Below are 248294 nucleotides of genomic sequence, written 5' to 3'. Positions count from 1 at the left end.
GCATTGGTTACTTACGACCAGTTCTAACCCGGAACTTCACGGGTGTACATGTATCAGATATGATAAATACGCCCCACACTAAGATGTGTTGTGAAATATTCGTATGCACACATTTAATGCCTGTTTTTTACAGTACCATTGTTCACGAGATATGTCTTCTCATTTTTAAGGCCTTAAGAACATCCATCAACTGAGTAAAGTTGTCTGTGCAGATTTAAAAAGTTGTTTTAAATATATCACTAAGAATATGTAATAAACATGTAATGAAAGATCTTTTTCGGTACATTTCTAAAAGTTAACAATACTTATGCATGCTTGATAGAGCAAAAAATTATCAACTAAATGCATCTAGAATAAAATCAGTAATACCATTTGCTTTAACTGTCAATAAATTAACATCCTGCCATGTTGTAAAGGTTAAGTGATATTTACAAAATCCATTCATCATGCTTTGTAAACATGCTATTAACTGTTATGCTACTATCGACATCTTTAATGGGGCTGTGCGCTCAGTCTTCGCTACAATACAGAACTGTAAAGTCAGTCAGTCTCAAGAAGACTTTGTGAAACGTACAAAAACAAAGGATCGCGCATTTACTCTCAGTAAACAGCGTTATGTTTGAACAGTGTAGCTTTGTAAAGGTTGTTTGTGTATTACTCAGGCAACTACTAAGTGCCTTATAATGATTTTAACATTCCGATGAACTTCAGCGTCAACTCATTAAACACATGGACCTTTTTGTGAGCAACACGAGGATGAACTGATAAAAAACATATTTACATTGCTGTACTGTGTGTAACTATAATCGCGTTCCATAATTCTGTGCTTTAAGATAGACACAGTTTTTAATCGTTGCTGCAATGACGCATATGTTGTCATGTACAACTTAATTATCCCGCCCACTGGTTTAAATTCTATATTGAAACTGGCAGCTAAGCACATATCAACGAACACGTATTATGGTTACAGCAGTGTTATTATCATGATGGTCGACGTCGTTATCTTTGTCGACGCCGTCGTTGTTGTTGAGATTATCATGGTGAATACAGTGTTTCGGATTATGGATCTTGCTTGTGGACTTGCTTGTGGAAGAGAAAACGTCAATCACAGAGTCGAGGGCCAAGTGTCCTAGATGACACGCAGTTGTTGTAGTTATGTTGACAATAGGGACCTTGCTGAGATACAGAGGTCCGGGGTTTCTACTGTGTTCTGAGATGAATTTGACAGTAACGGCGGAAAATCATTTGAATAATGCTAAGCAACAATTGGTAAATCATCCGCATGCACATCCCCTCACACAATTACTCACTCACACACATATACATACACACACACTCTCTCTCACACACACACACACTCACGCACACTATCTCTCTCCCGTTTGTATATCCACCTAGGTGAGGCGAGGTGAGAGAGAGAGAGAGAGACAGATTGAGAGAGAGAGAGAGAGAGAGAGAGAGAGAGAGAGAGAGAGAGAGAGAGAGAGAGAGAGAGAGAGAGAGAGAGAGATCAAGCACTTTGGTTCGTATTGCATTTCATCGATGTATAGATTTTGAAAGTAGTTTCTGCTGTGTCATCTTGTTTATCGGATCGAATCAGTTTATCGCACCTGAAACATTAGCCGTTGTATAATAAAGTGCATTTCCTTCGTGTGTCCTTTTGATTACAGTTTGTTTATTTTCTTGATGGGGCTTGGAGATATTGTTTACAATATTACAAAAACATTATATAGAGTGGCATCACAGACATCTGACCTTGGTTATGTTGTAATATGTATCAAATGTGTGTCTGTGTGTGTGTGTGTGTGTGTTGTCTCCTGCTGGCGCTGGTTATGTTGTAATATGTATCCAATGTCTCTCTCTTTCTCTCTCTCTCTCTCTCTCTCTCTCTCTCTCTCTCTCTCTCTCTCTCTCTCTCTCTCTCTCTCTCTCTCTCTCTCTCTGTCTGTCTGTCTGTGACTGGTGTGAAATTGGACGTGACCATGAATATGAAGATGGAGATGGTAACTCTCACAAAAAGGACAGTCTCTCTATTAAAGATCACTTGGAATTAGTTCTGTATACATCGGATTGATACAGGAGCAGATATTGGCTTGTCAGTCTATTATGAATGAAGCGATTCGAATTCAATTGAGGTTCTTCTGATCGTCTGGTGACGTGGTATCTTCTTGTATAAGCCGAAATCATGTGAGTAAAAACAGATTCTGCCCAAACCACGCATCAGTACAATCAACACATTTCGCTACACACTTAAACCCGAAGCCATGCCCATTCCGCGTATATACTTTATTCAGAAGCTCCTTAAAAATACAAAGAGATATATATTGTTCGACCTAGCAATCTACACCAAATCCTTGTCTCAAATAATCCTTAATATTAGCAAGGGAAGTTTTTCTTTATAGTCACCAAACGTATTCGACACATGTAGAGTTAATATCGCGTCGATTCTCAAAGGATTTGCTTGAATTGCTGCACTTTCCGAATGGAACCAAGTTAAATTATGTCAAAACATTCGATTTTTGCAACTTTGCACAACACTATACTTCATGGTAAACTGAAGTAAAAGCTTAAAAGCATGAGCCATGGGCTTTGTTCACTGTAGGCGGTGAGACATAGATACAGTCATCTGTATTCATCTGTGATTGAGTATGGTTTTACGCCGCTTTTAGCAATATTCCAGCAATATCACGGCGGGGGGCACCCGAAATGTGCTTGACACATTGTAACCATGTGGTGAAACCTCGTTAGGATGAGAAAGCCACAATAAATCGGTGCGCCTAGTGGCAGCAAGAGTTGTATACTCCCCAGGGAGTTGAGATTGCTAATACGATGTGCAGTTGACATTGACATCCAATGATCTAGGGAAAAAATACCAGCGCCTTGAGCATGCACTAGTGCGTGGATATGTGCGCTATATAAATATCCTATAATAATAATAATCGAACCCAGGTCTTCACTACTTCACCACTAGGCTACCCAACCGACCCCATCTGTATTCAAAGATTTGGGACAATTTGTCCAAAATAAAAGTAAACGACGACCTAAGTATACTTAGAAATATTTCAATATAGAACTTTCTTATACATGAAACCAGGTCTTCACTACTTCCCCACTAGGCTACCCAACCGCCCATCTGTATTCAAAGATGTGGGACAATTTGCCTAAAATAAAAAGTAAATGACAACCTAAGTATACTTAGAAATATTTTAATATAGGTCTTTCTCATACATGAAATCAGGTCTTCACTACTTCACAACTAAGCTACCCAACCAACAAAGATGTGGGATGAATTTGTCAAAATAAAATTAAATGACCCCATCTGAAATCATTCAAAGATGTCTGGATGTGGGACAATTTGTCCAAAATAAAAAGTAAATGACAACCTAAGTATACTTAGAAATATTTCAATATAGGACTTTCTCATACATGAAATCAGGTCTTCACTACTTCACCACTAGGCTGCCCAACCGCCCCATCTGTATTCAAAGATGTGGGACAATTTGTCCAAAATAAAAGTAAATGACGACCTAAGTATACTTAGAAATATTTCAATATAGGACTTTCTCATACATGAAACCAGGTCTTCACTACTTCACCACTAGGCTGCCCAACCGCCCATCTGTATTCAAAGATGTGGGACAATTTGTCCAAAATAAAAGTAAATGACTACCTAAGTATACTTAGAAATATTTCAATATAGGACTTTCTCATACATGAAACCAGGTCTTCACTACTTCACCACTAGGCTACGCAACCGCCCCATCTGTATTCAAAGATGTGGGACAATTTGTCCAAAATAAAAGTAAACGACGACCTAAGTATACTTAGAAACATTTCAATATAGGACTTTCTCATACATGAAACCAGGTCTTCACTACTTCACCACTAGGCTACGCAACCGCCCCATCTGTATTCAAAGATGTGGGACAATTTGTCCAAAATAAAAGTAAATGACGACCTAAGTATACTTAGAAACATTTCAATATAGGACTTTCTCATACATGAAACCAGGTCTTCACTACTTAACCACTTGGCTACGCAACCGCCCCATCTGTATTCAAAGATGTGGGACAATTTGTCCAAAATAAAAGTAAATGACGACCTAAGTATACTTAGAAATATTTCAATATAGGTCTTTCTCATACATGCGAATTTTACAGATATGGTATTTATTTTGGAAGTGAACATCTTCACGAAGACCAATTGTGCATCACCTTTTACCGATCTGTTTCTTTATATGCATGAATCGAAATCTCTTCGTTAGGCAAAGCAATAACAATGGACTTTAGACAAAAGGTTTCGTTTAACATTAATATCAATGTGGCAACTCGACATAGAAATGGTGTCTTCAACGTCAGAAACTGCAGACGTCGACGTTGAAGAAGACGTATGCGGTGTAGTGTTAGTGACCACCACTCGTCTCTGTATGTCCCCAGATGGAGTCGTATTTCTGTCTCCCCTCACGGCTACATCTGCTGATGGCAACTGTAAACCGACCAACTTTAATAGACCAAGCTGTGTCACCATCACTAAGAGACCAGTAAACGTCAATGTACGATGACAACCAAGACTTAATTAGATTTCCCAGTTTAGATGGAACTGACCACCAAAACAAGACTATGAACTGTTGAAAGTATAATTTATTCATCAGCTAGCTAATTTAACACGATACTGCATATCTTGTTAGTGCATATCACCATCTCCCGAGGTCCAATAAATATACCTATAATGAATCTTGAACTTTCGATGACTTCGAATATGAATAAATTATATGATGTAATTATCCATACTTATTTTAAGATTTGAATCCGAAAACGCGTATGCAAGTCAATATTTCATATGACCTAAATAATTTTGATTGTAAGATTGTATATTGTGAAGTTCAGTTGAAATTGCTCCAAAGGATTTTCATTACAACTGTAAGAGCGAGAGGGTATTTGTCAATTATGGCGTGGTCAGCTTGGTGATGAAGACAATGATGGAGTGATGCAGATGGTGCTGTCAATGACGCTGTCAAACTATAAACATAATCAGGACCAATGCGAGATTCAAATTCCCGATCACAGGTGTCTGGGACGCTCAAGGGACACAACTCGGCGCATTTTACGACAAGGCCACTCATCACGTCCTAAATCGTATACAGTGAATAACGAGAAACACCTGGTGTCATAACTGATTTTCAGTGATCTATTCATCTACTTGTTTGCCCTTTACATAAAATGGAATACGTTTCTCGGGACCGGAAAGATTCAGTAGTGTTTTGCACTGACGTTGAATATTTATACGAAAGGATAAACAAGGATAACACAAACATATTTAGCATTTCGTTCAATACGTACATTTTCAGTATATCGCGCGTGGCACGTGCACTTTGTGCACAATGAACTTACTCACTTTTTGCATGCTTTTGACACCTGAAGTTCACACACCTGATATTGAAAATTGAAGAACGGTTGATTATTCTCTAGCCTCTGAATGTTGTGGAAAACACGTTAATTTCAACCTAAACTGCGCGTACGTCATGCCACGGCTTACAGAAAATCAGCGTCTCCGCGCCGTGGGTATGCTGGAGACTGGAATGGCCCAAAATGAAGTGGCCAGACATTTTGGTGTCCGTCGAAACACGATCTCATCTCTATGAGGACGTTTTCAACATAATGGGAACACGAGAGATTTGCTTCGGACCGGCCGTCCACGCTTGACGTCACGTCAGCAAGACAACCACATTCGGCTGACCCATCTAAGGAATCGATTCCAGACTGCCAGTTTGACTGCTCGGACCATTCCTGGCTTACGTCCAATCAGTTCCAGGACTGTACGGAACCGACTGAGTGAGCACAACATCCGGCCCCGACGGCCTGCAATACGTCCAATTTTGCTCCAACGTCACCGACAGGCACGTCTTGCCTGGTGCAGACAGCATCTACGGTACAGGAGACTAGATTGGGATGGTGTTTTGTTCACTGACGAGTCGAGATTTCATCTGGACAGCTCAGATGGCAGGGCAAGGGTGTACAGACGGCGAGGTGAACGGTATGCTGACGCGTGCGTTGTTCAACGTCGACAGTTTGGTGGCGAAAGCGTTATGGTATGGGGAGTCATCACATCTCATGGTCGGACACAACTTGTCATTGTCAATGGCAATCTGACAGGTCTGCGATACAGGGATGAGATCATTGGGCCTCATGTGCAGCCGTTCATTCAAGGACAGAGAGGTAACTTCACGCTTCAGCAAGATAATGCACGTCCACATGTCGCTCGTGTTGTGACAGATTTCCTGAGACAGCAGAACATTCCGGTACTCTTTTGTTTGTAATCAATATTAATTTCATTTTTCGGAGGAAATACCAAGCCTTGTTTGTGTCCATCCATCCTCATTTACAACATCGATGTTGAGATCTAATTATGGATGGTTAGAAAGATTTCATTAAATCAGTGGGCATTATAATATGAGATCTAGAAACTTGAAGTGGTAATAAATGTAACTTGTGTGTATTATGAGCATGGCAAGGATAAAATCATTGATGGTTTTGTTTTCAGAGATATCCCGTTACAGTTCCTCTCATAAAGGAACTTCAAACAGAAAAAGCCCTACGGCAGGTTTTGATGACAAATTCGTCCTAATCGTTTCTGTTTCATACCCTGTCTATGGTAGCTACGGACCAATATTAGAGAAGGCTAAAATCAGCTAAAGATTCCAGTTTCATAAGAAATCTCTGATAAACTCAAATTCCACTGCTCGATTCCAAATCATACATAGCATAGCATAGCACTATCATATAGTGGACGCGAGGTGTTTGCTAAAAACGATAAACGTATCCTGTCTACCGGTTGCACCAGTCACAAAGACATGCAAGGGCAGGTCAATTATTCACATGTAAAGCACGGGCAAAAATGGTTTATGACAAAAAAGGGTACTGCATCGGATATAATCTTTGTCACTTGCGCGTCACGATTGGAAATGTCCTCTATTACTTTCTTTGAACATACATTACCAAAGAGAAATATAGATTCTTAGAAAAATAAACTTAGATGTGACGGTACATGATGTCCATTCCTGTAATTGATCACATAATTCGTATACACGTCGCTGAAGGATATACGGGATTTTACCAGCCACAGTTACCTGGCACTGATGACTGTGAAGAGGTGTGTGACAGCCTTCAGCTCGTACAAACCCGTAAGAGACCATGTGAAGAGACCCAAAGAGACATGTGAAGAGTTTATCATTATCACTTTGCAAGTTACGAAAACATTTAATACCAGCAAAATAAATATACAGACAAAAAAGTATACACTTGAAAGTTGTTTAACAAAAGTGTTTGCATCCAGGTTAAGTGAAATGACAGGTACAGTTTACACACTGGACAACATCAAGCACCATCAGAACCTCACTGCTACAAATATGGCACATTCTTACTGTTACAGTCAAAAAAATTCGATTCAATACCGAGCAAGCAACTATGAAATGATTTGAATACTCATTTTACATTGAACATTTTAAGATTTTGAAATGGCTTTTATCATCCCACTGATATGAAATTCAGAATTTTCATGACCAATTCCTCGTACACATCAATGGTAGGTCTTTGGCGTGATGAAATATTGTGAGTGAGTGAGTATGGTTTACGCCGCTTTAAGCAATATTCCAGAAATATCACGGCGGGGGACACCAGAATTGGGCTTCACACATTGTACCAATGTGGGAATTCGAACCTGGGTCTTCGGCGTGAGGAGCGGACGCTTTAACCACAACGCTACCCCACCGCCCCGACATATTGTGTAAAATGTAAACCGTAAGGAAGTGACTGAGCTGTTAGTCATGGTTAGAAGCGACAAGTTGCGAACATTATCATATCGATATGACGGTGTCTATTGAAATGCAATGGTGAGGTGAGGTGAAATTGGGTTTAACGTCGTGCTTGAGAAAATTTCGCTCATATGACGACGTGCACGCGTGTGTGTATGTGCGGCTGCCTGTACTAGCCCAGACTTAAGCTGGTTTTATAGTGCTAGCCCACTGAGATACCATGACACAGTGAAGCATGAATACCCCACTCAGACACATTATACTGACTCCGAGCCGACCAGTCCTTGTTGTACCCATTAATCCCGAGCGCCAGGCAGGGACCAACAAGTACCATTTTAACGTCTTTTGGTATGACGCGGTCGGGGATCGAACCCGCGACCTTCCGCTCTCCGGGCGGATGCTCTAACTACTACACGACGGAGGCGGTCGCAAATGCAATGGTACATGAGATTAAGATTATGGGCTGATATACCGAGCTTGCACTGTATGGGAATGCATTCACCAATGGATATTGTAAGTAGGTATCGTTTTACGTATTGAATATTTCAGCAATATTACGACGCGGACCAGCAGGAATGGACAACAAATTGTTACCCTGCGGGAATAACAGTTGGACCTTGTGACGAACCAACACTTCCGTCACAAATCTAGGTCACATAGGCGTCGCATGTGTTTAATACTCAATCACCATAGTTACATGTGATAATGTTGATAACGCTGGCGGGACCTTCACATTATACAATGTACGTTCAGTTCTATATTACAGAAGTGTAGGCCCACGGCCTATAACTACATAGGTTACATTGTACATGGCAAAACATGGTGTGTACAGTACAAATGAATAAGTTTTACATCTTAGATGCATTGCATGATAAATAAAGCTAGCTAAATTATTGATAAGTTTACAGTCTGGTGATGACATGGGGAATTTGAATTTAGATTTACTTGGGTTGGTACAATATGATTTAGGTAAATCTTCACATTAATAAAATGTTTTAAAAAATTGTCGAGCGACCTCCATCCCTCAAATCATACACCCAGAAGAAAGGAAAATTTCATCCAAAGGTTCATCTTCGTGCGACCTTCAAAGTGACCAAAAAGAATTTGAAAGTCATTTACAAACAAAACACTTCGAAACCAACCACAAGTGTGACATATAACGTTTTAGCCTCCATAGAAATTGTTTTACAATCTTAGCAATCTCTCCTTGGGTATGACCTTTAAAGTGACCTTGACCTTTGAATAAAAGATGGGTACGTAAATTACCTTTGCTTCAGCTAACAACGAATGAAAACCAGAATAAAATATGCATTTTTTTCTCACAACGTGTTAATGCAGTGATGGGTATGAGGGATATTTCAAGCAAAACCTTTAAACAACCCATCGATGTGGAACGGCTACAGAATTAGCAGAGAATCTACTTTTTAAAAGTATCACTCAAAACAAAGGCAAAAAATCCCACAAAATTAAGGAAAACTGTGTTGCTAATGGAAACGTAACTCAAAGGAGCGGGAGAAGTAGCTCTTTCCAATCAGGATGATTAAAGCTTTTTGCCCCGATCAATACATAATAATGCAACATTTTTTTTTCAATTATACCTTTTAAAAATCTTTGAAACATGAGAAGGAAAGGGGCGTAGGGCATATTTCCTTATCATGAAAGGGATCATTACTAAAACTACATGAAAATACATGTCCTGAAGTTTATCGCACACACGCACACGCACGCACAAACACACACAAACACGCACACACAAAGAACCTTGTTGAAGGTTAACTTCTTCCATCATGGCGTCTTTCAAAAGCATAACAGTTGTATTCACATAGGGGATGATATTGTGTGTTTGGGTGATTAGTAATACTCGGTACCATTGTTAATATATCCTACTACCGTATATATTCTTGAACGTTAGTACAGGACACCCCTGCCTCTATCGCAATGCCAATATTGCAGCACAAAAAGGTGTCACAAATATGAATTTGATATCACCGGCAAGAAAATTACATACATATACATCTTCATCTGAACAGTTTCTTTAACAAAACTCTCTGACGCCGATGAAGCGTTTGTTCTGGATACCAACATTCTACTTCGCGTTCATCTTTAGCAAAAATACAAAATTAAAAGATTCTTACCTCCAAACTGATGTACTCATCGAAGAAATACGATTTTATCCTATTTTCTAGACGCTCCAGAAAGAGGCTCTCAAAGATGTGGAATTCAAGTGATGATCACCACTGAATTTCGCGATGCACATTTGATGAAGGAAAAAGCTTTTATTTCTGAGCAATGTTTTCGGCTGACCTCCACATTCCTCAACAAAGCATGTAATATTGCACAAAGGTGATCCCAAGCTATGCGTTGTTGCTCCGATGCACGGGATCAGGAATCAAGAGTGTCATTTAACAAGACTAATGTTATTTTCACCTGTGATGAAACATGTTCGCACCTTTCATAATACTTGTCATGTCTCTTTTCAAGGAGTTTCTGAACAGTTCTAGCCAAAGGAGTTTCCCAAAGGAGAAGAAAAATGTACGATGATGTGATGTTTAGTCAGGAAAAAAAATAATTCTCTTATTTTTCTCTGCGTGTTGTCCTTTGATGATCAAAGCTATTGTTCTTGGTACGAAGGTTCGAACTCATTTTCGTCTTTGACTAGTAAGTTTCCCATCAAGTTTTTACTTTAAATTTTGTTCAAAAACTGTTAAAAGATCAGTCAGTTGTACATTGATGATCGCAGGAACCAACAGCTGTCCACATTATCAGTTGCAATTTAAACTAAATCTTCGTCGAAGGGATAAAAAGACGCTAGTTTGTGGCGTTCTCCCGGTCGATTTTGTAAAAGAATATCTGATCAAAACACCGTTATGCAAAAGATTCAAACTTTCAAGAGTATCTTTAATAAAATGTCTCCACCGTGTCTGTTGGAACCAGAGATGATCAAATCACACACTATTGAATAAAAGTCTTGCATTTATGATACAGAGTCATCACTATTTCCTCGAGAATTAATGTAATCCCAATTTGTTAGTCCAAAAGAAATATCTCCAAAGTTCCACGAGTGAAAACTTCTGAGGTGTCGCATCTCATGGTGAGATTTCTCATAGGAGCGTCCAACTCTCTTCCTTGGTCAAGTATCAACTGGCCATTTTCCCGTGGTCACTTAAGTAGTTCTCGCTGACCATGCCCACATAACAAAGTATCGATCAGACTGTAATTTGAATCATATCGTGCTCTCTCAACTAGACCTGTGCAAATCACAGCCACCAAGACCACCACGCAGTCTTCCATGGGATTTCCGTCACAGCAAGGAGGCGTGTTCGATTAGCGGCTCGTGTCAACTGACGCCAACGTGGATGTAGACGGCACTTGATTGATGCCAAGTTTCAGTCATTGATCTGCTACAGTATCGCTGCTACAAGTTACACTACTGAGAAAATATTGATTTCACTAGTCTGAAACTTCAATGCCGGTTTGGACGTGGCACATATATACCATGAAATGAACAGCGCTGTCATTTGATTATTCTCAGCAGGCTTTAAGATGGAATAATTGTTAGTAGGCGGTTGCTTTGGGTTAAGGATCCGTCACCCCAAATTGACAAATGTCCTGTTTTTCACATTAATCTTTAGTATGAATTCAGTGATGAAAAATAATCATGTGTTTTTAATATAGACAGCTGGTTAATAATTTGAATTGCATGTTTTTCACTTCACAATTCGATAATTACAATTCTGTCCAAATGTTATTGACATATACACGTTTCTAATTTTTCAATGCTTTGTTTATTTCGACTACAGTTTTGAAAAAAAAGAGTAAGCCAGGAGACAAAAAAACTCATATACAGTCAACTTTACATATGCGAAAATGGCAAAGTGGATGGGGCGTTCGTTCATCACGTCAAACTCGCGGATTCGATTCCTATACATTTTCACAGTCAAACCTTTGTATCAAAGATGCCGATGTAACACGTCTAAAAGACACGGCAATCTTCACCCACTAACTTTACATGGAACTCTTACATATGTCTTTAAATACATTTTGTATGTTCTGATTCCAAGCAATTGCCTTTTTACGTAAGCATAGAAATATACGAATTCAAAATAAATTACCATACACTGTCGGGTGTGTAATCGTCAATGGTCCCACAAACACGGCATTGCGTTCGGCTCAAACGTCCTTGGTTGATGTATGACTGGTGTTTGTGAGACACTTAATGACAGTAAATATCTTTTACTAACGCCTGAACCCGTGAAGATCCGGGTTAGAATTGATCTTCAGTAACCCATGCTTGTCATAAGAGGCGACTAACGGGATCGGGTGGTCAGGCTCGCTGACATGGTTGACACATGGCATAGTATCCCAATTGTGTAGATTGATGCTCATGCTGTTGACCACTGGATTGTCTGGTCCAGACTCGATTATTTACATGTAGCTTGGAAAGACAATCCAGTGACAATCCAGTGACATGAGCATCTACCTACGCAAATGGAATACGATGACATGTGTCAGCCAAGTCAGCGGGCCTGACCACCCGATCCCGTTAGTCGCCTCTTACAAGTTGCTGAAGACCAACTCTAACCCGGGTCTTCACGGGTGTAGAAAACAACAGAATCAATTAATCAATTTCCGATTGAGGAAAACAGAGCAAGGTTGACAATAATCCGGGCTTCAGTTCACTGTTGATATTCATGTACAATCCAGAAGGATCATTTCTCGTGAGGAGAGATGACGCGGTGTATAGACGGCTTCGAAAACCAACTCTGGTTTTCCTACACACAGCAACTGAGACCTGCCATCTTTCTTTCAAGATATCAACAAGACAGGACCATTCGTTTAATATTCTGCGTGCGGGTGCGTGTGCGTGGATGCGTCTGTAATCTTCGCTTGAGATGAAAACACATTGTGAAAGTGTCGAAAATTGTATTTGTAGACACAAAAAGACGTTATGCTGTAGAACATTCAGTTTTCCAGTTCACTACATTCTGAGAAACGGTATATGTTTTTTGGGGGTAACATTTTTACCATTTAGGGGAACATGTGTCTACTTACCAAAACGCATCCTCTCACTGATCTTGAATGATCCGATCTGAACTGTATAGAGAGAGGCAACATTGGTAAAGTGGCACTATTCGTAGTTCAGAGTTCAATCGTTTGTGCAATATAGCGGTTGTTTATGACCGCAGCTATTCATATTATATCAAAGAGACAGCTGTCGAGTATAACAATGAAAGATCGTGTCACTGACAAAGCAGAAATAGTGTCTTGTGTTATTAAGTTCTTTGACGTCCATGTGCATCCATCACTTTAGTTTTATATATTCAGTAGCCGTTTATGTCAAATCAGATATATCATATTTTCATTAATTTTTTTTATCATTTTGGGGATAACGGTTCATTGCTGACAAGGAACACATAATATCCTGTGAACGGTGTAGGCGTTGAGGCACAAAGGCTTCTATCGTTTCAATCTGATATATTCAGTAGCAGTATATTTCATGTTAGATGGGGCGTGGGGTAGTCTAGTGGTTAAAGCGTTCGCTCGTCACGCCGAAGACCCGGGTTCGAATCCCCACATGGGTCCAATGTGTGAAGCCCATTTCTGGTGTCCCCCGCCGTGGTATTCCTGGAATATTGCTAAAATCGGCGTAAAACTAAACTCACTCATGTTAGATCTTTCACGTTTGCCGTTATTTCCTTTTCAATCGTTCGGGTAATGGTTCATTTTTGACACTGCTGTTGTCTAATTGTGTTCTCGCACATGACAACGAGATAATATTCGTGAAGATTTGTGTTGGAATTGGTAAGAAGCCACTAACGAAATCGGAGGGTCGGGCTCGCTGACTTCGTTGATGTATGTCATTGTATCCTAGTTGGGTAGGTCGATGCTCATGATGTCAATCACTGGATTGTCTGGCCCAGACCCGATTATTTACATATCGCCGTAATATAAGTAGAAGATTACCGAATGCGGCGTTAAACGACAAACAAAAGGGGGAAAAGAAACATCTCCTGAAAGTAATTTTCGTAAGTAAATTCGTTAATGTGAAGTTTGGTAGACTTTACATCAACATCAGACTACCGCCTGTTTGTTTATTCGCTTGCGTGTCGGTGCCTCTCGGTTTCGGAAACTAAAGGAAAAACACGTCTTCTTTGCAAAAGAGTTTCATCTTATAAGCGGGCCGTTGCAATCTAACTCGAAACTAATAAACATAATACTCAATGAAACGCTGATCATTATCAAAACATCAGACCAACTCCGTGAGCTTTTTGCAGATTTATGTCCTAATAATAAAAAAGTTGTTTAACAAACTATCATTAAAATATTGACACAGTCCACTATTTGTTACGAGGGAGGAGTGCAGAGAAAGGGACAGCCAGGTGTACGAGAAGCACGAGCACAAGTGCCGACAAAATTATTGATTCATTTTCCTGTGCCTCCATCTTTTCTCGCACACCTGGCTGTTCCTCTCTTTGCACTCCTCCCTCGTAACAAATAGTGAACTGTGTAAATATTTTAATGACAGATGGAAAGACAGATAAAGAATCGTCCTACACCAACGCCTAGTCTCTGAAAATATGTAATTTTGACAGAAACAAAGAACAAGAAAGGAGCCACAGTATGGTGCGAGATTCAAAACCCGTGGAAAATCTAGACTTACTTAATTTAGGGCATTTGCATTACAGTAAGAGTTGGGTGGAAAGGGAAATAATATGGTTCAGGGACTGTGAGACAGTCTAAAATTACCATTGCGCTGACTGTAAGAGCGCATGTGCGAAACCAGTACGAATATTTTTGAGGGCACCTTTAACCATTGCGGCTGTGATTGTGCTCAGTGAGTGAGTGAATATCGTTTTAGGCCGGTTGTAGCAATATTCCAGCAATACCACCGCATGGGACACCAGACATGGGCTTCACACGTTGCGGCGAATCGAACCCGGGTCTTCGGCGTGACGAGCAAACGCTTTAACCACTAGGCTTCTCCACTGTCCCTGATTCCGCTGAACAGAGTGCAATCAGGGCCTGGTTTATCGTGTGTTGTTCTTGTCCCAAATAGTTGTTTGCTGTGTGTTCATGCTATCAACCCTTAGTTATTTTCAGACTTATCCAGCTGTGGCATATAATATCGTTATGTGCTCATAAAATCAATTATCCACTTCCCTCGCGAGCCAGTGCTCATACTGTCAATCACTCGTTGTCTAGACCCAAATATTTTCAGACCATGGCGATAATTTGAATCTTATGGGAAACTTTGGCTCATTTTGGCGTCATAAAGATGGATGTTTTTCACTGCGGCATACAACAATATTCACTTTCCCATTCAGGCTCGGATGTTACTGACTACTGCACACGGAAAGCCTGCATTTATACAGAAGACTGGTGTGATCTTGAGTGTCAGGGGTCGATGTCCGACTATCGACCACTATTTTAGATAATATCTTTTACAGGCATGAAAACTATTTGGAAGCCTATAATAAAGGCGCTATTTCACTGCGCAAGTGCCATTAACTCGCTCACAAATACCCATCTTGCCAGTCGTAAATGCGCTCGCTCTACTAGGCTGGGTTTTCTGAATTAAACCTAATTCCCAGATGACATCCTCGCCGCGAATTGCTGAAAAACTGCCGACGCGGAGTAAGTAATATTTACTCACTCACTCACTCAGAATACATCGTGAACGGGGGCGGTGAGGTAGCCTAATTGTTAAAGCGTTGGCTCGTCACGCCAAAGACCCGGGTTCGATTCCCCACATGGGCACAATGTGTGAAGCCCATTTCTGGTGTGCCCCGTCGTGATATTGCTGGAATATTGCTAAAAGTGGCGTAAACCCACACTCACTCACTAACATTGTGAACGGTATGCGGAGTTTAGGAATTGTCACTTGCATTATTATGTTTTGTCAACACCACTTTAACGAACCACCTTTTCATGAAGTATAATATCTTTCCAGTTTTGTTTCCTTTTTTCAACTGGGGCGGTAGGGTAGCCTTGTGGTGAAAGCGTTGGCTCGTCACGTAGAAGGCTCCACACGGGCACCTTGTGTGAAGGTCATTTCTGGTGTCCCCCGCCGTGATATTGTTGCAATATTGCTAACAGCGGCGTAAACCCCAACTCACTCACTCACTTTTTCAACTTGAGTAACGTATGTGTGTTACACATGTCCACCGTTGTGGTTAAACCGTTCGTTTATTACGCCAAATTCCGAGTTCGATTCCCAGCATCGTTAAACCATTTCTGTTGTCTAATCCCGACGGTGTGATACTGCTGGGATATTTCTGAAAACGGCGTTAAACACATTCACTCACTGAAATGTGTTATGCATTGTCGACACTTCTCGCCTACAGGGGTCTGACTCAGTGGGTCGGTTGAGCAGCCTCGATGGTTTGGTTGGCTGCGTGATATCACAGCCAGACTGCATGGACTGTTGACCATAATATCAATCACTATTACTGTTTTGCCTCGTCACACAACTGGACTTTGAGTACATCGATAGTCATGATTGTCCGTGGAAGTGTCTACGCATCGAGACTGCGCTATCCCAGCGTCGGGCAGCGGGGTAGCCTAGTGGTTAAAGCGTTCGCTTGTCACGCCGAAGACCCGGGTTCGATTCCCCACATGGATACAATGTGTGAAGCCCATTTCTGGTGTGCCCCGTCGTGATATTGCTGGAGTAATACTAAAAGCAGCGTAAAACCAAACTCCCTCACTATCCTTGCGTCGCGGTTTTAATAACGTAAAAGTGTATAAAAACGGTCTCATTGAGTGCGGCGTAAAACAACAAACTGTATCCAAACCGACCACAACTACACCGACACAACAATTAACAACCTGTCAAACACAAAACGATTTTGAGTATGATGCTGCTTTCAAAGACATGGTCGTTCTACGAAAAATTGTTTCGAAACTCACGGGAACGTGTGTTGATTGTACGAATGCTTCACTATACGGAAGCACCCTCAGGTCTCTTTGTTTGCACTGTTTTACAAACGAATGAGCTAGTTTTAGCTTGTCATCGCTTTAAACTGTTTGTCTTTTACATCATGGCGTTGAAATATATGTGGTAGACTAAGCCCGAAGTGCACCGGAATGATTTCCAAGACTTATGTGTATTCATGTTCTGTGGACCTGCCAAGATCCGGGTTAGAATTGGTCTTCTGCAACCCATCCTTGTCGTACGATGCGACTCAAGGGATCGAACAGATTGAGTTATTTTGAGCTTCATCACTCACATGGGCGGTGGGGTAGCCTAATGGTTAAAGCGTTCGCTCGTCACGCTGCTGACCCAGGTTCGATTCCCCACATGGGTACAATGTGTGAAGCCCATGTCTGGTGTTCCCCGCCGTGATATTGGTGGAATATTACTAAAAGCGGCGTATAATAATCTCACTCACTCATCCCTCACATGGAATACATAGATTCTATGCAGAGGGTTGGGTACATTTGACTAACTTAACTTGTACACATCTTCATTTCCCGACCAAAGGGTGGGGGTGTTGGGTAAAGCGTTCGCCTATCAATCCGAAAACCTGGGTTCGATTTCCTTCATGGGTACAAATGTACATAGCGTGAATCTCTTTTCGCTCGTCACGCCAAAGACCCGGGGTTCGATTCCCCACATGGGTACAATGTGTGAAACCCATTTCTGGTGTTCCCCGCCATGATATTGGTGGAATATTGCTAAAAGCGGCGAAAAACCATATTCACGCTCACTCTGGTGTCCCCTGATATTTCTAAATGCGGTGTACAATCAACTTACCCACATTAAATTAGCCAAATTGTGTGCGTAATATTGGACTGGGTTATATATCGTAATCTGTGGGGTCAAGGAGAAAGAAGCGTTGTAAAATAGCTGTTGGGATTCAACTTCAACTGATTTACAAGACTGTCATTCAACAATGGCTTGACAAAGCACTTGACTCTGATTTGAGTGAGTGAGTACTGTTTTACGCCGCTTTTAGCAATATCCCAGCAATATCACGGCGGGGGACACCAGAAATGGGCTTCACACATTGTACCCATGTGGGGAATCGAACCCGGGTCTTCGGCGTGACGAGCGAACGCTTTAACCATTAGGCTACCCCACCACCCTGACTCTGATTTGAACACCAAGGTATACTGCCTATGTAGTCAAAAGTTTGACACCTCTTGATCAATAACAAGTATTAATATTTAGCTCATACTTTCTGGACCCTCCAGTAGCTTCTCTCAGGAAGTCCAGTTCTTCGATGACAGCAAGTAAGTCCTCGGTCTCGACCAGACAATCCAGTCATTGATATTGCATGCAGCGAACCACACATATAACCATGATGACAGTAGCAGTAAGGTGAATCAACCAAGTTACAGAGCCTGTCCGCTATCAGTCTTCTGGGTAATGACCCAGAATCCCTATCGATGGGTGCCCCAGAATCCCTATGGGTGAGTGAGTGAGTGAGTGGGTGGGTGAGTGAGTGAAGATTTTAAGTCACATCGGCAATATTTCAGCCATATCGTGACTAAAACAAATCATAGATTTATAATGATTAAAATAAATTATAACACCTGTCAACGAAGGACTGTAAAACAACCAGCTTATCACAGATACATATTTAAAGCTAGTAATTAAATCTAAAACAGTTTAACTTTAGAGGACGACACAACTTAAGAACAGGCTATTGATCGCCAACAACTGAAGGTAGATCACCACACTAGGGACAGTGGGGAATTACAGTACCTTTTCTACCTGCATGGACCCTATTTTGATTTATACCATCCCTTCAATCCCTGGTGATAGTAGGAAGTTTTAGCCCAAATTAAAAGCACAAAAATACAGGGTAAATTGATTTTGTAGAATCCCTATGGACCCTGTATCATGTAACACCATACAACACCATAATCAGAGACTATATAGCTGTATACAAATAGTGTTTGTCTATTCACTGAATATTCAAGACAGTGTATCTAGTACCCTTTGAGGTCTTGTTTTAATACAACAAAGTTCTATTCATCTATTGACATTTACACAACTTCTAAATATGGTTTGGTTTACTTTTCATTTTCCTTGATCAGGGAAATGTATATTTACTATTTTATACATAAGTGTCATGTTTACGTGACAATAATTGAGAAACTACAGTCCATAAACAATATATATATATATACGATAGAATAAAGTTTATTGATTCATATTTCACACATACAATGAGGGTAACAACACAGGGTTACAAACGTTGGACAATGGAACAGTTCAGGCATGCTGACTACTCTCTATTATGACATAAAAACGTACCAACTGATCACATTTTAATATACAATAGCAACCATTCGCTTCAATAAGAATTTATAATTCAGTCATCTTTTGTTAGAGAATGATACTTCAGATATCCCCCCAAACTTATGCAACCAAAAATGTCTGCTTAACAAGAGTTAGTTATTTCCTAACACTGCAGCCCTAACAAAGCTGTTGTACCATTTTGTGCTAGAACTCAATAACACATTAGTGAAGGTAACCATGGTAAATAACATTGCAATAATACAATATATATAATTTCTACATATATAGTAAGCAACAAATTTGGATCACAAAAATAATCACAACAGGCTGTCACATCTAGATACAAAAAAACTTTTAAAAAAACATAAAAAAATTCAATTCTGATGCAGATTACAGCAAACAGATGTAAAAATTGAAATAACAGATTTGGAAAAAACCCAGTCATTAACGCCATCAAAAGCAGGAAGGGTGAACTAACACTGAGTACTTAAGAACAACTGCGTGGAATGAAAATATTTGTTTAATAACATACAGGATCACCCGAATATATAACCAAATTATAGATAGGTAACTTGAGTAGGACTAATTTCTTTGACATACACTGAGTGTTCACATAAAAACTACCTAAGGTGTACAACGTTAACAGCAAATACTGATCACTGATCTGTGCACATTGTTATTTTCCAGCTTCCAAATGAAATTACGTTGATAAAAACATTCAGATTTCCATGAAGAAGATGGGGTTAAATTATTGCAACAACGTTTACATGGATGAAGAACTCCATTACCCTTTGACAAGATGATGTAAAGACACAAGTGGGCTGGACAAGAGTTGCCTTAGTGGGTTCACAAAAAATAATAGCAGAGTCCAGTGAATCAATCCGAATGCAATCAGTGCAATATACAAGGACAAGCCAAAATCTACTGTAAGAGTGGTTGTTAAATGTACATTCAGTATTTGAAGGAATGCTTTATCAAATGAAGATTACATGAATCCAGAAGCTACTGAGTAAATGCTACAAATAATTCAAAGGCACACTTCTGATGGTGGTTTGTCTCAAACACTTTCAGTCTAATCACTCATCATCATGCATATTTCTGTTGGAACTGGCTTATTCAGTGTACATAAATGAGTTATCTTTTGACATGTACCTTCAAATACTGTTCCTGATAATATTTCTCTGATAAATATTGATTTTTCCTTTGATATTTTCGTCAAAAAACTATATTGTACACTACTAAAGAGAAAAGAATAAAAAACAAATAGGCGTGTCCTTTCAAGAGCTTCCACATAAAACATGTAAGATGTGCTTCTTTCTCTTCGGCCACCGAAACTAGTTTCTCTCCTTCTTCTTGTTTCCTTCCTGAAATCAAAGACACAATGATTAGTTGTTAGTTATTTGAAAACAGTTGTCATTCAACAAAAACGTAAGAATAACTTCCGTGTCCTATCACAGCTGAAAGCTACGCACTGTTGTCTGTTATTTTCCAAATTCAAACAATCCTTATCAAAACTGTAAACTTCTTATCATTTGTAGTGAGTGAGAGTTATGTAGCACACAATATTCCACCTATATCCCAGTAGTCCGCAACTAACCCAATCTGAGCCAGGAGTGAGTCACTGAAAGCCACCCCATGTAGACCTATTCCTGTTATTCCACCATGAGGTGTTTGGATCAACTCAAGACCTGGGTCCCAACCTGAACATTACATCATGATGCAGTTAGTGGTGGTTTGTAGTTTAACGCCTCACTCAATATTCCAATGATAAAAGATGTCTGCATGTCAATGACGGAGTCAGATGATAAAGCAATAAATACTGTGAGCAAATGAGTAATTTTGGTCCAAGGACTACATGCAATCAGCCAAATCACCACATCAGACTACCAAGGTGGGTGGGGACCTAGTTCATCCTGGATCCCACAAGGTCCATGAGTGAGTGAGTTTGGGGTTTACGCCGCTTTTAGCAATATTCCAGCAATATCACAGCGGGGGACACCAGAAATGCGCTTCACACATTGTACCCATTTGGGGAATCGAACCCGGGTCTTTGGCGTGACGAGCAAATGTTTTAACCACTAGGCTACCCCGACGCCCCCAACAAACATGAAGTAGTGTGCAGTTGTGTAACGATCCCTTAGTTATAATCAGGCATTATTTCAGTAGTCTAGGTGAGAACTGGATCTGTCTGTAAGAAGGTGCACTATTCTACTGAACTGGGTTGCAACAGATACAGGGATGAGAATTGGCATGAGTGGAAAAAAAGAGGAAAATGGGCCAGGTGTCTTTCTCATCGGATTTAGATGATTCTCAACAATGACCCCAGAGTGATCAAATCTGCAGAATTCTGCAGATACGCAGAAAATTCTCGTCCCTGTAGATATCATCAATTAGTCCTTGTGACCACCCGATACTCATTTCTGTCCTTTCTTACAACAAACATAGAGTATTGAGACCTAATGTTCCACAGAATCCCAAATGACCACAGAAAGTGTCGGAGTCGTGTCTTAACGCTGCTTTGAAGAGTATTCACTGCATGTCAGCTTAACTTGTGAGGAAGCCAAACGTGATGCAGGTCTTGGAAAAATACAACTTTGGTGAAACCCAAAAGCAAGGGAAGGTTGCTGTCAAACCAAGTAACATCATTGGGCGAACAAGGATTTAAACCCAAGGTCAAAGGGGATGCAACTCTGTACAGCTAATCACATATCCTAGGACAACTTAGCCATCCAAGCCCCCGTGAAAAGAGGTTTGGTGGCTGTTGATTTGGGTTCCTGTAAATGTCTGCTCACCTTTTTGGAGAGGATGATAAGGAGCCTGCGGAAAACCTGGATGAAGTCCAAGAACAGATCAACACTGTGCCTGCAATGATACAATTGTAAGGATGAACATGAGATATACCTACTGTGACATGTTGTCATATAATAGTAACGTCAATTAAAGTACAGGTCTAACACCAATTGTGAGGGGTAAAACCAGAAAACTACAGCTAGCTTAATGAAACTAAAAATCTTCTAATCAAACCTTTTGCACAAAGTCCTTGAATCCTGGATACTTACCAGATGTAGTCATCGTCTCCACGGCGACGCTTCTCAATGATGAGTTGTGTGTCGTACAGGATGAAGGCACAGAAGATGGCCAGGCCAAAGTACAGATTTACCTGCAGACAGACAGTGACAAGATACATAATAATGTATGGCTTAATCAAGCTTTTATAAGTCAATTTTTTATTGAAGAGATGAAGAAAATTAATCACATTTTGTAAATTCAATAATATTTTGTATATTTGAAACAAATTAATTCGCATTCACTTCTCCCACAGCAGGAAATACATAATCTGGAGAGTGATATTTTGAACCTCAAAGAAATTATCAAAAGGCCAACAAGACATATTGAAAACCTGAAATGACATTTGTACATTCCTACAGTATTTCCATGTATATTTTACAGGAGCTTCTCCCACCTACCTCATACAGCATGGTGGAGCCAAAGAAGATGTTAGCAAACCCAAGCATCAACATCCAGGACAGGGCCGACATTAGGAATCCTGGAACACCATGGATATTAATTGATTACATCATTGAAAAGTATTGACATTGATTAAGACTGTATGATTAACTACAGCCAGTCGATGCTATCCCCTCTAACATGGACAAGTCCGTTTCATTACCAGGATTACCATAAAGATCAGTTCCTGTCATATATGATTGGTTAAGAAAAATTTAGATGCACATACTTGGGTCCCCATTTCACAAAGTGGATGCAGTGCTGAGTCTGTAATTTGCTTTGTGGAATGAGGGAAGTATTGAGCGAGTGAGAGAGTTTAGTTTTATGCTACACTCAGCCATATAGCAGTACATGGCGGCGGTCTGGAAATAATTGAGTCTGGACCAGACAATCCAGTGATCAACAGTATAAGCAATCAACAGTATCTATGCAATTAGGATACGATGACATGTGTTAACCACCCAATCCCGTTAGTCACCTCTTATGACAAGCATGGGTTACTGAAGATCAATTCCAACCCAGAGCTTCACGAGTCGGGAAGTATTGAAACCACTGAGTCATGGAATCAGTGTCACTCAAAGTGGAGAGTCATTAGGTAGTAAAGCCAGGGTTCTTTTGAGTTCTGAAGCATCGCATATTGTTTTAACTTCCATTACTCATTTCAGAAAATAGTGTGATTTGAGCACCCACCTCCCATGTAGAGGAATGTCCTGTCCCGGGCATTGTAGAGAGAGGCCAGAGTGAAACTGATGAAGACCACGAACGTTCCCATCAGAGCAGTTGGTATAATGCTGAGGGCGGGAAAAGACATATCTGTCAACATCTTGTACTGGATTACAAGGTTTGAGCAAAGTGGAATTTACTTGATTCATTTCACAGGCCCACTTGAGGGTTTGATATGTAACAGCAGGTAGATAGTTCACAGGTATAGTTGTACATGCTTTATTATCTAATGTATTGGAAATTAGTCATATCTTTCAACCTTGACCAAGCCAGACTGTAAACAAAACAGTATTGGAAATTTTAATATAAATTGTATATTTATACTCTTATGCTATCTCACGATTTGCACTTCTCTCTCTTGCTTCGACGCTGAGTGGAACGAATGAGAACTTTTTCTATAGGCCTAGCTTGTCCATACGCCCATGTTCCCCAGGCTGCTCTCCTTATAGGACAGGTCCCTAGTCCCCGGCTAAGCGTGCAGCACGCTCCCCTGTCTACCCACGTGACTACCTTAAGAGTCATCATTTTCTTCTTGGAGCCAATGACAGTTATACGTAACCGGCGTAATCTGAGTAGAGGGGAGGCTGGGTAGGCATCCATCTCGTGAGATAGGATAAGTATATAAATATACAATTTATATTAAAATTTCCAAATTTTTAAACTTATCCTATCTCACGATTTGCACTTATCCCATGGTTGGGCGGCGGGGGTCACAGATTACCCTAAGTCAAAAGGCACCGACAGTATATACTGTATAGGCTAATGACAACCGTAGATAGCAATGAACAAGGGAGGCGGGATCTGACTAGCATAGTAATACTCTAATAGTGATGGGTTCTCCTGAACACCTTGGCTTACTAGGCATCATCGCTCCCATAGAATGGGTGCTCCTGAGCAATGTGGTGTTCGGCCCCAGGATCCGACTAGCATAGTGCCTATACTAGTGATGTAGTGATGGGTTCTCCTGAACCTCTTGGCTTACTAGGCACCATCGCTCCCATAGAGTGGGTGCTCCTGAGCAATGTGGTGTTCAGCAGCAACCCTCGCATATGCAAAAAAAGGCAACTAGGCAAGTCACCCTGCTTCGCCACGATTTATCAGAGTACCCCCATAATTACGACTAGTAATCGGGCCCGCACCTCCTTCGAGACAGCGCCCCAGACCCCATCACGAAGAGGGGAAAAGGAAACTGAATCGGAAAACTCACAAGTTTAACGTTCAGTACCAAAACAACATAACATGACTTCCACTACTTACCACAGTTAGGTCACAACTGTGTGCTAAAGTACTTAGGAGCTTGAACACTACGAAATCCATAAGGAAATCGGGAAGGACTCACTACACGGACGTGATTGCTCCGTGGAGTAGAGGTCAGCAAGCGAGATTGTCGAACACTTCTACATCCGTAGGGAGCAACGACAAGGTAGGCCCATAACTACCAAGGTCACTACGTGCGATGGTTAGTTCGAACCCATTGACTTACTAAGCACAATTGTTCCCAGGGACCGGGACTCCCAAGCAATGTGGTGTTCAGTCACTACCTTCACGAAAGTGAAAGGATGCAGCTTAGCGAGTGTAATCAGCTGCATTATCACGATTTCGAAGGTACCCCCGTAATAAAAGTCTAATGACTAGTATTGGGCCAGCCCTTGCTTCGAAACAACCCCAACCCCCTCCCGAGGAGGGTGAAAGGGTAATTGAATCGGAAAACTCACAATTTTAACATTCAGTACCACAACATCATCTTATGACTTCCACTACTTACCACAGTAAGATCACATAGATGTGTATAGGTACTTAGGAGCATCAACGCTACGAAGTGTAACACTTCATGAACGCTATGCAGTGTAACACTTCGGGAATGACTAACTTCACTGATGTAATTACTCCACAGAGCAGACGACAGTCAGTGAGGTGGCGACTCTCCAGAGTCTCAAATTAAATTGAGAGGAGAAATCGAAGTCCCAGAAGAATCGAAGACACAAATCAGAAATAAAATTCAGAATCTTATTCAGATTGTACACAAAGCAGAAACGATCGCAACTGGTGATCATCTGCGCTGAAGCTGATGGTTGTCCCGAGTGGGGAACAGGTCTACCTCTGGTCGTGATAACAGGTAGATCTTCGATTGGAATATCAGAGGCAGTTGTTTCCACTCCGTGAGTGATGGGCGTTTGAGACGTGACAGGACCCTCCACTGGTATCAATGACACCCCTTGAAAGTAAATCGAAGATACTTCCGATAGTCTGGATGTATCGGGGTGTGAAGGTAGGCGTCTCGCAGGTCGAGGGAAATAAGAGGTCTAACAACTCTTGCCTCTGACAAAGAGATATCTCCCGAGATAAGAACGTTTAATAAGTCAAGCTACTATGTCAGTTTTAACGGAGTGCTATGTTCGGCGCATGGAGATTGTCAGTCAATCTACAAGAACGTTCACATTGTAAACGAATTGAAGAAATTTCATACGATCGGCAACCTCAGGAACGTTTCGGTTGGCTGAACAAAATGATGGTTAGCCAGGTGGAGTGATAAAGGTAGTAGATCGCTGCCTGGTGACAGTGAATGCATAACTGCAGTGACCTCTGAACTCAGTGCTTGAGCTAGTGTAGAAAACCGATTAACCCCATCTAAAGTCAAACCGTTCATGGGTGTTTCTGTCTGCCACCCTCTATAAGCAGTCTCTCTCGACTGGCTGTCGAAATCCCGACACAATCACTCTTACCGGGAATGGCACCATTCATTGTTACTAGCATTCAAAGGCTGGACTTGATATCCGATTCGTGGGACCAAGACAAGTCTGCAAGCGCACTTCATAGTCACTCTAAATTATCATCAAAATTCCGGTAAACAAACAGTAGTCCGCCATTTGCAAACGTTACACACGAGTGACAAAAAAACGGACAACACGGTCTTTGGTTAACCGGGCGAGTTGCAACCCATAAATTCCGGGCCGAGCTATGCTGGCTATTTGACAAAACATCACTGCTGGTACCATGCGCAAAAACTTGACCCATCTGTTATCTGTCCAGAAACTTGCTTATCGTGTAAAACAAAGGGAGCTGATGATGACAAACCATCTGCAATAATTGCACCCAGCGATACACAAACACACTGTTACGAGTAGTAACAAGACTCCGTGAAGCGTGGTAAAGTATTCCAGGCTAGCGAGCCTTATCTAGTAATGCCCTATCGTGTGGTTGTAGAACTGATATCTACACCGAAGGGTAGATTCGTTGAACCGAATCATTCATCAAAGGTGAAGATCGGATGGTAGATTAAGTCTGGAATGAGATGAGCCCCAGTCACGGAGCACTCTGGAGAACTGGGATCGTCAGACCGTCAAGTGCCGAGCGTGATATGTCTAGATGACTGCGCTACTGACATCACATGTAAATTGATTCGGCATGGTGAAGCACATAGCTACTACCTCTGTTCAACCAGCTGAAAAAGGGGTACAAGGTGGGATAAGTTATGTGACTAAAAACATTAAGCGCCTCACAAGCCGTAAGGTAAACCGGATAAACAAATCAAATTGTCGTGCTTAGAGCTTGCCACTTCGTAATGAGGAATTCAGCGCCTCACAGATGCCCTGAAAACTAGGATCGTGTTGAAAACTAGCAGAGTTCGACAAATTTTGCCCTATCTAAATGCAAGTTCACGTACCTCCATGAGGATATGGAAAACCAGTGTTGACAAGTCCAGATCCTTCATGTTGAATGAAATCAATAGAACATCTGGTATCTTTCTCTAGGTAGCTGTAGGTGGTCGGTGAACCATGCGATCATGTGTGTCGAATCAACCAAAACAATTCCTGCATCTTATAGGCGACTGGCATAGCCCGAACCATGAAAACAAAGACGAGGTTCGATGTGGGTTAAGTGTCTTGGGAGGCATCCCAGACACATTTGGCATAGGCTCTGATAGGCTGGTAAGATGCGCCGTGTTGGAAATAACACGAGTGGTGAATCGCCCAATTCGGGAATAAGTTCAATTGCTGGCAAGGTCTGAGGAATGGATTATTGATGAATGCTGACAGTTTGATGAATGCTGACAATTCAGTGATCTTGAATGGTCAGGTGAACTGGTTCGGCGATAGGAAGCGGTTCGGGCCTGGTGAAACAGTACGAGTCGGGCTGGTAAATCGGTTCAGGGTGGTGAGCCGGAACGTTGATGTGATATGAATCAGTCCGTGATCTGGATCGGCGTTGTGAGCTGGATCGTGACTGTGATCTGGATCGGTTCGGTAATCCTGATATATTCTACCCATGATATATTTCTCATGTTAACTTGTAATGAAAGCTGAGAACTCTCACAATACGTCCACACAGTGGTGCGACAAGAAGAATGATCACTCTGAGGTAGTCACGTGGGTAGACAGGGGAACGTGCTGCACGCTTAGTCAGGGACTAGGGACCTGTCCTATAAGGAGAGCAGCCTGGGGAACATGGACGGATGGACAAGAGAGGCCTACAGGAAAAGTTCTCATTCGTTCCACTCAGCGTCGAAGCAAGAGAGAGAGAAGTGCAAATCGTGAGAAAGGATAAGTTTAAAAATTATATATATTTTCTTCCAGTTACACTGTCTTCATTCTACACAGGCCAACAAATGTTTCATAACAGAACCTATTCTTAATTTCATTACCATTATGGTTCCCGATACCAGTGACTTGGCAAGCATGCTTGATTGTTGTTTAACGCTGTAGTCAGCAATATTCAACTACTTGACATCGAGCAAGTCGAGATTGGATCACAACAGTGATGGGCTCACTATCGTGTATGACAGACAGAAGGAAGGGAGAGGTGCAGTAAGCCAATGACATTTACATTATCTCATTCAGCACAGCCATGGCTGACTTACCTTGGGTCCAGTGAAATGACCATGTCAAGAAGGGGACCCAGGGACATACCTGCAAACAACAACGTAAAATAACACCTGAAGTTTAAAGTGAGTGAGTGAGTGAGTGAGTGAGTGAGTGAGTGAGTGAGTGAGTGAGTGAGTGAGTGAGTGAGTGAGTGAGTTTATTTTTACGCCACACTCAGCAATATTCCAGCTATATGGTGGTGGTAAGGGAGTATAAGGACCAGAAGATCAGCAAATCTGACCACCCGATCCCGTTAGTCGCTTCTTATGACAAGCATGGGTTACTGAAGATCAATTCTAACCCGGATCTTCATGGGTTAAAGTTTAAAGACATGTATCAGTTCATCAGCTTTTAGCTCTATTTATCTGCTCCTAAATCCCCTAATCAATGCAAAAGTGGAAATGAGTTCAGCATAATATGTTTCCGTAGTTTCAGTCACGGGTTGTCAGCTTTAATGCAGAAGGTAAGCCCGAGGTGATGCAGGACTTAGATGCTTAGAATTTTGGAGATACCCAAGAGCACTGCTTACAATATATTGCTGACAAGTCTAGAAACAATATCTACAGAATGAACAATGTTTGGCAAACAAGGATTGGTAAACAGTCAAATTGTCCATACTGATGAGAGCAAATGATAGAGAGAGCGAGTTAAAATTGATCGTCACAAAAGCAATATTTCAGCCATATTGTGATGTCCAAATTGTGGGAGCTAAAGCAAAGGGATTGAAATTCTCAAGATAACGATTGAAAATATTTATCTCAATATCAACTGAAGTTTACCAGTGCAGAATGTGAAGCCTGTGAAAATGGCCAGCCTCTTGGGTTGGCTCTCTTTTTCATGCTTGGAGAAAGCCAGCCACAGCATCAGACCAATGGAGCCCAGTGTTGTCAGCAGGCCAGCCTGTCGGGAAACACAGCAATGAACATAAATCAGTGCAGGAAAGTCGGAAGTTGGTCACAACCCCAACATTAAAAATGGGCCCCAGACACTGTCTATTTAAATAACAGAGTAGCAACAAAAAACTGAAGATACACCTTGTATATTCTATTGATTCAATATATTCCCCATCAGTACAATCAGTGTGGTGCTTGTAATATCAATCTTTGACAATGCATGTGCTAATCATGTAAACATCTCTCCTGACCCACCTACGTCAGAATGGGGGTGGTGGGGTAACCTAATCATTGCCTAATGGTTAAAGAGTCACTCTCGTCGCCCCGAAGACCTGGATTCGATGCCCCACTTGGGTACAATGCGTGAAGCCCATTTCTGGTGTCCCCACCGTGATGTTGGAATATTGCTATAAGTGGTCTAAATTCATACCCACTCACTCACTACTTAAGAATGATAAGCAGTGTTCATCACATACTATTAAACCTACAAAGCCCATGACAATAATGGTCCTAACCTGAACAGCGGGAGGGGATTGGGTTGTTACTGAAGATGTCCTTCAAAGGAATGAAGCTTGATGTTTGCAACATGTCACATGCTTGATGATTACTTCTGACAAAATAGTTTTTTGTTTGGTTTGTTGTTTAAGACTGCACTCAGCAATATTCCAACTATATGGCTTTAGTCTGTAAATAATGGAGCCTGACCAGACAACCCAGTGAACGACAGCATGCGCATTAATCTACGCAATCTGGATACAATGACATATGTCAACCAAGTCAGTGAGTCTGACCTCTGGATTTCATTAGTCGCCTCTTACGACAAGCATGGATTACTGAGCATGATGAGTGAGTATGGTTTTACACCACTTTTAACAATATTCCAGCAATATCATGGCAGGGTTCACCAGAAATACGCTTCACACATCGTTACCAAGTGGGGAATCGAACCTGGGTCTTCAGTGTGACAAGTGGATGCATTAACCACTAGGCTACCCCACTGCCTTCACATGGGTTACTGAAGACCAATCCTAACTTGGATCTTCATGTGTCTCCGAGTAAAAAAGAATGGCAAGTAGAGCATCCGAAACCATGAAAACTGAACTGCCGTACACAAGCAAAGAACATTACTTCTTCTGTCCCAATAAGCATGACAGAAACATGACAAAGCTGTAATAGCACACTCTTGGGTGAGTGGGTGGGATCAAATTTAACATATCGTTTCAGAAACCTAAACAAGAAACAGTGATACACTCCAGAATGTACAATGAATAAGCAACTGCATAAAGATGAGATATACATATGTAATATCCATACATGTGGGATAAAGTACCATATGCCTTGCGTTGAATAATAATACCGGAAACTGCATTATTGATGACATACCTGCATGAGGCCTGTGAACAGGTGGATGTAGGCTCCGACAGCAGCCGAGATCATGCCGATGGCCAGAGAGCTGTACACATTCTTGAGATGTGTCTGGACATAGCCCTCCCTGAAACACACCCACATCATCACCATCAGCATCAGAACACAATTACGACCATACAGTTGAAACTGTTAATATCTCTACATCTGACTGAGCAGACATTCATTCCATATTATTTACTTTAGGGACAGTTTTATCTTAATTTCTTTAGCTTCCATTATTTGGGTGGAGATTAATTAATTGAATCAACCAATTAAACAACAAATAAAGATTTCTCCAAAAGTTTGACCATTTCTTTAGAAACACAAACATTTTCATGTCCACTTGCCCATTAAAGTGCCAATCCTACTGAAGGTAACAGAAATATTTTTCAAAAACAAATACAAATCCTGACCCTTCATCATTTCCATTTAAGATTTAGCATAATTTTTTTTTAAAAACATTTCCCAAAACAATTTCATACCAATTTTAAGGCCCTTCCCTGATATTCCCCTGGACGCCATAACAAAATGTAAAATCTTTAGATTTTAGGGTTGCTTCAAGGCTCCTGACCTAAAATAGTATCATCACTTGGTAACAAATTAACAATCAACATTGTTGACTACGGATGCCAGAACACTTCAGCACCTGATTAAATAATTCCAATACTGCTTGAGTTCCAACATTCTCCACACATAAAAACTTTTCTGTAGGTGATAAAGGAAGGGGCTGACATTAGACCTGACTTAAATGTAAGCTTACAACCACTTGAAACTCTAATTTAGTCTAAATGAATGTTCACCAACCATGCTGGTAAAAATATCAGATAACTGCATCCATTCATTAACTGTATCAGCAAATTAGACCACAATTATATTGTCAGGTTGCAATCTGGCAATGTTCAGTGGCCATGGTAGATAAGAATTATTTTTCTGAGAGATTAACTTGTTAAGAGCACCTTGTAACAGTAACATGTCCACTTCTCTGACTATAGATTTGAGCTGGCACTATTTTACAGTAACACTCCCAGTAGTTTCATACATTTTTCACAGTTTTCATGTTGAAGATGATGGTAATTATGCTAAGTGACCCAACATATCAAAGACATTTTTCACCACATTCCTCAGCAATCAGGGTTATTGTTTTGACAGCATATGTATAACCATGCCGATTAACTAGGACAGATCATCCAACATTCGATGTGAACAATGTTGTTATATGACCAGGTGTTAATAATATCAACATAATGGTCTAGTTTCAGGCCAATGGAAACGATAAAAATAAAGAATTGTACACCTAGGTCAACATACAGTTTGTTCCTGATGTTCAACACTTTTCAAATTTATCTTACAAATGCAATTTGTTTTAACACCTTACTGTTGAGATTTGCAGTCACAAGTTGTAATCATGCTATTGGAAACTCACATGTGTTGTCTGGCATAATAATTAATGTTTTGTAAGTTTCATTACCTTCTTATTCAGGTTGATCAAATATGTCCTAAAGCTATCATATTCATAAACATGATCATGGAGATAAATGCATGTTAGTGAGGTGGATTACTCAATGAGTCAATCACTAACATAACTAGAGTGAGTGAGTTTAGTTTTACGCCGCACTCAACAATATTCCAGCTATATGGCAGCCGTCTGTAAACAATCAAGTCTGGACCAGACAATCCAGTGATCAACAGCATGAGCATCGATCTGCTCAATATGGAACCGATGACATGTGTCAACCAAGTCAGCGAGCCTGACCACCCGACCCCGTTAGTCGCCTCTTATGACAAGCATAGTCGCCTTTTGTGGCAAGTATGGGTTGCTGAAGACCTATTCTACCCCGGATCTTCACGGGCAAGCATGACTAGAAATACTGTTAATCTTAAAGGCACAATGTCACACCACATTTGTCTAAAAATACACAATGCATTTCTCTCAATAATACTAACTATCAGCTCTCAGTAAAGCTACCATTATTCCATATAATTTATCCCAAATTTTTTTTTATGTATTTAGATTACAATATTAAATTAAAAGGTTTCAATGAATTAATGCACCGTTGCATTAAATCGACTCGTGATGCGCTATCTACTGCCAGATCATTATTTCAAGAGAATCCCACAGAGTTAAGTCTTTTGGAGAGCTCTTTACGAATATCCTATAACGCAATTGGGGCCAGTTCGGCAAACACTGACAACAGTTCGATGTATGGAACAATCGTTTACATTCCACATAAGGCAAGTGTTATCTGTTTGGAAACTGTTTGCCTCGAAGTTTCAATTATTGATTTCAGGCAAGTTGTAAGGGATAATAAGTCTTTTATTATATCAACAGGAGTGAGTGAGTGAGTTTAGTTTTACGTCGCTTTTAGCAATATTCCAGCAATATCACGGCGGGGTACACCAGAAATGGGCTTCACACATTGTACCCATGTGGGGAATTGAACCCGGGTCTTCGACGTGATGAGCGAACATTTTAACCACAAGCCTACCCACTGCCCCATATCAACAGGAAACTAAAGGGAGTGCATATGCCCCTAATATATAAAATATTGTCCAAAATGTGTGAGTCTGTGACTTTGTGCCTTTAAGATAAATGCTTCAAACAACACAAGACCTGACCCCCAGGTTAAAATGTGTCACACAATTCATGAGAAAAGCCCTACCTTTGAACATGTTGAATTTATACAAAAATCTAATCAGCTAAGGGCAACACCAAGGATCTAGACACAGAATGTCATGACTGTCAAATGTGTTTTGTCAATCAACTGAATGATCCGAGGAGTGCTATCATGATCATGTGTATACATTGAGACCAGCTGTCGCTGGACACTTTCACGATATGAGAAGTGTTTTGCTCGAGATTAATAACCTATTTTAGGTTTATTGCCATTGAATACTTTCAGTTGAATGAAATAAAAAACAAATGGTGTCCACTATTTTTCAAAATCCTCAATCATCAACAGGCACCATATCAACATGGGACTGAACTGTATAGCAAGTCTCATGTACAAATATTAAATGGTTTGGGAGTTCTGCTACCAGGAAATGAGCACAAAAGACAAAAAAATTAAAACTAATCAAAGGACAAAAATCTCAAATCAGCCATAGTAAGTTTAGGACACAGAAAACAGATGCTGAATGGTTGGATATGCTGATCACTTCATCCCCATGTTTATTAAATCTGTGACATAAAATCAATCCCTGGTAAGAACAGAAATAACAGTATATTTCATTAACATAATTAACCTCTGCAATTTTGCGATTGATGGTTGACCGACCCACCACTGTCAGCTTTCTACAATTTATAAATATATATTATTTCCTACTATATTTCAATAGGTCACTTTCAACATGTTCAAGCTGTGGACATGGTCAATAAAGAACAATCACAATATACATGCTAAAGAAATGCAATAATAGGTATGGGTGTTTGATTTCAATACTTCCCCATGTACATAGTAATAGTACACACACCGATATATCAGCTGAGGATTTGTGTGTGATTTCACAAGTTTCAATATACTTCATTTATTGAAATTATGCATCTTCTTATATAGCAACCAACATGTTCAAGAGCTTGTTCTACCTCAATTTACCTAAAACTGCAAAACAATAAATCCATTTTCAAAAGACACAAACAGTACCATGACATAAAAAGGGTAAGAGAGTATATATCCAAAAGCGAGCTGAATTCGATGTTCTGGTGATTTCGATGATTGCATTGTTCGTGCTATATCAGGGGAGTATGTACGTGATCGGAGTGCACAAACAGTTTCATTGATAGGGCGGATGCCCAGTCACTGTCATGAGAAGTTTTATTGACAATGGAAATCTGGAAGTTAAGTTATATAAAAAGCAAACAAACATCAATATTATTTACCTGAGATCATTAATACCACTTCAAATGCAAAATCAACTGCCTTTTTTTAACCAAAAATAGTGAGCAAAATTCAGAAAGATCAGTCATCTGCTGATGACAAGCAGTGAGGAGCGAAAAGTATGGCTCATCGTCGAAAACCCATACAAAATCCCCGGATGTGGCAAGTGGCAACAGTTTCGCTGATACGATGTCATCAACTGAACTCTATATTTGTAGGAAACACTTGATATTTTTGTGTGAAATAGATGAATATATCCTTATCACTCAAGGTTACTAACTGGTTAGTAAAATAAAACTGAAAATAATAATAAAGATAAAAAATACGTTTTTGTCTTACATCGTCGAAAACCCCTGACACCGGGATATGCTTACTCATGATAATGATAATTACTGTTCCATTACTGGTTTACAATATAATCAGACAGTCTTGGCTAGAACTATACCAAATCTCTATACTGTATCTATGAATATTCACTATGAAGTAAAACACGATATGAAACATGCTAAATACAGCAACACGTCATGTGATGTGTTTTTACTACGGACATTCCTACTTTCGTTCTGTCTACATGGACTTGCGATGGGAAACAGTATGCTATTATGGAGTGGTTGATACGTCATTATCTGAATATTGTAGCTATTCCTTTCATATCAAAAGTCATTCCTATTGGGTGCTCGTACAACTTCAATCAGCCCTTTACAACATCTACATAGGTTTTCCTTCCAGACTGTTCAGGATGTCAGGTGTAAATTTGTCTGACCTCGTTCGACTTCCACAGTAATAATGGTTTAATTTTCAAATGACGCTATATAAATAGGATTGTCCTTGCAAACTAAGATGTTTTATGTAATCTTTGAACCGTTACAATAGTTATAATTCACAATAATACTTACAAATGGTCAAATTTGAAGAGATGAGCTGGAAGAAATTCGTTCCTAGTCGCCATTTTTGATAGCTGGTTGCAGTCAACTCCCTCTAACGGCGCTTCATATAGAGAGAGTTATTTCCCCCTGAGGGTGTGTCACAGGGCCAACGTGTCTGAACGCCATTTGATTAATGGGTTTTGACGTATTCTCTTCTTGCATCAGAAAGGGTGACACACGGCAGCGTCATACCCTATTCATATATTATAGCGAACAGTGTGAATTAAAAATTTATCCCAAATAGCTAACGAAACGAGATAATTAAGTTTATACACGGAATGTTAATAACATGTGAGCGCTATGTCTGACACGGTTCTGGCCGCAAGAATTTCCGAGAAAACGTTTACTTATGAAGGGAAACTAAGTAAGCAAATATTTTAATCATCAAACAAAAGTGAGTCTTTTTTCTTGACAGATATCGCGACTCAACAATATTCAAAGTGAAACATCGATATCGATGCCCATTTGAAGTATCGTATCGGGATATACGACAATGTAAAACTTTGTATAGATTCACTGTATCGGCGGCCCATGGATCGATGTATCGATGCGTATCGATGAGTCGTCACACCACTAATTTAAATGTGTATATTATTGAATTGTAAAGTATAAAAAAATGTTTATTTTGACAAATAAAAACCCCAGGTATATAATGAGAGGTGGTCACTGATATAATTATAATGTTGAGCATCAGCAGCACAACCCTCTCTGCCTGTCAATCAAGAAGTGTGCAAAATAGTTTCAAAATGGTGCTAGCCAATCGGGCTAGCTATGTCTGAAAGTTACTAGCCCACAAAATAATTCACTAGCCCGAAATGTGAACGTAGACACGGGTTTCATCATTAAGCTGCTAATATGATGAACAATAATCAGGCCTTAATCTTGCATGATTTAAAAGTGTGTTATAACTTAACATGTCGGAGAGAGTGATATATTTACAAAATGACCCCATGAAAATTCACTAGCCAGTCTAGCCAGTGACTGTGGAGATCTACTGGCCCGACTTGACTTTTCGAGCCACAGGCTAGCGGGCCAGTGGCTATTTCGCACACTGCCTGTGACACCTTTGAAGACTAACGATACAGTGTATTTTATGTAATGAGTGTAGCGGTGGAATTTTCTAAAATATTCAATTCCTCACCGATTTCGTTCACATTTGAAATATATGTTAATCACAACATATAAAAACAATATAGGTTATACGATAACAAAAGTCTAGATTTTGATTTTTAAAAATTATTGGCGATATCTGTTTTGTTTGTAACAATCAAAACACGTGTCACAATTTATCCATTCTTGGTGACGCCAAAGCTGTAGCGTGTAAACAAATGGATATAGTTAGTATGTTTACCACCATAGGTGTTTAAAATCACCACCCATAGTTTGTACGTACATGAATGTAAAACCTACGAAAAATGAAGGGATTATCATAAAAAACAAAACGAATGTGACACTACGAAATATGTCGCCACAATAGCGGCAATCTATGTTACAGAACGTAAAACGCTGTGTAAAATGCATATATATCGACAAACATTTGTTTTGAATGCTCGCAAGTTTTTACTGTATATATTTTATGTACAAAAAGTGTCATCTTGGAACACATCATACCATAGATAACCGCACACAAAGGAACTCGGTCCATGGAAAATGTTGTTTTAAGCATGAAAGCTACGTTATCATTACAGAACGGAAGCATGAATAAAGACTACCTATAAAAGTGATTAGAATGATTGCTTTGCGTTTTCATAGTGTAATAAAACAGAGTGGTTAGTGCTGGTCTTCAGGAACCCATTCTTGTCCCTCGTGAAGATCTGGGTTAGTGCTGGTCTTCAGGAACCCATTCTTGTCCCCCGTGAAGATCTGGGTTAGTGCCGGTCTTCAGGAGCCAATGCTTCTCCCCCGAGAAGATATGGGTTAGTGCTGGTGATTTGGGAACCCATGATTGTCCCTGAGGGAAATCTGGGTTAGAGTTGGTCTTCAGGAACCCAGTCTTGTTACTTGTGAATAGTGGAATTGGTGGAACTACTGGGTGATGATCAATGGTTGGTGGAACTACTGGGTGATGATCAATGGTTGGTGGAAGTACTGGGTGATGATCAATGGTTGGTGGAACTACTGGGTGATGATCAATGGTTGGTGGAACTACTGGGTGATGATCAATGGTTGGTGGAACTACTGGGTGATGATCAATGGTTGGTGGAACTACTGGGTGATGATCAATGGTTGGTGGAACTACTGGGTGATGATCAATGGTTGGTGGAAGTACTGGGTGATGATCAATGGTTGGTGGAAGTACTGGGTGATGATCAATGGTTGGTGGAAGTACTGGGTGATGATCAATGGTTGGTGGAAGTACTGGGTGATGATCAATGGTTGGTGGAAGTACTACTGGGTGATGATCAATGGTTGGTGGAACTACTGGGTGATGATCAATGGTTGGTGGAAGTACTGGGTGATGATCAAATGGTTGGTGGAACTACTGGGTGATGATCAATGGTTGGTGGAACTACTGGGTGATGATCAATGGTTGGTGGAAATGGTTGGTGTACTGGGTGATGATCAATGGTTGGTGGAACTACTGGGTGATGATCAATGGTTGGTGGAATCAATGGTACTGGGTGATGATCAATGGTTGGTGGAAGTACTGGGTGATGATCAATGGTTGGTGGAAGTACTGGGTGATGATCAATGGTTGGTGGATCAATGGTTGGTGGAACTACTGTACTGGGTGATGATCAATGGTTGGTGGAAGTACTGGGTGATGATCAATGGTTGGTGGAACTACTGGGTGATGATCAATGGTTGGTGGAAGTACTGGGTGATGATCAATGGTTGGTGGAACTACTGGGTGATGATCAATGGTTGGTGGAACTACTGGGTGATGATCAATGGTTGGTGGAACTACTGGGTGATGATCAATGGTTGGTGGAACTACTGGGTGATGATCAATGGTTGGTGGAAGTACTGGGTGATGATCAATGGTTGGTGGAACTACTGGGTGATGATCAATGGTTGGTGGAACTACTGGGTGATGATCAATGGTTGGTGGAACTACTGGGTGATGATCAATGGTTGGTGGAACTACTGGGGTGATGATCAATGGTTGGTGGAACTGGGTGATGATCAATGGTTGGTGGAACTACTGGGTGATGATCAATGGTTGGTGGAACTACTGGGTGATGATCAATGGTTGGTGGAACTACTGGGTGATGATCAATACTGGGTGATGATCAATGGTTGGTGGAAGTACTGGGTGATGATCAATGGTTGGTGGAAGTACTGGGTGATGATCAATGGTTGGTGGAACTACTGGGTGATGATCAATGGTTGGTGGAACTACTGGGTGATGATCAATGGTTGGTGGAACTACTGGGTGATGATCAATAGTTGGTGGAACTACTGGGTGATGATCGATTATACAACACCAACACTTAGACATATACACATACATGTCAATACACACACAGACACATATGCGTGTGCACACACACACACATACACATATATATGGACACACATACTTACGTATGTACACATACATACACAAAGCACACAGATCGAATTATTTTGAAAAAGAAAAACAGATGAAAATACCCCTTCTCTCTCCACTCTGCCGATTTCCATCAAAGTAAAATGTTTTAGATGATATTGATTTGAATATATATAAAATATATATAAACAATTTTAAAATCTTTTAGGGCTTGGTTGAAATTTAAATAAATCAACTTCAGGAAATTGTAATCTGGATTTGGCCAAATTATCTGCAATCTCATTCCTGTGTATTCCAACATGTGCTGGGACCCAAACAATGTCGCATGTAATGTACTTCACTTTTAAAGATTTATCCAACTTTCACTTTTAAAGATTTATCCAACTTTAATATCTCATGAACAATGCCATCTCTAGATCCATTTGCACCAGCTTCTATAGCTTCTTTAAATGCTGCCTTTGTTATGCTATACAGAGTTATGTCCCCTCTTGCATTTTAATGTACAATTATTGTGTTAGGAATACATCAGGTTTCTTCATGTCAACACTTACTGATACATTTTGTGCATGAAAAGTTATTTTTAACTGTTTATTTGTAGAAATTATGAAACAACTGTATCATGAATTTGTAAACATCATCATTTTCCAATTGTCAGCTTGTCGAAGAAGTGTCTTGCCAATGTCAGTGTTGATGTTAATGATCAGCTGGTGATATGGTGTTAAGATGTTTAAAAAACCACCTGTAGTGTATGTGTAGTGTAAATGTATAATGCCTTTTCAGAGTTTTTTTTCTTAAATCAAAATGTTTCATCATACAAAGTCATAATTATGTTAATGCATGTATATGTTTTCAAGTTAAAAATGGGGCGGTGAGGTAACCTCGTGGTTAAAGCGTTTTCTTGTCACGCCAAAGACCCGGGTTACAGACATGGGTACAATGTGTAAAGCTTATTTCTGGTGTCCCCCACCGTAATATCACTGGAATATTGCTAAAATCGGCGTAAAACTGAACTCACTCATCCACTAGCTGCATTTGATGTTAATTCTCAGCTCCCTGGAGTGAGTATGTCCCAATCATCTTGTGAGGTTCAAGGACCACAGTCACATTGCATCTCCTTGGAGTATGGGCGTCTAAGATGTCGCAATTTGCTGTGTAGAGTTATATCCCTTGAGCACACCAGGAACCTATAATGGTGGGTTCAAATCAGTGTTGGGGGCAGTGGAGTAGCCTAGTTGTTTAAAGCGTACGCTCGTCACGCCAAAATATGGGTGAGATTCCCCACATGGGTACAATATGTGAATCCCATTCCAGGTGTCCTTGCCATGATATTGCTGAAATATTACTAAAAAGCGGCGGGAAACTAAACTCACTCACCCACTCAAATTCGTGTTTTCCTTGATTATGTTTGTAGGGTCATCAGCTCCACGACCTAAGTAGTGAACAATTGACACAGTTAGGCGTTCCTGTCACAATACGATGACACGCTAGTATATAACTGGAATACTCTTCCAACTGTCAAAAAACAGCACTGACGCACTCTCCATCGTCTATCAAACCTATTCACTGCTGTGTGAACGCGAGAAAATTTATTTGTTTATGTGTTTAGAAACTAATTGTGTTCCTCAGAGAAGCCATATAATACCATTTTATCCAAAATGGGAACTACTGGGTGATGATCAACAGTAGGGAGAACTCCTGGGTGATGATCGACAGTGCGGGGAACTACTGGGTGACGATCGACAGTTGGTGGAGCTACTGGGTGATGATTAACAATGGGGGAACTACTGGGTGATGATCGACAGTTAGTGGAACTACTGGGTGATGGTCGACAGTAGGGAGAACTACTGGGTGATGATCAACAGTAGGGAGAACTACTGGATGATGATCGACAGTAGGGAGAACTACTGGGTGATGATTAACAGTAGGGAGAACTACTGAGTGACGATCGACAGTTTGGGGAACTACAGGGTGATGATCGACAGTAGGGAGAACTACTGGGTGATGATCAACAGTAGGGAGAACTACTGAGTGATGATCGACAGTTTGGGGAACTACTGGGTGATAATCAATGGTTGATGGAACTACTGGGTGATGACCGATGGTTGGTGGAACTACTGGGTGATGATCAATGGTACAAACACAAACTCTCAGACATATACACACACATGTAAATACACACACAGACACATATGCTTGCACACACACACTTACATACATACACATATATATTAGTGTTGGGAATTGGTTAAATCTCATAATTGATGATTGGTTCATTACAACCGATCAAGCATCGAAAATAATTGGTTAGCGTAATTTATGACATTTTATTAATGAACAAAACAATAAGCAAAAAAAAAAAGATGTAGTTCTTTGGGTTTTCTTTCGGCAAAATTTCACATCTTTAAAGGATGACTAGTATGTTAGGAACATAAATTTCTTAGGGTCTTTAAGATAAATTAGATCATGACTTGGAACGAGCTTGTAGTGCTTATGAAATGTAACAGACTAAACCAACCTAGTGAAAAATACTGTTAATGAAAACAAGTGTTCCAGAATTGTTTGTGTTCGATTATGAGAAAACATGATCGATTGCTTGGTCGTTTAGTCACTGCGACCAATCTTCGATTATTTGAATTAATCGGACCACCACTAATACATATGCACACACAAACATACGTATGTACACATAGACACACATACAACACACAGGTCTAATTATTATGGGATAGAAAAACAGATTGAAAATACCCCCTCTCTCTCCCGATTTCCATCAATGTAGAATGTTGTAGATGTTAATGTTTTGATATTGGCAGCTTCCAAGAGATGTCATGAAAAGTTGTTTAATTGATTCAGTCAGAAATGAGCACATTTTCATGACGACTTTTATTACTGTTAGCCTGGGGTGGATAGTATATTCTTGCTCTGACATTTGTGAGGGAAATATAACTTTTGATTGTTTAAATACTTCAGAATAAATAATGCAATCGTGGTAATGACTATGCATCTCAATAGATGTTATATTCATACTGTATGCAAGATTAGCCGTGGGGTAGCCTAGTGGTTAAAGTGTTTGTTCGTCGTGCTGAAAACCCAGGTTCAAATATTATTTTTATTTTATGGGTATTTATTAAGCGCAAAGTCCATCCCATGTACGTGCATGCTCAAAATGCTCATTTTCCCCTCGATCATTGGTTGTCAATCCCAACGGCACATGATATTTTTCAATCTCATCTCCCTGGGGATGATACAACTCGTGCAGCCATTAGACGCACTAAGTTAATGTGGTTTTCCCATCCTTTCGGGGCACCCATTCACAGCTGGGTGGACTGGGACACATAGTCACAGTACTTTGCCCAAGTCTTACTGCACGCTGCTGTACCCACAACTAGGTGTTTGCATGTATTCATGTGGCCACCATCTGATCATTTTAAAATCGGATTCATGGGTTCTTTAATTGCACAGGGTTGTGTACTGTACACTAGGGGTACTCCAAGGTTTTACACCTGGTCACAGGTTGGCTCGATCCCGGCACCTTAAACTCACTGGATGAGTTAGCCTTAGACAACTCGCCCACCACGCCCTCACAATTCCCCTCATGGATACGATGTGACAAGCCTATTTCTGGTGTCCCCCGCCGTGATATTGCTAAAGGGGCGTAAACTAAGCTCACTCACTCAAGAAAATGGAAAGGTACAATGGCAGTCTTTTTCAGGCAGTGGAATACTCATTACAGATGTGTGAGTGAGTGAGTTTAGTTTTACGCCGCACTCAGCAATATCCCAGCTATATGGCGGCGGTCTGTAAATAATCGAGTCTGGACCAGACAATCCAGAGATCAACAGCATGAGCATCGACCTGCTCAATTGGGAACCGATGATGTGTCAACCAGTCAGCGAAACTGACCACCCGATCCCGTTAGTCGCCGCTTACGACCAGCATAGTCGCCTTTTATGGCAAGCACATGGGTTGCTGAAGACCTATTCTACCCCGGATCTTCATGGGTTTTAAAGATGTGTGTCTTAGCACACAGAGTTCTTGTGTTCCACTTTCTCCAAGTTATGTAAGTTTGGATAGTTACCCCAGATTAACCCTGGGAGTGAGGGAGTGAGTTTAGTTTTACGCTGCACTCAGTGATATTCCACCGCTAAAGCGGCAGTCTGTAAATAATTGAGTCTGGACCAGACAATCCAGTGACCAACAACATGAGCATCGATTTATGCAGTCAGGATACGATGACATGTGTCAACCAAGTCACGAGCCTGACCACCTGATCCCGTTAGTCGCCTCTTATGACAAGTATGGGTTACTGGAGATCAATTCTAATCCGGATCTTCACAGGTAAGATAAACACTGGAGAACTTTAATCAATCTGACACCTTGCTATGTATACATAACACAAAACTCAACAATCCTCTTAAGTGTTTACAGGCTTAGAGTATATGACAGTGCAAATCCCACATTCAACACATTGATAAGACGGGATTCCACTTTGAATACGTGTTTCTGCAGGGTGCCTGCAGGTGTACATCCTTTCCCAAATCCAACAGTCATAAGTCTTCACTGCTTGATTCTACAGTGAATCCTCATATGAGTAATTTTTGTCCCACATTCAACACATTCATAAGGCTTGATTCCACAGTGAATGCTCATGTGTTTATGAAGAGTACATGACTTTGTAAATCTTTCCCACGTTCAACATACAGGAATCCTCATGTATGCCTGCAGATAAGCTGATTGTGCAAATGGTTTCCCACACACAATGCATTGATATGGTTTTATTCCACAGTGAATTCTCATGTGTTCCCGCAGATGGACTGATTGTGTAATGTGTTTACTACATTCAACACTTTCAAAAGGCTCGATTCCACAGTGAATCCTCATGTTTCTGCAGGGTACCCTGATTGTGTAAATGTTTTCTCACGGACAATGCATCGATATGGCTTGATTTCACTGTGACTTCTCAAGATTGTGTAAATTTTTTCCCACATTCATAAGGCTTGATTCCTGTGTGAATCCTCATGTGTGTCTGCTGACCACTTAATTGTCTAAATGTTTTCCCACATTAAACACATTGATAAGGCTTGATTCCACTGTGAATCCTCATGTGTGCCTGCTGACCACTTAATTGTGTAAATGTTTTCCCACATTCAACACATTGATATGGCTTGATTCCACTGTGAATCCTCATGTGTGCCTGCTGACCACTTAATTGTGTAAATTTTTTCCCACAAACAATGCATTGATATGGCTTGATTCCACTGTGAATCCTCATGTGTGCCTGCAGGTTACCCAATTGTGTAAATGTTTTCCCACATTCATCACATTCATGAGGCTTTACTCCACCATGAATCTGCATGTGTGTCTTAAGAGTATATGATCGGGTAAATCGTTTCCCACATTCAACACATTCATAAGGCATGATTCCTATGTGAATCCTCATGTGTTTCTGCAGGTCACCTGGTTGTCTAAATGTTTTTTCACACACAATGCACAGATATGGCTTGATACCACTGTGAATCCTCATGTGTTTCTGCAAAATACTTGATCGTGTAAATGTTTTCCCACATTCACCGCATTCATAAGGCTTGATTCCTGTGTGAATCCTCATGTGTTTCTGCAAAATACCTGACTGTGTAAATTCTTCCCCACATTCAGCACATTCATAGGGCTTGATTCCACTGTGAATCTGCATGTGTCTCTGAAGATGACCTGATTGTGTGAATGTTTCCTCACATTCAAACACTGATAAGGCTTGATTCCACTATGACAGAGCATGTGACTTTTCAAGTTACCTGATGTAGGAAATGTTTTCCTGCACTCACTACTTGTATGAGACTGCTTGGTTGGACCACTTTGTTTGCCATGATTCTCAAAACCACCTATTGCCAGGGTTCCAATAACAGGTTCTTTCATGAGATCACCAGTTTCCATGGTTCCAATAACAGGTTTGTTCATGAGATCACCTATTTCCAGGGTTCCAATAACAGGTTCTTTAATGAGGTCACCTATTTCCATGGTTCCATTTATGGGTTCTTTCGTGAGATCACTTGTTTCCAGGGTTCCATTAATGGGTGGGTTCGTCAATAAGAGATCTGTTTCCAGCAAACCCCTTCAACAAATTTCATTTGTTTCAGTGGCAGAGAACGGATTCTGTAGACTGCTTTTAACTTCCATCATTAACCTGTGGATGTTATGGTGTTTACTGAAAACATAAGAAATGTTGTCACAATCTTTTACAACAACTAGGGTAGGGACCATTCACAATACAGTCGAGCCACATTTACACGGACACCGTATTTCAGGAAATCCCGCCTTCCGCATGAGTTTTTAGTGAAACAAAACGTTTGTTCTTTCAATGTACCAAGATGTTGATTTTTCAATCCATTCCCTATTACTTCCATTGAGTTGACCCGATTAAGTGCGAGTTAATGCTTACCGGACAACTGAGTGTTTAACAAATGAAACAGACTGTGCTCACGGACCTCTTTACTTCATAAAGGCTCATGTACGTACTTTGTAAATTTATCTACAGTATGGATTCTAGTGGTAAGTGCAGTTTACATGTTTATCTGTACCAATCTGATCACTGTTTGTTGTTGTAGTTTATCACCTGTTTATTATTATGTGTGTGCTAAATATGTAAATCTGAAAGAATACGTTTTCATTGTGCAACTCCTGAATATGTTTCTTGGTAAATTCAAATAGCCGGACAACTCACTATCCAGACGATTTTCAGACGTAACCAAAACATCCGTGGAAAACTGGGCTCGACTGTATGATTGTATGAGATGTAGCATGACAACAAACCTGATCATGCTGATACTGTAAAAATTCAGAGCTCGATTTAGTGCTTTGATACTTGCACTGGTGTATCCCAATATTACAAAGTGCAAGCTAGTTATTAGTGCAAGTCAATTTTTGAGAAATAAATTGATAAATCTAACATCATAAGCATAATTATGTCAGCTCCTTTTTCTTCTAAACGGTGAACAGCCACGTTGGCACTGGAACCATTCGGGAGCCAGCAGATAACTGTTGTGGGAATCGTGAAGTTCTGCCAGGTGCTCATACCCATGAGTTACCCAGGATTAGCATACCCATATCGTGAACATTAAAGTCGAGTTTTGGTGGTTGCGATTTGGTGACCCGAGTAGCCGATGGCTAAGCCAGTCACCACGGCAGCATGATAGGCATCGTTGAGAAACGTTTTTCCATCTGTGGAAGACATCTTTATAACATAATATGTGGGTTCATGTTCAATTGTTCAACCACTGGCGGGGAAAGTATCTTTTCGTTTGGTTTGGTTTTATACAAACATGGTTTATACGACCACACAGCTGTGACTATAACGGCAGTGGCAGCAATGATGTACAGAATCCATTGGTTATTCATTTGTTTATTCCTAGCTAAACCACCTTTTTTACCAGCGGCTACTTTTTTAGGATTCTTGGGGTTTTTTTTCGTTACAAGAGTATCGATCACTTTGGGGGTTTCTTCCTGTGTCGGGGTTGTTTCGATCGCATCCGTCATGTTCTATATTGTTAGGCGTGACCGATCAACAAATCCGCGTCAAGATCTTCGTACAAGTACAATCGACGGTCTGGTGGAATGGTTTTCATCATTTCGAAGCTGAGTCTGGATTTGTAACTTGCGTACAGTTTGTCGACTTCTTCGGCAGGCATTTTATAAATTTTATCAACACCTAAATTTGCGCCCAGGTATTGTTTACCCTGACGACAAGTGCCGCTAGTTTTTCTCGCTTATCCTCAGTACTCTTATCATCCGATACCATTTGTTCGAGCAAGTCGTCACACTTTTTTATAGATTGCCAACCATCGTACAGAATGAACTTCCTTCATTCTATATGTAGGATCTTCCAAAAGAATCTTTATCTGTCTCAAGGACTCATTTCCGTTGGCAGAATGCTTGAAATAATAAAACATGGAGGTTAATGTCTCACTATAGTCCTTCACTGCTGGAATATTTTCTGCAGCTTGAGAAGAAACCAGTGCTAGATGGTGCGCTATGTAGTGGTAATTTACCATCATGGGATTTTTGTTCAACAGCTGTCCAGAAACTCCTTTGTCCAAACCTGTCATGACAGATGCCCCGTCACTTCCAAAACCCATGCATTTAACTAAGGGTACATTCTTTTCATCAAGGCTATTTGTAAGTGTTTCTGCTATTGCACATCCTGTACCCTGTTGAATTTTGGCATTAGTAATGAAATGTCTAGATGCAGACATTTTCTAGTAATGAAATATCTAGATGCAACACATTTTTCACTGCCATTTTCATTTGTCCCTTCAACGATTCAGCTTGCACGGCAAGTTTATGGTCGGCACTATCAGCGTGTCTCTTGAGCATGGAAGTACGGAAATTATCAGTTCCATTACTGAAAACATTATGTTTTCCATTTTTCAGACAAAGTGCACAAGTCATTTTGTTTTTACACTCATAATACAGAACCCACGGATACACTCCTTGCCATTTCGTTTGGAACGAACGGGCTGATGTTTTGCTCTCAGTTTCAACATCGGTCGGCGTGTCATTGGCTTTTGATGGTTCCGTTTCAATTACTAAATTAGAACTGTCATCACTTGACTTCGCAACGGTTTCGTCATTTTCTTTATCAGTTTTTGTTCTTTTTTTATCGAAGAACGAATGTATTCGCGCCTGCCTCTTGACAGCAGCAGACGACTTTTCACTCGACATTTTGTTTTAATGACTACACACTGTCAACTTCAGTTACCGCCCTTATGGCGGGAAATACACTGGTAAGGTGTGTAACTAATAAAGGGCCACTGATGCAGAGCAATTTCCGTGGACTGGTTGTCGCTTTTGTTATTGTTTTTCTCCCGTGAGTACCTGGATGACATCCCAGAATTCATGACTGGTTCGTTACCTCTGCTGCGCCACCACCATGCGCAATTGATACAAAACGTATAGACTGATCAACAAAGATGAAATCTTTTTTACTCGATAATCTTGATGTTGTTGTAAAATTATGTAGACTGTGATGAATAATTTGGTTTCTTATAAAAAAATATTCACTTTGATGAAAATGCTGATTTTGATGTAAAATTTTGATTTCATAGTAATGTTGACTTTATAAAAATGTTAACGTAAATGGATGTAGAATTTGATTTAAGAAATAGTTTGACCTTGAATTTGGTGAGAAGCCTGATATAATAGCATTGTTTGAAAGTAAGAGTAACTAAGTACATGGGGAGTCTTGGGGAGAGTAGTAAGCTTGGATTCACTACTAGTCAATCTTAATGTTGTATTAAATGGCATTATTTTGATAACAAATGAAAACATTTTAAGTTTAACCATCTGCCAGTGGAAAAAAAATGTTAGGACTGAAATAACGAAGTCAATGTACGTCTTTATATTTTGTCTTATAATCCTAATTAGTTTATTATCATATTTGTATGCATTTTGAAACTTAATAAAATGCACACGATCTGCTTATACTTAGTGAATTTATAACATGACTGTAATATCTAGGCAAAATGATTCTGTTGAATGCCATAACAAATAGATTAAAACAAAATGCAAATATTAAAATTAAAACAGACTAAAGTTATAGCAACAATATCAGGCAATTACCTTGTTAGGGGAATGTATCCATCAATATCCACATAAAGTAATACGATGCCATTCATCTGCAGCTGACAAAGAACCTGTTCCATGTCATGTGTCTTTTAACGGTCTAATATGCGAAAAAGTGATCTATCGTTTCAGGTTTTTCACATTGGTGTATCCCATTGGTCACCCAAGATAGCACACCTGGCAAGTAATTGCATGATGTCCGCCATTAGTTAGCCAATAATGAGTTACCAATCAAGGTTTTGGCGGTTAATCCTTTGAAGGAAGGACGTTGTTCTTACAAAGAAACTTTACGACAGGGTGTATTCAGTATAGATTAGTGAATATACATCCATAAACACTACCTTTTGACAAATCCGCTGTGCAGGATAAAAGCAATCAATCAATCAGTGTGTTATCGGTTAATCCTTTGATCGATGTTTGTTTTTAAACTCAGCTGATAATTCCTCTTGCTGCACTTCCATGCGCATATTACATAAGAAGTAATACATTTGCCACACCAGACCTAAATTTATAATGATGCGTATTTACTTCAGACACAATAAATGCCAAATGGAAACCTTTGTCGGGTAATCTGAGTGGTGCTATCACTAATTATACCTGTAATAAATTCATTAACTGACCATCAAGTGAATGATGACAAATAACGTGTAGATTTACTACCAAACAAGGGTTACAACAAGAGAGTAGTAATCACTGTATTGCATGCAAGTTTGATTGTCTGAAAAAACCCTTATGGGCCGACACTGTTTTGACGATACGAACGGATCGAACTTCATTGTTACATAAGAAATATATATAAACATTTGCTGTGTACTTATTTAGAAACTGTATATACCTATGTACCTAAGTACAATTTCAGATATTTTTTTTAGCAATGGCAAAGTGGGGTTGTTTAGTTTATGGATTCAAATATATCAAATGTGTGTTTTTGATATCATAGCATACGTAATAGACATCATATTTTTACATGATTAAATATCGAGGTAAAAACACAGAAATAGGATCAAATTGGATCAGTCATTATACCATCCAAACATTTGTAAATCTGAAAATGCTTATACTGCTGGGATACTTTATTACAATCAAACAAGAACTACCGGGGATATTTTCAAATAACGGCATCTGATGGGCATCCACCCTTCCTAATGTCCCACTGATTAGGTTGAAAACATTCTGCCAAGGTGGACAGTAGCCAAGACCCCGGGTCGAGGGAGCAGGGGCTGACCAGTTTGCAGCTAGGTTTCGTAATTAGACTGTTGGCTGGAAACATTAATCGCTCTGCATCTGTGGCTCTTTAATGTATAACGTAACAGCATGACTTGAATAAGCTACGCATTATAAGCTCCATGCATTAGATGCAGGAAAGCGTGTACAGCACTGCGGGGATTACGAATGCTGATTGATCGTGCGAAATTGTGTAAATAAGTTATAAATATTAAAGACTTTGGAGAGGTATGTTTTTACATGATTGATACGAGTCAAATTATTTTTATAGTGCGCCAATCAGACCCACCAGGTTAAGGAATAGTGCATCATTTTTAACTATAATGCGCCAATGGCGCGGTCTAAATTAGAATCTGCACCTTAAACCTGAGAATCGTAAAGGGTACTTAACCCTAGATCCTAACGGGTACCTAACCCTAATGCTAAACCCTACCATATGGATCGGAAAGAGTACCTAACCCAAAACCCTAACCCTGATGATCGTAAAGGGTACCTAACTCCAAAGAGCATGAAGGGTACCTAAGCCTAACTCCTACGGAACATAAAGGGTGCCTAACCCTAAACCCTAAGGATCGTAAGGGGTACCTAACCCTAAACCAAAGAATCGGAAATGGTGCCATACCCTAACCCTGCTGTTTGCCTAGGAAGAAGTGCATTTATTTGGAGGAGAGCACTGGAGCCAGAGGCGAGAAGCAATATAGTGAGACAGCGGACGCACCGTAGTGAGATAATTGCTCCGCTGTGGGAAGACATCACTGGCTGGTTCTGCGCCCGGTAAACTGCACTCTAGCCATCAGAGAAGTGCATGCTACCTGAACAACAAGCCTTGTCGATAGTTTTGATAGTGAATGGCAACATGTATATATACTGGCTGGCAAACAGTTATCACTAATGCATCAGTATCACACGTGCGCAGTTCTGGTCAATTACAAATCCGTAATAACTTAGTCGGGGGGATGTCACACGATCTCTATAATAGCAAGATCAAGTTCAAAAGTCATAGTTTCATTTGCTTTCAGTCTACTGTAAGAGGAACTCTCAACTAGTCACACAATCATACAAGGTTTCTGCATGAAATAAATATATACTCTCCCAAAAAAGAAACGCATATAGGAATTTCAACTGTATTTTTATGTTTATTTTGAAACATCTTGTAGGCTTTATGAGTCAATGAAATATAGCGAAATTGCACACTGGGAATGCAGACTTATCCGTCTTTGGCACCAACTTGACCAAAGTCAGTTTGAGTGTCACATGGAGACGTGTGGTGGCGATGAAGTCAATACCTCATGTGACCACCCTGGGCATCCAGAACTGCACGGCATCACCTCGGCATCGAACGAATAAGTCTCAGAATCTCGTGTTGCCCAATCGCAGCCCACTCTGCCTGTAGTGCCTGTGCGAGTTGCTTAAGTGTCTGGGGCTGAGGGTTACGGCGTCGCACCCGTCTGTCCAGGGCATCCCACAGATGTTCGATCGGGTTTAAGTCCGGTGGGAGCCAGGGGAGCACATTGATGTTGTGGTTCTGGAAGAAGTCTCTAGTGTGACGTGCTGTGTGGGGCCTGGCATTGTCCTGTTGAAACAACTCCCTCTGGCGATCAATGATTGGAAGGAGGTGTGGGCGTAGGATTTCGTCACAGTACCGTTGAGTTGTCAGGTTGCCCTGGATCATCACCAAATCATTTCTCCTATGGCAGGTGATCGCTCCCCACATCATAACACCGCCCCAGCCGAATCTGTCCACCTGGGAAACGCAAGCGTCGACGAAACGTTCATGTCAACGTCTGTACACCCGCATTCTTCCATCGCGTCGTTCCAATAGAAATCGTGATTCATCACTGAGCCAGATTCTACACCAATTCAGTAGGTTCCAGGCCTGAACGTTGGTGCACCATTGAACTCGATGTCGACGATGTTGTTGTTGAAGCACAGGGCCAAAATAAGGTCTTCTGGCATGTAAACCAGCCTCTCTCAACCTGTTCCTAACGGTCTGTGCAGAAAGCCTCCTCAATCCGGGTATTTGTCGAGCGGTACTGGTCGCCGTAGCTGTTTGATGACGCAGGTGATGTACCCGGATGTAGCGATCCTGCGCCGCAGTGGTCGCTCGAGGTCGCCCACTAAGAGGGGCATCTGCTACCGCATTCTGCCGGCGATATCTCTCCCAGAGCCGTGAAATGGTGCTTTGGTGAACATTCATGCGTCGGGCTACTGCACTTTAGACTGGCCAGCTTCAAGCAAACCAATGGCGATATGACGGTTGGCTTCACTTAGACGTGGCATTTTGCGTTCGTCAACAATATTCCAAATACAGTGAATAATCGACAGACAGCGATCAACCTTTTATACCCATCATTGAGACTATCTGATCCCCAACTTTCACGTGCATTGCATGTGAACTGTGTATTCTGTGACAGTACACGCCGAAATTGGAACTCATGCTGTTAAATACAGGTATTTTACGGATGGTGCGTTTTGTTGTGATGTTTCAAAACAAACACCATAGGACTCATAAACAGAGCAAAACCTTTAGTAAAACGAATCACGTTTTAATTCATTGCTACATGAAATTGCTATTTTCATGATGCGTTTCTTTTTTGGGAGAGTATATATCATTTCATGAATGGCATGAGAAATTCGAACTGTTACAGTTAGTTGTGAGAAAATATCTACCCGTGCATTTATATTCGGACACTTGGCGTAATTTCCAAAGACTTACATGTTAATTTAGTGTAGCATAAATAATTTTCATGAATTTAATTTTCATAAGATCCAAGTCAAATTTTGTACATTTGTAAGGAATCATCTTACCTACAATAACATAATTTCTGTTAAATTTTCCGTTGCTTATTTATCGGATGGCAACAATATAATCAACATGTGTACAGTGCCATAAACTCCTTTAACATGGCGGCCTATTGGATTGTGTGCATTGTGGAACCATACGTAAGTTTGATGTCATTAGTTAAATAGTGGTTTGAAAATTGAACTGAAATTATTCGCGCAGAGCAGAGATGATTTTAAATTTGCCTGTCAAATTTTACAAAGATCCATCTGAAACTCACTTCATGAAAATTATTTATGCTACACTGAAATAACATGCAAGTCTATGGAGATTACGTCAAGTGTCCGAATACTTTTTGCACGGGTCTGTATGTCAAGTGTCCGAACATAACTGGCACGAGTCTGTATTTGTACTGACATGATTCCATTATTACGCATTAGTATAAAAACACGACCGGGGCATTGAACACATCGGCGAATAGCAAATTAAGTATCATAACTGATCATTAATTTGACGAACGGCGGAGTAATTTTGTAAATACCGCTAAGAAATGCCAATAACTGTTCGGCAGCCACTATACCAGCATACCTTGGGAATCTTGTAATGGTAGCGTAGAGCAAGCAGAGGGGAGGTAACTCGATTGACCTTTTGTGACCTCGCAGAAAGCTGATCCCGAAGAGGGTGGTATGATTTCACAGTACATTCCACTTCGAATTAGGGATTTTGAGTGGGCAAGTTGATTGTATGTTTTAGAAGGGATGTTTAGCCCCGTGATTATGCCTTTCCCGTGTGTTTTTTTACAGCAAGGCACTGTCTGATTAGGAAACTTTAAAAATTGGAAGGTGAAGTTCTTTCTTAAAATGTCCATGATCACGTTTCCCTCAGATATTTTGAAAGTCTATTGATCCTTGAATACATTAGAAAATCAATTCCTCACTGATACATTGTGTGTTTTATTTATATAACCATGATAACAGTTTGGAAATATCTGGTTGGCTCTGACAAAGGGAAGTAACTCTTTACCGAAAGTACTCGTAGTTTCTCATTGTAGCTTTACGAGCACAACTTCCGGTTCAATGAAAACCTAAACAAAATTAGTGTTTCTCACTGTCTTCATCAGTAATAGCTAAATAAAAGCTAAAATCTTTTTGTTTTGAGATGTCACTAGTCTAAACTCTTTAGACTATTACTTCTTCATGATGACACTGTTTAAATATTTATAACAACTATTGGACTATTTATTTTAATTTATTTAAATTATCTACGTAATTATAGAGGACAGGTTTGACATGCTTATGGCCATATTGGGAATATTGTCTTGATATATATCTGATGGTAACCCAATGTATATTAATATATTTAATTCTGAACTTTTTTACAGTTAAAATATTTTTCCCCTGGTGGTGATTTTCATGCCATAAATGAGAAACCATATCCAAGTGATAAATTTCAATAAAAGAACAAACTGAATTACTCAAAAATGTGTAGGAAAATTAATCTGAAACTGATTTTAGATTTAAACTATTAATTAAATCATGTTTTTTATATTTGATGTTGTTTGTTTGTTTCCAGTTTATAATGTCACTTGATATAAATAAAAAATAAATGGTAAAGCTCCTTTCCTCATTTCACTGGTTCCGCCTTTTTGCATTATTCTTCAGAAAAGTATGACACATTAATATTCAGAAGATGTCCAAATAGTTTGCCCTAATGTTCCTTAAGGTTTGGACATATTTATGGTGAAGGGAAAGAGTTCCTCCCGTTCCCCAATCCCAAATAATATTTATAGATTAATATTTATATACTAAAATTATTAACAAAACTTAACACAACAATTACTAGAGAACTCACAAAAATGACTAAAAGTCCAAAATTTAAGTTAGGGCATAGGCGCCAGACTCTGATATATTTATAAGCATGACCTATAATATATAAGATATATAGGTCATGCTTATAAATATATCAGTCAGGTTTAGGGTTGGGGGAACGGAAGGAACTCTTTCCGAAAAAACTTGAAATTTTTTTTTTTTTATTTGCTCTATGCTAGTAAGGGCGGCCTCCACCACGAATAAACGTGAAACTTGTCTTTTCTTGAAGATGCCACTTTACTGACAAAATGCATTTTGAAACAAAATAGATACCGACGATCACGAACAAATTCCAAGAGTAGCTAGATGTTACTTCGAATGCTCTAGTCTACCTTCGAAGGTTGCATTTACTTACGTTCACGTGCCACCACAATGCTCGACCTCTCGGCTTCGGGAAGAAAATATACATTCGCTATTCGGCTATCCCGGAATAACACGAGTTGGTCACGAATGGAAACTATAATGAAAAACGACGAGATTTTCCGTTGGGAGCGCGGCTGTAGCTATTTTTAAAAGAGACTGGTTTCCTGCCTCTCTCCTCAATGACCTGGCCTGGTCCCCTGGCGGCTCCTTCATAGTAACGAAGGCAGTGTAGCGCCAGCGCAGAATACTCGAGAACCAGGCTGACACCTCAACAAAGGCCGGGAGCCAGTCTGTTTTTACTGTGACCCTGCGCACTTTGCCTCAAAACAGGTTCAGATATCACTTATTTTTTCACCAAATCAGTACTATGATGTTATAAACGCACAATATACATTTAAAAACGTTAACATATGTTTTATATATTTTTATGATTATTATTACTCACCCGTTGAAGATATTTAAGAAATACACTTCGCTCTACCACCATGTATAGTGTAATAAAACACACTTTTGCCCTGAACTATTATAGTTAAAGCACGAGGACGTGTTTTCTATTTGAAAGTAACAAATGCCAAAACACACGACAAAACATAAACTAACCCCAGTGTAACTTTGTTTTATTACCAGCTAAGGATATCTGAACATAATTGTGTGACAAAATAATTTACTTTGAAACGTTAGTTGTTTTGTTTTTTTTAAATATTTTGATCAACATCTCATGGTGACCGAAAACACAATCCGTGAAGGTCATGGATAGAAACTGGTCTTCAGTAACCCATCCTTGTGTTAATAAGCGATTAACGGGACCGGATGGTCAGACTCGCCGACTTAGTTGATTCATGTCATCGTATCCCTAGATTGATTGCTTGTGGTAAGAAGTGACTAACGGGACCGGATGGTCAGACTCGCCGACTTAGTTGATTCATGTCATCGTATCCCTAGATCGATGGCTTTTGGTAAGAAGTGACTAACGGGACCGGATGGTCAGACTCGCTAACTTAGTTGATTCATGTCATCGTATCCCAGTTGTGTAGATCGATGCTAGCGATGTCAGTCACTGGCTTGTCTGGTCCAAGCTCAATTATTTACAGACTGTTATCATATTGCTGGAAAATTGCTGAGTGTAGGGTTACACAAAGGACAACCAAACATTTTTAAAACTTGGAGTATTTTGACAAATGTAGGTTCGACAGATGGTGTTAAAACATTGATCCATTCAACGTACATGACAACAGCCATTGAAGCGCCACAGGGAATCCGTGATGACACTCGGTGTCACATTCAACGTATATGACAACGGTAACCTCCCATTACCCCTACATGCCACTACCCCCTACAGCTTATAACAACATAGTTTATGGTCTGTTGCATAACTAATCTCCTGCCTGTTACCTATTCCATACAGTGGACTGGTCCACTTAAGATGCACAACATGACACAAGACAGATTTTAAAAGTGACTTTAATACATGTGTTATCACAGTACCACATCATTGAGATCAATTGTCAAGTTTTTCAGTCTATTTACATTCAGTGTTTTAATCATCTCATCTCATATCACATCAGGATAAGAGAAAACCAAATTATTACATTATCAAAAGTGTGACCTTAATACATCACACATTGAGATCAATAATTGTCAAGTTTTTCAGTCTATTTACATTCAGTGTTTTCATATCATCATATAAGGATGAACAAAAGATCACATTATCACAAGTGTTTCATATCAACATATCAGGATGAGAGAAAGACCACATTATTACATTATCACAAGTGTTCAAGTGTCAGTGTTACAGTCTATCCAAGCTTGAGCAGGTAGCCGACGGCGTCAAGAAACTGAAGAGGGATTTCTGTCCACGCTGAAGCTGTTCCCTTGAGTCTGCACAGACGGTTGTCGATCTCTCTGTACACTCGTTTTCTGTTTGTTGGCGCAGCACCAAAGTCAATCTGAGCAATCCTCACTCTCGGCGTGTTCGACTCTCCTGATGACTTCTACAAATCTGTAGATGTTCGGGTGCCTGTGTGGAATTTCTCGATTCAGACGGTTGTGGAATCCTTCCAGGTTGTTGTTTGTCCTCGGCCCAGCTGTCAAGTTGTGGTTCCACAGGTGAAGAAAAATCTGGCAGTGTCGTCGACCCATGTTGTCACGATGTAGTCGTTGAAGTCGCCAGCTCTTGGGACGTCAGGAGTGTCATCCATGGCTTCAATCCAAGTGTCTTGGACCGCGGCTTGAGGAAAGTAGAGGTAGTCCAGCTGCTCTCCTGATCCACTTGGTGACTTCAGGGGTTTTCCTTTGTAGGCAACAGCTAGTCCAAGATCCTGAACCTTCCTCCAGATGGCTTGACAGAAATGGAAGAAACAGCCCTTCACGTCAGCAGTGGGAAATTCTGTTTCTATGGCGTGGATTGCTGCTAGCTCAAAATCGGTCTGGATGCAGGCAGGATCAAGCGGTCTGTTGAGTCTCTGCTGAACTTCATCCTTGAGCAATCGGAAGAGTCTGGAGTAGGTTGTTGTCTGGCGGTCCGGAAGAAGGGCGAAGATGAGGGGATATGTTGAGCTGCCACGTCTTGCATGGATGATGTATACTTGATTCCACAGTGCAGGACAGGCTGTGAAAGTTCCATCCATGTAGAGGTTGTCAGCTGACTGCAAGGCTTCAAGACAATCTCAATTTCCTGTATCATCTCCACGTTTTATTTCTCCTCAACTTCTCAACATTGTAATATATGTAACATTAAAGTGCACTATAACAACTTTTCTTAACAACATTTAGCAATCACAACACTTTTCCAATTGTATGTTTCTTCTACTCAGGGTTGAGGTTTGTTTTCATCATGAGACCACTAATTTCCCTTGCCACAAAAAGACTAATCACATTTATGCATCCCTTGATCTCATCTATGCCCATGCACTAATCCCTCTTTAGGATTAGTCTATTATATCAGACAGGTAAATGCTAGGTGTTGTTTTAACTAGCTGTAGGGGTACTGGAGTGTAGGGGTAGTGGCATGTAGGGGTTATGGGTGTGAACCATGACAACAGCCATTGAAGTGCCACAGGAATCAGTTTTATTACCAGTTAAGGATCTCTGAACGGTTCACACCCATAACCCCTACATGCCACTCTTCACCCCTACACTCCAGTACCCTACAGCTAGTTAAAAACAACACCTAGTTTACCTGTTACGATATAATAGACTAATCCCAAAGAAGGATTGATGAGAAGATAAAATCGGACATAAATGTGGAGATGATACAGGAAATTGAGAGAAGGTGTTCACAATGTTCCATACAGTATACATATACAATGTTGGAGAAGTTGAAAAGAAATAAAAACTGACATGAATTGATCCACAGTATATATAAAAGCACATGGGCATCAACATGGCTGGTCTTCGCAATGTTGAGTTTGTTATGTCACGGAGAGGTAGCCGTCAAGTTCTGTTGGATGGATATCTTCACACTAAGAATGTTGAGCGACAGACCTGTGTACACTGGAAGTGCAGTCAACATGCAAAGGAAGAGTCACAACTGTTGGCGATGTGGTAAGAAATACGACTGAACACAATCACCCACCAGAGGATAGCCAGAAGGTCCGGTTTGTCAGCAACCTGAGGAAGAGAGCCAGGAGAGAGTCAATACCGATGCGCACCATCTACAACAACGAGCTTACCAACCTGACTGATGACGAGACACGTACCATGCCCTCCTTTCCATCTGTTAGCAGTGCCCTGTACCGCCACCGCCAGAAGACGATTCCTGTCTTACCACAGACGAGATCAGAAGTCGACCTCCAAGATCCCTGGACGCAGACAGCAGATGGTAGACCATTCCTCCTGTTTGCGGACGGCCATGACGACAAGATCTTGGCCTTCGGGAACACAAGAGAGTCTTGAAGCCTTGCAGTCAGCTGACAACCTCTACATGGATGGAACTTTCACAGCCTGTCCTGCACTGTGGAATCAAGTATACATCATCCATGCAAGACGTGGCAGCTCAACATATCCCCTCATCTGATATGTTGATATGAAACACTTGTGATAATGTGATCTTTTGTTCATCCTTATATGATGATATATGAAAACACTGAATGTAAATAGACTGAAAAACTTGACAATTATTGATCTCAATGTGTGATGTATTAAGGTCACACTTTTGATAATGTAATAATTTGGTTTTTCTCTTATCCTGATGTGATATGAGATGAGATGATTAAAACACTGAATGTAAATAGACTGAAAAACTTGACAATTGATCTCAATGATGTGGTACTTTGTGATAACACATGTATTAAAGTCACTTTTAAAATCTGTCTTGTGTCATGTTGTGCATCTTAAGTGGACCAGTCCACTGTATGGAATAGGTAACAGGCAGGAGATTAGTAAATAGACTGAAAAACTTGACAATTGATCTCAATGATGTGGTACTTTGTGATAACACATGTATTAAAGTCACTTTTAAAATCTGTCTTGTGTCATGTTGTGCATCTTAAGTGGACCAGTCCACTGTATGGAATAGGTAACAGGCAGGAGATTAGTTATGCAACAGACCATAAACTATGTTGTTATAAGCTGCAGGGGTAGTGGCATGTAGGGGTAATGGGAGGTTACCTCTGAACGTAATTGTGTGACAGCCATAGAAGCGCCACAGGAAATCAGTAATGACACTCGGTGCCACATTCAACGTATATGACAACAGCCATTGAGCGCCACATGAAATCAATGATGACACTAGTTGTCACATTTAACGTATTTGACAACAGCCATTGAAGCACCACAGGAAATCAGTGACGACACTAGTTGTCACATTCAACGTATTTGACAACAGCCATTGAAGCACCACAGGAAATCAGTGACGACACTAGTTGTCACATTCAACGTATTTGACAACAGCTACTGAAGCGCCACAGGAAATCAGTGATGACACTAGTTGTCACATTCAACGTCAAATTTAGAAAAACAAGAAGACAAAGTCATCAATATCCCCCGCAATGGCAAAATACTCTTCATGATTATGTCTACGAGTTATGATTATAGAAAAGTGGAAGGAGAGTTTTGGAAGGTTTTTAAAGTTCTGCTCCAGAAAGCTTGTTGCCAGGAGCACTATCACCAATTTCAGTCTTAGTCAAACTTGTTGCCATGGAAACGCCAAAACTATTTTATTCAGAAATCCAAAACTACCAAAAGGCACCAGTACACCACCAGATCTATCTATGTGCCAAGTTTGGTGAAGAAATATTGAACGGTTTTAGAGTTCTCCTCCGGAAAAGAGCACTACCACTAATTTCAGTTTTAGTCAAACCTGTTGCCATGGAAATGACAAAAATATTTTATTAAGAATTCCAAAACTACCAAAAGGCACCAGTACACCACCAGACAAATCTATGTGCCAAGTTTGGTGAAGAAATAGTGAATGGTTTTAGAGTTCTGCTCCGGAAAAGAGCACAACCACCAATTTCAGTCTAAGTCAAACTTGTTGCCATGGAAACGCAAAAATTTTTTTATTCAGAATTCTAAAACTACCAAAAAGCACCAGTACACCACCAGATCTATCTATGTGCCAAGTTTGGTGAAGAAATATTGAACGGTTTTAGAGTTCAGCTCCGGAAAAGAGCACTACCACAATTTCAGGCTAAGTCAAACTTGTTGCCATGGAAACGCCAAAAATACTTAATTCAGAATTCCAAAACTACCAAAAGGCACCAGTACACCACCAGATCCATGTATGTGCCAAGTATGGTGAAGAAATATTGAACGGTTTTAGAGTTCTGCTCCGGAAAAGACACATGTGCACGGACGGACGGACGGACGGACGCACTCACGGACGGAGTCCATTTTAATACCCCCCGCAAAACGCGTTGCGGGGGATAAAAACACATCCACAAACGCTTTATGTCATAAAAATATTTTGTCAATGAAATAATTCCATTATTATGTCTAAATTAAGCAAGGGCTGTGATAGCAAATTGTGTGATATTCTCCTTTGTTGTAAATAATCGAATGCAGTGCTTGGCTATTTTATTTCGTGGAGTTGTTCGGTATCAAAGTACACTTATTGGAGAAAAAAATGACTTGTTAGAAAATATATTTGGAGTATTTTACAATACTGAATCAAAATACGTACTAGGAATCACGTGTTAAGTACAACCGCATAAACAGAGCAAAGTCTTAAGTTAACAGTTCGCTGTTTTATCTTTATCTAAGTGCATACGTGAAGTTCGTCAATATGTATATGACAGGAAATAGTGTAGCCGGACATAAGGGCAGTCGATTCGTTAACATTCTAATAGATAGTAGTTAACTTGATTGCTGTATAACGTTGTCTTATAGGATGAACACATTTTTCATTTCATGTGTGATGATCAACAGTTGGGGGAACTACTGTGTGATGATCGACAGTTGCTGGAACTACTGGGTGATGATTAACAGTGTGGAGAACTACTGGGTGATGATCGACAGTTGGTGAAACTACAGTCCGTTTGGCTCAAAAGCGGACCGATGAATTGCAATCTAACTCGAAAACTAATAAACATAACATACTCAATGAAACGCTGATCATAATCAAAACATCATACCAACTCTGTGAGGTTTTTGCAGAATTTTTGTCCTAAAAAAAATAAAGTTGTTTTACAAACTATCATTAAATATTTACACAGTTCACTGTTTGTTACGAGGGAGGAGTGCAGAGCACGTTCACAGACAAAGTTATTTATTCATTAACCTGTGCTGTGCCGTCTCCATCCGTTCTCGAACACCTTAATTCTTTATGTACATGCAATTTATTTGTCACACATATCATTTGTTACACACATCATTTTCACACTAACGTCATTTGTCACATAGATCATTTATCACATGTATAATTTGTCAAACATATCGTCTGTCACATACGTCATTTGTCACACATATCATCTGTCACCCACATCATTTGTCACACGTCATCTGTCACATATATCGCACACCCCGCCAGTGTTCTGTTCCAGTTTGGTCCTGTTTATTAACTCCACCACGACATTCACATTTGGTTTACCTATCTGTAACAGTTACTGAGAAAATCTTTCTCATTTGGAATAACGTGAACTTAATCAAGAAACGCATGACAAGAGCCAGAACTCTGTAAATAATTGTAACTCGGTTTCTGTTTATTAACTCCATCAATTCATGTGTGTCCCGAAAATACACATCACATTTGGTTTCCCTATCTATTGACAGCTTTTGAGAAAATCTGTCCTTTTGGAGATTCCATGCACTTAGTCAAGAAACGCATAACTCTGTAACAAATTCTAACATGGTTTCCGTTTTTGAACTCCATTAAGGTATTCGTGTCCTGGAAACACATACCAAAATTGGTGTCCCTAACGTTTTTGAGAAAATCTATCCCCATCATCTCGGACAGATCCCGGACACACGGAGTTCAAACCAATATCCCCTAAAACTTCGTGGCCAGGCATAATAATGCATCTCAATAGATGTTACATTCATACTGTACGCAAGAGTAGCGGTGGGGTAGCCTAGTGGTTAAAGTGTTTGCTCGTCATGTTGAATTCCCCACATGGATACGAGGTTACAAGCCCATTGCTGGTGTCCCGCGACGTGATATTGCTGGAATATTGCTAACAGGAGCATACAACTAAACTCACTCATTCAATAAAACGGAAATGTACAACAGCTGTCTTTTCCTAGATGTGTGTCTTATCGTATAGTTGTTGTGTTTCATGGGGCTGTGCATTGGCAAATAAATTGTAGTGCAATATATTGCAATTTATGTACCCTGTATTGTGATATATTGGGAACTTCAGTATTTGACAGTACTTCATCCAGCATTACTTCCATTTCTGGCTCGACAAGGCTGTACGTGGACAGCTGGTCTTTCAGCATGACAACGCCCGTCCCCACACTTCAAGGTTAACGGAGGACTGTCTGCAAAATCAGCATGTCCGTGTTATGGATTGGCCTGCAATGTCTCCAGACATGAACCCGATTGAACACCTGTGGGATAAACTTGGACGACGGATTCAAACTCAACTCATGCCACCACGAACTGTTGCAGAGTTGACACAGGCACTTCAACATCTTTGGCAAGCAAAGCCCACGTGTGTTGAGACATTTATGCCAGTCCATGCCTTGGCTGCTTCAGTTATGTGTCAGGGCTCAGGGTGGACATACCCGATATTGAATCTTGCTGACTCCTGCTATGTTCTGTGACTCAGTGTTTGACAGTGAGTGACACTAGTTGTGCATGTCACTCCTATTTTCTACAATATAAGTACCTAAACAAAGTACATGTATCCCAATATGTATCGTTTGAAAAGCCTATTGCGATATATACTGGTATGCCAGTAATATCGTTCTGTCTTAGTGCTACCTGGAATATTGCTAAAACGGGCGTAAACTAAGCTCACTCACTCAATAAACTGGAAAGGTACAAAGGCAGTCTTTTTTCAAGCAGTGGGATACTCATTAAAGATGTGTGTCTTAGCACAGAATTGGAAATGTTAACCATAAATTGCATATTTATATACTTATCCTATCTCACGGTATGCATCTCTTTTCTTCTTCTACGACCATGTGTGGAAACGTGCTGTAGGCTAAGTTGAATCAAACTTCTGGCCTCTGACTCCATAGCAAGACCTGTCAATCATCCCAATAAGCGTGCAGATCGCCCAGATGATCACCTGACAGCCTGCCCTTGTCATTCTCTTCTTGGAGCCTTCTGTAATCCGTGATGTGGGTATCCATCGCGTGAGATAGGATAAGTATATAAATATACAATTTATGGTTAAAATTTCCAAATTTTTAAACTTATCCTGTCTCACGGTATGCATTATCCCACGGTTGGAAGGTGAGCCGCAGATTACCCTGTATCAACTCTACAACCATGAGGTCGCATAACACAAGGAGGCCAAGAGAAAGCACCAACTCCCGATATGCTGACTCCGAACTTGTGCTGGGTTACTTCTCGCGATACCCCCTTGGCTTACACAACACCAAAACTCTAGGGAGTGGGCACTCCCGAATTAATGAGGTTTAAAGCCACAACTTTTGACAAGCAAAAGGACACAGTTTGGCAAATAGACCCCGCCTCCCCGCGATTTATCAAGTAGCCCCAGTGAATTAAAGTCGAAGACCTTATTCTGGACAGCCAAGTATACCCCTAATGCACGAACAGGACAAAGGGAAAGATCTTCTGTGTCGTCAGGACCCAAGATAGTGGACAGCAGTGGGATCGTAAATGTGCGGTCTGAGTGTCCTGGTAGTTGGTACTTGGCGACTAATCCCACCGCAAACCATGTCTGGACCTCTCAAAACGCACCCAGGAGACATCGAGGGCGTGTAGCTCAGAGATGCGTGCCGCACTAGCCAAAGCCAAAAGATAGAAGGTCTTAAAGGTGACCTGCTCAAAGGACTTCTCCTCCAAGGGCGCATATTCTGTTGATGTGAGATGGTTAAGCACTGCAGAAAGGTCCCAAGCTGGCGGTCGGAACTTCCGGGATTGGTCAACAACCTTATAAGATCTGAGGAGAGACTAGAGCTCAGGGACGGTAGACACCTTCACGCCTGAAGCCAGCGCAATAACAGTGTTGAGTGCAGCAAGGTACGTAGATAAAGTAGAACCCTTCAACTTCCTTGTACTGCGAAGATGTTGTAGGTATTCCGCAACCATCTGTGGCGAAGTAGTAGTTAGAGATGTTATGCCCTTCGTCCTGCAGTACGCCACAAAATTCTTCCACTTGTCATCGTAGACTGACCTAGAGGAGGTTCGATGCGCTGTGGTTATAGCTGTAGCAACTCGCTTGGAATATCCCTTGGCAGTATGCGACTTATGTAGATGCGCTAAACGTGAAGATGGAGTGTGAGCGGAGACCAATGCAGAATATCAGAGTGCGGATGAAGCAGTAGATCAACGCAATCGGGAAGTGGAACAGGACTTGCAGCAGCCATCTGAAGATCTACGAACCAACTTCTGGCCGGCCCATAGGGTGCGACCAAAAGCAGAGTCAACCTCTGGGTTGTGCGAAGCTTTAGAAGTATGTGTGGAAGCAGGGCCACTGGTGGAAACGTGTATGCATTCAGGTCGTCCCAAGGAATGACTAGAGCATCGAGTCCACAGGCCAGCGGATCCGGAATCATGGACATGAACAGAGGCAACTGATGGTTAAAGCGGGTGGCGAACAAATCCACTGTTGGATTCGTCATCGGGAGGCACAAAGTGGAACACCAATGGATGCAGTTTCCACTCTGTTGGGGATGGACGAACCGGACAGGACAGAGAAACTGCAATCACGTTCTTCACTCCTGGGATATGGATGGCCTGCACTGAGATGTTGAGAGTGTCCACCAATTGCAAAAACCGCTGTGTCCACTGCAGGAGTTGAGGAGACCCTGTAGATCCCATCCAATTGACATGCCACACGACTGCCGCATTGTCCGATTGAATCATAAGCCTGGTTGGCTGTAGAAGGTGTTGCCAATGAGTGATTGCTAGAATCACCGCCCTGAGCTCCAATATGTTGAGTTGAGTTGAGTTGGGTTTTACGTCACATCGGTATTATTCCAGCCATATAGTGTCACTGGATCAAGAGTGAATTTATAAACGTTTTAAGTTCAAAGTCCAAATGAGTTGTTATTCAAAAGCATATATATCTGATTTACATTGTTATAGCACCAAATTCGAACGTAAGCAGTTTGTTATTCAATTTACATACCTACAATTTATGATAAAGGTCAACTTCCTTCAGGTAGTTAACAATGAGATGTCCCCGCTCACGCGGCAAAACAGATCTTTCAGATTTGCCACGTCATAATGTGATTCTCTTGCAGTCGAAAAATCCACACAGTCAAGCAGTATATGCTTGATGGTGAACACTTCATCGCAAGAGACCCACATGGGAGGTCCATCGCCATACCTTTTCAGCAGATAGTCACGAGTAAACCGACTGTGGCCAATATGACATCGTCGTAAAATTACCTCATCTCGTCTTGACTGACAACCCACGTAGGTATAACCAATTGTTGGCTTCAGTTCATGGAGTTTTTTCTTCCTACTTGGGTGTCCCACCTTTTCTGCATAAGGTCCTGAGTATAACTTTTGATAGTGGGTTTGAAATCACTGAACGGGATTAGCAGTGGAGATAAGGCTTGTCAAGAGCTGATTTTGCCGACGTGACCCGGCAACCAGCAGAGGATGATGTCACATTGGCCAGTAGAAAGATCGTTGTAAGGTTCTAAAATGTCTAGGATGATAGGGTGACTTGAAGTAACATTTTGAAGTGCTTGAAGGCAAGATCATGAGTCTCTAAAAACGATGAAGTTTTTGGAATGGTTCTGTTCTTTAATATAGGTCAAAGCTGTGAAGATAACTTTAGCCTCAGCAGTGAAAATGGAGCTATTGTCGGAATTCTGGAGGAGACAGTCTTGGATCTAATGACTGTAGCACTGGCAACTTGGCCATCATTCTTGGATCCATCTGTGAAAATGGATCTATGGGTGTTATATTTGGAACGTAACTGGTTGTATTCCTGTTGGAACACCAAAGGATTTGTTTCAGACTTTTTAAGCTTGGTGAGGGTAAGGTCGACCTGTGGTTTCACCGTCTGCCACGGTGGCGAAGACAAGCCTGTAAGGTGCTATGACATTGAGATCAATTTTAGCTGCAGATATGTGTGGTTGAATTCTGATTCCGAGTGGTGGAACCAGGCTTGGCAAATTAGTAGACAGGGTTGAAAACACAATTGTATGCTGGATTGAACTCATTTGAACGTAATTTAGTTATATACTGCAGTGAAAGTTTAATGCGGCGTTGTTTAAGGGAAGGTTCGTAAGCCTCTCCATATAGACTGTCTACCGGAGAGGTCCCAAAAGCTCCCAGGCATAGCCTCAGGCCTTGGTGTTGGATAGAATCTAATTTTTCTTAATTGATTTTGCAGGCTCCACCATAAACAATGGAGCCTGCGTTTGAAACGATCTTTAGTAAGTGCAGAGCATTCAAGCACTTGGTTTTCAAATATTTTATGTGTGGTAAGAATGTCAAGTGACGGTCGAATATGAGTCCCAGGAATTTGGCCTCTTCTACTACCTTGATGTGTAGGCACAGCTGTAGCTGCCTTTCTGTTGCGTGCATGTTCTTACCATGGCATGAAATATTGAAATCATCCCTGAAAAGGGACCCATCAACACAACTGTTCAAGACGTTAGTGAGGCTGTTGATTTTGATGCTAAAAAGGTTGACAGATAGAATGCTGACTTGACAGACGCCCTGATCTTGGTGGAAATAATCAGACAATGTGTAACCCACCCGTACTTGAAATTGTCTGTTGTTTAAAAATGAGATATGAACTGAGGTAATCTACCCTTCAATCCAAATTCATGCAGATCTTTTGAAATACCATGTTAAGTCGAAAAAGAATTTCGTTGACAATGGAATTTTTTATAAATGATTCCAGACGCACCAAATGGTCAATGGTACTTCGGTTCTTTCAGAAACCACATTTGAGGTCACTAAGGAGGTTATCGGTCTCCAAGTACCAGATTAATCGATTGTTGACCATGCGCTCCATGGTTTCACAAACACAACTAGTTAGTGATATAGGACGGTAATTTGAGGGCTTAGTATGATCCCGGCCAGGCTTTGGTACAGGGATGATAATGGCATTGTGACACAAAGGAGGAAAGTTTCCGGTTGTCCAAATATCATCAAATATATTGAGAAGTGTTTCCAAACGTGAATCAGGGAGGTGTTTCAGAAGCTGATAATGAATATCTATCATCAGCTCCTGCAGCAGTGTTGTGAGCCTCCTCCAGGGCAGTACGTAGTTCATGGAGAAAAAAAGTTTCATTGTAATCCTCTCCATTATTAGAGTTAAAATTGACTGATTTCTTTTCTTGTTGGGTTTGTTATTTCTGGAACTGAGGGTTACAAGTTGACGAGGAGGAGTGGTTTGCCAAAGTTTTGCCAAGTTTATTTGCAATTTCAAATTTATTTGTTAGAAGAGTCACCATCTTTGAGATGGCGAACACCAGATTTTGATCCTTTCCCCTTAATATTTTGAATCATATTTCACACCTTGGACATGGGTGTGCGGGAGTTGATTTTGGACACATATTTCCCTCCATGATCAACGTTTAGTTTGTTTAAAGGTACGTCTCGCCCTGGCATGTGTCATTTTAACTGAATTCAGGTTATGTACAGTAGGATGTTGTCGGAAGTATTTTTCCACCTTCTTCCTATTTTTGTCTAGCTTGTTTACAGTTTGTATCAAACCATGGTTTGCATATGTGTGGGTTTGCAGAGATCTTAGGAATGGTTTCGTCCCCAATAGTATTTAAGATATCAGAAAATAGTTCCATGGGATCAGGAACATTTCTGAAGTTGTCCGGTATAAGTTTTTAAGAGCAGAGAGTACGGAATAATTTGCCAATTGGCCTTAGTAAAATTCTACCTTGTTGAAGGTGGTTCATCCGTGGGATTGATAAGAGTAAGAATAGTTGGGAAGTGGTCACTTCCACAAAGGTCATCGTGGACCGACCATTCAAACTCGTTTCAGAGATTAGAATCCATAAGTGATACATCAAATGCAGAGTATGTTCCAGTGGCTTGATGGAGATAAGTGTTTGATCCATCGTTGAAGATGCATAGATCATTATTGGAGAGAAAATCTTCAAGGACCTTTCCCTTGTTTGTATCGGTACTCCCCCCTAGGGGGTTATAACCGTTCAAGTCGCCCATGATTATGCAGATCATGAGTTGATAATACAAGTTCTGAAGATCTGATAGGCGGATAGTTGAGGAAGGAGGAAGACAGAGTGAACATAGTGTAAACCTTATGTTCAGAGTCATGCGGACAGCAACAGTTTGTAGGGTGGTGTTTAATGGAACAGGGCTATGGAAGATGCCCTGCCTCACTAGGATAGAAGTGCCTCCTGTAGCTTTAACACCTGGAGGAGAAAAGCAGTGGTAGGAACTGTACAGACGGACGTTCTTTTCAGGTATGTTTCTTGGAGACAAAACGCGGTTTAAAGTCTTGGATCAATAACTGTAGTTCATTTAATTATTCTTAGGTCCTCTGCAATTCCATTGAATTATGTTTTGTGGATTCATGGCGCTTCTACTGGTGACATGTCACGTGAATGTGAGGAAGCGTTTGAAGTACTCCTATTGGTGTCAGGTGGAGATTGATTGACCTCCATATCCAGAGGACCAAAGGAGTTATGGACCTCGACGGGGACCTCTGAAGGAGAGGTGGCTTTGGTTTGGTTTTTGGTTTGGCAGTTGCTCAAGCTGCTTTAGTCTCTGTAGTTTCTTTTCTTTCTTTTTTTGGCGTACAGTTTCTGTTTCTGGCTTTGGCATTGGTTCTGGTGTTTGTGAATCAGAGTTTTGACTTTTGGTTTTGGAGATGAAGGGGTTGAGACAGGTTGAGATGATTTGACCCATGTCAGATCGGCTTGACATGAGATAGTTGCAGTAGTGGGAGAAGGGCGAGAGACGGCAGAAGAGTAAGTTATGGTTGAAAGGGATACAGTTAAACTTGCAACCCTCTTCTTAGCTTCATGAAATGAGACATTTTCTTTGTGCTTGATCTTTATGATCTCTGATTCACGTTGCCACAAGGGACATGACTTGGAGGAGGCCATATGGTTGCCACCGCAGTTTGCACACTTCACTTCCATAGTACAGCCAATATGTTGATGTGACATGCGCAGTCTGAGTGAGACTGCCGCCCCGCCACTTGCTGATCGAGAAAGTGAGCCCCACACCTGTGCAGAGACGCGTCTATGTACAGGTGGTGAGTCGGGACGAACGGCTCTAAACAAACTCAACCGCAGACGTTCAATTCGTCCATCCACCAGTGCAGATGGGGATGGGCGTCGGAGGTAGAACGATCAAGGCAAGTGGATCGCCCACCCTGATGTGTGGAGCGAGGAATAGCTGAAGAGGTTGGAGTTGACCCCTGAGGGTCAAGGCCTGCGCTGACATCAGTAGACCCAGGAGTTCCTGCCATTGACAAAGACTCCTGGGTTGGGATAGCGCAGGGGGAACTCATCACTGGATCTTGCAATACCGGTCTTTCAGAACGGACTGCATCGTGAACTGCATATGACAAAGTAGGAGGGCATGATCGGTCTGTGCCTGAATAATCGTCTATGTATGTTTCGAACATTATTCCCTTGCGATGGAGAAAGCTGGTGATGTGCTTTGTCACCTGTGTAAATAACCACACGCCATTGGTAGTGGGTGCCCTCGAAGATGATGTGTAGAAACTTGCGATGGTCCGGGAAGATCGGGACGTGAAGGTAAGCATCCTGTAGGTCGAGGTTGATCACGTTATGCCCCAGTTTGATGATAGTCTTGAGGAGCACCACCAACACCATCTGGAAATGATGGGGAGGTTGCAGAAACATTTGTTGAAGACCTTCATGTTGAAGATGAGTCTCAACTTGTTGGAGTCCTTCTTGGCAACCAGAAAGATTGGTGAGTAGAACCCCAGGCTGGTGGGGGTCGGACACAGGGATTCTATGGTAAGTTTCTGAACTAGAGTCTCTATGGTGGACTGCAACACTGCCATCTGACCAGTTGAATACGTCTTGTGGCGGGACCAAGCACCGCACTGGACAAAAGTGGCGCATAGGTAGGCGTAGAGAGCGCCGAACTGACTGAAAGCGTCGCATGAGAGTGAACTCTCTGAGTATGCGTCCCCAGAGCCGCAGAGAGAGGGGGAACAACCGACCCAAGCTGCACACTGTAACAACCGCCGTTGGCAACCTAGGAGTCTGTGCAATCATCACCAAGGGAGAAAGTCGAGACTGCGCTGAAGAGGTGGTAAGCACTACCACTCTCGTTGGAGAAGTATCCTGTGTGGTGACGGGACTGGATGGTTGAGGACGAAAAAGACGTCGTAGGGGAGTCTGATGCCGCTTCCAAAAACTCTTCATCCGCAGACGGTGAGTGAGATCGACAAACTGCTGTCTTCATACAGCATTCTGATTTAATACGTTTAGACCATGAAGGACCCTCATGCCTACGCTGATCTCTGTCCGCCAAACGGGCTCATCAATATCCAGGTGAGGACAGGCTGAACATCGACATGACCAGTCACAATATCCAATACAATCCACACACCTTGTGTGTGGAGCAGCAGCTGAAAAGTTGCTGTTACACTTATCGCAGTGTTTGCGTTTCTTCGAAGAGCTGCAATTAGATTTGCCCACATTGAACAATGAAGTCATGTCTAGCTGAGAGAACATACATCCACTCGCTTGTAGCGACAAGGGAATGAGAAGGGCAGGCTGTCAGGTGATCATCTGAGTGATCTGCACACTTATTGGGATGACTGATTGGTCTTGCTATCGAGTGGGGGCAGAGGTCAGGTGTCAGAAGTTTGATTCAACTTAGCCTGCAGCACGTTTCCACACATGGTCGTTGAAGAAGAGAGGTGCATACCGTGATATAGGATAAGTTTAAAATTTGTTGTGTTCCACTTTCTCCAAGTTATGTAAGTTTGGATAGTTACCCCAGATTAACATTGGGATAATATAGAGTGAGTTTAGTTTTACGTCGCAGTCAGCGATATTCCACCTCTATAATAATCAAGTCTGGACTAAACAATGCAGTGATCAACAACATGAGCATCGATCTATGCAGTTAGGATACGATGACATGTGTCAACCAAGTCACTGAGTTAGACCACCCGATCCCGTTCACCGCCTCTTAAGACTAGCATGGATTACCAAAGATCAATTCTAGCCCGGGTCTTCACGAGTAAGACTAACACTGGAGAACTATCAAGTTTCATCAATCTGACACCTTGCTATGTATACATAACACAAAAACTCAACAATCCTCTTAAGTGTTTACTTGCTATGAGTATCTTACAGTGCAAATGTTCTCCCACATTCAACACATTGATAAGACAGGATTTTACGTTGAATCCATGTTTCTGCAGGTGTACATCCTTTCCCAAATCCAACACAGTCATAAGTCTTCACTGCTTGAATCCAAAGTGAATCCTCATGTGTTTCAGAAGGGTACATGAGTCTGTAAATTTTGTCCCACATTCAACACATTGATTAGGCTTGATTCTACAGTTAATCCTCCTGTGTTTCTGAAGAGTACATGACTGTGTATTTTTTCCCCACATTGAAGACATTCACAAGGCTTGATTCCACAGTGAATCATTATGTGTGCCTGCAGATGAACTGATTATGCAAATTTTCCCCCACATCCATAAGGCTTGGTTCCTGTGTGAATACTCCTGTGCAGGGGACCTGATTGTGTAAATGTTTTCCCACACACTATGCACTGATGAGGAATGATTCCACCGAGAATGTGTCTCTGCAGGTGACCTGATTGTGAAATTTCACCCCACACACACACATCATACACCTTTTTAAGGCTTGATTCCACTGTGAATCTTCATGTGTGTCTGCAAATTACCTGATTGTGTAAATGTTTTCCCACATTCAACACATTGATAAGGCTTGATTCCACTGTGAATCTTCATGTGTCTCTGCAGGTGACCAGATCTTGTAAAATCTTTTCCACATTCAACACATTGATAAGGCGTGATTCCACTGTGAATCCTCATGTGTCTCTGCAGGTGACCTGATCTTGTAAATTTTTTCCCACATTCAACACATTGATAAGGCTGGATTCCTGTGTGAATCATCATGTGTCTCTGCAGGTGACCTGATCTTGTAAATTTTTTCTCACACACAATGCACTGATATGGCTTGACTCCTGTGTGACTTTTCATGTGTATAGAGAGACCACTTGAGTGTGTAAACGTTTTCCCACATTCATCACATTGATAGGGCTTGATTCCACTGTGTATGTGCATGTGGACCTGCAGGTGACCTGATCGTGTAAATGTTTTCCCACATTCATTACATTGATAAGGCGTGATTCCTGTGTGAATCCTCATGTGTGTCTGCAGGCTACCTTGTTGACTAAATGTTTTCTCACATACAATGCACTGATATGTCTTGACTCCTGTGTGACTCTTCAAGTGTATATGGAGACCACTTGAGTGTGTAAATGTTTTCTCACATTCATTACATTGATAGGGCTTGATTCCACTGTGAATCTGCATGTGGACCTGCAGGTGACCTGATCGTGTAAATGTTTTCCCACATTTATTACATTCATAAGGCTCGATTCCTGTGTGAATCCTCATGTGTGTCTGCAGGCTACCTTGTTGACTAAATGTTTTCTCACACACAATGCACTGATATGGTTTGACTGCTGTGTGACTTTTCATGTGTTTCAGGATATCGCTTGTTTGTGCAAATTCTTCCCCACATTCAACACATTCATACGGCTTGATTCCACTGTGAATCTGCATGTGTCTCTGAAGATGACCTGATTGTGTGAATGTTTCCTGACATTCAAAACACTGATAAGGCTTGATTCCACTATGACAGAGCATGTGACTTTTCAAGCTACCTGATGTAGAAAATGTTTTCCTGCACTCACTACATGTATGAGACTGCTTTGTTGGACCACTATCTTTGCCATGATTCTCAAAACCACCTATTTCCAGGGTTCCAATAACGGGCTCTTTCATGAGATTACCTGTTTCCATGGTTCCAGTAACAGGTTCTTTCATGAGATCACCAGTTTCCAGGGTTCCAATAACAGGTTTGTTCATGAGATCTCCAGTTTTAAATGTTCCAATAACAGGTTCTTTCATGAGATCACCAGTTTCCAGGGTTCCAATAATGGGTTCTTTCATGAGATCACCATTTCCAGGGTTCCAATAACAGGTTTGTTCATGAGATCTCCAGTTTTAAATGTTCCAATAACAGGTTCTTTCATGAGATCACCAGCTTCCAGGGTTCCAATAAAGGGTTCTTTCATGAGATCACCATTTCCTGGGTTCCAATAACAGGTTATTTCATGAGATCACCAGTTTCCAGGGTTCCATTCAAGGGTTCTATTGCGACATCACCTGTTTCCAGGGTTACAATAATCGGTTCTATCGTGAGATCACCTGTTTCTGGGGTTCCAGTAACGAGTTCTTTCATGAGATCACCTATTTCCGGGATTCCATTAAAGGGTGGGTTCCATTAAAGGGTGGGTTGATTCCAAGGTAAGAGATCTCCTGTTTCCAGCAAACCCCTTCAAAAGATTCCATTTGTTTCTATGACAGAGAAAGGATTCTGTAGATTGCTTTCAACTTCCATCAATAACGTGTGGATGTTATGGTGTTCACTGAAAACATAAGAAAGGTCGTCACACTCATATAACGAGGGTACACAATATGATGGTATGACACATTGCATGATAACAAACCTGGTACTGTAAAATGTCTTCCACCACACAGCACACTATATACAACTTAGCGGAGTGATTTTCAATATCCTGTATGGAAAAAGGGTGGGATGTACAATTATCATCTCTATAGCCTCACAATAAATTGTATTCATCTCATTAATATCCATACTTTCACGGATGTTACATATTTAAGGGCTATGTCTTGTTCATCATTATCCTGTCTTAACAAAGCAAATAAGAAGATGTCTTGCCAAGCGTGTACAGGTGATATACACCATTGTGTAAAATTGGTTAAAAGCAATGAATATATTTGATTATTATTAATCCATTTAGCCCAATATTTTCATAAGCAGACCCATAGGTTAAAAAAACTGCACTGAAATAATTCAAATGTCTTCATGTGAACATAAATAGATCTATCTTTGATCATAACATAATAATATAGCAGATTCAAAATTAATGCCTTTCTATATAAATATCATTTGGATGGTAGATATCATAAGCAGTGACACACTCTATCATTAAACACCTGGAGCGCCTTTAGATCCAGCAACAGAACCTTTCATGGAGAGACAAGTTTTAAACATACACACATGTGCCAAAACTATTTCAATATTCAAAATGGCAGATGATTGTGTTGCGTCAGGATATGGATAATAAAGAATGTGTTGATTACCTTATCGGCTTCCTGTTGCTTTATTATTTAGTTTTGTGTCCCTTTGAGATAACAACTTGTCGTAAACGCTTATACCCCCATTCCACTGACCATTGGAACCTCATCTGAAGCCCATCTGATCCCAACTTTGCGAAAATTTCTGATGAGTTCCAATGAAAATTCACCCGACATCCTGTTTGGGGGTCCCATTTTTTATAAAATCTGATAGAGATCCAACATAGATCCGGTTAATCATATGAAAGACTGGTAGTGGCCTGATGTCTGTCTGCAATATACATCAGCAGCATCCGACTGTAGTCAGATTGTAATTCGAAGGTGACCTGACACTAATCTGGCACTTCCAACACTCGCCCGACACCAATCCGTTAAATCGGTTACTATTCGTTTGGTAATCGGACACTGACCCAATACTGGTTGGATTTGTCATCAAAATCAACAGTCGAGTATAAAAGCGGGCTGCACCTCCTGATGGTACTAGTCATGGATCAACTTCCTCACAATGCTGTAGCCCAGGGTGCCGTTGTACAAGCGATCTTAGTGCTAAGATTATCGTAAATCCCATTCATTACCGTAGACTTAAGGTAGCCTTAGCGCGCTAAGGTTGTTTTGTACAACGGCACCCTGGGCTTTGTTTTATGCTGCAACAACAAACCATGCAACAAGATGCAATGACCCTTGAAGTCCTGAGAAGACATAGAAGACTTCGTCGTTATTGGGGTCGACCATGGCTGCAAGCAGATAGAAGGCTGTTATATATGAACTACACCAAACTAATGAATGAACTGAGAATGGAGGATACAATGGCATTCTTCAATTTCTTGGGAGTTAAGCCAGAATTTGTTGATGAATTACTCCAGAGACTCGCACCGATACTCATGAAGGGTGATACCAAAGCCAGGAGAGCCCTTGAAACGGGTCTCAAGTTAGCCTGTACCCAAAGGCATGTTGCAGCTGGCGATCGGTATCCATCACTGCCATACAGCTTCAGGGATGCTCGAGAAACCATTTTCAAGTTTATCCCTGAGGTCTGTCAAGCCATGGTGGATGAGTATGCTGATGAAGTGATCCAGTATCCCACCACTGAACAAGAATGGCATGCAATTGCTGAAGAATACAAGAGGCATTGGAACGTTCCACGTGTAATGGGGGCACTTGAAGGCAGGCACATGCCACTCAGGAAATGAAGAACTCAGGCAGTCTCTATCATAATTACAAACATTTCTTCTCAGTGGTTGTTGATGTGAACTACCGGAAAGACATCAATGCATCTGATCTCAAACAGACTGTGGAGACTGGTCAAATAAGATTCCCCTCCCCCCCCAACAGTCCAACAAATCTTTCCCCTACACATGCAAGTTTTTTCCTGTTGACCTCACACTTTCCGAGCTTTTTGCAAATGGTCCGTCGAACAAATCCCAGCAAATGTACATTTCTTTGAACAGGTCTTCTGAAAACAGGTTGTGGCACAGACTAATTAAAAATGTGAGTAACATCCTAAAAACATTTCCAGCAATTCACTTTAACGATCCTTGAAAGTTAATTACTGCCCCGTGCTGTGAATTTTACAGGTCTACCAGAATGACGTCTGTTTTCCATATTTTCCCAGGGCTCCAGATAAATTTTCATGATCAGGAGTACGTACTCCTTATTTTTTCAATACAGGAGTACTGGAAAACAATAAGAGTACATTTAGAGTACGGAATGGAATTTAATGGACTATCAGTAATCTTGTGTTTCGTTCATATATGCACCACATCATTGCTACTCTTGTGTAAACAGGTCAATAAACAATACTTTTTCAGATAAATACTTCCAAAAATGATTCTAAGACCGTAGACCATTGCTGTAGTGCGCATCTCCTACATTTTCTTAATTATTTCCTACCGTATCGTGCTTATTTTATATCCGTACATAAGCCCTTATCTGGACCCCAGTTTTCCCATTCTCAATATCTCTTCAAACAATTTGAAAAAAATGGATGCCTTATACTCTTGAAACATTGGCTGATCTATGTTCATCATTTATCGTATTGATAATGATGGAAAACCTGATGCCACCAAGAGAAATTCTTCTAATTCTAGTAAAATTGAAACAACTTTGGCACATGAGTATGTTTTTCAATGACATGTATGGTTGTCTTCGTAAAGATATGTTGGGGGTCATTTCGTCATGATCGGGACAAGATAATACACACTCAATTTTATGTTTATGCTTCCTACTGGGTATGGAAAGATGTTGTGCTATGAAATTCTCTATCATATCATTCTTGACCTGTTTCAGAAAACCTTATTTGGTACTAAATATTGACATAGATACTCTCTTCCACGAACATGAGTTGGGAATGTCCTAATGTGGGAGCCAGTGTTTGTTTTATTTTTAATATCATAACGATCACTGTTGGTATCAACTCGTAAAGTTAAAAAAGAATGTTTACATTAATTGCAGTGAAATCGTGTGTCCCCCCGATATTTATAACTTCACTAACTAAATCACTAACACATTGATCTACTCATGTCTCGAAAAGAAGTGTAGTTGACATAAAATGGACACTCATACATATTTTGTTTTGTCAAAGGTCATATGTATTGAAGCTGGACGATCTCATGTCAACAAACTGTTTTACGGGGTGGAAAAAGCAAGATCGAGCGACATCATATTGGTGACAGGTCAAATTGTTCAATGCATAAAAACTATCCAGCAATACCCCAGAAAGCTGTCGCATAACCTTAGTTATGATTATAAATATTTTACACGTATAGAGCAAAACCTGAGATTAAAATGACACAATGCTAGAATATATTTCTTTTACGTAATAACAGTTTCAGATTCTATATTCTTAAGGTCACTGCATCAAAATTCATCTGTGCACTGCACGGCTGATTGCTATTTCCGGTGCTGTATACGCCACAATTACACACGGTAATCTTAATCCCTGCATATAAGACAATGCCAAGCAAAAACAAATAGCATTGAATATCTTGTCTAGTGATGTTTAACTTGACATCTTTACTGACAAAGTTGTCTTCTCTTGTTTGTTTGTTCATGCAAAGCGATACGTACAAGTATCAAAGCACTAAATTGAGCCCTGCCCATGCTTGGTGTCAGGTCCCCCCTCTTTTGTAACAGTTAAGGGGGATGTCCCTCTTAATCCCAAATTCCTGGATGCAATACTGAATTAAAGTGCAGAGTTTGTGTTTTCTTGTTTGCCCTTTGTCAAATATTTTTTAATAATTCACCTACCCACATACCTACCCATGTTTAAAGCTTAGAGTTTTAGTGAGTTTAGGTTTACGCCGCCACTCAGCAATATTCCAGCTATATGGCGGTTTAAAGCTTTAAAGCTTAGATGCAGATAAACAAATAAACAAAATTAAAACACAGCTATCACTTATTCATGACATATAATATATATTGCTGATTATGAAAAAACAAATAAATTTATAAGAGTACAATCGCAAATCACAAAGTGCAATATATTGTACTTGGGTTTACTACCCTCGAAACGAAGCAGTCAGAACGGGTGGACGTGCACTTAAGCGTAACGAGGACTTTCATTGGCTGGTTCTTTTGCCGATACGCTCCGTATAGAGATGTTGGGTTTTGTAAATACTGTAAACGCACTTATTTTCGCGGAATTGACAGTTTAGACTACATCGCGCGGTCAATTATTCGCGCAATCAGTAATTGCCGGCTGTCTCTTTGACCGCCACTAATAGCAGTGAAAACAAACAGAGTGGCTTAACCTGTCAGGCGGGGTTTATTGCTTACTCACAGGAAATCCCTATCTGTGCGATATACTAGTACACAGTAATCCGTTTACTCACGGAAGTATTAAGTGCTTAGGAAGTGAGATATCGCGATGCAAGTACTAGTATATAAAGAGATGAAAAACACATCAGTCTTATGTTCCGAATTCGGACGATCGAATTAACTTCTACTGTATATGAAGCTCTTTGTGATTTCAAACAAGCCGGGTTGTTGTGAATGAGATGATTGAGTGTTAAGTGACTATTCGCTTCATGATGTACTGGTAAATAAAATCTTAATGAATAAATAAAATACTGCTGTATTATTTCTTTCCGAGTCGTTTCATGGTAATCTGTTTTGCATCAAACCATCTGTCCCTACGATTGGTCGAAATAGAACATGTGACCAATTTCCATGGCGGCCACAACACACATTGCTGTTTTCGCTAATTCGGCGATGGGATTCAGCTCATTATTTAATTATGTTTTGGGATGTCCATTACAGAGACAGTTAAGTATGATTCTTTATGCTACTATCAGTCGTCATTTTAAGATTCCCGTAGATTCCTGTCTTCAAACGAGCATGCCTAGACAGGTTTATTCGGGGTGTATAAATTTTCGCGCTAAAACGTTTTGCACGAAAATAAAACCTGCGCGAAATATAATAAGTTTACAGTACATGCCAATTTTTTCTGCATTTGCGTTCGATCTAATCAACAAATACTGAAAAGATGAACTACTGCATGGCTGGAAACTATCGTTCGTCCAAGTACAAAGCAGAACTTGAAACTGACAATCTGAGTTTGCAACGGTTTCCGTCCGATCCAGTCATCCGATAAAAATGGATGCAGTTTGTTTGCAATCAACAGACATCATAACATGTCATGTGTACAAGTATCACGCCTGTCTGTCTGTGTAATTAACCAGAGTACTTTTATTACTGCATGGGACATCTGTCTCCCACATGCACGCGAGGCTGTTGTGTTTGGGCGTTTGAATCAAACATAGTGCTGGTGTGTTTCAGCACCCTTGTTCTTCGCAGTTTTTGACAATGTTTCATTTCACTCCAAACTCAATGAATATTGATTCAATTGCTTCACTGCATATTCCAACATGTCGTTTAAAGTGCCCATTAAGCACACATAAAGTTTCATTTACCTTAGAGTATAAATGACCTCACCACATTTACGTTTATACATGACTATCAAATTTTAGGGTGTTCCTATACTTTTTGTTTGTAGTATATATGCACATGTATACAAGCCATAATGCCACTCTATATTTATCAAAATATATGTATGTTCTCTATATCATTTTGCATGATTTATGAGAATAAAAATCCTGGTTCCTGATGCCACACCTTTCCAATTGTTTCTCGCACTGTACTGACAAGTCCCAGATGAGGCGAAATATGTTTCAATTGGATGAAATCGGATTACCCTACGGATCGGAAAGGGTTGTTAGCCTCTAAGGACATGTCAGCTCCCTAAGAATTGGAAAGGGTGCCATGCCAACCCTAAGGATCGCAAAGGGTACCTAACCCTAAGGATCATAAAGGGTAGCTAAAACTATAAGGATCGGAAGAGTACATAACCCTAAACCCTAAGGATCATAAAGGGTACCTAGCCCTTAACCCTAACCTAAGGATCGGAAATGGTGCCATACCCTAACTCTAAGCCTGGCCCAGAGGTTATAAACAAATTTTCGTGCTCAACTCAGTTGCGTGCTCAAAATCACGCTCAGCTGAGTTTTGTACTCAAGCTGAGGTTATAAAACATTTTGAGTCCGTACTCAGCTGAGTACAACTCACATTCGGCTTGAGTATGCTCAATGTACACTTTGTTTATGACACATGCAGCAATTTGGAACTCTTCCGTCAAGAAAGGTAAGAAAACGACCCGAATGTTGTCGTCTGCTTATTTACAATGGCATCGGTGGGCATGGTAGACTTCAAGAAACGTGGGAAGGGATGGTCCGAGGCAGAGGAGGTATGCTTCATCCAAGAGGTTCTGCAGAGAGAGGGAACTCTCTTTGGAGATATTAAGGGATGTGTTGTGAAGTCCATCCATCCACAGCGTACCGATGGATGGCAAGAAATCACCAACACCGTAAACGCACAAGTTTTTCAACATGATTCCCTATGCAATCGTTTTCTAGTATAACTCTTAAAACTATATATTCCTCATCTGATAAGGATGAGTTTTAACATGTTTCTTTAATTGTATCTGAACATACTGAAAGACATATTCATCTTCTAAAAATGCCACTCAAAGAAATTTGCCTTATCGTTAAAATCTAGGGGGATACGGGCGGAAGTCTTACCAATGAGATAATAAAACATAAAACATAAAATTCCTTCTTATATTATGAGCCTTTACTTCTGTACTTTCAGTAGACACATCAATGCCAAAAGGGACTCTGTGGAGGTGAAGAAGAAATATTTCAATTTGAAGCATAGAGGTACTCTATCACATCTGATGTAAATATAGTAATGCCTGTACTTTTCATCTATGATTATGTATTAAGTATAGTTATTGTATAACTACTCAAAATTATTGTCAATCTATCAAGAACACATGCCAATGTAAAGGTTATTTATTATTCAGATATAATCCAAATAAAAATATCTGTATTCATAAATGATGTTAAACTGCAATTTGTTTATTGTAGCAAATATTCTGATAATACTGCTGCCTGTGGTGAGACTTAAAACCTGGAACCCTTCATTCTGATGACCAAACGAGAAATAAGAAAAACCTGTTTGACACCATCATCATGGACAAATCAAGTACTGTCCGAGACAAATACAACGCACGAGTTGTCACCAAGGTGACATGATCCCCATACAAAATTGTCAAGTGAAGGTCGTAGTTTAAGATGAAGTTAAATGCCAACAAAAACATGTCCAGTCAACCGCTCTTGATATCTTGCTCTGCTCTGTAGCTGTTCAAACACACAAATATTTTCAAGACTCACTTTGACCTTGACATGAATGTCATGGTGTATGAAATATGCAAAAAATAGTAACAGAGAAATTGCTTATAAAAAAACATTCAAGAAAAGTCTTGAAAGTCTATGAAGAAAATCCAGTGAACCTGAGAAATCTTGAGATATCTTGCTGACAATCTTAACATACTGAAATCTTCAAAGTGTCGCTGTAACCTTGAAAATCATGTGAAGGTCACCAAACTCGACTGGGCCCTGCACCTTCCCTTGATGAAGCCTGATGTCAAATATGATGAAAGTCCAGTTCATGGTTCTTGAGGTATCTCGCTGCAAAGTTTAACATGCAAGTTAGCATGCTGAAATCTTCAAAGTGTCGTCGTGACCTTGAAAATTATGGGAAGGTCACCAAAATCGACTGGGCCCTGCGCCTTTTCCTATATAAAGCTTGGTGTCAAATATGAATAAAATCCAGTGAACGGTTCTTGAGATATCACGCTGACAAGCTTAACATGCAGGCTAACATGCTGAAATCTTCAAAGTGTCGTCATGACCTTGAACATCATGGGAAGGTCACCAAAATCGACTGGGCCCTGCGCCTTCCCTATAAGAAGCTGGGTGCGAAATATGGAGAATATCCAGTGAACGGTTCTTGAGATATCTCGCTGACAAGGGTAAAACATTAAAGTCCTCTTGTGACCTTGAAATGAAGGTCAAGGTCACCAAACCTGGCTGGGACCTTTCTTTTACTTTGATGAACCTAGGTACCAAACATGAAAAGAATCCAATCAATGGTTCTTAAGATATTCCAATTCGTACATATGTATGGACAGAAGGAGCAAGCCTAATACTATATCCCCCGCTTTGCGCTAAACGCGTGGCGGGGGATAACAAGTAATATTTTTCTGACACAGAGCCTGCTATACATGTGATCATAGTAAAGAATACATTTGTTGTGAATTACATACATGCTAAATCATTCAGGTAACGATTAATCTGTGTCAAAGACTTGAACAAAATTACTCTGTCATAACATTTGAAGGTACACGTCTTTGGTATGTATCAATAATTCACTTCATGTACTCAGGAAAGTTTTATAACCTTGGGGCCTCTGTTGGTTGCTTTGACTGTTTGTGCTCCCTACTGGCGAAGGAAGAAGTGCACTTATTTGGGGAGAGTACTGAAGCTTGAGGCGAAGCAGGGATATAGCGAGACAGCTGGCGAAGCTATAGTGAGATAATTAACTCTGCTGCAATGTGGGTGGAGCATCACAAGATCTCTACTGTAAAATCAGTTTGGGATATTATCATGTGATTATAGGCTGTACTGCCTATTTTGCTATATGCTGAATGGGCTATATTTGAAAAAAATTCTGATTATTTCACAAACTATCAATTTCCGTACGAAATGGTTTTATATGATCATAGAGATGACTAGTTAAAGGTCACATGCAACCAAAAAATCAAACATAATTAAAACACAATTATCACTTATTCATGACATATAATATACATTGCTGGTTACGAAAAAATATATAAAACAAAATTATAAGCGCATAATCGCAAAATCGAAGTGCAAAATTGTGTACTTCGGGTTTACTTCCCAAGAAACGAAGCAGCCGATACCGAACCCAGTCAGAGCGGGTGGGTGTGCACTCAAGTGTAACGGCTGGTTCATTTGCAGATGCCTTCACGGCTAATTGTGTGTATATATATATAGAGACATGTTGGGTTTTGTAAATACATGCTCATTTTTTGTGTATAACATTTTGCAATCAACAGACATCATAACATGTCATGTGTTCAAGTATCACACCTGCCTTTCTTTGCTATTTATCACTTTTCAATCAATAGTCCAGTAAACATTAACATCAAATACCATGTTGATTTCTTCTTTCATAATTACATCATCATAATTATGTCATAAAATCAGGGCAAGTGGAAAATTAGTCAGGACAAGTTACTGTCTAAAAGTCACTTGGCCTGTGGCAAATGGCTTTTTAAAAAAAAATTGAACCCCTGACAAATCTGGGGGGCGGATCTCACACGGATCTAATAATACTAGCAAGTTCAAGTTCCCAAGTAATTGTTTTATTCGCTTTCAGTCTACTGTAAGAGGTACTCACAGCACTTGTCAGCACAGCACAGCAATCAATTATTCGAGGTTTCTGTATGATAAATATATATTATTTCACGAATGGCATGAGAAATTCTGCAATGGCGAGAACTGTTACAGTTAGTTGTGCGAAAACATCTATTTGTAAATCTACTGCAACGATTCCCTTCACACCGTGAGACGCATTAGTATAAAAACACGATCGGCAGCAGTGAACAGGCTGGACACGTCGGCGAATAGCGAATTAAGGATCATAACTATCTAATCATTGATTTGACGAACGGCGGAGTAATTTTGTAAATACCGCTAAAATATGGCGATGCTTTGGGAATCTTGAAATGGCGGTCTTCACGAATAAACGTGAAACTTGTCTTTACTGACAGTGACAGAAAGCAGTTTAAAACTGAATACCGACGATAACGAAAAATGTCAAGCCTTACTGAATGCCTTCGAAGGTTGCATTTACTTACGTTCAAGTGCCACCACCATGTACGACCTCTCGGCTTCGGGATGAAACTTATAATGAAAAACGACGAGATTTTCCGTTGCGAGCGCGGCTGTAGCTATTTTTAGAATAGACTGGTTTCCTGCCTCTCTCCTCAATATGACAGGCAGTGTAGCGCAAGCGTAGAGTACTCGGGGAACCAGGCTGACACCTCAACAGAAGCCGGGAGCCAGTTTTCACTGTGACACTGCGCTTTGCCTCAAAACTCGTTCAAAGATCACTTAATTTTTTTTCACCAAATGAGTACTATGATGTTATCTACTCGCAATATACCTTTAAAAAGGTTAACATATATGTTTTATGTATCATTATTATTATTATGAACTTAGATTTCTAACCTCTATTTATCACGTTCAGTGCAATGCTTAGGGCACTTTTAAGAACAGGTAACTCTTAATTTTGAGCAGAAACCTCTGTTTTGAGGCTGTATAACGAATTCTGAACAAAAATAATTTGTTGGTTATATTATTTCTTTTTGTTATGGGGAATTTATCTCAATCGATTACATACCAGTTCAGGCTTTCAATCACTTACTGATCAAATGTTGGCCCGTTCCAGTTGGAGACATTCAATACACTATCTGGAACATAATCAGCCACCTAATCTCAGGTTTCAAGTCACATCTATGCAGCGTACGTTACGTCACGCCTATTGTATAAAATCAGTTCATCACTGCGCCGAGGTTTGTTTATCTTGTTATTAGACAATCATAGTAATCATGAAATACATGTCAACATTTTAGCAATACTACAGCAATATGACCACGGATGACGCCAGAAATGGGCTTTACACATTGTACGCATGTAAGGAATCGAACCCGGTCTTCGGCGTGACGAGCGAACGTTTTAACCACTAGGCTACGCCACCAGTCCGGAACGTTAGTTGAAACTAAGGCTATCTAACCATTATCTTTTCTATTTGAACGTAACAAATGCCAAAATACACGACAAGACATAAACTAACCTTAGTGTAACATTGTTTTAAAATACCCGTGAAGGTCCGGGTTAGAATGAACCTTCAGTTTCCCATGATTGTCGTAAGAGGCGACTAACGGGATCGGGTGGTCAGGCTCGCATGTCATCGGTTCCCTAATTTCGCAGATCGATGCTCATGCTGTTGATCACTGGATTGTCTGGTCAGACTCGATTATTTACAGACCGCCGCCATATAGCTGGAATATTGCGGAGTGCGGCGTAAAACTAAACTCACTCACTCACTGACTCACTCACTTTGCTTTAATACCAACTAAGGATCTCTGCACGTAATTGTTTGACAAAGTAATTTACTTTGAAACGTTAGTTATTTTATATTTTTGATCAACGTCTCTTGGTGACCGAAAACACAACACAGTAACCCATCCTTGTGGTAAGAAGCGATTAACGGGATCGGATGGTCAGACTCGCTGACTTCGTTGATTCATGTCATCAAATCCCAGTTGTGTAGATCGATGCTAGCGATGTCAATCACTGGCTTGTCTGGTCCAAGCTCAATTATTTACAGACTGTCGTCATATTTCTGGAAAATTGATGAGTGAAGCGTTAAACAAAGGACAACCAAATAATCTTAAAACATGGAGTATTTTGTCAAACTTGGGTTCGACAGATGGTGTTAAACCATTGATCCATTCGACGTATCTGACGCAACAGGATATCAGTGATGACACTAGTTGTCACATTCAACGTATATGACAACAGCCATTGAAGAGCCACAGGAAATCTGTGATGACACTCGGTGTCACATTCAACGTATCTGACAACATCCATTGAAGCGCCACAGGAAATCTGTGATGACACTCGGTGTCACATTCAACGTATCATCTGACAACACATCCATTGAAGCAACTGCCACAGGATATCAGTGATGACACTCGGTGTCACATTCAACGTATATGACAACTGCCATTGAAGCGCCACAGGATATCAGTGATGACACTCGGTGTCACATTCAACGTATATGACAACTGCCATTGAAGAGCCACAGGATATCTGTGATGACATTTGGTGTCACGTATTCAACAGGATATCAGTGATACACTCATGTCACATTCAACGATATGCAACTGCCACAACTGAAATCAGTGAAGCCACAGGATATCAGTGATGACACTAGTTGTCACATTCAACGATATGACAACTGCCATTGAAGCGCCACAGGATATCAGTGATGACACTCGGTGTCACATTCAACGTATATGACAACATCCATTGAAGCGCTACAGGAAATCTGTGATGACACTCGGTGTCACATTCAACGTATCTGACAACATCCATTGAAGCACCACAGGAAATCAGTGATGACACTTGGTGTAACATTCAACGTATATGACAACTGCCATTGAAGCGCACAGGATATCAGTGATGACACTCGGTGTCACATTCAACGTATATGACAACTGCCATTGAAGCGCTACAGGATATCAGTGATGACACTCGGTGTCACATTCAACGTATATGACAACTGCCATTGAAGCGCCACAGGAAATCTGTGATGACACTCGGTGTCACATTCAACGTATATGACAACATCCATTGAAGCACCACAGGAATCAGTGATGACACTTGGTGTCACATTTAACGTATATGACGACTGGCATTGAAGCGCCACAGGATATCAGTGATGACACTCGGTGTCACATTCAACGTATATGACAACTGGCATTGAAGCGCCACAGGATATCAGTGATGACACTCGTTGTCACATTCAACGTATATGACAACTGCCATTGAAGCGCCACAGGATATCAGTGATGACTCTCGTTGTCATTCAACGTATATGATTCAACGTATCAGTGATGAACTGCCATTAAACGTATCTGAGAACTGCCAAGCGCCACAGGAAATCTGTGATGACACTCGGTGTCACATTCAACGTATACGACAACATCCATTGAAGCACCACAGGAAATCAATGATGACACTTGGTGTCACATTCAACGTATATGACAACTGCCATTGAAGCGCAACAGGATATCAGTGATGACACTCGGTGTCACATTCAACGTATATGACAACTGCCATTGAAGCGCAACAGGATATCAGTGATGACACTCGGTGTCACATTCAACGTATATGACAACTGGCATTGAAGCGCCACAGGATATCAGTGATGACACACGTTGTCACATTCAACGTATATGACAACTGCCACTGAAGCGCCACAGGATATCAGTGATGACTCTCGTTGTCACATTCAACGTATATGACAACTGCCATGGAAGCGCCACAGGATATCAGTGATGACACTCGGTGTCACATTCAACGTATCTGATAACTGCCATTGAAACGCCACAGGAAATCTGTGATGACACTCGGTGTCACATTCAACGTATCTGACAGCTGCCATTGAAACGCCATAGGATATCAATGACGACACCAGATATTCATTTTTAATGGTGACAAATTCAATGACATATCATATCTCTTACCAGGTAAATTCTAACAGGAGACTCGCTTTAAAAACGAGGCTTGGCGTTATGACTCAGTAAACATTGTCAATATCAGGTGTGACCACCATTTGCGACACATGCATGACAGCATGAGGGCATTGTAGACAAAATATGTTTTTTACAATAAAGAAAATATGCAGTTACATATTTTCAAAGTTTACATACTTATCACGATTCATATCTATAAATGAACACATTTTTCAGAAAACGAGCAACAGGGGTAATAACATCTTCATTCTTAGAATTTTAAAGATTTATCATAAAATGTGTTGATCTTTTTCCTTGTACATAAGTGTTGTAAGGGGGTGACCTTTGTGTATAGGTGTGACCTTTGTGTGACCTAATCGATTGTTGAACCCCACCCTCCTTTGGGAGTTCCCTTTCCGGCCCAGGTGTGTGTGACCTTCAGGTTCAACCTAGTGGTCTGTGATTATTATCCAATTATTTTATGAGTGGTATGAGTTTGCCGACTCGAGTGTTCACACAGCAAAATCTCTTTTCAACGTAGATTTAATATCACACTATGAGGGGGAATTTAGCTGCTATTTATTAGGGCAAAGGTTAGATCAGAGCGCATTTTGTTAAATCAAAGTATCTCTAGCCAGTTTAAAATACGCTGTCATTTGGTACACAAGGAATAACTCTAAAGTTCTGAGTATTTATTTTACATATCTGTCAACAATAAACGGTTGTAGCTGTTAAAATTCATGCTTCATGTGGGCCCGTATATGATATGCGTGAATGGGGCGCTGTCAATGCACTAAGAGCAGAATCGCTTGCTCGCTGAGCCGGACCGTAACTGAAGACACATGTCACAGCTGGGATTGGATGAAATAGTGTAAGGTGTTATGTTTCGTAAAAGCACATCCATCCTGTCATTAAAACTGACCACCATTTTAAGTATTTAATGCTGTCATTTGTATCACTTATGCTTATGCGTGTACAGATATGTTCAAGTAGGTGCGGACCTGGGAGGGTTGATGTGTTTATCTTCCTGTGTGTGGCTTCCTGTGCTCGCAAAGTTAGCCGGTTCAAGTTGACCAGTAAAGGTCACACTGTAATCATGTGTGCATGGAAAGGTCGTTGATAATTTTCAGTGTGATGGCGCACAGCCTACAATGAATGTATGCTGACAAATGGTCAGCTTCCGTTATGTAGGGAGAGAAGTGTCTGACCGGAAATAAAGACAGGAAATAGTAAGCAGTTGAGGACAGATGGTCACTGAATATCTCAAGTAGGGTGTCAAGTGTTGTACAGTGATGAAATGATTTAGCATTTGTCATATATATTACTGAATAAGAAAACAAACATACATGTGTTCTCCTGTAAAACTTTCCAGTGCTTTTACTCAAAATTTTAAAGCTGAACTTTACTCTCAAACTGCAAACATAAAAAACCCACCTTATGTCCATGAATACTATATATGACACTTGTTTGACATCATGTGACACATAGGTTACTCACATGCCGTTAGCCGCTCCTATTCAACAGACAGTGCAATGAAATACTGTTGTAAGCTTCTTGTCACTGTATTGTGTAGGGTATGAAGAGGTTAGGACCTCCTGGTGTTAAGAATTGTATTGTAGGTTAAATGTATTCAGTGACATAGGGAGGATTATTGTCTAATGTCAATTCTCCAGCAATGCATTAAGTGAGTGAGTGAGTTTAGTTTTATCTTGCACTCAGTAAGATCCCAGCTATATGGTCTGTAAATAATCGAGTCTGGACCAGACAATCCAGTGATCAACAGCATGAGCATCGATCTACACAATTGGCATATCTCTAATTTACGTTCCCATTTATCATCTGTAGTTATATCACCCAGCCTCGAAATGCCACACACATTGGCAATGTCAATGGAATCACTCATGTTCGTATTTGCATGTTTCTCAGTTTCCGAGTTTTGTTTACCACATTTGTCAGCCATTTCACTTGATTTCTTCAGGAAAAATGTTTTAATACTTGCCTGTTGTTTACTTTTGCTATCCATGGTTAATTTCATTCAAGGTTTGAATAATTAAAGGTGACAGGAGGCTTAGCGTTTGACACAGCCATGTTCAATAAATCTGTCAGCTATCACTTAAAATGGTGTAGTGTGTTAAAACGTCAGAGGTTTCAGTGCATATAAACATATTTCTGTGACAGAGTACCCACGAACCCATAGCAACACAGCCACACAACTGATCCTTGTTTACGAGAGCTGTCATAGCCGAGAGGTGTCCTAAAATATCAAAAGATGAATATGCAATACTACATGAAAGGCGAATCCAGGAATTTTCAAAGGGGGATTGGGGGAAGGGGGGAACTAACCTCTGAAACACACACACACCTGGTGGGATCCGCCGATGAATATTACTGTGGAACATCTGTTTTACAAATGCTGTCAAATGTTATCATATGCCTCACAGTAAAATCAAACGTGTGTCATCTTTTCAGATCGAGTAGGTAGCGGTTCGTTGAATTGAATTTCAATCGCCATCCGGTCAATCGCCACCAACGAAAAGCTTTTTGGCTGCTTGGGACTTATTCGTATTATGCCCATGGGACAATCTAGCAACCTCAACTACATATTATCTCACGAAACACACACTACTTGCCTACTAACTATGCCTAATGTAATCACAGCTGTCAGATGAATGTGTAATGATACGTAATAAATAATAATAATAATAATGATCTGGAGGTAGGGGTTTGATTAATGTGGTGGCCATATTTGTGGAGAAGCTTTCTGAAAGCCACTGCATCAGGTATATATGCAGTGTGTGGAACAGAATAACAATCCCACCGGTTCCTTTGTTGGGATGAAGTCGGCTGGTTTTAAATGTGAAACTGAGGGCTTCCTTTTTGCGGCCAAAGACCAGTCGCTTCCTACTCGCAATCGCCAAAATATTTGCATCAAACGTTGATTGTGCAATGGATTTACAGAGACTATCCAACACCTTCTCAGCAGATGCCCTTCTTTGGCACAAACAGCATATCTTAAACGACATGATGGCACAGCTCGTTGCTTTTACTACCGTCTCTGCCGTGCTTGTGGCTTTGACTCTGAGGTCCATCTTTGGTCCGACCCTGGACATGTCCAGGGCATCATGGAAAATGATGCTTTCAAACTTCTGTGGAATAGGCCCATATACAGCCTCAGAAGAATTCCAGCCAACAAACCTGATCGTCTCCTTTTTTATAAAGCCAATGAATTTATTTATATCATTGAATTTTCTGTCCCTTTTGACAGCAGCATGATTGGCAAAATTCAAGAAAAGCATGATAAATATGCAGACCTCGCCCTTGAAATGTCTCGCTTGCATCCCAAGTGCACTGTCGTCAGGCTCCCCATTGTTCTCGGTGCCCTTGGAGTAGTATTAGTATAACGCTGTGCCAGCTCGAATGACGTCCCCGCTCTCAACCGCCATTTGTAAGGGGCAGCTGAGAGCTAAATTAGCCATAAATAACGCCATAAGCGGAAGTGGTCCAAAACAACCGTTACTAATATTACTCTTGGTTTGGTACTCCCTGATCTCTTGGCGCATATCAGGAGAGTGCCCGGGTTCTCTACCGGAAGCACAGCCCTTCTGACACTCTAATTTACGTTTCAATTCATCATCACCCAGCCTCGAAATGCCACACACATTGGCAATGTCAATGGAATTTGCATGTTTCTCAGTTTCCGAGTTTTGTTTACCACATTTGTCAGTCAACTTGATTTCTTCAGGAAAAATGTTTTAATACTTGCCTGTTGTTTACTTTTGCTATCCATGGTTATTTTCATTCAAGGTTTGAATAATTAAAGGTGACAGGAGGCTTAGCGTTTGACACAGCCATGTTCAATAAATCTGTCAGCTATCACTTAAAATGGTGTAGTGTGTTAAAACGTCAGAGGTTTCAGTGCATATAAACATATTTCTGTGACAGAGTACAGAAACCATGGCAACACAGCCACACAACTGATCCCTGTTTACAAGAGCTGTCATAGCCGAGAGGTGTCCTAAAATATCAATAAGATGAATATGCAATACTACATGAAAGGCGAATCCAGGAATTTTCAAAGGGGGATTGTGGGGAGGGGCGCAGATCAAGAGAGTGCCCGGGTTCTCTACCGGAAGTACAGTCCTTCTGACACTCTGGGTAATGCAGAAGGCTGCAGCATTGGGGTGTCTACATATTCTCCGGAAAGTCCTTGGTGGGTTCGACTAGGCAGCGATTCCTGGGAGAAGTCCTTTTCACTGTCTGGTCTGCATGTAGACGGGGAAAAGGCCCTGAGCTGACTGTGCCAGGATCATCGAACCCTCTCTGCTGCATTTTCATCTTAATCTGTAAAACATAATAATCATGATATGTGGTTATAATTAAATAATATAAGGTCTTGTGAAATAAACTGGAATTCTTGGTTCTAACTGCATGAATACATGCAATGATAATGAATTTAGTTTTCATCAAAGACCTCTCTGTGTCGTATGGCAAAATAGGTCAATTTGTTTGCAGAGTTGCATCCCTTAGGAGTACCTGAAACGTATTACCCTGGGTTCGAATTAGATATAACTTCAGTATGTTTTCAATTCATATGTTTAGAACGTGATTGTAGTTTGGTTTCGTATTACATGTACAGGTTCGACAAACCAGGATTGTCTCCTAATTCGACAAACTCCTACCCAGAGTTCAATGCGGGCAGCAAACCATTACTGCGCCGAAGCGGGCTAATTCGATAACCAAGCTGACCAATCAGAATGCACATCATGGTTGAACTCTAGTTGGCCCACATTATGTTACTCAATTTGTCAGCAAGACTTTTTGGATTCTGTGTCCGCAGCAAAGAATATATGTCGTCGACAGTCCTTGCTTGGAAGAGGTAGCTAAATGGATTACTTGGTCAGGCTCGCTGACTTGCAGGATTGTCATCGTAAACATCCAAATATATATGCTCATGATGTTAATCACTGAATTAATTTCTCCAGACTTGATGTTTAATTTACAGATCGCCATCATTTTGCTCGAATATTACCGATGCTGGGTTAAACAAGAAACACATACTGTGGAGGGTGCGGCTAAATGAGGTTAAAGGCACAGGCCCTCGTGTCTTTGCGAAGATGAAAGATTAAAAAAAGTATTGTTTTGAGATGACCCCCGACTCGAAATGCTTCACAGTACAATACATTATGACATAATGTATTGTACTGTGTAGCATTTCGAGTGCCATTATGACATAATGTATTGTACTGTGTAGCATTTCGAGTCGGGGGTCATCTCAAATGTCTTAACATCTTTCACCTTCGCAAAGACACGAGGGCCTGTGGTTAAAGGTGATTGCAGTTACATAGTGGCATGCACGTCTACTTGCGATTCTAGCTCACTGAGATACCACGCATCAGTTTTCAACAGGACACCCCTCTCAGACACATACTGATCGGTTATAACCCTGGAAAGTCACATTTGAGGTGAATATGGTGTGGCTCAATCAGAAATGGGCATGGTTGGATGATCATATGAGTGTGGCTTTCCTTGATCGACAGTGGGGATCTGCTGGACAACAACTGCTGGATGATGATCGATGTTTGGTGGAACTACTGGGTGATGATCGGCAGTGGGGAGAAGTACTGGCTGATGATCGATGGTTGGTGGAACTACTGGGTGAAGATAGACAGTGGGGAGAACTGCTGGATGATGATCGATGGTTGGTGGAACTACTGGGTGATGATCGGCAGTGGGGAGAACTACTGCCTGATAATCGATGGTTTGTGGAACTACTGGGTGATAATCGATGGTTGGTGGAACTACTGGATGATGATCTATTGTTGGTGGAACTACTGGGTGATGATCGATAGTTGGTGGAACTACTGGTGATGATCCACATTTGAGAGAACTACTGGCTGATGATCGATGGTTGGCGGAACTACTCGGTGAAGATCAACAGTAGGGAGAACTGCTGGATGATGATCGATTGTTGGTGGAACTACTGGGTGAAGATCGACAGTGTGGGGAACTACTGGATGATGATCAATGGTTGGTGGAACTACTGGGTTTTGATCGATGGTTGGTGGAACTACTGGATTATGATCTATTGTTGGTGGAACTTCTGGATGATGATCTATTGTTGGTGGAACTACTGGATTATGATCTATTGTTGGTGGAACTTCTGGATGATGATCTATTGTTGGTGGAACTTCTGGGTGATGATCGATGGTTGGTGGAACAACTGGATGATGATCTATTGTTGGTGGAACTTCTGGATGATGATCTATTGTTGGTGGAACTACTGGATGATGATCAATTGTTGGTGGAACTACTGGATTATGATCTATTGTTGGTGGAACTACTGGATGATGATCTATTGTTGGTGGAACTTCTGGATGATGATCTATTGTTGGTGGAACTACTGGATGATGATCAATTGTTGGTGGAACTACTGGATTATGATCTATTGTTGGTGGAACAACTGGATTATGATCTATTGTTGGTGGAACTTCTGGATGATGATCTATTGTTGGTGGACCTACTGGATGATCGATGGTTAGTGAACTACTGGTGATGATCCACATTTAGTGGAACTACTGGTGATGATCCACATTTGAGAGAACTACTGGATGATGATCGATTGTTGGTGGAACTACTGGGTGAAGATCGACAGTGTGGGGAACTACTGGATGATGATCAATGGTTGGTGGAACTACTGGGTTATGATCGATGGTTGGTGGAACTACTGGATTATGATCTATTGTTGGTGGAACTTCTGGATGATGATCTATTGTTGGTGGAACTTCTGGGTGATGATCGATGGTTGGTGGAACAACTGGATGATGATCTATTGTTGGTGGAACTTCTGGATGATGATCTATTGTTGGTGGAACTACTGGATGATGATCAATTGTTGGTGGAACTACTGGATTATGATCTATTGTTGGTGGAACTACTGGATTATGATCTATTGTTGGTGGAACTTCTGGATGATGATCTATTGTTGGTGGAACTACTGGATGATCATCAATTGTTGGTGGAACTACTGGATGATGATCGATGGTTGGTGGAACAAGTGGTTGATCGATGGTTGGTGGAACTACTGGGTGAAGATAAATGTTTGGTGGAACTACTGGGTGATAGTTTGGATATTGCTGAGTGCCGCGTAAAAATAAACTCACCCACTCCCTGCCTATTTCCTTTAATATAAATAGTGAGTGTATCCGCCCATACCACCATGAGCCTGAATCACATCCTGACAGCGTCTCCTCATCGATAGCACGTGTTTATGAAAAAAAGGCATGGACAGATTGTTCTATTCGTATAGCATGGCCTGCCTGATTTCTCTAATGTTGGCCAAGGGCTGATTCCTGGTGGAATACACGTGTTTGATCGGATGGAGATCTTGACTTACACTTGGCGAATCGCGGGATTCAATGTTATACTGCCTCGTAAGGTCGGTAATGATCCTAGTAGAATGGGGGCGTGCATTGTCGTCCTGGTACATGTGCACAGCATGAGGATTGACATGCAGAAAAGGCAGCAGAGTGTTCTCGATGTCACGGCCATACTTCTCTGCATTCAGTGTGCCCTGTATGACTCTGAAGTCCACCTTCTGATCATAGGAGAAAGCTGCCCATACCATGACCAATCCACCGCCACCAGCTACCGTTTTAAGAAGGTTTTGAGGATTGAGTCCAGTGTTGGGAGCACGTCGGACACGTAAACTGCTGTCAGGAATATACAGGTTGTACCTCGACGCATCAGACCAAATGATACGAAGCCACGTACGCAAATTCCACTTGTGACTTGCCTGTGGAGGCGCATGTGATGGCCGGTCAGTCTGGTCTTTTTCAATGGACGACGTCGTAGACCAGTAGCTAAGAGACGTTTGTTGACCAGCTCCCGTGACACATATGACTTGTTTGAAAATATATTTGGACTATTTTACAATACTGAATCAAAATACGTACTAGGAATCATGTGTCAAGTATAACTGCATAAACAGAACAAAGTCTTAATTTAACAGTTCGCTATTTTATGTGTATCTAAGTGCACACTTGGGGTTACAAACTTGAAAATTTTATAATTAATTGTATATTTATATACTTATCCTATCTCATGGTATGCACCATCTCTCTGTTCTACGACCATGAGTGGAAACGTGCTGTCAGCTAAGTTGAGCCAAATCTAACTGGCCTCTGACCCGCCCTGACCTCTGCCCTCACCCCGACATCAACGCCTGTCAACCATCCACCAAAGCGTGCGGCTCGCCTAAACGATCACATGACCCCCTCTCTACTTGTCATTCTCGTCTTGGAGCTTCCAGTAATCTGTGTTGTAGGGCAGGTCGTGTGGGTCCTATCGCGTGAGATAGGATAAGTATATAAATATACAATTTATTATAAAATTTTCAAATTTTAAAACTTATCCTATCTCACGGTATGCATAATCCCACGGTTGGTAGGCGGGTCGCAGATTACCCCGTTATTACTACCACCGGGAAAAACGCATAACCTAAAGGAGGCCAGGAGAAAGCACCAACTTCCGATATGCAAACTCCAAACTTGAGATGGGTTTCTTCAGGTAACCCCTTGGCTTACACAGGGAGTTGGTGGCCAGTAGGGCGCGACCAAAAGCAGAGTTATCCCTCGAGTTGCACGCAATTTCACCAGAATGTGAGGAGGAAGGGCAACTAGCGGAAACGCATAAGCGTTCAGATCTTCCCACGGAATGGCCAGAGCATCCAGGTCCCAAGCTAGAAGGTCCGGTATTGGTGACACAAACCGAGGTAGCTGATGATTGAACATCATGGCGAAAAGATCTACTGTATGAAACGTCATTCGAAGGCAAAGAGTCTGAAACACCTGGGGATGTAATTTCCATTCCGTTGGAAAGGGACGACTCGGTCGAGACAGAGCATCTGCGATGACATGCTTCACCCCCGGAATGTGGTTGGCCCGCACCAAGATGTTGAGAGAATCCACCAGGTTGAAGAACTGTTGTGTCCACTGTAGAAGCCGTGGAAATCCTGTTGACCCCATTCTGTTGATATGCCACACCACCGCTGCATTGTCCGATCTGACCATGAGAGAAGTTGATCGTAGAACAGCCTGCCAGTGACTGATTGCTAGAATCACTGCCCTGAACTCCAGAATATTGATGTGAGAAGCACGACCTCGGTACACCACAGCCCTGCCACTTGTAGGTTGAGAAGGTGAGCGGAACAAACGGCTCTAAACAGACTCCGCCGCAGACATTCAATTCTATCATCCACCACTGTAGATAAGGACGAAGCTCCAGAGGTAGAGATCAAAGTACCGGGATCTCCCACTCTGATGTAAGTGCTAGAAATAGCTGTAAAGGATGAACGCATGAGCCGGGAGGCCTAGGAGTTCCTGCCATTGACGGAGCGTCCTGGGTTGCGCTAGAGCTAGGGAAACCAACCGCTGTATCTTGCAGAAACGATCCCTCGGCGATTTCTGCAGATTGATTAACCATCCTAATTGGCGAAAAAGCTGTATCGCACACTGCATGAAGGGCATGAATGTTCTGTGCCTGAAAGCAGTCGTCGATGTAGGCTTCGAACACTATCCGCTTACGATCAAGAAAACTGGTGATAGGCTTTGTTACCCATGTAAACAGCCGTGGGGCCGAAGAAATTCCAAACGGGAGAACACGCCATTGATAGTGGATGTCCTCGAAGATGAACCGAAGGAATTTGCGATGCGCTGGGAAAATCGGGATGTTGAGGTAGGCATCCTGAAGATCCAAACTGACCATGTAGACTCCCGGCTTGATAATTGTTGGAGTGAAGATACTCCAAATATCAAAACACAATTCTAACTAAAACAAATTCAACTTTTATTAAAGTTATTGAACTACACAATTACTGTCTTAATGCTTTTACACACCTTTGTGTTTTAAGTTCAATTTTATAGGTGAACAACTAAGTTGCTTTTTTTGCAACGTTTCTATTCTAAATTCCCGTATTGGAAATGAAACATTATTACATGCTGCTACATTGAGGTACAACACACAACTGACTCCAAACATACACGAAATCACGTGTGCCGTCCACTCTGCACGTGAAAATCAGTTTTCATGTCCATAGCTATATGTGTTTGGGCGCGTTTTGTCACACAGCTCTCCTGTCCATTTCCCCTCCTTGATAGGCTATAGTCTATCAATTAAGGAAATCATTTTTATCACTTACACATTTCTTTTGTGCTTTCGTCCTTTTCATATAAATCCATAAACACATTTCTTGTCACAGTACTTGACACAGTTCTTGATAATTCTTGACACAGTTCTTAATAATTCTTGACACAGTTCTTGATCCCAGAATGCTTGATCCCTGGATGCTTGATCCCAGAATGCTTGATCCCAGAATGCTTGATCCCAGAATGCTTGATCCCTGAATGCTTGATCCCTTGAATTTCGTATCCTTGAATTCCGAGATTTAGTCCTTCGAGTTTTCATTTCCGTCATTCCATTCCAGTGGACTGATGTTCTTTATTGACCTTGTTAGTACATTTTTGCCAACCCTGACATCGACTACTCTGACATGTCCATCAGCTCCCAGGTAGGTCTTAACTATTGTTCTGAGTTTCCATTGTCCTCTCGGGGTGTTTTGTGAGATGACCAGCTTAACATCCTTTTCTTGTAAGTTTCGACCTTGTCTGTTCCACTTCCTGCGCGTGTTGAGACTCAGTAACCATTCCCGCATCCATCTTTTCCAGAAATGCAGCACAAGTTCTTGAATCCTCCGCCAGCGTCTTCTCGGGTTGGGGTCGGTTGTATCCACACATTCAGGGGCAAATATACCTCCACCTTGTCCATGAATGAAGTGGTTTGGTGTCAGTGGTGTCTCATCTTGAGGGTGAGCTGATTGGTATGTGAGAGGTCTTGAATTTATTAGTGCTTCTGCTCCTGCCATTGCTGTTATCACATCCTCATCTGTTACATCACTCTTGCTGACGATGGCGTAGATAGCATGCTTTGCTGCTTTAATCATGGTTTCAAATATTCCTCCAAAATGAGGAGCATTGGAGGATTAAAGAACCATTTTACGCCTCTATTTGCAAGAGATTTCACAACAACATCTTGATCCATTTGTTCAACAAGCTCTTTTAGTTCTTTTACTGCTCCAACAAAGTTCGTACCATTGTCAGAAACCATGACTTGAGGAAGACCTTTTCTGCTTACCATGCGATAGAAAGAATTTAAGAACGAGTCTGTATCAAGGGCAAAGGCTTGTCTTGAACCCTTGTCTTGAGACACGTGAAGAGACACAAGTAACACTTTTGTCTCTTCTTTGCCCGTTCTTGTGAGGTCAGGAATGGTCCAGAAAAATCCTCACCTACATCAGTAAATGCTCGAAGTGAAGGCTGCACTCTAAACGCAGGTAATGGTGCCATCACTTGGTAAGCTGGCTTAACTTTATTCCGTTTGCATTTAGCACATTCGCGTTCCCATTTTCTGATTTCTTCTCTTCCAGATATGATCCAGAATTTGGACAATAGTGCTGATAGTGTTTGGTTTGTTCCCATAACATGATTTCCAGCTTCGTGGTAGTGCTTTATAATTAGCTTGGTTACCCAATTATTTCGTGGCAGGATAATTGGGAATCTTGATCCAAAGGAAAGACATTCAGCATGACTTAACCGACCATTTACTCTCATGAGACGCTGATCATCAAGAACTGGCTGAAGGCTGAGGAGTTTTGAATTGGTTGATAATTGCTGTTCACCTTTTGATAATTACTCATCACAGAATTCATCCTTCTGAACCTGGGTAAGTATCCTAATTTCTGCATTCTCAATTTCTTCTGGAGAGAGTTCACCAGTTGTTCTCTCATGCTTTTGTGATGAACCACTTAGCTACCACTAAGCGACTTGATTTGCCTGTAAGAAATAGATGAACTGCATACACAAAGTACAGCACCATAAGCATCTTGAGATGCATCTACACACACATGATATGAAATAAGGTACGTGTTTTCTGAGCACAAACACCTAGGTACTTTTAAAGCATGCATTTCCCTTACTTCGTCTAACCATTTTGAAAGTTTTTCAGATCTCCAGTTATTACATCATCCCAGTCAACACCAGATGTCCACATCTCCTGTAGCAGTATTTTTGCTGTGATGGTAAATGGAGCAACAAACCCTAATGGATCAAAGAGTTTTGCGATATTGCTCAAGAAGGTTCTTTTTGTGATTTTTACATCAGTTGCAGGAAGTTCAGATTTGAACATTTGCTCAGATCAACTTCAGATGCTCTGTCTTCTGGTGGTATTCTCTCAAGAACCTTACAAGAATTCGATAACCATTTCCGAGCATGCATTCCAGCTTTGGACCATAACTCTGACAACTTTCTGTAGAGTTCTACCCCTTTGTCTTCAGTTTCTACAGAGTCCATACTATCATCCATGTAGGTTGATTTTGTTACCGTCTCTGCTGCTAGTGGTAAGTCTGCAGCATATTTCTTTGCATGTTCTTGCGTGACGTATTGAGCTAAGAAAGGAGACGATGTGACCCCAAATACTACACGACTAAATTCATATGTCAGGTGGTTCGTTCATTTTCAAGGATCGCCATAGGAACCTATGGTATGGCCTTTCACTTTCTGGCATTTTGATTTGCAAGTACATGGCCTCAATATCACAAACAAGTGAAACTGGATGCTTTCTAAAGCAAAGCAAGACATCCAGTAAATCACGTTGTAATTTTGGACCAGCACAGATTGCATCATTCAAAGATATGCCTTCATACTTTGCTGAAGCATCAAAGACTAATCTGACTTTAGTAGTCAGTCTATCAGGGCGTATGATTGGAAAATGAGGTAAGTACCACTTCCCACAATCAGTAGATTCATCAGAAGGAACTTTGCGGATGTACCCTTTCTGCAAATATTGCTGTATAATTTCATCATAAGCCATGGCTGTATTTTGATCTTTACACAGCTTCTTTTCTATGTTTATCAACCGTCGAAGAGCCATGTCATAATTGTCAGGCAAATTTTGAACATTATCTTTCCATGGAATGCCAACTTGATAACGTTCATGCTGATACAACAATGTCTCTTGCACTTTGGCGATAGCATGCCTGTCGTCAGGTGTTAACATGAACTCTGACTTGTAGTTCTCTACATCCCAAAACCTATGCATCAAGGTATTCAGTTCAACTTCTACCTCATTTGTGAAGTATGCATCGGCAAATCCAATATGAGGATTCTTCCCTGTCTCAATATTACCAATACATGTCCATCCTAAAGGAGTCCTTCTTGCAATTGGCTCTCCCGGGTTTGATTGTACCTCATCATAAGAGCAATGCAAATCTAAGTGGTCAATACCTATCAACAAATCAACAGATGGACTTTTCCCTTTGTTTGGGAATTCAATGTGCTGCAAATTTGTTCTTATACTTTTCCCAATCAATGACTGTCATGTTCCCTGTGACCTTTATTGTTGTCAATGCTGTAAGATTTCTATCTACAGAACCATCCATACTTTGAAGTCTAACTTCTAAAGGCTTTGTTTCAAACGTTTCCATTCAATACATTAAGAGTTATACTCTGTAACTGTCCTTGCAGACCCAATTCTGCTGCTACATCTGCATTTATGTAAGACCCTGTACTAGCGTCATCTAACAAGGCATTAACAGTGACATGTTTGTTGCAGATTGAGAGCATCACTGGTACAGTTCGAAGTGCCATTACTGCCTTCTGCACTACATTAGGTAAAGTGGCGTGAGACCTTTCACTTTGATTCTTTTGAATTTCTTCAGTATTACTTCCAGTCTTAGGACATTCAATTTCTATCCTGGACCTGTTTGACATTTTGTCATTCCTATCACATGTGCCACTTTTGTCACTGTGAAGCAGTCTATTGTGGTTTGTTTGTACATCCACCAATTCCACATTGTGACATTCGCTTACATGTTTTACTACTATGGTTTCTACAAAGACAGCGGAAGTAAAGATTTGCTTTCTTTGCAGCATCCCATCTATCAGAAATCTCCATGGCTCTAAACACATTACATCTCCATATTTCATGATGTTCTTTACAAAGACTGCAGCTTTTGTCTTTACTCTGGAATGTGTTACCGGATTCTATTTTTGAGCTTACAAAGGTACAGGACAACCTTTTCTTTTGATCTGATTGGTACACCTTTGGTTCTGACTTACCTTTCTTAACACCACCATGAATTGATTCAGAAGCAATGGTGAGGAATTCTGCTTCCTGGATAACCCACGTTCTCAAAGCATTCACAGACTCTTGTCTGTCATTTTCATAAACCCACCTCTGATAACGTTCAACCATTGATTCCGTCAACTTTTTAAGTAGACGAGTGTAGAACAAACCATTTCCTAACTCTTCAATTCTATCATTTTCTTTCCAGATTAACAACAGCAACATCCAAGATGTCCGTGAACCGTTCAACATCTCTTGCAACATCTTCACGAATAGGTTTGAAGTTGCTCAACTCTTCCATATGAATCGCTATCTGACGCCTTTTACCACCATATTTTCTCTCTAACCTCTCTAGTGCAACATCATAGGCAACAGCACTATGACCTAAACTTTCTACTATCTTCAGTGCTTCACCTGATAGATACTGTCGCAACTGGAGAAGCTTATATACTGAAGTTGCAGGAGACTGATCTACACATGTCATGAAAGGAGCCTCCCAACTTTCATATGTCTTGACGTCCCCATAAAACACTGGTATCGAAACACGTTTTAGTTGTTTCCACATGTCATTACCAACAGCAGTGTTTTGCTTTCCTCTGTTTTCAAACCTACCTTCATGGCGATAAGGAAACTCATACTGATCCTCAGTGTCTTGCCAACCTGTGGTGATTCCTATATTTCCACATACTTGAGACTGTTTCACCGAATAACCTTCCTTATGATTATATTTCTGTTCATCACGGTTATCTCTGCTCATACCACTTGTTGCCTTCATATTTCTATTGAAGTCATGTCTTTTTCTACAACTACAGTTTGATCTTTACTGCGTTTAGGTTTGTTATTATTTTTAAACAACCTGGACAATCTATGGCTAGAGAGTGAACAAGTGCTTGAACCACTATCTAAACAATGTCTATCACTTCAGAAGTTTCAGCTTCAAGTTTTGATATTTCAGCATCCACCTTGTTCACATTACCTGTATCATGAGCATCTGTGTAAGCTTGTGTAAGCTTTACCATAATATCCATGACTTTCACCTGTAGTGAACTAACGTGATCAATGCCTTACCTAATTGCACTTTGTTTTGACATAACCTGTTCAACTTAAGTGCTCAACCTATTTTTTCCTTTGGTGAAGGCACATTTAGCTTTGTTTTTTTCCTGTTTAAGGTTACGAATATGTTGGTCTAATACTGTACCTTCATTTGAAGGTTCAATTTTATCACTTCCTTTTTGTGGCATGTTTGACACTGATTCAGCAATGACTTGATTAACAACTTGCTCACAGACTATATTCAACTAAACTTTACAACAAGAAGACAAAGTCATCAATATCCCCCGCAATGGCAAAATACTCTTCATGATTATGTCTACGAGTTTGATTATGTCAAATATTTAGGTGTGTATATAGAAAAGTGGAAGGAGAGTATTGAAAGTTTTTGAAAGTTTCTGCTCCAGAAAGGAGCACCAATTTCAGTCTAAGTCAAACTTGTTGCCATGGAAACACCAAAAATATTTTATTCAGAATTCCAAAACTACCAAGGGGCACCAGTACACCACCAGATCTATCTATGTGCCAAGTTTGATGAAGAAATATTGAATGGTTTTAGAGTTCTGCTCCGGAAAAGAGCACTACCACCAATTTCAGTCAAAGTCGAACTTGTTGCCATGAAAATGCCAAAAATATTTTATTCAGAATTCCAAAACTACCAAAAGGCACCAGTACACCACCAGATCTATCTATGTGCCAAGTTTGGTGATGAAATAGTGAACGGTTTTAAAAATCCGCTCCGGAAAAGAGCACTACCACTAATTTCAGTTTTAGTCAAACTTGTTGCCATGGAAACGCAAACAATATCTTATTCAGAATTCCAAAACTACCAAAAGGCACCAGTACACCACCAGATCTATCTATGTGCCAAGTTTGGTGAAGAAACATTGAAGGGTTCTAGAGTTATGCTCCGGAAAAGACAAATGTGCACGGACGGACGGACGGACGCACGGAGTGTCTATCGTTGATCGCATAACAGCCAATTGTTGTGCAGGATACGTTCTGCGATCCGGAAGTATTGGGAGTGGACGTTTCCCCGATGACTGGTAACTGGAATCCCTTGGTTAACATGGTCAGGACGTACGGGTCTCCCAAAATTGTCTGGTTGGGAGCATAGGTCCAAAGTCGGCCTCCTACTGGGGAAATCTGAATGGGTACAACTGGAGATGGAAGTTCCCAGTCGCCTTCCAATGTCAACAAGTCATTGCTTATCACTTCTCTGCCAGGTGGGCTGGTCGGTAGTGGAAGTTGATTGTGGAGCATTGAAAGTTCTCCATTGGCGACTTAATCGTCCTCTTCCATAGGAACCCCTCCCACGAAAAGAAGCCGTAGAACCCCCCTACGAAAAAAAGCGAAAGTCCGGATTAGTAGGGACATAGCAAGCTGGTCGTCGCTGTCTCATTGATTGCTCCACTTGTAGTCTCTGGAACCTCAACAATTCGACCGAGACTTGTAGATGGGTATGCTGCCCTACTCTTTCGGCGACTTCCCTAATCGCCCAGTTGAACAGAAAATTGCCTGACCAGGGTTGGCAAAACAGGTCCGTCCTGAATCTGTCTTCCCAGGATGATAATTGTAACGATCCTCTATGCCTCAAAGGCGTGACAAAGGAGAAAAAAAAGAGCCAATAGATCTAGGATGGTTTGGAATTGTTCCTGCAATTACACCATAGCCGCTCGAATGTATGCTTGCTGATCGGTTGCAGCATGTGCGACAGTGTTGTCAACACTAAGTTTAATGGAGCCATAATCTCTTCCTTATGGACGCATCTAAATGTATCAGTTCATGGTCTTCGACCAGAAAGGGCGAATAAGCTCTTTGTTTCGTCCCAGACAATGTGATATCATCATCTACTGGAGGAGAGGCAATCATAGATGACAATCCATGTACATGAGCCGATGCCAAGTTGAAGCGAGGCGTAGCAAAACCATCTTTAATTTTCCTCAAACTAGTAAAAGCCTCATCCAGGGACACAGTCAGCTGAGTGATGCACGGTCGGGGAGGGAACATGATGGAACCAAAGTCTCCAGTCTTCATATCAAAACTGGATAAAATGTCATCCTTAGAAGTACAACGCTGTAACTTGAGGTTATCAGCAATCCAGATAAGTAGCTGAGGTGAGTCAACAGCATCCACACTCACATCCGAAGGGGACGTACTTCCTGAAGACATAGACGGTTGAACGTAGAATCTCTTGCACAGGCACTGCTGGCGTAGTCGAAATCCCTGATGACTAAGTAACAGGAGATAACACTGGCTCCTGATGCGAGCTGACTCTGTTCCCTTCTAAGCCTCGAAGCCCTAGTGAGTGAGTGAGTTGAGTTTTACGCCGCTTTAAGCAATATTCCAGCAATATCACGCGGCCCCTGAAGCCCTAGGCTTCTCCCCTGAGGGGACCGCCTCCGCGTCCGCCAGGGCATGGTAACCGGCTTTCCGAAAACGACTTTGGCTCCTGGGTCGTGCCATCTACCACCAAACTGTTGTGGCTATCTGCCGTCTTGCCTGGTAAATATGACTCCTCCAAGCCCCGATTTCTAAAACAAACTTAAGTTTTTTCTCAAATCTCAAACTGAGTTTGACAATTTGAAACAGCTAAAGTTTTAACTCAACTGCATTTTTAAAATAAAAAAGCCCAAACAACTTAAGTAATCTATCCACCAAACTCAAATTGCCAACTATGTTTGAGTTTAATATCAATTTAAGTTCATTATGGGAAATGCATTTTCTCCAATTTCAGTAAAATCTCTAACTTAAGTCAAAACTCAGACTTAAGTTTGTTTGGAGAAATCGGGGCCAGGTGCTTAGATAGCCAACTAAACTTCATCTCGTTTCTGAGCTCCAATTCATGTACTGACTTATCCATAGCAGCCTGAATATCTGACTTTAAACCGGCCAGTAATTCCGAAATAGAAGTCATATCCACATGGGTAGAGGATTTAGATATAGAACATTCAGGTGATGAAGAGTTGTTACACTTCCTAGCCAGGGAACAAGATTTCTCCATAATTTCTCTTCAGACATTTCCTGACACAATAGACATCGATCTGATAAGGAGCACCGCAATCGTTTAAAGCATGAAGCACATAAGGAGTGGGGATCGACGTCCGCCATAAACTTTTGGCTTTGGAGAAACTTGTTTTGTCCCATATTCGTCTTGTCAATAAGGGCAGGAAAAGTCCAAAAATCAAGAAAATATACGCAATACAACATCAACTAGTAATGAAATTGAATATTAATATAGAATGCAATTTGTAACTGACCTATTTGTGAAGAAATGAAGACATGATCATAAAAAAAACTTCACTGACTTCTCTACACGTCTTGTGTGTGACCAAACAATAGTGACGTCAGGATCAAGGGAGATAACTCATGGATAGGTTAGGCATAGCACTAGGAATAGCTATGACTTAGTGTTTTCAAAAACTGCATTTGATTTTCTGCACGTAATATAAGGCTACCATAATCCAGGGGGAATGTTTACGTTATAGTTATAGTTATATATATATATATATATATATATATATAGCAAACTCAAAAATAGGTTGCTTAGTCAAGTATTCTATGTTCTTTTTCATACTATTTTTTGTATTACAGTATGCCGCTTTGTCATTGAAAAACGAAGGAAAACATTTGTTGTGAATGAAAGTGTAGATTTTAATTTGAACCATAAAGATAATCACAAAGACTTCATATATGTGCTTTATCGTTTGAAAAGCTTATTGCGATATATACTGGTATGCCGGGAATACCGTGCTGTCTTAGTGTTGCTGGAATATTGCTACTGGAATATTGCTACATATTGTATGCCTGCAAATAAGCTGATTGTGCAAATGGTTTTCCACACACACCATGCATTGATATGGTCTTATTCCTGTGTGAATCCTCATGTGTTCCCGCAGATGGACTGATTATGTAATTTCTTTACTACATTCTACATATTCATAAGGCTGTGAATCTTGATGTGAAGATGCACATGAACTGATTGTGAAATTTTATTCCTACATTCAACACATTCATTTGGCTTGATTCTACAGTGAATCCGCATGTGTTTCTGAAGAGTACAAGACAGTGCAATGTTTACCCTGCAGTCAACACATTTGTAAGGCTTGGTTTCTGTGTGAATCCTCATGTGTGCCTGCAGATGAACTGATTATGCAAATTTTACCCATCATTCATAAAGCTTGGTTACTGTGTGAATTCTCATGTGAGCCTGCAGATGAACTGATTGTGTAATGTTTTCCCAGATGAACTGATTATGCAAAACTTTTACCCATCATTCATAAAGCTTGGTTACTGTGTGAATCCTCCTGTGCTTCTGCAGGCTACCTGATTGTGTAAATGTTTTCCCACACACTATGCACTGATGAGAGAAATGATTCCACTGAGAATCTTCTTGTGTGCCTGCAAATGAACTGATTGTGTAATTTTTACCCCACATTCATAAGGCTTCATTCCACTGAGAATCCTCATGTGTGCCTGCAAATGAACTGATTGTGCAATTTTTTCCCCACATTATACACATTCTTAAGGCTTGATTCAACTGTGAATCTTCATGTGTCTCTGCAAGAACTTGACTCTGTATTTTCCCACACAACACATGTGAACTGTGAATCTTCATGTGTCTCTGCAAAGTACATGACTGTGTAAATGTTTTCCCACATTCAACACATTCATAAGGCTTGATTCCACTGTGAATCCTCATGTGTGTCTGCAGGTGACCTGATCTTGTAAACTTTTTTCCACATTCAATACACTGATAAGGCGTGATTCCACTGTGAATCCTCATGTGTGTCTGCAGGTGACCTGATCTTGTAAACTTTTTTCCACATTCAATACACTGATAAGGCTTGATTCCACTGTGAATCCTCATGTGTCTCTCCAGGCCAGCTGATCTTGTAAATTTTTTCTCGCACACAATGCACTGATATGGCTTGACTCCTGTGTGACTTTTCATGTGTTCAGAGAGACAACTTGAGTGTTTAAATTTTTTCCCACATTCAACACATTCATAAGGCTTGATTCCACTGTGAATTCTCATGTGTGACTGCAAATGAACTGATTGTGTAAATGTTTTCCCACATTCATCACATTGATGAGGCTTGGTTCCACTGTGAATCCTCATGTGTCTCTGCAGGTGACCTGATTGTGTAAATGTTTTCCCACATTCATCACATTGATAAGGCTTGATTCCTGTGTGAATCCACATGTGTCTCTGCAGGCTACCTGAATCTGTAAATGTTTCCCCACATTCAACACATTTAAAAGGCTCGATTCCTGTGTGAATCCTCATGTGTGTGTTCAGGCTGCCTACTTGACTAAACGTTTTCTCACACACAATGCACTGATAAGGCTTGACTGATGTGTGACTTTTCATGTGTTTCAGGATATCACTTGTTTGTGCAAATTCTTCCCCACATTCAGCACATTCATAGGGCTTGATTCCACTATGACAGAGCATGTGACTTTTCAAGCTATCTAATGTAGAAAATGTTTTTCTATCTACTCACTCACTATGTATGAGACAGCTTGGTTGGACCACTATCTTTGCCATGATTCACAAAACCACTTTTTGCCAGGGTTCCAATAACAGGTTCTCTTGAGAAATCACCTGTTTCCAGGGTTCCAATAATAGGTTGGTTCATGAGATCACCAGTTTCCAGGGTTCCAATAATAGGTTGGTTCATGAGATCACCAGTTTCCAGGGTTCCAGTAACACATTCTTTCATTAGATCACCTGTTTCTGGGGTTCCAATAACGTTTTTTTCATCAGATCAACAGATTCCAGGGTTCCAATAACGAGCTCATTCATGAGATCACCTATTTCCAAGATTCCATTAATGGGTGGGTTCTTCCTTAAAATCACCTGATTCCAAGGTATCAGTAAGAGATCTCCTGTTTCCAGCAAATCCCTTCAAAAGATTCCATTTGTTTTAGTGATAGAAAAAGGATTTTGTAGATTGCTTTCAACTTCCATCAATAAAGTTTGGATGTTATGGTGTTCACTGAAAACATAAGAAACGTAGTCACACTCTTATAACAAGGGTACACAATATGATGGTATGACACATTGCATGATAACAAACCTGGTACTGTAAAATGTCTTCCCACACACAGCACACTATATACAACTTAGCGGAGTGATTTTCAATATCCTGTATGAAAAATGCCAATGGCGGGATGTACAATTAACCTCTATAGCCTCACAATTAATTGTATTCGTATGTTTAATATCAATACTTTCACTGATGCTACGTAATTAAGGGCTATGCCTAGTCCATCATCACCCTGTCAAAACAAAACAAACAGCAAACAAGTAGATGTCTTGCCAAGCGGTGTACAGGTGATATACACCAGGCCTAAAACACAAATGTGGTTCCGAGTACCCGACCGATCCTTGAATTCTGGTGCCGACCCCAGTTTTTTTAAGAGGTATGAATAAAATAAGCTTTCAGATACCATTGTTTTTGCCCGGCACCAATGGACATCGGTCATTCTAATAGAGAAAGTCAACATGATGGCCGCAAGCTAGATTGAATAAACAATTATACATCAATTTGTTATTAGTTCATACATTACTTCTAAAAGAAAATGTAAAAAAAAAATCCTACCTACCTACCATAAATTTTAAAGAGGTGAAATCGGAACCACTACGTTTGTTTTTATTTGGTCCCACTGTGTAAAATTGGTTGAAAGCAATGAATACATTTGTTTGTTACTAATCCATTTAGCCCCAATATTTTCATAGATACACCCATAGGTTAAAACACTGCATTGAAATAATTCAAATATGTCTTCATGTAAACATAAAGAGATCTGTCTTTGATCAATTCAATTACATAATATTGTAGATTCAAAATTAATGCCTTTCTATATAAATATCATTTAGATGGTAGATATCATAAGGAGTGACACACTTTATCATTAAACACCTGGAGTGCCTTTAGATCCAGGAACAGAACCTTTCATGGGGAGACAAGTTGTAAACATACACACATGTGCCAAAACTGTTTCAATTTTCAAGATGGAAGACCATAACCCAATAACGAACGTGTTGTTTACCGTATTGGTGTCCAGTTGCTTAAATATTTTGTTAAGAGTCCTTTTGAGATCAGTACTTGTCATAAACGCTTATAGTATACCACCATTCCATTGACCATCGGAACCTCATCTGATCCCAATTTTGCGAAAATTTCAGCGATGAGATCCAATGAAAATTCATCAACATTCTTTTTGGGGTGTCCCTTTTTTCCGTAAAATCTAATGGAGATCCAAAATTGATCAGGCTAATCAGATGAAAGACTGGTAGTGGCCTGATTCAACTGGAGTCGGATTGTAATACGAGGGTGAGCCGACACTAATCTGACACTTCAAATGCTCTCCTGACACCAATCCGGCAAATCGGTTACTATTAATCGGACGCTGGGGTAATCTGACACTGACCCAATACTGGACAGATTTGTCGTCAAAATCGCAGTCGATTATAAAAGCGAGCTGCACCTCCTGACGGTACTTGTCATGGATCAACATGGACAAACTATGCAACAAGATAAATGACCCTTGAGGTCTTGAGAAGGACTAAAAGACCACGTCGTTATTGGGGTTGGACCATGGCTGCAAGCGGATAGAAGGCTGTTATATATGAACTACACCAGACTCATAAATGAACTGAGAATGGAGGATGCAATGGCATTCTTCAATTTCTTGAGAGTTAAGCCAGAATTTGTTGATGAATTACTCCAGAGACTTGCACCGATACTCATGAAGGGTGATACCAAAGCCAGGAGAGCCCTTGAAACTGGTCTCAAGTTAGCCTGTACCCTAAGGCATGTTGCAGCTGGCGATCGGTATCCATCACTGTCATGCAGCTTCAGGGTTGCTCGAGAAACCATTTTCAAGTTTATCCCCGAGGTCTGTCAAGCCATAGTGGATAAGTATGCTGATGAAGTGATCCACTGTCCCACCACTGAACAAGAATGGCATGCAATTGCTGAAGAATACAAGAGGCATTGGAATGTTCCACATGTAATGCAGGCACTTGATAACAAGCACATACAGTCGGGAAATGAAAAACTCAGGCAGTGTCTATCATAATTAAAACATTTCTTCTCAGTGGTCCTCGTGGCACTTGTTGATGCGAACTACTGGATAGACACCGGTGGTCAAGGACATATGTCTGACGCACAGATATATAATGCATCTGAACTCAAAGAGACAGTGGTCAAATAAGATTCCCCGCCTCCTGAGCCAATGACCACCAGAACATGCCATACTTCATGATCGTGGATGACGCCTTTGCTTTACGAACCCACATAATGAGGCCAAACTCGAGCATGAACATGACTCCTACAGAGCAGAGATATAACTATTGCATAAGTAGCACCCGCAAAGTCACGGAGAACGCTTTCGGAATACTGGCAGCCTGATTTAAGTGTCTTCTAGAAACATTACAGGAAGAACCTGACTTTGTGCGTAACATCATAGAAACCTGTGTCTGTCCCCACAAACTGATCCCAATACGGCACCTAGCCATGCACCATGGTCAGCTGGATACAGAGGATGCCAACCACAACATCATACCAGGAGAATGGAGGAACAAGGCTCCCATGCATGAAGCACCAGCTCCCAAAGGACCTTTGTCCTCGAACATTTTTGTTCTGTTCGCGTTCACTGTAGTATCCGATGAAAATCTGCAGAGTGAGTGTCGGCTGACCCTCCATTTCTAGTCTGTTGGCAGTCAGATGTCCCCACTTGCTATGTGATATGTGTCGGATGACAGTTGAGTCAATGAGTGATTATCCTCCGATGTCACAACAGATAAACAGTGCTAAACATCATTGAACTGAGAATCGAACTGGTGATGTACTGGTGTAAATCTCTGTGGAATGTGGGTATTAGGTAGGGACCCAGAAAGTCTTTGAATGTTATAAAGAGGCAGATCATCCCAAGCAGACTGGAGACACTCCCTCAAGTCTCCCAGATTCCTGATCATAGAAATGGGTTCTTTTCACACTGGTTTTCAACAGCAGCAAAATATTTTCAGTTTGGTTCAAATCTGGAGTCTGTGCTGGCCATGATAGCTGAGGAATGTCATTCCAGCTTTCCCATGTTTCTTTTTCACAGGACTGATGTATCAGTGCATTGTCATCTTGAGTGAGTGAGTTTAGTTTTTCGCCGCACTCAGCAATATTCCAGCTATATGGTGGCGATATGTAAATAATTGAGTCTGGACCAGACAATCCAGTGATCAACAACATGAGCATCGATTTGTGCAATTGGGAACCGATGACATGTGTCAACCAAGTCAGCGAGCCTGACCACCCGATCCCATTAGTCACCTCTTACGACAAGCATGGGTTACTGAAGGCCAATATTCTAACCCGGACCATCACAGGTTCATTGTCATCTTGAAACAGCCATGGTTTGTTAAGGTAATGCTTTACAACAACAGGCCACAAAAGATGTCTAGTGTATTAACATCCTTAGCACTGTCCGCCCTTTTTCGACACCAAACACCCCAACACCAGATAACGATGTGTGAACTACATGGGATGTATTTTGGCACGCGTTTGGGGGACCGATGTTCATGTGACTGTGCTGTTTAGGTGAAAATCTGAAAATCGAAAATGTCCGCCATTTTGAATCCATCGGCAATTTGAAATTGATCTTGAATTATTTTGTTTTTAGATCCTGGGAAATGAAATAGTTAATACAGCTTGCATAACAGCTTCACTTGGTAGCCTTGTTTTAGTGTTTACTGTCGATTTCATAAAAATGTAAGTCTTGAAGGAGCAAAACTATTTTCACGATTTCAAACAATGGGAAGCCACACCCTTGTCGGCTCTCCACAGTAGATACTTACGTTCAGGTGTATTATTGTGTGTATTTTTGTTTTAATGATTATGATTGCAAATTTAATATCTAAGAATATTTTGAATATGGTATACTAACTTTGTATATATTTTTTTCAGACCGGACTTAGGCGAGTCAGAGGTAGTTTCCTATGAAAATTCAAGGGCACCGCGAGACAGAGTCAGTTAATCCAACACAGAAGAAAGATGGTGGTCACAAGACTGCATTTGACACAAAGTGGCAACAAAACCGATCCCTGGTCGAGGTACTCAGAAGATGACAAAAAGAAGGGAATGATGTTTTGTTCATTATGTTCTAAATGAACACCAAGGGCAGAAACACAGATTGAGTGGTGTCAAGTAAAGGAGCTTGACACCAGTTCACCCTCCACCATTTTGAAGACTCAAGCCTCAACTTGGAAACTTGAATCCAAACATTGTTCAATTACTGTCCATTCATGCAACTGTGATTGTCCACTTCTGAAGTTGAGAGAGTGTTCTCAAAAGTGAAACTGATTGTGACAGATCATAAAAACAGACTCAGTGTTCAAAATTGCAACAGACTTCTCTTGATTAGTCTGAATGCATCGTCAGTTTCAGACATTGACTTGAAAAAGTTGTGAACAGATGCTTGGCAAGAAAGAAAACAAAACTGTAAATTGTTGTTTTAGTGTTTTGTGAAATTGTAAACAAATGTGACAACAGATTAATGTCTTGAAATGCTTTTTTTTCCAAATTTTGATCTTAAAATACAAAATGAGAAGAGTAATAAATGAACTTTAGAAATAAAATTATAAGAGCATTTGACTTCATATACATTTTGTTATTGTTATTTTTTCAATAATCCTCACCAAAGTGCCCTTTTAGATTATGAAGTGCCCTTTTTGTTTAAGTTACCCTGCCCTTTCTGAATCCTAGGGGGAACACTAACACCGTAATACTTAATGCACCCCCACATCATCAGCTTCCTACTCCCATAGACCACTCTATTCCCTGAGTGAAAATGAAATACACGAGACACTTGCCCTTCCAAGTTACTGATCACTTTCGCCACACTAACTCTTCCATCAGGTTTAACAATAGTCATCGGTAAAGATGACCTTTTTCCAGTCCCTAGCAACAGTCCAACATATCTTTCCTCTACACCATGTCACACGTTTTTTTCCTCTTGACCTCACACATTCCAAGCCCTTTGCAAATGGTCCGGCAAACAAATGCAAGCGAATGTACATTTCTTTGGAACAGTTCCTCTGGAAACAGGTGTGGCACAGACTGGTTAAAAATGTGAGCAATATCCTCCAAAGATTTCCGCCAATTAACTTTAATGATCCTAGAAAGTTGATTACTTCCCCTGCTGTGATTTTTGCAGGTCTACCAGAATGACAACTGTTTTCTATATTTTACGTTCTCGATACCTGTTCAAAAATTTGCAAATGGTAGAAGGATGGATACCTAATACTTGTGAAACATTGGCTGATTTATGTTCATCATTTATCATATTGATAATGACCTGTGTTGTGTCATTACTCATATCCTTTCCGTGTCCGAACATGGTTGTTGTTCTGGTCAGCTCAGACATCATTGTACTATTTTTATAAATAAACTTCTTGTTAATGTTTCCAACGTGTGTTTCACTTTCTTAATATGTGACAGAAGTTAAACTGTGAAAAGGAAGTCAAGTAAATCGTCAGTTTTTGGTGTCAGAAGTTGGATACGGTTTCCTAAATCTGTAATTAAAGAATAATAACTATAAATCGAAAGATATAGATTGATCGAAAATAGTACAAAGATGTCTAAGCTGACCATAACAATTTTGTGTCAGAAGTATGTTCCATTTCTTATGAACTGGAATATACCATGTATTATTATTGCATTTTACCAACATTTTCAACAAATTATTCAGCATGTTCATGGATGGTAAGTTCATCTCCAAGGTATCTTGCATTATGTTGATGTTACTCTATAAAAAAATTGTTTGAGTAGGCAAAACCCTGCGCTGCTGACCAAAAAGAGTTGCTCTCAGTGCTTCCTAAGTGAGAGATTACAAAACAATCATTATTCATTGGAGGGGGGTGTAATCTGGTAATGGCGGCCTCCACGAATAAACGTGAAACTTGTCTTTTCTTGAAGATGACACTTCCTTACTGACAGGGTTAGGGTTAAACCCCAGCATTTTATCTGAAAAAGTGCATTATACCCCAATATAAATACCGACGATCCTTACTGACATAAAGCATTTTAAAACAATATAAATACCGACGATCACGAACGAATTCCAAGAGTAGATGTTACCTTTACCTTCGAAGGTTGCATTTACTTACGCTCAAGTGCCATCACAATGTACGACCTCTCGGCTTCGGGATGAAACTAAAATGAAAAACCACCAGATTTTCCGTTCCGAGCGCGGGCAATATGGCTATTTTTAGAAGAGACTGGTTTCCTGCCTATCTCCTCAATGACCTGGTCCCCTGGCGGCTCCTTGATAGTAGCGAAGGCAGTGTAGCGCAAGCGCAGAGTATTCGGAGAACCAGGCGTCACCTTGCAACAAAGCCGGGAGCCGCTCTGCTCGTTTATATGACGTCACATCCGGATTGGTCAAGCTGGACTCCGTCTGTATATTGAAGTCGCTATTTTTTAGAATGGACTGGTTTCCGGCCCCTTTCAGGACTCAACGACCTGCCCCGGTCGCTCCCTCATAGTAGTGAAGGCATTCTGGGAGCGAGTCTGGGTTTTTTTTTATGCTAACTACTGATAATATAGATTTAAAAAAATATCGTACATGTTTCATATTATTATCATTATGAATTTAACCTCTACTAATCACATGTTTTTGACAACAGCCATTGAAGCGCCGCAGGATATCAGTGATGAACCTGGGTGTCACATTCAACGTACATGACAACTGCCATTGAAGCGCCACAGGATATCAGTGATGACCCTCAGTGTCATTCAACTATATGGCAACAGCCATTGAAGCGCAACAATAAATCAATGATGACACTCAATGTCACATTCAACGTATACGACAACTGCCATTGAAGCGCCACAGGAAATCAGTGATGACACTCGGTGTCACATTCAACATATATGACAACAGTCATTGAAGCGCCACAGGAAATGAGTGATGACGTTCGGTGTCACATTCAACTTATTTGTCAACTGCCATTGAAGCGCCGCAGGAAATCAGTGATGATACTCAGTGTCACATTCAACTATATGACAACTGGCCATTAAAGCGCTACAGGAAATCAGTGATGACGGTCGATGTCACATTCAACGTATATAACAGCTGTCATTGAAGTGCCACATGAAAACAGGGATGACAGTGACACATTCAACGTATATGACAACAGCCATTAAAGCAAAATCAGTGATGACACTCCGTGTCACATTCAACATATATGACAACAGTCATTGAAGCGCCACAGGAAATGAGTGATGACGTTCGGTGTCACATTCAACTTATTTGTCAACTGCCATTGAAGCGCCGCAGGAAATCAGTGATGACACTCAGTGTCACATTCAACTATATGACAACTGGCCATTGAAGCGCCGCAGGAAATCAGTGATGACGGTCGATGTCACATTCAACGTATATAACAGCTGTCATTGAAGTGCCACATGAAAACAGGGATGACAGTCGGTGTCACATTCAACGTATATGACAACAGCCATTGAAGCGCCGCAGGAAATCAGTGATGACACTCGGTGTCACATTCAATGTTTATGACAACTCCATTGATGCGCCACAGGATATCAGTGATGCCACTCGGTGGCACATTCAGCGTATCTGACAACTGCCATTGAAGCGCCACAGGATATCAGTGATAACGCTCGGGGTCACATTCAACGTACATGACAACTTCCCTTAAAACGCCACAGGATATCAGTGATGACACTCAGTGTCACATTCAACGTACATGACAACAGCCATTGAAGCGTCTCAGAATATCAGTGATGACACTCGGTGTCACATTCAACGTATATGAAAACAGCCATTGAAGCGCCACAGGATATCAGTGATGAACCTGGGTGTCACATTCAACGTATATGACAACTGCCATTGAAGTGCCACAGGATATCAGTGATGACACTCGGCGTCACATTCAACGTATCTGACAACTGCCATTGAAGCATCACAGAATATCAGTGATGACACTCGGTGTCACATTCAACGGATATGACAACAGCCATTGAAGCGCCGCAGGATATCAGTGATGAAACTGGGTGTCACATTCAACGTATATGACAACTGCCATTGAAGCGCCACAGGATATCAGTGATGACACTCGATGTCACATTCAACGTATCTGACAACTGCCATTGAAGCATCACAGAATATCAGTGATGACATTCAACATCGTCATTGTGTGATGACATGTCATTCAACGTATATGACAACAGTCATTGAAGCGCCACAGGAAATGAGTGATGACGTTGATGTCACATTCAACGTATATGACAACTGCAATTGAAGCGCCACAGGAAATCAGTGATGACACTCGTGTCACATTCAACGTATATGACAGCTGTCATTGAAGTGCCACATGAAAACAGTGATGACAGTCGGTGTCACATTCAACGTATATGAAAACAGCCATTGAAGCGCCGCAGGAAATCAATGATGACACTCGGTGTCACATTGAACGTATATGACAACAGTCATTGAAGTGCAACAGGAAATCAGTGATGACACTCGTTGTCACATTCACCGTATATGACAACTGCCATTGAAGCGCCGCAGGAAATCAGTGATGACACTCAGTGTCACATTCAACTATATGACAACTGGCCATTGAAGCGCCGCAGGAAATCAGTGATGACGGTCGATGTCACATTCAACGTATATGACAGCTGTCATTGAAGTACCACATGAAAACAGTGATGACAGTCGGTGTCACATTCAACGTATATGACAACTGCCATTGAAGCGCCACAAGAAAATATGTTACCTTAAATGAAAAGAATGAGTTGAGGATAAATTTTGACTTCAGAATTCATTTCCTTCCAAGATATGTTTAGATGTTGGCAGTCAAACTGCATCTATTTAGATACTTGAGGGACACATAACTATCTCTCATTGAGCCTTTAGCATTTCGAAGTGATACACATTGAGGGGTACATTAACGGAACAGGACGTTTCAGAGTATTTTCTTACTGATGAATGAGTAAGTATATTCTTCACCTGATAAAGGAGTAAGTATATATTCATCACCAGATAAAGGAGTAAGTATATTCACCACCAGATAAAGGAGTAAGTATATTCATCACCAGATAAAGGAGTAAGTATATTCACCACCTGATAAAGGAGTAAGTATATTCATCACCAGATAAAGGAGTAAGTATATTCATCACCAGATAAAGGAGTAAGTATATTCATCACCAGATAAAGGAGTAAGTATATTCATCACTTGATGAAGGAGTAAGTATATTCACCACCTGATAAAGGAGTAAGTATATTCATCACCAGATAAAGGAGTAAGTATATTCATCACCTGATAAAGGAGTAAGTATATTCATCACCTGATAAAGGAGTATTCATTCACCACCTGATAAAGGAGGTATATTCACCACCTGATAAAGGAGTATATTCATCACCTGATAAAGGAGTAAGTATATTCACCACCTGATAAAGGGAGTAAGTATATTCATCCACCAGATAAAGGAGTAAGTATATTCACCACCTGATAAAGGAGTAAGTATATTCATCACCAGATAAAGGAGTAAGTATATTCATCACCAGATAAAGGAGTAAGTATATTCATCACCAGATAAAGGAGTAAGTATATTCATCACCAGATAAAGGAGTAAGTATATTCATCACCAGATAAAGGAGTAAGTATATTCATCACCTGATAAAGGAGTAAGTATATTCACCACCTGATAAAGGAGTAAGTATATTCACCACCTGATAAAGGAGTAAGTATATTCATCACTTGATGAAGGAGTAAGTATATTCATCATCACCAGATAAAGGAGTAAGTATATTCATCACCAGATAAAGGAGTAAGTATATTCATCACCAGATAAAGGAGTAAGTATATTCATCACCTGATAAAGGAGTAAGTATATTCATCACCTGATGAAGGAGTAAGTATATTCATCACCAGATAAAGGAGTAAGTATATTCATCACCAGATGAAGGAGTAAGTATATTCATCACCAGATAAGGAGGAGTAATTATATATCATCACCAGATAAAGGAGTAAGTATATATTCATCACCAGATAAAGGAAGTATATTCATTTATATATTCATCACCAGATAAAGGAGTAAGTATATTCATCACCAGATAAAGGAGTAAGTATATTCACCACCTGATAAAGGAGTAAGTATATTCACCACCTGATAAAGGAGTAAGTATATTCACCACCTGATAAAGGAGTAAGTATATTCACCACCTGATAAAGGAGTAAGTATATTCATCACTTGATGAAGGAGTAAGTATATTCATCACCAGATAAAGGAGTAAGTATATTCATCACTTGATAAAGGAGTAAGTATATTCATCACCAGATAAAGGAGTAAGTATATTCATCACTTGATGAAGGAGTAAGTATGTTCATCATGAAGCCCTCTTTGGGTGCTACAATTTCTGATTTTTGTTCTTGACACCTTCTTCAATAAAACAGCAACAACAAGTGACAGAAATATATTTTTTACAATAAACGTGTTTACAATTGGGTGTTCTCTGTGAGAATTGGTGGGAATATATTTACCTGTCCACGATTCTTAGAATGTTTGCCAGCATGGAGTGCATGCTGGCACGTGAAGTCCATACAGCGTTACTGTTAATCGCTCTGACTATACACGTGCACTCGCCCTAAAACAATCCATATATACAGATCGAAAAGAGAAACTGTGCTGCGTTTAAAGTTAGAAAACCAGGCGCTTGACTCTGAGGGTATGGGTTCCTACCCCAGCGGGACTCAACCCAACAAAATTACTAGAATCTGAACTTTATTGAGAAAGTGTAATCCAAAATATAACATATGTTACATTTGGTCACTTTCTAAATGCTTTGTGTATTCATAGAAAAAATAGGTTCTTTCTGAAATTAAACAAATTTTTGCATCTTTCAGTATATATCGGTAAATGCACGACACACAACTGATGTTTGCGTGTTTGTTGGCAGCATGGCATCCACACTCGTTATGTTTTAAATGATAGCACTTACGATTCGCTTTAGGTGCTCAAATGCTTTAACGGCAAGTAACGCTAACGCCATGCCTCGACTTGCTCAAAGTCGACGTGTACGCGCCGTGTGTATCCTGCAAACAGGTACAGCGCAAAATGAAGTTGCACGACATTTTATAGTTTTTTTTATCTGGAGAGGTTTTAAATACCTACACGAGCTACGACATGGCAGCACGCGTGACTTATCTCGGACAGCTCGTCAACGTGTCACGTCACGTGCCGTCAACAAGACACACATATTCAGTTTGTGAAAATACGGAATCGACTTTGTATGAAGCAGTTCCCTTTTTACATTAGTGTACATAAACCTACAAAGTGACTGAGTGTGCTTCACATAAAGCTGTGTAAATGTTATGTTATTGAAAATAACAACTTAATATTTGGTAATTTGTCTGAGGATTGCTCATGACAAAATTCAATGTCATATCTCATACAGGCGACTGCGGGGCACGCCCTTAACGTGGGTTGGCCTAACAACCCTGTAACAGCGTCAGTATCTGAAGCGACCACCATTTGCGATACAGACATGGCAGCTTAGTCTCTGAATATATATCATTTTGATTGTAACAAATAAACCCATTTAAGTTGAAAAGGAGCCCCAGGGAGACCAGAAATTGAGAACCTGAACCTGCGGAAGTCTAGACTTGCTTCATTTAGGGTTTTAGTATTATAGGGAGGACTACAAAAAAAACGTAATACCGGAAATGCATGGATAATGCTTTTTGGCTTCAATGTCAATATGATGAATATGACACAAGATAAAAGCACATATACGATACATGTACGACTCTACCTAGTTGGATATAAAAGCTCAGATGAAAAAATGCACTTGAGGGTGACTTCACAGGAGGAAATTTTGACGATTGAACAACATTCGTAAATATTTTAAGTACAAACTGTAGTTTTGAAATACAGACTATAATTATTCATTTAGCCTCAACTAATTAAATTACATAAATGATTGGAAAAAGTTTGTTTGTTTTTTTAACATCTATATGTGAAAAAGATGGAACTCTTGTAGTAGTTATATTCAAAATAATTACGTCAAAAAGTCTTAATTCAAATCTGATAGATAATCTTGTTCACCCATAGTAGTTTCACTTAGTGTATGAGCACTGAACTGGCAACATGTGACTTGATATCTCTGCAGAAAAATTAATTTCAAATTTATACCAGTATTTCATACTGGAGAAACAAAGGGAGAAACCTCTCGTCAGCTATGACAGGGTTTACTATAGAATGTGTAAAGCCCTTCATGTGACATATAGTCAGGTCTCCAAAGTTGGGGTTTCAAATCATATACCTTGACGAAACCTGGTGTAATAAAAATCACTCAACCGATCGGATGTGGCTTCCTTCAGGTTGTTCTAAGGCACCAGTGTTACCATCAGGCAAAGATAGACGCCTGGTTATCTTTCATACTGGTACCTGTAGCAAGGGACTGATTGGGGGTTGTGACATTGTTTTTGAGGCCAAGAAATCTGATAGTGATTACCATAGCGAAATGATTGGGCAGGTATTTTGGATTGGTTCGAACATAAGCTTGTACCGCAGCTGGACGAACCAAGCGTTATCATTTTGGTTAAACGCCAGTTACCATCACCTGCGTGTCCCTGGTACCATCACACCCACTATGAGCAATCTCAAGGCTCAGTTACAGGATTTTTTCACTTCCTGTAACGTGCCTTACAGGCAATCAGAAACAAAGCCCCAGCTCATAGAAAGCCAATCCAGTACATCACTGACGAACTAGCTGCAAAACAAGGCCACATAGTTCTCCGTACACCAGTACGGCACTGTGAGCTCAATCCCATCGAGCTGATCTGGGGTAACTAAGAATTTATAGCTCGCAATAACACCACATTCAAGCTTTCAGACGTTAAAGAGCTTGTGTATGCTTCTTTTGCGAGAATTAACCCAGAAGTGTTGCAAAAGGCTGAAGACCGTGTTCTCAAAATCGAGGACGAATACCGTCTGTGGGACGGCGTTAACGTCAGCATAGTTGCATCTGTTATAATTCCGCTATAGAGTCCTCGACCAGCAGTGATACTGACACTTGATATTTTGAGACGGTCCCTGACATGTGCTGCCCGTGCGTTACATGAACGCTGTCACCCTTTCTGCCTGCCAGGTGGGTCACAGTATAGTTTGTTTCTTAGACGTGTTTTTACCATGGTATTTTTTCTAAGTTTTCGATATTTTACAAGTAATCATTATGATTAAGGAATGGTACATCGTGATTACTCATATGCCATATTAGGTCGAGGTGGTATGAATGATTGTGTATGAGTTTACAATCTGAAATATCAACCATTATCATATAATTGCCAAAAAGCATTTCTGGCCTTACTTTACTGTAGGCTGTAGGGAAAATAATAAGACTGTGAGACGACTACGGCCGTGCATGGAAGACAAAATTTGATTGCAATACATTTTATTTTAGAAAAGCGAGAAAGATTTATCGTGTATTAAATTTACACAATAACGTAACAGGTTTCAGTTGCGTTGAAGTGTTTTTAATGCATAAAGTCTGCATGCTGCATGAAATGGTCGCTAAAAATCACGACGTTTTTGTTTGTGTGATGTTTTACGCCGCACTTTTTCAGCTATAGAAGACGGCGTTTTGTAAATAATAGGGTCAGAGTATGATGTACTGTACATGGTGTATTTATTGGGGTATAAATTATACCACGTGATCCAAAGGCTGTCTTTAAGTGGACAGGCGTCATTACCATGGAAACCCCCAAACAACATTACTGTGAAACATGTTTATTGCCTATGCTGTCAATATTCTAGGATGCTTTGCTGAAAGATCAAAGACGTCGACTGTACTTTATCAGGCGATAATAATTATTCCATAAGTAATCGAATGCAGTGTTTGGCTATTCTATTTCGTGAATAGACAAAACATGTTGAAACAAATATGACTTGTTTGAAAATATATTTGGAGTGTTTTACAAAACGTTGCCTGAAAACCAGAGTGTTTTCGAGAAAATCGATCTTGAAGTTTAGATCAACAATATTTTCAAAACTATTCTATCAAATACTTTGGAATTGTGCACATATATGTGTAATATTAAAAAGGAAAATAACCAAAAGTATGTTAAAGCTCTTGAAATAAATAAGAACTTAACGAAAACCGCTTGGAGATAGAACACTCGGCCAAACAGATTTGCCATTTTGTTCAAAACCAGAGTGTTCTATGTATCAGAAAAGCAGCTGAATCATTATTGAACGATTATTGTATGATTATTTCTCCCGTACCAGGTTGTATTTTTTATTGTTTTAAAACTTGTTGTAGTTTTATAGCTTACGAATTACATTAAATTTATCATAAATAAGGGCAATGTTCCAATGTTCCATTTGTATGTCTGTAATGATGACAATCACTTCCAGAGTGGTCCATTTCCATGTCACGTGATCAAACTGGATTTGCTGATTGTCCAATAACCACTTAGAATACTCTGGAACTAACAATTTGTGTTATTTTATGGAGATAAACCAGCGTAAACCCACTTTCTAGGCTATATATCTCGGTGAAACTTTGCATGGAGATAATATATGCAGTAAAACAGAATATGCAGTAAAACATATATCCTGAGCTTCGTAACTCAATTTTCACCCAAGTGGACATAGAACACTCTGGTATTCAGACGACGAAAAATGAATCAAAATACGAACGATTTTTTTAGGAATTACGCGTCAAGTATAACTGCATAAAAAGAACAAAATCGTAATTTAACAGTTCTCTCTTTTATCTTTATCTAAGTGCATACATGCGGTTACAAACATAATGTTTATCCATGTCAGGGCTGAATATTGTAGCTCGTCAATATGTTTATGGCAGGAAATAGCGTAGTGGGACATTAGGGCAGTCAACTCGTTAACCTGGAAACAGATGGAGTTCACACCCAGTTATCTCGTATCGTTCCTAAGTGGTGGACAAGCTTGGTGAATATGTTTTAGGGCGGTTTTTCTGACTATACCTGCATAAATATTGAATGTGATGCTTGTAAACAAAAGCGTCACTTTAAAATATAATAAATACGATGCATGTACAGGGATTTACACAGACTTTGAGAAATGGGAGTCATAGTGATTCCAGTCAAATTTAGAAAAAGACTAATAATAATTCCATTATTGTGTCTAAATATAGCAAGGGCTGTGACAGCAAATTCTGTGATACTGTCCTTTGTGGTAAGTAATCGGATGCAGTGCTTGGCTATTCTATGTCGTGGAGCTGTTTGCTATCAAAGTACACTCATTGGACAAAAATATGACTTGTTTGAAAATATTTTGGGAGTAATTTACAAAATTGTTGGGTCAAAATACGGAGGAATTACGCGTCAAGTATAACTGCATTAACATATTTTTAAAAATTACCAGTTAGCTATTTTATTTTAAGTGCGTTGGGTTATATACATGTTTACATGGCTGTATGTTGTAGTTCGTCAGTATGTTCATGGCAGGATCTAGCGCATTGGGACATAAGGGCAGTCGACACGTTTATCTGCAAACAGATGGAGTTCACACCCACTTATCTCGTGTCGATCTACCTGATCGCTGACGTTGTGTTATAGGATGCACAGGTGGTTTGTGTTACGACTTGAAATGTTACAATATTTGAACTCTTTAGTTTTCTGCCACGTTTGGTAAAAATCCCAATTATAGTCGTTTGGCTAAAAAACGGACAGATGAATTGCAATCCAACTCGCCAAAAAATAAACATATAATACTCAATAAAAAACGCTGATCATAATCAAAACATCAGACCAACTCTGTGTTTTATTTGCAGAATTTATGTCCTAAAAATAAAAAAAGTTGTTTAACAAACTATCATTAAAATTTTGACACAGTTCACTGTTTGTTACGAAGGAGGGGTGCAAAGACAGGGACAGACAGGTGTACGAGAAAACATGGAGACGGCACAGCACAGGTTAATGAATCAATAACTTTGTCTGCACTTGTGCACGTGCTTCTCGGACACCTGGCTTTAATTAATGAATTAATGTGAAAACTACATTGAAATTGCATTTTACTTTTGTTGTAAGCTATAAGGGTCTTCTACAAATAAAATGTCGGAGTCCCCTTCCTACAGTAGAAGCCCGTGAAGATCCGGGTTAGAATTGATCTTCAGTAACCTATGCTTGTCGTAAGAGGCGACTAACGGGATCGGGTTGTCAGGCTCGCTGACGATGTCATCGTATCCCAACTGCTTAGATCGATGCGCATGCTGGTGATCACTGGATTGTCTGGTCCAGACTCGACAATATTCACAGACCGCCGCCATATAGCTGGAATAATGCTGAGTGCGGCGTAGAACTAAACTCACTCACTCACTCTTGCAGAATTAGGTATGAATGTTTGGATGGGCTGCTTAACAGTTGTGGTGTGATAAAGTGACACAATTTATGGAAAAAAATGTGTTAAGTCTTTCATATCATAACTGATTTGCTTGACAACAGTGTTGACTAAAATGTTGCTATGCCAGTATATCAAAGTTGTTATGGAGAAACGTGTCTACTTTAGACCTAGGAAGGTAAATTCATCCAGTGGTTGACTATACTTTGTTTTTTCTTTCTCATATTTTGCATACAAGTCAAATTTACAAGTACTTGCATTCTTACTTTCACAGTGACTGATGATGTGCTGTTTTTTCTCTGTGGCAAAAATATACACAAAGAACTTAATTACGCACTCCCTGTATTTTTGCAATGATAGGTTTTCAACACGGACATAAAACTTCTCGTGGTTACCAAGATGGAAAAACATGAGTTTTTCTGACAAGTATGATCCTTTGATTCATAAAAACAAAAAAACATATGATGACAATTGCTCATTTAAAAACTCCAAATAACACGATTTTCATACAAAACCACGTCTGTACAAGTATGGCCCTGGAATGTTTAATGTTGAAATCATTGGTGAATGTAATATTCAAAATGTCATTTTGCGTGTCTTACAAGACTCAAGGTCAATACCGAGTGTAACCTCCATGTCAAAGCACTCTCCTCCTGATACCCCCTGTCAGCCTCCTGATACCGCCTGTCAGCCTCCTCATACCCCCTGTCAGCCTCCTCCTTGTCATACCCCCTGTCAGCCTCCTCATACCCCGTCAGCCTCCTCCTACCCCCTGTCAGCCTCCTGATACCCCCTGTCAGCCTCCTGATACCCCTGTCAGCCTCCTCATACCCCCTGTCAGCCTCCTCATACCCCCTGTCAGCCTCCTCATACCCCCTGTCAGCCTCCTCATACCCCCTGTCAGCCTCCTCATACCCCGTCAGCCTCCTCATACCCCCTGTCAGCCTCCTCATACCCCCTGTCAGCCTCCTCATACCCCCTGTCAGCCTCCTGATCCTCCTGGGGCAGGTTCTGTACTTGAGGATATTTGTTGCACACAATGACCAATCATGTCCCAGATATGCTTTAAAGGGTTAAGATCAGGGCTCATTCAATCGTGAGATATGTCAGGGGGCGCTTAGTTTTTGTGTGTATAGATCCCAAATGTTGGTGATCCCACAACCAGTCTCTTACCCTGTAGCACTCATCAGACATCCATGTAGGGCACTGTGTTGTTTAATGCGACAGTCTGCAATAAGCTAGCTGTATGGGCAGGGGCGGTGGGGTAGCCTGGAGGTTAAGGCGTTCGCTTGTCACGCAGAATACCCAGGTTCGATTCCCCACATGGGCACAGTGTGTGAAGCCCATTTCTGGTGTCACTCACAGGGATATTGCTGGAACATTGCTAAAAGTAGCATAGAACTAAACTCACTCACTCAGATACCTGCATCATGACTACACAAGCCAGTGGTTGATATTGTGAACACATATCTATACTGTTAGGGTGTGATGACATGCAACCAATCACAGCCAATCCAATGAGGCAACAGCATTGTGACGTTTTCCAATCAAGAATCCAGGTAATACCTGTTTGAATCTTAATTTGATGAAAAGTTAAATCAACAAAAACTCAAATCAAAATTCAAGTTGCTTTATTTATTCACACCTATAAGGTTTTGTTTTCTTGATATAAAATTGCATAGTACAGGGTGGCGGTTTGTAAAGATACCTAATGTCTACAATGTCAGAATGTGTATATAATATAATCAGTGATCTGCAAGGTTTTGACAATTACTGGTACGCCTTTGTATCAAGAACTTTATAATAAACTCCTTATTGATAATAATAATGTGCCAATCAAACTTTTTCGAGATCACATATTTCAACAAACAAAAAATGATGCCAAATCTCCTTTTTTTAAATACAAAATTTAACAATTAATTTAGGAAGCAATAATCACTTTCATATAGAATGTTTCAATTTCATAAGAACAAAAAAGATGAAAATTACATAACATTTAAATTATGACATTGTTAATGTAATTTCTTTAAAAAATTCTTTCATAATTTTCATAAAAGAAACCTCACAGAGAATTCATTCATGAAGCTGAATAAAACTTCTGCCTGAACATGAGATGTTACAATTGAGGTGTGGTGTGAAACTTCTGGAGTATATGTATAAACTCTAACCAACAGAGAGAAAGTTTCACATGTACTGAGTGACACAACACAAAGAGACAAAACAGACATTTGGAAACCCGCCAAACTGCATAAAACCTATTTTATGTACAAATAATTTAAAATATTTCGAACAATTTCAATTACAATTATTTCTATGTACAATTCTTATATACAATTACATATTTCACCGAATACAAAATCACTTCCTCACTGACAAGTCAGTATTTTCAAACACCAGATTCTGCAGTAATCAATCTGTCAAAACTTTTTTTTATAATTTAATAAAATGATTCCTTAAATGTTGAGTGATAAAGTAGTAAAAGTGAAAAGTAATTTCAAGTCACAAAAAAAGAATACCAGTCCTTCCCATCCCTTTGTATTCTACACATCTACACAAGCTATTGAATAACACTGTCATTGACACCCATTGGATAAAGATATACAGGTTAAAGGTTATAACATTCTTCGAAAACATTTTCAACTAGCTGTCAGTACATTTTGGGATATGATCAATCACAGAAAAATCACAAGGGCTTAGCGTTGATAATATTTGACTTACCTTATTAACACATTTAAGCACCTTCCTCCAAAATGCATCCACAAGAGATGCTAAGATAAAATTTAAGATTTCCCTGTTGTTCATTAGTAACTTGTAAATTTGCAATTGCAATGTACCAGGATTTGGTGCGACAAAAAAAATCAAATCACAGAGTAATTACTGCATCATCTGGTGAAAGAAATGACTAAAGTCTTTGGTAAAAGTCATTGCGCACATACAAACCCAATTTCCCCACCTCTGAGTAAAATCATTTGCTACAAAATCAAAATTCAGAATTCAACAGAGGAGAAGATTGGGTAGGGGCGGACCTATCCACTGAGACTAAAATACCTGATAACAAAATTTAAAATAACTTAATAGCACCAAACAATGACCTTCTCATAAATCATAGCACTTTCAAACAGCCTTTGAAATTGACATCATAGGAAAACCAATATAATTTTGATTTTATGGTCTCAAATTAACAATGCACAGAGACTGTACCAATCAACAGGATTAGTTTGCAGTTGGTGATGAAAATTTCATACAATACGAAAAGAGAATATGTCCTGAAAACATATGACGGATCGTAACACAGAATTGACTGATGACATTTTTGTGACCTTATTTTCGTAATATTTTCAATGAGAAGAATCACAAGTCTAAAGCACAGAATAACACAAACATGTAGCTTTCATTTCAAAGGTAATCAGAATCATAATTATCCCTGACATATCACCGAAATGCTAATTTGGTTTCCCTGATGCTCTTTTTCAGCAATAAAACCTGTTCCCATTTAATACGAAAAACATAAGAAAAATCAGTCAACCAAAAATGTCAAAGGCATCAAAATCAGCACAAAATCTAAATTAAACGAATTCAGTAATTATTTTGAATATAAATGCCGTATCAGTATTTTGGCACACGGAAGTTGTGACGAGTAATGTGAACGTACATATAGTTGGTGCACAACGAACATTTCCTTCATGTCGAAGAAATCCTAAATAATCTGTCATGGAACATTAGAAGATCATTCTCATTCCACTTCCTGAAATTGAAATGAGTGTGTTCAAATCTAGAACAAATTTTTGAATTAACCCATATTTCCAAAATCATTGACTGAGACATGACTGAGGTAACCTGGAAGATAATTAAATGAAGTAAAGCTCAGAGATCTCGTAATTATGCTAATCAACTTCTGACTGAATCACACATGAAAGACGAGGGGCAACACACAAGTCTATGTTGATTATTTCATTCTGGAATATTTTGGGTCCACTTCCTCATTATATAAATGTCTGTGGTCTTGAGACGGCTACAAGAGTTTACAGAATTCCGCTTCTCCTGAAGGAAGTTATCGCTCCAAGGACCCCTGCTGATGCACCCTGGGTAAGCAGTTTCCGGGTTATATTTTTGTCACTGTTGGGAGACGTTGCTCCTGCAGATGCTGTTGCTCCTTCTACTGTTGTGGTGGTGATGCTGCCACTGCTGGTCGGTGAGGAGACGGTTGCCGTGTCTGATGATGAGGAATCTGAATCCTCACTCTTAGCGCCACCAAGGAAGCCATAGATGGAAAACCCTGTGTGTTTTAGTTTGTCCAAGAACCCACCATCGGTAGGGGTTGACGCCATACTTGATGATGTCGTGGTTCCATCATTCTGTGTCGATGGAGCTGAAGTTGTTGACACTTCCAGAGCTGGTTTTGCAGGAGAGTATGGTGTCTCGGTAACAATAGACTGAACACGGGAAGGGAAGGAATGGTTGTAGGGCATGCCCGGCTTCCGCTCCACAGGCTTGGCGAGATCCCGCTCTTGCAAGATGGCTGCCAGCCCCAGAGACATGCTGTACGTAGAAGTGTTGCTCCCTTTCATTGAAGCCATCCTCCCTTTTGGTGTAGACATCACTGGAGTAGTCGATGATGCAATGCTGGGTTGGTTGTTGATGCTCTCAGTGCTGAAAACAGGTAATATCAAAGTTCACATTTCATGGCAGCAAAACATTTCAGTCAAGTACATTGCTTAGTGATTCTGATATTTGAGTGGAGTGATAAAATGGAGGAACCAATTTGACTACCGAGCTTCCAAAACCCAAAACTGACGTACTGACTGCACAAAGGCAATGAGTTTGGTTAAGGCTACTTTGGTCAGTATTGAAGTTATATGACAACATACCAACTCCATGTTGGAGGAAAGCAGGTCTGACACGTTTACCACTTTGTGAAACCCTAAAGCAAAGGTACAGTAATGATGAACCTTGAAACACAATCAGGGAGGAGGGCATTCGAAACCATGATCATGGGTTTCCAAAGTGCCCAAGGGAAACAACTCTGTACATTGAATTACTGGACTAAGCCACCCATGGCCTGAGTTTACAAAGAAGTTTCTCTCTGATGCCCAGGGCATCAACCAGCTTGTTTGACGTATAATTCTCTGCTCACCTTGCTGATGGGGCCAGCATAAAGTAATCGTTGGGATTCTTCACCATGGAGTCGGTCAGTGTGAAGATTGTGGAGCTCTCCTCAAAGCGCCGACTTGGACATTCAGAGATATCATCTGAAATTAACACAAACTCTTCTTCAGCAATGCAGACATCAAAGCACTTCGCAACTTTCCCCAAAAGATACTGCAACGCTCTGGCAGTCACCGATCCTTTACTTCAATACACATTATGATATCTGTAGCAGTAAGACCACTCTTTGACCACAAGGCTATGATGATTGAAACTCAAGGTCAGAGTACGGGAGTTACGATGGCTTTGTGGAACAGTACCTTGTTTACAGTCATTGAAGTTCATTTCTTATCACAAAAATATTTCTGCCATCATCAAGCAATTTACTAACTACAAGATTGGATAACAGCAATTTCATTTCCACATTTTTCAAACCACAAATTGGCTTAAATCTTGACAATAAGACAAGACTTAAAAGCTACAGATAACTGATGGATCCTGCAGTAGTCAATGTATTCAGATCTTGAACAGATATATGTGAGTACAACATTAGACATCTCCAACGTACCATCTTCCTCAAAGTCGCTGAGGGTGTACACTTCTTCCTGCAGGTCTAGGTTCCTCTCCCCCTTGATCTGCACCCCGGGGCGCTCCTCGAAGATGCCCCCAAGGTTGGGTGTAGCCAGCTGCTGCCACTGCCGCAGCGTAGCAGAACCTGCAATGTACATTGGTTTGAGTAAGACAGGGTTGTATGATGCTAGGTTTTGTCTTGGACTCAACAAAGTATTTCAGTTTTTCGGGGCTGCTTTAACCACTAGGCTACCCCACGCCCGGTTGACACACAGAAATGTGGCATCCCTACAAAATGTTGGACAGGTTAACACAAAATTGCACACTCAAGTGTAATAACATTAAATCCTGGTGATCAAAATATTGATTCTTTCTTCCCATGTAGAATATAACACAGGGCCAGATTGTTCCGTTTTGGTCAACATTTTTGAAAACAGAAATAGTATACTTTCATGCTTTGAAGGACAAATTGCCTAAAACATAATTATTATTCATTTTTAACACAACTTTTGGAAACCAAGAAGAAAGATATGTGTCCTGAAGTTGGACTAATGAAAATGTTACTCACCTTCCAGGGGTTTGACAATCTGCAGTTTGTCAGGGATCTTGAAGTAGGAGGAGGAGGTGCTGCCTGGGAAGGAGAGGAAGGACAGACCACTGCCAGGGGACGGCACACTCTCAGGGGTGCGAGGTGTTGCACTAGAAGACAATAAACATGCTTGTTTCAGATGGAATGTTCACAGTGATTACTATCCAAACACGTACTTACTTTGTCAGCGAAGGTTTTAACCTCTACATTAGGTGATTGCTGTGGCATCAGACTATGTCAGTTACATAATTTAAATAGTTCACATTTCTGTTCTTATCTGAAGAAATAGCAGTCAAACAGAGAAAACAATATGTCAACTGTTCATATTTTGTTTACAGATTGATAGATTTTGGCCAAACCCATGAAATGATACATAAACTAAATGTGTCCTGCTGTGTCACTGCCAAGTCATATGTGCCCCATCAACCCTCATGTGTCTCCACCCCATCGACCCTGTGTCCAACCCATAACCCTCTCTATCGTACCTCCCTCAGTGTCTTCACCCTCATGTGTCCCAACTCCTCCCTCGCGTGCCTCTCCGACTTCCTCTCTCACATGTCCCTCCAACAGCCTCAATCATGTGTCCCTCCCTTACATGTCCCTCCCACCCCCTCCCTCAGGTGTCCCTCCCCACCCCTTCCTCACGTGTCCCTCCCACCCTCCCTCACTCAGGAATGGCAACAGGAAAATCCATTTTCAGCTGAAAACTTAACTCTCTTGGATCCGGCATGGGAAAATTGCCATCCCTGCTCACGTGTCCCTCCCACCCACTCCCTCAGGTGTCCCTCCCACCCCTCCCCTCACTTGTCCCTCCCTCCCCCCTCCCGTACATGTCCCTCCCACCCCTCCCTCAGGTGTCCCTCCCACCCCTCCCTCACGTGTCCCTCCCACCCCCTCCCTCACTCAGGAATGGCAACCCCAAAACTTAACTATGTGGATCCGGTCCCTCCCATTGCCATCCCTGCTCACGTGTCCCTCCCACCCCACTCCCTCAGGTGTCCCTCCCACCCCATACCTCAGGTGTCCCTCCCACCCACTCCCTCACTTGTCCCTCCCTCCCTCAGTCCCTGTCCCTCCCACCCACCCTCACCCATGTCCCTCCCCACCCCTCCCTCACGTGTCCCTCCCACCCCTCCCTCACGTGTCCCTCCCACCCCCTCCCTCATATGTGTCCCTCCCACCCCATACCTCCGTCCCTCGTGTCCCTCCCACCCCTCCCTCACGTGTCCCTCCCACCCCATACCTCAGGTGTCCCTCCCACCCCTCCTCCCTCGTGTGTCCCTCCCACCCCCTCCCTCACGTGTCCCTTCCACCCCCCTCCCTCACGTGTCCCTCCCACCCCACTCCCTCAGTGTCCCTCCCACCCCCTCCCTCAGGTGTCCCTCCCACCCCTCCCTCAGGTGTCCCTCCCACCCCCTTCCCTCAGGTGTCCCTCCCACCCCCTCCCTCACGTGTCCCTCCCACCCCATACCTCAGGTGTCCCTCCCACCCCCTCCCTCACGTGTCCCTCCCACCCCATACCTCAGGTGTCCCTCCCACCCCATACCTCAGGTGTCCCTCCCACCCCTCCCTCACGTGTCCCTCCCACCCCTCCCTCATGTGTCCCTCCCACCCCCTCCGTCACGTGTCCCTCCCACCCCCCTCCTCAATGTCCCTCCTCCCTCACCGTGTCCCTCCACACCCCTCCCTCAGGTGTCCCTCCCACCCCTCCCTCAGGTGTCCCTCCCACCCCTCCCTCACGTGTCCCTCACACCCCTCCCACCCTCCGTGTCCCTGCCCGACCCTCACCTCGACTGGCTGTGTTTCCTCCTGTCCTCATCTTCCCTGTAGTCTCTCTCATTCAGCTCATTGGCTCGTCTCATGGCCAGACGCTTCAGGGATGTCTCCAGGTCATTAGAGCCGGGGATGCCAGGTCGACCCAGGTCAGGGTTGGATCTGATGGAAGGTACGTAGTTCTGATATCATTCAGTTTCAACAATAGCAAGTCTCTGTCATGAGGCAGTTCAACACAAACCTGGGGTGTTTTCGACTTTAAAACATGCCTGTGGTAGTTGGTCTTTTCATGAATAATGCAATTTTGAGATATTTTGAAAAAGGACACCTCATGTCCTGCAATTGCAGCCTGTAAGAAATTGTTGCTCAACCATACTACCCATGAAGAGCCGGGTTAGAATTGATCTTCAGCAATCAAGTTGTAAGAGACGACTAATGGGATCGGGTAGTCAGGCTCGCTGACTTGGTTGACACATGTCATCGTATCCCACTTGCGTAGATTGATGCTCATGCTGTTGATAACTGGACTGTCTGGTCCAGACCTGATTATTTACAGACTGCCACCATATAGCTGGAATGTTGCTGAGTGCGGCATAAAACTAAACTCATTCACTCGACCAGACCATCCAGTGGTTGATAACATAAGCAGCCTCGATGCCATCAGGGTAAGATCACACATAGAATACTGGGACCCTAGTCCAACATTCATTCTAACAAGATGTGTTTGAAATGTTCCACTAACCCATGCAGGCTGTCCAGATCTGCACTGTAGCCATCAGCAGACTCGGTCTCAGACATGTAGAAGGAGGCTCTCTTCGAGTTGAGTCCTGATGCAGAGTCACTCTCGGCTCCGCTGGGACTCAGGGAGTTGGACCCAGGGGATGCGCTGTTGGGGCTTTTCTTGCTGGCCTTCTTCGCAGCCTTGGCTGTCTCGAATATCTTCCAGTTGTGGGCCCTGACAGGATATATTACGTGTTACTCAGTATGTATGACTATGGTGACTAGCAAATGTAGATTCATATCATAAGGTATAAAAGATGATGACCAAACAGATATTGGAGCATGATGCAGAAATTACCGAATTACACATATCAAAATATATTATCCGAAAGCTTTCTTGCCATATTGATTATATACTTATTCAAACTATCATTGACTCGGCTACCTTGGACAAGAATAGATGCAAATGAGAAGGTTTGGCAGATAATGAGAAGGTTTGGCAGATAATGAGAAGGTTTTGTCACTGGATTATGCTACATACTTCCTCTCTGATGGGGAGAATCCTTTGGGGTAGTCAAGGTCGCTCCTGAGAGACAGCTCCAGCTCGGAAGCCAAGGAGTCGGACGGGACGTTGAGCAGGGAGCTGGACAGATACTGGCGACTGACGCCAGGGCGCTGCTTCCCTCTCAGGGTCTTCAGCTCCTCCTGGGCGTCAGCCAGTACCTCCAGCAACTCATCATACTTGTCTTGGCGGTAGCCGAGCTGCGAGGAAAGGAGAGAATAGTTGAAAGTGGTAGCTTGTTGCCATGGTTACATAGCAAACATAAGAATGATGCCACATTAAGTGATTGAGTTTAGTTTTACGCCACACTCAGCAATATTCAAGCTATATGGCAGCGGTCTGTAAATAATCGAGTCTGAACCAGACAATCCAGTGATAAACAAAATGAACATCGATCTACGCAATTGAGATACGATGACATGTGTCAACCAAGACAGTGAGCCTGACCACCCGATACCGTTAGTCGCCTCTTACAAGCATGGGTTACTGGAGACCAATTCTAGCCCAGATCTTCACTGGTCCACATTAAGTGTGTGAAGATTGTTTTACAATACTGTCAGCAATATTACAGCTATGAAAATATCATAATGAATTAAATCGTGTATTTGTACTTTGTCAAGGAGACTAGCAGCAAATGCTGCTAATAAATTACATTCCCCTAAAACAACTTCACATTCTTCATGAGTTATCAAATAGAAGTGACAATTTTCATTTAAACTAAAATATCATCACACTACTAAATCGCTGCAAACTGGACTTGTTATTTCTGTAGATCACAATGATTTTTTCTCCAGAATATGAAAATTATCAATATCATTTGAACTTTTAAAAACACCACCCCAAAACTATCCAAAGAAACAAACAAATAAATAAAAATGGCAAATAGTACAGACAAATATTTTGTTATTTCAGGCCAAACCAAAAGACCAAATCTGGTGGGCAGGTCGTATCTGGTCCTATAAGAAATGAAATGAAGATGCCTACCTCTTTAGTAAGCTTGCGCTGGGACTCCTGGGAGGCCTGCAGGTGTTTGGACAGCTCCATGTTCTCAATGGTCAGCTGCAGACACAAATCATACAATCTAAATACAGGACACACTGTCGACTTGGACATAACAGAACACATCGACAAGAAATTAAACTAAGTCTGAGATTATCTCCCCTTGTCTACAATTCAGAGTGTCTTAAGTTGATGTGAATGAGTGAATATGATTTTATGCCACTTTCAGCAATATTCCAGCAATATCATGACATCGACGTCAGAAATGGTCATCACACTTTGAACCCATGAGGGAAATCGAACCTGTGTCTTCGGCATGGTGAACAAATGCTTTAACCACTAGGCTTACCCACAGCCCATATAATGTTAAAGTTAAGAGGGAGCTACTCTTCATTACATCATCAACCATCTCCTGCACTGAAGTCTTGGTTCCTGCCTGTTCTTGCACTGCATCATCTTTATGAGGTAATACGGTAACCTACATGAAACTGTCACATTTACATTACATTACTTGTTTCTCGAAACTGTGTAAGCCAGATGTACAACATTGATCTCTTTGGCCTTGAATTATTTGATGCCTACACATTTTCTACACTGACATGACTGTACAATAAGTGTAATATTCATATTTGGTGTATCCACCATAAATGCAACAATGTTTTATCTACTTACACATCGGACTCTCTTCTGCAGGTCGACAACCTGTGCCAACAGTGCTGTGATCTCCTCCTTCTGTCGGGCGGACTCCTCGGACTTCCGTGCACACTCCTCGGCAAAGGTCTCCACTTGCATGTTGACCTCCGCTGTAATGAGACAGTTAAACATGAATAGAAAAGGTCAGGAAAAGAAAAAAATTCTGGGTGTAAAATGAGCTAAAATTAGTTTTTCCCTGCACATTCTGTTAACAATTTTTTTTAAAATTCTGAAATCCCTCCCTACCAAAATGTCAGGTATCCCTCAAAATATAAAATGTTTTTTCTCTACTACCTGCCACCCTCCCATGCTTAGCGCACCAAGTCTCTGCCTACATCAAGTCCCCATTTCAGTGAGTGACACGGGTTTGATACCATAGTCAATCACATTATGTTGCAGGAGTGCCTTTTACTGCAGTGGGAAATCTAAGAGCTTTGGATGGTGGCAAACGTAATTAGGGTGAATCTGAGATTCGAACCCGTGATGACAGGTAAACTGAGTTGGTACTGACCCAACTGGGAGAGACAGTCCTCCACCAGCTTCTTCTCCTTCTCCTCATAGTTGGCGGTCTCCGACTTCAGCTGGCTGCTCTGTAACATGACGAGATGGTATGTTAGAGGGTCTGTGCCTGCTTCATTACCAGTATTAAGGGTATATACCAACATCTTGTGAGATTTCTCGACTAGACAATAGTCCTGATACATCATAGATTACAGTGACACCTGCAGTCACACATATACATCGACATCTTGTGTTTGTTTTGTTTGTTGTTTAACGCCGCACTCAGCAATATTCCAGCTAATTGGGGGCGGTCTGTAAATAATCAAGTCTGGAGGTGAGGTGAGGTGAAATTGGGTTTAACGTCGTGCTTGAGAATATTTCGCTCATATGACGACGTGCATGCGTGTGTATGTGTATGTGTGCGGCTGCTTGTACTAGCCCAGACTTAAGCTGGTTTTATAGTGCTAGCCCACTGAGATACCATGACACAGTGAAGCATGAATATCCCACTCAGACACATTATACTGACTCCGAGCCGACCAGTCCTTGTTGTACCCATTAATGCCGAGCGCCAGGCAGGGACCAACAAGTACCATATTTTAACGTCTTTTGGTATGATGCGGCCGGGGATCGAACCCGTGACCTTCCTGCTCTCCAGGCGGATGCTCTAACCACTACACCACAGAGGCGGTCAATCAAGTCTGGACAGACAATCCAGTGATCAACAGCATGAGCACTGATCTATGCAATTTGGCTATGATAACATGTGACAACGCATTAGTCTTTAGAGAGCACATTAAGAGATTTAACAACAGATGAAGGCTCTATATCAAAATACATTATAGCATCCTGCGAGAAGTCAAAACTACAAAAACCAGTGGTCAATGTTGTGAGCATACCATTTGGGTTGTGACACTAAAACAACCTGGGTCCATCATGTGTTATGACACATGGTACTACACAGGTGTCTTAACATGTGTCAGCTGATGTTTTCTTTCTCCAATGTATGCACATAAACTGATACTTGTTATAATATGCTTCAGTCATGAAAGAAATGACAAATAGCTACAGAATTACAAAAATATCCTTGTGATTTAATAAATGGAGACATCTTACAGTACTCTTTAAGTGTATGATTTATGATTTTATAATCAGAAGAAAATGTTAGTGCAAAACCAAGATCTCACCTCAACTTTGAGGTGTACATTTTCTTCCTCTAAGCTTGACACCTTTTTCTGCAGTGAGTCAATGTTAACCAGTTTGAGGTTGAAGCCTTTGCTTTCACTGAAAATATATTTATACATTACAATCATTCAACTCAACCGAGTTCGTGAAAAAGTGATTTTAAATGATTCTTCGTTTTAGTATCATTGTAAGGTAATAATTGTTGTCAGCTTGGTACAAAAACATGTATATTTATCTTAATGGCATGGTGCAATTTGATTAATGTGTATTCACAATGTATATTTTATCAATGTATTCTATCTGGGAATCCAAAGGGAGATATCATGAGGTATTAGGTACTATTCTATCTGGGACCCCAAAGGGAGACACATGAGGTACTGGGTACTCTCCTGTCTGGGAACCAAAAGGGAGACAAGCTTGGGATGATCCCCTTAATGGTATAAAGCAGGAACATACCCAGGTGAGCTTGCATCTGACTCTGCTTCATTGTCGTAATCTTGACAGTAAAACTTGAGGAGTTCATCTTTCATAGACACATCATGGCGGAGCTGGCTGACCTGAAAGGAAGTTTAAACATCTTATTTTATATCTGTTATGACGTCTGATGGACAACCCAAACTGAACACACGATGGTCACTGGTATGAGCACACGTCCAGCTGAGTCAAACCAAAGGGTTGGTCTACCAACCAGACAATGTACCTGACAAATCTCCACTTGTGAGATACACAGTGAGTGAGTGAGTGAGTGAGTGAGTTTAGTTTTACGCCACACTAAGCAATATTCCAGCTATATGGCGGCGGTCTGTAAGTAATCGAGTCTGGACCAGACAATCCAGGGATCAACAGCATGAGCATCGATCTGCGCAATTGGGAACCGATGACATGTGTCAACCAAGTCAGCGAGCCTGACCACCCGATCCCATTCGGGTCTATTCTACCCCGGATCTTCACGGGCCGTGAGATACACAGAACTTACCAGCCAAGCAATTTCAATGAAAGACCTTGGACTACAAGAAAGAAGTTTGTGAGAGAGCTGGTTCAACACAGTAGAGAAAAGTATTTCAGCCTGAAGTAGCAGAGGCCTCCATGTCACCAGGTGGGCAGAACCTGCATGGTCATGGTGCTGACAAACAAACAATCTGTCTGAATCTGTGATATGAATGCTAATCAGCAGATCCTGACACAGCTAAAGGACACAACTTCACAGGAAGGTGCCAGTGATGACATGGCCAAAAATGCAAACAAAACACGGCCTGGGTTGACAAATCTGGGTCACCATGGCAACTCCAGCATAACAGACACAGCAGACATTACCTTGTCATTAGTTGCAGACAGTTGCTCTTCAAGAATATCACTACGCTCAGTCAAGTCTTTATTCTTTTCAAGAAGGGTCTGTCCAATTCTGGCTGCAAGTTCTAAGTCACGCTCTTTCTGTTAAAAACAACAAAAATTGATGAAGGTACACCACAGGACTATTTCATATCATAGTACATGTCATGTATATATAAAATTCATCAGGTTTAATGGACAAAACAGGTGTGCCTGCCTCAATCAATCTTATACAAGCTGTCCCTTTGAGCATACTTGCCACACTGGGCCTGAACCATGCCGTACCATGACAAAAACAGCTCCATTTATGCATTTTAATAACTCATATCAATTTGTTATACTTGACTGGACATATTACCCACATCAATTTTTAACTCAGGAAAACATATTTCCTTTCAAAATTTAATCAACAGGGGCATATGTTGCACTAAGGGAAGGAGATTTTGGTTTGGTATATTTGTTGTTTTATGCTGCACTTTGCAATATTCCAGCTATATGGCGGCGGTCTGTAAATAATCGAGTCTGGACAGACAATCCTGTGATCAACATCATGAGCATCGATCCTCGCAATTGGGAGACAATGATATGTGTCAACCAAGTCAATTAGCCAGACCACCCAAACTTGTTAGTCGCCTCTTACAACAAGCATGGGTTGCTAAGGACTATGACTAGGACTAGGATTTCATTGTAGAATATTCAAAATGTTCATCACTTATCAGTCAGACCACCTTTAAAGATAACACACTTGTTGGTCATAAAGTCGAACAGTATCATCCAGTTAGTCTTTGCACATGCCATAGCTTTGAAGCAGCCAAACATTCCTCCCAGCTTGTACAGCTTGTATATTGTTCTTGTGGTGTAATATATGGGATAAAATATAGCTTTGACTGGACGCATTTTTCCTTAAATCCACAAACCAGCAGTGAAGAAATGCATTATTGATTTGAAGGAGGCTAAAGGTTATCAGTGGACTTAAAGGGGTAACTATGCTCAAGGTAACTGGCTGTCCATATAGGTTATCTGCTTAGTTAAATATCATGATTTACTGTACGTTATTTATACTAAAAAAAAAAACGCTCTACATTGTTAAATGTGTTTCTTCTTGAATTGTGTTGGCTAATAACAATGCACTAAAATTCTCTGACTTCTGACATGTTTTCGTCACTTTGGAACAAAACCCGAATGTCAATATCATACCAATACTTACAAATTTAACAAAAAAGCATTATGGGTTTGACAAAAGTATTTCTTGAGCTAATCAGTTCTAATGTTGACCAGTACTGCATAAGATATGGTAAAACAAATTATCTGGGGCACTGCCCTTTAAAACATGATAAATCCCAGCCCATAAACAACACCACTGGGAAGCAGAAAAACTCTACTGGAATGTTCTTCCTGTTTGTGGGGTTATCAGAATGAAAATATTCTATATTTGAACAAGGTAATAGCTTAATCTATAAATCTTTCCTTTTTTTCTGTTTGTTGCAAAACAAGATAAGACGGTGATATATTAGAATTCAAAATCAGCAGTGTAGTGATTTTTTAAAAGGTATTGTATCTGGGACACTTACTGTTGAACAATTTAAAAACATATAGTTGTACTAAGGCCATGGCAGAAGAAATATTTGTTGTCAAAGGACGAGTGTGTAAGTTTTATGACACTTTAGCATTATTTCAATCGCTTGTTGGCTTAATATTGGATGAAACCTGATTGGTTGTTGTTGTTTAACGCCGCACTCAGCAATATTCCAGCTATATGGTGCTGGTCTGTAAATAATCCAATCTGTACCAGACAATCCAGTGATCAACAGCATGAGCATCGATCTACGCAATTGGGGTACGATGACATGTGTCAATCAAGTCAGCGAGCCTGACCACCTGATCCACCTCTTACGACAAGCATGGGTCACTGAAGACCAATTCTAACCCAGATCTTCATGGGTCAATGATAATTTAAAGTGAACAAGTCTGTGGACCTTCTGTTAGCAATGTCCTCATTAAAGAAGTACATTTTTCATATAACTAACAGAAAACATATTGCAAATGAGATGCATTTTGAAATAAAATACAGCTTTCTGGCAAAAACATGACTCCTAAAGAATAAAAAATAATAATAATAATTTTGGAAAAAATAAATCATAAGAACCTTTAATCAATTTTAAGCGGCCTTGGCTTGACATGCATGCTTATCATATGTGAAATGAGTGGGCTTTTACAAATGTTTCTATTTTCAGACTGGCTCAAAGGACATGAAAAAAACCAACTACTGATAAGAGAATGTAGGGCATGGATCATGAAGTATAAGAAGTACTGATATGAATGGCTGTATGATTGTAGTTTCTGTTTGAAGGACTGACAAATACCATTACATGACAGCTGTCCCAGATAATGGAGATAAGAGGCAGCGCCTGTCACACACACATGTGCAACTTGTGGTGGCGTGTCATGTATGTCAGGGGGAGACGCAGTTTGGCCCGATTTGGTGCCAATTTCAGTTGTCTCATGTTGGTAGCTATTAAGTGTGCCTATTGTTGGTGCCTATTACAGGTGTCTAATTGCAATGATTATTGTGGATGCCTTTTGCTGGTACGTGTTGTGGGACCATTTTATTTGATTTTTCGGTGGTGCCAGTTAGGGAGCCTATTTTGGTGGTGCCAGTTAGGGAGCCTATTTTGGTGGTGCCAGTTAGGGAGCCTATTTTGGTGGTGCCAGTTAGGGAGCCTATTTTGGTGGTGTCAGTTAGGGAGCCTATTTTGGTGGTGCCAGTTAGGGAGCCTATTTTGGTGGTGCCAGTTAGGGAGCCTATTTTTGGTGGTGCAGGGAGCCTATTTTGGTGGTGCCAGTTAGGAGCCTATTTTGGTGGTGCCAGTTAGGGAGCCTATTTTGGTGGTGCCAGTTAGGGCAGGCCTATTTTGGTGGTGCCAGTTAGGAGGCCTATTTTGGTGGTGCCAGCCAGGGAGGCCATTTTGGTGGTGCCAGTTGCCAGTTAGGGAGCCTATTTTGGTGGTGCCAGTTAGGGAGCCCATTTTGGTGGTGCCAGTTAGGAGCCCTATTTTGGTGGTGCCAGTTTGGGAGCCTATTTTGATGGTGCCAGTTAGGGAGCCTATTTTGGTGGTGCCAGTTAGGAGCCTATTTTGGTGGTGCCAGTTAGGGAGCCTATTTTGGTGGTGCCAGTTAGGAGCCTATTTTGGTGAGGTGTCAGTTAGGGGAGCCCTATTTTGGTGGTGCCAGTTAGGGAGCCTATTTTGGTGGTGCCAGTTAGGGAGCCTATTTTGGTGGTGCCAGTTAGGGAGCCTATTTTGGTGGTGCCAGTTAGGAGCCTATTTTGGTGGTGCCAGTTAGGAGCCCATTTTGGTGGTGCCAGTTAGGGAGGCTATTTTGGTGGTGCCAGTTAGGGAGCCTATTTTGGTGGTGCCAGTTAGGGAGCCTATTTTGGTGGTGCCAGTTAGGGAGCCTATTTTGGTGGTGCCAGTTAGGGAGCCTATTTTGGTGGTGCCAGTTAGGGAGCCTATTTTGGTGGTGCCAGTTAGGGAGCCTATTTTGGTGACTAGCATGACTGCCTATTTCAAATGCCTGCAGAGTGAGGGGCAGATTGATTGTGAATGAAGAAAGTGATGTGAAGAGGACTTCACAGTCAACAATATTACGTAGGCATGAAATGATTGATGATGTCAGTTTAGACAAACCAGGGGACGATAGCATAAGCACAGAGGATTTCCTTTTTACACTGCCTATGTTCCTGACCACCCAATTCACATTTTAGTCAAATCTTATTGCAACCATGTTCCACAATTAGTCATTTGGTTCTTGAATCAAACCATGTGAAAAACAACAAATAAAAGCCATACAAATTACAAAGTTCATTCAGTATGGCCATTTTAACTTCAGTTTATCAGAGTTTATCCTTATCAATTGTCGGTCAATCTCCCGGCCCGTGTACTTGGCACCTGAGTGGGTCATGTGGTAACTGTGATGACATGAAAAGGTGGTAAAGTTATTCAACCCATGTAACTTACGCAACTTAGTTGTCTGGTGCGTGTAATTATAGCACATGCATTTGGAAATAACATATCAAGCCAGACTTCTTCACACAATATATTTCAGAATACATGTTAATTATATTGGATCATTAAGTTGGAAACTTGTAAGCTAAAATTACTTAAATTAGTTCTGAACAAGCACAACTTCTTAATGTCTCATTTATCAATATTCCAAATACAACACGAAACTCAAATCATCAGGTTTGGACAATTGGTACCAGTGCCTGAAAGCTAGAGCAAAGATCCATGCTGTCACCCAATCCTCTTTAGGTGTTCTTATGACAAGCGTGAGTGAGTGAGTTTGGTTTTACGCTACTTTTAGCAACATCACAGCAGGGGACACCAGAAATGGGCTTCACACATTGTACCCATGTGGGGCATCAAACCTGGGTCTTTGGCGTGATGAGCGAACGCTTTAACACTAGACTACTCCATTATGAGTAGCCTCTCTTATATGACAAGAATGGGAAATACAAACTGGGCTTTACCTTTAACACAATAGGCCAACTCAGGGTATTCATAACATACAGATTACACTTCACATTAAGACAGACAGACAGACAAACACAGTTCAGATTAAATATGCTATTAATTCATCTCAAGAAACAGGTATAGTTCAAAACAGAAATTCAATCCTCCAAAATACTACATTGATCAGGTTGATTTAGAACTCTCTGGTTAGGCATTATGCAACAATGGTTATCAGAAAGAACATTCCCACATTCTTCTTTATTTTGGAAAGTGCTTTGAAATGGGAAACAAGTTCATGTTTGTAGGTAACGTGGGAACATTTTACCTCTCTGTGAAAATCACATGCCAGATGTTTGTATCCTTAGTTAAGGCCCAAAGCAATTACATCTGTACCAGGGTAAATGGCACATTGTAGATGTGTATAGTGTAGTGAGTGAGTGAGTATGGTTTTATGCTGCTTCTAGCGATATTCCAGCAATATTCCCACAATATCAAGTCGAGGACACAAGAAATGGACTTCACACATTGTGTCCATGTGGGGAATCGAACCAGGTTCTGCAGCATGACGAGCAGACGCTTTAACCATGAGGCTACCCCACAGCCCCTGTGTTGAAGGTAAATGCACCCATGAAGGTGTGGGGGAGAAGGAAGTAGTTTCAGCCAAACATTGTAGATGTGACTAACATGACAGGGTGGTCAGTCTTGACAACTTGGTGAAATAAATGTCATCTTTTCCCACTTTGATGCTCATGATGTCAGTCACTAGGTTGTCTGGCCCAAATTTGATTACTTCCATACCGGTGTCATATAGCTGAAATATTGCTGAGTGCGACAAATATTGAAAAGTGTACAAGTAAATGAGTATACTGCCCTTGTTCAAAAACCGGATTTAATTAAAATGTTACAAAAAGCAAAATGTTACCTCTTCAAGCATACGAGTAAGAGCCCCAATGTCATTGTATGTGCGGGTCATCTGTGTTACCCGGTCCGCACATAGGACTGAAATATACAAAATAGGGCGTTAATATATGTCAATAACTTGTCAGGAAGCAACATCATTCTTCAGGCTGCTCTGAAAAGATTGAATCAAATGTATTAAAACTTTCTTGTGGTATCCTCCAAGCATGATCAAAGGCAGCTGTCATCATCATCATCATCATCATCATCATCATCATCATCATCATCATCATTTTGTTTAAAATAAGGACTGCACACCTTAAATGTTTTCCATTTAGAGATATCACTATACGTCTACCTCAAGTATCAATTCAGTAACCTGTGAGTCATGATATGATACACATATCAACATTTCACTGTTTTAGCACGAAGATCTGTAAGTTTCACAATTCCCAGCTGACAACTGGTTGTTTGTCAGACTCATTCTGTTCATTAGCTCAAAAACATTTTTCATAGTGTTTTTCTTTCAAGATTCATAATTATGTATCATAAGATGAAAGTTTTGCCTGTCAATGTCAATTCTTAAAATGGAAATAAAGTCAATAAAAAAGAAAAAAATTAAAAGTAGAATTACTACAAAATCAAAACTTGAATCAATACATGGGAGTGATATTGTGTATCATACTGGCAGATGTAAATCTGTGACACATCGATAGATTTGATGCACTGGTGGATCATGACACTCCTAGTTCCACTGCTTCCATTCACAACAAAAGAATTCAGACAGCAGTACCATGCCATACTTTGACTCTGTCCGTCATACAACACTGGACAAGGAACCATATCAATAATTAAGTACAAACACAGTGCGCCACCTGAAAACAATGCACCACATACAACAGCTAAAGCTTAGGATTCGCTAAATAAATAATACACACACTTCAACATCAGACCATTGAACAAACCAACAAATTAGAGTGAGTTTAGTGTTACACCGCTTTTAGCAATATGCCAGCAACATCACGGCGGGGGACACCAGAAATTGGCGTCACACACAGTACCCATGTTAGGAATCAAACCAGGGTCTTCAGCGTGACGAGCGAACGCTTTAACCACTAGGATACCCCAAATTACTTGGGTTGGCACATGGCATTACATGACTAAGAAGCATACAGGACTGGGCTCATATTTAAAAAACCCCAGACAACATTTAAAATGGGCAAGGCAGTTGACAGCAACTTTTAAACTGCTCCACAACATGCATAGGCAGTTTATATGAGAAACGCGCCTCAGTGTAAATTCACCCTCACTGGAAGCACTCATAAAATCAACACGACATGTGAAGAAGTGATAAATGTGTATCGAAACTTAACTTCAAGGTGAGTTGCCTTGCACTATCAGGTGCTAATTCATTACTCTTCCAAGCTTCATTGTAATTCTACAAACTGAGGTACTTTAACACCTCACAAATATATATATACCAGTCTGAACATTGCAATGTTTCTCCTGGATAAGTAAAGGCAAACTTCCCAGTTTATTAAATACAACATATAATAAAACAACATCCCCATCATGATGTAGTCAGGCAGATATGTACATATCACATCACTCAGTGAAAGGCAGACATGTTGACTTTTTGACTGATTTGCAGTGAACATCTGTTGCAAAACATTGACAGGATCGATTTCAAGTCACATTTGTAAAAGACATTTCCATAAAATTGATTAATTTTAATCCAGATGAATCTTGACAATCCAGCAACATCACAGTGAATGAGTGAGTGAGTTTAGTTTTACGCCACTTTTATCAATATTCCAGCAATATCACGGCGGGGGACACCAGAAATGGGCTTCACACATTGTACCCATGTGGGGAATTGAACCTGGGTTTTCAGCGTGACAAGTGAACGCTTTAATCACTAGGCTATCCCACCACCCCACATTACAGTGAGACCCCAGAAATGGGCTACACACGCATTGTTCTCGTGAGTGTTAAAACCAACAAACTCTGTCCTTCTTTAAGCTTACAGGAATACCTTTACCACTTGGCTACCCATCAGGTTTTTTAATCAAGTGTTTGTACAGCAAAGTATGGTACTGGTTCGACTTATATTCATTTATTCTCATAATCTGGTGGGCAACACACATATCTAGGACCCTCCCAGTGCGTCAGCTTTTTACTTATCTAATCGTGTTGAAGTTTGATTCCAAATCACGTGATATAACGATGACACTGTGATGAAGCACATTGTTATCAGTTACCAAGTATCAACTGATCCTTATGTCAGCTTAAACAATGATAAGTGATGACATTTCACTTAATATCATCATCTGACAATAATAACTTGTTCAGACAGTCTGGTTCAATTTGGAACTTTAACAACATTGTTTTAAAATGTGTCCAACGCTTCTTAGATTTTTTTACTTGAATTCAAAGTTTAGACATTGACATTTCAATTAGATATTGTGTTCTGTTGGGTAATATCATTAGAGACAGAAACATGCATCTTGATTAATATCCCTTATCTTCTATCATCACCATGACGATCACCATTGATAAGTTTCCTAATCAATAACATTAATGTCATTTTCATCATAGACTTTGGTCAAATGAACGTTTTTGTTCATGAAAATAAAAGTTTACCATATTCCTTTTACAATTGTAATTTTAAATGGCAAAGAATTATTTCCTGTACAAATGTAATTTCTTGTTAGACATGCAACATAATGAACATGTGAAACAATATAACTCTGCAAGTGTTAGTTATAAATTTAAATGTAACAGTAACTCAGATATCATTTGTATTAGTCAAATTAATATCTCTGACATATGTGATACTAGACTTTCATGACTAATCATGACTTCGAAAATCAATCAATAATTGATCAATGATCAATGAGAACAGGAAAGTTTCAGAACTACAGTTGTCATTCAATCTCAGTAAAATCAGATCTAAGGTTTTCACTACCACTTAATAAAATATAGAAAGATCCAATCGTAGATCACGTCAGATTTAACTTTCATGAGCCAACTTTGAGCGAAGTGAATATTAGCCAATCAAAATCTGCTTTCTTGAGTTATATGACATGTGTGTCAAACTGAATACTTCCATACCAGGCATTTTGCAAAATATTTTGAGAAAGTTGAAAACTGAATCAAAGAAAGTCTCTTTGATAGGCAATATGATTTTGTTTAACACTTCAAAATGAGAGGTAACTGATGATTTTAACAACTACAGTTTAACATACCACAACTGTTGCCTAGTATACTCTGTGTTACCCTTTTTGAGGTTACAGAAATTAGAAAATACATTCAGACTTTCACTTTCATGATTTCCAAATTGTGTTTCCATTGTTAAAAACATATGAACTTAAAAAATATGGTGCAATAACAATAGGGAAAGGATGCTTCCCTTCTGGAAATCTTTTATCATCTTTACAGGAATACATTATCTTTAACAAAGCATTACACATTCCCAGAACCAGTAACTATGGTTAGTTACTTCAGTGCAGCAAAACTTTACAGAAAATTACTTGAGTACAAAATTTAGTAAAACTTCTTGTTTATGTATATGGTTATCATTACTGGCGTGAGTGAGTTTGTTTTTATGCCACTTTTAGCAACATTCCAGCAATATCACGGCGGGGCACACCAGAAATGGGCTTCACACATTGTACCCATGTGGGGAATCGAACCCGGGTCTCAGGCGTGACAAGCAAACGCTTTAACCACTAGGCTAGCCTATGACTGGGATGAGTATCAGCAAATAACTAATGTACAACTATATACGTTTACATCCCTTTCTTTGAAAATATGTTTGCGCCCTAAGAATTAAATAAACTATGAACAAAAGTCATATCACAAATATATAGAAATTCTGCATGAATTATTATCAAGTAAAGATATGATTGAGCAGTTTCTCCTATGACACATTTGACATCATCAAAACAACAGACATGCAATTGAATTCAGTCAACTGACAAAAATTCATGCCAGCTGACAAAGGTTTTTCAACATTTAACATCTGATTGAATGCAGAAGTTCCACAAACACACCTGAGGCCTTCCATGTATTTATTATAACTGTACCAACATGCCCTTTATCAAATTAAACATCAAACTAAATTGCCATGTGCAGTTTGTGATTGACACTAGACTGGCACAAAGTTGGTAGACCATGAAATGATTGTGGATAACAAATTCAAAGCTTATGTATCAAAATAAAATAAAAAGACATTCCGACGTTTACTATTAACAAAGAAGCCCACCTCAATTTCAATGTTCACATAAATGAAAATGCTCCAAATCAACATCACTGAAGGCCAGTGAGACAAAACTGATGTCCATAAACCAAAGTAAAGGATGTGCACAAACTTACTGCTTCCCAGAAACAATGCAGAGGACAAGTTTTCAGAGTGGAAGTTCTTGAGACTGTTATGTTCTATTGGTGTCCCGGGAGATGTTTTGGCCATGCGACGATTCAGATTGTCTGGAGAAGAATTGGACATCTGCCTGTTCCGAAACAGTTTCTCATCAAAGGAAGCTCTGCGTCTCCTTCGAACTCTTCGTTTTTCAACTCCATCATTTTCGGTCTCTGTTTCTGATGATGACGACGGACTCCTGCAGCGAGGTGTCATGTCATCGGACAATGATGCGTCATCGCTCTGCTCCATGTCAGTGTCTGAGGTTTCCTCGTATATTACATTCCAGTTGACCAGTGGATCATAGCGGATGTCAGACCTCCAAGGATGACTGCTGCTGCTGTTGTTGTTCATATTATCAATGGTCTCCATTTCACAAATGACCACAGTCCACGATGTTGAAATATTTGGCTTTAGAAACAGGCCCTCAAGTCCAAATTGAGACAAACTTGTCTCGAAAAGTAAAACAACTTCAAATTCTACATGATTGCAGTTTCTGCCACTGAACAAAAACTGGATGATGAAAAGTACTGTAGAAAGTTTTGTTGATCCGTAAAAGATCTCCAATTAGTCAATGTTTAACTGGACACGAATGGGCTTAATCCCTTCAGAGGTTTCTATATGTGCCTGTCAATAGACTAGACCTTATCTGAAGCCTTGGAGCCTTTGCGATCTATTTACATGATAATGGAGGCTGTCACGTGGGCTGTAGCTCCACCTCCTGACAATCGAGGCCACTGATATCTGATGGTGTTTACAATTTTTGTGTGTGACTATTTCAAACCAACACAAGGCCACATTGATATGTTACAGGTGAACCGATTCACAGTGACTCGTGAGGTGTTACACAAAAAGGTTTCAACAGTTTGGTAAACCCAACCAGTCTGATTTAACTTAACAAGTATATAAGAACATGTTTATAAAAGCAAACACTCCTTTGTCTGGATCCTTAGGAGGTAGGAATTTAAGCAATACATGCCATAAATACACTTTTTGTCTAATAAATAACTCACCATTTACTTACTATGTGAACAAGCTATATCATATCAGACACAATTTGAACTTGCATCGGAACATGGAAGAAACAATGTTACCACTGCTTAATGAGGGATCATGTTTTGTGGTGATATTCCTTTTTTTTTTTAAATGTATTGGAAGAAATGTAACTGTGTTACATTGTTAGGTGACCATTTAAAAAATAAACACTGAAATAACTGCCTTGTTTGAAAATGAAATATTGCCAGTACACAATCACATGCCAGAATGATACAATTAGATTATTCAGTTTTTAATTTAGAATTATTTGCTGGGACAGACAAAGCAAATTCATTTCTAGGTACAACCTCTTCAAAAATGAATTATGAAGTACTGCAGTACTTGGGTCAACTATAAAAAAATAAAAGGATAGTCTTTCTCCGCAAGGCACCAATTGTATCTAACCAGTAAACAACATCACGGATGTGTCAATATAGGCCAACGTGACTCTGTGCATGTCCACTGTCCGACTGTCATGGGTGATTACAGGTGAGCTTTCCTTTCTACTATGACTGAATAGGCTGACTATACACCTCTCCCCTTAACAACTGTTTCCTGCTGATGTGAATGTTTATTCAACAGGTGTTCAAGGGGGTCTACGTGCAGAGTTTGTGATTGGCTGACAGATCTCGGACAGATTTCAGTTCAGCATACCTGTGATGTCCTCCATGGTGTTTACAACTATCAGAAAAGAATAACCCCATAATCCTATAAATCATACCTTCCAAAGAAAAATATTGATTATTTGGAATACTACCACAAAGATATTTGTTGGTTTTGGTAATATCATTCTTAGGTGTTAAAGATAAGAGTGAGTGAGTAAGTTTAGTTTTACACTACACTCAGCAATATTCCAGCTATATGGTGGCGGTCTGTAAAGAATCGAATCTGGACCAGACAATTCAGTGATCAACAGCATGAGCATCGATCTGTGCAATTGGGAACCAATGACATGTGTCAACCAAGTCAGCGAGCCTGACCACCCAATCCTGTTAGTCATCTCTTACAACAAATTTTACGCTGCTTTTAGCAATAATCCAGCAATATCACGGCAGGGGACACCAGAAATAGGTTTCACACATTGTACCCAGGTGGGGAATAGAACCCGGGCCTTCGGCGTGAGGACTGAACGTTTTAACCACTAGGCTACCCCACCACCCTGTTTTATTATGATATCAACAGTATCAGGATTATATCATGGTGTTGTCCATTCAATGAAAGAAAAAGGGATCAAAACGCCATTTGTGAAAAACATTTTTCATTTAAAACTGAATGAGGCTTATGTTGCCATTATCAACTATTAGTTGGGTAATGGTTCAGTTGAAACAAAGTGTGGGTGAAAATCTGAAATTCAAACCAAGGACTAGCATTGCTACAGATGCCATTCTTCATTGGGGTCATCACAGTCACACCACTGAGTGACCAATGACCTTGTTTCTAAACTGTCATTATTTATCAATATATAATGTTACCCTGTTTCACTGTTCCCAGATAACAAGATAGTGCCATTTTCCTGAAGAGATTTATGAGCTCTTGGAGTACAATACAGAACCTACAGGAACATGAGTTAATGAAAATTTTATTTTGTCTTTTCACAATTATGCAAATTGATCTACCCAATGATACAAGTGATAACCCACAGGGAAATGTCACATGTCTTTTCTGGATTATATCAGTCTTGGATGAGCTGACTTTATTTCCATTACCCTGTCATTGATGCTACTGGCTAGATATGGTATCACATTTGTGTATGGTGGAGTTTTGAAGGGGCCTGTTTGAAAGGCTTCAAATTATTTCATGACAAAAACATACAATCAAAATGTTTCTGAAAAGAACTGCATTTATCATTGTACAAGTCAAATATATAGTCTTTATCATAAATGTTTATACACGAAATACTCAAAATTCCAATGCAAATAACTCACTTTTCAGATTAGTTTGATAAACTATTGAACATTTTCATTTTGAAATTACACATTTCCCAATATTATCAATTCCTCCTGGAAGAGTGAATTAGTCAATTAACCAATCAATCATATTTTTCAAAAATACGAAAGGATTGATTATAATATCTATGATATGCAAAAATTCTAAGTCAATCTTTTACCATAAAAGCTTGATAGTAAAGGTGAATATGAAAGAGTCTTATCCATGCAGAATGAACAGAAATATATTGCAGAACATACCATTAAGTGAGGAAAATCAGCAAAAACTAAAGAAATGTGATTGATCCATCAGACATGATTTGGTACTAATTGGAGGACAAATTGGTATTAACCTGCATATGAAGGTCAAACTGCCCATTACATCAACGTAACACACACGAGTCAAGTTTCGACAGATTGTGCAAGATAAATGTTGACAAAGGTTCGTGTGTATTGTCCCACTGTTTATCACAAATAAACCTGTAAACAGTTCATATCTACGATATTGCTGATAACCAGAAGACCCAGTCATGAATAGACGCGTGAACTCTGCAGTGAATGACAATTAACACATCGGCACAGATTTCTAAACATATACATCATGCAGACATTCTTACAAACATGTCAACAGTCTGATAACAAATATTTGATCACATATCAAACCCCCCAAATGTATATCTGGTAATTAAGTCAAATATCGTAAAACAATTGAAAGTTACCTTAAGTATTTTTTGAAACTTTACTTTGGACAGTCAGGTAGCCTTACCACTAGGTGTTGATAGCATGAAATAAACAAGCCTGTAATGGATCAGCTGATATAGTTGTTGCTGATGTCTGTCACATACATCTGATACAGGACTGTCACACCTGTTGTCTACCTGATTGTTGGGATGTAGTCACTCCAACCTTGACATACAGGTTTTAAAATACATTTTTGTGCTTGAATATATGAATTCAAATTTATTTTCAGTCATCAGATAGAATTTTGAAACATTTTTGTTAACTGTCAATTTAGTAATTTTTGATATTAGTAAATTAAAATCATTACAAATTAATTACTTTTAAATGATTTATTTTCACTATATATTTTACAATTGTTTATATAAAATGCCAATCTTTCAACATACATATTTAGAAATCACCAGATATTAAAGGAATAGTATACTTGTACTTTTTCATAAACACATGAATGTTATAAAAATAATTATTGATATTCTTCATACATTCTTTATTCCATGCAATGTATTTTTATTCAGTGAACCCCAGAGGGCCTATAAAAGAACATGCAGCGATTTTTTCAAACCACATCCATATTGGTATCTCAGATTGGGGTCATGCAGGGAGCCTCTAACACTGCCCTATTCTTCCTTCATTTCAGGATATGAGTATACAGGATCCCCAGCGTTTACATTAAGTCATTGTCTTATTCTGTAATATATTTGACTGAATGGCATCAGAGCAAATTGAAAGTAAACAAACTCATGCTGATTTACAGTAATACTTCTTAAGATAATTATGTCTACAACATACTTCAGCCATGTGATAAATGAAAGTAATAAATGGTAATAAAGAAATTGTTTATTCATGCATTGCTATCCTTTCCTAGAGACCCAAATTCTAAATGCCTCTCAAACAAGTCATGTGATAAATGTGAAGAAACCCTTTGTTAAGTAAACTGGTCTGTGGAAAGCAAAATGTAAAGCCTTACGAAACTGCTACCATTTTTTTATCTCGACCAGGAATGATTGCCTTCATTCTTCATCATTTACTTTTGGTGAACCAAATTAAGCATATATACTGGTAAGCGTTGAAGAAAGAGATTTGGTTTAATTGCTCTCTGAACAGTATTTCAATTAAATCACAACATGTCATCATAATGTGGGCGGAAAGCCTGACAGGTCTGAGATGAAACCCACTAATACCGGTACATGCACTGGGCTGACAAACCAAGAATCAGAATGATTCAAACCCATGACATAGCTTTCTGGCACATCTAAGGGAGGCAACTGCTAAAAGTGAATCGCAGCACCTTAGACAACCTGGCCAAACATGCTCCCGCCCATAAGTAATGATGACATAGCTGAGGTTACTACACAATTAATGAATGAGGGTTCACAAAACTCAGATGAAACAACTACATTTTTTTAGAACATCATCAGTGTAGAAATTGTGTGCTACCTACAGTCAAAAAGCTTCAGCTTATTCAGTTAATGTTTGTCACTGTGAGACTATGTTTTTAAATTTAAAAAAAATGAAATTGTGAAAAAACCTCCAGCTTCTTTGCTCTTATTTTGAAAACACACTCAAGTTGGGACAATATTGACAGAAAGCTCAGCACATGGAGCACAGGTTACGTTCAGAGAAGACACCTTGCTAATCTTCTTAATTATGTTGAGGTGCCTGATCTTGACTGAACACCGAGACCTGCGAATATCAAAGATTCCATCTCCCCTCTGATACCTCTCAAGACTGTCTGTCTGCATGTCATAAATTAAATCGGCAACAAATACAAAACCTGATATCTATTTCATTTTATCTGTCTGACGTTTGAATACAGTTTTTGTATTTTTTTATGCCTTGTAAAAACAAAAACAATGTTCTTGTTTGGTTTCAGTTTGCAGATAAAACATTGAAAAACCCATTATTTATACATAAAAATGAGTTGGGTCTAACAAGTGTAATGCCGTTTTGAGCAGTACTTCAATTATTACATAGCATTGATACACAGAATTTTAAACTCATTCATTTATTGTTTAACACCCTAATCTGCAATTTTCCAAACTTATTGACAGCATCCTGTTCAAAATCCAGAGATTGATATCATGAGCTACAATCAGCACCTTCAACGTCCAATGACAACTGGTTCCATAATGCTAGTCCTTATACCAAGCACAGTCTGTTGGGGTCCTATTCAAACTCATGCTCAATGGATGTGGCACACTTCAGAAACAGAATAAAAGGTTACACTGTAACGACTGCCAATATATTGAACATTTTAGAACTGTTGTGAAATGAGAGTCATGTTTACCCCCTCGTTGCCATACCAGGTGTGTATTATCAGAAGAACGGGATCTTTTTACTTGTTATATAATCACTTAGTGTCAACTCTGTAAGACTGCAATGATTTGTGAGGGTGTTTTGAAAAAAAACCTTTTCATGTTCCGATAACTTCAATCCTTTTCAGAACAGAGCATGAACTTCTCTCAGATATGAATAATTATTATGATATTTATTGCAAGCTCTAACCGCTATTTCTCTAGATGTATGCAGTGATTTCAGATTCACAATACTGTTGTTTACAATGCTGTGAACAAAGTGTAGGTCACATTGACCTGAGGTCAGAATGTGCACATGCCACTTCACACGTTCCAGATCTCAAATGGCAAGAAAAATAAAACTACCTTCAACAAATATATGACACCCTTTATCAACATTTAAATGTCAAATTTAACCAAGTTAGATAAAGTTACCTTGGTATATTTTAATTAACTTTGAAAAAATACAAACTATATTTACCAGACATATGACCAAGAATACACAATAAAAACACATTGAAATAGGTCAGATAACTTTCTCGGCATTACTAAACCAAATACCTTCAAACCATGCCTCACTAAATCCTTCACATATGAAACAAAAACTGTCCTCAGCAATAACAATGTTAAGTAAAGTTACAATATGTTTACAGTTGACAAGCATAATAACCTAAGACACAGTGAAATTTTAACTAATTTTTGGTCCCCTGGTTTCAAGATCAGGTATGTATGGACAATATTAACTTATATTTTATTTCTTTTGTAGGTTACAAACCTTGAAAAGTAAACAAGATTTAAAATAACCACTTTCACCAATATCTACTGTGGCTTAAAGTATGGAGACAAATCTCCATGACTCTGGTGACCATGTCAAGCTTCTTCTTCATATCTAACCGACTAGGGTGTGTAAAAGTTGAAAAATGATGCAAAACTGAAACCTGATTTGCGACCATTGTTTTATAACAATGCTTAAAAATATATATATTAGAGTTGGAATATTTCTAGGAAAGGACAGGTCATGAGAGACTATATCTTAAAATGTCTTAGCTCCCAAGGAAAATAGAAATTGTTTCACCAATTGTCTTGTATTGTCAGTCAACATGTGGCTAAGAAATGGAACTCAAAAATATCACCAGAGGAATCTGACAGTTGAGGTTTTATCAAGCAAAAGTGTTAATATCCAATAGAGGCAAAGGTCCACTTATAAATAACTTTAAATGACAGATATAGAGTAATTTCATGTTCAAAAGAAGACAACCCAGACCTCACATCAGGGATGTATCTATTTTTAAAGACAAAAAATCATTGCATAAACATACGTTTCTGTTTTAGATCTGCACTTGATGTCCCCTTCCTATGTGTGAGATGACTGAGCATGGAGCTACTCATATAAACTGAGGCATTTTAAAAATTAGCTTATATTTTGAATATTTCTAAGTTTGGTTTCAGAACTTGACCCTTGATCTGCAGGGTCAAGCATATGTTTACATCTGTTGTGAGTCTAACATGACATTCACACGCATCGCATTCATTCTGTAGATGTAAGAATTTGAAGAACTTGCACATGCAAATAAAGTAAATGCTTAAATATGAAATATATATTTGACCATAGTGTCATCTGTTTCCTATCCTGACTGTAGTGTTTGACCATAGTGTCATCTGTTTCCCATCCTGACTGTAGTGTTTGACCATAGTGTCAACTGTTTCCCATCCTGACTGTAGTGTTTGACCATAGTGTCATCTGTTTCCCATCCTGACTGTAGTGTGTTTAACCATAGTGTCATCTGTTTCCTATCCTGAATGTAGTGTTTAACCATAGTGTCACCTGTTTCCTATGCTGACTGTGTGTTTGAACCATAGTGTCATCTGTTTCTCATCCTGATCTGTTTCCTATCCTGAATGTGTTTAACCATCCATCTGTTTCCCATCCTGACTGTAGTGTGTTTAACCATAGTGTCATCTGTTTCCCATCCTGACTGACTGTAGTGTTTGACCATAGTGTCACCTGTTTCCCCATCCTGACTGTAGTGTTTAACCATAGTGTCATCTGTTTCCCATCCTGTACTGTGTCATCTGTTTCCCATCCTGACTGTAGTTTAACCATAGTGTCATCTGTTTCCCCATCCTGACTGTAGTGTGTTTAACCATAGTGTCATCTGTTTCCCATCCTGACTGTAGTGTGTTTCCCCATAGTGTCATCTGTTTCCCCATCCTGACTGTAGTGTGTGTTTGACCATAGTGTCATCTGTTTCCCATCCTGACTGTAGTGTTTTAACCATAGTGTCATCTGTTTCCCATCCTGACTGTAGTGTGTTTGACCATAGTGTCATCTGTTTCCCATCCTGACTGTGTAGTGTGTTTCTGACCATAGTGTCATCTGTTTCCCATCCTGACTGTATCCATGTGTCATCTGTTTCCCATCCTGACTGTGTGTTTTTGAACCATAGTGTCATCTGTTTCCCATCCTGACTGTAGTGTGTTTAACCATGTAGTGTCATCTGTTTCCCCCATCCTGACTGTAGTGTTTTAACCATAGTGTCATCTGTTTCCCATCCTGACTGTAGTGTGTTTGACCATAGTGTCATCTGTTTCCCATCTGTTTCCCCATCCTGACTGTAGTGTGTTTTAACCATAGTGTCATCTGTTTCCCATCCTGACTGTAGTGTGTTTAACCATAGTGTCATCTGTTTCCCATCCTGACTGTAGTGTGTTTAACCATAGTGTCATCTGTTTCCCATCCTGACTGTAGTGTGTTTTGACCATAGTGTCATCTGTTTCCCATCCTGACTGTAGTGTTTAACCATAGTGTCATCTGTTTCCCATCCTGACTGTAGTGTGTTTGACCATAGTGTCATCTGTTTCCCATCCTGACTGTAGTGTGTTTGACCATAGTGTCATCTGTTTCCCATCCTGACTGTAGTGTGTTTCCCCAACCATAGTGTCATCTCTGTTTCCCATCCTGACTGTAGTGTGTTTGACCATAGTGTCATCTGTTTCCTATCCTGACTGTAGTGTGTTTCAACCATAGTGTCATCTGTTTCCCATCCTGATGTAGTGTGTTTAACCATAGTGTCATCTGTTTCCCATCCTGACTGTAGTGTGTTTAACCATAGTGTCATCTGTTTCCCATCCTGACTGTAGTGTGTTTAACCATAGTGTCATCTGTTTCCCATCCTGACTGTAGTGTGTTTGACCATAGTGTCATCTGTTTCCCATCCTGACTGTAGTGTGTTTAACCATAGTGTCATCTGTTTCCCATCCTGACTGTAGTGTTTTAACCATAGTGTCATCTGTTTCCCATCCTGACTGTAGTGTGTTTGACCATAGTGTCATCTGTTTCCTATCCTGAATGTAGTGTGTTTCCAACCATAGTCATCTGTTTCCCATCCTGTGTAGTGTGTTTAACCATAGTGTCATCTGTTGTCATCCTGACTGTCCTGTTTTAACCATAGTGTCATCTGTTTCCCATCCTGACTGTAGTGTGTTTTAACCATAGTGTCATCTGTTTCCCTGTCCTGACTGTAGTGTGTTTTCCTATCCTGAATGTGTCACTGTTTTCCATCCTGATTGTGTGTGTTTTAACCATAGTGTCATCCTGTTTCCCATCCTGACTGTAGTGTGTTTGACCATAGTGTCATCTGTTTCCCATCCTGACTGTAGTGTGTTTGACCATAGTGTCATCTGTTTCCCATCCTGACTGTAGTGTGTTTGACCATAGTGTCATCTGTTTCCTGAATGTGTAGTGTTTGACTGTAGTGTGTCATCTGTTTCCCCATCCTGACTGTAGTGTGTTTGACCATAGTGTCATCTGTTTCCCATCCTGACTGTATCCTGTGTAGTGTTTGACCATAGTGTCACCTGTTTCCCATCATCCTGACCATGTAGTGTTTGACCATAGTGTCATTTAACTGTTTCTGTTTCCCATCCTGACTGTAGTGTGTTTGACCATAGTGTCATCTGTTTCCCATCCTGACTGTAGTGTGTTTAACCATAGTGTCATCTGTTTCCCATCCTGACTGTAGTGTGTTTGACCATAGTGTCATCTGTTTCCCATCCTGACTGTAGTGTTTAACCATAGTGTCATCTGTTTCCCATCCTGACTGTAGTGTGTTTAACCATAGTGTCATCTGTTTCCCATCCTGACTGTAGTGTTTTAACCATAGTGTCATCTGTTTCCGATCCTGAACCTGTGTAGTGTGTTTAACCATAGTGTCATCTGTTTCCCATCCTGACTGTAGTGTTTAACCATAGTGTCATCTGTTTCCTATCCTGAATGTAGTGTGTTTCAACATAGTGTCATCTGTTTCCCATCCTGATTGTAGTGTTTGACCATAGTGTCATCTGTTTCCCTTCCTGACTGTAGTGTGTTTGACTATGAATGTACCACCTGTTTCTCAGCCTTACTGTAGTGTGTTTGACCACAATGCATCATCCATGCTTCACATCTTGACTGTCATAAAAGTAAAGCAGTACAAAATAATTAGATAGATACAATCATAACCTGGCGATTCGATAAAAATATACTTTCTGACAAACACAAGGTTATTGTCATTAAGACAAAATTCCTCATTAATTTACTTACAAAGCACCGTATTTCCCCTTGAGGGAGCATTTGAAAAATCCATTTTCTGACATAATAAATTTATTATGAATTTTTAATCCCTAACTGGTTTTCTACCAAAATTAAATCAATTATTAGTTTTGGCCTTACATCATACACTTAGTGAATTTACTTTAAAGTATTCCATAGCTGGATATCTAACCAAACTAAAACATGCACACTTGACATGACATTCACGACACGACCAGTGCAAAACATGTCTACAGCTGTTGGAGGAATACATGTATACTATAATACAGCCACAGATACAGAAATAGATATAACATACATGACTCCATACAATATACAGCAATTCTATAACAGGGTGGTGTGTGGTGTACCTGCTTGTTCAGATTTACAAACTGGACTCAACAAAAACAAGTATCTTTGTACTGCTGGTTTCAGAAAAGCAATACAAAAAGCCATGATGGCTATATGTAAATTGATAACAAGTAAATAAATGTGTTTGCTTTTTGCATTTTTGACACTTATATATTCAACCCAAACATCCTGGTATCGACTGGCTTCAGACCAAACAAAAAAATAAGTTTTGGCTGAAAAAGGAAAAATAATACATAAATTTCAATTATTTATATTAAAAAACCCTGATAATGGCCATAAATACATACAGCAGAAGGCTTGAAACTACATGTCTGTTTCAGCATTATAACAACAATTTGAGGCACAGAATTAAGAAAAAAAAATAAAATTGATAGCAACACATTCATTTATGCACATCAACTCTGGCAAGTATCATAATCAACACAGTTTACATAAAGGAACATGTTGCTATCCATGTGATGTGTTCATCGCCACTGTAGCTTCTTGCAACCCAAATGATTGAAACAGAAACAGACATGGCCCATGTTCTCAACAAGCAGGCTAATGTGGGGACAAACAGTGCTGTCAATAAATATCACTCACCTTGATTTATTTCTGCATAAATAAGGCAAAAAGAGAAATATAAGAAAACATTATCTCAGTAGAGGAGTATCTGTACAAGAAACATACCTGTAGTGTCGTCTATTACATCAGCAAAAAGGAATGCACTGCACAGATTGTCAATTGCTTGTCAGTCAATTGCTGTCAGCCATTGACAACATGTCACTGACATGTACATGCATCATAAAGGTTTTTTTTTAAACTGTGAGTTTACTATATAATCATATACTGAAAGAGGTCCTATAAATAGTCCGGACAAGAAGTCATCCGTATAAATGATGACAAACGTGAAATAAATAAGTCTCAAAAGGTTCCTACTTTAAGAAGGGAAGGCACTCGTTTTATAAAACATGATTTGTTTCGGTGAAATTGGCATAAAACATACAGATGACTTAAAATGAATGAATGAATGAATGAATGAATGAATGAATGAATGAATGAATGAATGAATGAATGAATGAAAATGAATGATTGAAATTATTTAAGGTGAAAGACTAAAGATATAAAAAGAACACAAAAAGAGAGAAGGAAAGAGACTAAACAGTAACAGAGAAGATATAACAGGTAATGATTGACGAAATTAGCAGACAAAGACATTTGTGTATTGTGCTGCTTTAGAAAAATCAATTTATGAAGTGCAAATTTTAAAAGGAGTGGTATTACCAACAGAATAATGTCTCTAAGGTATTTATCAAGTCTGCATGTAGTATGAAGAGTGGACAAGGGACACCTTTCCCATGTAAATATATACTCATTTTTCAATTAGATAAATGGTATGTATATTCAAAAACGTCGAAAGATGGCATCCCTAGTTTTAAATTATTAAAAGTGCTATCAGCATTTTGGCACGTTTCATTTATTCTTATATGAATACAACTCAGTGGTATTTAAGACTCTGAAACATCACTGTAGACAGCAAAACAAGTCTTACATTCATTTATATCCACCTCTGCCATTCCACAATATATCATTATGACTGCATTAATTGCAATATCTCAATACGATGAAGTTGGTGCAAAATCAGTGTTGAAAACTTACAACTGAAGAATACTCACTGAAAACTCTGAAGTAAGCTTCACCCTACTACACAAACACAGACACATTCAGGAAATGGATTGGTTGTCTTGACATGCTGTTTTATGGGACATTTTGTGCATGATTCAGTGCTGAAGAGTTCAGGTATTAGCCATTAAATTTCTGTATTTTGTTGAACTTTGGATTACTGCCTACTTTTTTAAAAATATGAAAAAAAATGATGAGCAAAAAAATAATACATTGAGAGTCTTTTAAATTTTTGGGTGGCTCAGGGCCTAAAAAAATGTAAACACTGCATAAATTAACATTTTAGTTTAGATACCCCATGATCAAACAAACAACTTAAACTCACAATCTTCATCCTTAACAAACATTTGAACTGAAATATTTTACCCAAATTTGAATTGTACACTGTTCAAATGAACTTTAACATGAAATTCAGCACACATGCATCCAAACATTCCATCTTCCATCACGCGAACAACCACATCTCAATAATTAAATTTGATACACTGAAATATCGACATGTTGAATGTTTCCCTTCAGGCCTATTCTGCTCATACAACAGCTCGATACCACACAGTGTGTGGGTCATTTTTCAAGTGATACTCCATACATTATGGCTTCATTCAAATACAGTTACTACATAAGTAATCATATAGGTGTGGCAACACATGGCGATGTCATTAATACTTAATGGTCTGACTAGTCTCTAACGTGAAATTTGACATTGTCTGCCATACACTTAACTTGAAATCTATAACATTCATGTTCACTGAGTCAGGGTGCTTTTGAAATGTGAATTTGTGGAAAGAGTGGGGCTGTTGTTATTTCAAAATTTGGTATCTGCTTGCTGTGTTTACAGTGTACAGTACTCAGTACCAATCTACGTTGGTATCAATAAGCTGAACCTCAGTGTTCGTTCATTCCCTTTGCACCTTTGTCATCGTATCCTCATTGTGTAGATCTGTGCTCTGACGATCACTGGATTGTCTGGTCAAGACTTGGTTGCTCAGTGGGGTGTTCACAACAAACAAATAAACAAACAAACAATCGGCACCTGCTTCAGAAATAATAACTTTACACCTCAGATTTCTGTAACAATTCACATCTGCCTATCTGCGACTCACGTTAATCAATATCATATTTCATCTGCCTCTGAATCATCAACATCAATCTTTCTTCACAGCTAATATCATTCATCCTGTACCTTTCTGTAACCATTCATACTCTTTTCCTTGCCAAAGAGGTGACTAACCAGATTGGGTTGTCAGACTTGCTGACTTGGTCGACACATCATTGTATCCCAGTTGGCTAGATCGATGCTCATGATATTGATCACTGGATTGTCTTGTCCAGACTCAATTATTTTCAGACCTGACCCGTAAAGGTCCAGGTGAGAATATTGATCTTCAGTAACCCTTGCTTGTCGTAAGAGACGACTAACAGGATCGTGTGGTCAGACTCCGTTGACTTGGTTGACACATGTCATCGGTTCCCAATTCTGCAGATCCATGCTCATGCTGTTGATCACAAGATTGTCTGGTCCGGACTCAATTATTAACAGACTGACGCCATATAGCTGGAATATTGCTGAGTGCGGCGTAAAAGTAAACTCACTCACTACAGACCGCCAACATATAGCTAGAATATCGCTGTGTGTGGCGTTATACAACAAATAAACAAATGTTCTCCTTGCACCTGTTCTATCCATCATCATATACATAGACATGCATCCTTCAGTACCTTTAAATATTTAATGTGTATCAAATGGGACTTTTCCAAACACAAGTGCCCTATGATTTCTCTTACAAAGATTTTCACTTGGTTATACTAAACAGCCAAATCAGGCTTAGTTTCTCAGCTGTACCTTTTTGATAACATTTTTTCATAAGACTGTTTGTTTTTCTATACATCTCTATTTTGATCCTGGACTGTTTGCTTAAAAACATTAAATCTGTAGCACAAGTTGAGGACTAATCAGACAAACATCTCACATCCTGGTGTTTTTTTCTGAAAAGAGAAATCTGATCTACAATGTTTTCTGCAACCCGGATGTTTTGCGATTAATTAGAATTTGTCCAAAAAGCCTCTGTTGAGATCCGGGTTTGTATGTTCTTTTCCTCAGTCCACGATGTCATCAAAGATAACTGAAAGATTGCTTGTTCAGGCTCCCTGACTTGGCTGATGTAAACTGATGCTCATGATGTCAGTCACTGTATTGTCTGTTCCAGTGTCTTACAGCTTGACTTTGCTGCGAGCAGAATTTAAGCAACAAATATATATTTGTCCTAACATGAACTTGCACCTTGGGTTAAAGATATATTTGATGTAAAACCAACTCCATAATCACTGAAAATCTCTGAAGATTGCCATCATATACCAATATCTTTATGAAAGATGTGTACCTTGATAAAGTATTTCTGCCAGGAGTGAGTGTGATTGAGGTTGGTTTTACGCCACTTTTAGCAATATTCCAGCAATATCACAGCAGGGGACAATAGAAATGGGCTTGACACATTGTACCCATGTAGAGAATCCAAACCGTGAAGACTTTAACAACTAGACTACCCCATCTCTGTCTCAGCTAGGATATGCTGTGAGATGACAGCTGGACCCTGACTCTACAAGCCGCTAAAACGGAAAGACAACCTGTGCTGTGGATAATCAACATCCTCTTACCACACCTTCGTCAGTCCATAACTGATGTTGTTTTAATACAATCTGGACAAATACAGCCATCTATGTATAGAAGGCTTACAATGAACTGAGGGATATAATGTTCTGTTTTCTTGGTTTGGGTGACTTGCTGTATATTTTGAAAGAAATGCGTATGACAAACTAAGATCATAACAAACCACAGGTAGCGGAGCCTTTGAGTTCATTACAACTGTAATTTCCTGTATACAAAATCTAACTGTGTTTTCAGCTTGCCATATATCTAAATCACCTTGTTCTTTAATGCTGTCCTCATCAGTATTCATACTACACGACTGTGATGTGTAAACGATTAAATCTGGACCACATAATCTAGTGAGTGAGTGAGTGAGTTTAGTTTTACGCCACACTCAGCAATATTCCAGCTATATGGCGGCGGTCTGTAAATAATCGAGTCTGGACCAGACAATCCAGTGATCACACAGCATGAGCATCGATCTGCGCAATTGGGAACCGATGACATGTGATCCCGTTAGTCGCCTCTTACGACAAGCATAGTCGCCTTTTGTGGCAAGCATGGGTTACTGAAGACCTATTTTATCCCGGATCTTCACAGGTCACATAATCTAGTGATTGATATCATGAGCAATGATCTACGCTATTGGAGTATAACGATACATTTCAACAATGTAACAAAACTTGATCACAAAATTTCTTGTTTCAAAAAATTTAAGAAACAAATAATCATATGCTTCATCACTAACAAGGTAAACTGCCACATTTGTATCAACGAATAACTGAAAAATATTCATTTCCAGCCTGGTAGACTGTATTGAGCAACTCCTGACTGGCTTTTCCTGTCACTTTACTTTCACTAAAATGTAAAACAGTCATTTAAAAACAAGTGCATTCAGACTACCAGAAAGGTATTGTTTGCAAAATATTATTCTATGCATGTATCGACAATTTCTCCAAATGTCTACATGACCAGAAGTGCACTGACCATCTCTAGATAAGATAATTTCTGCATATTTCTACATGACCACAGAATCATAGAATCCCTACAAGGCTGATACACTTGGCTTGCCAAACAACACAGCATTGATCAGTGTAGGAGCTCTATTCAAACAGCTACCCGTGCCTGTAAATCAATAATTCATAAGACGTGTATCTTCCAAGGACGACCTCAATTACACTGCTTTGACAACACTACAATGCACATTTCCAAATATTCCAACCAACTTGTCTTATCTGCTGACTCCAATAATCATAATCATGGTTAAGACAAAGCAAACAACAGAAATCTACACCTGTAATCAGACTGGGTGCATTTCAGACCACGTCTATTTCAGGTATCTTACCTTGTAATCAATATCAGTCTCTGACAATTAATATCCAAATTTCACAGTCACATGGCCTGCTACTTCCTTACAAATGAAATAGACGACTGTGTTAACAGGTAAGTACAACAGGCTACACCCAGGTAACACCTCAGTACAACAGCCAGAGTGAATCAATGGACCTACATATCCAGCCAGTGGGATGCTCACAAGCCTGTGCAGACAGCCACACTATGGTAACCATGGAGACAACATATATAAAAGCATACTTCCTCAATAGGGCTATGAATAAACAATCAATGCCAACAATAATGTCAGGTGTTGATTACAACACTAACAATGAATTAACTACATTGTCTTTGATGTGAAATGTACATGAACTGTTTGGTGACATTTCATAAACACAAACCCAGTGGGAAACATTACTTCAGCCAAACATCCCACGCAAACAGAAACACAGAGGACTGGATCTTGTTTTCATATTTTGCAGGGCCCTATTTAATTCTATATTTTGCAGGGCCCTTTTTAATTCTATTTTTATCATATCAATTTTAGAGCAGATCAAATAATTTTGGATAAAAATAAGAAATAAATTTTGTTTGCATTGATAGATTTCATTTTTATAATTGATATTTGCTCCTTGAAATATAGTTTTAATATCATTAAGTAAATTATTACAAATAAAATACATTTTCAGTTGAACACAGTACTTCCTATTGTTTGCTTTTGGTAAATTCAGACTAGGGATGTTTCAAAACATATTTTCATTTAGACTAGTTTGGGAAATTACAGTCTGTGAACAATGTACCAAATTCCTTAAAAATTCTTGGCAATACACTGTAACTGTGTTACATAAAACATAATATGTACAGAGGGTATTCTTACGACAGAAATGTGATAATATAGGCAGTTGTCAGATTGGTCGACATCAAAATCTTCATAATATGCAATCTAAACCCAAATAATTGTTATCATAAAATTAATTTCAAATCAAAAAAGTTTCCCATGTATTATTAATGGTAAATATCAATATGCCAAAGTGTTCCATATGTATATGAGCAACTCATGCATGAAGGACTGATCAATGATGCAGCACTCAAATACCACCATGGCAGCCATAACAAATACATGATGAAGCAAATGTAACTCACAGGAAAAATGCTGAGTATTATGCATTCACATCAAACCTGGATGGAACAATTGGCCATATTTACTTTCTGATTTTGTTAAAAAATGTATTTTTTTTAAAAGCAATTTTTTAATTTTTTGAGGTATTTTGACATAAAATTAAATACATAACTTAGCATATGATAAAACATAAAAAGCCATTTTCTTTGTTATTTACCAGCAAAATTCAAGTGATCTACACAGTCAATATGTAGATAACTGAATTAGCATGAATTTGGAAGTCAATAATTTCCAATAATAATTTAACTGACATGAATGATAAATATTGGCCTCCGAATCAAGACAAATGCCTGCATCTTAAACACTGAAACTTCATAGCATAAAGTACACCAAATATCTCATCCCGAATATCTAAGTGTCATCTAATCTAAACACTGTGATGACATCCCACTCATGACTCAATACACGAGTGAGGTTTAAGTAACTACTTGATTCAGGAAGAATACACATAGTCCTTCAAATGTGTTTGACAAACAGTGACTGTGTCAATCCTGATCTATAAAGTCTATTTTCTCGACTCACGACTCCCCAGATGAGACTTCAAGGTGAGTTTAACTAGCGTTACCTTGTGATACCTGCACAGCCTGTCTGTTATTACTGATGTTACCCAAGGTTGCACAGTAAGACTCTCTCTGTCTTCCAAGTCAGCCCATCTTATCTGCTCCAATGACCCACCTGGTGTTGAAGCAGGCCGACCGGGATTAAAACCTGGAGGCAGTTGCTCCCTGATTTAATGAATACTCTACTGCTTTCACCAGTGGAGTTTATGTGGATTCTGCACCAAGATATACACTTTGCACAGATACAGATTGTTATGTAAACGAGGACAGCATGGTGAGATAACAAGGTAACTTACGAAGTTGAGATGAATACAAATAATCTGAGAACCAAATTCTGTTATTTTAATTTTTTGGTGAGTGAGTGAGTGCTGGATTTGGAAGGAAATGTGATACTGGCTTCAGATGTTGGTGAAACTCATGAGCTTAGTGCTATTCTAAGTAGTGAACTGGAAACACTAATAAACACATTTATCAATATTAAAACTGAAAAGAATTAAGGGCCGGGCCGGGCATTTAAAAAGTAGCAAGTAATATATTCTAGCGACAGTATTATCTTGCATCAAAACAGAAAATAAAATCACAAATTGTTTTATCTCATGAAAGCTCACAATGTATCCTTACCTTATTCATCGTTTCATATTAAGTCTAGTTACAACAATATTATCTCTACATAAAGTATACTTTTAAAACTCTCTTTAAGATTTGTATACATCAAACAAATGGACAGGAGGGAGTGGGACTGCTGTTTGCTTAAGAATGAAAACTTATTTCCTTGTGAACTCTGGTCCTACTCAAAATCAAGCTTTCAGTTGATTCAAGTGTACAGAACACTCTGTGAGATGTCATTACCCGCCCTAAAATCAAACCCACGCATTTACTTCAAGCACAGACCACTTAGTGAGATGTCACTGCACTTCAAAAACAGCTGAGTTGAGTTCACTTCTTTGAGGTGACTTGAAGAAAAGGGTGATAACTTATATTGATTGAGTGAGTTTAGTTTTATGCACCGCACTCAGCAATATTCCAGCTATATGGTGGCGGTCTGTAAATAATCCGAGTCTGGACCAGACAATCCAGTGATCAACAGCATGAGCATTGATCTGAGCAATTGGGAACCGATGACATGTGTCAACCAAGCCAGCGAGCCTGACCACCCGATCCCGTTAGTCGCCTCTTAAGACAAGCATGGGTTACTGAAGGCTCATTCTAACCCGGACCTTCACGGGTCGATAACTTATACTGCATGTGTACAGAAGTCATTAATATTTACAACACAAACCACAGACCCTATCCACCAGTACAAATGAAGCTCATAATTAACTGGGATGAGTGGGGAAGCCTAGTGGTTAAAGCGTTCACTCATCACGTCGAAGACCCAGGTTCGATTCCCTTCATGGGTACAATGTGTGAAGCCTATTTCTGGTGTCCCCTGCCATGATATTGCTGGAATATTGCTAAAAGTGGCGTAAAACTAAATTCACTCATACTTAACTTGGCTTAGAATGCTATTCGGACCAGACACATGCACTGTTGTCTCTACACCACAAGAGTATATGCTAGCCTTGCACACTCTTTCTATATCCCACTAAGTTAAATATATGCTTAAATCATATGCGGTTAATAAAATTGCATGCCTTTTCAAGTATTTAGATAAAAAAAATTGTTGAAGGAAAAGATATTTGATTGTTTGTTTAATGTATACTGCACCAGACAAAGCAAAGATTGATATTATGAGCAATCTAACATGCCCATATTTGCCTAATCCTCCATGCCTGAATACCAGTGACTCTTTAAGATGCCTCCTATCATAAGATGCCTCCTATCTTAAGATGCCTCCTATCTTAAGATGCCTCCTATCTTAGATGCCTCCTATCTTAGATGCCTTCTATCATAAGATGCCTCCTATCATAAGATGCCTCCTATCTTAAGATGCCTCCTATCATAAGATGCCTCCTATTTTAACATGCCTCCTATCTTAGATGCCTTCTATCATAAGATGCCTCCTATCATAAGATGCCTCCTATCTTAAGATGCCTCCTATTTTAACATGCCTCCTATCTTAAGATGCCTCCTATCTTAAGATGCCTCCTATCATAAGATGCCTCCTATCTTAACATGCCTCCTATCTTAACATGCCTCCTATCATAAGGAAAGGTAGCTGTGGGCAACGCTCTACCTTGAACGCTTACAGAGAGGTAATAAATCAAGCAGATAACAGACATTTGTAAAAAATTAACAGTAACTTACCTGAAATCATATACAATAAATTTACTTTTTTCTGAAGTCTGGACTTTTCACAGGCTATATCTTATTTTACTGGGTCTCCTTTCAATTTAAGTGGAGTTGTTTGTTTCCATCCAAATCCTATTTCTTCTGAGACTAAGCATTGGTCTAGCAATACATTATACATGAGCTTTCCTACATTACATATGTTAATTCAAGTCTTGATATATTGGCTAGAAAAGCAGTACAGGAAGCAAGTTGTGTGATAGTGCAATTCTTACTAGGCACTTGACAAAAAAGACAATACAAAAAATGTGACTCTCTGATGCAGAAATTCAAGTACAATGTCAGATTAGAGGGATGTCGGTTTAGAGGGAGTTCACTGTACAAGTGAGTGAGTGAGTTTAGTTTTACGCCACTTTTAGCAATATTGCAGCAATATCACGGCGGGGGACACTAGAAATGGGCTTCACACATTGTACCCACATGGGGAATCGAACCCAGGTCTTCGACATGACGAGCGAACTCTTTAACCACTAGGCTACCCCGACGCCCCTCTACTGTACTAGCACTAACCCGTATCTTGACATACAAAAGATCATTAAATCAGTCCCAGCTGTTTACAATCCCCATGGCCATGAACACATTTAAGTATATAATGGCCTACTGCCCAAACCAGTCTCACAGCCTTACATAATACTGACTACTGCAGTAAATACCATTACGTGCAGCATAACAGCTGTCCAATACCTGCCAATTTCAGCTATGTACATATCAGCTACACAGTCTCTGTATCTTGTTGACATCCTGTTGGTGATTCACTGCACAGTAAGCTGAGAAGGGTTGTTCATTTCAACGTGACATATGTCTGTTGCACAGAGGAGAGGACAGCCACTACAATGACATTGTAGTTCAACTGACATCACCAGCTAGTAACGAAGGCTGTCAAAATCATTCCACTTTTTATAATACTAAATATATGGATAACTGTTTTCACATAATGTATCCCATCCAAATATTGTGGAAAATCAAGGGGTTGATTAGTAGCTAATTAGCTTTGCTACTTATATCACAAGATGTTTCAACATTTTTTAAAATGAAGTTTAGTCCATCATCTGATCAGCTTAATCTACAATCCAATATGAGATGAAGTAAAATGAACAGAAACATACTGGTAGCTCCTATCAATGAGTGTTCACATTGATTGATGGATGATTGATTGATTGATTGATTGATCGATTGATTGAAATCCATGAGCATGGGTATGGAGCTGACAAATCCAGAAGCATAATCGTGGAGAACATTGAATTTGAAATCATGATCTCAGTTCCTGGCATGCCTAAGGCAGGGAACTCTGCACAGTGAATTACTGTCCCCATCTTCACTGAAGGTAGTAATGGGTCTAATGTCTTGTGAGACAACACTAACAATTGGCTTGATGATGCTTTCTTTAAACAATCAATGTGTCTGTATAAAACTGCTAAGGTGACCAAGAAAATGTTCTAACTCAGCCTTTTTTCACCACAGTATTGCAGTTATCCACCTCAACATGACAGTTAGGGATGCAGTTAGGGACACAACCAAAGTATCTGCTTATCCAGTTTTTCTAGTTTCCTGGTTTCCAGTGTATTACTAACCACTAGACATATTGTTCAAGTTGTCCTAAGAATCCATTGTGAAATTTAATGTAGTTTCACATTTGATTTGGAGACAGCTGTTTTTATTAACCCCTGTGGGTCATTTACAAAGCATGAGACATTATTACACCATTAAAAGGAATCAGTGTGGATTTAACTTGATCATACATGTATATCCACATGAGGTAAACCCTGTAGGGATGCATTATAAGAATTTTGTTGCTGTTGCTTAAAGATCACATATACTCTAGGGGGGTACAAATACATAAATCACTTATTGGCATCGTTATAAATGAAACCCCATCATTAAAACTACTCATTTCGATCTTTAATTAACTTAAATCGACCTTTTTGACAACAGTGCACAATTCTCACCCACGAACGAAATTTCAACAAATCAGAGGGGCGCGTTTCTGTGACGTCATGTGAGGAATAGATATGAGGGCTGATGCAGAATTCATGTACATTTCAGAGGATAAATTATCTTGTTTACAGGTTTGTATAAACCTGAAATCGTGACAACAGTTGTGAAAAATGGCCTTATTTGTTTGAGCCAGACGCCAGAGATAGTGAAAACGATGATCAGCCTCGCTCATCACGGTTACGGTTAATTTCTTCAACCTAAACAATGCGACATTAAGAAGGGTGGATGCCCATCAGACGCTGTTATTTGAAAATATCCCCGGTAGTTCTTGTCTGATTGAAATAAAGTATCAAAGCAGTGTGGGCTTTTTCAGGTTTTCTAATGCCTGGATGGTATAATGACTGATCCAAATTGATCCCATTTCTGTGTTTTTTTACCTCGATATTTAATCATGTCATGTAAAAATATGACGTCTGTTGGCCAATTTCCGGGTGTTATTGAGTATTTGAAGCACGGGAATTCATTTGGAACCGACGGCGTCAGACGGAGGTTTCAAATGGAATATTCCCGTGCTTCAAATACTCAATAACACCCGGAAATTGGCCAACACATGATGTTTATCGACATTGTAAACACAAAAGTAAACCAAAAGGTCCACACACGTTTTTGTGTCTGCTCTCATTGACATCGAGTACGGGTACAGCAGTGAAATGTCATCAGCCGGATGTTTCGGCTGTCTCCCATGGTAGCATCTGGAACTGCTCATTTGTGCCGTCATTTGGACTTTACGTCCCAATATGATTTTATTGACGTCATCACAGCTGACGACGTAACAATACAATGGTGTGAGCGATGTTTGTATGTATTAAAACGCAGCGAATTTCCGGGAATCTAATACCATTTGATCACGTTTTTCAACCAATCAGATTAAAGAACACAATGGCTTTTGGTTTACAATAACCGATAACACGCTGATTGATTAATTACTTTTATCAAAGTGTAATCCCAAATCCCAAGTTTTCCAGCTATATGACAGGGGTCCGTAAATAATCGAGTTCTGACAACACAATCAAGTGACTGACATCATGAGCATCCATCTACACAGTTGTGATACAATTAGGAGATAAACATCATGTGTTGGCCAATTTCCGGGTGTTATTGAGTATTTGAAGCACGGGAATTCATTTGGAACCGACGGCGTCAGACGGAGGTTTCAAATGGAATATTCACGATAAACAAACATACACGATAAACAATGCTGAATCTGGTTGTGATATCACAAAGTCAACATGTATAACTCTACAAATGTTTCATCTACTTCAAAGTTCTACCCAAAACACAATGATGTTTGATCTTCAAAAACCAAAGACGTTAATATTATAATACAAGTCTTAGGATAACCATTTTTAAGACAATATCAAACATTTTTTTAATTAGTGAACAATATATAAGGTCAATGAATCAAACTTTTCACTTGCCAGTTATAAAAATTCCAATCCTCTGGCCTAACTGATACGGCTCCTATGAAATACACAATCTGCCCACCAAACTACATGATCTGACACACGTTTATCAGTTTCACCACAGGTAGTACAAAAACTTCTCTCAGGTAAGACAATATGCACGCCTACATATGAATGTGTATTCCCCAAAAATAGTAAGTTCTTTTCATTATGACCCACGTGAGGCATGGTATTGACCTTAACACCTTTACAGATTCAGGTACATCCTGATTTGAAATAGACTTGCTTACATGTAATGGGTTTGGTCAGTCTATTGTTGACATAGTATTCAGCTTCTACCATGTTTTTTACCAAAAGAGTTGAATCAGTATCATGGATATCCTCATTGAACACTGAAGTCCATAGGGAGTGAGATTACACAGCTATGGAGCTTTGGGTGAGTGAGTGAGTGAGTGAGTGAGTGAGTGAGTGAGTGAGTGAGTGAGTGAGTGAGTGAGTGAGTGAGTGAGTGAGTGAGTGAGTGAGTGAGTGAGTGAGTGAGTGAGTGAGTGAGTGAGTGAGTGAGTGAGTGAGTGAGTGAGTGAGTGAGTGAGTGAGTGAGTGAGTATGGTTCAACGCCACTTTAAGCAATGCTCCAGTAATATCACGAGAAATGGGCTTCCTTTAACGCTATGCTTAGCTACTCACTGGGGTTGACAGTAGTAGCCATGGCTTGCCAAACAGGTGAGGATTAAGAAATTCTGTATGCAGCTCATAAATCATTATCATTTCTAGAATACCCACAGACCCACGCTACCAATGTGTATGAATCATGTATTTTCAACCCCGACCAGTCGTGCTGTCACAGCCAAGGAGGTTTCCCTGTATAGGTAATGGTCCTGCCATAGACCACAACCAGTCCTAAAAGAAACAGGTATTTCAAACTCCAACCACTTTCCCTGCTACAACCAAGGGAGGCTACTCTGCAAAGAGAATTGTTTTCTAAAAGAGCTCTTACCAGTCCACCAATGATTCCTTTGACAATCATTTCCTTGTAAAGGAAAGCTTAAGGAAAGACTTCCTGTCTTAAAATCCATTCACTTTTTGATTATTGTGTGAATCATTGGAGATTTGTCTATTTTCTCATGATCATTTCATTTAAACTGTTTTTAAACTGATGATTTCCTTGTGGATGTTCGTCCTTGCATGTTTCTTGTACTGACAATCTTGCAGACATACATGATACTGATAGATCCCTTGATTTAAGTTATACAAACATTTCTCTTATCAACAACTACTAAAGTGAATCAAATGTCACCGGGATTCCATCCAAAACACATGTCCTGGTTTCAGTTTCAGTATTAAACCCGGATCTTTTTCCAAATTTGCTTCTAAAGTTGATGGACACCAAAACTTCCTACATACAAACTACCCTACACTAATGTTGATAAACTCATGAAGTTTTTTCATTTTATTTCTATCTAATTATTGCAAAACAGTTGGAAGTTAACACTTTCATTAACTCACGTAACAGACTGTCCCATACTGGTACACTAATAAAAACAGCTAATCTACCCACTCAAATCCTGTTACATATTTTACAACCACGAACCTACCACTCCCACCCTAATTACATGACACACACAACTGATATCTCATTCTCAACGGAAGTCTTGCAAATATGTCACACAACCCTTAGGCGATTATCAGACTCATCCCAAGTTGTGCACACATACTCTACACATCTTTATAATTCTTTCGGCAATATTTTTCTGACAAAACTATTTATAGTTGATACCTGTGAAGGGAATGTTCTTTTCTTTATCAGTATCAGTATCAGTATCTCTGTTCTGTAACACGTCATCATTATTCCAATTGTGCAGATCGATGCTCATGCCGTTGATCACTGGATTGTCTGGTCCAGACTTAATTATTTATAGACTGATGCCATATAGCTGAAATACTGCTGAGTGCAGCATTAAACAAACAAACAAGGCCAGTCTGCACCTTAGAACTTAGTTTTGCAAATGTTAACATCCTCATAGAGATTTCTGGATAGAAAATCCCAGTATAACTGAATACATTTTTATCATCAGACTACACAAAACAAAATTCTGTCCTCAACTCAGACTATTGATCAGACATAAAATTCGTAGAGTGAATGTAGCACTTATTTGGTAGACTACCGGTATATATCTGATATGTTCCCTGACATGGCCTTGTCAGTGTGTCAGCTGATAAGTACATCTCCAGATCACAATCATACTGACACCACCATTGGCAACTCATGGGAATGCTGTTACGTGCTGTGTGCATTAGGCCCATAATCTGAAGGTAGTGATTGGGACGATATCTGTACATTATCACTTGAGCCGACTATTTACCTATCATTTAACAACACTGCCACACCCTAGCGATGCATGTCAGTGCATAGCAACAAAGCCTGATAAAGGGCCTTGTATTAAACATGTTGAACAATCGCAGTTACCATGGATGGCTTGTGAATATTTACCTGTTGTTCTAACTAGTTAATGAATTATACACATATGAGACAGATTGGACAGTGATGTGTTTTGGTAACCATATCAACTGCATGCTATCATTGATTATACCCTCACACGATTTTGACTTTTAAAGACCCCATTATTCACAAAAGTTTGGAATAAATGGGTATTCCTTGACTAGTCTCTCATGATAGTGTGGTAGATAACTTCCAATTTTGTACAGTATTTTATGGTACTGCTGTTGTCATAGTGACTTTTGATTCAACAATAATTGCAGTTGTGATTAATAGTCTAGCATTGCAGGTGTGATTAATAGACTAGCATTGTATTCTTTTGTTTGTTTGTTGTTTAATGCCACATTCAGCAACATGGCGGCGGTCTGTAAATAATAAAGTTAGGACCAGACAATCCAGTGATCAACATCATAAGCATCAATTTACGCAATTTGGATACAAAGACAAGTGTCAAACGAGTCAACGATCCTGTTGCTTGTTTAGCAACGCACTCAGCAATATTCCAGCTATATGGTGGCGGTCTGTTAATAATCAAGTCTGGACCAGACAAACCAGTGAGCAACATCATGAGCATCAATTTACACAATTGTGTCAACCAAGTCAGCAATCCTGTTAGTTGCCTCTTACGACAAGCATGGGTTGCCGAAGACCTTGTGTATATGTGTAAACCTGGTCTCGTTGCTATATCGCTGAGACAATGCTGATGAGACGTTAAATTTTAACTCACTCACTACTGAAGTCCAATTCTAACCTGGATCTTCCTGGGTTGTATTCCATAGTACTAGGAATATAGTGTCACATTGACTTTAAGATACTGTACACTGTACATAATATTCAGGGCAGTCTTGTGTCACATGCTTACAATAATGGGACCATAACTTTACATCCCGAGCATGATGAAATACTCTAAGATTAAATATTCATTTATCCAAACATATACATGTAGTCTCATGTTGTATTTGTCATTACACTGGTTTGTTATCCTGATTCAGTTTGCTGGTTAAGATATTTTACATGACAATACAAACAACATATTCAAGCTGCATGATGTCACCACACAGAATATAATTGCCATAACTATCAATAACGAAACTTAATCAACTGCCCATTTCATTGTACTTTCCAAACTGCCAATTTCAGGAAATTAAATATGGATATTTTTTCTTAAATTCAATATCAACCATAAATGAAAACATATTGTGATGTATATGAGAAATATTCAATAGATGAACAACATGCTCTTGCATGAGACAAATATTTCCTGCATGTCAATATCGGCAGATAGGCACTAACTTCCTGGTGCAACACATTGTGTCAGAAAAGTTGTGCAGAATTTCAAACTTGAACAATATAAAATTTAACAACATTTAAATAATAAATGCTAAGTTAAGAAATTTGTTAATGATCGCAAACCAATTTCATCACCAAGGTCATGACACAAGTTTGCATCATCCTATGAGGTTAACAAAAACAGGATTTAAGACTTGAATTTTCCTTCACTGACACAAAAATCACAAAACTCTCACCAAGTTGCTCCATCTGACAGGTTGCCATTTCGAAATGTTCTTTGGTAACACAAAAAAACCTGCCGAAATCTACGACATTCTCGTCTTTGACTTAGCCCTCCGCCATATTGAGAACTGTTCTATATCTGCCTCTGATGACTCAAAATAGCTTCTTCCGCAGTGCCAGTTTCTCTCTACACCACACTGTACCAGGGATGGTTGGCGTATGTTGGACGTGGGAAGGGGATGTGCAGAGAGGGGAGGTTAGGGGAGGAGAACAGGAGAAACAGACATTGGCTTAAAAGATAATCTCAACAGCCATGCTGGTCTGTTTTATTACAATGCTCACTAAATCACATCGACTTTACAAACGTCAACATGATACTATTGTTGAATAGTCTTGATTGCTTTATCAAAGTTTCACAACATCTGTCCGGACTTCAATATACCAGTGCTTGAACTTGCATAAGTCTCTAAGGTAATAAATAACAGCTTAAATGAAAATTTCAAAAAGAATATGAATAAAAGGAGCACATTTTCCTTCTAACAGACTTGCGTCCTTGAACTGTCCGCTAATCTATACTTGCCTCTTTAAAGGATAGAATTACTATACATCCATTGGCTTAGCATTCAGTACAGCCTTGGAGCAAGGCTAATCAGTGATGTAAATGTGTACTTAATGCATCTGGTCGCTGTGACATTCCAACCAGGAACTGACTAAATCCCCACGCCACTGTCTATAATTTACACCAGGAACTGAGTAATCCCCATTGTTTATATTTCATCAGTGTGTGCTGATACGAATGTTGACAGATAGTTTACTGCTCACAAATACCTACTTTCTCTATGTTTACTTCAACCAATGACACTGAATATGCTGCTCATGCAAAGTGTGTGATAGAACCAGCATCCTTGTATTCAGTCTAACAACATACGCACCCTAAATCAACATGCCCAATACATACCCAATCAACACAATGAAACCCAAGTTTATAATAGTTGACAAGTCTCAGAATACTGTTTCTGAAAACTGTCTCCTTTTATTATATTTTATGACAATAATGTTTTTTTATGAGTAATAAAGAAAGCTTCCATGAAGTAGATCCACAGAATGTGGTTTGGAATGCTGTTGGACACAAGAGTTAATGTGCATTCTCCTCTGTCTGTCTGACATGCCCAGATACTGAGACACACTCTCTCTCTCACACACATAGACGCAGACACACACACACAGACACACACACGCATGCACGCAGAGGCTAGTGGAAAGTTTTAGTATAAGATATGTTTGGAATCTCAACAATTATGTCAATGGCCAAAGTTTATCACTCAAAAATACCCCACATCAGACAACCCACACCTGACACCTGGAAGACCATGGGTGTACACAGTGTAAGACTAGGCCCACATTTCTGTGTTGCCACAGGTGCCATCAATATCCTGCTACCCCCACCGACGACTGATGCAGACTGACTGTACTGAAAGAACGCAACCCAGACAACTGATTGTAGTACACAGATATGATAGACTTAGTCTCTGAAAATATGTAATTGTGAAAAGCACCCCCATGAGATTTCAGATTGAACCAGCAGAAAATCTAGACTTGCTTCATTTAGAGCTGTAACAATTAAGTAAGGGCCGGGTGAAAGCTTAAATAGTAAGACTAAACTTATGATTCAAAAGTAATTGTTGTTAATTGTTTTGAAAATGTGTCGTCTAGAGACTAACAGGTATTGGTGTAGAGACAGTGACTTTTACAACTCCAGGAGACCCTTGCCTATATTTTGAGGGATACCGGTAATTTAGCTACCACCTCCAAAAATCAAAGGACTGTTGGCATTGTGAAAACTGATGTAAAAATGATTAAAAATGTTTGTATGCACTGCAAAAACACAACTCATTTTAAGTTTCTGTTTGAAACCCTTTCTTTTCTCCAGAATGTTAATATATATATATGCTCATTCATTCCCTGAAAACTCACAAACAGCAGCAAAAAATATAAAATGATCATTTAACCTTCACACAATATATAAATATAAAATATTTCAACAGAAAAATTGACATAAATTTTATTTATATAACTATCCTTTGAAACCATATCAAATTTCAAAGTTATTCAAAGCTCTTAGTATGAATATCACTATATGTAACACATTCGTTTGTCAATGTCATAGCATGAAAACAGACACAGAGAGACAGGTTGTATATTTACATCTCTCGTTATGATAACATGCATGAAATAATACACAGATTAAAATATTGAGCATAAAATTCCAATCAGCCACCCTTAAAGGATTAAGGGACAGAGGTGTAGCCTGGAATATTGCTAAAAGCAGCATAAATCCAAACTCAATCACTTATACATGTTCCTGTAAATGGTCAGTTAAACTTAGTCGCTAATTATAATAACCTATTAACTAGTAATTGTAGATAGACCCTTGTAAATTGCTCTAATTACATTCAAGAAGCACTTGCTTGTAGAAATAATGGTATATCATTAGCCATAAAATGGAATTAAATTGTAAAGTTTCTCCTATTCTACAAAAACATACTCATTTTGTATGTATTGTACATGGGCCGATAGCCTACAAACCAAAATAAAAGAACTGAATTGAGTCACTTAAAGGATTATGCAAAACTAATATACATACAAAATTATGAAACTCATGAAAGAAATATATATACAACTCATGAAAGAAAGAAATAATAACTATATCATATTTCTGAAAGAATGGCTTGGCATTAAAATCTCAGGTTGAAATATATAATATATCATCTATGTTTGAGAACACAATGGCGGGACTTGATGTATATGTTTTAATCAAACTCGGGCAATGAACCTTGTCCAATCCTGTCAGTACGCTGCTTCATATGACCTGACAGTGTTACAATTGTCCCATAGCTTATGGCAATGTTCCACAAAATCCACGCTGACAGTGACAAGTTGATGCCCTCCTTACACTTGCTGGTCCCACATATGCATAAAACATTTCACGCAAATGGGTGGTAACAGTTTGAATGTCCTTCAACAACCTTGACAAGTTTTTATAAAATAAGTTCAGAATTTGCAGTCAATACTGCCACCCTTTGATTTTTAGGTTTAATTTCATAAACAGGTATAGAATAACTGAACCTTATCCTAATACACTGTTACCATGGTAACCTAATCAAGATAAATATCATACAATGTAACATTTGTTAACAATACACAGTAATGGCTTTAGCAACAAGTGGGTAACCTAGACAATTGAAAATAAATGAAAAATGAATCCAGCTCAAGTCTAGAATTATTTTGCAAGTCTTGATGGCCCCATCTCTCAAATTTAGCTCTGGGCTTCATGTTAAATATTTACAGGTGCATGTCTTTAAATAGGACTTTAAAAAAAAATGTATTTCTGGGATTAAGTGTCGGTCAAATGGGCTACAAGTGTGGCTGAAAGTTCAGTTCCAGATTAGCTAGCTACTCCTTGCTGAATTTCTAATGTGTATCAAGCTATTTTCAAATAAACAAGCTCAGACGGAGTGAATATTGTTAAACACCAAAGTCAGCAATATTTAACCTACATCATGGTTACATGTAAATTATTGAGTCATCGAGATCTCCTAAGCCACACAAAGGTACAAAGACGTGAAGTCACAGAGCAAGACAACCCGCTCTTTCAGTCAGTCAAAGCCAACTACAAGCATGAACCACTGGGGACCCTATCCTCGCCCTAAATCCCCAGGGATTAAACCCAAGCAGGTAAACATGTTTTTCACTTTTGTTATGGCTTTTTGTGGCTTAGTATTAGTACTTTCAGTTAAGAGCTTGAGACTTGGGATCTGCCTTGAATCAAAGACCGGAAATAGGGTCTCATCCTTGGCTACCCTGAGTTGTGCTTATAACAAGGTGCTCTTGGGCACAACTGCCAGAATGATGTACTTATCTGGCACATCGCTCCTTATGACCGTGCACTGCAATTTGTTACTGTCTCTCAAGCCATTTGAATTATGGAATGCATCACAAGTGCTTTGCAAATAATGACATGGTATAGATATCATGATTCTGATACACATCACATGATGAAATAACAAAGTCTTCAACTTTTTAATTGGTAATAGAAGAAGCATAACATGAGACAAAGCAAGAAAGAGAACAAATCAAACACACAAAATGACATTTACAGCTGACATTTAACTAGCAGAATTATTCCTGACAACTATAGCCCGCGAAGAATCACACACACATAAAACTAAAGCTGATCATGATGAGAGAGGCTGATTAATTATCTCTACACAATATTGAAAATTAAATTAATTGAAATTAATAAATACCAATTCAATTCATCAAATTATTGTGATAAAACAACATTTGTCCTCATAGCAGGCACAGTTTCAGCTCGATCGTTTGTATGGCCCTTCAAGCTTTGATCTGCAAACTGGCCATCTACTGACCCATAAACTCAGGTTAATATGAAGGTTATCTACATGACTGACCTGTAAGACTGTGATACCTCTACATAAAAACCCTTGCCAGCCCTCTCCTTGCTCTAGTTACCCTGTTAACACCTCAAGGAGCTTGTTATCCTCTTTTATCACAGGTCATTCACTGTGTAGCTGTGTTGGGTTTGTTTGTGTCAAAACCTTAAAACCTCAATACCAGGCCTTGTGCCATCAAGGGGTCAATAACTCTTCTGCTGTAAACATATCTTACGACAGCCTTAGCACAAAGTTGTTTTGAGGTATGGACCCCAGGGTTGATGACCACTGACTTGCAATATTCATAAAAATTATATTCAAACTGGTTTCAGTATTATGAAAATACATTGTTTAACATCATACTCAGCTGTATGGCAGCCAGTAAATAATCAAATCAGGTCCATGCAATCTAGTAATCTATCTTGTAAGCAACCAAGAAACATCTGTCTATCCAAAATATTTATTAGCTTCTTACATTAGCACCAGTCCTAACCATGAATCCCCACATGATAACATATTACACAAAATTTACAAAGAATGATTTTAGAAAGTGCCCTTGAAAGGCAAGCTGTGACAAAAGTTCTGAGGTATTTTAACACTGCAATAATGTTCAAATAAGCATCAAACCCTCTTCCAGAGTCATTGTTATCAGTGACCTAAAGTGACTTCACAAAGCCATAACATTAGATTTTAATTGCAAATAAGTATTTTAACAGACATTTGCTGATAAATCCCCGATCACAGCACAATACAGAAACTGACAAAACAAAACCCACCTGAAATGCCACAACTAGACACCCCCAAAATAGTGGCATTAGAACAGCACAACAAACCAAAGGAAGGGAATAGCACCAAGGCTATCAATCCCAGGACAGTCGTCATGTTCATAGATAAGATTGCATTGTGCCTCCTTTGGTATTACTCTATTGCAGAATGCATATTTGATGGACTATTACAAAGTACTTTCAGAATGCTTAGTCATAACATATTAAATTAGAAAAATATACAGTTAATATCATTTAAAAGAACTAAAATTCAATCTCTGCAAAAGAATTGATGCTATTACTTCCACTTACAAATTAACAATGTCACAAGAACAACCCACATCTAATCCACCATGTACATAAATCATACAAACAACTTTATGGAGGGGTCTTTGTGTACATTATATACATTCCCTCTGGCTACTGTCCAGAATCTATTAAAAGCCAGCTGACCTGGTACTTCAAGTGACCACAAGTTCACACTAAGCGAGTCACCTTTGTAAGCCAGGATATAAAATGTGAGTAGTAGGGGGTACTGATCCTTACCTGTTAAGGTATCTACCAAGTTATCAGCCATCTCCATGAGTCAGTGGTCATCCTTGGACAGACCAACTGTCCGTCGCTGATCAGTCTAAATTTTGATGTAGCACTTTTAAGGGCTGATTATTCACTGAGTTGCCACATGTTAACTTGTTGTGTCCTGACTGACACTAGCTTGTCAGATTATATATTTGACAGAGCCCTCCTCAAATATTGAAATCAAATTTCTAAATAATCTCTGGAACCCAGTTTCAAGAAAGGCTAATATCACCCCATTCCATGTCCAGTTCATTGAGGCTGAGAATGATTGCCCGAAATTATGCCTTATTCAAGAACCATGAACTAGACTTCATTAACTCATTATTTCCACTGGAGTAGAATGTGCTACAGATGTCAAAATCATGCACCACTTACAGCAGTCCAAATATATCCAATATCGACAGAATCATTGATACATTGTCACGCACAAACAGCACACAATTCCTCCATAGTAGAGCTGTCATTCAGCATATTGCAAGCTTGCAAAGATCAACTGAGTCCATGACAAGCAAACATTCCAGGAACTGTTGGGCAGAACTTATTCAAACTTGAACCCAAAGCCACAAATTTCGTAAGCAAACCATGGGCTTACAGTTAATCTGTTAAGAAATCTGCTAAAACATCACAGTCTGAAATAATCCGTCATCTCTGTTATGTCAGCTGAGGACGAAATGTACGCATGACTGACACCTTGCTGTCTCCTGCTACGATCTTTGCCAGACAGGCAGCAGGCCATGATCAAGGACAATATATTGCTGTCAATTGCCTGGTTGGTATATTCATAAAGGCTGCGGTGGGGAAATGAAGGTACAAGGCACTTGCTACCTGTCGCATGATTGATTGCAATGTACATAAGCTATTAGCTGCTTGCAATGTACGTAGGTAAATGGATCAGTGCCATTGTTTCCAAACAGGGTACTGGGAAATACATGCACATGTATAATTATAGTCATTTCGTATCAAAACAGTGCAAACCCAAATCAAAATACTAAAATAGTTACTCTGTTTATTATAACAATTATGCAAATTTTCATGAATATTTTCATAATCTGACAAAATATCATTCTTGGAGTGCCATGTTGACATTATTAGCGAATAACATGGTGCTGTGAGTATGTATTAGTGGATACTATGCCGCATTACAAATGTCCATTATTATTATAATTATCAATGTTATTGTAATTATATAACATTGTTTAAGCCTGCTTTTGTAATCTTGTAACCATGCCTAATATGTCACATATGTCATCACAAACATTTGCACCAAATATACAGGTAAGAGATCATAATGATTATGTGTTGTAGAATACTTTCTAATGATCTCAACAAAACTCTATTACACCAAACCAAAATGGTTATCATCTATAGATGTCAGCCACTATATAGCTGGAATATTGCTGAGTCCGGCGTAAAATTTAACTCACTCACTCACCCAGTCTATAGATGTACATTTACATACTATCGCAAGTTTATAGGTCAATAACAACCAAAGTTTTCTAAATTCTAAAATTATCTAAACCGTCACCTCATAATCACTTGACATTAAGGAAAGCTAGTCGTTCTGCATTTATCAGCTGACTATTGTTAGCTCTGTTAACGTTAGCTCTTATCACACTTCAATTTCTGTAGCGCAAATAACACAAGTGAAACGAGCCTGCCAAAGTCATCATAAGATTGACATATCACCACTGCAGCACAAAACATCAAATAAAACAAAAAATATTTACACCAAATAAAAAATTCCATGTTTATTTTTTAAAACAAATATCAACATTTCAAAAACACCAATTTAAAACAGAGCTAGAAATAAAATCCACTTTAAAAATGTTTTCTCTTCGACACTCAAAATAATTGTTAATTCCATCAAAGGTTGTTGACTGGTTTAGGAAAGCTGTTTCACATGATACACAACCTCACGTGATTGTCACGTTCGCATCAATTTCATTCCACACATAGGACAGGCGACAAGTCATTCACCCGTTGATAACATTAAACAAACTGAGCTAGAGGAATGAGAAGAAATGCAGGAATGTAGCCTCACTGCTAATTCAACACCCACCACTGTGGTCGTTGCTGTCAGCGTCGCTGATCTCCCCTCTTGTTACCATGCAGCCTCGTAATGTCGTGTCATCAAAGTACCAAGATAAGATACTGCATAACTCTGCACGTGTACAGAAACACGAGGTTTGTGTGTCTGTAAGTTTTCAACATATAAACAGTATTCTGGGGCATTTCTGAACATGACAGAAGAAAGTATTATTTATTTTGGTGAACATTTTCCACTTTGGTGGTACCCACCGCCACTGGTCAGTCATGGGTATGGTGCTAACAAACCATGGCAAATCTCGGATTCAAACCTAAGATCACCCCTGCACAGCACATTACAGCGCCTTAGAGAATTGGGCTTCCTACATCCCCTTGCTTGACTACCTGGTACTTAATCTTATTATCTTCTAAAAATGATTTTTCCAGTAAACAATGCCTAAACATCACAAAATACCAAAAAATAAAAATAAAATAAAACAAGGGATTCATGTCTAAATATTTAAATAAACATACTAGCAGGAGAGAATCAACTAATCAATTCATCTGTTTATATAGACTGTCAATTGTTCTGGGTCTTGTGTCCGAAGGTGAATGATGGTGTAGCGGACTCTTTCACTGTTGACTGATTATTCAAGCAGTTTGAAGAAATAAGTAACAATTACTGAAATCAACATCTCAGTACCTGCACCTATCCAACATTTCAAAACCACACCCCAAAACATCCCTGTTCATCATATATTCCAGGGGGGCGGTGGGGTAGCCTAGTGGTTAATGCATTGGCTCGTCACGCCGAAGACCCGGGTTCGAATCCCCACATGGGTACAATGTGTGAAGCCCATTTCTGGTGTCCCCCGCCGTGATGTTGCTGGAATATTGCTAAAAGCGGCGTAAAACCAAAACTCAGTCAGTCAGCAGTCATATATTCCTGACAACACTGTCAAAAAGTTGAATTTCATCATCACAAACAAATAAGCAAAAGTATATATCTGACTTAATAAAACTCAACCCAACAATCGCTATTAAACAGACAAGTCCAAGGACAAAGGTTGCTAATGAGCGTGTAGACAGCAATGTAACTCATGTTTGGTACAAAGCAAATACTGAGAATCAACGCACATGGCTTCTAATCTCAGGCACAAAGTCCTCGGTGCCACAGAGTCCTTTGTCTGACAAACACCTTAAATACCACTCCTGGGTCAAATGTCAAACAATGAACATAGTTAAGAGACAGTGGAAAGTTTTACACAAAAAACATATTCATTATGGATATAGATTACATAGTTGACATAAAATCAGGTCTTAACATAACTTTAAAACTTATACAGGGTTTCACCAAATGGAATATATTTGGCACTGACAGTATTCATAAAATTGAGAACGGACCCACATGACATGAACTGTGAATTTCATGACATGCCAAGGTACATCAGTGTCAGTCTCGGACGCATACATGTTACATCTAAAAGATATTTTTTTCCAAGAGAAATGCAAAGTTCAGAATGATAAGTCAGTAACCCTCTTCCCTTGATCACTGAGTTGTTTTGCAATTAGCATAGAACTACAGAGAATGTTATGATGCAATTGAAGTGAGTAGGCAACATGTCTGCAAGCCTGCAGTCCAGGTGATAAAAATCAAGTGGGTCACTAGGGTTAACTTGGGACCTTGAGTATTACAGGGTTCCCACAGTAGGCGAATCGATACCAGGACCAGCATCAGCCTGTAAGCTTCCGTCTAGATCACAATCTTCACTTAATGTGCATGGCCAGCATCAAAATACATTAATTATCATAGATTCAGTTTCCTTCAAAGCCCTGGGATTCTGGGTTAGAATATAGGTCCCTAACAACCAATGCTTGTTATATGAGGTGACTACGAAGATAAGGTCCTGGGGCTCACATCAACTTGGTTGAGTGTTATCGTAGCCCTATTACATGGATTGATGCTCATTATATCAATTGGGGCGGTGGGGTAGCCTAGTGGTTAAAGCGTTTGCATGTCACACCGAAGACCCGGGTTCGATTCCCCACATGGGTACAATGTCTGAAGCCCATTTCTGGTGTCCCCCGCCATGATGTTGCTGGAATATTGCTAAAAGCGGCGTGAAACCAAACTCATGATATCAATCACTGGAATTTCGTGTCAGGGCTTGATCATTCATTATGCTGTGATATTACTGACTGGGGTGTTAAACAACAAACAGATCTATACTGCTTTTTTCCAACTTCGTAAAAGATTAACAGCCAATATTCACCACATTGAATGCATTGATTTATAATAATACTCTTTCCTGGAAGTCATTGCCAAGGGTATGGCTTCAATTGTATCTGTGTTTATCACTTTTCTTTATAAATGCAGATTCATAATACTCCTTCTCTCCTCTTTTGTTACCATATTGCCGATGTGACGTTAAATAATAACTCACTCACTCACTCTTCTGTTACCATGTAAACAAAGACAAAGAATATTCAGTACCAGGAATTGTTTGGTTACAAGAATGTTATGATGTATGATCAATGTTTAAAGACTCTGCTTAGTTTTTGATCTCCAGTTGTATGTATATACAGTGGAAGCCCTCCAATCAGGCATGCTCTCAATATCGGCATTAGAATTTGGTCCCGGCAGAAGTTAGTTAATTTATGATCATTTACACGCCCTCTAATCCGGCATCAGACTATTCTGTATTTCAGCCCACTTGACTGTTTGTACAGTAATTAATGCCTTCTAAACCGGCATCCGGTATCTCGGCTCTTCTTTTGATTGGCTGAACGTGTGTTGACAACACAGTGGATTACATCGGCATTAAGTTCATTGATGTTGATGCCTAAGTAGGTGAGGTAAATTGGTGAGTGACATGTGTCACTTGTATTATAAATTAATTGTCGTGTGAATGAAAACAGTAAATTTGACAAAATGAACACACTGACGCATGATTGTTTTTGACTGCCAGCAGTAAAACATGCCCATTTCTGGCCCTATTTCGAAAGAGAAAGTTATTTAGAATATCATCACTATCAACACGTTGATATGCCGTATCTTATGGCACATGGAAGATCATTCTAAGGTTGAAAAGGGAAAAGTTCTCTAAACCGGCACGCCCTCTATACCGGCATTTTTTGCCGGTCCCAACAAATGCCGGTTTAGAGGGCTTCCATTGTATCAAGTATACACTAATCTTTAGTTCATCTATATTTGTCATCTAGGATATCTTAAATGACAACAAAATTAATCATGTTTGATGATGCTTCAGAGGTTCAATAAGGAAAATATAATCTGGAAAATTTAGAACACTTAACTGTTTCTAATGGAACCTTTAACCATGTATACCGTTCAAGCATAAATTCAATCAAACCAACTACAGCTTCATAATAAATACAGGAATACCCATGATAACTAAATCTTCTTAATTTCCTGTCACTGAAGATGAATAAAATCCCTTCTACACATGTCAGAACTATATAATTCTTGTTTCCAACTGGGGAAAATTGGTTTTCAAACTTTAATTACTACTGTTTGCTCTTAAGTCTGTGAACACATGACACTTGGAGGCCAGCAAGGCAGGTAGAATTGTCTCCCCTTACGATGTCACCTTCAAGTAAATCCACCACCTGTCATCCACACAGATACATGTACGTGGTTTAATTGAATAATGTCTGGTTAACGACATGAACTGGGTAATCATGGTTATGAGGAAATGTCTTTGTTTCATCAACAGTAGTGTTGGGAATTGGTTAAAATCTCTTAATTGATGATTGGTTCATTACTACCGATCAATCATCGAAAATAATTGGTTAGCGTCATTTATGAAATTTGTTAATGCACATAAAAATAAGGAAAAAAACATGTAGTTCTTTTGGCAAAATTTCACATCTTTAAAGGATGACTAGTATGTTAGGAACATAAATTTCTTGGAATCTTTAAGATAAATTCAATCGTGACTGGAAACGAGCTTGTAGTGCTTACGAAATATAACAGACAAAACCAACCATGCGAAAAATATTGTTAATGAAAACAAGTGTTCTAGAATTGTTTGTGTTCGATTATGAGAAATTATGATCGATTGCTTGGTCGTTTAGTCACTACGACCAATCTTCGATTATTTCAATTAATCGGACCACCACTAATCAACAGACATATCAGACGATTCATGCAGAAGACTCAACAAATCAAATTCCGTGTATTATTGAGATTGACTAATGTTACAAATTTCACCTAAATGAACATATATGGGTGTACAGCTGAGCATCATCTGTATAGTCCAAGCATGTACAGCTAGGCAAGGAAAATTATCTGTTTGGTCCATATATGTAAAGCTGGGTACTGCGATTCATCTATTTGGTGCAAACATTCAAATATTTTGAACTGAAGACAGGCAATTTGCCTGAAGAAGTTAGCTTCCCAACTGAACTTGCTAAAATTCAATCAGGTAAAGGGCCAAGCTATTGGCCACCATGTTAAGAGGATATTATCATGTACTTTCAAACACAAATAGTTTTCTGTGGTTAGGGACCGTTCATGATTTATGGCTAGTGGGGTTGATGATGATTTTTGTGGAGAAGCATGTACAATGTGAATGACCCCCCCCTAAAATGTATGTACAAAATAAGTGACCCCCCTGCATGTCATGTACAAAATCAATGACCCCCTTCCCCTTCCCATAATTTCTAAGCATAATTTTAAACATATTTTTATGAACAAATGGGTGCCCCCCCCCAGGGTTCGACACTCATGCTTGTCCGCTTGCCTGTGGCAAGTACTAATTAATCAGGGCAGGTAAAATTGCTAAAAGGCTTGCCCGAGTGGCAAGTACATATTTTTTCAACTTCTAACCTCAATTCATTCATTAAAACTCTTCACTTGCTGTGTTTTGTTCGTCTAGTTCTTTCTATACCATAAGTAATATGGGGCAAGTAGTATCTGTGATGGGCAAGTAGTTTAACTTCTCTACTTGCCCTCTTGGCAAGTGGGAGAAATCAGTGAGTGTCAAACCCTCCCCTCCCCACACACACACACACATCATCATCACCCCTCCCTAACCATAAATTATGAACGGTCCCTTAACGGTCTATAAGTATAACATGTATTAACAAAAATGAAATATTCTAATGAAGGCAAACAGCTTTCAACACACCAACATCAGTGAGTTTTCACTTGGCTGAAAATTAGTTTACAGAATTGAAGAAATTGTAAGAGGAAGGGAAAAGATCACTTTGAAAACAAGTGAACAGATAGCTGGAAGTACACAGGAGGCAGGAAAAGAGAGATAACAAAAAACTGACAATTTAACAAAAATGATAATGATAATGATGATGACGATGATGATGATGATGGTGATATTGGTACATGAGGTATACCCCATGCCTGAAACAGACATAATAAACAAACCAAACACTGACCAAATATCACACAAAATGTCGGCAAATCACAGAAAACAAATATTCCATCACAAGTGTTGTACCACTAACATGATTAAATGGCCTAAGTATGGAGTTAGCTTGATTCAAAAGTTCAATCTCCTGACTACAATTTGATATGCCATTGTAAAGATACCCCATGTTGTCACAAAACTATATTTGGGTGAAGAAATTACATAACAACATATTTCACATACAGGGAACCATATGACCAGTCAACATGATAAGAAGCTTTTTCCATTACTTAGTGTCAAAAGAAACAGCTCTTCAACCATATGACCAGTCAACATGATATTATGTCATCTCAACATGCCCGTGAATGTACTTTCCATTATAGAAATAAGCTTAGAAAAAAAGAAATGATAAGCAGGAAAACACTGGTCTGACCTAACGCACAGTGTTTACAATATATTCAAATTGTCTGTCAAGAAACAAGCGGAACTACAAAAAGCAATACCGACAGACAACAAAGAAACACTCACACAGTATTGTGAACATGACACATGATGATTGATGATAATGATGTGAGAATGACGTCAGAATGATCGCAGTTCGTAAAAATAATGTTAAATGTGATTTGAAACCTGTGTTGAGAATCATTAACATGATGAGCATAACAAAAGGAATTTAATTCATTGAACTAAAGTAAACTGTTTGTTTTGTCTAATCTCAAGTATATATTATTAGCCTAACATGGGTTCATAAAGTAATAAACAAGTTGAACATTTAAAGAAACTCATTTGATTCTGTTGATGGCAACTCTTCAACTTCCAAGTTATCTAAATTCACAATGTTTAAGCAAAACTAATTCGCATGATGAGAGTTTCAGGTTGTGCAACATTTTGACAATTGATGGTATGTGGATGGCTTGTAAATGAATCTCCTTGTCAAAATTTGAGAATTTTCATTTAACAATAAAGCTGTGAAAATGTTGCAACACTGAACAGCAAGTGAGTTTCATATTGCACAAAGTCCAATGTTGACAAACTCAAGGAGGCCATATATACAAAGGGACATAACTCTGTAACTATGTTTGGGCAATTGGAAATGACAATCCAGCATTTTTATGATGAATCTTTTCAATCTGCTGACCTCTGGCAGAGCCGGACTGACCAATGACATGACCTACACGGACATTAGCCATGAACTTTCTCGAGCTTTCAAGGACGAGTTTAATTTCCACTTCATTTCCTGAATATGATTAAAAATATTTTGACAAAGTTCTCCATTCAAAATTTGAAAACTTAACCATAAGCATTCTGGAGTATCTAATAGATGGTCTTGACTGCATGGCTGTACTTCTCAGGGGCTTTGCATTTTTTAATATCAAATGTTTAATATACAGAAGAGAGAGATAACGATGATTTTGATGGAAAAAGATGTACAGTTCATAACCTTTATTCTGGATACACTGTATTCATCTTAATGAGGTTGCATAGTTGGAGAACCCACACTGAATGTCACTTTCCAATGCTCTGATGGATGTATGTATTTGTTTACCAGTGGCAAAAACTAAGATTTGATTTTATTGAGACTGAATATTATTGTGGCATAACTTCTGTAAGCACAATAATTAGTTGATGATGTAAGGTATACCTCGGGCATTCTGTTCAATATGAAGTTCAAATCAGGCAACTAACTTGACGCAAGCTAAGAAGCATGATAAACACAAACAGTACTCACTGAAATACTTGAGAGTTTCCTGGATCTGTTCGTCAGTGAGTGCTAGATCTGTGTCTAGCGGGATGACGGGAGTCTGTATCCAGTCCTCGTTGTTGTAGCCACCGAACTCAGTGATGGTGTCGGCACGGAGACGGTATTTGGGGATCTGCTCATTAATCAGGCTGAGAATCTCTACCTCATCTGGTTCTTCACTGTTGCACAAATCTGAAAAATAAAACGAAAAAGTTTAAAAATGAAGTCCTCCTGGAGGATTTGCTATGACCATGGGCATGCTTTACATCCCACAAATGATGTCTAACCACTCTGTACTAACGACTTCCTGTTTTACATGTTAATTTTAGGGTTGGCAAACTCTGTCCAAATTGTTCTTCAAATAATTTCGCCTCTGTTTTAGCTGTTTTGTTTAGGTGAGTGAGTGAGTTTGGTCTTAGGTGCTTTTAGCATTATTCCAGTAATATGACGGCAGGGGACACCAGAAATGGGCTTCAACATTGTACCCATGTGGGGAATCGAACCTGGATCTTTGGCGTGACGAGCGGACACTTAGGCTACCCCACCGCCCCGATTTGTTAAGGTCTTAAATGAGGGGAACTGTATCAGTTGGTTATGCCATGATTTAACAAACATAACAATAAGAAACATACTGGCTAAAGTTTATATTTGATGTTTTTTTAAAAGAATGTTGATTAGTCTCCTGACCCAAGTGAGTAATTTAATGAACAATTATTAGATTATCACTCTAGCACTAACTACCAATAATATAAAAGTTGTCAAAGCTAAAGTATCCTGTCTTAACATGGACATAATAATTCACACTCTTCGCTGATGCATTGGATGTGAGGCAATCTACTTAGTAATTTGGAAAACTTGAAATGTTTAAAAGTAAATGAAGTCATTTGTTCACAGTAGAGTGAAATGTGCAAAGTGTCAGAAATATGTGCACTATGTTTTACCTATTCTGTAAAGATCAGCAATATGATGCTTGATATGCTTATTCACAGTAGATAATTAATCAATATTTACAAATCTGAAATAGCTACACAATGAACAACGAATGAGACAACAGCACTCACTGTACTTTAAACTGCTGAATTGTCATTTTCAGAATTATTGGGACCTAAGAGACCTTGATGTTTGCTTGTGAAGTACCTGATTCTAGCGAAGCCTATTTTTTTTAGATTATGACAAAGGCCCTCATTCATGCCTATTTATAAAAATGTGAACTGCATATTTTGACCCTTGTGTACATTTACAACCAATATTTGTAAATACTAGTTTTGATCAGGTGCTCAGATATTATAAATTATAACTAGAGGCCCAAGTACTAATATGAAAAAGTATTAATGAATGTGATTTCTAACATGGTCATTGTGGCCACATTGGACTGAAATAACATAAACAAGAAGCTTCAGTTGTCCTCACTGCAGGGGGTTCCATGCCAAGCTTCAGGTTCCCAGGTAGCTTGCTTCACAGATACTATGAAGATGACAAAGTACAGACTGATAGAGGTATGTATCACATGTACCGCCTGGAGCTGCCACAATAGTAACACTGCCCATGGTAATCTGCCTGTGTGACCTGTAATTAGGGTCTTAACAGCTTCCACCAGGTAAAGGGCTTACTGACTTGGTTTACTGCTCTCCATTGATACGGATGGAATGGGTATTAGGCCATGTGCTGCTTCCACTGATGTTATGTAATACTGTTTAATAAGACACTATATATATAAGTTGCACTTAGTGATCAGGTGTCCTGAGTTCTTGTGAGGTCAGTTGGTGTGACAATTTCATGTCATAAACATAGTAGATGTGATATTGGTATCTTCATCATGATATCCGGAAGTAGGCCATATTTAAAGCTAGCGAAGTCTCGCTGTGCGAGATCTCGCGAGGCAAATTACCCATAAACCCTTCTTCATCATGGCCTCAATGTAGATAGACACGTGAGCCGGCCATTCCGTAAGTTTTGATCGTTTTCACTTGCATAGATTGGTATGAATAACTTTTCTTCCATCAAAGGGTCCATACAGGACCTAGATGGTATACCTAAGCAGAAAAATGTGCCCGTGAGGCGCCATACATCTGCAACCGATGATATGTCTAAAACCACGTGGATGGTTTGGGCAAGTCCCCATCAACCCCAACCATCGGGTCGGGCAACAAGCTTGGTGACTTGGGGTTGGATAGCCACTCTAATCAGCACAAACGTGCTCGAATTTGCGCGACGGGTGGCTTCTGCTTCTGACTTTGAGTCAGATTCAGGATCAGAATCTTCCCCCCTCGGCGATGTTAGCTCGATTCGAATCTTACGTTGAGTCTGCTACTGAATCAACGTGGGGATAAAGGGGTCGTTCGTCAAAACCGGTAATCAATAAAACAGGAACAATAGAGACTTTCGATGATTACGTCCCCTTCTCGTTAGCTGATGCCAAAGACCCATCAGAATGGTGTCTCCGTGATACTCTCTCTCGACAGACTCAGAGAAAATTTCTCTGTCTTCTGCCAGGATTCCAAACTAGAAGAAAATATTCTAGAGGATCTCCCTGTCCCTTCAGAGGAATGTCTTCAGACACCTTCTCTGGATCCATATCTGGGCGACCTCTTTGAGGCTAAGGGAAAGTCGTCGAGAAAAAAGTTTGACCAATCCTTCAATTTATTCAAAAGCGGATTCTGAATTCCATGGGGCCTCTATGTCACCTGTGGCATAACCTTGATAAGATCCGCAGAGGTGAATCCCCCGCCGATTTAGACATCTTTGAGCTGTTGGAATTGGTAGAGAAAACCACCTGTCTTATCGGTCAGGCTAATGTCTCCATGAATTACAACAGAAGGCTAAACATTCTGGCTAAACTTTCTAAGGATGTCAAGAAGGCTAAACGCCTCATTCTCAAGCATGACACAGCCTTGTCAGAGGCTAAGGGCAGACTCTTCGAGATGCCTTTATGACGCCATGCTGAAGGAGGTAAAACGTGAAGACCAAAGCCAAATTGATATTTGATGCTGAGAGACGCTCAGCTCGCAGACCTACTTTCAGACACCAAGGGCCCAGTCACCCTGATAGACAGCCCTTTCAGAGAATGCCCTCAGGAGGAAGACAATCTACTGGGGCACATTCCACATCAAGCCCTCCTTCAACAGAGGTTTCAGAGGCAACTCTTCCAGAGGCAGAGGAAGAGCCGGTCAGTCCGGGTCGAATCGCAGAGACTCTCTTATATCAGGTGGGTCAAATGTCAGCAACGCCTGTTCCCACAATGCTCCTCCTTCCTCAATGCTACATCTACAGGTTATCCCAGCAATTCTAGAGCTAAACCTGATCTTCTGTTTCCACAAGGAATCCCTCATAGGGTCGCCTGGTACACTTTTAAAAACTGGCAAAGATCACTTCAGATCCATGGATACTTCAGACAGTTTCGGTTTTGAGATTCCTCTGTTGTCAAAACCTATTCAGAATCGCGTGTTTTCAACCAAAACTAAAGCTCACAAGACAGTTAGCCTTGAGCCAGGAGATCCAATCAATGCTTTGCAAACATGTGATAGAGGTTGTTCCCCAGTCTGCTTCGATGGACTCGGATCAGTTTCTAAGTCCCATGTTCATGGTTCCCAAGAAGGATGGAGGGCAGAGGCCAATCATGCAAATCTCAAGGCCCCTCAATGCTCACATTCCTTACAAACACTTCAAGTTGGAAGGACTACATCTTCTAAGGGACTTGATCCGCAAAGGGGACTACCTTTGCAAGCTGGATCTGAAGGATGCTTACTTCAGCGTCCCCAATGGCACCCCACATGAAAAGCTTACTCCGGCTTCTCTTGGAAGGGTGTTCTGTATCAGTTCGATGCATGCCATTTGGACTTGCCCCAGCTCCAAGAGCATTCACAAAACTTCTTAAGCCCAGTGGTAAGTTTGGCACGGGCGAGCAGGCATCCGCTTGATTATATACCTGGACGATATCTTGTGTATAGCGGAATCATGCGACCCTGCTGAGTCAACACAGGGACACCCTCATCTTTCTCCTCCAGTCCCTAGGCTTTGTCATAAACTGGAAGAAATCAGTTCTGTCACCAACCCAGTCGATCACTTTCCTGGGGTTTCAGATAAACACGGTGGATCGTGATTCTGATCTTACCAGAGGAGAAGGTAGAGAACATTGTAGCAACCTGTCGTCACATGATGAGAAAGAAACAGGTAAGGATTCGGCTAACCGGCAAGTTTGATGAGGAAAAACTGTCAGCTTCAATGAGAGTAATCTTACCCGCCAACTGCATTGTCGCTACCTGCAGATGCATTCGAGCAGGGGAGCTTTAGCGTTCTCAGAGCTAATGAAGTCAATGATTACACTGCCTTCGGTTTGTCTGGAGGAACTGAAGTGGTGGATGACCAACCTCACCAATTTCAACGGAAGCCAATCATGGCAGCTCATCCAGATGTAATTCTCCAGACAGATGCATCAAAAGGGATGGGGGAGCAATACACGGCCAGAGATCAACAGGAGGCCGCTGGTCAGAGATAGAGCAGAGTATGCACATAAATGTTCTAGAGCTGAAGGCAATTCATCTGGCACTCTTGACCTTTTGCAAGGGGATCAAAGATCAATCTATTTTGGTCCAAGTGGACAATCAGACAGCCATGGCTTATGTGAACCGATTTAGGGCACAAAATCAGTCAGTCTGTTGCAGATCACAAAGCAGATATGGGGGTTTCTGTCTCCAGAACCGCTCTGTTCTTAACAGCAGTCTATCTGCCAGGGGTAGAGAACATTCATCGCGGACTGGGAGTCTCGCCACTTCAATCCACTTCGATGATTGGATGCTCAATCCAATCATCTTTGCTCAATGCAACCAGAGATACTGGGTCCCTTCTCAATGGACCTTTTTGCATCGAGACTGACTTTCCAAATGAAGCCTTTCTGCAGCTGGAGGCCAGACTGCCTTGCACAATCAACAGATGCGTTTCTAGTGAATTGGAACTAGGATTCCTTGTATGCCTTTCGCTCACTCGATCTCACTGATAGGCAGGTGTCTGTGGAAGATCCGAAAGGACAAAGCGGAGCTGGTCTTAATAACTCCAGTGTGCCAAGGTCAGTCCTGGTATCCACTCCTCTTGGAGATGGCGGTCACAAAGCCAATCCTCCTCCCATAGATGAGGGATCTGTTAAACTCCCGCATAAAACCTGCCTCATCCACTGATAGAAAACAACACTCTGGTGTTAGCTGGCATGGAAAGGTTTCGAGGCGTGAGCATCAAGACCAGAGGAATTTCAGAGGCTTACTCACACAGCTGCTCTCCTGCCAATGGCGACCGGCACACAAGGCTTTACAATGCTTCCTGGAATAGGTGGACTGGCTGGTGCAATCAACGGGTTTTGATCCCTTTTCAGCCTCTGTGGAGTCTATCTTAGACTTTTCACCTCACTTGTACCACGAGAATAGTCAGTACAGGACCATAAATACAGCTAGATCAGCTTTGTCTGCTTTTCACCCCACTATCGAGGGCTATAATGTGGGTCAGCACCCACTGGTCAGGAAATTAATGTCAGGGATTTTTTAATCAGAATCCTCCTCAGCCCAGATACTCAGTGGCCTGGGATGTAGATTTGGTGCTGCAATATTTGAAAAAATTGAAAGATAATATATCTATTTGTCGGATAAAAACTTGTCTGGGAAGTTGACAATGCTTCTGATGCTAACCTCTGCTAGCAGGTCTTCAGAGTTATCTTCCTGGATATCAGACACATGGTAGACAGGGGCACTGAAGTAGAATTTACCCTGATTAAACCAACCAAGGTGACTAAGACAGGAACAAAACCTCATCCCTTGAGTTTCAGTGCCTATGAGAAGGACCCTGCACTCTGTGTAGTTCGATGCCTTAGAGTGTACTTAGAACGCGACAGAACCTTGGAGAGATGAATGTAGGTCTGGCCTTCTTCTTGAGCTATGTGAAACCGCGATAAACCGGTTTCATCCCCAAGTATTGCAAGATGGGTGACAAATCTTATGAGCTTAGGGTATTGACACTTCACACTACAAAGCTCATTCTGTCAGAGGAGCTAGTGCTTCAAAGGCATTTGCCAAAGGTGCTTCTGTCACAGACATTTTGAAGTTGGGAAACTGGACCAAGGCCTCTACTTTCGGTAGTGCAACACTGGTCAGCCAGTCAAGTACCCTTTGTGAACCAATGGCTGATAGTTTGAGCACTAAGTGAGTGAGTGAGTGAGTGAGTTTGGTTTTTATCCCGCATTTAGCAATATTCCAGCACTATCATGGCAGGGGACACAAGAAATGGGCTTCATACATTGTACCCAGTGGGGAATTGGGCCCAGGTCTTCAGGATGATGAACAAACACTCTAACCACTAGGCTACCCCACCTCCCTGTGTGCACTAGGTTGTCGCACTCACAGCGATATCTATTGAACATACTGATGTCATAGTATCCAAACTGATTAGATAGATGCTCATGCTGTTGATCACTGGATTATTCTTTTTTTTTACCGACTGCCACCATATAGCTGGAATATTGCTGAGTGTGGGTTAAACAACATACAACCCATAAACATGTTTGGATCAAAGAATCTGGTTGGATTCGTAAGTCTTGACCAGAAACAAACAAGTGACACAATGAAAAATATTTCACACCAGTAAAGGATGCTGTTCCCATTGAAAATATCTCAACATGGGACAGAATTTTTTCCAGAAATTCCAAACGGGTTCAAGACAAATAAACACAGAATCCATGCAGCATACTTTCATATTCACAAATCTATCAAATTGAAGTGCACGTTGACATTTCATCATCACTTGCATCTGGTTCTAACATGTCTGAGTGAGTGAGTTAATTCAAGTAAAGCTGGCATTATTTCACCCATATTGTGACTTGATCAAGTTATACAGTAGGGTTCAACGTCAACATTTTTTTTATTACTAGACCAGTGGACTAGTGGGTCTTAAACTTTACTAGACCTGACCTGATATCAACTAGACCATAGGCCATACTGTTGGAAGAAAACAAGGTTACTTTTGTTATCAGCAGGTTTATAGTGCATACATGAAGAACAAACTATATTAAACACAAAACTATACATTGTAATAATTGTTGTTTTGTTTTGTCCATTATTAATACTGTACACTTTGACTTCTTATTTTCTGAAGAATGTTTATCATTAAAGAGTAGCTTATATAGTCTTTAAACACATAAGTAAGCTTAATAACAGTCTCTATAATACTCATTGTAACAGATGACGCTATGCAAGATTTCTTAGAGGTGAGGTGAGGTGAAATTGGGTTTAACGTCGCGCGGGAGAATATTTCGCTCATATGACGATGTGCATGCGTGTGTATGTGTAGGTGCGGCTGCTTGTACTAGCCCAGACTGAAGCTGGTTTTATAGTGCTAGCCCACTGAGATACCAAGCCGCAGTGAAGCATGAATACCCCACTCAGACACATTATACTGACTCCTAGCCGACCAGTCCTTGTTGTACCCATTAATGCCGAGCGCCAGGCAGGGACCAACAAGTACCATATTTTAACGTCTTTTGGTATGACGCGGTCGGGGATCGAACCCGCTACCTTCCGCTCTCCGGGTGGACGCTCTAACCACTACACCACAGAGGCAGTACCTCCATGACCAGTCGGGCTAGCAGACACAATTTTAACCAGACCAGACCAGCTATTTACTAGACAATGTTGTTCGACATGCCTTAGTGTCGAACCTGTACAGTATTACGACAAACATGTCTGATGAAACACTGACCTGTACACACGCCAATCTCGCGTGTGGTGCTCACGGACGCCCCGTCATCGGATTGGGCGGCGAGGATAGGGTCCTCTCTAGCGGCAGGGGGGGCTATGGGGTCATGGGATGCCAGCTTGTCGGAGATGTTAGACCATGTCCCAAATGGAGCTGCCGAAGCTATGTCCAGGGGGTTGGGGAGATAACTCTCATCAGACACCTGAAATATGTGTACATTATTTTACAGACATCACTGGAAATAATGTTGGTCAGTGTTAATCACCAACACCTCTGACATGTCTGAATTCCAAAAACTTGAAATAACTCGTAACACTGATTCAGTTGTTATTTTCCTACTAAATTCATAATCAAATACAAAGACTGGTGTCATCAAGAAATAACAAATTCTCATTGGTCGCTGCAAATAAAAGAAATTATCTAATTGTTACCATGGTTACATCAAGTCCATCCACCTTAAAGAGATGGTTCCCATCTAATCCTGCTAATCAGTCTGCATACCCATGATACAAGAGTAGGTATTCAAGAGGAGGTATCAAACCAATACCATGGAACTGGGATCACAAATGTGTATTTGTTTTTGTGAAGAAAGAGTAAATAGACATCACACATTAACTGAAATTCTGTCAAGAATTTAAAGTACCAGTTTCCATTTGCTATTATGTGTGCCAAATGTTTTATACAACAATGTTTTTGGGAAATATGATCTGGAAAAAAGTTAATCGTGTTGCAATGAAAAGGTAAGAAATAAAAATTCTAAAAATCCAGTTTTAAGGCCCAAGATCACAAGCAGATTCTTGTGTGTGCAAAGTTCAATGAAAGCATATAGTTTTATAGATATGATCTGGACAGGAAATTGTTATGGCTACACAGGCGAAGATACAGATAGACATGCCCACTACACAATCCTGTCAGCATTTGATGTGCAATACTGGGTGGTGGTGGAAAAAAGATCCAAATAATGATCATCATGGTTCAAATTCATCAATTCATTCCATTGTTAGGCAGAGGTTGGTATGGCCATGCCAGCTTATGGAGTCTTATTTTTCTGTTAGTCCATTAAAACAATCATTTACTTCAGCAAGAACATTATTTCAGAGGTATTGTTCAGAGGGTCACACAATAACAAAATCTTGTTTCATGCAAAATATACATGAAGCGTCCATAAAATATTTCATAGCCTGACTCCAAGCAATGTAAGGACTGTGAGAATGTTCACTAATCATGACAATAGCAATCCTGATAATATGTGATCATTTCAAAGGATTCAACATCTCGAAAATAACTATGCACACATTTCTGTCACCACATCAAGCTATGAAAATACACATGTCATCAGACCTTTGTAGTTTTGTTTTCGTAAGCATGATAATTCAAATCAGAATGTTTATGATTCATTAACACAGCTGACTCATTCCTTACACCAGTAACCAAGGTAACTGTCAAATTTTCTTCAGTTGTTCCTTAAGATTATCATGAACGAGAACGTGAGTATGGTTTTAAGCCACTTTTAGCAATATTCCAGCAAAATCATGGTTGGGGACACCAGAAAAAATCGCCAGTGTTTAGAACATTGCTTGTGCTTGAAGACCAGTAGCCTTGAAAACATTCGAAATGTTTGATACATGGAAGTTGTGTGATCACTTGGTTACAAGTTCATACACAATCTATAAATGAACAGCTGATAATACTGTTGGTCTGTTGTTTAATGTCGTACTCAGCAATATTCTACCTAAATGGCGGCAATCTGTAAATATTGGAGTCTGGACCAGACAATCCCGTGATCAACAGAATGAGCATTGATACGATGACATGTGTCAACCGCCTTTTACGACAAGCATGGGTTACTGAATACCATTTCTAACCCTGACCTTCACAGGTATGATAATGCTGATCTTCATGCAGTCATTACAAGGTGAATATCCATTTCTTAAATATCATAAAATGGAAACTGTTCATGCACTATTATATGATTTTACTTATTTGCACTATTTTTTGTATGGAAAAAAATAAGTGATAACCTCTTTATCACATAAAAGTATTAGTAGCCTGTTTACAATGAACGAAGTTTTTAAGACAGTTTTACTGAATGAAACAACCGGATTTACCATGTATATAATGTTTGAGTAAATATTTGTTGACAGAGACACCAGCTCATCTTGAAATCCCTGTCTATTCTTGTCAGACACGTTAGGTAAATAGGCTACAGAAGAAGTAGGCACAGTGTGTCGATGTGGAGAGCTCTTAACATGATCAAAAGTAGCTGTCACTACATGCGCTATATGACCTCATTTAAAAAAAATATCTTTGGATAGCAAGGCATGTATATCTGATAGTCTTAGAACATTGTTAACAAGAGTATTCGCCCAAATATAAAAATTCTGACAACAAAATAATATGCAGATCTATATCATGGTGTATGGTAGACCATGAAGGTTTGATGTATACTGTTTGAAATGGTGAGATCCACAGTTTGGACTTCTCACACTTTCACTGACTTAACATTAGATCTTTCTGGTTCTAACAATTTAAACAATGTAACACATGTTATATTTGAAATTACACTTTGTCAGTAAAGTACAGATTTTAGTAATAAGTGGGTTGAGTTGCCGAACGCCAAGCAGGGACCAACAAGTACCATATTTTAACGACTTTTGGTATGACGTGGCCTGGGATCGAACCCGCGACCTTCCACACTCCAGGCGGACACTCTAACCACTACACCACGGATACATACTCTCAGAGTGAGGCACCTAATCACCAGCACAGTCAGCGATCTAACCCACTCAGCCACTGCAGCTTTTGCAAAAGAAGGGATTCAACACACACAGTACTAGAATCTGTACTTTTCAGAGGAAATGTTATCCCAAATATAATATATTTCACATCTGACCACTTCCTAAATGGCACTGTATACTCATAATTCATAAAAAGGCTTAAAGTTAAACATTCAAAGACTGGTTTATTTGTTGTTTAACGCTGTACTCAGCAGTATTCCAGCTATATGGCGGCGATCTGTACATAATCGAGTCTGGACCAGACAATCCAGTGATCAACAGCATGAGCATCGATCTGCACAATTTGGATACGATGACATCTGTCAACCAAGTCAACGATCCGCCTTTTATGACAAGCATTTGTTACTGAAAACCAATTCTTAGTTAACCCGGAGCTTCATGGGTGTAACATTCAAAGAACTTTAGGACCAAACAAATGCCCTTCATGCCTCATAAAATGAAGAACAAGAATAATACAAATAATCTCTCTTATGGTTTGGAATTATTATTATTCTATGATTAACATCACAAATATAATACTTTGACAAATAAGGCAAATTATAAGTAAACTCTTGGCATTGAGGATAAGAATGCATGTCGTCATATGAGAGAAATATTCTCAAGCACGACGTTAAACCCAATTTCACCTAACCTCACCTCCTATAATCTATGCTGGTATAAGGGCAGCTAACCCAGTCGGATGGTCAAGCTAAGTGACTTGACTGATTGTGTATCATCATCACTGTTGGAAGGTGGTCATAATATCAATCACTAGAAAGGCTGGTCCACACTAATTTATCTACAGATTCGCAACAAAATATTGCTAAGCAGAGTATGCTGATGGCAGTGTAAAAAATAAACAAATGATAATAATCTTCATAACAAGCAGTCTTTAACATTCCCTTTTACTATGAGTGAGTGAGTTAATATTTAACGTCACATCGGCAATATTTCAGCCATATCGTGACGACCTTTTACTATGACAACTGAGAGCATATGTATAAATAGCTACACAGCCCAAAAGCCACAAAACATATACATGATCCTAGATATTCTAGACGTCAGTTGTTTCTTGCAATACTTACCATATCATGCATAGTCGTTATTACATTTACAACCCTTAGGAAGATGACAAACCCATCAAACACGCTGTGACATTATCTGGACAACCTAAAAGCCATCATATTCCATCGTTACCTTCTCATCTTCTTTCTCATCAGCAGACAAAAACATTATTCTGTCCCCATTATCTGCATCACAGCTTTGTATCATCAGGTGAACACAGGACAAGACAAAACAATCCCCATCTGTTCTAGCTTGTCGTCACCTTGACAGGTAAGCTCTGTCTGAATCAAGCTGACCTTCCTAACACACGGCATGTACATTTCAGTAGGTCGAGTGTCAATTACACATGAGACATCAGCCCAGTTAGACACGTCCCTCAGCCCGACAAGGAAACTCTGCACCTCTTGTTGAGTTAAATTAGGAAAGGAAAATTAAAAAGTGTCTTGAATGACGTAACTTTAGTACAGGTGTCAATTAAGGACTTTGTTAACACTTTGTTGTCCTGTAAAACCTTAATGCATGAAAGCAAGTTTTCTTTACCATCATAACAATATTAAGAACTTAGTGGTTGTCCAATTAATTGAAATAATCGAAGATTGGTCACAATGGCTAAACGACCAAGCAATCGGTCACGTTTTGTCATAATCGAACACAAACAATTCTGGAACACTTGTTTGCATTAACAATATTTATCACAAGGTTGGTTTTGAATGTTATATTTCATAAGCACTACAAGCTCGTTCCAAGTCGTGATTAAATTTATGTTGAAGACTCCAGGAAATTTATTTTCCCAACATACTAGTCATCCTTTAAAGACGTGAAATTTGCAAAAAACGAAACTATTTTTTGTGCATTAACAAACATAACCAGGACAATTTGATAAATGACACTATAATAACTATTAACTTTACGAGGAAATGTTTAGGTGTCATACAAGAACAGCGGGGTTTATACTCCATTCTCAAAGACTATTAAAAAAAGTGTAATCCTAAATAAAACATATACAAGTTAACCTGTACACATAACTCACAAATTATAACTGTCATTAAGAAAAATATATGCGTTATTATATAAACTCATGTTAACTGTGAACATATTCAAACCTTAAGATCATGTGTGAGATAAACTGAACAGTTGCTGAACACATCTTCCGTAGGGAAGACTACTGAACATTCCAAAACATAATGACCTACTCATAGGACATCCTACTCATAGGAACCCAGTAAGAGGCGACTAACGGGATCGGGTGGTCAGACTCGCTGACTTGGTTGACACATGTCATCGGCTCCCAATTGCGCAGATCGATGCTCATGCTGTTGATCTCTGGATTGTCTGGTCCAGACTTGATTACTTACAGACCGCTGCCATATAGCTGGAATATTGCTGAGTGCGGCGTAAAACTAAACTCACTCACTCACTCCTTCTCATAGTACATTCAGCCCACCATAGTCATCAGTACACATTCTGAATTAATCGAATCTGAGGCAATCGAGCTGGTATTTACGTATTGTCAAACACTGTGAAGAAATTGCAACAACTGCTGAGCAAAGGAGTTACCGGTGAGACTCCCACGCACTGTAAACACGTTGAACAGATGTGAATGCTTTTCACTATCATGAATGCCACACCATTAACAAGTTAAGTGCCAATAGTACTGTGCTGTATGATGCAATATCACGCATGTCACGCTGACAAACAGGTGAAGTAGCATGTACAGACACTGAACTGTAGACACTGGTCTGATCCAACACACCTGAAGATGATCAGCTCATGATGTTTATTATGCAGAACTTGTTATGATAATTAATAAAATAGTATTTTTAACTGAATGTATTTCTGTTTGTAAACGTCATATATACGAATAACAATGATACTATGCAAGAATTGGCAAGCATAACACTTTTCTGTATTACTGATACATGACATTTACAGTGTGAACACAAGGCAAATAATCTCTATTATAACATGTAACAACAAAACATTTATAAAATATCTGATGTTGATATGGGATACTTTACATCCACATGGGTTGGGTCATGATACCAAGTTTATCAGATCAATAATACTTTCTATTATTTGATAATTAGAATTGTCAAAGGAAGTACAGAAAAGAGTGAGTGAGTGAGTTGGGTTTTATGCCGCTTTTAGCAATATTCCAGCAACATCAAGGCGGGGGACACCAGAAATGGGCTTCACACATTGTACCCATGTGGAATCACTTTAACCACTAGGCTACCCCACCGCCCCCTACACAACAGAGGTAATGGAGGGTCAATAGACAATCGCCGTGACCACTAGATCAGTTCATACATGCAGTCATACTCATCATATAGTAATAACTTTTTGATCATTCTGTTTCCTAATACGCTGTGACAACTAGATCAGTTCATACATGCAGTCATACTCATCATATAATAATAACTTTTTGATCATTCTGTTTCCTAACACACCGTGACCACTAGATCAGTTCATACATGCAGTCATACTCATCATATAATAATAACTTTTGATCATTCTGTTTCCTAATACACTGTGACCACTAGATCAGTTCATACATGCAGTCATACTCATCATATAGTAATAACTTTTTGATCATTCTGTTTCCTAATACGCTGTGACCACTAGATCAGTTCATACATGCAGTCATACTCATCATATAATAATAACTTTTTGATCATTCTGTTTCCTAACACACCGTGACCACTAGATCAGTTCATACATGCAGTCATACTCATCATATAATAATAACTTTTGATCATTCTGTTTCCTAATACACTGTGACCACTAGATCAGTTCATACATGCAGTCATACTCATGCCATGTTAACAGTTGCTTCAGCAACATGGCAATGATATTAGTCGAGTCTTAACTAGACAATCCAGTACAATACCATCATTCAAGTCACCATGCTTAGCCATCAAGCTGTCTCTCATGACAAGGGTTGCTGGAGGCCAATTATAACCCAGAATCTATTGGGAGATTCAGCAGAGAATACATCACTTGTTTTAAATATAAACAACAAATACAACATGTACAAGTCTATATGAAAAAATGTACAAGTCTATATGAAAAAATGAGTTAAGTCAGCTGACCTTTAAAATCATGTTACATTATGTCATTTCCTTGTACATAGGTTGTAAACAACAGTTGATTATGCTGACTGTCTAACAAGCTCTACAACCTTGATGACAGTACAACCTCACCTAACAATCAACATGATCCAAACAAAGTAAACTTATATTGACAAATTTTGTGAAGTGGAGAAAAACAAACAATAATAAATTTACAAGATAATAATATTTACTTCTTATTTGCTTGTACATGCTGAATGCTGAATCTGCCATGTTGATTGATCACAAAAATAAAAAGATAAAATTTTACTTTAAACATTTCAAATGCCAGCAAACCCAAATGTCATTATCTAGCCTGGTTTCATGTTACTTTGAGACATCAAGCATTTAGGGGGACCTCATAAAAAGAATTAGAGCATATACGTTTTTGTGAATACATCAGTCTTAAGACACCAACTATACAAACTTATTTTTAACTTTATCATCTACTAAACGTAGACTAAAAAGAAATCTGCAGACAGGATGAAATGAAAAAGTGTGGTTTAAGTACATATGTAAAATCAATGCCGAGTCCCTACAGAAAGAACATATTTGTCTATTATCAAAAACATCACAGCTTCTCCTACCTTAAAAAATGTCATGTTGTATTTAGTAGGAAGGTCCAACAGCATTCACAAAATATACCTAACTGTGTCTTCTTTTCCAATCACATATTCTGTAATATCTCATCCACATAGTCCATAATGTTACAACCACACATTTCGTGATATCACAATCACATATTCTGTAATATCACAACCGCATATTCTGTAATATCACAATCGCATATTCCGTGATATCACAACCGACATATTCCGTGACATCACAACCACATATTCCGTAATATCACAACCACATATTCCGTAATATCACAACGCGATGATTGTGCTGATAATCACAAACTGAGAGGCAACAAACAACTTCCTGGCCAAGATCAATTGAAAATATTTTTTCCATGCGAGTAAACCAACAGCGTGCATCCACCATAATCCTCGAACACAGAATCACATCTCTTCTGTCTTCCTTCTCAGCAATATCACCATCTTCATATGGCAGTTTTACACTTGGACCTCAAAACACAAGAGTGACAACAAAACGCTGTCACTTTCACCTCAATATCCACACAGTCCTTGACACGGTGGTATTTACACAACACATGTTAATAGTGTTTCCTTCTTAATGCTGAACTCAGCTGTGAACTCCAAAACAACAAGAGCCATTTCAGGTCAAAGAGAGCAATAATTCACTGTTCCACCTTAAGTCAAGTCCTGACATCTGAGATTATTCAGATAATGTAGTAGATCGAGGTATGTCATACTCCACTTGTCAACACTGCCCTTTGGGCAATTTCAAAATTTGGTGATTTTGCTGAACATTTCTCATCTTCATGTGTAAAATACATTGCATGTGTTAAATATTTACTAAAATATCATAATTAGAATGCTTTTGGAGAAGAATCACAATTATTTACATGACATGAAAATCGAAAATGTACATTTCCAGATGACCAATGATTTGAGTGACAGATGGCTGACAGAAGGGTATTAACACTGGCCTGGGGTTGTCAATATCACCTTTAGTATAATGTGAACATCTATCAAGAGGGAACAAAACAACACATCACAAAGGTGAGTCTAATTTATATTCATTAAATAGCCATGCCATTAGCTGATTAGCATGAACTTGATGAAATCAACAATTTATCTTAAACTACCAATCTACAAAGACAGAATCAGATTCCCCTATGACTTGAGGTGGCTGTACCCATGTTGGAAGGTATTACATATATCGACATGTACAATGGAGATGCCAGCTGTGTTGGACATATGCCAAACTAAACCTGGTGGTTGCAATGTACGTCAAGGCTCGTCAATAACATATGGATGTTCCATAACAAACAACACAACACTGTGAATGTGATGTACCTCAATATCTAGTATTAGATAGCTAATTCTCTGGTATAGAGGTGTTCTGATGATCGAAAATAATCGAAAATTGATTGAAAGAAGGATTAAATATAATTATTGACTGTAAAAAACATATTTTCAATTAATCGGAATTTTGTTGTTTTAGTATAATCACTTAGGATGATCAGCCACAAAATACTACATGTGGTATATCTAGTCACAGACTTACCAAGTTAATCTAGACTTTGTCATCACCTTCTATGATGTGGTTTGGTAAATACTTAATATTTAAAGTTAGACACATTCAAATTTGGGGAACTAAACACCAACTATCCAGCCACAACCATGATAACTTGGAATCATTCCCTCTGTTTTATTTTGTAGTGTTTTTTGGTACATACCAGTCAGAGAACTGTGTTAATGCAAACGAGAACCTAATTACCAATATCTTAGATACTTTGCATTCCATTACACACAAAACTATTTTCTAAACAACTGGTTACTAAACAGGCTAAAAGAACCTGGGTTAATGACTGTGGATTAATTTACACTTGAAATATCATTATCATGTAATCAGCTGATCACATTAACATGAATAGTCATATAAACATACATAATTTAAATGTAATATGACATGTTTTAAAAATCATATTGTTCCAAATATACTAGAATACAAAACTAGATACACAGAACACAACATTCAACCTGGCTATTGTGAATTTGAAAAAAGACGAAATGAATGTCTCAAAAAGATTATTTTAACCCACTAAATGCCCTAACATAATCACTGGGGCTGCAGATCTGTAAGCCTGGTTAGAATTATACCGTCCATAAAACTATATTAAATTGGAAAATACAAAAGAATATTTGAAATAAATATCTTAAATTTCTGTAAATTGGGAATATGTAAGGACAGTTGAAGCGATGAGACTATATTATATTGAAAATGGGCCTACTGATGATAAAAAAACAATCTGAAAGTCAGCATCATGATTCATCATTACCAGACACTAACAAAAAATTATCTACACATCATCCTCCTTCACCAAGGACATGATGGACCAATCTAAACCTGAAAAACACAAGTCTTTTGCCAATAATAAGTTATCATTCTACCCATAAGGTTAAGATAATGGTAATTACAAAAGGGTAAAAACATCCCATAACCTTCAAACCTCGTTTCCCAATTTAAACACCTGTTTCACACCAACCTTGGTTAGATTATGAAGATGAGGTGTTTTCTCAACTACCATTACGCTTCTATCCAGTAAAAAAATCCACCATCTCTGTGTGCCGAAACCATGTCACCTCCGTCCTCACCACGCATATACATGTACGTACATCACCTATCATGTTTCTTACCAAGCCAGCAACACACTGCAGTCAAAGGGAGATAACTCTATCCACCACCACCCACATTTGAATGAACTATCAATAGAATTTGCCAGCTGACAATGATCGATAAACCTGCCTTTTCTTATTCAATGACACTGGGCCACATGCTGCAAGGAAGTGTCTGGAATGCGGGCTGCATGTGCACTCCAGCACGTACGTCTGGTGGGGATCCCCCTGGCTATTATAACGTGTGTTTGAATTGCTATCAATTTTATTTCCTTATATTATGCATATACATTTTTTTTTTTATACTAATTTTGTACAAATCATTGTGGATGCTTTAAAAGGCTTGTATAAATCTTGTAAGCCAAGGACTTACAAATAATCAGTTAATACAGATTTCCTAAAAAGTGCAGATTTTTAAAAGGGTGGCCATTATCATTGTGATCAATGTTACGAGCAGCATGCTATTCCATCTGGGTACAACAGGAATGTAATGATGACAATCAACTGAGTCGGAGAGCCTTTGATTATTAATAGCCTTTTATCCAAATCTAGCCCAAAATCCCAATGTGAGTATTCTGTGAATGTACCCATGTTGATGCCACTGTTACTATGGTTACAGACGAAAATCGTGACCTCATCCTTAAGGACAACAACAGCTTAGTGTTTGATTGCATCATATATCACGATGCAGACAGAGATTCTACTGGGGCCATAATGTCTCATCATCAAAGACATGTTAAATCATATAGCCTGTAAACACATGGTCCAAGGATTTTGATAGCATTATTCCAGCAATATCACAGCGGGAGACAGCAGAAATGGGCTTCACACATTGTGCCCATGTGGGGAATCGAACCCGGGTCTTCAGTGTGACGAGTGAACGCTTAAACCACTAGGCTCCCCCCCTCCCCCACAAAGGATTTTGAGTTAACAGTGTCATTGCATTCACAGCATCATGTGGACATACCTGATATATTGTCTTCAACGTTTCTAAACCATATGGGGCTGTGGGGTAGTTGAGTGGGTAAAGCGTTCGCTCGTCACGACGAAGACTCAGGTTCGATTCCCCACATGGGTACAATATGTGAAACCCATTTCTGGTGTCCCTTGCTGTAATATTGGTGGAATACTGCTAAAAACAGGGTAAAAAGTAAAACCATATTCACTCACTCTAAAACATATGCATTCATATTACTGAGCAGTTTAATTGTGTGATGGCAGATAAATCTTTATTGCTGAAGGTTTTGGACATACTTATTGCAACACATACCCCAAAACTAACAAGATGTTGACTTTGCAATAAGAATCTGACTGTAAAATATAAACAAATCACAGTACATCTGGCTTGTACATCGTAGAGTGAGTGAGTTTAGTTTTATGCTGCTTTTAGCAATATTCCAGCAATATCAAGGTGAGGGACACCAAAAATAGGCTTAACACATTGTACCCATGTGGGTAATTGAACCGTGGTCTTAGAACACAAACACAAACACACACACACAAACACAAACACAAACACAAACACAAACACAAACACAAACACAAACACAAACACACACACACACACACACACACACACACACACACACACACACACACACACACACACACACACACACACACAGAGCCCAAAAAACAATACAAAACAAAACAGAGGGAATGAACATTATGGTGCCATATTAACAATTACAAGTTAACTTATTAAGCGAATTTTCCACTTCCTCCTTACATATGAGGAGCTTGGTTTAGTACAGTACAAGTTTTTTGAATGAGAAATAAAATAAATAAGATAAAGATTAAAACAGGCTTACCCCATTCATGTTCATGCCCAAGTCAACATGTTCAGTTTGGAGGTGGGTTATGAGGAAATACCAAGGCACAATACACTGTGATCTATTATTCCCTGTTCAGGTGATAACACATTTACAATGAATACATGCATATCTATTTGCAAATATCATGTCATTGGTTATCTGATTCTGTTAGTTCTTCATTATGAAACGAACAACCCATAAATATAATAAACATAAAATGTAAGAGTCATGTTGCCTGTTTATTATGGTAACTTCCATGACATACATATTGTTTACAATACACACTGACGTGTGTTTCATTTGTATTGATTTTCTAAATAATTCAACATACAGTATTTGAACTAGATTAATGCTTCGTCTCTGAATACATATAACTTTGAGAGGAACAAATAATTCCCATAAATTTAAAAGGAGACCCAGTAAGGTGGGAGCTTCCGAAAATAAATCTGAGGAAATCTAGAGTTGCTTCATTTAATGTAGTCTGTCTCACAGTCCCTGAACCACACTATTCCCCTAGTGCCTTTCCATCCCTGCAATGCTAAAGTTCTAAATGAAGCAAGTCTAGATTCCCTCAGGTTCTGAATTTCCCATCTTACTGAGGCTCCTTTCCAATTTAAATGGGTTTATTTGTTACCATCAACATTATATTATATATTCAGAGACTAAGCGTTAGTCTACATTATGGCTTCAGTAATGCAGAAAGGACTAGGTGGAAGGGAAAATATTGCAGCTAGGTGACTGTGAAACGACATTGGAACATGTTTTGCTTGATCAGCTGTACCTCTAAAGCACTCAAGCTATGTACATCCTTTATTAATTCATTGTTGGAGAATGTTGAAGGTAAACACATAGGGCTAATCATGAGTCAAAAACACAACTTCCCTCCTTCCACTATCAGCCTACTGATTATTGTTATAATGTTAAAGTCATTTTACTGTGAATAACTTTTATAACCCCATTTAAATATCAGTAAATCAAAATGATTAGGTGTTGGATTTCAAATTTCAAGATTATTTTCAAAGAATTTCAAAACTTACACGTAACAGATGTTAGCTGACTGGTCGTCTTGTCTTGACCCCCTGACCTCTGACCTGTGACTGGAATGTGAAGTGCGATGGCAGTATGATGTATGTTCAGTGTAGATGTGGAAACTAACAGAGCAGGACAGCTGACCTAGTCTTTTATTTACCCGGCATTTATTCACTCACTAGGCCCATTGTCCCGTATTGTGTCACACTGTTCAGGCTGGCTGGCCAAGAAGGATGGAATATTTCACAGGTTAAAAAGAATGAGTTAAAGTAACGCTTAGTCTTTCAATATAAATAAATTTTGGTACAAACAAAATATTGCACCAGCGAGTTGGGAGATTCAGAACCTGAGGATATCTAGAGTAGTTTTATTTAGGGCTTAAGCATCGCAGAAAGGGCTGGGTGGATGGGTAAATAATGTTGATCTGGGACGAGGAATTGGTGTATTATTATTGGTTAAACTGCTGGGTATATTTGGTTTAGCAGTGCTTTGTTTCTGAAAATACTTGCCGAATATGCAATGGCTGACCATGCGACCAGGTATGTGCGCTTCAGGCAAACCTGTGAGGATGCTTGGGTCACTGACCCCCCACCCCACAATAGAGTGAGTGAGTGAGTGAGATAGATCAGTACAAAATCTGGGATTAGAACCGTAGATTGCAGGTTGCTGGCAATACTGCATAACTAATTCCACTTCCTTCGACCCCGGAGACATGTTCTTAAGAGCATTTCTCAGAGGATATATACATTTATTTATCCTGCTGTATAATTTCCACAAGTATTGAGGCAAGCCTCCCAATATATGTGTCAAATGAAATCATATGGAACATTTTGATAACAGATAGCACCAATTAACACATCGACTTTGATGGACAAAAAACAAATGGGACACACAACCTACAATGAACAGTAAACTCTCACAAGCAGATGCATCGAGAGTGCACATCGGACACACTGATGCTCTATTTGAACTGATTTGGCCGTATGATTCAGCCAAGTCTGGAGGACAATTAAACATGTGACAGATGGAACTTCAAGCTCCTTACTTAGACATCTGGTATAGTGAGATGGATGTGTTGGAAACAGGTTGTGTTCATCAGACTTCAGACCAATATATGCAACAGTAATATGGGAATGCACATCATGCGAGGGTTGAATGATGGTCTAAGCTTTACATTGAAGGACTTGACCAAAAGAAATTAAAATGATATTTTTTCAACATAATCCCCTTTCATGTTGATACACTTTGCCAACAACCTAGGGACTTTATTCTAGTTGCATGGAGTGTGGTCTTGGCTGTTAAAAAATTACCTCCACAGCTCCCATGATATCATTGCTTGAGTTGAAATGGGCTGCTGTCAGAGCTTTCTTCAAGTTTGCAATCAGACAGAGCTAGGTTAGGAGATTAAAGGTGGGTTCTGAAGGAGCCAAAAGTAATTGCAGCAATGGCAGTTACTGATTTTTGCCTTGTCTTGGTGGAAGAGTACACCTTTTCGCAGGCACCCACATCTTCCCGTCTTAATTTCATCCTGTAATTGCCTCAGAAGTGCAGGATAATATGTTCCAGTTATTGTCCACTCAGACCAGGCCATCATAAAAAACCCTCAGTATCCCAGAACAGGAAGATAGAACCTTTTCACGGACAGTCTTTGCCTTCCTTGGTGGTATTAAAGGCTTCACCCATAACAATGATCGAAAACAGTTTACTGAATAATTTCAGTTATGTAACATTCAAACAAAGAATCATCTGGACCTTTTACTAAGGCCTTGATAGAAACAGAATTGAAATTGTTATCTCACAAATAACAAATTTAACAGGAGCATCTACACTGATTACTCACAGACAAACACTGCTGACAGGACTGCCATGTGACGAGACGAATGGGTGTGGGCCTCTCCGATACAATATACATTATACACATTCACAATACAAACAAATGTCAGTGGTGAGACTACCGGTTTTGTTGAAATACGCTCAACAATACGCCTTGCGCAATGATCTAAATAGGTCTTTGCACAAGAAATTACATGAAAATAGAAGCAATTTTATCAATATTACGAAATAATTCAAAATCTTCCGTGCTGCAGTTTATCTCAGATTAATAAGTATTTTTACTGCACACACCTATTTGTGATTGGGTTACCTCCCTTGAGTAAATGTTACTAGTGACAGCTGACCTTGGCTGACCATGGACAGAAGCTGAACTTTGGTGCTATTTTGGTCATTATGGAATAAATGAAATGCATTCAAACGTCAAGGACATATCAGGACCAAATGAGGATGTACAGGACAACATACTGCAATACCTATCATAATGTCAATACCTTGCAATACAAACTTCAACGCAATACATACAATAACCCACAGGTTAACATAATCAATCCCCCCTAAATTACATACAAACACTTTGTAACGCAATCATGTCTCAATATTTAGTCACAATTGAATGAGTGTGTGAGCTGCTTTTAGCAATATTCCAGCAAAATCATGGCAGGGACACCAGAAATGGGCTTCACATATAGCACCCATCTGGGGAAATGTGTGAGTGAGTGAATATAGTTGTACGCTGCTTTTAGCAATATTCCAGCAACATCACGGCGGGGACACCAGAAATGGGCTTCACACATAGCACCCATCTGGGGAAATGAGTGGGTGAGTGAATATAGTTTTACGCCGCTTTTAGCAATATTCCAGCAACATCATGGCGGGGACACCAGAAATGGGCTTCACACATAGCACCCATCTAAAGAAATGAGTGTGTGAGTGAATATAGTTTTACGCCGCATTTAGCAATATTCCAGCAAAATCACAGCAGGGGACACCAGAAATGGGCTTCAAATACATTGTACCCTGTGGGGAATCGAACCCAGGCCTTCAGCGTGACGAGCGACTGCTTTAACCACTAGGCCACCCCACTGCCTCTGGGGAAATGAACCAGGTGTGATAAGCAAATGCTTTAACAGCTTAGCTGGCCAATTATCCCTTTAGTTGAGAAATGAAATGAAGCTGTGTTCAGGAGAAGGAAATCAAATGAACCCTACCCCAAGGACAGACTTCATCATTGTTTATGCACATCCTGTACTGTTTTCTGTTGGTAATATTGGTCAAAATGAAATGATGGGTTGAGCTCCAAACACTATTGCACATATTGCTCACAAAATGTTGGACAGTAATCTCAGAACTTGTTTCTTGCTAGTTTCCCTCTCCCTTGAACCAGGTCGTTTCTCATCAATACTGTAAACGTATTATATATCGCGCAGGTTTTATTTTCGCGCAAAATATTTTACCGCGAAAATTTATACACAGCGAATAAACCTTTCAATCATTCACTCTACCCACGCTCTCTGAGTTGTTATCATAACACATCAAATTTGAAGACAGAATCTATGGGAATCTTAAAATGACAACTGATAGTAGCATAAAGAATCATACTTAACTGTCGCCGTAATGGATTTCCCAAATCATGTCCCAAAAATAAATAATGAGCCAAATCCTATTGCCGAATTAGCGAAAACAGCAATGTGTCACATTGCAATTGGTCACATGTTCTATTTTGACCAATCGTAGTGACAGATGGTTTGATACAAAACGGATTACCATGAAACGACTCAGAAAGAAATAATACAGCATTATTTTTATTTATTCATTAAGATTTTATTTATATTTATTCCTGCATATCACGAAATGAAATCACAAAAGGTTCATATACGGTAGCAGTTCATTTCCTTGATAGTAAATTAACACATCAATCATCACATTCACAACAACTCAGCTTGTTTGAAATCACAAAAACTTCATATCTGATAGAAGTTCATTTCCTTCATAGTCAATTAACACATCAATCATCACATTCACAACAACCCAGCTTGTTTGAAATCACAAAAACTTCATATACGATAGAAGTTCATTTCCTTGAGAGTCAATTTACACATCAAATATCACATTAACAACAACCCAGCTTGTTTGAAAACGCTCTGGATGAGGTCTTTCCTCTCTGACATGGTGTCAAAGGCCTTGACTATCCATTGTCCGTGAACAGGCTTAATGACGCTGAGATTGCAGACACTGCATCATCATTCCCTGCATCCTCTTGTTCGTCAAGTTGTCGCACAACCTCACTGGAATACCACTCGTGGATGCACTGTTTGATTTCGCCCTTAAAGTTCTTGTTGAGAGCCAGGTCAAGTGGTTGCAGCTTGTCAGTACAGGCGGCTGGGACGTACAGGAAACAAATGTTCTTCTCTTGTAGGGGTTGACCGCCTCCGTGGTGTAGTGGTTAGAGTGTCCGCCCAGAGAGCGGAAGGTCGCAGGTTCGATTCCCGACTGCGTCATACCAAAAGACGTTAAAATATGGTACTTGTTGGTCCCTGCCTGGCTCTCGGCATTAATGGGTACAAGGACTGGTGGGCTCGGAGTCAGAATAATGTGTCTGAGTGGGGTATTCATGCTTCACTGCGGCATGGTATCTCAGTGGGCTAGCACTATAAAACTAGCTTAAGTCTGGGCTAGTACAAGCAGCCGCACATACACATACACACGCATGCACGTCATTATATGAGCGAAATATTCCCAAGCACGACGCTAAACCCAATTTCACCTCACCTCTTGTGGGAGTTCATGCAAACTGTCCGTACGATGAGCTCGGTAGACATCAAAGATGCATAATGCCTTGTGATCGGGGTCTAATCACAGTGGTTACGTGTTGCTACAACATAGGGGTTGATGACTTTCTCCACAAATCTTAGCATGGATTCCTCGGTGCTCCAATGTGATTCTGTATGTGTGATGTCCCAGTCAGCAGGAAAGTTGATGGATGGATGACATCGGTCTGATTTTCCAGCGTAGATCAGCTGAGGGGGCAGCAAATCACCTGACTTGGTCATTGAAAGTAGATCAGTGGTCTGTCACTTATCTTCCATGCCTGAGATGGTCACTTGTTTCGTCCCACGTTCTTCCATGGTCCAGTCACCACCAGGAAGGAGAGAGAGGCCAGTCTGGTCCCAGTTGATGACTACGGTAGTTTATCGGGGATGGCATTCTGGTCGATGACATTCTGTACTCGATTCAGGAACTCTGTTTTGATGTTGGCGAAATCAGACGGCAGCTTCTTCACACCTTTAGTTCCCTTGCGTTTAACAAAGTCCATGCATCGTAGAAGAGATCTAGCCCAGGAATCAGTCAACTCAACATGTCCACCAAATTCTTTCAACACAGATTTGTGACGTTTTCGCATGATTCCATCAGTTGCTGCAAGCAATGTTCTTGTGCTAACAGCACCACCAGACAATCTTGTTTTTTTCACCCAGTTCTTAATCTTGTCTTCGTATTGACCCAGCTTTGGCCTCTGACCTCGGACAGCCTTAACCAATCAGCGTGGAGATTCTGCTGTTTTACTAGTACTTTGCTGTTTCAAGAAACTGGCTTTCATACTACGGACAGTACATCTGTTGACTTTATTCTTCAGTTCACAAGAGAACTTACGGGCTGCCTTCATAACACCATGTTCAATCGCATACACAGCAATTTTCGCCTGTACTTCTGCATCGTAATTACTGTATTCCCCACGTTTCGTTTTATGGAATGATGGGTCACATGATGTGTCACTTGTCGCCATTTATTCCTGGAGTAGATCTACGGCAGCATTTGCAGCGATTACGACTTCGGCCTCAGTACCATCTTTGCAATCATTTGGATCTGGAAGTCCAGGTGTCTTGGGGGTAGGTGCTTTCTTTAACCATTTCTGGTGTCCCCTGCCGTGATATTGCTGGAATATTGCTAAAAGCGGCGTAAAACCAAACTCAGTCAGTCGCAATGCCATCGTCAGGATTGTCAGAATTTGGAACATAAGACTGATGTATTTTTCATCTCTTTATATTTGCATCACTATATCTCACTTCCTAAGTGCCTAATACTTCCGTGAGTAAATGTGTTACTGTATATATCGCGCAGGTAGGAATTTCCTGTGAGTAAGCAATACACGCCGCCTGACAGGTTAAGCCACTCTGGTTGTTTTCATTGCTATTAGTGGCGGCCTAAGAGACAGCTGGCAGTTCCGGCAATTACTGATTGCGTGAATAATTGACTGCGCGATGTAGTCTAAACTGTCAATTCCGCGAAATTTGCACCAAGCGAAAAAAAGTATGTTTACAGTAATTGAGCCTGGGACAGAAAACCCACTGATTAGGGTAATGATTAACCTATGCATTTGGGATACAAGTGAGTGAGTGAGTGGGTATGCTGCTTTTAGCAATATTCCAGCAATATCATGGCAGGGGACACCAGAAATGGGCTTCACACATTTTACCCATGTGGGGAATCGAACCCGGGTCTTCGGTGTGACATGAGAACGCTTTAACCACTAGGCTACCCCACTGCCCCAATTTATATAATGAGCATCAATCCATGTAATAGGGCTACGATAACACTCAACCAAGTTGATGTGAGCCCCAGGACTTTATCTTCCCGGGTCTTCGGCATGACGAGCACACGCTTTAACCACAAGGCTACCCCACTGCCCCTATTTGGGATACGAAGACAAGCATCAGCTGGGCATCAAATCTGGTTAGTTACCTCTGATGGGGCAGCAATGACCTGATTAGATATGTCCATTGGTGATACAGGTATTGCATGACACTTGCACAATGAGTTTTATGTCATGCATTATTTGAAATGTATCTCATGTGTAAAGGTTTCGGCACAGGTAAACAGGTTATAGACACTTCATTCAAACATCACTATCCATGTTAACTATGCTCATCATGATCTATCAGGTCTCAACATACCCTCCTTAATATGCTTCCCGTCTTCCTCTTTAATCCAGATACCTGTGAAGATCCGGGTTAGAATTGGTCTCCAGTAACCCAGGCTTGTTGTAAGAGGTGACTAAAGGGATCAGGTGGTCATGCTCGCTGACTTGGTTGAAACATGTCATTGTATCCAAATTGCATAGATCGATGCTCATGCTGCTGATCAGTGGATTGTCTGGTCCAGACTCGATTACTACAGACCGCCGCCATATTGCTGGAATATTGCTAAGTGTGGCGTAAAACTAAACTCACTCACGCACTCATCTATCCCTATTCTCAACATACCCTCTTCTATATGATTGTTGTGATTGTTGGATGACTGATTGCAGGCTTTCTATTCATCTTTTTCTGTTTACTTTCAGAACAATTAACGACTTGACTGTAAGGATCGATAGCCATAAAGGTGCCTGACTCTGAAGGTGAGGGTTCGGAGCCCAATTCTGGTGTCCCCCGACATAATATTGTTGAAATATTGAAAAAGTGGCATAAAACCTCACTCACTCTGATAGAAATGGTGGAACATGATGACTCTGATGATCATAAAGTTGAGTTGTAGAGTCCCCATAACAACAGTCAGATTGACCAACATGTTTTATCATGATAATAATACTGCTGTTCATATTTTGTTGTTTCAAGCCTCATTCAGCGATATTCTATCTATGTGAAGTCAGTGTGAGTCTGGACCACACAATCCTGTGACTCACATGATGAGCATCAATCTACAGAATTGACAATAAGCCGGCACAAATAAGGCTTTTTTTCAAAGTGTGTTACAAAAAACTATTTTCCTTAAAGAAACTGATAACTGATGTTGCATAATGACAAATAGTTTTGAAACTGTAAAATCACCTATAAACAGAATTGCTGAATCTGTGACAGTAATTTATTTGAATAAGGCAAGCAGATGTCTCCACAGTATATGTAAACTGTAATACCATTTACAATAACTATAAATGACCAAAACACTTTGAAATGAAACACTGGTCATGGTCTGCTGACTATTGCTCGATGGATTGGTACACAGTCCATACCACACACGTTACTAAACAACATCCATGAGATACATGTGAGTGAGTGAGTTATTATTTAGCGTCACATCGGCAATATTGCAGCCATATCGTGACGAGAGATACATGTGATGTGATATATGTCAAATAGTCAAATGTTACAATATAAAGTTTGATTGTTGATAGAACATGTTAAAGCCGAACCCAGCAATTTTCCAGCTTTATCACGGTGGTCAGTAAATATTTGAGTGTATGTAAAGGAAAATGTGGATCAGCTGATGATAGTGAATGATACCTTGGACAAAAGGAACACTGCATTACTCATTCAATGTTGCATGCATTAAGATGTCACTGTCAGTGGTCAGGAGCTGAACATGGGGAAGAATCAATTGTAGACTTGGGACAAAGCAGTTGAGACTGAAGCATATTTGATGGGTAGTGGATGAATTTACACTAACGACTACGTTAGTGACCGCCTAAAACCATGCAAACTAATGAATATGATGAAATATTAAACATCTTCACTATGTTCATCAGGGACTTATCCCACAGAAGACAGTGCTAGGGTGAGATTGGTCTGTGAGTTGCATCACGATGCCTTGCAGACAACATTTTGACAACATGGTTATGACATCTAAACAATATGACATCACTGATATCTTTTCCATTAAAACAATCACTGTTTACCATGGCTTGCAAACTGAAAAAGTTGGAAGAATGGTTTTGGACGACAAACAGTTTGTCATCCTATGATGGTTGGTTTGTTGTTAATGTCGCACTCAGCAATATTCCTCGAACATGATGAATAATCTATGATGTGCATCAACAAAAATAAATTACTTGCACATACAGATTAGTCATGCATTCAATATTATATCGTGCCTTAATTTTGTGTTTGTACACGGCATCTGTAATGGTGAAACATGTATGTCTACATAATGTGCATCGAGTATAGACCAGTAAGAATGAAGGATGACAAAAATGCTCACATCACAATGTGTGATATATTTATGGGTAATGTTTCATTTGACCAGTAGTGTGTAATTCGAACAGAAGCATTGAGACACAATCTGGATAATGATCATGATTATTGGGCATGGCCATGATGGGGTGAAAAGCGCAGAGCCCAAGGGTTCATCCTGTTCCTGAATTGATTGGTGATACTAACCTGACTGCTATTAAATCACGCTCCACAAGTAGCTATGTTGGAACATATTCAGAACATTTTTTAATTCAAGGCATCCTACCTCTGACTCACAGTCATTGATTTTTCTACAAGTTGTTTCTGACAGTATTACAACATAACATTCGGCAAAATGTGAAACATTCACTGAAAGACTTGCTGGGAAATAACCACAGCAACTGGTATTCAATGACTATTCCTGTAAAATAAATACTGTTACATATCCAAGCACTCTGAATTAAATCATGCGAACTAAACGTGTCTAAATTCACTAATATTATCTCAGACAGAAGCAGCTGAGCGAACCTCACTGCCATACTGCTCGCGCTCTGTCTTACACACCTGTCGAACTGTCTGGGTTGACTCTCATCCACATCCGAGGACGACTTCTCCTTTGTATGGTCAACAGATACAATTACAGTTTACTGATAACCAACTTCAAAATTCTTTCCAACACACGTAAATGTCCTCAAATCGAACCCAGCTCCAGTCAGATATTGACCTTCCGCGAGTTATCTCCTCACGGGATAGAGCACGCATAAGAGAAATATTTTGATTGGATAGGCTATAAACACTATCCAATGAAAAACAATGATACTTTCACGCACTTGCTACTTCTCGTATTATTCCGTGTGCAGTCGGATTGTATGTCACTGAACTGAAACATCCCACGACAATTGATTGTGTGGTAGAGCATATATAACTAATAAACATTTACATGCAATAAAGAATACCAAACGTATGATCGAAACAAAATAAGAGGGTTTATATTATTATACCAAACTTAGAACAAGATCTATTATATAATTGTCAATACCAGACCGTTGTTTACTTCATTTATGTAAAAATTAATACTTTTTGTATTTTTAATATCTGATATGATCATTTTACAAAGTTTCACTGCATTAACAGTAAAACTGATCCAACAGTTTGCAATGACATCCAATTAAAAAGTACATTCGTAAAGTTTGAAATAGATGGATTACCTCTCGTCACTTAATTTGGAATGAGTGAGTGAGTGCGTTTATTTGAACAGAATTTCAGTTATATCAAAGCTTGTCTGTTTGGTATGCGATAATAGCTCAAATTTGGATGGATGTCTTAGAAGTCTGGTGAAACTCACGAACACAGGAATGGTGCCGACAAACGAAGAAACATGATTTTGTCGAACAGGGATTCAAACCCTCATTTGTGGCACGCCTAAATTATAGACCACTTGTGATCCCGAATTACTCATTAATTACAATTTAGAATAGGTTAGAAAGAAAAACATAAACAGCAAAAGTCAACAAAACAATTACCATTCGTTTTTTTCTAAACAACAATTTTTTTCTAAAGCATGCATTATTTTCAAAGTATCGATAGTGATTTATATTTTATACACGTGTGGTAGTTTACGATGTTCTGCCTTTATCCGCTATTTACATGTTATAATCAGAGGAGGAACTAATTAGGTTTATATTGTTCTCTGATGTTTCATTTACGGACTACTGCTTCGATCGTGGAGCGGTTTCGGAGATTTTACGGGTGCATTTATCAGTTTTCAAAGCCGACATTGCAGATTTGATTTGGGTTTGGATTCAAGCAATGTTATATTTGTTTGTGATTACAGAAACACGAATAAGTATCCATTTCCATTCCTTTCTCAGCTGCCAGAAAAGTGAAGGTAGAATTTTTTTGGTTTATGGATGGTAATGTTGGGAAAATATGTGTAATTTAAAAGTAAACACCCCACAGGTTCCCCACTACCCCTCCATTAAATGGTAATTAAAAACCTGGAAATCAATGCCAAGTACACATAAGGGACAGCACATGATTTATAGGATAAGTTAGACTTGCACAAGTAATAAGGTAATAATTAATAGTTTAAACGATAATTTCTAAACAATATAAAAATCTGACAGACTAGCATCCTTATACTGTCCGCTTATCTAGACTTGCCTCTTTAAAGGACAGAATTAAGTATACATTCGTGGGTGCAGCCTTCAGGATAAGGATAATTATCTCCTAAGTGTGCAGAACCACTTTTCATGTGTTGTTTTGTTGACAACTATTTTATTACCCTTTGAAAATATGTGTTTTACCCTCCCCGAGTGACTGTACATATGTTTTTAGAAATGCCATCTGACCGCCCCACTCCCCCTGTGTCTCCTCCCTCACCCGCTCTCTACTCGCGAATGTATTTCTATGTACAAGTATCGTGGAATGTAAGAAACGCACGTAAACACATGTATATGTCTCAATGCTCCAGTCCTTGTCTACATTTGCAGGGACAGTGGTCTATAGTATTATGATACATGTTTGTTTAGATAATGATGTTCTGCAAACTGGCAGACATATTATCTTGGGATAGTTTATCGTGTAACAGTGATAAAATCACGACCATCTCAGGTGATAGAGTCATCAACAATGTCTATTAATAACGCTACTTATCATCTCCACAATGCAAGCAGATAACAAATAGTGAAACCGCACGTAAAATATAGTTTATAACGTGAGCATAACTCTGACTGTTGTTGCACCAACCCTCGATTATCCAGTTTAAGTTGTAGCCATCCTGTTACGATAGATTAGTATATGTACATACTGGACATATGATTCACTACATAACTGAGGCTGACGTCAAGCTGACTCTACTGTTATCAAATTGTGGTTGTAAATGACATACCTAACCCGCGGAACGTGTTACTTGAATAATTAAAATAATTAATGGGATGATATTCTTAAGGAACATCTAAACTTGTTTCTAATGCAGTTTTGGTGACATATAATAGTTAACTCACAATATGTGTGTTTGTTGTTTGTTCAAATATCTAAAGTTATGTAAACAAACCAACCTCATATTTTATAAAACAAAAGAATGATTTTTATCTCGGTATAACTTGAATATGTTAGTAGTACATCGGTTCTCACATGTATTCATGTGTGGAAATCGAAATTGATATCGTTAGTAGTGTTTCCACTGATCGTCAAAAACAGTTTGATTTCAGATAGTGTGGTACGTAATGGTGCAACATTTCTAGCCTGACACCATTAAACAAATCAATTAATGCTTGCACGAAGTAACTTGTCTGTAGAAGCGGGCAAGCTCTGTTCAAACTGACGTAACTAGTCAACATGGGTGGACCAACTCTTGTCCAACTGACGTAGCTCGTCTTTAGGAGTTGACAAGCTCTTGTTAAACCGTCGTAACAAGTTTGTAGGAGTGGACTAGCTTTGTCCTAGCCGATGTAACAAGTCTGTAAAAGTCGACCACCTTTAGTCTAACTGACGTAACAAGTCTGTAGGAGTGGACTAGCTTTGTCCTAGCCGATGTAACAAGTCTGTAAAAGTCGACCACCTTTAGTCTAACTGACGTAACAAGTCTGTAGGAGTGGACAAGCTTTGTCCTAGCCGATGTAACAAGTTATTAAAAGTCGACCACCTTGAGTCTAGCTGACGTAACAAGTCTGTAGGAGTGGACCACCTTTGGTCCAACTGACGTAACAAGTCTGTAGGGGTGGACTAGCTTTGGTCCAGCTGACGATGCAAGTCTGTGTGAGTGGACCACCTTTGGTGGACCACCTTTGTCCTAGCTGACGTAACAAGTCTGTAGGAGTGGGCCACCTTTGGTCCAACTGACGTAACAAGTCTGTAGGTGTGGACCACCTTTGGTCCAACTGACGTAATTAGTCTGTAGGAGTGGACCACCTTTGGTCCAAATGACGTAACAAGTTTGTAGGGGTGGACTAGCTTTGGTCCAGCTGACGTAACAAGTCTTTAGGAGTGGACTAGCTTGGGTCCAACTGACGTAACACGTCTGTAGGTGCGGACTAGCTCAGGTCCAGCTGACGTAACAAGTCTGTAGGAGTGGATGAGGTTTGGTCCAACTGACGTACCAAGTCAGTAGGAGTGGACTAGCTTTGGTCCAACCGACGTAAGAATTCTGTAGAAGTGGACTAGCTTTGGTCCATCTGACGTAACAAGTCTGTAGGTGCGGACTAGCTCAGGTCCATCTTACGTAACATGTCAGTAGAAGAGGATGAGGTTTGGTCCAGCTGACGTAACAAGTCAGTAGGAGTGGACTAGCTTTGGTCCAAACGACGTAAGAAGTCTGTAGGAGCGGACTAGCGTTGGTCCAACTGACGTAGCAAATAAGTAGGGATGGACTAGCTTTGGTCCAGCTGACGTAACAAGTCTTTAGGAGTGGACTAGCTTGGGTCCAACTGACGTAACACGTCTGTAGGTGCGGACTAGCTCAGGTCCAGCTGACGTAACAAGTCTGTAGGAGTGGATGAGGTTTGGTCCAACTGCCGTACCAAGTCAGTAGGAGCGGACTAGCTTTGGTCCAACCGACGTAAGAATTCTGTAGAAGTGGACTAGCTTTGGTCCATCTGACGTAACAAGTCTGTAGATGCGGACTAGCTCAGGTCCATCTTACGTAACATGTCAGTAGAAGAGGATGAGGTTTGGTCCAGCTGACGTAACAAGTCAGTAGGAGTGGACTAGCTTTAGTCCAAACGACGTAAGAAGTCTGTAGGAGCGGACTAGCGTTGGTCCAACTGACGTAAGAAGTCTGTAGAAGCTGACTAGCTCTGGTCCAACTGACGTAACAAGTCTGTAGGAGTGGACTAGCGTTGGTCCAACTGACGTAGCAAATCAATAGGGGTGGACTAGCTTTGGTCCAACTGACGTAACAAGTCAGTAGAAGTGGACTAGCTCTGGTCCTACTAACGTGACAAGTCTGTAGGAATGGACTAGCTTTGGTCCAACTGACGTAACAAGTCTGACGTAACAAGTCTGTAGGTGTACGGTAGACCACCTTTGGTCCAACTGACGTAACAAGTCTGTAGAAGTGGACCACCTTTGGTCCAACTCGCGTAATCAGTCTGTCGGAGTGGACCAGCTCTGGTCCAACTGACGTAACAAGTCTGACGTAACACGTCTTTAGGAGTGGAGTAGCTCTGATCCAGCTGACGTGACAAGTCTGTAGGAACATACCAGCTCTGGTTCAACTGATTTAACTTGTCTGTAACAGTTGATTGACTAGAAGACTAGCTGATGTACCTAGCCTCCAATCGTCAACTGGCCATGGTTCAACCGATTTAAGTGGTCTTAAGAAATTCAAAAGAAAACGAATGTGTTCTAATGGATGCACTCCACGCTACACCAACACGAGGTCGATACATCACCTGTGTTTCCACAGTAAAGGACGAAGGAGTCGTTACACCTACCGAAGACAGTCTATTGTCGAGTCTGTTTACTGAAGAGGTTGAGGCGGTCTCTCAAGGGGGCTGTTCACACTAACATTCACCACGTGTACAGACTATGTTAAGGACTTTCCAGCTCCCCTGCTGGTACTAGAAAACTAATGATAGCAGTTTCTACTGGAGTGTAAGTTAATGTTTGTTCCACACAGAACTGAAAAACTCCTCATACTGTATTTTATCTTTATGATCCATTGCTATGATGCTAACTTCCTGTAACATGGAACAGAGTCCTGTCTCAAGCCATTATTATATTCAGCTATGATGATTGGGTGAGTGAGTGAGTGGGTCTGGGTGAGTGAGTGAGTGAGTGAATATGTCTTCAACTGCTTTTAACAAAATTCCAGCAATATCACGGCGGGGAACACCAAATAGGGCCTTCACACATTCTACAAATGTTGGGAATAGAACCCTGGTCTTGGACGCAATGAGCGAATGCTTTAGCTACTAGGCTACCTCACCGCCCTTCAGCTATCGTGCGTAACGCAATATGTGCTGAACTTAGTCCCAGTATTTAAACAAACAATAACAATTTTGACACAATAATATCAAATAATTTTTCATCAGATATTTGGTAATTCAAAGAATCAGGGGATCAGACAGCGGGACATGATTGATTCTAACGTCGTGGTTTTAATCACTGGCTCGTCGGGTCCAAGGTCGAAAATTTACAGACCACTGTCATCACCTGGAAACTTACCACCACAAACGACCAAAGAAACAATGACCAGTGAAAACAGCTAGCTATAGGAATTTGAAAAAATAGACGTTAGAATTATCAGCAGGATGCATTAATGTTTTGATATGGACGTTTTTAATAAATGCTTATTAAGTCATTTTCCACAAGTACTACACACCGAAAGTATCGTTATCTCACATGTGTCTACAGTGGTTAACAACATTCGAAGAGTTTGGCTGCACGTCAAATCATAAACGAATGAACTCAATTAACCTGATATATCTGTATGATACCCCTTCAACCCTTCACCCACTATCTCCACCCACGCGCTGCGACACTGTCACAGGCTCGGCAGGGCTGCGCCATGGGTCCCTTCTGACACCTGCTGGATTAATTATTAACGTATTTGTGCTTACATTTTCAGATTATGGAATAAAAACACAGCTGCCATTTGGTTGACGAAGGCCCCCAGGGAGCTCTAGCTGCACTGTACGGTGTACAGTCCTTTCTGCGGCAAGGATTATCGGGGGGTAAGACTTCAAAGGAGAAACACGAATTATTTGTAAGAGATATATGACAAACGATTAATGGTGGTTGTCAAAACACACATACAAACTGAAGTAAAATTGACACTGTAATCAGTTTAGACCAGCAGGCTTATTTGGATACAGTCTAAAATGAAGAGATCTCTATAGGCAGTATATAAACTAACAACGCATTTTAATGTGACCAATAGCTTACTGCGAAGGGTAGCCTAGTGGTTAAAGCATTCGCTCGTCATTCAATTCCCACCTTGGGCTCAATTTGTGATGATATTGCTGGACTATTGCAAAAATTGGCTTAAAGCCTTACTCACTACAAATTATCCGTGAGGATCCGGGTTAGAACTGGTCTTCAGCAGCCCATGTTTGGCGTAACGGGATTGAGTGGCCAGACTCGCTGGCTCGGTTCATGCATGTCATCGTATTCCAACTGGTAGATTGATGCTCATGATGTCAATCACTGGATTGTCAGGCCCGAACTCGAGTATTTACAGATCGCCGTCACATAGCTGGAATATTGCTGAGTGTGGTGTTAAACAATAAACCAACCAACGAACAAACACACAATACTCACTACAAACAGCTTGCTTTCAAGCTCAACGACACGGGTATTTTAGGCAATGAAGAGAGATTCACCGGTCGGACGAAAATCATTATTGATCCTGTCTCCTGTCTGGTGCCGCAGAAATACTGTACATGCACAACGGAATATCTTGGAGAAAGTACCGTTTGGCAGGGGTTCATTCATGGTGCGGGCATGCCTCTCACGTGAAAACGTGACCTAGTAACGATCAGACAAATATCTGAATGGACAACGGTAAATCACTAACACCCAAGCCAGAATCCTGAAAATGACCAAACTTGTTAACGTCAAACAACCATCTTTTAACACTACAAAATGAGTCTTTTTCATGTCTGCTTCTCTGAATAAACTACAGGTTTGCGTTCTTTTGTGTTTAATTTAATTGTCATTTAATTATTCCTTTGGGGTCCCTTTATCCAAAGAGTAAGTTAAATTGAGGTTTGGATAAGTTTCTTTGCTGTTATTAATGTTAACATATTAATACTATGAAAAATATGGGAGTTGCGATACTTTTTTCCTGTGTATATATGTCAAGATTCCAGTACTCTTGTAAGTAATTTTCTCTTCCGTGTCAACCACGGTTCACAATAAACAACTTTGAATCCCCACCCAAAGCTATTTTCACAACACTTGCTTTGATGCGCTTGGTTGCTTCAGAATACATGTTAAATGCTTGGTTTGCGGTGACGTGGGTGAAGACGTATGGATCTCAAGTCATGTTGTAACATTACACGTCGACGTCAATACCCGGAAAAAACGACGACGCACGTCGTGACACTCAGCCTACGTTCAATAATTCTGCACTTGATTTTTCAAAATAACACACACACTCATCTCCTTCCAGTTCAGTGGCATGAAACTGTTAAAGTAAAATTGTAATGTAAAAGGTGGAAGGTACAAACCCCAGCAGTTTACTTCTTCCTTCCTGAAGAAACATAGTTACCACTTCCAAAACCATTTTCTCCTGATCTTATTCTGCTACTGAGTTTAGAGGTGACGAAAAGGTTATGGGGTCCATACATTTATGCGGCATACTTGCCAAAGTGAGTCAGTATTTGTTTCTTTAATATTTCCAACATGCAATTGAAAAGATTAGACATGCATCAAGAGAAGTTATCTGTCTAACTATTATTAGGATTATTTTTACGGTGGGGTAGCCTAGTGGTTAAGGCGTTTGTTCGTCACGCCGAAAACCCGGGTTCGATTCCCCACATGGGTCCAATGTGTGAAGCCCATTTCTGGTGTCCCCCACCGTGATATTGCTGGAATATTGCTAAAAGCGGCGTAAAGCTAAAGTCACTCACTCACTCGATGCATTCACTTCGTGACGCTCTAGAAACAACAGACCAGCTCTGTGGTCTAGCGGACAGAGCGTCAGCTTTGAGGTCGGTGGTTGGATCCGCTCACCTCGACGTACCAAAATACCTTAAGAATGGCGCTTGCTTGCAACCCTGCCTGGTGCTTGGCACGAATTATACAATAACTGGTCGTCTTGGAATCACTATAATGTGTTACATGTTACACGTGCTATCTTACCACTACAAAAACGCACATGAAGCACGGTGCCATGTATGGCAATAGTTTTGAATGAGAAGTTAGAGCCAATTTCAACTCAGCTCATGTATCGGTTATTGACAATTATCGTTGATAACACACATTAGCAATATCAGTATGATTCATTTGCATATGCACTATTAATGTTATTTGTTCATTCAGTTTGCTAGAATTAAAGACTATTATCTCGTCTCTGTCATGAACATGTTTTACAGACAAAACCAGTTCCTAAGTTATAATCATAATCTATTACAAAAAGGAGCCCAGGGACTTTCTTCACTTGTCCTGAAACTGTGTTAATCTAGACTTGCTATATATCCTAGGCTTGCATGGGCTGCATTGGGGATATTTGTTTCAGGTCTGTATGAGAAACTTCTAGAATAATGACACGGGAAGTATCAGTTGACCATAAGAAATATTCACCAAATGACATTTCCTCATGCTGATATATACCCAGAATAAGGGGTAACTTAGCGGTGAAAGATTTTGCTCGTCTCGCCGATGGCCCGGGTTCGATTCCCACAATGGGTACAATGTATCAAGCCCATTTCTGGTGTCCCTAGCCGTGATATTGCCTAAATACTGCTAAAAGCGGCGTAAAAAAGTAAAACCATGTTCTCTCACTCTAAAACATATGCATTCATATTACTGAGCAGTTCAATAGTGTGATGGCAGATACATCTTTATTGCTGAACATTCCTGTGCCATCAATGAACATTGCTATTTTTAAGCGGACCCCCGACTGCCTCACTCACTTAGGTTCAAAGGCGCGGTCAAACGTTTTGACGACTGTAATGATTCTTATTTGTGATCATTTATTGAAGGGGGCGGTGGGTAGCCTAATGGTTAAAGCGTCCGCTCCTCGCGCTGAAGACCCTGGTTCGATTCCCCACATGGGTACACTATGTGATGCCCATTTCTGGTGTCCTCCGCCTTGATATTGCTGGAATATTGCTAAAAGCGGCGCAAAACCATACTTACTCATTTATTTAATGATTTGAACCAACCTTTCCTTAGTCGAATATATCGTATCGATTATATCAAACAAAATACCTTCATAATACAGTCGTGGGTCCTGGTACTATGCTCTATTTCCCCGTCATTGTTATCGTTCATGCATCTGGAGAGTTTCCTGAAGGCACTAATGTGCTGCACTTAACTTCCGCTGTTGATAGCGTTTGTTGTTAGAATGCTACTTTTACATTCTCTTCCAGAAGCCATAATGTGCAGGGAAGCATTGACACAACGTCAATGTCGCGGAAAGGACAATAAACAGTACAAAGAAAGTACAAATTAGTTCAATATAGGTTGACAGGAATATCGTGTTCTAGTGTGTGAGGTCGTTGTACACAACGATGTACACGTGGATTTCAACTTTATAGTATTCAACTTTCCTTCATGTCGAGCAATATTCCAACAGCTCCAGCCTTTGGTGTTTACATTTCAAAACCTTTTTGGCACAATCGTGCATGGTCTTTTCAAAAAGCGTCAAACCACTCTTGCTCAGATGTTGCCCGATCAAGGTTACAACATTCAAGGGGGCGGTGGGGTAGCCTGGTGGTTAAAGCGTTCGCTCGTCACGCCGAAGGCCCGGGTTCGATTCCCCACATGGGTACAATGTGTGAAGCCCATTTCTGGTGTCCCCGGCCGTGATATTGCTGGAATATTGCTAAAAGCGGCGTAAAACCAAACTCACTCACTCACTCAATACAACATTCAAGCCCTCCGAAAAACGTTTTATGGTAGACATGTGGAGGACAATGCTAAATTTGACAAAGTTATGTCCGATGCAAGCCCTATTTTGACTTGAAGCATACATTCCCAATTTTGTCTGGTGAACAGTTAACTAACCTTTGCATAAGATAAGTTAATGATGTGTTCCATACACTCACCGTTTAGCGAACACCAGGTATCACTGTGTAATTGTGATTCATAAACCGAGCTCTATCATCGTATCTCAATGTTGTCAATCACCAGACCCAGACTCGATTGTTTACAGACCGCGTCGTACAGCTGTAATACTGGTCAGTGAAGCATCAAACAAACACATACACCTTATATAATCAGAATTGAACAATCGTCTCTGCTTCTAGAGATTTCTTATGGATGTGGAAATGGTTTTGTTGTTTCTGTCAGTGATCTTCGTGTCTATATATCGTTTGTTTATATAATGACACATCGCTGCACTCCTCCCTAAATTTGATGTAAACGGTCACATCCTATAAAAACGAAAAGTCCACAATCCTAATTGAACAAATGGACATTTATATAATTCTTGTCTTTTTAGACACACGGTAGGTAAATATTTCACAATGACGTAGATGACTCTAGCCATAACCTTCAAAGGAAGTGACTTGGTAATACGCGAGTTTTGGCTGAATTCCTAGCCATATATAAAGACCACAAGACGGGGTTCATCAGAGGGGTTTCTGGTTCTTCGGCATGGGAGAATATACTAAGTTAACGAGTATATGTTGTCAGTCAGTCCATTTAAAACAGTAAAGGTTCTGACATTAGTATCTGTTAACACCCTGAATTGTTGTACAGCTATATACAAGTATGCCATGCCATTGGTTTAACTGTTTTTTTATCTCTCAATGTCATATCCTGTGCATGTAGATGTTAAGGCAGTTTGATATACCTGACATGAAAATGGACATAAAGAATCACAATCAATACAAGGTACAGGTTTTAGAAAGGTCAAACAGACAGAACTGGTCCTATTTCCTGTCTTGTACTTTTGAACTTCGAATTTCTCCATAAACAACCGCTGGTATAAAAGCAATGCATTACACAATTCTCATACAGTTCTGACAACAAGGTGGCTACAAAATACACAATGCCATTTAGAAAGTGGTCAAATGTAGCATATGCTATATTTGGGATTACACTTTCTTTGTAAAGTACAGATTCTAGTACTTTTGTTGGGTTGAGTCCCAACCGGGATTCGAACCCACACCCCCAGAGTCAGGCACATAATCGCCAGCACACAAAGTTAGACGTGGCTGAGCGGTCTAGGCGTCTGACTTTGTGTGCTAACGATTATGTGCCTGACTCTGGGGTGTGGGTACTAGAATCTGTACTTTACAAAGTGAGTGAGTGAGTGAGTTTAGTTTTACGCCGCACTCAGCAATATTCCAGCTATATGGCGGCGGTCTGTAAATAATCGAGTCTGGACCAGACAATCTGATCAACAGCATGAGCATCGATCTGCGCAATTGGGAACCGATGACATTTTGTCAACCAAGTCAGCGAAACTGACCACCCGGGGTTAGTCGCCTCTACGACAAGATAGTCGCCTTTTACTTTACAAAGATAGTGTAGTCCCAAATATAACATATGTTACAAGATGGCTATAATTTCTTACATATTATTTTCGAGCATATAATTGATATCAACTTAGAGATTTCATTTCAAATTGGCTGTACAAAATAGGAAGATCTCACAAAATGCATGCTTTAGGCATGTTTATTCAAACAAGTACAGATACAATAAAATGAAAAGGTATATATGTATATGAGTCTAACAACACCAATGACAATCAGTATTACACATCTTAACTAAGAACCCTAACGATAACACTTGGGCTACAAATCTTTGTAAACCTGCCCGCTCAAAGAATTCCAAACGATGACCATAATTTGCACGTGTTGTCTTTAAGAATTTGAAGGTGATGTGTTTTGGAAACGTCTGTCAAGCACAAGAGCATAACTCTCTGAACATCTATAGTGATATAAATACATATTACAATGGGACAAGATACATTTATTTACAGGCCTTTACCTAAAAAACTGTATGAATATAAAGCACAAGACAGAAAAATAACTAAATTTTATTTATGCAATTACCATCGTGTTCCGGTCCTTAGACACACACAACTCATTAGACATCCACATAACAGGAGTAAAAATTAACTATAGTTAATCTGATATAATTGTGTGATATCGTTATGTTACGGCCACGTGATTCCTCTCAAAACTCATTTCACCTTAACTTCTTTGAGTGGCAATTTAGAATTTGGGAGTACAATGTGCATTTATGCTTGACAACGGTACATCGAAACGTCGCACTCATGAATAAAAAGAAGTTGTTATCCATAAATTTTGGTCTATATCATTTCACCTTGACCAATCCATTCCTATTTGTTATATACTACCTGTCTATTTCACTCAACACAATTTGTATTTAAAAGACTCATTGTATGTTTCAGCCAGTCAAGACAAGTCGGATAAGTTTCTGGAAATCTACAGTAATATACACAAATATTACAGTGGGACAAAAGCATTTATTTATAGGTATCTATCTAAAAGAAGGTGCAAATTCAAGGAACACAACTCACAAAGAGGCAAGTACGCCAATGATAATCGAATTGATCGTACTAGGTGCGTGAAATGTTCTATTTAACAGGGGAATGTTGCTAATGAACCAAAATGGATTTTGATGTGATATCTGCCAACTGGCATTTTGTTCTCTGGTGTTACGACGTAACTGAGACTTTATCCTCAAACAAATACCAGTTTGAATTAATAGAATTCTGTTCGAAATGGTGTGTGATAATTTATTGAAAGAATGAGGAGATTTTGACCATACTCTGCATTTTATTTGAACGTCACAGGAAACTCCAATACACGAAAAAAATAAAGACACAATAAAGCTATATCAGCCAAGTTCTACCACTTTGGGAATTGTGATAATTTTCACTGATTTCGAACCAGTTATGACGCTTTCTTAAACAAGTGCTTAGATTCAAAGTGTCATTGAAACACACAATTTTAGAGCTTTGTCCAAAAAGTGTTTGCATTTATTATATTAAAGGATTAATACCGTGACACTCCGTTCCTGTTCCGAGTAAAACTGGCCGGATTATCGGTAGGATTAATGTTACCGTTTCCTAGAGTTTCTGGATTTAAGAGCTCCAAAGAAACGAGGTTGTGTTGTATTAGCAGGAAGAGAAACTTGTGTTCCCTTATTCATCTTCTTCACCAGGAAATATTGAAACTGTAGAACGGTTTAAATATCATATCAGCATCTGGTCACATTAATCGGCATGTGCATGCAGGATAAATATCATAAAACAATTCACATATTATACAATATACAATATACAAAATATCTATAGAGAATTTGTCAATGTAACGTCTAACAAATAATTTGCAATGAAAATAATTTACAGCTAATTTCAAATCAAAATTGAAAGCAACATGAAATCGCATGGGAACTAACATTGTTAAACATTACACCCATACAAAGACGTAATTGTTGCAAATATTTTGATTGTCCGATTTTACGAATCGTAACTCTAAAGCAGCCTGTCCATACTTTATAAAGTACCGACCGTTTGAAAATCATGTTTTTTGTTTGTTTATTCGTTTAACGCATCACCTAGCACTTTCCAGCTATATTTCCAGCTTATTTCTGTAAATAACCGAGTTGGACCAGAAAATCCAGTGATTGACATCATGAGCACCGAGCTCCGCAATTAAGATACGATGACATTTAGTCGCCCCCTACGACAAGCATGGGTTACTGATGACCAATTCTAACCCTGATCTTTAACACGCAGTCTGAAATCCTGAGAAAACGTGTGAACTGAAAAATTATATATTATCCATATAATACTTATCAGAGAGTCCACGTTTTACAAAACAAATGTCCTAAACATTAAGCCTTGTCTCCAACTTATCATGCCTCCTTGGAGAAGAATAAATGGTTAGTTACCACATACATATTACAAATACGTTTTATGTTGATAATCTATGAAAGAGAGACACACACACTATGTCCATCGTGTCTGATATAGGATGTACATAAAGAAACTGTTCACACGTATCCTTGGTGTACTTTGAACATTTGTGCTTTTGTGAAATTTCCTGTAAATGTACCATCCCAACCATCTTCTCCACAGGATCTTCCTCCAAGATGCTGCAGACATTAACTCAAGCGAAGAAACTGTGCCGTAATTCCGATTAGCAATTTCCTGTAAATGTACAATCTCAGCCGTCTTTTCGAGAAATCCACACGGTCTTCCTTCAAGATACTCCACACAAGTGAAGACACTGTTATTCCGATTAGATCTGGTGGCAGGTTGGGGCACCATCAACGTCTTCACAATATTTGTCATTAGGACAACTGTGATCTTGACATGCACCAGCAAAACTCTTAGGCCAATCTGTTATTGAACTGAAATGAAAGAAAAGAATTTAACCGATATCTCACAATCTCATCACCATCACATCCTTGACTCGGATACAATAACCTGGGAACAAACTGACCAAATTCATAAGGATGTGTGTGTTCAGACGTCAGTCCGAAGTCAGTTTCATTTCTTTAATACCCCAGTTTGGATGTGTCTGATTTAACAAGACTATATGGGGATAATATGATTACCGAAATTGTCATGAATTTTGACAAGGAATTTTTAAACCAACATGCATGCAGTAATTCAGAATGAGTACGTAGTAGCTCTGTAATGGTTCGTCATTCCTTGCCACAGTATTTACATCCACGGAGACGCTAATTTTTCTGACATACCTTGGTCAGTGTGTTGTCCCTTTTGAATTTGAATTGCAGATTTTCTTTCTCATTTGTGGTATCCTGTTGACAGTCAGCTGACATGCCACTTTTCAACCACTCAAATCATGAGTAATATATCTTGGTGGATCTGAGATTTCTGTCTCCATGGCGGAGTGTTATATGCACAATATATGAATAAAAACTTTAGAAAGTAGTCAAATGTAACATATGTAAACTTTGGGATTACACTTTCTCACTAAAGTACAGATTCTAGTACTCGTCTGGGTTGATTCGAACTCAACCCCAAAAATTACTAGAAACTGTACTTTAGTGTCAATTTTAACGTTTGTTACATGCACAATGCGTAACCAGTAGTCAACGTTTTACAAAAGAGACAAAAATATTCTCTATACTCGTAGATAGATTGGGACACACTGGGCAGTCAAGGTGTTTCCGTTAATAATGTGACAGGAAAGATCAAATCATGTTCTGTTTCGGACACTGCAGAAATTATCAATATGAGGAAGAAAAAGAAATAAAAAAAGAAAATTCAGTTGTCTTAGATCAATCCATCACCACCATGGAATCATACCATGTGAGCAGATAGCTGCGAACAATTCTACCTATAAACATTACTCAAACGTAATGTGGCACTGATTGGCTATTCATGTGGTCTTGTCGAATGCCATGCTTTTGCCATTTCGGACATAGTAATAGTTCACACGCAGTGAGATACCAAGACGTTTCCAGGCCTCGAGTAACATTTATTTTGGTTTGAGAAGAGATCAAAGGCACCGTGCTCCTTCTAACATCATCATTAACATAAAGTGATGAACGCTGTCGTGAAACATCCATAAAGTAAGGAACAGTCACAGTGCCAGAGTTATCTGAACGTGTGTTTTTTTTCCAGAGTAACAGTTGCTTTGTCTTTGCACGTGTTTGTGGAATGCCACAGGTGGGGCAGGAACCCTTACCTTTTCGCAAATGCGAGATTTGATTGTGATTTATGAACACATGTCGTCTTTAAGATGGTGGTTAGGATCGGAACTGTTATAAGGTTGGATAATTCGTGCTTGAACCATATACCAATTCGAGGCATGCACATCATCTAGCTCAGACACATCTTATATTAATTCACAACACTTTTCAACCAATTAAATGGTGTCACATATTGCGATTCATTTCACAGTAGATATTACTTGTTACATTACAATTTGGTTGCAGAACTAAGGTGTAGGAACGTCTCTCGCATGAATGAAGTATTAGGTTATACCAACACATTCTTACACAATGAACACATTTCTGAATTAATATCTATTTTCCGCACATATAAATGTTTAACAGAAAGAAAAGTTCCATGCTATTGATACCTGTTTGTCGAAATTCATTTGAAATTTGTCATTGTTATGTATTATTTGAAACAAGCTAAATTCGCTATTATGATAATAATTCACATTCAGACACGCTAACGAAAACGTTAACTGTTTTTTATTTGGAGGCATCGATTAAATAGTAACCTCTTTTAATTGACCTTAAAATTCAAGGACAAGCCTTTAAAATGGTTCAAAGCTTTAAAGGGATGTAAGAGAAAAAACATCTACCTGTGAATCGAATCTGACTGGGCGCTGAGTTTCAACGAACTGAGATCAGAGCTATTGACCTTGTTCAGTTGACATTGGAAAATATTTGTTGCATAATCAAAAGACTTGCACAGTGTCCATCCTTGACATCGTCGCGCACACTTTAGAAGTGATATTGGCTTCACCGCTTTGAAGTTAGACAAACGCACCAGAAGATTATAATCCAGTTGCAACTGTGGTATCTTTCTGAGTTCAGTGCACACACGAAACGGGTTGACAATATGGGAACATGAACTCATCATGATGAAAAATAGGAAAGTAGGAATACTCATCTTGTAAGTTGTAGTTCAAGAAATCTGAACTCTATTTAAAACAGTCCAAGTGTATGAACACACGTCCTACTTGCCAATCAGCTTAGCCGAAAAGACAGATGGCTATATTGAGCTCAGGAAGCTTAGAATGCAAATATTACTTCAGCTTGGAACAAGTTTGCAATGTGCGTTGAAGATGAACGTGTCTTTGCCACAGTTGACTTTGCTGACAGATGTTTCCATTTCAGGAACAATGTTGGACGACCGCTAGAATGTGTAAGCCACCACTGAAAAATGTAGTTCACTTAGGACGTTGTATGAGACTGTCACTTATCTCTGGTAGGAAAGTTCATTAAAGTTTCACAGCTGTGGAAACTGTGGAATATGTTTCGGCAGACAATTGAAATTGGTAATTCCCTGGTATAGACCATGCTCAAGTGCATGGTGATGGATTATTCTTCCGTTAAGAGGGTACTTGAGATGTATTCAAAATTTATACATGGACACGTTACCTTCAAACAAACTGAACTAAGTGATGAAAATACTGAATGTGAATGCATAATGAATGTTGCTATCAACGTATCACATGAACGTGACAGCCCCTCCCAAACTCTTTTCGGTTTGTCCTATCAATTCCTATTCAGTAAATTACCTGATGTATTTCAAGCTGTGGATAACTCTCGGCAAATCAAAAGTAATATATACAGACATTACAGCGAGCCAATGCATGTATTTACATAAATCTATCGAAAATAATGTACAACTTCTAGAAACACAGCACACAAACAGGTAGGTACGCCAATGATCATCGGTTTGGTCGTACTTTTATATCTTGGTGTGTGACATTTTCTGGGTACCAAGAGAAATGTTGTTATATGAACCAAAATATATATCTTGATGCGGTATCTGCAAGTTGGTATTCCGTCTGGAATTTACCTTCCGTGCTGAAATTATGTGTGAGATTAGGGAATTACATGTAAACAATGGTGCTTATTCTGACTATATTCAGCATTTGAGTTGAACATCACAGACATAATCAAGCTGTATCAACCAATGAATACACAATGCCATTTAGAAAGTGGTCAAATGGAACATATGCTATATTTTGGATTACACTATCTCAGTGAACATGTGGAAGCCGCGGTGGCTGAATGGGCTAGACGGCTGACGTTGTGTGCTGGCGATTAGGTGCCTGGCTCTGAGGGAGTGGGTTCGGATCCCAACCCCAAAAAGTACTAGAATCTGTACTTTACTGAGAAAGTGTAATCCCACATATACCATATGTTACATATATCAGCCAAGTACTATTTTACGAATCGAGATAAAGGTCACTGAATCACTGTCATCATGCTTTCTCAAACAAATGCCTTCGTTTATTAGAATGAAAGTTTAGATTAAATGTTTAATTGAATTACCATCTCGCATTTAATGAGACTCTTTGTTTGTGTTTATTTGAAGTAGCATTTAAATTAAAGCATACGTAATCTCCTTGAACCAGACGATAGCGTTCCAAGTGAAACTGTCCGCATTGTCCTTCTTTCGGGTTATTGGTATCGGTAGGATTAATGTCATGTGTCCATGTAACGTTCGCCAGAGTTTCTGGATCTGGGTCTGCATATTTAGTATGCTTTTTCTGAATCTTGCCAATCACATTGCTGTCAAAAGGGACAGAAAATGCAATGATATAAATCAATTCATTGGCTTTATCAAAGAGGACAAGATCAGGTTTGTTGGCAGGAATTTTTCTGAAGCTGTGTATGGGCCTATTCCACAGAAGTTTGAAGGCAGCATTTTCTATGACACCCTTGAAAATGTTCAGGGTCGTACCATGGATGGACCTCGGAGTCAAAGCCACAGACATGGCGCAGACGGTAATAAAAGCAGCGAGCCATGCCATCATGTCTTTTAAGATATGTTGTTTGTGCCAAGGAAGGGCATCCACTGACAAGGTGTTGGACAGTCTCTGTGAATTCATTTACATTTCATGTTGATATTTTCTATAAGAATCACATTTTGGCAATTGCCAGTGGGCAGTGACTGGTCCTGGGCAGTAAAAAGGTAAGCCCTCAGTTTCACATTTTAGACCAGCCGACTTCACCCAGGCGAAGGAATCGGTTGGATTGCTATTCTGTTCCACACACTGCATGTACAAAGGATGCAATGGCTTCTCAGAAAGCTTCTCCACAAATGACCGACTCTGAGCAGACTTGGTGAATAACTTCACCTGGTTTACTCCCATCGTTGCACCGTCCAGCAGCACATTGCCATCAACAAAATCAACCTCAAATTCAGATTCTGTCCAACAACCTTGGCACGCTGTGGAATTCCTTGCTTTCATCATGAGTCTTCACATGCATCACCAGAGGATCATCCGATAAATAAATTTGTGCAAAAGTACACAATAAAAACAATCATGAAGAGCCTCCACATTAATCAAACCCCGACCTCCAGAAGTGATTGGCATATATAAACGATTAAGAGAGGAACGAGGGTGGTGGGGCGGTCAAGATTCTGGATGTGTTGTTTTGTCCAATCAACTACATGTACTCCAAAGGAATAGGAAAGGACTGGCACAGCAAAGGTATTGGTTGCTTTGACTTTGTTTCGAGCATTTAGGTCCGAGCTCCAGATGTTCTTTAAGCGAGATTTATACGCGGCCCAAAGTTTTCTTGAATTTCGACAATCTGGAGCTTGTCTCGAACTTGCATTCCAAGATAGGTATAGGCCTGATCTTCCACAAGATGAATGTTGGGGATCTGTGCTGAGCATCCGAAAGACTTGAGTAAATCAAGATAAAGTCGCTCAGGGGAGGTCAATACAATGAAGAAACTTCAGAATCCATTTATGAGGGACAGAGTCGTATGCTTTTTTGTAGTCAATCCAGCAGGTTGCGGTGATATGTTTTTGCCTCTTCCAAAATCATATTTTGTACAAGAAGTTGATCCTTGCACCCCCAACACCCCTTTCTCACTCCCTTCTGCTCTCTGTAAATTATGTCATTGGAAAAGCAGTAAGAAGACACGAGGTTTGTCAAACACCATGTGAAGATTTTGTATTGTGTATTTAAACATGTGACAGGGCGGACGTTTTTGGGATCAGTCAAGTCTCCTTTTTTGGGAAGGAGTATTGTGCGACCTTCAAAGAACCATGGAGGAACATCACCTGTGCCCACGGGAGAACTGAAGCAGTGAAGTAATGGTGTTTGGACACATGGGAATAGTTTCCAATACCGGTTTCGAATGCCATCAGGCCCTGGAGCTGTATTAGATTTGGACTTTTTGATAACACTTTTGGGCAATCTGGTGAGCTGTAACAGACAAACGACCCAGTTATTTTTTTATGCCTTGCGTGATCTGACCTATGGTGCCCAAAGGTTGCAATCGCCAGGTACAGACCACAACTGTTTCCAGAACCTCTCATTGGCGTCCATGGGAGGCCGTTTATCATGTTCACCATCACCATTTGTTTTCAGATTCCTATAGAAGTGCTTTTCATTATTTCTAAAAAGTTTATTCTGTTTGATGAATTTCTTCTTCTATCGACAATCGGGAGAAATATCTTTTCTTTTGTTGTTTTGTATATAAGTTTTAATTTTCTCCAAATTGCCTTTTGCCTTTTTGATAATGGATTTCTGATGATCATAACTTAATGCACAGTTCAATCCAGGAAATGTATTTTCTTGTTAGTTTAACTTGAAACCGGCATTTTTAAGAAAAATGATTCTTGGCAGTGGAAGCTTTTTTTGGAAACTGTGTGAAGTTCCTCCAAGGTTCGAGCTGCAGCATAGACACAACAATTTGCTTCATGTAATGAACAGTCTACAGAAAGTTTCATAGAAATAATGCCATTTAATAAATTAATTTCATGTTTGGGAAAAGATTTATTTGTTTGTTTAATTGGCCTCCGTTTGTCCAAAGGTAAATCAGATATTTCAGGCATAAATTGTTGGCTAGGTTAACGAGAGATCAACGACAACAAGCCATTGGACGCCTAGACCATGGTCAACGTGCTCGAGTCATTGCTAATGACTTCAATTTCAGCGTACCAACTATAGAAAGTCTTAGACAGCGATACAAAGCCACCAATAGCTCTGATGACCATAACAACCCGTCGCCAGGACCGTCATATCGTCCATCAACACCTCTCGTTAACCAAGCCATGGCTGCTGTGTTCAGAAAAAAAGTGAACGATTGCCATTCAAGCCGGCAATTTATGCCTGAATGCAAGCATGATGCAACTGCATCTCGATTTCAATGGTGTGTTTGAGCGAACTCTTCGCTTTCCACAAACAAAAAACCTCAAACCTCAATCTCAAACAATACTTTATTAGGCAAAACAGGCTATACGACCACGATTCATGGTTTCCTCATACTTGACTTCCGATGTATATTATAAAAACATAGGTTCATAGATACTTAAACGCCATTTCCAATATTACGACGATTCTTTTGCCTTTCAATATAGAATTGAACAAAATGTAAACAGGATTTTCAGCAAGGTGAAGGTAAGAAATTTCGGGGCCAATTGTCTCTTTGCTGGAAGAGTTTGCATCAGGAAGAAGAGAGAGGTTAACGCGGACGTCCATCAGGAGTTTTAGGTCTGCTGCTGTTAAGGATAAAACTGGATTATCAGTGCTCGTACGACAATAAATGAGATTCTGAGAAACTGTGTACATTTCAAGCGTGTTCAAGGTCTGAAGAATATCCAAAGAATGGCTGACCTTCCATCTGATAGGGTTACTGCAGGGCACCCCCCATTCACCTATGTCGGCGTGGACTGCTTCGGGCCATATGAAGTCAAAAGAGGACGGGCTCTAGTGAAACGGTATGGTGTCTCTTTACATGCTTAACCACCAGAGCTATTCACATTGAGAAACTGGAATCAATGGACACAAACTCTTTCATAAATGCATTGCGACGGTTTGAGAGTCGACGAGGAAAACCTGAGGAAATCAGATCTGATAATGGTTCCAACTTTAAGGGAGCACACAGGGAATTGAGGGAAACAATCAATTCATGGAATGAAAGCAAAATACAGAACTACCTCACACAGAAGAATATTCATTGGGAGTTCAATCCTCCTACAGCATCGCATATGGGAGGCGTTTGGGAACGTCAGATAAGAACGGCGAGGAAAGTTCTTAGTGGGCTGTTGAATGGCGACCATGGCCTGCACGATGATGGTCTACATACATTATTCTGCGAGATGGAATCTATAGTCAACAGCAGACCGATTACAGTTGTATCAGACCATACAAACGACCCAGAACCACTGTCTCCAAACCATTTACTTTTACTGCGGTCGTGTCATTCAATGCCACCAGGTGAATTCCATATATATGATGTCTATCGCCGACGATGGAAACATATTCAGTTCCTTGCAGATGTTTTCTGGAAGCGTTGGTTGCGAGAGTACTTTCCAACATTACAGTTCAGGCAAAAATGGCGCAAACAGACCTGCAACCTTTGTTGGAGATATTGTTCTTGTGATGAATGAGAACACCCCACGTAATATGTGGCCGCTGGGTAGAGTTATCAAAACATTCCCTGGCAAAGATGGTCTTGTCAGAACGGTTGAACTTACTTCAAGAGGACGTATGTAAGACCAGTGCATAAACTGTGTGTACTCAAAACAGTGTCTGAGTGACTTGTTTGATATGTGATCAAACACTGAGGACATTCAGTGAACAATTCAGAGGGGCGGTGGGGTGACCTAGTGGTTAGGGCGTTCGCTCGTCACGCTGAAGACCCGGGTTCGATTCCCCTCATAGGCACGTTGTGTGAAGCTCATTTGTGGTGTCCCCCGCAGTGATATTGCTGGAATATTGCTGGAAGCTGCGTAAAACCATACTCACTCACCCAGTGAACAGTTCAGAGACTTTTGATATTATTCTTATTAAGTTATATATTATCTGTTTGTTTGGGGCTGTTGAGAAGGATAAATGTTTGCTCAAAAGTATTAGCTTCACATTTATGGGGCCGGAATGTTAAGGATAAAAATTAATTTGTTTTTTACCGGTAAACTGATCCGGGCTTTGTTTTTGTTGCCGCCGGTAAGGATCCGGATTTTAAGTGGTCCCGGCCGGTAGTTTGATCCGGGCGACTGAGGTCGACTAAAGCACATGGCTGGTGTCACTGCGGTGATTCATTTTTGTAGAGGGGCAAGGGGCCAAGAAAATTTGTAAGTAGTTGATGATTATTATTTATATTGATGAACATTGTTGATAGGGTCACAAAGCGTGTTAAGTTTGATGAATTTATATGAGTTTAGAATAATTTCAGTGTTGTCATGTCAGGCACGTGGGTTCGTGTTTCATATTTTCGTTATATTTACAGATACATTGCATTTATCTGAGTAGTCAAGATATTGATTTAGCATTGGAAATTGTTCAGCTGTATTTTAATAATTGTATATTTTATTTATACAGTTTGAACCGTATCAAGTTCAATTCTACCTACGCTGCGGCGTCTTGTAAAGAGTCTGCGGACAATAATCCAATAAACGTGCGTGTTCAAGATAAAGGCCCGACTATGTTTTAACCTCTGCAATAGCTGCCACTTGAGCATTCTGCTGATGCAAAGATTCCTGACGGACTCCAGTTGTGGCTTCAACTGGCTCACGGCGCATGAGATTTTTAAGTCGCCGGGATTGGTCTCGGAGCTTTTGGAGCAGGTAAGCATACATGGGCGTGGCATTGTCCCAATGCAGCTGAAGCGACTTTCCATTGATTTTCAGGCCATCGTGACGCTCTTGCACACTCAAGTAGTGAGGTTTTAAGATAGTTTGACCAAGATATTCTTGGTCGGGTTTTGAGCCTTTCCCTGGGGCAAGTCCCATTTCCAGTATGGTTGCTTTCATTACCGTAGGAAGGCTGACTGGGCTGCATAGTTAACAGGTCGTTTATTCCTTGTTGGGCGGTAACCCCATTTAACGTTTAAAATAAGAAACGTTGAACAAAAACGTAACGTTACACTCCTGTTTGTAGTGAATCGCTAAAACAAACCGGGATGAACACTTTTGTTCTCAGATGAGTCTCGATTTTTTCAGACGTCGGAACGAACGGTACGCTGATAACTGTGTACAACATATCGATATATTGGTGGTGAAAGTGTCATGGTGTGGGCAGGTATCCATCAGAATGGCTGGATAGTGCTTGTGCACGTGGCATGTGCAATGAATGGGGTTCGCTATAGAGACGAGATTTTGCAACGTCACGTCGTTCCTTACATCAACCTCAACTGTGGATCTTTCGAGCATGACAATACTCGACCTCACGTTGCACGTTTTTTGCAAGGTCTTCCTCCAGCAAAACAACGTTCAGGTGTTACCATGACCTTCTCGATCATCCAGTATGTCCCCCATTGAACATCTATAAGATACTCTTGATCGACTCTTGCGCCAGCGTAATCCGCCACCTAAGACACTACAAGAACTGCACGCAGCATTTCAGCAAGAGCATCGAAACATTCCTCAAGACTGCATTAGGCACCTCCTTTCTTCTGTGGGCCCCTATTGCCAAGCTGTTGTCGATGCTCATGATGTTCACACCAGATACTGACATTTTACTTCAAAACAGCATTACAAGTTTCCTCTTTTTGAAGAGTATATAATTTATGAAAACATCTTATGAATAGAAAACTGGACCCGGTTGTATCAAACTTTAATGAAGCATTAACGTGCCATTAAAAGTTCATTAACTAATGTATCATTAAATTCTGTTGTACTAACTTCCTGGAAACTGAACATTGCGCCAGGAATTTCGTTTTTGCGCCGCACTGGATCTACCCACAGCTATAAAATTACACAGAAATGTAGAGTATTAAATGTCGTATCTCTTGGTATAAACTCGGTTTGAAAAGTAGACACTGCTGAATGTTACTCCTAATTTTGTTATGCGTTAAAAACAGTAAATTTCTCTGCTTTTTATCGTGCACTGGCAAAAGTACTGTGCTACTATATTTTCAATTTGGTATCTTTACGGAAAGTGTGAGCGAACAAAATTCTGCCTGATACCTGAATGACATAGGTATGTATTAAATTAGTTTGTGTGCTTATGTATCACGATATACACTCAATCTTAAAGTGACTCGCAATATGTGTTGAAAATGGATTTTCCCCTATGTAGTCAAATGGCTATATAGTCCATGAGGTACATAACTTTTAATGCCCACATGGGGTGGTGGTGACCAAGGTTTGAGGTGTTTAAAATGAAGATACATGACTAATATCAACGTTAAAGCATGATAGCAATCACATATTAGCAGCTATTGACTTTTATGGCAGTTATAAAAAACTATCCTGACGCTGCTTCCCTAAAAATAGATATGTAATTAGTTGTTAGGTAATATCATGTGTAATCCAATATGGCCGCACTTCCTGTTTACACTGTTGCTACAGAAGATGATGTCATTGATGACCTCAAAGAGCATTTCAAGCTGCAAAAGTGGTAAGTATTAATTAAAAACGGTTTGAAAGTGTTCCAGAGATATTATATCATATGAAAAGCAATTCAAATCACATCATTTCATTCATTATTTTAATGCAAATGAAGTTATAAATTTCCTAATGTCAAGACATGTTTAGCACCAAAGGCTTCATGCACTGTCTAATTCTTTGGAAAACAAATCATAGAAATGTTCACATATTAATATTTAAGGTCTAACACTTTTAAGATGTTGATTTAAGTTGATAAATATACGCAAATTGATGATTTTTGTAAAATATTTGCATATAGTGAAGGCACCAAAACTGTCAATCAAATGTCTTAGATACTATTCACCTTCAACTTTTTATATATAATTTTTCTAAGCAACATGTTTGATGGTTGATAAACTTTTAAAAGTATGATTCTGGTAATTCAAATTCAATAAATCTGAAAATAATAATGATGAAATTGTGCCATTTATTTAGATGTACTTTCATAGCTGTAGACCCTTTTTGAATTTTTTCATCATACATCAAATACAAGTATATCCTTATTTTCCCTTCCTCCAGGACAATTTGTCTGGCACTTTCTTCTACTTATTCATATTAATTTGTAATGTTCATTATGTAAAGAAATTGTAAATCTTTACAATTATGTGTGTGGATTAATGTATAAAAATACAGTCAATTCAACCTGAATATGAAAATTCTGGAAACAAGTGTTTAAAAGGGAAATTTAAATGTAAAAAGTTTGTTTTTTTTGTTTTTTTGTTAAACAAATTTTGATTTATAAATATATTACAACCTGATATGGTGCATGCTGTACACTTTTCATTTACACGTTTTTCTGGAAAGTGGGGGCAAGGTTCAGGAAAGTGTATGATTTATATAAAGAGATATTTTAATAAACTTCTGAATAACCTAAAATAAACTGCTGTTTAGATTTCAGTGATAATGTCTGATATTATAACAATATTTCTGCCAACTGATGTGCAAGCTACATTCAACAGTGAACAAAATATAATATCATAGTGTTTCATGTTAACAAAATTATAATTTATAAGATATTATAATTATAATTTCCAGATGTTACATTATCACCATGACAACCCTGGAGTGCATAATTCATACTTGCACAGAAGATCCCTCATCCAATCTCGTGTCACCAAGAGATCTTGAGTCATGGACTACGCTTCACAGGGCAGCCAAGTTGAAAGGACACAAGGCACTCCTTAATTTATGCGAACATTTGCCAGAAGGTAGTATACCTAATGTTTACTACCACAGAAAATGTAGACAGGTATTTACCATGAAGAGGGATTTAGTGAAAGATGAAAAAGAAA

The 248294-nt window shown here is 39.8% G+C and overlaps 3 protein-coding genes and 2 long non-coding RNA genes across 11 annotated transcripts; 1 reads left to right on the top strand and 4 right to left on the bottom strand.

The window, feature by feature from the left end:
• Positions 1–18946: 18946 nt before the first annotated feature.
• On the bottom strand, positions 18947–35342 carry LOC124264717 (probable Bax inhibitor 1). The gene is made up of 9 exons (XM_046699492.1): positions 35225–35342; positions 30430–30538; positions 28933–29053; positions 28150–28198; positions 23259–23359; positions 22529–22608; positions 22121–22221; positions 21854–21923; positions 18947–20425 (listed from the first exon to the last, which is right to left on the bottom strand). Exons 1-9 carry the CDS (start codon positions 35275–35277, stop codon positions 20396–20398), a joined length of 714 nt encoding a protein of 237 aa, XP_046555448.1. The 5' UTR covers positions 35278–35342; the 3' UTR covers positions 18947–20395.
• A 71652-nt stretch (positions 35343–106994) lies between these two features.
• LOC124264733 (zinc finger protein 2 homolog) lies at positions 106995–108130 on the bottom strand. The gene is made up of 3 exons (XM_046699504.1): positions 108097–108130; positions 107107–107963; positions 106995–107042 (listed from the first exon to the last, which is right to left on the bottom strand). The coding sequence occupies exons 1-3, from the start codon at positions 108128–108130 to the stop codon at positions 107025–107027; spliced, it is 909 nt and encodes a 302-aa protein (XP_046555460.1). The 3' UTR covers positions 106995–107024.
• A 37-nt stretch (positions 108131–108167) lies between these two features.
• Positions 108168–114804, bottom strand: LOC124264745. The gene is made up of 2 exons (XR_006895230.1): positions 114658–114804; positions 108168–108490 (listed from the first exon to the last, which is right to left on the bottom strand). It is a non-coding gene; the product is annotated as an uncharacterized LOC124264745 (long non-coding RNA).
• Positions 114805–126508: 11704 nt separating this feature from the next.
• Positions 126509–209607, bottom strand: LOC124264713 (trafficking kinesin-binding protein 1-like). Of its 7 annotated transcripts, XM_046699482.1 has the most exons (18): positions 209551–209607; positions 199484–199682; positions 191738–191941; positions 160308–160319; positions 144394–144470; positions 138946–139062; positions 138088–138188; positions 137634–137730; positions 136457–136535; positions 135925–136055; positions 135238–135312; positions 134233–134453; positions 133714–133926; positions 132987–133133; positions 131178–131308; positions 130608–130754; positions 130029–130143; positions 126509–129544 (listed from the first exon to the last, which is right to left on the bottom strand). In XM_046699482.1, exons 1-18 carry the CDS (start codon positions 209590–209592, stop codon positions 128917–128919), a joined length of 2736 nt encoding a protein of 911 aa, XP_046555438.1. In that variant the 5' UTR covers positions 209593–209607; the 3' UTR covers positions 126509–128916. The 7 variants fall into 7 exon arrangements, with proteins under 7 accessions (XP_046555438.1, XP_046555440.1, XP_046555442.1 ...); XM_046699484.1 differs by lacking the exons at positions 160308–160319; positions 209551–209607 and adding an exon at positions 207020–207049; XM_046699486.1 differs by lacking the exons at positions 191738–191941; positions 199484–199682; positions 209551–209607 and adding an exon at positions 176817–176935.
• On the top strand, positions 180398–219907 carry LOC124264714. The gene is made up of 3 exons (XR_006895222.1): positions 180398–180537; positions 207936–208060; positions 219692–219907. It is a non-coding gene; the product is annotated as an uncharacterized LOC124264714 (long non-coding RNA).
• Positions 219908–248294: the final 28387 nt, after the last annotated feature.

This window comes from Haliotis rubra, unplaced genomic scaffold, assembly GCF_003918875.1.
Source record: "Haliotis rubra isolate DU_JTF1 unplaced genomic scaffold, ASM391887v1 Scf94, whole genome shotgun sequence".
NCBI classification, from domain to species: Eukaryota; Metazoa; Mollusca; class Gastropoda; order Lepetellida; family Haliotidae; genus Haliotis; species Haliotis rubra.
The sequence above is the reverse complement of the archived record's forward strand: the minus strand, read 5'-3'. Positions and strand labels throughout refer to the sequence as shown.

Excerpts from the sequence above, each read along its gene's own strand:
- LOC124264717 (XM_046699492.1), bottom strand. The coding sequence starts at position 35,277 with ATGGCGACTAGGAACGAATTTCTTCCAGCTCATCTCTTCAAATTTGAC. Across the intron at positions 23,360-28,149 it reads GTCATTTCACTGGACCCAAG|CATTATACCAACTGCTCTGA; the intron begins GTAAGTCAGCCA and ends TCCCGCCCTCAG. Across the intron at positions 22,222-22,528 it reads GCTCCACCATGCTGTATGAG|GTAAATCTGTACTTTGGCCT; the intron begins GTAGGTGGGAGA and ends GTCTGTCTGCAG.
- LOC124264733 (XM_046699504.1), bottom strand. The coding sequence starts at position 108,130 with ATGAACCAACCTATTATTGGAACCCTGGAAACAG. Across the intron at positions 107,964-108,096 it reads TATTGGAACCCTGGAAACAG|ATAGCTTGAAAAGTCACATG; the intron begins GTGATTTCTCAA and ends TTTCTACATTAG.
- LOC124264713 (XM_046699482.1), bottom strand. The coding sequence starts at position 209,592 with ATGGTAGTTGAGAAAACACCTCATCTTCATAATCTAACCAAG. Across the intron at positions 138,189-138,945 it reads TGTCTGCAACTAATGACAAG|GTCAGCCAGCTCCGCCATGA; the intron begins GTAATGTCTGCT and ends ACTTCCTTTCAG. Across the intron at positions 133,134-133,713 it reads GATCTGGACAGCCTGCATGG|ATCCAACCCTGACCTGGGTC; the intron begins GTTAGTGGAACA and ends ACCTTCCATCAG.